This window comes from Balearica regulorum, chromosome 9, assembly GCF_011004875.1.
Source record: "Balearica regulorum gibbericeps isolate bBalReg1 chromosome 9, bBalReg1.pri, whole genome shotgun sequence".
NCBI classification, from domain to species: Eukaryota; Metazoa; Chordata; class Aves; order Gruiformes; family Gruidae; genus Balearica; species Balearica regulorum.
The window spans coordinates 27,692,813-27,910,086 of NC_046192.1; the positions used below are offsets into that span (position 1 = coordinate 27,692,813).

At 49.2% G+C, this 217,274-nt stretch overlaps 6 protein-coding genes and 1 long non-coding RNA gene across 15 annotated transcripts; 3 read left to right on the plus strand and 4 right to left on the minus strand.

Annotated features, from left to right (window-relative positions):
- Positions 1 to 6,694: 6,694 nt before the first annotated feature.
- On the minus strand, positions 6,695 to 31,479 carry LOC142602963 (uncharacterized). Of its 2 annotated transcripts, XR_012836827.1 has the most exons (6): positions 31,003 to 31,479; positions 18,771 to 18,829; positions 18,496 to 18,654; positions 18,286 to 18,347; positions 7,398 to 7,573; positions 6,695 to 7,189 (listed from the first exon to the last, which is right to left on the minus strand). It is a non-coding gene; the product is annotated as an uncharacterized LOC142602963 (long non-coding RNA). The 2 variants fall into 2 exon arrangements; XR_012836826.1 differs by lacking the exons at positions 18,286 to 18,347; positions 18,496 to 18,654; positions 18,771 to 18,829; positions 31,003 to 31,479 and adding an exon at positions 7,905 to 8,063 and having other exon boundaries at positions 6,697 to 7,189.
- A 2,799-nt stretch (positions 31,480 to 34,278) lies between these two features.
- Positions 34,279 to 76,293, minus strand: TIPARP (TCDD inducible poly(ADP-ribose) polymerase). Of its 4 annotated transcripts, XM_075761725.1 has the most exons (9): positions 76,108 to 76,293; positions 75,117 to 75,251; positions 60,344 to 60,430; positions 59,231 to 59,306; positions 56,091 to 57,085; positions 41,912 to 42,080; positions 40,230 to 40,411; positions 36,052 to 36,327; positions 34,279 to 35,014 (listed from the first exon to the last, which is right to left on the minus strand). In XM_075761725.1, exons 5-9 carry the CDS (start codon positions 57,020 to 57,022, stop codon positions 34,567 to 34,569), a joined length of 2,007 nt encoding a protein of 668 aa, XP_075617840.1. In that variant the 5' UTR covers positions 57,023 to 57,085; positions 59,231 to 59,306; positions 60,344 to 60,430; positions 75,117 to 75,251; positions 76,108 to 76,293; the 3' UTR covers positions 34,279 to 34,566. The 4 variants fall into 4 exon arrangements, with proteins under 4 accessions (XP_075617840.1, XP_075617839.1, XP_075617841.1 ...); XM_075761724.1 differs by lacking the exons at positions 75,117 to 75,251; positions 76,108 to 76,293 and having other exon boundaries at positions 60,357 to 60,845; XM_075761726.1 differs by lacking the exons at positions 60,344 to 60,430; positions 75,117 to 75,251; positions 76,108 to 76,293 and adding an exon at positions 59,618 to 59,699.
- A 61-nt stretch (positions 76,294 to 76,354) lies between these two features.
- On the plus strand, positions 76,355 to 79,847 carry SSR3 (signal sequence receptor subunit 3). The gene is made up of 5 exons (XM_075761728.1): positions 76,355 to 76,549; positions 77,214 to 77,340; positions 77,748 to 77,846; positions 78,483 to 78,614; positions 79,283 to 79,847. The coding sequence occupies exons 1-5, from the start codon at positions 76,411 to 76,413 to the stop codon at positions 79,347 to 79,349; spliced, it is 564 nt and encodes a 187-aa protein (XP_075617843.1). The 5' UTR covers positions 76,355 to 76,410; the 3' UTR covers positions 79,350 to 79,847.
- Positions 79,848 to 82,293: 2,446 nt separating this feature from the next.
- Positions 82,294 to 153,087, minus strand: KCNAB1 (potassium voltage-gated channel subfamily A regulatory beta subunit 1). Of its 3 annotated transcripts, none has more exons than XM_075761703.1 (14): positions 152,799 to 153,087; positions 108,317 to 108,360; positions 102,144 to 102,181; positions 100,602 to 100,681; positions 99,689 to 99,733; positions 98,491 to 98,535; positions 97,881 to 97,924; positions 94,417 to 94,503; positions 89,403 to 89,488; positions 88,269 to 88,389; positions 87,659 to 87,753; positions 85,668 to 85,788; positions 84,449 to 84,537; positions 82,294 to 83,790 (listed from the first exon to the last, which is right to left on the minus strand). In XM_075761703.1, the coding sequence occupies exons 1-14, from the start codon at positions 153,068 to 153,070 to the stop codon at positions 83,701 to 83,703; spliced, it is 1,257 nt and encodes a 418-aa protein (XP_075617818.1). In that variant the 5' UTR covers positions 153,071 to 153,087; the 3' UTR covers positions 82,294 to 83,700. The 3 variants fall into 3 exon arrangements, with proteins under 3 accessions (XP_075617818.1, XP_075617819.1, XP_075617820.1); XM_075761704.1 differs by lacking the exon at positions 152,799 to 153,087 and adding an exon at positions 149,408 to 149,798; XM_075761705.1 differs by lacking the exon at positions 152,799 to 153,087 and adding an exon at positions 131,791 to 132,841.
- Positions 153,088 to 164,068: 10,981 nt separating this feature from the next.
- On the minus strand, positions 164,069 to 194,641 carry GMPS (guanine monophosphate synthase). Its single transcript, XM_075761722.1, has 16 exons — positions 194,461 to 194,641; positions 188,583 to 188,764; positions 184,870 to 184,984; positions 183,486 to 183,583; positions 182,369 to 182,472; positions 180,534 to 180,727; positions 180,065 to 180,230; positions 178,411 to 178,562; positions 177,614 to 177,787; positions 175,915 to 176,020; positions 174,774 to 174,889; positions 173,727 to 173,852; positions 172,491 to 172,606; positions 170,680 to 170,810; positions 168,890 to 169,062; positions 164,069 to 167,329 (listed from the first exon to the last, which is right to left on the minus strand). Exons 1-16 carry the CDS (start codon positions 194,485 to 194,487, stop codon positions 167,228 to 167,230), a joined length of 2,082 nt encoding a protein of 693 aa, XP_075617837.1. The 5' UTR covers positions 194,488 to 194,641; the 3' UTR covers positions 164,069 to 167,227.
- Positions 194,642 to 195,902: 1,261 nt separating this feature from the next.
- On the plus strand, positions 195,903 to 208,141 carry SLC33A1 (solute carrier family 33 member 1). 3 transcript variants are annotated; one of them, XM_075761706.1, is made up of 7 exons: positions 195,915 to 196,802; positions 201,409 to 201,599; positions 202,554 to 202,738; positions 203,678 to 203,795; positions 204,643 to 204,858; positions 206,505 to 206,702; positions 208,010 to 208,141. In XM_075761706.1, exons 1-6 carry the CDS (start codon positions 196,049 to 196,051, stop codon positions 206,670 to 206,672), a joined length of 1,632 nt encoding a protein of 543 aa, XP_075617821.1. In that variant the 5' UTR covers positions 195,915 to 196,048; the 3' UTR covers positions 206,673 to 206,702; positions 208,010 to 208,141. The 3 variants fall into 3 exon arrangements, 2 of the variants coding, with proteins under 2 accessions (XP_010307440.2, XP_075617821.1); XM_010309138.2 differs by lacking the exon at positions 208,010 to 208,141 and having other exon boundaries at positions 195,903 to 196,802; positions 206,505 to 207,899; XR_012836824.1 differs by lacking the exon at positions 208,010 to 208,141 and having other exon boundaries at positions 195,904 to 196,802; positions 203,678 to 204,284; positions 206,505 to 207,899.
- A 2,693-nt stretch (positions 208,142 to 210,834) lies between these two features.
- C9H3orf33 (chromosome 9 C3orf33 homolog) lies at positions 210,835 to 215,506 on the plus strand. The gene is made up of 5 exons (XM_075761707.1): positions 210,835 to 210,984; positions 211,083 to 211,142; positions 212,823 to 212,976; positions 213,717 to 213,877; positions 214,324 to 215,506. Exons 1-5 carry the CDS (start codon positions 210,904 to 210,906, stop codon positions 214,588 to 214,590), a joined length of 723 nt encoding a protein of 240 aa, XP_075617822.1. The 5' UTR covers positions 210,835 to 210,903; the 3' UTR covers positions 214,591 to 215,506.
- Positions 215,507 to 217,274: the final 1,768 nt, after the last annotated feature.

Sequence of the window (217,274 nt, forward strand, 5' to 3'; positions counted from 1 at the left end):
AACCCGCTGCGCTTCACAGCAAAGCAATAAACGCAGATAAATCGGGAAAAGATGTGGGAATCTGGAGCTTTCAGCATAACCCCGTTTCAGTGGGATTTGTTTCATGTTCTTCCCTTCTCTCCTTTTCACGGCTGGTTATTTGATGTGCGGCCCCTTCAACGCGGGCCGAATAAACGAGTTGCTGTTGAGGCTCGGCTGTATCGCATCCCATCAGCCATGCCGCAGCGGCCATCTGCTTCATCCCCACGGTGCCCTGCCAGGGAGCCCACAGCCTGGATCCCTCTGCACCTGAACCTGGCGCAGGCGCGTGATGCTCCGGATGGGGGGCCGTGAGCTCAGCAGGGCTGCTCGCCTCCCAGAGCTGATTTCCAGCTTGCCCAAAGCATTCCCTGTATGCCCAAAGCAATTCCTATACATCCAAAGCAATCCCTATATGCCCAAAGCAACTCCTATATGCCCAAAGCGTTCCCTATGTGCCCAAAGCAATCCCTATATGCCCAAAGCATTCCCTACATGCCCAAAGCAATTCCTATACGCTCAAAGCATTCCCTATATGCCCAAAGCAATTCCTATACATCCAAAGCAACTCCTATATGCCCAAAGCAATCCCTATGCGCCCAAAGCATTCTCTACATGCTCAAAGCATTCCCGATATGCCCAAAGCAATTCCTATACACTCAAAGCATTCCCTATACACCCAAAGCAGTCCCTATATGCCCAAAGCAATCCCTATGCACCCAAAGCATTCTCTACGTGCTCAAAGCATTCCCTATATGCCCAAAGCAATTCCTATACACCCAAAGCAATCCCTGTATGCCCAAAGCAACTCCTATATATGCCCAAAGTGTTCCCTATGTGCCCAAAGCAATTCCTATATGCCCAAAGCATTCCCTACAAGCCTTATACAAAAAAAAAAAAAAAAGCTACACCTCTCCTCCCCCAAATAAAATAAGTTAGGGACAGCCACTAAAAACTGGAAAGAGGTCATCATGAAAAACAAGGCGACCTTCCACTGGCCTTGTTAACCTGATTTAATGTATGCATCTGGGGTAGCTCGCTGTGATAGAGGGATGCAAAGCGGGGGGGGGGGGGGGGGGGCGAGGGAGGGCACCGGGCGCCCGAACGGGCGCCCGGTGCCCTCCCTCCCCCCCCCCCCCCCGGCTTTGCAGCGCGGTCCCACGGGTGGCTGCCCCCCCCCCCACCCCAGCCCTCGCGTGTGTTGCCGGCGTGACCCGCTCCACGTTGCGTGCCGACCTCCGTGCTGCGCTGCATCGTTAATCCCCGGTTTGGCAGCAACCGGAGCCGCATGCCCCAGCTTCTCCCTCTCCTCCCCCCCCCCCCCCCCGGCCCCTCCACCTCCTTTAACCTCTTCGTGATCCAACGCGAGGTCGGGGATAACGGGGGGGGGTGGGGGGTGGGGGGTGCAGATAGGGTGTCTCGCGTGGGAAGGGGGGGTGTGTGTGTGTGGGAATGTCACCCGAGTCGTCGCCCTGCAGCGCAAACATTAACTCGCCCATCGCATGCGCTCAAAGGTCAGAATGAAGAGCTGGGGGGGGGTTAAAAATAAATGAAATATAAAGTACAAGGGGGGGCAGCGCGTTGCACCCACCCCCACGCGATGCCTGTGGGCTGGCGGCGGGGCTCACCCTGGTGGGGGGGGGGCGAGGGGGGATTGCGTGTGAAGGGCGGCTCGCCCCCCGCGGAGGTATTTAATTAAGAGCGGCATTAACAACGAGACGGGGACGGCAACGCCTTTGATCGGGGCGGGGGGGGGGGGGGGGCGCCTGGCCGCGCCTTGCCGGCATATGTTCCCCCTGCGTGATGGCGGCGGTGGCGGCGCGGGGGGGGGGAACGGCGGGCCGGGCGCCCCGCGGCTCTCACGCGATGGCCGCCTAACGTGCCGGGGAAGGGTGTCGTGCGGAGCGGCGATGAGATCAGCGCGGATCACCGCGGCGCTGCGGGGGGGGGGGAAGGAAAGGCGGCCGTCACGCAGCAGCAGGGAGATGCAGGGAGGGCGGCGGAGCGGTGACTGCGTCCTCCCCGACCGCGCCCCCTGAGGGAGTCTGTGCGGGGGGGGGGGGGGGAGTCTGTGCTGGGGGTATTGGGGTGCTGAGGGGAGCCGGGGCTGAGGGGCTGCGGGGAGTCTGCCCTGGGGTGCTGAGGGGAACCTGTGCTGGGGGTGGTGGTGAGAGGATCCAGTCCTGGGGGGACTGAGGAGGTCCTGTCCTGGAGGGACGGGGTTTTTGGGTATGTAGAAAACGTGGGGGTCTCTAAGGTCCCTTCCAGCCCAAAGCATTGTGTGATTCTGTGACTGAGGAGAGCCGGTCCTGGAGGTGAGGGGAACCCGGCAGGCGCCACGCAGGCAGGGTCCCTGAGGGGAAGCACAGCACGGGAGAGGCTGCTCCCACCACACTCCTCTCTACAGCGGCCCCCCACCCAAATCCCCACTCTGTCATGGCCTCTGCGCCCTGGTCTGCACTTCAGAGGTGGCTCAGGACTCCGGCGGGCTGAGGGCTCCATCTGCTCTGGCTCCCGCAGGGCAGGGAGGCCGTGCCGGACTCCGGCCGCGTCTCGCCCACGTGGCGTGGCGGCAGGCCGGTGTGCGTGCCAGCCTGAATGACCGGGACCGCTCGGGATCAGGTTCCAGGCGGCACAAGCAACTCCAAGGACAAACGAACAGGCAAGAAACGAGTGCGTGACACGCAGCAGTCATAAGCCAGCTATTTCCATTGTTTTCCAGCAGGCTTTGTACCTTCCCAAACACACGTGGAAAGCCTCCCGCTGCTTAGAAATCCCAACCCGGAGGAGCAAAGTCCATGCCAGTGGGCAGCTAGGGAAAAGGCTGATAAACACGAGCACCCTCTTCGCACAAAGCCAGACCGGCTGGGGTGGGGGGGGTGAGGGTGAGCTGGTGTGCGTGCCTGCAAACATTTCCTGGGTAAAAGTCATGCTTTTGTCCCAGCCCTCTTGTTTTCGGCCATCCTTGCATTTGTTCAATACAAAGACCAGTGCAGGGAAGAGTTTTGCAGCGTTGTCTGAAAAGAACTCCTCTGGGAAGCTGCTGGCAGTTCCACTTGTTTTGCTAGGGCAGAGCTGAGGCGCTTATCGCTCCGACCTGCCGTGCGGTAGGTGCGTGGGGCTCTGCAGAGGAGCAGGAGCAGTCCCAGTGCTGGGGCCCACAGCGGAGGCTGACACGAGGAGGAGAGATGGCAGGAGACGTGCAGAGGGAAGGGTCAAGGGAAGGACAGGGCTTGCACGGAGTATGGCAACGAGGTTATTTCTGGTGCTGCATGCACATCGCGTTAGTTCCTGTTTTCAAGCTATATTGCTTGCTAGATCTGTTTGGTTTGCTCTGCCCTCCCCTCCCAAGCCTTTGCAAATGTCACAAGGACGAGCCCGTGGTGGGAGAGCAGTCTCGGCGGAAGGATGTTTGGAGGAGGGATCTGAACGCGAGGGCTACCTGGGAGTCAAGGGCAGGTGGGTCGTTCTGTGCAAAGGGGCAGCAGTAGGATAGAAACTCTCCAAAGCAGCATGAAAATGATAAAATCGGGAACAGTGTCACGGGGCAGGGTACTGGTGGTTGTGCAGAAAGATAGAGGTGAGGCGATAGTACCGGGCTCTGAAGGCAGCACGAAACAGGAGCGTGCTAACGACAGTGGGGCGTGCGAGGCAGGAATCGATCGTAAGGGAGGAGATCCCAGTACTCCTGCTGTGACATTGCCAAATCAAAGTCAAGCTTTTGGCCGCGAGAGCACAGAGTGAATCAGAGAAGGAATCTGTATGATTAAGCAGCAGCTGAGTGCCAGAAGTGAAGAGCTGTCAAGGCTAATATCAGGAGTGTATGTGTAGAGGACAGTGGGTTTATTTGCCACGATAGGAAGGATTTGAAAGGGAATATAAGAAGCTCGTCCTGAGTCTGAGTTGGCAGCAAGAGGACTTGGGAAGGGTGCCAGGAAAAGCGCCACAGGCACGAGGCTGAAGCGAGAAAGGAATACAGAGCGCAGGGGCAGCTCCAGCAGTCGAGCGGTTAGGAACAGGCACGAAGGGCAAGAGGGCACAGACGGCCAGCTAGCAGGACGTGAGCCGGGGAGGAAATGACCAAGCAAAAGCCCGAACCCCTGGGAGATCAGTGCAAAAGGGTTCAAGGTTTCGTTCTTTATCTTTAAAGCATTCAAGGGCCTGGGCCCAGCATATCTAAGAGATCACCTAATGCTCTGGGACGATGACGATGGTGATGGTGGATCCTCGGGCAAAACAGAACTTTTACCATGAGGGTGAGGTTCATCTGTGCAGGACTCAGCAGTTTCCCAGGGGCCTGCTAGGAAACTCCCACGGGAACTCAGAAACCCCATAAATCTTTCCCCTTCCTCCCATCCACTGCTTTTTCCTAATTTAAACACACAATCTGTCGGGAGGAAAATGTTTATACTGTTTGCTTAAAAAAAAAAAATAAACAACGAAACAGCCACAAAACCTGAAAATCCTGCCAAAATAGAAACTGCACACAAAGCCCTCCCCACTGAAAGAGGGTGAGAATGGATGAAACAAGACAGATGTTACTTAGAGTTTTAGTGAGCTACTGGAAGAAATACCAGGCAATGATGAAGGAACTATGGAGTCACTGTGAAACAGGAAAAGATAAAGAGAAAACAAATGAAGTAAGCCTGGATGTTCAGAGGGCAGAGAATACGAAGGAGGATGGTGAGGTGACTTGAATGTAGGAGGCAAGATGAGTACGTCTACATCATTCTGAGATCCAGCATGCAAAACTAATGCACCCATCTCCCAGCCTACGGCGAAGGGAACGGGATTGTCCATGTGAGTAAGGAATACTGGGGAGAGTCTGGGTTTGCAAGCCCTGCGATGGTGTTATGATAGCTACTGTTGAAACAGTTCTGGAGCTTTTCTCGGGCTCTGTTCCATCTCCTGATGCTATGGGCACCCTTTTAAAATACTAAGTAACAGCATATAATATTTTGCAGTAGATTAGGCTACTCCTGCCTCCACGTTATTACCTCATGATATGCAATTGCAGTGTAATGTCCTGGCACATCCTGATAGGAAAATGCAAATGTTGCATTTCCATGGCATGGCCTGACAATTTAAATTTATCTCCCGCAAAGAGATAACACCATGTGTATGTTGATTGCATGCTGTTGCTACAACCTCGTTGTTAAAATACAGTCATATCCTTATACCATGGTGTGTGGAACTCGGATGAAAATAAGACAGAATCAGGTTTTTCTTGCTCTGTTTTAGAAACCTGTTTTACACTTACGGAAGTGCAAAAATGGTTATTTCTGGGATCTAAAGCTGGGGGTAGATGGCGGCCAAACGAGTTTCGCTCTATTCTGCTCCCTGACCTCCGTGCACCGTTACGACCAGCTGCTCTGCCATCAGCAAATGCACGAAGCAAACGTGAGCTCAGCAGTCGTGGCCTGTGGCCACCGAAGGTGACCCGCATCGCAGTGCCGCTCTGATGCTGGCCAAGCTGGCGTCTCGTGAGAGCTCGTGTAGTTAAATCAACTGTGGCAGGCATCGCCGTCATCGTGCGAGCTGGTTTATGAGAGGCCTGGAATAGAAATCAGCAGAAGTTACAAGGTGGTTGCTTCAGGTCTTCTGTAGCACAGAGGAAGAGCATGATGACCTGCTCAGCACCACAATTCATTGCATTAATTTAGCTCTGTCTCTGTCAGCAAGTTGCGATTTACATAATCTCTTTGCTGCTGGTAATTACCCTAAACGGTTTAAGAAGGGAAATTTTAGATAAAACACTTGATAAGCTCTAGGTTTCTTTGTCATTTCTCCTGGAAAAAGCTATTGAGACGTTTGGGAGCACAAGCAGTGACTACAGTGTGTTATCAGAGGTGCATGCACAGAGGTGTTCATAATGCCAGTGGGGCTTGGGCTGCGGCGGCAGGAGCAGCAGCAGCAGCAGCAGCGTGCCCTTTGCGAGGCTCCAGGAGAGGCTCAGCGTGTGGAGCAACCTTAGTTCTGCTGATTCCTGTAAGGTTCACGACAGGTTAACGTCCAGCTGTTCACCAGAGCTTGGTGCCTATGGTGTACGTTGTAGCTGCCGAGCAGCTCGTCCCTAGGGAGAAGCGGGAGGTCGGCACTCCAGAGGCAGAGACATGGCGTGGCGTGCGGAGCAAAGCGCTGCTGAGGGCTGAGTCCAGCTCGTCTTACTCACCCGACAGCAGGAGGCCTAGTCAGGAGAGATGGCCAACTTGACCCGTGAGAAGAAGGAGATGATGGTGAAATCGGACGCCATTTCCCTGTCACTATGGAGTCACTAAGGGAACAGGCATATTTTCTTCCTGTTTACATTACATTTCACCAGCAGCTTTGCACCCATCTCTGGTGAAGTACAGCCACAATTTTCAAGCCACATTGACACGCCATGGCGATAAAACTTGCCCGAGCTTCTTTATGGTCTGAAATCCAGAGGCTCCCCGGCAGGCGCGGGGCTGGCTGCGCTGAGCCTGGGCTCGCCGCGGGATGCTGCGGGGCGGGAGGCTGCGTCGCGCTGGGCTGAGAGGAGATGTCACCATGGCCGCCTCTTTGCTGCGAGCCCACTGAGGCTGCAGCCGCTGAGGGACAAGTGAGGGCAGACTGGAAGGTTGCCCAGATATGAAATTGCTGCCCAGGGAATCCGGAATGGCAAGGCACAACCTACATTTCATGGGTACGTGCGCGAGGCTGAACCTCACTGGGAAGTCAGGCTGGAGCTGGGGTTCAACCAGAGTGACTAAGAGGGTGCCGCCACGCTTTCGGGGTCCGTCGTAAAGTGCAGTAGCTCATGGCTTAAACCCAAAGGTGTTCACACTTCAGTCAGCGCTATGCACGCCCACATCACACCACACGGGACATTCGCAGTATGTCATTCACAATTTATTCACAATACTGTGAATAAAATAAAGATTAATTTATTCCCAGCGGTTGTGGCGAGTGCTTTAGTGATCGTCCATTGGATTGCAGAAACCATTTCATTGCAAAAGAGTTTTCATTTCACATTGTGATGGTGAAAAGCGGCGGGAGTCCCCCGCTGCAGCAGTAAGAGCAGCAGGCTCCGAGCACGGGGCTGTCGCCGAGCATTAGTCACATCCTCAGCCACAGGAAAGCTGCCGAGAAGAACGAATCGCACATCCTACGGTTTACAGGCTCCTTTCGCAGTCAGTGTTTTTCTTCCCTACAGAATACAAAAGTACACAAAACCGTAAGCTTCCTGACCTTTACCTGATGGCCTTTCTTTCCAAACGTGAGAGAAAAGGCCGTGGTGTCGTTCCGCACGGTGTGCAGAAAGCCTTCTCCCGCCAAGCCAGCCAGCTGTTGGCGAATGGGTGAAGGCCACTTCCCCAGCCGGGCTGGAGGTGCCCGGCAGCTCACCCGGACAGAACGTGACACAGACGTGTCCCGCTGTCCTTGCCCTCTTCCTTCCCACCGTTCCTCTGCGGGAGGGCACCATGCCGAACAGCAGAACCCCCCATTGCTAGGCTCCAGGTCGGACACGGCTCAAAGACTCTGTCATTTTGGGAGTTGGGCAGTGTTTTGCTTGCTGAGCTGGGATTAGCGCCTGCAGAATAAAAGCGCTCCCATACTGCTGCTTGCTCTTTGTGCAATATCCCTTTGAGTACACTTGACAGTATCTTAGTTGATACTGTAGTAGATACTCAGCGTAGTATCTTTAAGTACAACGACACAGTCACACAAACGGAGGATCAGCACTTCCTACTGGGGATACAAGTCACATTCCCCACCCCAAGATTAAAGGCACATTAAATATTTATATAGCTGTCACGCCTAGAGGCCCCATCAGGATTAAGGTCCACAGTACTTGGTGCTCTAAAATCTCACGATAAGAGCCAGACCCTGCCCAAAAGAATGCAGCCCCAGCTCAGGCTTACCCACTGCCCCGGGGTGGTTGGTGGTATTTCGCCTGAGCTGTCCTGCCGGGCCTGTTTCATAAACCTCCTGCTTGCAGAAAGACCAGTTGAGTTATCAGTGGTACTGAAGGGCGGAGGCTTTGTTTTAATGCTGCGTTCCTGTTTGGTTTACAGACCCTCCGCCAAAAATGCCTGACTTCTGCAAGATGCACCATTCCTGATGTGGGCAAGATGGGAAAAAACCAACCCGTGCAGCACAGGGGATGCTTTCTGCATCGAGAAGTACCTCTTCTCATGGAACAACCTTTTCCCCATCACAAGAAGAGGATTTCTGGTAGGTGGAAGCCCAGTCCTTGACCGCAGGAGGTGCACATTCAATTTCTATTCCTCAGACGTCCCGGGCAAGTGACTCTGCTTCTTTCTTGTGCAACTCCTTAGCTATCAAATAGTGCTGCTTCGCCCAGGCGTGTTGCAGGCATTGACACAGCCGAGGAGGCAAGCCAGCCTCAGGCGGGTGGGATGGGCGTGCTGCTCACCGCTGCGCACGATGGTAACCACTGGTTTCACAATTAGAAGAGGCCTTGGCAGCGCCAGGGCAGGAAGCAGAACCAGTGGCTGGAAGTGACTAAGCCCAGGGCTGGGGATCGGGTCAGAGCAGCAGTTTCTGGTCAGGGCAGCCCGGCATTGCCTGCAGAGGACATCCTGGAAGGAGGTGACCTTGCAGGGAAGGGCAGGGGTGGCATCTGGACCTCTCGCTGGCTGGGACGGCACCGGCATCCACAGGACTTGCATCCGGATACAAGCCTGCCTGTGGAAATACAGCCTTGTGAGTAAATAAGGTCTAGTACCCAGCACTCCAAGAATGTGTGTAACGTGCCCCTAACCATCATCTTCATCCACGTCTGGAAGATACCGAATGTCTTCCTCTAGCAGCTCCAAGCACTTGCCCCCCATGGTGCCTGCTGTGCCTGAACTGGTCAGCTTTAGCCCAGCAAGGCAAGCGAGACGGAGCTCACCGTCACCGGCAGCGTGACTTCTGGCTCACAGCACGCTGGGGCAGATCCTCAGGCGAGGCACGGGGCACAGCTCGAAGGTCCGGAGCCAGATGCAGCGCATCGCTGCGGGCCAAGCTGCAGCGGAGTAAACCAAGTACAATACCTGCTGCTACCGCAGCATTTCTGCCTTTCTGCTGCCGCTTCCCACGACCTGCGTATTGGCATGCACGGCCCTGCAGGTTACCAGGCTGCAGCACAGCGCAGCGAGGAGCGTGCGGGCAGTTGTGCCAGCGTGTTCACTGGGTCTCCGTTAGCCTCCAGGGCTCTGCTTGCGTGATGAGTTCAGGTCCCTAATAATCCGTTCACAGGCTGCTGCCTCACACTCTGCGTGCGTTGCCAGTGGCACACAGATCGCCGGGCTTGATTTGCCAGTGTGTTTTAACCAGTGACCCCAGAGATCCCCGCTCCCCCGGAGCAGCGCTTGCTGGGTGACCGGTGAGCTCTTCCCACCGCGCACAGAGCAGGGGGCTGCTCTGAACAGCTCTGCCAGACTTTGTGTCCCTGAGAAGGGCGTTCGTCCCGCTGAGATAAACTGCAGCCCTTTCGACCCCTGTTCCAGGAGCTGGCTGTCACAGCCCTTGCTGGACCGCATCTGCACAGCTGTATTTCTGTGAGGCACCCGGAGGGGACGGTGCCAGAGAGCTGGTACGAGGCACCGGGAACCTTTCCCCAGCTGAAAGCGAGCTGTACAGAGCGATGCCACGCTGCTGCTCTGCGTTCCCCGCACGGTGTGTGTTCCTGTAACCATGAATGTCAGAGAGCCTGGAGCTGCCATTTGGTTGTGTTTAAGGATGGTGATGACTAACATTTAGGTATCGCCTTTCAGAACTCTTAAAAATAGAAGTTAAAAACTTGCTTCACGTAATCCTTACCACGTAATACCTTCCTGACTGGGAAGAAGAGACCGGCCACAGTAGCAACAGGACATGAGTGTTTTGGAAATTAACTCTGATCCGGAGAGAAGCATAATTACAAGTTATTTATACAGAGCTTTTTTTCCTTCACAGGCTGCACAAAAAAGTGGATCAACAGAATGATTCCCATTTCACAGCAAAACAGCGGCGGGTTGCTCAGACAGCAGCAGAGCTGGAAGAGGATCCGGATCTCTGGGTCCTTCAGTTGATTTCAGCCTGCTCGATTCCTTGTAATAAATGTACGATCAGTAAAAGATAGTTCTGCCATGGTATTAAAAGCAATTAGACATACAGGATTAATCATTTATGTTTTCAAACATTTAAAGCTCCCTACAGAATGACTGCCTTCTGCCAGTTCTTCTTTATAGGGATGAGAAAATAGTCCCTTCCCCGATTTCTTGCAAACCAGCGTTTCCCAGCTGTGTGTATCATCAGTGAATCAAATAAAGACAAATCTGGTCTCTCATTTCCAGTTAAGGCTGTCATGTTGTATGGCACTCCGTAATATGTCAAGAAACCAACGCAGCTGATCTGGTGTGTCACTGCTGCAAAAGGAAATTAAAACAAAGACAGATTTATGAAAGAAGGCCCGATTTTGGCACCAGGCAAGGATTTCCTGGCTGACTGCTAATACCAAAGTGCAGATCATCTATTTTATGTTAGCAAAGGGAAATCCCTGCAATTCATGCCACAGCATTAAAACACAGGATTCTAAAAATAGCATGAATGAGCTGGACTGGAAACAACAATAAAAAAATGACAAAGAAAACCTTGTCTTTTTGTTTGTGCTTTTTTGAAAGTAAGAATGCTAAATTCAACCCCAAGCGCTAATTTCAAAATGACAGGGCCTGAGAGGCGAGAGGAGAATATCAAAATATCCAGGTGCTTGTGTGGGACGGCTGCAGGAGCCTCTTCTCCCTGCTTGGCACGGTTTGTGCTGCAGTCCCGTCCCTGGCGAGCGGCGAGGGAGACGGGGTAAACGAGGCCACTCTCCCCTGCCTTGGGACGTGAGGACGGGCAGGGAGAGGACTGAGGGGCCGTGACAGTCTGAGGATAAAGACGACACCCCAGGTCCCTTCTTTGCTCGGTTTTCTCGTGGATCTTCCTGTCCTCCTACTCCGAGTTTCCCCTGGAGGTCTACCTCTCCCCTTCCTCTACACCCACGTGTATTCGGAGGCTTCCCTGTCTCCCACCTCCCCGCACTCAGCCCTTACACTTTGAACCAGCCGACACCCTGATTAGAGCTTTTTCTGAGCTACATCAGCGATGCAAATACAAGGAAGCCCCAACCAGGGCACGGCGCAATTTAAGGTAACTGCGTTTCAGAAGCAAATCAGTGAAGTCGGCGCAGTTTCCCCAGAGCCGGTGGTTAGTCTGTGCCCTGTTTGGAGGAGCACAATGAATTAGGTCTGGTCTGGCGGTGAGCCTGGTTCAGCGAGACCTGTCTGGTGCAGAGCAGAGGTGCAGGTGGAGATAAGCGGATGCTCAGGGTGAGCGGTCGGGAGAAAAATCACGGCAATTCAGAAATGTATAATCCAAGCTGCGTGGCTTTCAGAATTCAGCTTTTTGTTGATGTGCCTCATTGGAGGACATGTAAATCCGCACACAGAAACATCATAAAGGACAAATCACCACTTTAAGAATGAAAAAATATTCCACGGAGGAGCAGAAAAGAACAGGAAGGCATCACGTAGCAGAAGATAGCACGTGGTGTGCTGGAGAACAGCAACAGGAGGCAGAGTGCGTGGTGGGATTCTAGCTGGATGAAACGACCGCTACTGCACGGGGACATTTTTCTATTTAAATCTTACATTTGTTTAAGATTTTCAAAACGCGCTTCTTTAAAAAGGAGGGTGATTTCTCCATGTGCTTTATAAAGGCATCTTCATTCCTTTTCCACTGTCTTCATTTTTCCCATGATCCCGATAATTAATCCACATTGATACGCGTTGAATTCACGTGCTTCACTGTTTGACCAGCAAATACGTAGTGTTTGTCCCGATCCAACCCAGGCCCCTCAGTCCAGGGTGTGTGTGGTCAGACAGGGATGAGAAACAGCCTCACTGCTGAACCTGCCTTCCTCTTGCAATTACATTCCCTCAGACCCACGGGGAGAAGAAGAAACGGGGAAGAACCTTTCCTTGCTGAGGGCCTTTCAAATACCATTGGGAACCCACACACGAAGACACATCTAATGTTATCCCACCACAACGTGGGAAAAACCAGCCATTCTAGGCCAGAGAAATGATGTCAGAGGCTGCAGATTTCTCATAGTTGTCTTAAATACACAGTGTCCTTAAAAATACCAGCTCGGTTTTGCTCCCGGATGGAGGATGACTGGGACTCCCAGCGTTGTCCCAGGAGATGAGCAATCCTTGCAGCATCCTTCTCCCAAGGAGATCCTCTGGGCGTCCTCCTATGCATGCCTCCTTTGCAAACGCCTCTTCTCTGGCAGGTTGAAAAAGCAAAGTTTATGAGAATTTCTAGTGTTTTTCTCTTGGAAACAGAGTTTCTCAGGGAATTATACTGTCTGAGTGGAAGAGGTCAGGACCATGCAGTGGGATATTTATACAGCTGGCTGATCAGATTGCCTTTGTATAGTTTTTCCAGAGGTCTAGTTATACACGGACCCACCAATTCATTCTCAAAACTGACTCGTTAAAATTCATTAAGTAAGCGCTTTGGTATGGCGATATCCAGGATTGCTTTTCCATATTTTTTAGCATTCTTGCTAATCCATAAAATTTAGCAACTCAGAATGAAAGCCACAGTAAGAAAGAGCTAATGAGGTCCTGTAAGGGTCTGTTCTCCACTGGGCGTGTATATACAACTTCCATTAACGTTAATTGGCCTTACGGAGGCACGGCAAAAGGAAAATGTACCCTGAAAGACAGAAAAATCTACTTATTTGTCCAGACAGGTAATGAGCCCCTGTTCCACAGCTGGGGTTGGTGACAGTCTTATTTAGTACAATAGCTATAGTTATTTTTGCTTTACCTCCCCTCAAAAGCCACGAGATAGGTTGCAGACGAAAAGATTGCCAAATAAGTTCAGTCACGTTATGTATGCTATAACAGCGCACGATTTCATACAAAAAGAAAACTAAAACCCAAAGCCACTACTAGCACCCTGTATCAGGGGAGCGCTCAGCGTCCGCTTAACTTTCAGCATGCATTGGAACTGTAGATAAGATTTAAGTACATTTCTGACTCGGACCTCCACGACTGATGAAATCAGAAAAAAAATAATCTCAGCTAATGATGCAAGATGCCGGAGGGTGTTGGGAGTCTCGCAGTCTTGGCACCCATTGCTATGCGTGCGGGCCAAGATGGCCAGGTCCAGTCAGGGTTGCTCCAGGGCAGGAGAGGAGGCAGAGCGATGACAAGAGCTATCGGAAGGGCTCATCGCGGATGCGGCACTCCCCCGCCGCTGCCCCCATAGCCTTGTGCCGCCAGCGTAGCTAATCTGTGCAATCTGCTGCCGTTACCCAGCTAATCCTGCCCCGTGCTGACGTCCGCCGAGCGCTCTTCCCTCCGTGCCGGCTGCCCTCAGCTGGACTCTGAGCTTCTTAGGGCAAAGATCATCTTACTGGTTTGCACGCTGCCTTCCACCGCGGGCTCGCCGTCCCCTGGCTGTTACCGTAACACAACTCTCATCACTTGTCATTCCTTCCCGAGACGAGCTGTGTAGTCTGTCCTGCCTTCCTCCTCCGGAAGAACTGCTGCCATGCTGCAGTCGTAGCCCCTTCACGCAAACGTGGCAGCAATGACGCTGTGTGCGTGGCCGTAGGACTGAGCAGCAGCCGAGTCCTTACTGCTGGGGGAACCTGGAGCCTTCGCACGTCCCCGCAGCCCCCCTTTCCCTTTCTCAAAAGGGCCAGCTCCCAGGAAGTTACTGGTTTTCACCTCTTTCTTCAGCACTGGAGGAGATCCAGACCCGGCCCGAGCAGCATCAGTGCTGCTAGGAGGTGAGTGGAGCTGAACCAACCCGTAGGCTGAAATTTGTTCCCGTAACTATTCAAATAAAGTATTTCCATAACCAGAACCAACGGCTGCAAATAGTTTGTGAAGTGACAAAGTGAATGAGTTTCACGAGAAGGAAAGCGAGAACATGGACTGAAAAGTTTTGTTTCGGGTCAGATTAAGAAGCCAACTTTCGTTAGCTGACGTCTGCCTGCGTGGGAAGGAGCAGAGAGAGACAACGTCCTTCTGCCCCGCACCGTCAGAGGGGCATGAGAAATGCCTGGGAAGGGGCCAACACTTCTTTGACCTGCAAGGGCCAAGGCAGCGCAGCGTTGCATTAGAAACCTCGTGCGTGAGAGGCGTCGCTTAATAGAATAGGATTCAGGTGCTACCTATTGAAACGGTAAATTGCGTGGCTGTAACCCATCGGGAGGGTGGACGCAGCACGTGCCGTGAGCATCCCGGGTCAGCGGAGCACGGACGCGTCCTCGGACGCCATGCACGAGGCACCAGGTCTGCGCTCGCTGCACCCGACGCTGCAGCTGCCTGCTAAAGCGGTTCACGCTCAAGCAAACCCGTACTCATGACACATGCGGAACTTGAGCATTAAAAGCCACTTACGTGAAATCCACAACAAAATTTCATTCTTACGTAAGGCACGTTTAAATTTAATCAGTTTTGGGGTGGTGGGGTTTGTTGTTGTTGCCGTTATTGAAACTACACAGCAAGGAGAGGCAATTCCTTACGACTAATGAATTACAGTCCTCTGTCCTCTAATCCCACCAACTCCTACCGAAGGATGTCAGCGCTGGACATGGCGCTGAATTACCATGCGTCAGACTCGTAAAGGAAATCGTTAAAACTCACTATCGTTAAAAAGGTCAAGTAGATCAGAGGAGTCCTGAGGAGCTGAGCGAGGCTTTCCAAGCACGGGCAGAGGAGCTGCTGGCTGCGCGGCGGGCCCGGGAGCTGTCGTGCAGCAAGCCTCCCTCGCACACATCTTGCTGACCCAGTCGATTGCATCACTCGGTCTCCTGAGACAGAATCTGCGTTTTTCCACATGGGCCCATATGGTACATGAAATTGATAAATGAATTTGTATTTCTGGAGGAGAGGAGCTCCCCAGCAAAGTGATGGTTCTGGGAATTTTGGAGGGGGACAGCGGCCGGGGCTGGGGAAGAAGGTCTGTGGCAAGCAGAGGGGAAGACCGAAGGCTTTCCTTCTCCCCACTGCCAGGAGGGTGCCAGGCCCACGTATCCACATCTGTGTTCCTGGGCGTTTTCCAGCTGCTTTTTGGAGAATGCTAGACAGGAAATTGATGCCACAGGGCAAATATTCATTCTTCCCGACTTCCCTCCCAAAGCAAGCACAGATTTGCACTGGCTAGACTCACTTCCTGCAGAGTGCCGTGGCTTCCCCGGCCAGAGCAGCGTGTTCAGAGCATGGCAGAAATGACTAAAACGTGTGCAAGTGTGGAAAACCAACCAAACAAAAGCCTGCCAGATGTTCGCAACACAAACCTAAGGAACACAGAGCTCACGGGAGAAGTTGATGCTCGCGTTGCGCTTCCAAGCCAGGCGGGAGAAGCTGCCGAGCTTGTAGCCGAAGTGGGAGCGTGGTGTTTTGATGCTGCATCCCTTGCAGTCAGGCAGATGTACTACTGCGTTTTCCATATTTGCATCCTGGAGTTGCCCATTGCAGGGAGAGTTTGGAGGTGATGAGAATTTCCGTCGTTAGAGGCATCAAGGTGTGTTCCGGATGCAGCCGTGCTCCCCTGCGCCTCGCCACGCTCCCTGCCCCTCGGCTGAGACGCCAGAGCAAGCTGAGCTTTGCGGTCCTGGGCTCTGCAGGGGAGCTCGGCTTTGCCAGCCCTCGCTGGTACCTTACTGCTGTTCTCCCCAGGGTTTGCATTCAGCGCTGGTTGTAATCCTGCCCGGGTCTGTCGCCCAGCGTACGCTCCGGACAGCAGGCGGCATTCCTAGTGAAGAGCACTTAATGGATAAGAGCAACCTATTGCGGTATTTGTAAATGCAGCCGTGCTTACTTCAGCTGTTATCACACTTTTGAAGTGTTACCAGTGAAAAGTCGTTTATGGAGAGCACTTGCAGCTTTTGATACAGCCCCTTGTGAGCAGCTCGCAGCAAAGCACGCGGGCTGCAGCGGAGAGATGAAGTCTGGCTGCCAAAGAAATGAAGAAGTGCTGCGTGTGTGACGGAGAGAGGGGAAGAGAAAGAGACCCAGCCCTGCGCCACCCTGGAAAGAGCAGCCAGCCTAGCGACAGCATTTCCTCGCGCTTCTCTTAACGCTCAGCCTAGAAGATGAAGTGAAGAGCTCGGCAGCAAAGTCTGTTCTGCACCCCCGGCGATTCGGCCAGAGCTCAGCAGAGCTGTAGCAGCGTAGCTCATTGAGCAATAGGCCAGTGGGGAAGACACAGGCAAGACCCAGCGTATCAGAAGGAACAATCTGAACAGCTCGCACGCCGAGTTCTGGTGTTGTAACAACCTCCGTGAGCAGAAATAGAGAGGTCTGGGGAGGGCAGATGAACTCTGCGCAGCATCAGGCAAGCCTGAAGCGAGAGCCACGGCTCTGGCTCCTGCAGCCCCTCGCTGCCGCCAGCCGTGAAGTTCATTTGCATTCTGGCCCCAACAGCGAGGATGCTCGGGGACACGTTCCTCCTCCAGGTAGCTCCATTCGATGCACACATGAGCTGGGGCTGCTGGATATTAAGACAGAATTAGCAGCAGGTCCATAGCAGCACGGGGATTACAGCAAACCCTTGCCTGGGTGCAGCCAGCAACAGTTTTAGTCTTCCTTCAGGCTGGATTTTTAGCACTAGCTCAAGAGAAAGGTTCGAGCATCTGTTCCTTACAACCAGGGGAGGCAAACAAGAGGACGGGAACCTGAAGGAGCCTTTTTGGTGCTTCTGGTTTTGGCTAAGTCTATTGCTACTTCATTCTCCCTTGGCGTGAGCATCTGTCCAAACAGAAACGTCTGCCCAAACAGAAGCACCTCCCCACAGCTGCTCTCAGCAGGCGGCTGCTCCCCGCACGATGTGCAGCTGCCTGGAGACCCTGGGCTGGGGCACCCACCACCACCCGTATCCTGCACCCCGTCACCAGCAGCCCTGGCAGAGGGGCACCTGGCCCCACACCTTCCAAAAGGGGTCTGCAGCTGGATCCAGCCTCTTCTCTGAGGGCAAGCCAAACCAAAAGATGCTCAAAGAAAGGCAGTGAGAGCAGTAGGGGCTTGGGAGGGTGTACGTGCAAGGGAAAAAGCCGGCAATCCTCTCCTTTACACGCACATCGAGCTGCGCAGGGCTCACCTACCGCAGCCCTAGCAGCTGGGACGCGGCAGCGCTGGGCGGGCTCAGCTTTTGTTCACGTACAGCCACTGCCATGGCTGAGAGGCGTTTCCACCGCCTGGGTTTCAGGCCCAGATTCATCCCCTCTCAGAAACAAAAGATAAAGCACCGGTGACCTCCGTTTCAGAGCTCCGCAGCCCCGGCCGAGCGCTGGCAGCACGGCAGCGCCTGCAGACCCCTCTGCTGAGCACGGGGAGGGAGTCGGGGCCGCGGCCCCCCGGGTGGGAGCTGCTGCCATCCCGCACCTGCCCGGGCAGGAGGTACCAGGGGAACAGCTAGTTCCCCACGGCTTAGGAAAGAACATCAACCACGTGTCTTTGGGTGACTTTTCCCTTCAATCAGCTCTTTGGGCGCTGAAATAGGACCTGACAGCGCTGGTAATTAACACCTGCCCCGTGCAACCCTCGGTGTCCCAGCACGTACCTCTTGCACGCTCAAGAAATTGTATCAAGCTGCATAACTACCACTTGGCAAGAACGAGAAATCTCCAATACTTCTAAAGAAGATTTCACAACTCAAGCAGTAAATTAAACCTGCCTCCCCCCTGCCCCAGGAGCTCGTTCACAAGGAAGCCCTGTACGAGAGCGGGGCGATGGGAAGAATTCACCGTCTCCCTCTGGAGCATCGCCAGCGCGGAGGTCAGACGTGGCGGCGAGCGACCGAGGAAGGTTAAGTGGAGTTCAGTCCACGGCTCGCTGCGTATTCGGCTGCCTCAGCGTTTTTAAGGGCTTGCGCTGAAGATGGAGGTGATGAAAACCGAGCAGCCGCGGTGGGTAGGTACAGCTGGTCACCATTACTGAGGCACGTTGCCAAAGTGCTGCTCTTCTGACCATGGCCAGCGTTGAACGGCTTGTCATGGCCAACTGATGCTAGGAACCGGCCAGCGAGCCGGGCTAGGACACATGGTGTGCTTTTAATGCAAAACAATAGTCGTCATTTAACCGGTATGCTGCTAGCAATAATTATTCATGTTTATGTATTATAATGGCCTCCAGCATGTGGTAAAAAAAATGTAGAATCCTATAAACACTTCTGCGGTTTTATCGACCATTTCTAAAATCTGCTTCACATGCTTAATGCTCTGGGTATGGAAAACGAGAGAGAAAGCACCTGAAAGGTCTCCTCCATCAGCAGGAGTCTTCTGACTTCAGCAGATCACAGCCAGAGATTATCTGGAAACGGCGTCAGTTGGTGTGTCAGCCTCATCGTTGCATCCGAGTGAAAATTAAAGCCATTTGGGCTGACTATGTAAATATCGAGTTCATGGGAAATAAACAGGAATTTGATTCCATAGTGGTATTTACTGCAAAATTTCCTTACCCAGTCCTTCGCGCAACCTGGCACGACAGGCGTTCTGTGATGGTATTTTCAATAAAAACCTGTCCTGGTGGGCGACAATATGAACTCTTGCATAAAACTTAGTTGTTTAGGATTTTTCTGAAGGAGATCCTGGTTCTTACACATCTGTACATGGTTTGTCTTGGCAATGCAAAACAAAAGAAATCCTGTAAGTCTATAGCATTGAAATATCATTGCATTGAAATATCAGGCTTTACTTTTTCCATGAAGGGAAGAAGATAAAACGCCTTACAAACCTAGTCATGATCCACAACATTATCGCAGCTGTTTCAATTCTTGCCCTGCGTCCCAGCTCCTAAAACAAAACGACAGAAGGTAGTCCAGCCTATCCCCATACAAAATACGAACTGAAGATCCCAAATTTGGTGAATGCTACAGGTTTTGAGGCTAAATCTGGATGTCTAGGGGTACGCGTGTCCTCTCCGTGCTCCCTGGGAGATGCCCTGTCTTAGTGCTGATAAAATTGCCGCTGCTGCTTCTTTATGGCCGTGAGAGGATCGGTCATAACCGAAGCGGCAGGTTACAAGCGCCAAGGAATGATATTGTGCAACAGCCTGGCCAAGAGCTCTTCCCCGGTGTTTATTACAAAGCCTTCTTTCCTGCTATTCGCACGGATGAGCTCTGTGAAGGCATACAATTATTCATGCTCATTTTACAGTGACTTTAGCTGTATAAAGTTATTGTTGGCGGGTGTGAATCCATCTTGCTGTCAGTAGTGTCAGTACGTCAGATTACCTGTTTTCTGACGTGACACTGTACTATGCTCTCCTGTTTAGGTACCACAAGCCCAAATACCCTTCCTCCAGGCTGCTTTCCTGGGAAATTTTACTACACAGACAAGTTCATACAAATGGGCAGCAGCTCCAGACTGGCTCTTTATGGAGGTATTGGCACTGCTCCCTCTCTGAAGCACCAGGGTTTGGGGTTTTTTTTTACCATTTGGATGGAAGGCAAACAAATATCATCCATCAGGGAGTAAATTTGTGGTGCTCCTTGGACATCTATGCAGCCGGACAAGACGACTGCTCTTTCTAAAAGGGAAGAGGCAAGACTTTCACTGATGGGCAACGAGCAGAGCTGCAAGTTCAGTGAAAGCTCGACTGGACTTTGACATTGGCAATACAAGAGCTCCAGACCACTAGTTCCTACCCCAGAGCCTTTTTCGGGGTCACATACTAACGTTTTCCAAACAGGAATCGCCTATAGAAGGGACAGGGAAGGAGAGTCCCCTTTGCACGGGTCCATGAAGAAGTTGCCCCAACGACCAAAGGGAAAATAAGGAGTAGCTCACGAAACGTTAGCCTAGAATGGTGTGACAACAGCCATCTCTGACGGGGGACTGTTTCCACATATTTCTCTGCCAGATCTGAACACTTGGGGTTGAATTCTGCTAAGTACTGAGCATCCGCAGCCCCAGAGAGGGCAGGACAGTTCCCTGATGAGGACACTAGTTTAGAAATGGAGTTTGATCTCTAGTACTGGCCAAAAAATACATATGATCACATAAGAAGCTATTTATGCTCTCTGGACCTCTGTTTTCCATCTTCCTTACCAGACCTGCTGCACCTTGGACACAGTGAGGTTTGAGGGGTTTGTGATAGTCTGGTGGTTGGAGACGTGCCGTATTTACCACGGGCAGAAATAACTTAGCGGACGTACAAAACGGACGCGTGATGTACAAACGGAAGGCGTGACGTACAAAATGAACACCTGATGGACACAAGTCAGGCCAGGAGGAGAGCCCAGAGGCTGGAAGCAGAGAGCTGTCAAGGAGCTCTGCTAAAAATCATCTTGCAAACGAGAGCGCAGCTCCCCCGTGTTGTGCTGTGCCTGCTGGGAGGACCATTAAGGATGAGGATTTGCTACTTAAAGGTTAGTGGCACCACAGGGTTGCATTGCTTTTAGATGAACGAGGTCACAGGTACGCGGAAGCCTCCTTGCAGGCACGTCTGACCGGCCCCGGCAGAGCCGCAGCGAGCGGGACTGGGAGACCCCCCGGCCCCGTGCAATGCCCACGTGGGCAGAGCTGGGAGGGATGCAGCGTCTTTGCAAAAGCCGGGCATTGGGAAAGGCCTTTCAACACGAGGAATGATCTTTGGAGCAGAAAGAGAAGAGCTAGCGATAAGGACGTTTGCAGGACACGTCCTGGCTGCCCGGGACAGCCCTGGGGAGCCCACGTCCCACCCCACGAGCTGGGCTCGTGTCAAGGCAGCTTTGCTCTCAGCTCCTTTTCCAGCCCCGTCTCTTCCCTCTCTCGGGCCGTTTCTGGCCGGAACAAGGAGGACCAGCAATGCCACATCGAGAGCGGCCCCTTGCCGGGCAGCGCAGCCGAAGCAGCACAGTCCCAGGAACTCGGGCGGAGAAAAACCAGCACGTCTGCAGCAGCACGCCCGTCACGCAGGGAACAGCCAGCACCCTGCAGAGCAAAGATAAAGAGCTCCCAGCCCAGCTTCCGTGCGGCTATCTCAGCAGAGAGCTCACCCCTGCCGCCACGGTGCACGCCGGCTCTGCCGTGCTCCGGCCAAGGGCAGAGCGTGGCAGCAGGGGATGAGCTCCCTGTTCACGTTTCTTACTTCTCCAGCCATGAGAATCGGCGCTTAAGATTGTTTCTGCGCTTTGGAGTGGCTGCCAAGCCTAATGACAGCCCTGTTAACGACTCAGGGGTCGCCTCCAGGGATCCTGTAAACCTGCCGGCGTGTTTCTCAAGATTTTGTGTGGCTGCTCAGCTGGAGCGTTTGGGAGGCTGTAAACTCTCGTGGCTTTAAATACTGCGTACCAACTCCCCAACCCCTCCAACTAATCCAAAATCATCTATCCATCACACGCGTCACGGCACTCCAGTTTCATTGCAGCTACTCGCATGAACACAGCAAGTGAAATCTGGCCCCGTCGCAGTCACCCCCCCAGTTCCAAATCTCCCCTTTTTCCTGCAAGCGTTCCTTTGAAGGAGGAGAGTTGTGCGTAGGAGGGCACCGCAGATCCCCCGGGCCGCTCGCTCCGACTCTTTTGAATAAGCTGATCCACAGGCCAGTTACTGCAAAAGGTTTGTCTGTGGCTGAATCGGTGGCCTGTAGGAGGGGGAGGCACGGCCACAGGTTCTGGGTATTCAGCCGTCTGAAAAATCCAGAATCAATTTGTTTCAATCAAATAAGACAGTCAGCCTTTTCTTTCCCATAGTTGAGATACTGCAAAAGCTGGGAAACTGTGAAGATGGAGGAGAGAGGTGCGAACGTGCACAGAGCCATACAGCCCAGCGTATCCGACATGAAGCCGAGAGGAGAAATCCCTGCAGAGAGGATTTGACAGGGCTCTGCAGGAAATCGATGGAGCCTGCCTGCCAGCACGCTGCTTCCCGTGGCTTTCCATGAGGAAACACGGGGCAAAACTGCATCATTCACAAAAAAAGAGAGCAGCAGGGGAGAAGCGAGGTGCACGGTGTCAAAGCCCACTGTACTTTGGCCACCTGTGCCCGCACGGAGAGAAGATGCTCAAAGGCCGGTGAGAAAAAGCCAGCACTGCCCTGCTTTCTGTCGGCAGCGAAGGCACGCAGCCCTCGCGGCCGCTGACGAGCTGTAAAAGAGCACAGAGGTCTTTCACCGAACGCGATCCGCCTCGAGAATACGTTCTTCTGTGTTCTACCTTCCTCCCAGCATCTGCTAGCAGGGACAGAACACAGCACCAGCCGCACCCCCGCCACGACCCAGCACAGCCCTTCGGACGAGGCGGCGGGTGCCGACCCTGGGGCAGCTTCGGACGCGCAAACCAAGAGCGGAACAAGACGTCTGTACGTGGTGCTAAGGCAGGTTTTGCTGCTCTAGTGCCCGCGTGCAAAGAAACGCATTAGAATATTTACCAAAAATTGCGGTGTGGAAGCTGTAATTTAAGGGGACTGGCAGCAGAGCTACTTCATTTACATGAATTTCAGTTTGAGAGCTGTTTTGACAGCTCTTTGGTAACACCCCGTTTGTGCTTTGCTCCGAGCGCGCTGCTCAACAGGAGCTATTTATAGAGGAATAAACAGGGCGCCGGGTGCAACCTGCAGGAGAGCGATTATGGCGCAGAGCGCTTCGCCAGGGCTGGCTGGGGCTCTCGTCCCGTCGCAGGGGATTAAACCGGTGCCGATCCACCGCAGAGCCCGTTTGGGGTGGGGTTGGAACCCAGACCCGGGGAAGGACCCCCTGGGGTGTTTGTGCCCCGGGTGGGAGGCACGGGCTGTGCATCCCGTCCTCACACCCCAAACCCGGGCTGTGCATCCCCTCCTCACACCCCAAACCGACTGCAAGAGCCAGGAGGTGCCTTCGCTCCCCGCGAGCAGCTGCCAAAGCAGGGCCCTTGCTCCCGAGCGACGGCCAACTCCTGCAGAGCCGCCCGCGGAAGGCGGCCAGCCGCGGGGCCCGCTCCGGTGCCGTCTGCGCGCGTTGCATCGCTGGACCCTGGCTGAGGTCGGGACGGGGGGAGGGTGATGGAGCAGGGGGTGCGCGGGGCTGGCAGCACCCTCAGCGTGTCCCCTCCGGCCCTTTCCTGGACGTCAGGTTCAACTGGAGAGCGATGGATGGGACGCAGGGGCTGCCCAGGGACGCAGGGGTGAGCGGGGCGGGGGTTCAGGGGAGACACGCCATCCTTCCACCGCTGCGCTCTGCCCGCCCTGGCCAACAGCACGGGGACGAGCAAGAAAAAGGCAAACCCCCAAGGGCTTTAGCAGAGCCTGTACGGGCCAAAGAAGTGGCTTTCACGTCCTTTCCAAGCTTAAAAAAAACGCCAAACCAGAAGCACACGCAACCCCCCCCCAAGCCAAGCAGCCCCAGTTTATTTAAATGGGGATGTCACTCCTTTTCAGCTGCTGATCTCCAATAAAGCTGTTTTAATAACCTGGCGATATTTAATTAATAAAGACACTTATTAAATTTAAATTCAGCGTACATTTTAAGCACGGCTCTGGATGCGCACGTGCCCTCCTGAAGTGCCCGTGCACCCGAGCCCACCCCGTCCCCCGGCAGAGCGCCGGCACGGCGGGTGCCAGGGAGCCTGCTGCTCGCTGGAGAAGCCGTTCCTGTGCGAGCAAGTTGATAACGGCAGCTCTTGCAAAAACAAAACAAAACAAATACCACCCACCCCCCAAAACAGCAAATACCAACTTTGTTTTGTACCAGCGTTGCTGAAGGATCTCTGCAGTAACCCCGCTGCCAGCCCCGCGGGCCCCGCTCGGGGCACCGGCCGTCACCGAAGGCAGAGCCCGGTTTGGGACAAGGCAGGAGGAGCCACGGCGGGGGGGGACCCCCCCGAGTACCGGGGTCTTTCGGCTGCAGTGGGCAAGCATCGCCAAGTCTGTAAGAAGCTGCTGCAGAGGGACGGGCCCAGGCTGCCGGGGACTGCCCTGGGAGGGAAGTCTAACACCGGGTTCACCTGGCAGCAAAGGCAAGCTCAGCTTGGGCGCTCAGGAGGCTTCTGCGTGTCCCAGCTCTGAAGGATTTCAGAAATATCCTGGACCGGCTTTAATCAGGGTGAATTCAGAAGTGAACCCTGCCTCAGGACAGCCAGAGAGGTCTTTTCATGGCACGTGACGCACGGTCTTCTCCTGAGCAGGGAAGAGCTGTGACCCAGACAGCACGCTGCCAAGTGCTCATGGCGAAGGCTTGGTACGAGCCTGGAGCCATCTTCCAGGTAAGGCAGGAGAGAGAATAATCTTAATTTAATGAGACTGCTCAAGGCTGCTCTAGGTGTCAGCCGAGCGGTGCTCCCCAGCCATCAAACCACCATCCCAGCCTGGTTTGGGTGGGCAGGGACCTCCCAGCCCATCCAGTGCCACCCCTGCCATGGGCAGGGACACCCTCCACTAGCCCAGGTTGCCCAAAGCCCCATCCAACCTGGCCTTGAACACTGCCAGGGAGCCAGGGGCAGCCACAGCTTCTCCGGGCACCCTGTGCCAGGGCCTCAGCACCCTCACAGGGAAGGATTGCTGCCTCCCATCCCATCTCCATCTCCCCTCCTGCAGCTTCAGGCCATTCCCCTTGGCCTGTCACTCCCTGCCCTTGGCACCAGCCCCTCTCCAGCTTTCCTGGAGCCCCTGCAGGGACTGGAAGGGGCTCTAAGGTCTCCCCGCAGCCTTCTCTTCTCCAGGCTGAACAAGCCCAACTCTCTCAGCCTGTCTCCATAGCAGAGGTGCTCCAGCCCTCGGATCACGCCTCTCAGCACTACTGCAAGCAAACGTTCATGGTTAAGCAGCACCCAGCCCGTACCCTTCCTTTACTCATTTTACCTGTATTGTTCTGCTAAGCAAAAGACACTTGTAGTAGCACCAACAAAATCCTCTGGATTTGTGCAATGCCAGTAACTGGAACCCAGTCAGCTTTCTATTGCTATGCAAGGAGGAATGAACATCAGCTCATCCTTAGCAATGCACTTATTTTTGTTCCCTAGCAAGGATGCTGTTGATTACAATGAAGTATTTTTGCAGAACAGAAATACTCTGACGAATTACCCTATATTTTTCTAAAAAAGTAATTTCCAGTTTCACTCTATGGAAAAATATTAGCAGGAACCACTCTGGGCAGTGGTTCACTATTTCCATTTCCTCTCGCAGGAGTCCCAGCCTTCCAAAAAAAAAAAGAAACCAAAACAAAAAACCCAGGAACGGAGATATCTGCACATCCCACACCCAGATCTGCCCCTCTCTGGGTTGTGGGTCCCTGTCCCAGCCTGGCCGGGCTGCAGCAGAGACCTCGGATCCTCAGTGGAGCTGGTGCTCCCGGGACACGAGAGCTCCTTCCCGCCCCTCGCCCCGCTCCCACCAACCCCAAGCACAGGTCTGCAGCTCCTGCCAGCGCGGCACGACCCGCGATCGATGCACAACCCGGATACGTGCTCCCAGCTCCGCCCGGGCACCGCGGAGAGCTGAACAATTCCTTCATCCCGCTGCTTTTGCAAACCTGGCGCGTGTTTTCGTGTGGTTTTAGACGCTTCTCAGCGCATCACGTTCGACACAGGAAGGAGGGCTGGTGGTTTGCACCAAGTGGGTGTTATAAAAGCAGCAGAGGAAGTGCAGAGGAAGTTAGTGACTGCTTTTGGAAAAGTTACAGCCTCGATTTTTATACTTCTGTGTTACTTTATGGGATCAGCTAGGAGTGAGAGATAAATGAAGACAATAAAGCAAAATGCACCCAAATGAGACTTCTCCTGCCTCCCCTTTGCTCGCGGGGGCACTGGGAAGCCCGCTGGGAGTGCAGCAGCCCGGCGCCGGCGGAAGGCACCCCACGGCACCCCATGGGGAGCCTCGCTGCTGGCAGGAAGGGGAAAAGGAGCCACCCCTCCAAAACCAGCCCCAAGGCAAGCGTGGCCCACGAGAGCCTTTGTTTAGGATGGACGTTAATGAAAGGGGAGCCCTGAGGGCCCTGGACAGCTGCGGCACAGAGCAAGTGCCACCCCAGCCTGGTTTTGTTTCTGCTACAAACCCGCTGATATTTTATTCATTAGGAATCAACCGCACCCAGCCCGCAGGCAAGGGCTTCGTTCGACGCTCAGCCAGTCAGGCTTGGTGCTCAGATCACGTACTCATCACTAGTGAGTTGTTTTGTAGGCTTATTTTCCCAGTAACAGGAAATATAGAACTTTTTTTAAACGATCACTTACATTTCTGTTTCACAGAAAAACAACGGGAGCGATCAGCTCTGACCGCACAAAGCAACTGGCCGCGACTCGGGTGCTGGACTCCCGGCTTTACCGAGCTGCGTTCGGTAAATACAGCTGGGCAGATCTCAGCGGTCAGCCAGCTCGTGCTGGCGGTCGCTCCCTCATCACCACATTGACGTGGCTCACCTCCCAAGGACAGGGACGTAGCTGGCGAGCCTGACGCGGGAAAAGCACCTAACAGCCCCGGTAACCACTCGGCGTTGGGAGCAAAGAGCGGAAGGTGGGTACGTACAAAATTTCCACCCGGAGTGCATGGCAGCAATAAACCCATAAAGCGTTAATGTGTCACCCAGCGCTCTCCTACGGGGTTAGTCACCGTTTCAAGAAGCTTCTGGCATGGGAGCGCTCAGCAGTTGGCCGGTGGATGGGGCCAGGACGAGGACCAGGACCATCCTTCCACTGAATGCTGCGGCGTGTGGAAGGGCCCGTCCACAGGCACTGGCTTTCACAGAGGGCTTTAGCCAGGTAGAGTGCCTATAATTTAACTTAATTAGCTTCTAAATCCAAGCTCAACCCCAAGAGTTTTCAGAAGCCCCCCCCAAAACACTAAGGAAAACCCACAAATGCCAATTCCTGCCCGGCCTTTCCGAGCACGCAGCCGTCTGTTCGTTAGAAGACCATGAAGGCCAGCGGTCACATCAGAAACTGTCCACGTGAACGGTTTGAGCAGCTGCTGCCACGTTCAGGGGCCGAGGGCATATCTGCATCCTCCAACACGACACCAAAAGTTAAGTGGAAACTTAAAATAAATAAATTAATTACCCACCCTTTTGAGAGGCCTGCCCTCCTGCCCATCACTCCCTGGTCACCAGAAGGGCCGTGGGGCAGCAGGTCCTGCCAGCGGCCAGACCCCCAGGAGGGGACACCGAGCAGGTTCTGACTGCGAAACGCCCAGCAGAACGATTAAACACGTGCTAGAGGATGTGAGAAGAACAAAACAACCGTCTGACCCCCGGCAGGAGCACAAGGGGCAACCCGGCCCCCACGAGACCCCCGCACGCCGTGTCCCCGCTAGCCACCCCCCCCCACCCTGGCACTGGCTGGCCGGCCGGCGGCGAAGCCAAAGCGCAGGAGAGTTGTGCGGCAGCAGGTGGTTTCGCAGAGGCCCCCACTGCTCATCCCGCACCGTAACCACGCCTGGGGGCTGGAGTTCTGCAGGCTTTCTGACTGCTGGGGGTGTCCTGCCATCGGCACCTCCATTTCCATTTCCTCAGGTCCCCTCTCGCTTTTTACTTGTGGTTTTTTCCCTGCTGGACATTTCCTTGAATGCTTCGTGTCATCCCTTGCCCGTTTCTGTTCCTGCTCCTTTCGCCCCCCTTCTTCTTCCTCCTCCTCCTCCCAAAAAACCGATTCTCACTTTTCTCAGACTCACTTCCCCCTTCCCCTTCCCACTCGTTTGTCGTCTCCTCAGTGCTCCCCACGAGCGCTGGCTCTGTCATGGGCTCTGTCGGCTGCGGCCTCTCCCTTTCATCCACCGAGATGGCATCACCTGGCTGAGTCCACGCGCAAGGAATCAGAGACAGCGTCTTCCTCGCCGCTATCCAGAAGGTCCTGGGCATGTTTTCCATTCGGACCTGTCCTCTCTCTCTCTCAACCCACTCCCCTCATCCAGGGTCAGGGTGGAGTTACCAAAGAGGTCCCCTATTTAATGCCATGCCGGCGGGAGCACGAGGGCATGTCCGCGCCGCTGAGCCTGCTTTGGTGCCCCATGTCTGCTTGGGCAGAGGAGAGCTGCTTTCCCATCCACCTGCCCGGGCAGCGGTGGGGGAACCCAGCAGAGAGTCCCTTGAGAAGCCACCATGGCATGGAGATACAGCCCTGGCATGCTGCACCACGGAAGTGAAAACGGTTAGGAATTCCCCCACTGTTGACCGGGATGGGCAAAAAAAGAGAAGTTCACTCTCAAAGCTGATCCATGACTTGGTCTTAGAGCCAACAGGTCCATCCCCTGTCCGTGTGGGCAGCAGTAGGTCCATCTCCACTAACCCAAACCTGTATCCTACCACAAACCCATGACGGAGCGCTGCAGGTCCAGGCACCTGTGATATCTGGCCCTACGATTGATTCCTCTTCACAACGCTGCTGGGAGAGAGATTGCAGATTCCTTCGTGGTGAGGTTTGGGAAACACTCCTGTGCTGGTATGAGGATTGCACGAAGCCTGACAGACAAAACAAACCCGAGCATGTATCAATGCCTGAGAATGTGCTCCACGTGGGGAAAAAGCAGAAGGTGATTTGTAATGGTCGAATTACGCTTGAAACAACTCGTACCCAGCTAGCTGGAGAAAAGGGAACCCGAAGGAAATGGAGGAAAGAAAAATCCTTAGGTCAACCTGACATTTATTGTCCAGCCTATGGGAAAATATTCTCATAAAAACAGAGTTTGTAACCATAAGAAAAGAAAACATTGATGGAGAGGATGCGTTTGGTTGCCGTGATGTTAGTGTGGCGATGACACCGTGTGCTGCCAGCGATGGACAAACCCCAGCGGCAGCCGGAGACGTTCCCTACTTCCGTAACCCAATTCTCGCTACTGTGTGAGGACCTCCGATTTCCACGTGAAAAGGAAATAAATCTCAAACCCCAAGCTGTGTGCGCTCCCAGGGGGTTTGAGACCAGGAGACAGACAGACTCACGGTGCGTTCTGCTTTGTCGCAGCCTCGTGACTCAAAGCCTGGTTTTCAGTAGCCCATTGCGTAAGGTCTCAGCCCTCGGAGCCAGCAGCGCTGAATTCCCCTCCAGCAGAAGGGAACCCACAACCACCCTGCTATGACCCTGACAGCAAAACGTTCTCCTGGCCTTGTCTCGCTCTGCCTTTCCCAGCAAAGTTTTCCAGGGCTGAAGAAGGAAAGGCCTTAGCAAGCTGCCAGAGAGCAGCTCTGTGCCGTAACGCGTTGGGTTTACACCACCCTGAGATTGGGTTGAGCTCCAGTATGCCTCTGGTTAATGAATACGTTCTTCTCATGGCCATCGCCCCTCCTTCTCCGGGAGGATAGCAGACATAACACTGCATGTGCCCAGGAAGGCAGTCCTGGAGGAGTGCTCCACACACTCTTCCACACTACCACTTCCCTGCAACAGGTTGGGAAATCATATAAAGTGATTGCAATGTATGGACACCAGAAGCCGAAGCATGTGATCATGGGGCAGTGTAGTCCTGGGCAAAAAGAGATTTTTTTACCCCATAAGGAGGACATTGTGGGTGGTGGAGCAGGTTGCCCAGGAAGCTGGGCAGCCTCCACGCTTGCAGGCTTTCAAGAGCAGGCTTGATGAAGCCCTGAACTACCTGGTCTGACCTCAGATCTGACCCTGCTTTGAGCAGGAAGTTGGACTAGACACCCCCTGAGGTTGCTTCCCACTTGAAGGGCTGAGGAACCTTCCCACTACAATCACCCACTGCTGCCATGTTTCTTCAAACCACTTCCCCAAACGCCTCCCACAGAGCTGCCCCAACACCTGCTGTGCCCAGAGGTACAAGGTCTGCACAGTGGTCCCCAAGTGCCTGTAAGGGGGGGGGACAGGGAGCATCTCCCGCGCTAAGATTAAGCTGCAGGAAGGGAGATGGAGATGGGATGGGAGGCAGAAATCCTTCCCTGTGAGGGTGCTGAGGCCCTGGCACAGGGTGCCCAGAGAAGCTGTGGCTGCCCCTGGCTCCCTGGCAGTGTTCAAGGCCAGGTTGGATGGGGCTTTGGGCAACCTGGGCTAGTGGAGGGTGTCCCTGCCCATGGCAGGGGTGGCACTGGATGGGCTGGGAGGTCCCTGCCCACCCAAACCAGGCTGGGGTTCCGTGATTATTCTTCTCTGGAGAAGTATAGAAGCACGACGGCCCCAAACATCACTTGTAGGAGATACAGAGGCCAAAGCAGATGCAAGACTGAGGTCCCTGCCGGGGAGTTTTACAGCCCAACCAGGCCAAGGCCTCAGTTGGGAGAGCGGTTGCTATCAGCGAGCAGCGTGCCTGCACACGTAGGAAGAGCGGACGGGAATCACAACGGCCGTCCTCATGCAGCCTCTCAGGCAGCTGGCCCTTCAACGTCTCCTCGAGGAGCAGCCTCCTAACCTCTGCCCAGCTTCCAAGTCAGCAGGCGCTCGAGCTGCTCCTTCCTCTGGTCACCGAGATGCCTTTATCACGCTGTCCAGAACAGTTTGTTTCATGACAAAGCCCTCCGTCATTGCTCGCCATGCCCAGAGGTGTGACCTCATCTTTCACTGTCACCTAAGTCAGTGCTTGAACTGGTGCGGCCAGCAGCTGGGGGTGCTGACCTGGCAGGGTCCCCACGAGCACGCGGAGCCCACCCGGGATGCAGACCCCCCAGGGTCCGCACCACATCATTTCCCACGGCTCTGGAAACACCCGGCACAGCCCAGAAGGTCCCTCTCAGCACACGCGATCGTCGCTGCCATCCCCACGCTGCCACAGGTTACACCAATCGGCTTTTCATAATGACATGGCTTTGCCCAAACCACGTGTCATCACCTACAATTTCCATAATGACACAGTGAGATCTTTATCACAAACACTCATTTTCACCTAGTTTCATCCTCAAATTCTTGACAAGTGACACCACCAAAACCTGGGCAAGAAAACCCTCTTATTTGTCGGTACCGCGGCAAACCCCCGGGCACGGCACGGCGCAGCCCTGCGCAGGGTGCTGTGCATCCGCAGACGGGGACCGATCCTGCCCCAGAAGCCTCGCGTGGGGACGCAGGCAGAAGCCGAGTTCGGTAACAGACAGTAAGGGGGAGGGGGTGGGCCGTCTGGCGACAGGCATTTCACTCGACCAGATGCGAGGGTTTCCCTCCAGTTCTAGTTACGTATAGCTGTATGTATGTAACCAGCCACCCAGGGAGAACCGCAGCAGCCCGCGAGGCGAGCGGGAGCACTCCCGCCAGCGAGGCTGGGATCGGGCCCGTCCTCTCCCCGTGTTCCTCGGCAGGGTTTGGTCGCAGCCAGTTTCTCAGAGTGCTCTGCCGAGAAGCCCCTTGAGCGACTGCTGCTGCAGAAGGAGCTGGGACCACGCTCGTAGGAGGCAATTAACAGCCAACGCGGTGATTAGGGGCACGGCTGTTCCTGCCGGGCTCTGCCCCGACACCCGCGCGGCCCCGTGGCTCCTGCCCCGCAGGGAGGCTGGAAGCCGACAGCGATCCTCCGCTAGCCCCAGGATGCCTACGGACGGACACCGGGGGGTCACTGATGTTCACCTTGCCACGCATCGGCGGCACGCGGTGACGCAGCACGCCTCTGCCCGTCCTCCACTGCTGTGGACCAGCTGCGCCGAATTTCAACCAGCCCATCCCTGTGACCGGCTGGGCTCCCAGCCGCAGCAGCAACAGGAGCTACGGGGCCAGTTTATACACTTGGAACAGGTTGGCATGGAAACAACATAAATATTTTCAATACGTTGTCAGCAGCGTGTCACCAGAGCTGGCTGTCACCGATCCCCGCAGCCACTTCAACTGGCTCGTGAAGAAAGTCTAGGAAGGTGAAGGTCTGGAAAACCCACCGGGAGCACCGGCGGGCAGCGAGCGTGGGAGCACCCCTCCGGCTGGAGCAGGTGGCCAGCGGCAAGCCGAGAGCGTGAAGGAGAAGGGCTCAGAAGACCAAAAATACAACCGATCTCCCCAATGGTGGCTTGCGAACGGAGGGGAGCCCCTGATCCCCAGGCTGAGCCCTTGTAGCCCCCATGCACCCTCCCCAACAGACGCATCTCCCCACAGTCCCACCTCCCACACTGATCCTGTTCATCCGAGCCCCAAACGGGCCAGACGCCTCTGACGGGGGAACTACCGAACACGAAAACCACAAGAACATCAGCCCTTATTCACAGTCTTTCTCTCTTAAATCTCAGTTCTGAGGTAAGTTCAGATCCCGACGTAAAGACACTTGTAAAACACACACGCGTAGATACGGCTGTAACATCACATCAGCTTGTGCTGCCCGAGCAGCTCCCGGCCCCGTTGCCCCCCACGGTGCTGCCCCCCACTCCCGGGGAGGGCAGGGACAGGGACGGGCACCCCGGGCTGCCCGTGGCCCCGCCGTGCTCCCCAGCGAGGCGTCTGCCGGGCGCAGGAGCGGTCAGAGACGGCTTCGCCTTCCTCCCCCAGTTGCACCACGGCCGGGCCAGACACGCACCAGAGCACACCACCCCCCGCAGCACCCCAGCCGCTGCGTTAGCCACTGCGGGGAAGCCCGACTACCATCGGGAGGAAGGGAAGGCAAGCCAGAAGATTTAGCAGCTTTTAAAAGGAGACGACCTCGGCTTTACTTTGCCATCAGCCACAGCCCCTTCCTCCTCCAACCACCTTACCTTTCTGAAGCCATTCCCCGGGGAGGGACGCTCCAGCTGGAGCAGCTCCCCAGCGTTGCACATCCCGGCCGGCCAGCAGCTCCGTCCCACCAAGCCAGCGCAGGTCTCCTCCCCCAAGCCGAACCCCCTCAACTGGGAGCTCTCACCACCAGACTGGGAGTTAACTGGAACCAGCTGCTTGCACCTTCCCCTCCGCCTGCCTGCCAGCTGGTTCAGTCTGCACCAGGTAACCAGGAGTCACCTGGTGCGAGAGAGACACGAGTGCTGGGGGGTAAATCCTGCTCTCCCACCGCAAAACACATTTTTATGAGGCCCCAGAGGGAAAGCGGACACTGAGCAGGTTCTCAGAAAGGCAGCTCCAGGCTCAGCTGAAGGTTTGCTGCAGAGCCGAGCCTGAGGCTCCCTGCCCGCCCGGAGACCCACCAGGCCGGGCTACCGTGGCCACCGGCCTCCCTGAGCACCAGCCCCGCGTGCCCAGCCACACCTCTGCTCGTGAAGCAGCGTTAACCTCTGTAATGAGATCCCTAACACTTTGTAACGATCCTAATGAGGACAGGGCATCCCAGACTGCTTGAGGGGAACAATTATAAAGCATCGAAGTTAATTATGGTGAGCTACAAACTGCGTCACTGGCCGTATAACCAAACTGTGGTAACGCGGGCAGCCTGCGACAGCTCCGGGAAGGAGCAGGGCTGAGCAGGCCTGGGCCCAGCTCCTCGGGGAAAAACAAAATACACCAAGGTTTGGAACGGAGGTGGTTATTGTTTGCTGAACTCCTCTTGTATTTTAAGTCGGTTCTGAAATGATTCTGATCCCACTTTAGAGACTGTTTTTTTCATAAAGCATTGCTCTAGGGTTTTTACTCTAGCTATGATTTCAGCTGTTCCACTGAAGTACGAGTTTCTGCTCCGTCATTCCGCACGACGCGCTGCCCCCTTCCCCCCTTCGAGGTGCAGACGCGCCAACCTGCCCCGTTACAGCGGGCGTTGCTCGCAGAGCGCTGCGGGAGCGGGCACCGACCCGCCCGCCCGCCCCACCACCTTCCCCGGCTGCCCGGGTCGGCTGCAAGCATCGCTCACTTCTGATTCTTTTTCCGTCTCGCTGCCAAAGGCACTGAAGAGCAGCGAGCCAAGCACAGCTGCCTGGAAACCACAAAAAATACCCTGATTAAATCAGGATTATGTGTTGACAACTATTTTAATGTATCGATCATTTAAAAATTCATTTCATGTCAGCCTCATTAAGCAACCTTAACACGAATGCTCTTTTCCAAGAAATCCGTTCCCCAGAGCTACCCCTGCACCTGGGGGTGCCCGACAGGGACGGGGACCGGCAGCGCGTGCCCGGCTGCGGGCAGGTTCGATGGCACAGACCCGGCTCTCGCCCTTCCCACCCCGCCACGGCGTCCCGTGCGCTGCTCTAAGCCCTCACAGACTGCGAGCCACGCTAACCTCTTCCTCATTTTACTTTACTGAGTTTAGAAAATGATCTTTATTTGTGTGGTCCTGTTAAATAATCCCAAGTATGAACAGGATGTTAGTTTTGTAATCTCTCCCAATCTTTCTGAAATATAGTAATAAAAAATAGTGGTTGGGAGGATCTCTGATTAAATACACTCAAGAGGAAAATTATCTGGTTCTGATAATCTGGAAATGGCCATACTTAAGATTTCAAGATCAGGTCGTAAGAAATTTTCTAGCTGCTCTAATACACACAGACTGCATCTGAAATTATACACACACATACGCGCTTTTAAACATGAATATTTACTAACATAAATAAACAGTGTTTTATAACAAAAGGCACAGATTTTCAACTATAAACAATGGAAAAATATTTACAATTTGCACATACATAATCAAACAGCAAGTGCACAATTGGTCACTTCAGATCTTCCTTTCTATCTTTTGAGATTTACTTCCTTCCAAGCAAGTAATGTAATCAGTTCTACAATGTCCTTTTTTTTTTTTCCACAAAAACTGCTACAAATGCCAGATAAGAGAGTTTATTAAAATTAATAATTTAGCAGCACAAGTTTTCAAATGGCGACAGTGTTGCTAACTTCTTCATATTGGATAATAAAATAAGGGTAGCTCTGATCATCATTAAAAATGACAAAAATCTGTGGCTCAAAGTAATTGTCCACGCAGGAGTCGTAGAGGTCGCTGGTAATGCTGCCGGGGTTCACCGGCGGAGGTCTCCTCATGGTGTGGTTACCCACCGTGTACCTCCCTGTCAGCACCTTCGCCAGGAACATGTAATGAACTCCTTTGGGTGACCTTTTGGAAAAGTTATGGGAATAGCTTGCCTTCCTGGCAAAGTAACTGCCCTGTCCAAACATGGTGGCATGCTTCCCACAGACGCGCGGGTCGAAGTTGTGCTTGCAGATTCCGTCCACCACGTCCTGGGAGGTGCCGTGGAACAAATGCCTTTCGTTCATTATCCTGTCAAGCCCAGTCATTTTTTTTGACATATATTCCTTTTTCCTGGAATAGAAAATGGAAAGTGAAGATGAATATTCATTGCAGAGCTGCAAGGGAAAAGCACTTTTCACTACAGCTCTTAAAGTACCAGTACTATCCTCTGGAATAATAGATCTATAAAAGGAGACATGAAAACATTTCTCTATGGATAGCAGAGTGGGTCTTCCACTGTCCAGCAGAGCTCGTGTGTGAAGTAAGTATTTTGGAAGGGACTTGAGCTGACACTGCTGGAGGCAGAGCTCTCTCACCTGCGCAGCAGCGAAGGCAAAGCAGCTTGAGCAGTGCCTGCTTCTCTTTGCCTGCATTTCACCTTGGACGCAGAAGGAAATCTTCCTCAGAGCCGAAACAAAATTAATGCAAAAGTGAAATCCCACTCTAGCTTCCGAAGAGGCCACAGAGAGGAATTACTGAGAGACAGGGTGGGTGAAGGTGCTCTAGACCAGCATGAACACTGTAAGAAAGTCACTCTCTGCTCCCACAGCCCATCCCTCGACTTCTCCTGAGATTCTGCATTTCCTGAGACAGGAGAGAGAATCCACAGATCTCATTTCATGGCAGTACAAAGTGGTCATGGACGGTAACTTTCACACACAGCATCTTCGGTTTGAATGGGCCTGACTGACATAGGATTTCGGCTTTGCGAGACCACTGTAAGACCCTGGGCCGCCACGTTCTGGGGAACCGGGGCACCGATGGCTATCTTCAATACAGAATTGTTTGATGAAAGCAATTCCCCCTAGTTTGTCTTGAAAGGGAACGGAAAGATTTTTCAACTAGATATCCTGGGTTTATTTTTAAGTTTCTGTGAAGATGCATTTTACAGAAGTTATCAGCAGACAGTTTGTTAAACCTCTTACACAGGAAATTTCAGGGTAAGATACTTTTCAGATAAAGTTGTTCAACTGAAGATGCTCCTTTTCTTCAGAAAATCTGGAGTTTATGTATTCTACTTAATGATCAATTTCTATTTTGCAGCCCAAAGTACATATTCTAAGGCATTTTTCCACTACTGTAGAAGAATAGTATTAGCATTATCTTACCTTTTGTATTTCTCCCAAAGAAACTGATTTTGCACTCTCAGAATTTTCAAAATTTTATATTTGGTCTCTGGCACAGTCTTGTGAAACAGGTTATAAATGGTTCTATAGCTTTTATCTTCTTTCAAAACAGGCACTTGGATGAAGTCCTGAGATGGATCCATACTAATCCAGGTTTCGGGATAGAAGTTTGGAGAGGTAACAGCAGTTGGAGATAAGACCTGCGAGGAAGCTGGTTCAGCTGATGGAGAGGGTACCGGAGGGTTGCCACCTAAGGTCCTAGTTAGGGAAGGAGAAAAAGATTGTGCTTAAACATTCACAAACAGAAGAGCTTCTAATCACATTTATTTCCTCACCAGCGTATCTTAAGCAACTGCCGCTCTTCAGTTCTGTAACAATTTACGTCTCTTTCATGCTTGTTTAAAATAAACATGCCAGCTATTTCTGCTATTTTAATAACTCCTCCATCCACACAAACTAACGACAAAACGTTGCTGCTCAGGGATGCAGTTCCACGGAGGGAACTCTTACTGCTCGGTGGTGTTTAAAAGACTACGATCGGCATTTCTCACACTCTGGGGTGGGGTTATGCCCTTGCAGGCAGGCAAAGCGCCACCAGACAATTGCTTTGTATGTTAGCTATAAAGGAGTAGTGATTTTAACACAGCAAACGGACACACAGAATAAAAAAAAGTTAATAACGTGGCAACATTTGACTTAATTTCCTTAGAATACAACAGTAGGAGTAGAGACAGATACTTTCTTGTACAGTATGAATAACAAATAACCCCAACTAGTAACATTTTATAGGCAAAACTTGCAGCTGTTTCACTGCATCCTGTAGAAGAGGAGATGCTCCGTTTTCGCTACTACCCAGTACCGTGCGGAGGAAGGCTCTCTCATTTTCATGCGCAGAGCCCAGCTGTAGATTTGCATTTGCAGTTGCTTATTTCCATGGGCCAGCCCAGCCCCTCCTCTTGGGAATGCCGCCAGGTCAGGGGGTGGGAAGGGGTGAAGGAGGGGAGCTCCTGCCTCTCACGCCCGTGGCAGAAAAGCAGCACGGATGCCAGAAAAAGGACACCAGTAAAATCCAGTTACGGACACTGACTGTGGTGTGGCAAGATTTTGTTCTTAATAAATACCTGCACCTCTGTGGAATTTTTCACACTCGAAGCTGCTAAATTTAGATAAAGAGTGTGGCATTTGTGGCTTAGGTTCACCTGATTATGATCTGAGCAAGCAAGCCTTACTCAGCTGAATAATCCTTACTTACCGGAGTTCTCCCACTTACGTCAATGAAAATACTTTGAACATGTAAAGCTTGCAAGTTCAGGCTCTGTTTTTCACACTTTAAGTACACAGCTCCTCAGCTCGTTCCCTTTCAGTTGCAAGAACACGTAGAACTATCTAAAAATTTCCCCAGATGAGTATTTTACCAAAGTATTTTTACAGGAAAAGCTGCTGCTGGCTCCAGGACCAACCCACAGTGAACGCAAACGGGTAAGGCACGCTCAGAGGTAGGCAGCAGCTTTTGTCAGGAAAGACTACGAAGTCAGAGGTACCCACTGGCCGGTGGAAAGACACAAGGTGAATCTTGTCTCTAAACCCCACAGACGACCGTAAATTACATTCTGTTAAATTAAAGTTTAATGAACATTAAAGTTCATGATGTTTCTCAGGTCACTCGTGTCCTGCTCAGACATCACTGCCAAAGCAGCAGCAGAAACCCTGTTCTGACTAGGAGGAAATGGGGAAAGCGAATCCTTTGGGCAAGCTGGGGTTTGCCAACATCCAAGGCCAAATCCTGCCTCCCTGCATATACGCAACTGGATTTCGCACACAGGAGAGGCAGGGAAACTCGATTCCCTACGCCGTCTTTGTGAAAAGAAAGTTTCCTGGAGAACAAACAAACTCTCGAAGCTTTGCTAAAGGCAAAGCCATTTTCTCCAGAGTGGCTCTTCAGGAATCAATCTTCCTTTGTTCGGGCAGGATGCTGCCTGAAAAGCCACGCAGCCGTGACTTCTGCACCCAGCCAATCTCTCCTCAAGGTACACCAAAACACAATCACAGAGCAACTTCTGATTGTCCTTGCTCGTTAGCTTGCTCTGCTCTGCAGAGCCAACATAATTATCTCGATAAATAAGAATTCTACTGCTATTCACATCTTACCTACAGAAATGTCAATTAAGTTTGCCTTTCAGAATATTTAATGCTAGTGATATATGAGCCTGAAAGAACCGTGCGTGATTTTTTCTGTGACCCAGAAATAATTTAATGTGATTTTCTGATTGCAGGTTGAGCTTTTCAGGTCTCAGAAAAAAAGTTGGGGGAAAAAAGGGTCTATTTTTAAATTGATACATTTGATTTGGATCAGAGAGACAGTAAACTGTAACAGCACTCACACTTTTCAGAGCAGACATACGCTTTAAAAAAAGTGTTCACGTGGCTTTCACCTGCTGTTCAAAGCTAAAAAGAGACCTCACTTTATTTGCATGGCTTTGACTCAACTCAAAATTCTTCTTGTTTATTAATAGTTTAACAGAAACCCAGAAGATGGATTTTTCTAAGAATTATTATTAAAATAGCAGTCTAAAATATTGCAGTGTGCATTTATTTTTTTTTCATCCTAAAGTCAATGAGTAAAAAATATTATGCAGAACCTCATTCACTCACACTTGGACTGGAAAACCAAGCACAAATTAACAATATGTTATGGATTAATAAGACATCAAACACAATAAAAAATACTGCAATCCTTTGGTGTACTTTGTTCATTTCTTCTGACTAGTGTAAATTATTTGTAACCATTTATTATAGAAGGGAAGCCATTAAAAAGTCAACAGTTATCAACCAGTATCACCCACTTCCCACAGTTTCTATTCAAGGACTCTTTCCCAATTTTATAACAGATTTACGCAGGTGGGAGGGGAGGGAAATAAAAAAATCTCAGGTAGCACTGTGTGATAAGTGGAGCCAAATACCGACATCTTAAGGATAACTCCCATAAATATTTAAAATATTCTTTTGTTCTCTACTAAGAATTGCTAGATTTTTAAGTAAGCATTACAAGGTCTTTAGATAAAGAACATAAGAACGACGTTTACTGCAGAACAACAGAAATTTCAGAGCTCAGTTTATAGATTTGGTAAATGGCACGAATAGTTATGGTCAAGACCTCACGAGTGTAGAACCCTCAAGGGTCCACTAACATTTGTTCATAATTTTTAGCATATCTCAAAATTATAGACTTACGCTGCAGTAAACTAGTCACTGGTAGCAAAACGTCAGGAGAATACCTGAAATCCTTGTTTTTCATTAAGATGAGAATCAGAATTGCTACAACCAGAAAGTCCACACTTGATCTTTTTACCTGCATCCTCCCAGCATCTCTTTAATAATTTGTGGTTTCCTTCCTCTAAAACCCTATCTAAAAATGTTTCTACCAACCACGTGTGTTGAGGCTCTGACCAAATTCACGTTCACCTGGCAATTAGATGCGGTAATGACTCTGCAAGCTAACGAGCATTCTAGCCCTACTTAAAGCTCCTTTGATTGACCCAGCATGCCAAGCTGCCAGTCAGACTAATGACTTCCACCCCTTTGCTAACAGGACAATATGTTCCTAACTACTGAACTCCGACAAAAATGTTTCCAGCTGTGCTGGTGAGATCACAGAAATGGCATTTTTATGAGTTGTAATCAAAAATGACTACAGTGCAACACTTTCCTCACTCTGCCTTTGATGAGCAAGCGTATTCACCCCCAGTTGAGATGACAATAAAAACAAGGCATGCTTTAATTGCGATGATAAAAAGTTTTTGAACAGTCATTTTTATGGGACCTAGAACCAAGGGCCTGGCAATCACCACAGCCGGTGAGACACTGAAAGACGGACAATACTTTGGCAAACTTGAAGTACATCTGCGCTTTCGATGTTCCGAGATCCACAAGGTACATTATAACCTTTAAATAACAAACAGAATATAGCAGTAAGGAGTTCCTCAGATAATATTTATCTTGAAAAATGGCGAGAGCTACCAATATGACAGAGACTTATTATTTCTTCTGATTTTTCTACCCAGTGATGCCTAATTCCTTGCCACATCTTAAGGGATACAAGTCTCACCGACAGAACAACGTGATGAGCAAATGCAAGGTTTCCGTTTTGCTGGGATACATACTGTAAAAATGGCATCAGCACGATGCATGAGCGAAGAAGGGGTCTCCTCTTGATTTCTCTTCTGAAACACGCGTTTTGCTGGAATCCATCTTTGATGTTTAAGATATACTGATTATGCCAGGTAACAAACCGAACCTCCTTCAGCCCCCGGCAGCTGGCTTCTTCTATCAATCTTACAACAGGCTGTTTCAAGAAAATTAAACCAAAAACATACACATGAAAAATTACATGCTTAAAGACCAGTATTTTTGCCTCTCTCTACTCCCTTCCCCTGTGCTGAGGCACAAGTACACTTAGACCAGTGAAAAACGTTCCGTTACCTGTTTGTAAGATCTGCCACTGAGGCAGGTTTCACAACTTTCCTACGTAATTGGTGCTGGTGCTATCGTATTTTCACAAGTCAAACGTTATTCCCAATATCTAACCAAAAACTCCCTTGACACAAATCACTTTTTGCCTTTGCTCGCTGAGAATGTGCAAAGCAGAAGTCTGCTGTAGAACAATCTTTTATCTATTAATATATTCTCACCTTTTTTTTTTCTTTTCTACAGTAGGGAAACCTAATTCTTTTAACTTCTCCTCGCAGGTCAAACATCCTAAACTTCTTGTTATTTGTGGTGCTTTCTTCCAAACTCTCCCCAGTTCTTGCATTTTTTTTTTTTTTTTTAATTTGCAAAGCTCCAAACTGTACACAGACTGCATACAGTGCTCTGCCTTCGGCTTCCTACCACACTCACAACGGCAGCGTGACGCATGAAAAAGGTGAACGTGATCTAGTTTACACTGGTGGAGGTATTTCTGGTACTGTCAAAATTGTACGACACTGATGAAGCGTTATTCAAAATATTATGTACAGCTCCAGTCAACCAAAGACAAGCTCTTAACTACCACAGGTATTGCAAAGGCTTACCGGAAAGTTTACTTGAATTAAGTGAATAGAAGTATCCTGGTTTGGTTTTGGTTTTGTCTAGCACAATACTGTCTGACAGTGGATGTGACTTCTGTGCCTATAATTGGGGTTAAAGAGTTAAAGGCCCATTTAAAACCTGATATGGAAAACCGTGGCTGTTAAAGACTAAAGGGCAGCAGTGACACTAGAACGAGTGTGCATAAACCATCGCCAAATAGATTGAAACTAGCCATTTAGGACATGATCCCTAAGGAGCAGGGGCTGGCAGCTGTGGGACCATCCATCTGCAGCAGGGACAGTGCAGCCTACAAGACAGCGAAGGGCTGGATCTCATGGCCCGCACTGCGCTATCTTTGGGGACAGGTAAATCAACTAGAAACTGGAAAGCTAAATGCCAGGGTGTTAAGGCTGCAGAAAGCTGTCCCCTCTGTCCTAGAACCAGATTTCTAAGGATTAGAAAGGACTTTCTTGGCACTGACATGGGCCAGTTTGCTCTCAGGTTTGACAATTTGCTCAGCCTCTGTGCCTCTGATGTTTCCAGGGATAATTCATGGTGCAATCCAGCAGAGCAGAGTTCTCCTTTTACTGCTTTTTCACTTCAACACTGAACTTCTTGATTATCTGCCTCAGTAACAACAATGCTAACTAACTTTCCTGAATGTTTGAAGACAAAACAAACTAAAAGTGTGTATATGTATATAGTTTATAGTATATACTGTACACAGTGGTTTGGGTTACAACCCAAAAGCAGGATTCTGGCACGTGTTAAATACCTCAGAGTATTCTCTCCAACCAAAGTGGTCCCTGCAGAAGTATTTCCAGACCGTGTAGTAGTTGGAGCTGGAGCTGGGGCAGGAAGGTGTGGACAGCCGCCTCATTTGGTCAAACTCAACAGTTTCATACACTTTCATAACATTCAAATCCACCCAAAACTCGTGTCCCCTGGAAAGAACAAGAAAAAACAAAGAATTCTCACCTTTGGTAATCCATTAAGAAGATCATTCAGAGCTAACAAAACAGGCAGAACTACAGTCAGCACGGTCCTCTTCAGACACACCCTTGGTCTGGCTGTGCGCATCTCACACAACCCCCGTGACCATGAGCTTGAAGTGGGCACAACAGAGAGAGAAGTGCATGGAGCAGGACACCGAAGAGCTGTGAGGGCAAAGTAACTCTTTAAGAGTTTCCGTGGGCAACAGTGGAAAAACCATGGTCTTCAGCACAGAAAGACAAAACCCCAAACCAGCAGTCTTCCTAGTCCAGTGGTATTTATTCCGTATGCCTGACTAGTACAAAAATCAATATGCATATCCTTGACATTTTGAGCATAAATACTAAGTAAATACAGCACACAACCATATTTGATGAAGCAGCCACATACTATTCAAAAGGTTATTCTTGTGAAAGTTAGTGCTTCAGGGAAGAAAAGAAAATGTAAATGGCTCCAGATGAGAAGCATCTGCTGCCAATCCACCAGAGAGTTCGAGTATCTTTCATCACGTGCAGCAGAAGAGAACTAGCATAATATGAAAAGGAAACGTGATTTCACAATTTTGGAGCCTACACTGAGGAATACTGGCGGTTTTAGAGTAGCTATATTGTTGCTACAAAAGCGACGCTAATACAGAACTTCACGTAGAGTTACTGGCACTTGCCAAAGTCGCTAACGACAACAGAGGGCTGCAGATTACGAACCAGAGTATACCCTTTAGCTAAAGGGGAAAATAAAAGTGCATCTCCTCTACACGTTGCAAAGTCGTGTTTAAGAGTGACTGTGGAATGCCTCCGCAAAGAGTTTCTAACACTGTTTCATTAGTCCATATTAAGAGAGAGACATCAAATTAAAGAACATTCTCAAGGGAAGCATGGAGTTCTAAAGCCCTGCTGATCAACAGACAATCACTGGTTTATTAGCAATCAAGAACTTAAGAAATTCATAGAGATTGAAAGAAATGACAGTAGTGTTCATTCCCTACAAAAGTATTTTTTTTGAACTGGGATTAAGATATTTCCAAAATAATGCTGTTTACATAATTTGTTTTCCAATTTTATAATCTCTTTACAAGTTGTCAGCTGTTACTCATTAACAGTTACTACTCTTTGGCAACTGGAAATGCAGCTTTTGAGACTATATAAAATATTTTCTTTGCATTCTTAACAGTAAACACAAATCAAGCTGATACTTGAAATCTATAGTTTATTTTTAAAACTGTGTTTTATTTTAGTTTTATTATACCACTTTCACAGAAAACTACTGAAGAGTTCCCACTTTGAAAAATGATGATCAGCTGGAATGATCCTTCATTTCTCCGACAGGAGGTACAGGCACGTAGCTGGTCATCGTCGTTATCATCATCAATTAATTGCATTTGGGCCCATGAAGTGCTAAGCACGTTTTGAAGTATTAAGCGCTTTCCAACGCAGACAAAAACACAACGTGTCCGTTCCCACGGGCTCACAATCAGGGGATCTGGTCCCTGCTGTTTGGGTGAAGTTAGATTGCTCTCTTTGTTTTCCATAAGCTTTCATACAGGCTTAAAGAAAAGAGATAGAACAGTCCCAAAAGTCAAATCAAATGTCTTAAAAATGCAACTCCATGAGCTACTTTAAAATTTCCTTGGACACAAAAATCATCCTTTTTGCAACTCCCCCAGCAGCCCAAGCCCCAACCAGCGCTTCATCCGACTCCCTTCAGGGATGGACATCTGTCCCTGCCACAGCAGAGCTGCCTGCAGCAGGAACGGCCCCGGCCAGCTTGCTTCCCTTTACGTCGAGAATGTCCTGCCTAAAAGGCACATCCTGCCAGTTCCCTGCACATGGTTTTCTAAAAACTGTCATAGAACCACGCTAATTAAGATGAAAATTTTGTCAAGATGACACTTTATCACACAAAATCCATAGAAGGTTTAACAGTGTGTTCCCTACTTGCGTCAATGGCACACAAAATCATTACGGTTAGAATATGAGTACAGGAGGAAGACAGCTATTCTGCGTAGGAGGCGTACTTTAATAACCCATGTCTTCCCACCCAAGCTGCAGCCCACTGCAAGAAGTTGGATCCACTAATTAAAGCTGACCCGCATCAGCGGCCAGTGCACGGGCACCCCCGCGACTCAAGAAAATGCATCTAACAACAGCACGACAAGATAAACGTCAGATACAAGTGATCTAGTCAGAAGGAAAACTGGCACTAACTGAAATAAATGACTAGTATGAAGGGACTGAAATTAAATGTAGGGCTTAAAAAAATACACATACTTTCTGGAATGAAAAAACTAGTAACATCACTCCACCTTCCTGGTATGCAGTCATTTTGTTCCATAACAAACAGCTACAATCTACTTTATTTGAAAACAATGTGTGAAATCATGAGGAAACCATCTCTCTGAAATACCAAGCTGTGTCATTATTTATAGTATTTGCAGGCAACACCATAAGCACCATTTTTTGAGTGAATTTCTTCATGAATACATTTTTAATGCTGCTTTAGGGACATTTGCTTTTTCTTAGCAAAATGTAGTCTTACAATTCTGAATTTCAGTGCCCAATAAAGCTGCCACTTTTGAGAAAAGCGTGTTTAGCAATTGATATTGTTTACATTGTCCTTTTGGAGCAAAGAGTTGGACTAGCTGTTTTGGGGTTATGCTGCACCTACAAAGCCAAGTCCTGAATCGAGACCCCCTGATTCTGTGCTGCATACTGTATGAAACACCCAAAAAGCTATTTCTCAATACAAAACCTCACAATTCGAACATTCATTCTCACTTCAATCTCTTTTCAAGTCAAATAGAGTATCAGGGTTCTCCCTACATCAAAGATCTGTGACCTCCGAGAAAGCGCAAAGAAATGGAAAACCTTTTCTTTAGGAGTAAATTACTTTAAAGGTAGTAAATCCCAGAGGATTATTTAATTTTATTCTAATTTTGTATGCTGCATGTGTTATAGTGAAAACTGATAATGAAAAAATGTTTGCAGTAGCTCTATGCTAATGCAGTGCAAAGGGAAGAGAATCTGAAAATCAACATACACTCTAAACACACTAAGGATTATCCACTAGCGTGCTGAACTCTTTTATCTTAAAAAGTTTAAGGTCTGTAAAATTCTGAAGACTGGAAAACAAATTCCACAGGCACTTGAAACACGGCTAGCTTCTGATGCATGACTTGGGTATTTCTAACATGGGCTTAACTGTGTTCAAATAGTCTCCAACAGGCGCACACAGCTCTGCAGCAAAGCAAGGAGAATCAAAGTCATGCAACGGGAGGGACCCTCCGGAAGGAAAAACATTTTGAGATGCACACAGCACGAGACTGCTTTTCCTCCTGCCTGTACTGCAGAGCAAGCGGATCTTGGGGATGAACTCCTAAAACTCCGGGTTGACAGTGCACATGCAAAAAAGGGTATTTGTGTGCCGACATGTTCTGCCAATGGCTGGGGAACTGTAGGATTTTTAATCCCAGACTGGTTTGGGTGGGCAGGGACACCCTCCACTAGCCCAGGTTGCCCAAAGCCCCATCCAACCTGGCCTTGAACACTGCCAGGGAGCCAGGGGCAGCCACAGCTTCTCTGGGCACCCTGTGCCAGGGCCTCAGCACCCTCACTGGGAAGGATTTCTTACTAATACCTAATCTCAGTCTCCCCTCCTGCAACTTCAGGCCATTCCCCCTTATATCCTATCACTACACTCCCTGACAAAGAGTCCCTCTCCAGCTTTCCTGGAGAAAACAGCTTTTTATACTGCTTTCTTCTAGTAGTGCTATAACAACATGCAATTCCAGTAAAACAAATTGCGTTTTTTTTCCTACAACAAACAAAATCTGTGTACAGCTAAGTGTGCATCTACATATCTCATACGACTCTGAGATTTATAAGGCTGACAGCTAATGACAGCTTATGGTGAAAAGAGCTTCTCTGAAAGCTAAACATTTTCCTGCAAAACCTGTATAGAACGTGCCAAATTATTTCTCAGTACTGAGAAATGTAATGATTGTCTATTGTTTGGAATTTTTTACATTTTTGTAGCTCACTGTTTCTGCTTCTTCTGTATCAGATTCCCTCCCCTGTAAGCCAACTGAGGAGGACAGGATGGCCTTTGCTCATTGACTTACATCGACAATTTGCTGCAACGAGAACCCAGCCATCAAGCTGATTACCACCCCTTCGAACATTCCTCTCGAAAGCCTACGTACGATACAACACATGAAGCGTTCTTGTTTTCTCATTCCTAAATGGAACTGCTCAGTCTGTCTGACTGCAAAGGTCAGAGCATTTCTGAGCGACCCACCTTTCGGTGCATGGCTGCGACGCAGCGAGCTGAGCTCAGCAATCCAGGCTCCCGCACACCTCCCGCCGGCTTTCAGCTTGTTTAATACAAATCCTTCACTCTTCGATTAAAGATGGGGACACTGGCTCCAGGCAGTTGCTGCCTGGGTTTACTTAAAGTTTCTCTCAGGGTAAGAGCCACAGCTCAGAACCCAAAAAAGTGCTAATTATTTCTTGAAGAAAAAATGTCAAGATATTTCTTGGTATGGTATCCTCTATCCAGTTCCCTTAGCTGTGAAGAGGGAAAGGTTCAGCAATTTCAGGATATAACATAGCAGAATTTTCCTGAAACTCAAGCTTCTGTTAAATTAGGGATGCTTTAAAAATGGTATTCTATCTTGTTGGTAAAGTGTTTAAAGTGCTACTTCCTATTAATTTTAACAGAAACTGACCAAAATATCTAAACACCAGAAAATCTACACAACAGTGTTTTATTTTTCCCTGAATACTTTAAATTTTTTTAAATCCCACATACATTTTCTACCTAACAATAAATTATTTGGAATAACACTGCATTATTTTATACAGCTGAAAATTTTAGACAATGTATTTATTTAAGTGCCTGTATCTGAAAAAAAGACTGTGCCCAAGAGCCTACCTGATCTTTTTCCTAATTATAACATTGGGAATAAGGAAAGATACTCTTTCACAAAAAACCTTGATTCACATAAAATATATCTCTCTCCAATGCTCATTTACATTCTTTAGCAGTGTATTTCTCTATTTACAAGTATAAACTTTTTCAAATTATAAAATTTACTGGCTTTTAAGCTCTGAAATCCTAAAATATATTTAGCAAAGTTGTTTAATAATAGCTCTTCAGTTAAAGCACTTCCTCTGTATATTAAAAAGCCTATTACCAGCTTACGTAATGCAAAGCCATGAAAAAAAATGAATTGCGATTACAGCAAGTGATTGCATGATTACATTCCTGGCTTTGGCTTTAAGACACCAGTGATGAAAGCAAATGCGACAACTGTACCTCTCAACTGCCGGAGGCCTGAATATAGGCAAAAGACCCCAAATTTAGGGTTCAAGAACAGTAAGAATGTGAGATGCTCAAGGTTCCGTCTGGTATGTTCTTTAGCATAATACCACTTTATCTTCACACAGTATAATGATTTACTACTTCTGAGATACAGCGTACACTATCTGAAGTCAAGGGTGTCCTCCATAACATATAGATTATGGATAACATATAGATTAGGAGAGGGAAAAACCAACAATAAACCAGCAAGGCACACATTGCCTTGTTTTGTGCCCCGAAGGGAGCATGAGACAACACGTAACTCATCATGGGCACGTGATTGCACTAACTGCACCTCTGGGAGATGCTCACATGCAACAGCGACAAAACACTCAGGTACTACGATGGTGACAGGGGCAGAACACACTCACACACAAAACCAGCAATTAAAATCCTGTCCTGTCTGCAGAGGTGAAGCGGGTCCCTCCCAACACTTCCTCTGCACCGACTCCAAAAGATGAGCTCTGTGAATGGGGTCCATCGCTCTTTATACTTTTGTTGGGCAGTTTGTGTTAAGGAAAAGGAGAATTTTGTAGCTAATGTGATTAAAAAAAAATAATCTAGTGTTGTTCCTCATGGACTTCGAAGTCTCTGTCTGGAAATACCCATCTGGAGAAGGGCAGGAAGGAGATGATGAAGGCTACAGTATGCCAGACGTTTGGGAAAGCAGAAAATGTATTCAAATACCTTGGTAGGGCAAAGTGCTACTCCCACTGCTCCTAAGGAACAGCCTTCAGTACATCTTGAAACCAGTAATAAAAACAATGCTTTTTCTACAGAAAAATTTATTAAACCTCTCTGCAAACACCAAAACACTCTGCCTCATCTTGCTTCTGAGATAGAAAATTACTGTCCCCATTTTTCCCTGGGCAAGACAGATGCAGAGAGAGACTAAAATAACTTCTCCAAAGGCCCACAGAGAATCTGCGACAGAGGTGGGAACAGAGATTTCTTAAGAACTTCTCTTCACCAACTAACCAAATAAAGGTCTCTATTTATAAAATAAAGCAGTTCAATGGAATTATTGGCACTGAAAGAATAAGCATATAGAACTCTCTTAAGAACACAGCACACAACCAAATATAAAATAACCAAACGCAGCACGCAACCGAAAATAAAATTCCACAAGTGCTCTCAATAGCAGAACCTGGTTCCTTGAATAAGTTACATTTTCTCTGTACCCTAACTGTAAGAAATAACATAAAGACATAATCTCTTCAGGACACTGAACTGAGTAGTACCTCTACTAGCAAGTTACAACATTGAAGTCTTTTGTGAGATGAATGTAGCCTGCCAAAATAAGGATATTTGGGCTCACTCTTCCTTGCATTCTTCTGAAGAACTTCAGTCCGCTGCGTGAATCTTCCGTGCTCTTTCCATTCCGTAAGACAAGTGTTTGCTAGATGTTATGTACAAATAGATGACTAGGAGAAATATTTTTTGTAAGTGCTATGAAAATGCATGTGGTTTCAAACCCTTCTCCTCAGTTCAGTTATATGTCATGAGCCTTACCGCAAACAGGGTTCAGAAAATAAAGAAACCTAGCGATCAACAAAGGTCTGTACAGGAAATGAAACTCGGTTCCCATCAGAACAGCTGTGATACAAAGCAAGACTGAGAGTTAAACACCACTTAGATGATGAAACTGTTGATTTTCACTCTATGACTAAACCAGTTCCTCTCTGCAATAGCAACAACCTGAAAGCCACTCAGGGGAACAAATGAGCTTAAAAGATCCAAACAGGTATGAAAACCTTCTGTACTTAAGGTTGAAGGATTAGTCAAATCGAACTAGCAACTGGTGGAGATTTAAGTCAGGCGTTTACACTTTCTGCTGACCCAAATCGGCAATATTTCATCTTAGACGTAGCAAACAGTTGTTTGGAGTGGCAGGCTGTATGTGGTCCAGCTTTGGTGAGGGACCATGGGTGGAAACTAAACTTCACTTAAAGTACAGCCCCTTAATGAGATCTTTCTTTTTAAGCAGAGGTACTGGAAATAGGAACATCAGATCTCAGACGACAGCAGCCAAAATTTGCTCCCATTGAAACTAGTACCGATTCCGTAGACAGTAACCGTAAGCCAGGGCCCAGGTAACACTCATGAAGGCACATTCTTCAAACAGCTCTTCACGACACGGCAATAAAAATGCAGACAAATCCTAGTTAGCTCCTGTAAGGAGTGTGAAAGGAAAACAGGAACCTTCCCTCACAGAAGCAATACTTTGCATCAGGGCAAGAACAAAAACAAGCTGGTAAACACGAACCCGCAGTCTTGATCTTATCAGTATCTCATCATTCTTAAACTGAAGAGAGGGGCAGAAGGTGACAGGGCAGGAAATTAGTTTCATATTTTACTTAATTTGTTCCCTCCTCATGTCACGCTGCTGCTCTCTGCTATGACTGTAAGCCGTGCGGGAGGTGTACAGTGAGAAAGACTAAGAAAAGAGAGAGGTGCTACAGAAAGATTTACCTCTCCACTTAAAAGGCTCCATCATCAGAGAAAAAAACAAATTATCAATATAGAAGTAGCTTTACTGCTTTTTCTATACATATTTTTTAAAAAGTTAGAAAGGCAAGTTTTCCTGCCTTTACAATTGGTGACTTGGGGTGCTTGAAAAAGCAATCTTCTCTAATTTTCACAGCGAGAGGCTCTAGCCTGACTTGCATCTTTGTGAACCTGAAACAACTACTGGGATACTGGTCCAGATATAAAATAGAGTTGAGATGAAAGTCTGACCCCAGACTTCTGGCAGAAAAAAAAAAATAATTATAAAATCTATCAAGCTGTTTCACACACAAAGATACCATCTCTGGATCAGGAAGTCATTGAGGCATGACTGCTGGAAGATAAGAGCCTGTACCGAGAAGTATGTTTGTTCTGTTCTGCTCTTCCCAGGAAACCCACTGTTGGCCACTTTTGAACAGGAGGTGCTGGGTTAAAGTGGTCCTTTGTGTGAAGGACTGTTAAGTTCTACAAATCTGCAGCAATGAGGATGTCACATTCAGATCTTCCAAGGATTATTGCATGTACCATATTTCATAATTCAAATCCAAGTTACATCTTCTATTTGCAGTTAGAGGATAAACATGGATGTCCTTGTCTGAGGTAGATTGCTGGTTTCAAAGGTCTCCTACCCACACCGGATGAGGATATGTTTTGCAGAGAGTTTTGTTTGTTAGCTTTAATTTTTGTATCGGTAGATGTTTTAGAGACAGCACAAGCGCAGCTCTGAGTGGCAACAGAGCTGATATAGGACAGGGCTGTCTCTCACCAGGGACAGATGCTTTCACAGAGCCGCAATATGAACACTTTCCACAGCACTTAGATGGATGCCATTTTCAAAGACCCATTTTTCAAGTGTTCTGCACAGACAGGCCTTTTTTTTTTTTTTTGAGAATTCTATCCAATCTCAGGACTTAAAATACCTCTGAGATTTATGATAAATAATGAAACTGCATCAATTTTATCAGTGCTTTACGTGAGATGATCATATACAAGTCTAACATTGACTAGTGACCACCAATTCTGGATGTTTCAGTTTCTGAATGTTCCATCCTATGTTTCATGTCACACCCTCCACATCCAGCTTCCCAAAAAGGGACTCCTTTGTACATTTGACTAGAAGTACTGAATTTTGCAATTATTACTTAGCTCAAATCCCTACTGATTTCAACAAATACATGTACCAGCTAGGAAGGAACTTCACGATCGCTGCTCTTGCTAAGCAAATAATTGTAACAGACTCTTTCTGTTCCTCATCCTTACCACAACAGGCAGGCAGACAATGCTACAACATCGTGCCTGCTGGATTACCTGTAAGCAACTCTTCTGAGCAATCTGTTTCACCAATTATAAATCTTTGTTTCAGAAAGGACTGTTTTATTACCGTAAGTACACAGGGAACAGACTGACCTCAACCTGAAGCCAGGTGACAGCTGTTTCCAAAACTGTAATCTGTTTATTGACATGAAACAAGAAAAGGGATATGTGATTGCCAATTCCTACAGCAGCTCAGTGTAACACTTGTAACTTCCCTAGATTTGTATAGCTACAAGCCAGTTAGGTTTATTTTGTATGTAAATGATACTATGAAGTAGAGCAAGTAGGAATTCATTGAAGCGTACTATTATACGGCACAAGGCAAGCACTTCTAAAATCACTTCACACGCTTTTTATTTGGAGTCTCTGTCTTGCATTCCTTCTAGCAAGGAATCAAAAGAAGTTCAAAACCATTTAGCTGTGTAAGTTCCAGAAACACCACACACAAAATCATCAGGCACAGTGAATTTCAGCTGTTTTCTCATCTCTGACGTTATCAACAACACAGGAGTTATCTCACACGCTGGGGCAGCTGTGCAGATCAGAAAGATAACTTCCTAAATTTAACTATTCAATTGGTCAGACGACACGCAGAAGTCCCTGAACGACTGAATTGCTTCCACTGTGCTCTAGATGATTTTAAAATGACATAAGCATATTTTAACAGCATCAGAGACACAAGTTACCCCATGAACACAACAACAACTAGTTTCCTTCACATTTATTTTTGTCCTTGCCTTTCCCTCCCAGGTGCCTCCATATGCCCATTGACAACCCCATTGGGGAACACCCAGCACTTCCTTTGACTTCATCCAAGAACCATGCATGTATACTGAGTAATTAGTCGCCTGCTCCCAGGCACAGTCTGTACCACTGGAGATCCACCTGCTTTTCCCTGACTGGAGCCATTTCCTTTTGGCCTTTCTCTTCTAGCTAGAAGGAGCAATTTCCTAAAACTTACAGAAAATACAGGGGAAAAAAAAAAGAAATCAAAGCAACTATGAGAAGGTGTTGTTTCATGTTGAGTTGAGAGATGCCAGGGTACCCGTAGTTGAACAGACGCTGCAGTTCCCATGACACACTGGCATGTCTCTTTGCCAAGAGAAGGGGGGAATTTTCAGCCAAAGTGGGGGAACTGACGGGTCAGGAACTGCAGAGTTGTTTTAAACAAATCCTGGTGTAATCAGTAATGATGCTGCTTATTTTGAAAAGCAACATATGCATGATTGGACGGGGGTGTGTGGGGAAAACCTGCTCAGTTCTGCAGCCAAGTATTTCCCCTTGCTAAAGAGCACCTTAAAATATCCCAGCATGCGTACTCTCATGCTGGAAAGCAGTACTTGGCTTTGTTCTCTCCAGTACTTAGCTGCAAGCTGGAACTTCTCTAGGGCCTCTCCTCACATGTATAAAGAAAACTGAGTGCTTCTAAGTATTTAAACCTGCTTAAGGTCATATTCCCCCATTTGTTTAGAGACCTTGGTATTTGGCTCTAAATATTTGATTGACTTGAGAAAGCAAAAATATAAACAATTTCTGATAGTTTTATATTCAGATTGAGGCCAACCTGCAATGAGTACCTGAGGCAGCTGTATTACAAAGAAGTAACTAAACAAGGTTTACCACTTCTCCTACTTTAAGATCACATTCCCTTAGGTGAAAGACAACTGAATGCATGTTTTATATCACTCATGTCAATGTTACTGAGATGAAGAGAGATTTATATAAATAGCTACTTGAAAAATATTGTATTTGAATTTAGAGCTTAGTCTCTAATTGAGTCAATAGCCCAACACTTTGTTGAACAGCCCAACTTTCTTGGAGCAGCGCATAACGCCAATATTATGCATGCAGACAGAAATGATTACTTACTATGCCCTATCAACTGTGTTTAAAACAAAGAAGAATAAACAACTACCACCCACTGGTTGTCATGCTGGCTTCTGCATGGCCTTTCTTGGACATGCAAACTGCTGAACAGACATTTCGCTGTTGTATGCAATCTGTATAGATAGGCCTGTAAAGCTAGTCTGACCACAAGAGATTAATAGCTTTAGCCAAATAATGCGGTAACCATGCGAACGATGAGCTGTTCTAGCATGTTTGCAAGCCTCTCGGCAAGGTTCAACAGGCTGCTATCTGCATCTTGTTGCCAGGAGACACAACATCGCCCAGGAACATAAGGGAAGCCAGGTTGCAGTGACCACCAGTGAACTCCAAGAGTCACACTGAGTCCAAGCAGTCCACATCAAAAGGTTTAGCAGGTTCTTCTGATACAAGATGATGTTGCATAAGAAGAAACTGGGGACAATACATAGTAAAACATTTACTACACACTTCAAAACCTAATTCAAAACCATGTTAAGTCTAAGTTTTAATGCGTACCAGATTCAGTGTTTGAAACCAGAAGCTCTAGTCTTAAAAAATGTTTCACCCTTAGGTTCTCACTGATACTTATCCACAAACATGAAGCTTTTCCAAGGGATGAAACACATACGAGAGTTACAGAACTTGCCAATTTGTCGTTCCATGGTAAGTGGATATTATAAAGTTACAACAGTCATCCAACCTTGCACTGAGGCATGACTTCGTAGCGCTGACTGACAAAAAGATCTTCACGGTGTCTTTTAAGAGAAGGAAGAAGAGTACTGACTATAGAAGTAGCAACTTGAAACAGAATTTAGTTAGAATATACTGGTGTTTAAAATAATTTTAGTCTCAGTAGACTACTTTTACCTGAAGAAAACATTAGGCAGACACTCACTGGGTAGCCAGTTCAAATCAGCGAGATGAAGTCTAGTTTGTATTGAAAGAATCTGCCTCCACTTCGACAGCAGTTTCAGGCTGACTGCAGAACCACCGGCAGAGCTCTGACCCAGCACACCTGGGTTTTCCGAGAGCACGTTGCTGCTCTGACTTCATGCACGGGAACAGAACGTCATGTGTCTGCCAACACACCCCAGAAGTTTCTTCCCAACTGGTTCAGACAGACAGAAACTCTGTGTACCGAGAGACCAAAATACTCACCAGACTGGAAACCTGCAAAGTAAGGGTAAAGGCGGACAATGCTGTTCAGCCAACTCTACAGGCTGGAGATGACTAAGCAGTTATGGAGTGTTGTTTCTTTTAAAATTAATCATTCTTAACTCCATCATTTAGAACATGTAGATCAGGTGTGTAGCGATGGAGTCTGTGATACAGGCCTCAAAAAGAAAACTTTTTGCTCCTTTGCACAGAGCTCCAATTTAATTTGCATAGACTTGTCTTATTTCTACATTTGCTGTTTTATTTTCAGAAATCATTTTAAATACTTGGGAAAATGGATACTTCTCTGTTGTAAAATATAGTACATTTTATCTGCTATGCAGTTACAAGATTTATATTTTTTTTAAACAAACTGGCCTATTTTTTCAAAACAATTCTATAAAATATGATTATTCCCTATTACATATAATTCTTATTTCCTACTTCACTTTCATTTTTAGTGTGGGGTATCTATATTCTGGTATTGTCTTCAGTGAAAAGGATGAATCTGTTGGCTGAGCCTGAGTTTTAGTGCCTAATCCAACATCCAGTTAGGTGAAAGGAAAGACTCACACTGACTTCAAGCATTAGATTGGGTCTCTGGTGCCTGATGAGAGATCTCAGCATAGTAAATGAAAACTAAAACATTATGGAAGAAGGGATATGCTTTTTTCAGGAAGTGGAAGGAAGAAGAGGCAGTGAGAACAAATCCACGAAGAACCAGGTGGCAAAGGCAGCGTGAAGTTTTTACTACACTATAGAAGTGTCGCTTTGAACTGACTAGGACTGGAATGAGTTGCACCAGGTTTACAGATTATGGCAGGGCAGATAAGATATGAGAAATTTGCACTGTATGCCTCCTCCGAAACAAAAGAGCAGTCTACACCCTGCACTCATAAGAACACAGACTATATAGATCTGATGAACTTGTAAACAGCAGCACTCCCCACTACTATTCAAAATGGAACCTGCCTTATAAAAGTTGAAGAAGTTTTGTTTTAAATCTCAGGGTGCCGGACCAAGCCTAAATTGATAACATAACCGGGGGAACTTCAAAGCCGATTTCTAATTTCAGAAAATGAGTAGCTAAACACTACTATGTGTAGAGGAAACAATAACTTCTAGTAAATGGTTTAACATTTTTAGATGACAACTTAAATAGATGATCAGCATTTCTGAACGTATGGTTCAGGTTGGTCATAGTGAATTAGCCTGAAACATCACCCTGTATTATCACCAAATGAAATTTCCAGTCAGGAGACTTAACAGAGCACCTATCTGATTTTTGTTCCGTACAGTGTAATCATGAAAACTGTGTGTGGAGTGCATAGGGTCAACCTAGATTCACAGTGACAGAAAGCAACGGCTGTATCATTCCTGTTTCAATCATGGTAAGGCCTCATTCATGCTGTCACTTTTTTTTAATACAGAGAAAAGACTAATTAGGAATGTCAAGAACAAGTAAAACGTTACTCAATGGTCTCTGTCAACTCTCAATTTCTACAGAACCGAAGTTTTCTTATTTCACACACTTCAAAGTCCTTCAGCTTCAAAGAATACTTTCCAGACAATAAATAGTAGTTTTAATAGGTGTGCGAGAATTTTCTGTTGTGGCAAACTTGTTAGGTAACATCATCACAGGGTTTGCAAAACACTTGTATACAAAACATCAGGAAAAAAGAATGCATATTCTGTTATATTTCTGCACTGCTGCTCAGTTAAGCACCCTTGCTAGTGAGGGAGTAAATGCAGTTACCTACCGATATTTCACTTTGATCCTATCATTGTCAGGGTTGCAGTAGAGTCTCTCCAGATGCTCCTGGGAATCATTGGTCACACTTTGCCAGCTCTGAGTTGCTGTCCTTCTCACTTGCCAATGATAAGGCAAGACTGTGTGATGTTTGCGACAATCCCTGCCATAAACACAAGTGCCCTGGAGAAAATCCACACAGATTTCTCTTCCGTCTTCCTGATGGGTGTGATATTGCAGCTGGTTCAAGAGCTCAAATACCAGATCAAGAGAAGCTTCTTCACTTTTATCCTGGAATATCCCGGCACTGAATTTATTGTTTATGTTCAAATTGTATTGCATTGGACAGCTATTCTCTTGGAATAAGCCAGATGTGTAGTTTTCCAGAATCTTGTCTGGGAACAAAGGACAAGCTGCACCATCGCTAGAAGCTGGGTGCAAAGGATGATCCTGGAATGAATCATTACTGTTAGCAGCAGCAGTTCCAGGAGTAGTTTCTGGTGAGAAGCCTTGCTCTCCTGACTGGACATCCTGCTCAGGATGTCCAGAAGGAGCTACTGGCAGTTGACCCTGCACATCTGGAGCTGCTGGCATCAACGCAGTCACATTACTTTCTGGTTGGGAGCAAGAAGTACTGAGTTCCAGGGTCTTTTTCACAGCAGGTTCACACAAATCACTATGACCACCACCTTGGCCTCGGGGCACGAAGACCCTATCCAAGGTCCCAGCTCCCAGCAAACTGGTAAAGATTGGCCGCAAAGCCCGGAGAGTTTCTGTGTCCAGTCTCTTCTGCACTTGCTGTTTCTTCTTGAAGCAAGGCTTCACTGGTGGTATCTTTTCAGACAGTCTTATCTGAGGAGGAAAGTCCTCTGAAGGAGGGCACTTCATTCCTGGGCAGTGAGCCTGCTGCACAACACACGCTGGCTTTGGTTCGGTGTCCATCAGACACAGACTCTGCTCTCTCCAAATCACTTTCAAATGTCCCAGAGCCTCACAAGAATCAATCTAGGGCAGAAAGGAAAACAAGACAGTTAATCTCTCTAATTGCTCATGGTTGACACGAACAAGATCACCCCTGGAGAGGATTTCGAGCCAGCAACACCAAACTCCTCCCCTCTCTGTGACTGTGGGTAGCCCCTAGGCACGTAAAGCATGAAACCAGCTAAACTCAAGCTAATTAATCCCAAACACACACTCATCGTCTTCTCGCACATGAAATCTCAGAGACACTCAGGCACGCACACACAGTCCCGGGGGGGGGGGGCAGGAAAGGGGGATGGTCTGATGCCCTCCTCCTTTTGATGATGTTTATTATTAATCAGCACTTCAGTTCATTATATTCCACAAAAGCGAACACCGCATTGTTCATTTTTATGCCTCCCTCACACACAGACCTGAGAACAGAAGTATTAGCAGACGTACAGCCCTGAACGTTCCCACCACGCTTTAAACATTCATGCACAACTTCTTCTTCTACCAGATAAGCGGGCAGATGTACACATTCCCATTCCATTCAGACATATCTTCCCTCCCATGATCTCACGCAGCCACCCAGCAGCATCGTCAGAGATCCGCTGGCTTCGCTTAAACAAACATTGAACTTCATGCTGACTTCAACAGGGGCCAGGACTTAATGCATGGGTTTTTTTAGACACAGGAATTCAAGTGCTTACACCCTGTTCCTCCTGCTACGCATCTGACACTGACAGTCTCATACATGCCCAGACACTCCCCCTTCACACACAGGCGTTCGCACAAGCCCACACACTCTCACACTGACTCAGATGCACAGGCTGCACTCCCTCACCCTGCGGTGACACACCAAGCTCATTTGTCTCTTGCTAGGCTAGTCAACAAGAGTTAAAACCCGGCAGCGAAGAAAACAAAGGGGTGCTAGTTACTCGGGAACAGGGGAAAAAAACCCAACAACAATTATTTGTAAGATGAAAAATAATTTTTCTCTAAAAGTACAAAAAAATAATGTCTTGTACGTCACCAGAAAGCCAGCTCTACACCTTTTAATCAGGAATCTTGTAATATTTGATTACATTTAATTAAACCCTCTTCAGTCTCCTCGCACGTAGCCTCAAAGCTTAGAGTGGAGCACATACAGGATTATTTCCTGGATAAATGCATTCCAAGCAAAGTAACTTCTCATTACAAAGCAAAATCCCAGAAAACAGATAAAATTTGGCAGTAATTTCTTACTACTGACGATTTGCTCTAGAAAATTTCTGACTCTTCCTTATTTTGGAACATTCATTTACAAGGCTCTTGCATTAGCCTGGGAAACAGCGCGTCAGGAAAAAGAAAATAAGTTGTACCTCTCCAGTTTCCCATTTTTAGATTAAATATAAAGCAACCAGTATATCTGTTTGCCAATTAAAACAAACTCCAAAATTATCGGTGTCTCTGTTATTCTTCCACAGACATACCAGGCAATTCTCTTTCTAAACCACCAAGGGTACCTTAAAACTTCAAGTAACTTCAAAGATTTAAGAATCCTCAACTCCAAAAGGGATGCTTCACTTCATTGTACCCAGGTTTAGGAGCCCCTGCGATATGCAAGAGGATCTCCCAAGGTTCGAAGGGTCCTGCTGTGCCGAGGAGCTAAGTCAGTGACTTCTGGTCATTTTGAGCAGTATCTTTAATGCTATTTCAATATCGTTATTGCTCGCTTGATTATCATTTAACTTTTGCTGCTATTTTTAAAGTACCATATGGAGTCAAGTCTCCTGACAACTCTCAACATAGAAAGCAGTGGAAATTAAGATGATCAGAATTTGTTGGCACTTCTGTTTCAGCATTTTAACATCCCAAATCAGTCGCTGTTTTTTTGAAAGACCACTAACAATCACCAAGAGCAATGCTATATTTGCACAATTTCAACACAGGAAGATCTCTCGGGAGGGGATTTCAGTCCCTAAGTACTAACCATCTCACGCGAACCACACCTCCTTCTCCTTTGCTGAAGAAAGGAAGTCTAGTGGTCTTACAATAAATTAGCAAAATAAAATAAAAGCAACAGCCCGAAGACAAAACCTAACACAACAACAAGAGGAAGCAAACCCAGACGGACAGACTGCCTCGCAACTTTCCGCAGGGTTGAAGACGCGTCCGAGCAGGCAGGTTCCCCCCGCTGAAACCTACCGGCTTTTGCTCCCCTCCAGCGAGATTCCTGCGATTTGACCCAATTTAAGGCCACCTTCAAAACCAGATTAGCCTTCTGGTGGGGGGGAAGAAAAAAAAAAATACATTCAGTGACTGCTGCAGCCAGGCACTCGCACGCCAGTATTTCCACCTTAAAAATGCCCAAACGTCTGCGTCCCAAGTCGCACGTCCCGAGCTGTTTCTCCAGTTGCCTCCGGGGTTACCAAGAGACAGCGGGGAGGGGAGGCAAGAGGGGAGGCAGGCCGGGAGCGGCCGGACCGAGCCCCGGCGCTGCGGGGAGCGGCAGCCGGGCTCACCGCCGCCCTGCCCGCCCAGCAGTAGGTGGCACGCCGCCCTGCCCGCCCCGGAGCTCCCTCTACTCCTCACATGTTCTCCTCGCTGTTTTAAATATCGCTTCCCGAGAGCGCCCGGCAGGCAGCTGCGCGGCCCGGGGAGGAGCTCCAAGGCCGTGGCGCAGCTGCTCCCCTCCGCCCGCCCCCTCCGCACCGCCCCGCCCCGCCGGCCTCCCCCCCGCCGGCAGCCTGCCCCGGCCCCGGCCGCTCCGAAACGAAAAGGCGAAGCCGACCGGGCTGAAGCGTGAGCCGCTCCCACACGCGTGACGGCCATTCGTGTCCCTTCCCGTGTCTACAGGCCCCGTACTGAGCCCGCACCTCACTGCCGACACCAGAGAAAACCGAAAGCGCGGTGACTAGAGCATTCCCAACAGTCAGGGGACAAGAAATGGCTTTGCGTTTGATTTCGTTTCACCTCTCAACCTTGCGAGCCCCGGCGCCTCACCCACCCGGGGCCGTAAGGAGGATTTCCTCAGGCAAAAAATAACTAGTAATAGGCCGCTGACAACACAGAGGCGTGCGTGCGTGTGAGCTTGCACGCCAGGAGGGAGCCGCTTCCGAGAACACGCAAGTTTGTCAGCCCTTGCAGCTTAAAAGTCACGCAGCACGTTGGAATAAACAGTCCTCGCTACGGCCAAAGATAGCACTCGCAACTTCCAAACGTTACTGAATTTCACAGCGTATGTTACTCAAAGAACACTAATTAATGACTAAGAAGCAAACCAGAAGCCCATCCTGGAACAGTCTCACCATGACTCACTTTCTGTACCTACACGGCGTGAGCTCAGCTCCTTCTCGCACGGGGCTGCCAGGGTTCGGGCCTGTACTCATTACTGCCTGACACACTCTGAAAAAGAAAGCATCAAGTTCAGCAAATAGAATGAATTACAGTAAGTTCCTGTGTATGTACATGGCGTATTTTATAGGTGGAATTCGTTAAGAGCACGGTTAACTTTCTTTTCTCCAAAAGCCATCAGCATGCTGTCATCTTTTGGCTGCACACTGTGCGTGTGAGAGAGCACGGTGGATTAGTTCAGTTGCTGGTGTGACGGCCGGGGATGCTTCCCTGGTGAATCACACCCTTGTACTCCTGTAAGAAATTTCAACAGGACACGTCCATCAATTCACACGGACTCCAAGCGCATCTGCATCACTAACTTGGCCAGATAAAACTACTTACAAAGAGGTAAATAACTTCCAAAGCTAAAATTTATGTTGATGGGACACCTATTTATGTTACTGTTTTCTTTTTAAACAAAGCCAGTCTTTCATTCCTTACGTTCAGTGATTTTATGAAATTATATACACAGAAAATACAGGCATCTGGAAAGAGACTGTCATTTTAAGATGGCACAAGCTGTACCATGCATCTTGAAAATGCTGCGCAGCTGCGTTTATAATGCAGGGGGAACATGCCATTTCTACAAACAAATTACAAAAATTGAGCTTCATGCAGTTGGAGCTGACTTCTTATCGAATGACATACTCCAGGCTGAGTAAAGAAGGCATCTGTATCTACAGGAGCTGAAAACAAATAATCATCTGTAAATTAACTGAAGTCTTGAGCGTCTGAAAGCTCAGACAGGCACAGCCTCGCACTCCGTCTGGACTCGACAAAACAAGAGCTGTACCAAGCACGGTGACTGGCTATGTGTCATATCCTCATTTACTGAGAAAGAACTGTAGACACACTTGCATTTATCTTCTATTACCAGAACTGAAATTATCTGTTTGGAATAGCTTATTTCATGCATGAGATATAAATAAGTAGCACATATGGCTGAACTACACACCAAGGTACGCACAACTCCCACTGCAGCGGGAATGTGAGGATGTCACCGAGGAAAGGAGGAGGCCTGGAATAACCATCTTGCTCAAAACAAATGTATAATTAAAGGAAATACATCATGGCACACCAGCAGATCATACACCCATTTCTAAGGCTGCCCCACACAAATATATAAAGAAACTATGATCACCATGCAAGTATGATCTCATTTTTAAATACACGTTTAAATCTTAAGCAAGAGAAAGAAAGCTTTAATTATTTCTTTTGGATGGTAAACTGCATCAGAGTGAATGCAGTAATTTGCAATTCTGACTTGCAAATGGAATAATCAGCTTACACACTTCACATGCTGATGAAAGAAGGGAAATGTCTTAGACTTAAATGTCCATGCTAAAAAAAAGTGTTCTCAGGCTCCAACACATTTTCTCTCAGAAACAAAACCTCCTTTTCTACCTCAATTCTTGCACAATGAACATTCTTAACTTCTTAAAACACATCCCAGCACACGCAGGTTAACTGTCCTTTTCTGATGTTTTATATGAAGTGACGTCAACAAATGCTGGTGGGAACTGGAAGACACTGCAGACCAAGGGGGCACACAAAGGGTGTGCTGCATCTTCCCCGTTCCTCTGAAGCCATTACATCCCAAGTCCATCCTGCACAGACTCTTGCTCTCTGCATTTTCAGCAGAAGGGAGAGGAACAGTCACTGCCACAAGCTCTTATTTTAGCTTGGTGTATTTTTGCCAGATAATCCAGCAGAAAAGAGAGCTGTCAGACTCCACATTCTCTGCCTCCCACAACTTCTTAAAGATGTTTAAGAGTGGTATATAACCAATGGTAAGAAGGTTCCAAGATAACCCAATTAATATAGAGACCCAGAAATCAAAGTCTAACCTTTTCCGTAGTTGTATTTCCCATGTTCTCGGGATGCCTTTACCTTGCAAACTGCCTCTTCACCACCTTTGTCAGGCTGCTCTAATGCACCACTCCCTTTAAGGTACACATTGCGGAAGAAACAATGAAAAACTGTCAACTTCCTTTTCAAGCAGAAAGTAAAGGTTCCTGACGTTAAAACAGCAGGCCATGGTGATGCTACATGTGCCCACTTGCAGTAACACGTGGGGAAAAAGCTATGGTTCTCACGGAAAGGTAAACCTGAGCTATGTTAACTGATCTTCTGCCATCAAAGCAGAGGGAAAAACTGTTGGCAGTGGCTAGCAGTGGTGTGGGGGAGCCCTCTCATTAAAGATTAAGAATCCCTGCAGGTGCAGTTTTGGGGATGTTGTGGGTTGACATTTTGGGGAGCAAAAACAATGCCGTATTTAGACCAACATGTTTTAAAACCTTTTCCCTCCAGATTCTTTGTAAACAGGAAGAGAAGTTCATGAAGGTAAAAATACTTCCCTGCCTTCAGGATGTCTTTCTAAACCACATTATCTAGTTCAGTCAACTGTCTCAAAACTTTTATGTTTACATTTTCATCTTCTCAATTATGGAGCAGGTGAACAGTGAAACTAGTGCAAAGAAAAGGCAGGACGTTACGTGGTATTATGTGGCACACACCTTAATATCTAAGGCAGCCTTTCCAGAAAAAGTGATTCAAGGTCATTGTGCAAAACCATCAGTACTGCAAGACTACTTCTCATTGATAGTACCAGAATTCATTTACCTGATAGCATGATAATCACAAAACCACTGCTATCATTCCAAGATCTTGCTACTCAACACAGAAGTTGCATGACTGAAAGTCATGCTTACAGGAAGTGATGCAAGTTGGAAGGTAACTTATAATACTGTGCTTAGGTGGTCGTCACTAATTTCCAGGCATCAAAAAATTCCTCTTGTGAGGAATCTCAGTGCTACTGTCCCCAGTGTATTTTAGAGAGTGTAAGCAATGCACCTCACTTTACACAGGAAATCAAGAGGATGAAGTTGACTTCAGTGGTATCAGTTTCCTTCAAGAACTTCTCTATCATTTCTCCAATTTAGTCAATCACTACGCATTTTACTTTTTTTTTTTTTTTTAAATCACTTTACAGCACTGGATTGTCCACCAGCTACAAATAAACAAATCAGTACATACTATTACTACATAAAATACTTACATCTACAGGTCCAGGCTTTTTTTTTCTCTTAATATTATGTAATTAATATTTTCTTCATCTTGTCTGCTATAACAATTAAGCAAAAATACAAAATGATATATATCCAAGGTTAAGCAACAAGTCAGTGGTAACTAGGACACAGGTGCCTTGACTCTCTCTTCAAAGGGAACATACAAATATACATGCCTCTCTCTTTGCTATGTAGCAGCAGATATGAACACTGAAAATAACAAAAAGGAAAGAAAGTTGAACCATTATCATTATTTGCAGTAGGAAACAGACTACAAAGTCATACCACCTTCAGTTAAAATACTAAACTTCTGACTTTGATTTCACAGTGAAAAAACAATCAATCTATTAATGTTTTACAGTACTGAACAAAAGATGTATATTAAGGAAATCAATATGAAACCCAGGAATTCATCTATGTAGCTAATTTTTACTGTAACCCTTTAACATTAACCAAATATATGGTTCTTTTCCATACCAATGCTTGATGATAAATGCTAATCACCTTCAAACAAAGTTCCATCCCTACCCTTGTTCTGGCATGGCCACACGCCAGCAAGTCAGATTATGTAAGTCCTAAGGGAAAAGAAATGTCAATGGTGCAGACATTTTTTTAAAAGTTAACAGATGGGAAAAGAGAATCTCTGGTCAGTGCACTCTGTTATCAAGATGTGCTAACTCTTCCATACCTACTGGACTTTTGCAACAGTCCATTTTTCATCATATGATATGTCAACAGACTCAGCCTATTATAGGTATTTTTCTTCTCTCTTACAAGTTGCATAAATAAAATATTTATAATTTTTATTCTCCATGCATATTTTTACCCTCCCTCTTAATAGAGAGACAGGTAATTGCTTTTTTTTTTTTTTAGAAGTTAAAAAAGCACTTGCTGTGTTTATATGAAGGTGAAATAATGCGAGCCAGTTTTCACTAATGAAGAGGGGAGGGCAGCAGAGGTTTCCTCAACACCTGTATTCCGGTAGCCTTTTCGGGGAGTGACACCTAGTGGGCTACACCTCGCTTTGGTCCATCCTGAAGATTAGGAGGACAGAAATTTCAAGGTCCAAACATGCCGGATGAAATTTTCTATTGAATTAAAGTCTTCCTCCAATGGAAATGCTCAACATTGACCGCATTTAGGCCAGGCTGGTAGATGTAACCTCCAGGGAGCAGCGAACGCTTCATGCCATAGCCTAGAAAAGAAGCTGGGCCCCTACTTTGCTGGGCGACGTGTGCTGTCTGTGTTTTAAAAAGTGGCTGACTTCTAGACTCTGCCAGAATGAAGAACAGCTTCTGAAAATGTCATTAGATTCAGAGCAAGATGATCAGTAAGTAAACAACTATAGTAATTACTATTCCTTCTTGTGCTCTATTGCTATCAGATACAGCCAGAATCTTAGATAACTGAGCAGTATTGCGTATCTGACTGGTAAATGCATTTGGCTCTTTGGACAGCAATGAGCTAAAACCACAGTGTTTTTAAGAAAAATTTAAACACAGATTATCCTTCTGGTACTATCCACAAGCAAGTAAAAATCCAAACCTCATCTGCTTAAGCATGATAATCTAGAACTGGTGTAAATGCAAAAAGGTGGCTAGTTTAGTCTTTAAAATAAAAATCCTCTTGTTAGTTAAATGACATACTCACTGTGTGGTGGTGAGTTTTTAGTAAAACCTTGTATTCTTCTCTTTTACACTACTCAAAAGAAAAGTATCAAAACCAGAGTAGTTCCAATTCATCAATATTAGTAAATTAAACCTTTTGAATCCAGACCCAATTTTTACATTTGGAGCTAGCAGTAACAAAAAAATAGTAATTTACTTGGTCTCAAATTCACTTTAATATCTTGTACTAGTAATTAAAAGTTTTAAAAGCATACCATTCTGCTTCTCTTATTTAATAAAACCTGAAAGTTTGGTGAAAACAGCATTTCACAGGAAAAAACCCCACATATATTACACATATGAATATCACCACACTTCTAGTTATATTGCTGACTATCAGATAATCTTATCTCTGTAAGTGATTTATGAATCATGTATTTGGACAGGGAATGCATGATCCAGAAGCAGGCCCTTTTCCTGGAAAATTTGTTAAGAGTTAATCATTTCTCCAGAGATATCTTACTGTCCTAGGACTGCAGTCTTAGAGGAATGAACCTAGAACTTTGGCCTACACATGCAGCAGAACACTTCAATGCTTTTAGCATATCAGTACAGTAACATTATGCAACTTACGCTGAAGCGTTACTAACAGTTCCTGTCTGTCCATCCATTATGAAATGAAATAATTTTATCACAAAATAGAAACAGAAAAAAATTGTATCATGCTCAAGTCAGCACTCTCTCAAGAAGTCATCTTTCTAGATGTTTTCTTCTGCAGCTGTACTATCCAGTGTTGTACCAGTTTGAGAGAGAAATTAATGATGCTTATAAATAAATAAATAAATATCCCAAGATCTTATTCTTAAAATGCATGTTGTGAGCACTTGCAGGGCATCAGGCATAAATCAGGAACAGGTAACATGTTTCAGTACACTAAAAAACCCCAGAAGTCTAAATACCATTTTGTGACTGGAGTCTGAAGACAGCCTTTCATCGGTGTGAACAGGACTCCTGGAAACAGTGCCTCTTCTTCAAAATTAAATTTCCTGACTTGCTTCCCTGCAAAGTACCATGTATCCATTCGTGTATGTCACAGACCGGAGAGAGGCTCTGTGACATTACACCAATTCAAGCATCCATCCAATTTTGAGGTTGATTTAGATACATGAGACATGAGTTAATACACAAAATGACAGAAAATATGCCCACAAAGGAGACATGTTTGGTTTACGTGGGATTTTTGTTGAACTGGTGCACCCTCTTGTGGAAGTCTCTTAGATGAGTGTAAACCATGTGGATTTAGTTAAGGCCAAGGCAACACCTACCATGCATCCCTAACACGAGCAATACAAACTGATTCATATAATACCATGTAACTTCTGAGGTTTTTTGAAGGTTAATTCTAAAATGCTGATGATTGTGGAACGCATGGATCCTGCCACAAGTAAGTAGTAATGTGTGGATGGCAGTGCTTTGTTCCTTCTTTAGGATGAATCCTATTTAAACTGAACAGAATGGGAATGTTCCTTTATAATGCAGTGTTGGCCAACTAAAATTTAAACAGCTGTAAAATTAACAGCTAGTTCTATCTAACAGACAGGTAGTTTACTATCTATGTGCAATGTCCATTCCTCAACCAAAAATCCCAACAAATTATAAAGGGAAACCCGGAAGGTTATGGTACCGTAGTATTTTAGATCTGACGGAACAGCAAAGAGCTGCTCACTATAGCAAAACTTCATTAGGGCTTTAGCTACCCAGTAAAACGCTAATTCTACAAAGACCTGCAATACCCTTGGAAAGTTGAAGGTGTGAATGAAGATCCCTGTAGACATCCCTTGAAAAGGTCAATCCTTCAATAAAAAAAGGAGAGGTATTATAAATCTGACTGAGCTTTCTCCCAAGCTCTGCGTGATTCAAACAGCAAGGAGGAAAACAGCAGCATTCACATCTTAAATTAAAAATAAAATAAGTGAACGGAGGAAATTAACACTAAATTCAACAAAATATTTTTCTTCTCAGATGCACAAGATGAAGAACAAAAATCTGAAGCTCAGGAAATACTGTTAATGTTCAAATCCTCAAACTTAACCATGCCTCCTGAAAATGGCACTAATAATGGAAAATATTCACAAACATATCACATGCACCTGATGGGCTAGGCATAGTTCCAGATCAGCTGTAGCAAGCAACACAGTAAAATTCTAACCCTGAATAATGGTACAAAACCATCTGGAAGAAAATGGGGCGAGTCCTTCATTTTGCCTAATACATATGTAAGCAACCAACTCGAAGAAACACACCCATTGCTTTAGAAATCCTCCGTGTCTTCCTTCAGCACTGCATGGCATACAGTTTGTCTCCAGGTTGACTCCCAAAGGCTCCCTGCTGTGATGGATACCGTCTGCAGAACACATAAATAAGTAAAGCCACAGCATTAGATAATATCATGCAGAAAACAGCAAAATGATTGCTATATTCAGCAGATGTTCTTTGTCTGAAATAGCCTTAAGTGACCAAGCAGGAGAGATGCTCTGCTCTACATTTTAGAATTTGAAAGATTATTTCTTTACAGAAGAATTATTGTGTGGGAATACACTCTAAATGCTTTATTTCCAGAATTCAGCAAACTATGTGTTGCCAAATTCACCATTCCAGATACTGCCTTGCTATATTAATGTTATAAAAGAAAAAAATCTTCATGAATATTTCCTAAGATTTTTAAAATTAGGAAAAAAACATAACTTGGAAGAATTTCCTCTAACATATAGGTCCAGGTTGAGTCTAGCCATGATGGCAAGCTAGAACACACAAAGCTAATTCTGTTTTCTGTGGATGGATTAATCTCCGATCTAAACCAATATGGCATGAAATAAATGAACCTGAATTAATTTCATCCAGAGCTACCTCAAATCTGCACCATGCTCAAGATCACCACAGGTGTGTAGCTCTACTGCTTCTGTGCAGCTGTGCCGCAGAAGTTTGGAACTGCTTTCCCTTAACACAGGCTTTACATTAAGCTCAGTAGATACAACCTGGAGAAGAACTAGACCACTGCGACACCAGAGTGGCTGTCCATAGTTAGCCTGGCTCATGTCCTGCTTGTGAGGTCTAGGTCCACAGCAAATTCCCTGGATCCAGCACTGCTGCTGCAGAGTACACCTGCGCATACCTGGACCTTGCTTCCTTGCAACAGGTATCCTGTGAGAGCTTTCTGTCCCAGCTAGGAAGCAATGCCCTTCTCAGTGCTAGCACTGCTACACCCAGCCTGAGTCTTACAGAATCCTCACTATTAGTATTAATTGGATTTCTTCTTATCTCCAGGCTTTTTATTAACTATACCTGAGCTCAACCATTACCTACAGTTCCAAAGCTGGCTGGATAGGATTCCTATCTACTTCATTTTGTACAGACCGTTACAGTGAAATGGGTATTACCATGATGAGTTCAAATGTTTGTGATGTGCAAGGTTAGTCTGTGTTACATATGATTACAAATAACCATTCAAAAGATAAAGCAGTCAGAAATACCCCCTTTTATTCACTCATCCAAACATTCTTCACATGATACTTCACTTTCTAGTTCATCCTTCTTACTTCAGCATTTTAGGAACCATCAGCACACACAGGGCCAACTCTTCTGACTATGCATTATAGGCTAAAATTTTCCTATGGCTAAGAACCAGAAGACTTTTGCCAAACTCAGGGCTGCAGGAATGGGAAACCCCAGAGATAATTCACAGGTGGAAAGCGACCCCAAGTACCGTGAGATCCTCCTACCTTGCTAAAGGATGGAGCAGTAGCGGGTGGGTGGGTGCCAGAATGACACATTTGAGATTCAGAAATCCCATCTGGCTGACTTCCTCCCACTAACAGGGATTCAGACTGCTGAACTGGACTGGCATAATCCCACTGCAGATCACCTGATATATCCCTGGTGTGGGGACCACATGGGGACTGCTTATAATCTGCTTGCTGTTAGAGAGCTGCCTATCCCACATTTCAATGACCGTTTCTGATTGCCTGGCATCCTTTGTGCCTGAATATATAATGACAGGCAGCAACTAAATAGATGGGCCCAACAGGCAGCAACAAACCTGGGCCCTAGACCAGTGCTTCACTGCCCCAAGTCACACCCTCAGCTCCTTTTGCCATCCCACTGCCTACCAATGTCTTCCACACACAAAACACAATTTGGTAGGTCTGCTTACATTAAAGGCTCGTTCATTCAACTTCCTCAGTCTCCTTGTGCTGAAGCATCAATGAGGCAGCTCCCGGGCTTACTTTCACCCTGTATTTCTCCACCACATCACAAAAGGCCAGTGCAACCTGTAAGAAAGCTTACAGCACCTCCAAGTTAGGTGGCACACCCAAAGCTGCGTGTCTAGAAGAGTCCTCCTGGGCAGGCGAAAGTTACAGTTCCCCTGTGGCTTCCACACAACAAACGGCTTGACGGCCACCCTTGGATCACATCTGGCTGCAGTGTCAGTCTGCACAAACCTCCACAGGACCCAAAACAGAGGATTTTGTGCTTGACCAGAATAAAAAGTGAAAGAGATGCAAAAGGATGAAATAAAGCACCGAAATTTTGCATTTCCTGCTTTCGGAAGCTTTTATTTGGATTATCTGTGGGATGCACCTGCAGATCTCAAAACCACATGGGAACCAGACCTTGATGTTTGAGAAACAGATGCCCCAAATACTGAATATTAGGTTCATACCTACCCCTGTAGAGTTTAGTTATTTTCCAAATATTGCATTTGATGTTGCTTTTAAAAAGCGTGGTCAGTTCCATGCTCTATCTGGGATAAATGCTGAGCAAGCCAGCCCCCTGAGAATCTATTTACAGGCATTATTTCATTCATTTAGTCTATACACGGAAGAACCTAACAACCAAAGCTTAAAAAATGCTAAAGGAGGAAACTGGAGCAGATGAGACCATTTCAAGGCACCAAAAATGGGTCACATATGCTACACTGAGCTCCTTTCAGATACAGCAAGTGTCACAGGAATCCAGCAAGCCTCAGCTTTTAGAAATTAAAGGTGAGTGTAGCAATCCATTATTTCAATGCAGTGCTCTCAGAAGGTAAAACAGAACAGCTCATGAAGCAACAGAGCCGGATAATGTACTTTGTTCACATCAATTGTTATTGCAACTATCTTCCCTTTTCCTAACACAGGGACATTCTCTTCCCCTTAGAGTCACAGACTCTTCCCTAATTCATGTCCAGATAAGAAAGCTATCCTCTCAAAACTGGCTGGAAACAACACTGGTTCAAGACAGTGCCATTCCTCACCAAGCCCCAGACTGCCCCTCCAGCTGTGCCAGCTGTGCTCTTTTGAGAACTACATTCTAAACCACACTGAGGAACTGATTTGGCTGAAAAATACAGCCAGATCATGTCTCCCATTTTAAACCTCAGACACCACAGAAGCCTTCAAAAAAAGCACAGCACACAGAGAAGAATTGGAAAGCTGCTCATCCACCTAGTTCACACAAAAATAGCAGAAGCCACTCAGTTTATGAGCGTCATGCATGTTTATTCAAAGGAGGTTTTTCTTTTGTATTGCAACAATCCCCAATCAGCTGACCCAAAACTCAGAACACTAATCCCTTGCTGCATGACAAATTTCAATACATCCAAGTAAACACAGGGATTTCAGAATATTAGAAGAGTGCAATTTTGAACAAAGAGGGGTTTCTCAATCTTAACTGTAGTGAAGCTTTTGCTCTGCTGTAATTTAGTTGTTGGACATAGTTTAGTCCACTGACTCTGGAACAAATGCCATTGAGAAAGTTAGTTTGAATTTAGATTTAGATGTGAATCTGAAAACCTAGCATTTTTCAAGACTATGGAATTTATTTCCCAACTAAGTGTTGAGGGGAGAGGAGTAAGAGGAAACATGGAAAGAAATCTGCCTAGATTTCTTCTAGCCAGACAATTTTACCCAAGAACTGCAATAGACAGCTGCAAGATTAAGTCTTAGTCACAAACTTTTTAGGCTGTATCTACGCTGCTTGGAAATGTTCTCCATTTCAGTGAATTACTGAGCTAAGACAACAGAGTAGACAGAGGTGTTCCAGAAATGTGAAGTGACATGGTTCAGCTAGAACAATTAAACAAATGCAAAAGGAAGCGGTCACCCCCGGAGGACTTGGAAGTGAAACAGTTACTGAAAGCAAATAATAGATATTGCTTCTGTGCTTAACAAAACCTCTTTTAGAGAAGCAAACAAAACCAGAATGGTTGGTAAGTAGACAGCAAAATGAATGGCTCCAAGGTCAGACATGTTTATGCATTAGCTTTGGATGTAGGTCCACAATGTAGTTGCATATGGAAAATACAAAGATATTTTCATACGAGTGGGATCATTCCTCTGGCTGTGCTATGATTTAAACTAAAACCTATATAGTCCTAGCATATAGAAAATGAACTGAAAAAGATGCAAGAGACTACACAGATGCTTCAGCTCCACAGTAGAACATCAAATCCCGAGTAAACACTGACTCAAGGCCGAAGGCACAATATCCTTTTTAGACTAACTTAAAAAGAGGAAAACACACCCCCCCAAGTATAACAGAATATACACCATTGGTACTATTGAAAAAAACATGTGCAAGCATCTGGAGACAACATCAAAGGAACGAGACTCTCCTTTACTGAAGGACAGCTGGACTCACTGCTGTCTTACATTCTATAACTGGCTGAAATAAACAACTTTAAAATATCAGGTATCTCTTAAACGTATCTCTGAAGATTTACTCTGACAAACTAATGTTATAAAAGCAAACAACGGAGAGGGTGTATCAAAGTCCATGTTGAGAACATTTGTTTTGCTATAGAGAGATTAAGGGTGTGCACTGTAATTCCACACAGCACACAATGTTCTAAGTTACTTTTATGAACACGAATTGTACACCACCACAGAGATCAGCTACAGTCACCACTGGGGTGACATGTATTTTAATCACAAATATTATTTTCTGTGGGATTCAGAAAGGATTCTTGCCAGTCAGTGTTTCTTTTTGATACAGCTGTTACTGTTGGAATGCGATAACGATCACTATCCTAAAAAAGACACTTTCTGTCTGAGAGTGTTTAAGAAGTCTTCTGTTAAACAAGATGCCAGCTACCACGGTAACTAACGACAGAGCAATTCACTTAGCCGTAAGAAATACTGGGATGTCCTAATATTAACACTGGATAACAGCAAAAATGGTCCTATCTGGTCTGTTCACGCATAATATATTAATCTCAGGGGAGTTTTTTCCATAGGTTTTGCAAGCTAAAAAACAGTTATCAATATCAGAAGGACCATATAAACCATCAAGCTCTCAGACCTTGCAATCTTTTCAGCAAAGCTGTGCCAAGAAAGAACCGCAGCTCAAAGTGATATAGAATTTTCGATACAGTTGAGAAGTCTTCCTCACAGAAACGATCTCTGTGTGTTCCCAAGGGTTTAGGTAGGCATAGCTGGGCAAGTCTAATCAGAGTCTGACAGAAAGGTCACTTTACACAGCAAATGTAGTTTGAAAGAGCTGCTATGCAAGATTCTGTAATATATTAATTCGCTGGAATGCATAAATAAAAAGAGGGAGAGAGAGAAATAAACAGATGTTCAGAAAGTTACTGATCAATGGCCAATAACAATCAAGATGTTGAAGACTGTTGGCTATGTAAGTACAGCTACATAATCGCTGGCATCTGCCTTCGGAATGCCCAACTCCTCCCACCACAGGCAGTCCCGACATCTGTTACATCCAGGTATTCCTGCACTGACCTGCTGGATGGAGACACACAGGAGAAAAGGAACTGTGATCTGGTCAGAACGACTCCGCATCACTGTACTGCTGTTTGCTACCAGAGCTACAAAGACTCTTCAGTCCTCAGGCACCTGCTCCTGGCACTGTTATGGTGACGGAAACAGCCACCACAACAGCTTTATGGTTCTGTTCTCGACCCATCTGAGGTTGCTCCCCGTCTCTGCTGTCTTACAGGAATTTCCCCTTCTGCACATCAGGAATTCTTTTAGGATTTCAACACCTAAAGGAAGAGATGACACGAATTAACCAACTGAAAAAACCCTAGTAATAAGTTTTGGAATCATTAGAGGTGTTTTTTGTTTGTAAGATAGTCCTATTAATGAAAACCATTCTTAGACCCTGGGACACTAAGATTCATATTAGCACAGAAGATGACAAATAAAACTTTGCTAAAGAGCAAAAATTTACTGTTATCACCTACTTTGGGGATTCTGCTTCTCAATCCGACAGAACTGTGTTTTGGAGTCTATACTTCACACAGATAAATGGCAACAATAAAACAGACAAAACAAATCCTGCTGGGAAACACCACTGTCCTCATTTAAAATTTTAAGTTTGGTCCAGCTTAGAGATTTAGAGAAAAAGTGAGAGCAGTAAAGATAATCCTTGTATTTCTAGAATGTTTATGACAGTGTCTGTGTTTTAGAAAGAAATTTGGTAAGAAACATAGTGCATAATTACAAAATAACAGCATTAATATTTCTATTATCAGGAGCACTTTTGCGTTTGGGTCACAGAGCCGTTGTTCCTCTGATTTTGATGCCTTATGTTCCCAATGGCTTCTGAATGAGGATTCAGACAAGATGTGGCCAGCATAATGCAGATTTAGGCACTTAAACAAAAACTTGAATTGTTTTGACAGAAATTGGGGGGCCCATTTACTTTTGGGGAAGCAGCTATGACATACTTAAAGTGAGCATGAAACTTCAGCGACAGTCGTATGCAGTGTTCTGCTTAAAGCTACAGTTTGCCAGTGCCAGGATTTTTAAAAAAGCAAAGTGCTCGTTTATTTTTTCAAGAAAATCTTTCATCATTTCACTGCCTAAAACAATCTCATACTTCGTCTTAATGGAGAGACAGATGGTCACCAGGCAGATTTTGTTCCAAATCCTTCCCATGTAAACCCGAACCAAGAACAACAAGTTAGACTTAATTTCATTCCACCACAACACAAGTTTACCCAGATGAGTGGAAGGAAGAAATCTGTGCAAGAACAGAGTCAATGATTACATCTGAATCTTGAAACAGTCTTAAACTTAATCTTTCCCATGATTTCCAACTATTTTATACAACTCTAACAATGTTCTTTAATAAGAAAATTCTTATGACTGGTAACATGGATCAAACAGTGATGTTACCTACTCCACATTTAGTTTTAACGTGTTTTACAAAGAAACCCAGATTGATCCCCGCTCTCCTTGGGAGCACCATCCTCAGTACAGATTTTAGAATGCCATCTAATGGGTGAACAGCATTTCCCGCCAGTGAAAGCCAGAAACAGCTGAAGCCATTTCAGAACAGGTTAATAACACCCAGAAATGCAGGGCGTAAGGAACAGAGACATCAGAAGGAACAGGTATCCACATTTCATGTAACAGATACTCATCAAAAAGAAATAAATCAGTGAAGGTCAACGTTTGCAAGTCCAGTGAAACACACACATGCATTTTTCAGTGCTTAAAGACCCTGAAGTAACAATCCACTAAAACATTGCTGACTACTTCAATAATTTTCACAGAGAAAATAATTTTTTATTTAAAATTCAGAATTCCTGGTTAAATAAAAGAAATCATAACTTTTCCATTTTAAGACAGCCACAGAAATATTTAGAAATGAAGAATACACAGCTCAATAATATTATAATCCAATTAGATGTGGGAGCCATCACCACCTGCTCAACGGCACTAAAAGCATCTACAAAGTTAGCACATAGGCAGAGGAAAGCCACATATGCCGGTTAACTGGAGCTACAGAGAGACACACACCACCTGCCGATTAGGAATCCCGCAGGCCCCTCATTTCCCAGCAATGGAACACCCACAACTGGTCCCGACCTGCGGCACTACCCCTGACCAGGGGCAGGTACGAGACGAGGACAGGGGGTGGGCACGGGGGAAGGCCGGGTCCCCGGCTGCGGCAGGCAGGGAGCTGCAGCCCCGCTTCCCGCGCACAGACATGGCTGCCATTGGTACTCACGGGCCTTTCTGCTGGTACTCAGGGCTCCCGCGCTCCATCCGATGTGTCGGCTAACCCAGCCTGGGAATCCTGGCTGCAGGCGTATTTCTGAGCCAAGGAAGGTCTCGCTAGTGGAAGCGTAGCTCCCATAGTTGCCTGTGGATGATACAACATTAGCGATATCATTCTGTTAGCACGCTACGTTCAATACACTTTGAATCATGAAAATCCACTCTCAGTTTGGTCTTGAAAATTTATTACAAGGTCAGACAGCAGAGTCCTACTGCAGTTAAATGTTTCATGCATCTCTATCCTAATAAATTATGATTTTTGATCATATGAATTTAACTTCATTTCCAGCTAGCATTTCCTCATTGTGTGCACCTCGTAACTTTTCTTGCAAAGAATATTAGTAACTGGGGGAAATACACGAGAAGGATGACTTTAATTAAATTTTTAAATGACACACACTTTGTTAAATAAAGTTTCCTTAAAACGGCTACAAATGTTAAGGAAAAAGTGCTGTCCCAAGAGACAAGGAGCACTACAGTCACCCCAGGCCACCAGAACGTCCCTAAAGCTGTAACTGCATCGGCAAGCCCTCGCGGCTGTCAATGCCCCAAACTCCCGTGGGCCCCCCACGCTGTTACCACGAACTGCAGAGGGACCCTTAAAAAACGCTGCGCAGGCCCCCCACGCAGGGCTTCCCCAACTGGTGCGTGTCAGGGAGGTTAAGGAACACTTCTACAAGTTAAAACAACACGGAAATGCTTTTTAAAAGCATAACTAGGCCTGATTGTTCCACAGAAGAACAACAGCAGCAGGTGCCAACGATCACACCCCTTCTGTGGGAGCTGGAGGTCGGGGGTTTCCAGGGGAGAAGGACCGAAGGGGAAACACGCCGATTCCCCGCGGCGCTTCGCTCCTTCCCCCGCTCAAACCGCTACAGCTTCGGCCGCCGCCGGCAGCCCCAGCAGGGAGCGCGTCCTCCGGCGTCCCCACGGCTACTCACTTGCCTCAACCACCGGGGCCCGCGCTCCCGCAGCCGGCCTCCCGGGGCGGGAAGGGGGCGGGCTGCGCGGAGCCGCGTCGGGGCGGGCGAGGGACCGAAGGGACCGGTGAGGTGAGGGGGGGTGAGCGGGCGTGAGAGGAATAACGGTCCTAACGGCCGCAACGGCCTCGCACCCGAGAGGGGCGGCGCCCTCCCGCCGCAGTCCCCCGGAAGGGCTGTGAGCACGGCCCGCCCCCGCCCCGCTGGCGGCCTGACCCGGAAGGGGCCGTGGGGCGGTGAGTGTGCCAGGGCCCGCGTCCCGTCATGGCTCCCAAGGGCGGCCCCGGCGGGCGGCAGCAGTCGGAGGAGGACTTGCTCCTGCAGGACTTCAGCCGCAACCTCTCCGCCAAGTCCTCTGCGCTCTTCTTCGGCAACGCCTTTATCGTCTCCGCCATCCCCATCTGTGAGCGACGGGGAGGCCCCGGGGGCGGTGGGTGGGCGGCGGCAGGCCCTGGGGGAGGGGGACGTGGCAGGCCCTGAGGGGGGCGGCGGCAGGCCCTGAGGGGGGGGGACGCGGCAGGCCCTGATGGAGAGCAGGGACTCCCCACAGCCCGCCTGGGGCTCCTGGCCCGCCGCCGAGTGCGGATCCCCGGGCTGTTGGGGCTCGCCTTGCCCCGGGCCTGGCCGGCTTTGAGCCGACCCCAGGCGGAGCCGTCTTGGCTGTCTCCGTGGCCCGTTAGAGCCAGGTTCGAAGCCGGTCCCGCTTGGAACAGCGGGCAGGGTGGTGGTTCTGTGGTGCGTAAAGATGGACGAGGCGGTGATGGAACACTGACGTGTCAGCATCGGCGCTGCCTGGAGCTGGCAGGCTGGCTGCACTGGGCTGCTTCTCAGCCGGGTTTGACATGCTCTCATAAGGCCCCTTTCAGCCAAAAGCACAGCGGATTTCTCTGTTCAAAAGTATTTTTCAACACGGTTCAAAGATCCCCCAAGTGATTTTGCAGGTACTGGCTCTGGTCTGGCAGAGCCAGCGCCGAATTGCAGAGCTAGTAAGCTGCGTAGGGCTCCCATGGGGACATTTTTCTTGGAGAGAGAAACCACTCAAAAAGTCTGTTTTTCTTTCTTTCAAGGGCTTTATTGGAGGATATGGCATATGGATCTCGTTCAGTCCGCAGTCCTGTATAGCGTAATGACCCTCATCAGTACCTACCTGGTAGCTTTTGCGTACAAGAACGTCAAGTTTGTTCTCAAACACAAGTAAGTTTGGTGGCTCTTTGAAGTAGAACTTATTATTAAATAATTTAACAAAACCAGCATTTACAGCATTTTTTTATGAATAAGAATGTCTTAAATTTTACTCCAAAAACTATTTTACACGGAATTGTCACCTAATTGGTTTCTGTCATCTCTCTTGTGATTATGGAATAGACTAGCCTTGTCAGGTAAGCGTACAATGAAATAGCAAACCTACCTTCATTCTCGGTGCTTATTGCCACAAAATATATTTGACTGATGCTTTTACTAATTTGATTATTACTTGTCCCTTCAACTTGGCAAAACTGTTCGGTGTCTTGGTGAGGTATTATTCTTTGCTATAAATACAACTTCCTATAACCCTGGGGTTTTTTATTCTCATGTTTCAACTTCAATGGTGTTTCTTACAGAGTAGCACAGAAAAGAGAAGATGCTGTTTCCAAAGAAGTTACTCGCAAGCTGTCCGAGGCAGACAATAGGAAGATGTCTCGTAAGGAGAAGGATGAAAGGTAATCCTCTTTGTTCTCTTCATTTTCTGCTGCCTGGTATCTTGAAGGCTCTGGGTAGGATATGAGAGCCTGTTGGTTGGCCATTGTTTTTTTATGTATTCTGGTAAGTAGAAGCTGTACTGTCAGCTCCTTGTTCATCTGTAAAGCCTTTTTGAGGTGAGTTATCAATGAAGGGTCTCAAACATTGCAGCCTTTATCAATAAGGTCCTATAAGGCAACCTCTTATCCCTTGAGCTGTGAAGCAAAAGAACTTATTGTACAGGCCTTCTAATAACTTTCTGAGGAGTAAGCATCACAGCTATCTTCAGGAATAAGAAAAAGCTCCTTTTCTTAAGGACAGGCTAGTGCGATGTATTCTGCAGAGTGGCATGCAAGTTCCTTCAGAGTCGCGTTTCCGTACATTGCTGGACTGCACTGCTAATCACTGGAAAAAAGCGGTATCTTCCCTTCTAATTGCTGGGCACACTGGTAGCATCTAACAGATACAAATTTACAAAAAATGTTATTTATGAAGGGTGAGGTTTGATGTGCCTGGTAGGAAAACAAACAAGTCACTGAAGGGTACGAGTACATATGTATGCAGGGTTCATAATGGTGGTGTGCCAGGATATGAATAATGTCTCTACTTGTTCCTAGAATTCTGTGGAAGAAAAATGAAGTGGCAGACTACGAAGCAACAACTTTTTCCATCTTCTACAACAATACTCTCTTTCTGGTCTTGGTCATCATTGCTTCGTTTTTTGTGCTGAAGAACTTCAACCCCACTGTGTATCCTTTATTACCATGCCTGAAACAACCAGAGTCCTATCCTACGTGTTGTAGTTAGTAGCTCTATTTGTCATGTGGGCAGTGAGATTACTGTGTTGATATGTGCAGTTCATTGTAGTACCTCATCTTAGAAACAATGGAACATAAAAATAGAGAATACCACAAAAAAAGTCCCAGTCACATAAAAGTTTAACGTCTGAAGTGAGAGGTTTTAAGGGTGTCACTTGGACAACATACAGAAATTCTTAGGGCTTTGCCATTTCAATTGTCATTGTGGCAATTGTCAGCTCATATTCTTACAGAAACACCGCATTGGTGTTAGTTGCCAGGTGCTCTTATGCTACAGGATTGTTCAGTTTCAGTAACATCACAAGTAAAATTTTTTGTTGCTTGAGTAAATAAGTACTGCAGATCAGGGCCACGTATGTTAATTAAAGATCTGCAGTATTTATCAGTATCGGTGTCTTAATTTTGAAGTTAAGTACATTTCAGCATCCTGCCGGCAGCCTTGATTGTAAGCTGCACTTCAGCTTACCATGTTGCAATTCTAGAGCTCCTACGGGGAAAGACCATTTCAATCCCTTGTTTTTCATAAAATTTCTACTAAATGTTCTGTACAAAAGAAGCGGTACCTTTACAAGTATATGTCCTTAACCTTTTCCATACAGAAACTATATTCTCTCTATAAGTGCCTCATCCGGACTGATTGCTCTGCTATCTACAGGGTCCAAGTAGACAAAAAACCCAGCAACCCACACCAGTTTATTTCTGTGAGAGGGTTCAGCTGCCATACAAAAGTGTAAAGCTGGTGTAGGAACACATTTTTTTTTTTTTTTATAGTGTGACTGCTTGAGGGTATGGGGGGAGGGTTTGAATCCAAAACGAGTGAATTCCCATGTAAAGATACCATAAGTAAATGTATTATTCTATAACTGAATTCATCAGGTTTTTTTACTTAGTGATGCAAAAAATGGTGTGTGAGCAGTTGCCAAACATAACCCTTGTGCAGCACTGCGTGGGTGTGATGGTACTGCAGACTGTTAGACAAGTACACTGCGTGGACCGCTACACAGCGGCACAAACGGTTGTACTTACAACCTGTAACAGAATCCCCATGGAAGTTTGGTGACTGGTATGAGAGTCCAAACTCACTAATGATAAAAAGTGACAATCCACCATTTATTGTTGTAACTTGAAAAGTTTTAATAAAGAGGAAGCTTTTTTGTCATTTAATTCTTTGTATTTCCATTCTTAATTTTTTTTTTTTTTAAATGGCTATTTTCACAGGCAAGCAGCGTGTGTAGGTTTGTCAACTCTTTCTGCTTCTGGAAGGGAGGGGTCTTCTGCAAGTTAACATATATACTGTTTTCATTGGAAATACTCCTCATTTTTAAGTTACTTGGAGTCAGGACAAAACCTAAACCTCCAAGAAAAATGCTTTTGAAGTGGTTTGAATGTACTTTTTTTAAATTATTCATTCAGCTCTAAAGTTGTAAATAAATAAAAAAACCCTGCCAGTTTTCCTGGCACAGCTTAACAAAAATGCTTTAGCTGGCTGTTTATAATGGGTTTATCAGAGAATCCTTTCCCTTTTTTTTTCATGCTCTCAGTAAAGCAGCTGTTATGTTAAATGCTAAACTCTACTACTATTAATGGAGTTCTGTTGTGACAGTTACAGACACTGCTGTTACAGACTTGGAGTCTGAAATGGGGAAGAAAGAGAAAGCTTATAATCAGATTTAACATAACAATTACGTTGCTAATCTTTACTTCAATACAATTTGTATTTATGTAAAAGTGAAGATTCTGAAGTGCAAGAGACAGCATATCTGGCTTGCCTTGGAGTATGCTGAGCTTGGAATGTCTCTGTTTCCGACAGATGCAGCCAGGACAGTCTCACAAACGATGACCTAATTACCCCATGCCTGCTGACTGTTCTAATACTTCTCAGCATCTTTTGGGATCGGGGGTTGGATGAGGTCTTCAATCTCAGCTTGCTACTGTGTAATTTACTTTTACTTTGCTTCCCAGTAAAGATAGTACTAATCGTGCTACATCATGAAAATTCCAGTGGTTTTGGTGCACTTTAGAGCTCCCACTGAAATTACTTTTCTGGTTGGTCATTTAATATTCTTCACATTAATGTGATTGTGTTCCCTCAAAATAGGTGGATCTTTCTTTATTGCTTCTGCCTGTTTATTGGCTACCGAAAAGGGACTGTCCGTATTGCCAGTGCCTGCCTTGCATAATTTTACTTTCCTCGAGCTATCACTTCTTATCAAGGAAATAATTTGTATGTATTTTTGTCTAAGTATTTAGCATTTTAGCAAAATTCTAGCAAACTTTTATAAATGGTCAGAATCAAACATGAGGCTGAGTCGAGCACTCTGTAAGCAACGGGGATTGAATGTTGCTGTTTTGCTGGTCACTGGTGATTTGCGCAGCTCCCACCAAAAGTATGCAGTACTCTACTTACGTGATTTTTTTTACCTGTCGGCAGCAGTAGGGGTAAGACTGCCCTGTCAGCATTTTAGAGGGTGGCGGCTGTATTTCCCACAAAGTCTGCTGTCTAGAGGAGAGATTTGAAGCAGCGCTTTCTGCTGCTATTACTGTCAGTTTGCTCAGTCTTTTATTAACAGTTCTGTATCTTACCTTAGTTGCTTGGCTTGGAGCTTAGTATGTGTCAGAAGTTTTCTGGAGAGAGCACTTTGCAGCACTGACAACCTGAAATGAGCGGGTGGGTGGGCGGGCTGGTTTTCTACAGAAAGCCGAATCTTCTTCTGTGGCCTCCTTCACAGTGCTGGGGGGGTGTTGTTGCTGTTTGGATTTTTGTTTGGTTTTGAATTTTGTTGGTTGGGGGTTTTTTGGGTTTTTTTTTTTTCCCCCCCTTGCAATCCCCACTACAAGTGACCCGCCAAAGGTTAGCCTAAAGCTAGACTACTGCTTGGCATCCCATTGCCCTCAGTATTAGGCAAGCCGACTTTTAAGCTTTTACTCTTAAGTATGGGATAATGCCATCTTGTTTTCAACTGGAAAAAAAGAAGTTGGGAATGAATATATTTTTAATACGTTGTTGGATTCCCATGTATCTGAGAAGAGGAAGAGTTGAACATTAAATTGTACCTCCAGAGGTAAGAAAAGGAGCTAGTCTGCTACCAGGAAAATAATTATACTGTTAAAATAATAAAGCTGTTAACTGTGTAATAGCTGAAGCCTTTGTGCTGCCCTGAAGCAGATTTTAAAGTACTTACTTAAACAGTTAATTTTCACAGCTAATGCTGCAAAGCTGGGGGACGTGGCCCAGAGCAGTGGGGTAATACCAGGGCAGTGGTCTCCGCCTGGGTCAGCCGTGAGTGAGAGCATCATTTTGGAGAGCCCAGTGACTGAACTGCAGCAGGATTGCAGTGAAGTGTCAGGAGGACATTCACATCGTGTTTTTTCAGGCCAAAATGTTGTATACGACCGCGTTCTGCTGTAGGAGACCAACTCTGAGATGCGCAGCCAGACCAGCCCTTCGCTCTCCGGCCGTACCCGCTCCTCCGGCCTGAGGTCATTGTCCTTGGAGACCGAGGTACAAGAGCAGTGGTTCCCCGTGGAACCATACATACCTGTTTCCAACGTAAACCGTTGCAGGATCAAAACCAGTCTTGCTGTTAGTAACAGGTCTCTACATATAAAATTAGATGCACAAAATGCTTTTATTGTGTCCAAGCAGAAGTCAAAGTCAGATTGCATTTCTGGCTATACAGCAGCTAAGTTCATTTACACATACCACAGCTCATGGATTAAATACAGGAGAAGACAACTCGGGTATCATCGGTATCTGTTCACGTGGCCCACCGAATGCTGCACACGCTCTGCAGATAACCTGGGGTTAAGGGACTAGAATACAAGGGTCCTACAAATACTGTACACAGCTGTACCCCTAGGAAGGGTGTGCCCAAAGTAAGCGATTCAATACAAGTGAGGAGTATGTACTGACATCATAGGTGCAAACTCATGGTAAAACATGATGTGTTTCTTGAGATGGGCAAATTAATATCTAAGTGCTTACGATCAACTCCTGTAGAGGGATGAAATGCTCACGAAAAACCGCACCTGTTTAAAATGTGTCTTAAAAATACTATGCATTTACTTATGCCCAATTCCAGAACAAGTTAAAGCAAATGTGACCTTCCCCCAAAGTACGTACCTTATTTTTTCTGGTATTTTTCAGCAGCTATATAATATATATATATATAAGTATCTATATCCTTAAAAGCTCATGAATATTGAAATTTGCAGTAGCTATGTCTACAAGCAGGCAGAAGTAGAGGCAGGTTTCTATAGATGCAAACCCCAATATTTTATCATGGCTTTCTTGGTTTCAGGTTTATGTAGAATCAGAATTTTGCAAACAGCCATTGTTTTTATTAACCTGACATGCGTGTTTGGGTTTCCTAACTGTGCTCTTCTGGCTTGTGTTCAGAAATACTTCCCAGGAGCACTCCACAGCTGAAATAGTTGTCAAGTTACAAGTTGAGCTATCTAATTTCTAACTAAGTCTCTGTCTTACATTCTTTATTCAACTACAAACGAAATCTAAAGCATATATTCAGCATAAAAAAAAAGGAAACGGAAAATTTGAGCTTGCCCCTTCTATCTGTTAACCTGAAGAAACTTTATAGTTGAGATTTCCCAGATGTGGTTTTATTAAAACCTTAAGCTGTAGCTGGCTTTTCTTCATTGAAAAAATAGATCTGTACATCCTTCTTTAATTACCAAGTACCTGAAGGTTATAAATTATTTTTTGCTTTACAAGTGTTTTTCACAGCACAAGCAGGAGGTGCTAAGAGTAAAGTAAAAATTAATGAATTCAGTCGAAAGTAAGAAAATAAGATTATTCCTGGTTAGAAGAGAGATCAACTGTGCTTTTAAATTTCACTGCAGATTAGTAGCAACAGCACACATCTCGAAGGATCCCGTGACAGTAGACACCGAGCAGCAAGCTGCTGAATGATTCTCATGACCGGATATTAATTCGGGGCTGTACTTCTGTACAGAGCACTTTGTTAAACCATGCAGTCCAGGGAATTCATGCATTGCATTATGATCTGTAGTCCTTCTTGCTGTAGGGCTTATTTCCCAGAATATTATCTATTTCATTTACAATATGAGATGTCATCTTTGGAAGGACCTAGGGGTAGAAGAAAACTGATGTTTAATCAAGCTTCCATTAAAGGTTTTGCCAAGTTTAAATCTAGATTTTATCAAATAAGGTTTCCTCTGGCTTTTTGTGCGACAGATGCTTAAACAGTCATCTAATACCTTTCGCCCCCAAAGGAAAAACTACTGTAGTAGTTTTATCCGGTGAGAGCATCACAGGAGCGCTCCTAAACTTCATACACACGATATTGCTCAGCCACAGTGGAGAGCGAGCTGGTGGCAAGAACATCAGAGGAAGCCGCTCTTGTGAAAAGCGACAGAGAATAATTAAGGTGGGTGCAAGTGGCACGTGCCCTGCGGGAGCCTTAGCGCAGAATATATCACAGCGTGTCCTGGAATCAGGTCACCTGCTTTTTCAGGTACCCTAAACCTGCCGATGCCACCCTCTTGTTGCTGGATCCAGCTCTAACTACCACCAAACGGTTGTAAGTTATGGTGACGCACTATAGCTTTGCTTAATTAACATGCATAACTAGAACTGGAAGATGCTTGAAACAAAATACAAAGTGTTAACACTATATTAAGAGAAGGTGAGTGCTAGCCTCGAGATATGCTGGTGTTACCCCCAAAGGAAGCCGGGCAGCAGCTAACCCCACACCTCTTGAGGTGCCACCACCACCTGCACTTGCCTGTATGGCTCCAAGGTTCTCTATCAGCTGCTCTGGGTTGGAAGATCCTAGAAGAACAGAGCTCACCCCCTCGTTTCTCAGACACCATGCTGGGAATAAAGTCACAAGATGGTCAGGAACATAGGCTTCGTGACACGGCATTACTCCAGATCCTAGTGTTTGTCAGAGCTTTTATAGTAGAAAAGTAACAGCAACATTCTTTGTCTCAACCTTCACTTTACTCCTCTGACACTACCAGGACGAAGATGCGCAGGTCAGATAACAAACCATACAGCAGATGTCCCAGCAGTTTTCTTAATTGTGGGGTTTGGTTTTTCCCCTATCACAAATCACAGGGATTCACCTCTTGGCTTTTGAACTGGGGATCATTTTTCTAACAGAGGCGTGTGGTATTTTTTAGCGTTGGCTCTCAGCCGCGCAAAGATAATTCTTTGAAAAAACAAGCCCTGAACCCTCTGTTTTTAAGAAGTAGCATTCTCTGGTGTCCCTCAGCCCAGCGTGCTGAACAGCTGATGGCTTCCACCCGGGAAAGGACCCGTCAGAGAAACGGGTAGGTCAGGCTTGGACCCGCGTGGATGCCCCAGGGTACACCAGCCCTCTTCTCAGTCGAAGCCTGATGATGATGCTGGAAACAATCTTATTTTAAGTAATTTTTAAATTAGTGGTAAAAAAAAAAAGTTATTTTGTGTGAGGCTGACGGAGCAGGGGTTAGGTCAGCAGCAATACGTGGCATTTTAATATCCTACAGTGAGTTTTGTTTTGGTCTTTTACTGCGTTCCTTGAAATGCGTTAGCCTTCTCCCAGTGAGGCAGTGCATTGCTCATCTCCACTCTTACCGTGTTTCTGGCATTTTGTTCCATAACTCCTGATAGTAAATAATCATTGAAATATTTTAAATAAATATTAGATCTACAACTACTGCAAAGACAAAGCCATCCTTTGTCCTATTTGAAAGCCAACGCGTCTTTTTCTGTGTTACCATTTACCTAACCGTCTCTGATGGTGAAACGATGGGAGCACTGACAGAGTACCTGCAGCTTTCGGGGTTTGTACAAGGTTTCTCCTGCGCTCGTCTCTTAACAACCCACAAGGCACAAACTTTCTGTCCGCACCTCAGAGCGTCGCCCTTCGCGCTACGAGGATGCGCGCTAGGCGATGCATTTGTGACAACAGCAACAGGCGAAGGCGCAGTGACATCCGTCCCCGTCCCGTCACCTACCGACGGCCAGCTGAGGCAGCGTGCAGCCCAGGCGCTCGGCGATGGGCGACAGGTCTTTCAGCTTCACCTGCTGCTTTCTGCCTTCCTCGCTTATGATTTTCTCTTTCAGCCACTGGTAGCACTGGAGATGAATTACATTGCAATCGACCGTTAGCTTTAATCTTCCACAATGGAAAGCTTAAGGCAATTATTAACAGCTCTTAAAAAGCCATATCCAACCCAGGAGGTAATTGAGGCCGAATAGCAGGATGCTTTGCTGCCCAAAGCAATTACGGCAGGATCAGGATGTCTCCTGTGAGAGCCTACGTCAGTGTCTCTCTGGCTTTATGCAACTGATGGACTCGGTCTGGAACCTTCTCAGCTTTATTTTTGGACCACTGAATCCCATCACAGAGTGGAAAAAAGTGAAATATTCATAGAACTGCAGACTGGTTTGGGTGGGCAGGGACCTCCCAGCCCACCCAGTGCCACCCCTGCCATGGGCAGGGACACCCTCCACTAGCCCAGGTTGCCCAAAGCCCCATCCAACCTGGCCTTGAACACTGCCAGGGAGCCAGGGGCAGCCACAGCTTCTCTGGGCACCCTGTGCCAGGGCCTCAGCACCCTCACAGGGAAGGATTTCTGCCTCCCATCCCATCTCCATCTCCCCTCCTGCAGCTTCAGGCCATTCTCCCTTGTGAACACTGCCTGCTGCTCACGCTGCTGGACACGCAGCCCAGGACACGGTTGGCTTTCTGGGCTGCCAGCGCACATTGCTGGGTCGTGTGGAGCTTCTCATCCCCCAACACCCCAAGTCCTTCTCCTCAGGGCTGCTTTCAATCCATTCCCCGCCCAGCCTGCAGTTGTGCTTGAGATTGCCCTGACCCATGTGCAGGACCTTGCACTTGGTCATGTTGAACTTCATATTACTAGTCAACTTGAAAAGATTTTGACACCCCACTGCCCCCCCCCCAAAAAATTGAGAACACCTGATCTTGTTCAAGCTTTACTATGACTGTTCAAGATTAGAAAATTCATTAAACCTGAGATTTCTGTTCTCCCAGCTGCAGACTTGAAACTTGATTCTGCTTCACTCAATTTAACTTGGATCCTTTCTGCAATGCTACCTTCTTAGCTAGCTTTTACCAAGTGTTAAGAATATATTTTATTTTGGAAAGGAATCCCAAATGCAATGAAATGCCACATTTGAAAACGCTGCCCTTTGTAAGCACGTCAGTGTAGACTGCATCTTCCCTTAAAAAGCACCAAGCTGAGCAAAAACCAGCACGGGGACGTACATCAGTATGCTGGCACGCATCAGGCGGCGTTGGCTTTTGCCCATCAGCTGATACAGAGCCTCAAGTAGTGTTTTGGTTGGGTTTTTTCCCAAACCCATGACATTTTAATGCTCTGCCATTTTTCAAGCCATTAAATAACATGCCTGCCACAGGCACGATATGGAAGGAGATCTCATAACCCCCAATAAGAATAAAATCAGGAAAATCATGGGAGAAGCCGAGCGCTGTGGTGACACTGCAATGCTAAACCTGTTGGAGACGCTGCTGCCTTGCCCGGCAAAGGGCAGGACCACCCAGGACCCACGGCCAGAGTCTGTTTTACCCACTGCGGGTGGTTAAGAGGTTCTGAAGTCACAGCTGTATCAATTAACAGCATCGGGACCATCGGCACAACAGAAACCCTGGGCTTGCGCCTTCTCCTTGACGATGTCCGGTCAAGGTAAGGGTGGTGGCAGCATCCTCCTGCAGCTCCCCATCCAGTTGCGTGCTGCCCCACAACCAGCTCGCAGCCATCGTCTGGCTGCGGGGGGGAACCTGCAGCATCTTTATAACCCAGATTCTCCTGCACTTTGGAGTGTGGTTGCCAGAGAAACCGAGCTGATCTATCAATACAGGCCAGCCTTCTCATGAGGGATCTGTTTTCCCTTTGTTATTTCCCTGCCCTCACAAAACCAGCACATCTACTTTGCTCGAATATGCAACAACAACAAATACCTTTAATGCAGCCCTTGAGCTTTCAGGGACCCCGTTGCCGTATTTCCCTGAGATGATCCCACAGGCTAGCGGAGACCACGTCATTGCCCCGACCCCTGCAGAAAAAACATAGGAGATTTTAGGGGACCGGGAGAAATCAGAAAAATAGGACTTTTGGTTCAAAAAATAAAAGCAAAACAATTGCTGCTTGTTTCTATTGCTGCTGGCAGTGATTTTTAGTCGGTGTCTCCCAGGAAGAAGCCGCTGATGCCCTCGGGGGCATCAGCGGCTTCTTCCTGGGAGACGCCGACTGGGTTATTCATCCAAAACCTTATTGCAAGAGCCTCCAGCCCCATCCTGGCTCCCGCTGCAGCAAAGTACCTGAAACTCCTACTTCTCAGCCCGGGTATCTCCTACATCCACGCTGCCTTGAGTCTCAAAGAGTAAGAAGCAGCCGTGGCAATTAACACCGGCACAGTAAGCCGGTTTTTCTTTGAGGTCATTAGATAGATACTTGTCTGTCCCGTTCCGATCCAGGGGAGGAGAGCGCTGATCCCATCTGGAGCCACGGGTCAGCCTGCTCTGTATTTCTTTTTGCAAATGAAATAGCCGAAAGGTACAGCAGACTCACCAATTTTGTGATATAATTCTGGCAGCTGAACCTCCACTTTCTCTCTTTGGAAAAGATGGTATTCAGCTTGTTCACACACGGGTGGTATCATGTTAAACTGCCTGGCTACGGAGTAGGCTTCCTGGAGAAAGGAAATCAGTAGATAAAGTACTTCATTGAATAAAAGGTAACCTACCGGCCAACGCTCCTCGAGTGTACAGGAGCCAAGGAACTCAAGCGTCACTGTCCCTCAGCAAGGTGCCCACCTTCTGCCTCCTCCAGCCCAAAGCTGCTTTGGCACCAGCACAGTGACCAGCCAGACTTCCCAGCTGGGATGGATGGTGCTGAGCTTGTTTATCGTGTTTTGACCCCACTGCAAAAAGCAGGGAGCAGCAGGACCATCCTGGCGTCTCTTAGAATCCCAGAAGGGTTTGGGTTGGAAGGGACATTTCAAGGTCATCTAGTCCAACCCCCCTGCAATGAGCAGGGACATCTCCAACCAGATCAGGTTGCTCAGAGCCCCATCCAACCTGGCCTTGAATGTTTCCAGGGATGGGGCATCTACCAGCTCTCTGGGCAACAACGAATGCTTCTGACAAAGCATTAGGGACGACCAGGACACGGGTTCCCCACGTCTAGCCTCCTTCAGGTAAAGGCAGTTAGGAGGCCTCTGCGGCCGAGCAGGATATTTCCCATCTGCACCTCTGGACGCGACACGGACAGAGCAGTGCTGCCCGCGGGGGCTTCTCCCCCGTGCGGGGACTGTTCCCACCACAGCAGCAGCTCTGATGGCCCCGTGGGTCACGGAGCTGCTGCCAGGAGCCACGTCTTAAACGTGCCATGGGCATGGACATCAAACCGGCTCTTTACCAAAAGCCTTGAATCTAGCCAAATAAACCCAGAATGAAACAACCCCCAATTACACGAGCCGAGACACCCAAACCCACTAGATCATCTTCTCCTAATTAACATTGGGCTTACTCTGGAACAGGTTTTAAAGCTATTGTAGGTGAAAAGATGCTGGATGGAGTAAACCGCAAACATCCCCGCCCGGACCCAGGCGTGCGGTTCAGCCCCCAGCGTGGCTTTCAGCAGACTTTGCAGCCTGGAAGCAGAATGACCAAGTGTCAACGCTTCCCTAACGTTCGACTTTACCATGATCTCCATGGCGCTCCAGCGCGACGTTCCCCAGTACATCGCCATGCCTTGATTTATTACATGTGTCATCGCTCGGACAATTTCTAAAGGACGGGGGGGGGGGGGGGGGGGGGGGAGAGAAAAAAAAAGTATGAGAACTGCACAGAGGCCAATTTTTCAGCACCAAATCCTCCCAAAGACACTGATAAACACCAAGTACGCCGACAAGCCTGAGCAGCTTTGCATCAAACGCTCCTTCTGCTGCGTTCTCTTGCTCCAGCATGGATGAAAAAAGCATCGGCAGTGCGAACATAAAGACTCCTAACCTGCAGTTGTTCAAATACTGCTTTTAGCAACTGGCTATTGCCTACCACCGCCTTATGATAATATTTCTTCTAAAATTTAACACAAGAGGGCAGCACAGTCGAAAAATAAGCTAAATATAAATTACATTTATTTTTAAATTTGTTTACTAAAAGCAGACATTCGGTCCTGCTTCTTTTTACTAGCAACGTTAGGGTGCTAGCGATAGAGTTACAAACCCGGACGACTGCACCCTGCTCGGCCGAGCGCCCTGCCGCCGGCGGGAGGAGCGGGCAGCGCCTCTGCCAAACCCGGCGCAGCTCCTGAGCGCAGCGGTGCCAGCGCCCTCGCCTCCCTTGGGGAAGAGGGAAGCCTGGAAGGCCACGCGTGCCGGGACGGGATCTTTCCTTTCCATCCCTCAGACCTCTCCTGAGCAGCGCTGCCTACTTGCGGGGGAACGACCCATCGTAAAGTTTGGTTTGCAAGAACAGGAGAAAGAATTGTCTGTCCCTCATGAGGTTGCAGAGCCTGGCACGATGCCTCTCTAACGGTATAAAGAAAATAGCTCCTGCTTACTGTTTGCAACTCGTTTTTAAGCCTGATTTCTCCCTGGGAGCAGCCTGCTGGGTACCGGCGTTGCGGGGGCCCGTCGCGTCGCTGCTGCAGAGGAGCCGGGGGCAGAGCGGGGTCCCCGGGACTGAGCGGGGTCCCCAGGGTGGGAGGGTCTGGGCACCGCCGGGGTCTGCAGCAGCCGTGAGAGCAGAAATAACCGCACCAGCCGCAGGAATACATTCCCTTTTCTCGCTGAGCTTCGGCACTCCCTGCCCTGCGGAGCCGAGCAGCAGCGGCCAGGGCGCGGGCACTACCCTGCCCGCTAACAGCTCGTCACCGAAACGGGCAAAACTGGGCTAAACGCACTCCGAGAAGCGAGAGAGAACAGTGCTCAGCGACCGCTCCCAGCGCCGCGCGAGGCACCTCGCTGTGCTGCTGGATCGCCCTGCGCTCTTCCCGTGGGAAAGCGGCGAGCACCAACACTCTACGTCTACGCCTCAAATTTCTGACCCGGCAAACTAGGGCGAAAGGACTCTGGTCGGCCGCAGGGCTGCGCGGAGAAGCCCTGTGTGTTCACTGCATCCCTTGGCGTGTCGGCTGTCACTCGGACACTGACTCCGGGCATCGCTGTCTTAAGATCGAGCTGAGCTGCCTTTTATGTCATGAGGATCCTTGTCCTATTTATGGAAAGGAAAAAAAAAGGGAGCTTGGCAGAGGGGAGATTACACTGCCAATCTTGCCGTTATTGTGAGATTTCTTCTGCAGGCAGCAACAAGCAGCTCAAGATGATGAAGGCTCCATTTATAACCTCGCAGGGCTGTACAAGAGCCTCTTGCGCCAGGCTCCTGCCTTCCCCCCGAAAACGGAGATTTCCTCGCAGTGGAAACGTCACCTTGAGGAGCCTTTTCCCCGATGAAGAGTTCAAATGCCAAATATTGGTTTGGGTTTTTTGTTTGGTTTTTTTTCTTTGTTTTGGCCAAAGCCATACTTTTCTCTATTTCTAACCATTTTATTCTCAGGCAGGTACTAGTCCAACAAAATGCCCCGTTACGAAGCAGCCACCCTGCTACCCGCAGGCGTGCTGGGTGCGACGGGGTGCTGCACGGCCATCCCTCCCTCCCCGGCAGCGCCGGCTTCTCACTCGCTTTGGTTTTCTATTCTTGCCACACTACCGCTGAGGAATTTTGATAAGCATTTCATCATGCGCCTCTTATGCATTTTGGTCCGTGGTTGTTTTCATTTCTCCCACCTCTACTCCTTTCAAGAAACACTGAAGTCAACTCAGAAAATATATATATATATATATATTTATATATCTTCTTGTTTACCAGAGACTGCTCCCATGGGCATGGCGATGGGGTGGTTTGTGAAGAGCACATGCCGCGGCTGCCAGCTGGATGGCACAAATGGCATCACTTAAGAAGGGCAGATTTTTTTTAAAATAGAAATGAATGTTTCAAAACCCGGAAAACAGCCTCCAGCAGCATAAAAATAATAATTTTGAAACAGCTTAAAGTTCCCCGATCGGAACCGTGTCACCTTCCCCACCTGCTCACCAGGGCTGGGGGCTGGCGGTGCAGCGGTGGCCGGTCCCCCGGCACAGTGACAGCAGGGGTCTCGCCAGGGGACCCTGGGGACCCTCCTTCCCCGCAGCCGGAGCTCTTCTGCTGGAAAAGCCGCTCGGGATGAAAAAAAAGCATCTGCTAGCGCGGCTGGGGGATCAGCCCTCCAGCCCACCTCATGAGACGTGAGACTCGCAGAAATCCGGGAGAGCAGCAGAGATGCTTCCCAGCCTCCGGCTCCCGAGGTCCCCGCTCGGAGGGGACCGTGTGACGGCAGAGCGGCCCGGGGGCAGGACGGCCCCACGGATGGCCTCATCCTGCCTGCTCCGGCAGAGCTGAGACCGGGCAGGGGCAAGGAGGGACACGGCTGTCCTGGCCAGGGACCTGCCGGACCTGACGCCGGGGTTACACAAAGAGCTTTGTGCGGGGTACTCGTCTCCAGGTGTTCCCTGAAGCGAATATTGCATGGCTTGTACGATGAAAAGCTGTTTTAATTTGCTCTGAGACCTTTGAGAAAGGTAAATATGTTTGCAGATTTTTAGATTAAGCAAGCTTTGCCTGCCGCTTTGGGGACCAGGGTCACCTACAATAAAGCAATCGGCATTAAACTCGTCTCGTCTCATTAGCTCTCCGTTACACACGCCTCCTCGGGCGGCCTGAGCCGGGCCAGGACCAGCCTGGGGGAGCGGGAAGCAATGCTGCTCTGGCTGGGGTGGACCAGCTGAGCATTTCTAGCTTGCTGATGCATCCCCTGCTGATGCCCACAGACACGTCACAGCAGACGGAGGACCCCGAGTGCCAACAGAGAAGCCTCACCTGCCTGCACGCACCAAGTGAGAAAACCAAACGAACAGCCAGAGTTTGTCCTTTGAGTTATTCGGTTGTACCTTACCGCACACAACCGCTTTATTTGCCGGAGCGGGACCCTCGCGCGTCGGCACGAGTCGCACAAGCAGGGAACGTTTTAAGGTTACCTGCAAACCGCTCTCCATCGGAAGCGGCTACTTGCTCCTGGGAAAAGCACAGGCACGTAAGGGGACGGAGCGGGGATCGTACGGCTTGTGGAGGTAGCTCAGCACTTATTGTGCGCGCCAGAGAGCGCAGAACCGACAGATGGTTCAACAGATGCTCTGGGATAGAAGTGGCTTAGTGGGTGAACCATAAAAAAAGCATGAAGTGCATAGGAAGAATCAACACCACACCATTCATAATAAAAATGTCCCTTTTTTCACCCTGCTCAAAATCTCACCAAGCACCACAGTTTATATCTTACTGCCAAGCCCCAGCGCTGCTGGCAGTATCTGTAGCATCTTAAAAGCCATAAACGCCTGAGATCAGCTGCGCCGTGCAGCCACGGGAAATATATTCTGCAGCGCCTCGTTAGATGACAACTGACTGAGCAGAGAGGTCATTTCTCCCCCCGAGACACAACATGTCGCGTTCCTTGACCTCATCAGCTACTACACGATCCGCGCTGGTCCTGAGATCCCAGGCCAGTTCCCGGAGCGCTGGTCGGCCGGGGCAGCAGCGCTGCCACCCAGCCCTGCAGTCGTTCAGAAAATAGATGTCGTGACCGCTGGAAGTCACGAGCCACGAGCTTCCAAGGGGCCGGGCCGGCTCCAGGTTGGTTTGATTTCCATGTGCTCACCCATCACAGCTTCCGCAGCCCGCAAAGCTTTCTTCTTGCTATTCTTTATTTATTAACTGTGAAGCTAATCTCCTGCTGCAGTGTGAATGGTTGTGTTAACTCCGATGGGAAAAGGGAAGGAATGGGAACCGGTGCCCATTAAATAGGGCACTGACCCCGAAACATATTGAAGAGGGTTCCTGGGTAACTGGGCTACAGGGCCAGGTACCGAACAGGAACAGCTTCATCGGCAACAAAATAGAACTAAAGCGCACAGATATTCCTGGGTCTTGCATGTCCCTAAATCCGTTGCCCCCTCGTTGCGTCTAACCGGGACCATCCCTGCCAGGACCGAAGGGCGGGCGGCTGCGGCGCCGAGGCTGAGCCCAGCCCTGGGCAGAGCATCGCTGCTCTCCACGCTCGGGGGGACCCCGCTGTGCCCGGGGGGCTGCGTCCTCGCACGGCCCCTCAGCCGAGCCCACCGGAGATGCTACATCTCAGCTTGCGCGGCTCATGCGCTTGGGGCAACGCGCCCTAAGTTTGCCAATTCTTTCTTGTTTCTGGCCGCGCAGTGGATCGCACCCGCGGGTTCAGCGCCGCGAGGCACGTGCTCTCTGCGCAGCCCAGGGGACGTGCACAAGGCCGGGGGGAGCGGCTGCCTGCACCGGGGGGGGTTTGTTTGACAGAGACCTGCCTCAAATGCAGACACAAATTCACTTTATCTGAAAGAATCAGGAAATAAAAAACCCCAAACAACATTAAAACCACTACTGGGACATAAAGGAAACTTCAATTTCCTTCCAAAAGATACAAATTCATTTCATTGGAGTGTAAATATATAGGGTTCCAGGATATCACGAATGAGGTATTTCATATTTAAGCTGCCCCACTTGAATATTTAATAAAAAACTTGTTTTTCATTTCCTACCATCATAGATCTAAGCCTGGCTCAGCCACGTTAAAACCTTTAAGTCAAGCTTCCACTAACCTTCCATGGGGGTATTATTGTCTGGCCGGTTGGCGAAGACGACGTCCACGTACTCCAGCTGCAGCCTCTGGAGAGAAGCCTTTAGCCCTGGAACAGCAAAGCAGAGACTAAACCTGCAGGGTCAGAGCAAGGCAGGCGCGCGGCGGCGCAGAGCTGACCGGTACGAAACCGCACGGGGAAAACCAGAGCTCGTTGTATTTCTATACATATATACTGCACACACAACCCGACAGGATGGTGCCCCACATCTGTGCAGCCATATTATGACGACACCAGTTTGGCCGCACACAGAGTTCCCTCCCTTCAACAAGATTTTATTTTATTTTTTTAATCAGGCTGAGATTTGGAGCGGAACAGACACCAGTTACCAGCGTGTCCATGGCCAGCCACGGCAGCTGCCAGGGTCCGACTCCGGCGCTCCGCTCCTGTTTGGAGTTAGTTTAACCCACACCATAGCGCAGATCCTTTCCGTGCGAGCCCAGGGCACGTCGCCTGGGTCCTGTCCCGCCTAACCAAGCCCTGCCCCAGGGGGACCTGCCAGGAACACCCCCCGGGACGGGCGGCACTCGCTTAGGGACGCTGCGACAAGCCGATAAAGCACCCCGGAGGGCTTCACCCGCTCTGCGGGGTGAGCGCGCTGTGCCCATCGATGCATCGCGCAGGGCTGCGGAGCAAGGCCAAGCACCGTAGTGCAGCTCCGGTTCGGGACTGCCCGGGCTTCAACAGCTGCTCCATGAGGATCCGACGGGAAATGGCATCAAAAGCCTACATACATACATATATATATATATGTACGTGAGAGAGAGAAGAGGGTTTCTAACACTTATTTTCTATGAGTCTTCCCAGGAACAAAATGTTTTTATGAATGTTCACAAAGAATGAGCCAAAATAGAGCAATCTGAAAATGTTCTCTGAATTTTGAGATGAAAAAACAGCCAGTTTTGCCAAATGTATTTATAGAAAATAGCTAACATTGACCTTAACGTTATTTGCTACATTTTCTGTGAAGTCATTTCAAGTGCTGCCAGTATTTTTCTATCATTTAATGAAGTAGCTCCACAAGAAATGGCAAACGGATGGGTTCAGCGTGCCCGTGCCATGGCTGCAACCTCCCCGACCGAGCACCTCCGGGTCCGGTGCCACCAGCAGCCCAGACACCACCCTCATGGCAGGGGCGCGGGGGGCCGTATTCAAATGAAAGTTCAATAAAATGTTACTAAAAAACCCACAAAAACCCAAAAAACCTTTGTCCAGCATTACTTTAACATGAAAGCCATATCCTAACGTAGCCGAATTCTGGAAATACTAAATAAGGAAAAACTTTCCAGGACAATCCCAGACGTACAAACTGGTTACTACGAGGCAAAACCGAGCGTGCTCGGGCGATGCTCCGTGTCGCTGGGAAACAGCCCCTTTGAGGTGGAAGATGCCGGAACCCGCGCCCCGGGGAGGAGGCTGCTCTGCTCGCCCCGTTCATCCCACCTCGCCCGCGTTGGACAGTATTCGCCGGGGTGTGACACGGGTGACAGCGACATCCCGGGTGAGGGGTAGATAACGTGAGTGTCGTCGTAATATTTTCCCTATAATGTCACATTATAACGTACACAGAACAAATCCTGGTTGGTGAAAGCCGTGACAAATGGGCCGTTGCAGATTCTGGTGATAAAACATGCAAATGGCCAAACGTAAGCTAAAGCCGCCGTTTCTGGCGGGCAAACCCGATTTTTTGTAGACGGATGCTATCTGCTGATAAGCGGAGATCAAAGCGTGCCTCCGCCTGTTCTGCGGTGTGAACCGTGAACAGGCTGCTCCCCCCGCGCCATCCAACTACCGACACCGCGGCACACTAGTAATATAGACGAGCCTGAATTTTTCTTTTCTAATTTGCCATGGCAGCAAACATTAGCTTAACCAACCACCACTGTAAACAATTAGGCTTTATCTCATCAATCAAAGAGGAGGCTAATTACCCCAGCAATAGGCAGCGCAATAAAGAGAATCACTTCTCGGTGCTGCGGCCGTTGCGGCGTGTCGCTTTACGGAGGGTGCTGCTCCCCTGGGACTTCAGCCCCGGGTCACCCCGGCTGGCGTCAGCATCGCCTGGCAAGGAGGAGCAGCCCCCCCGGGGAGCGGCACAGCTCCCCCGAGGACCCGGGCACAGAGCATCTCGTTTCCCAGGAACCCAAAGAACACGCTCCGCACATCCCTCCGTGGCGGCAGCCAGCAGCGGCTCAAACGGAGGCAGGCGGCGCGGATGCCCCTCGGAGCTCTGACCCGGCCTGATGCTCCCATCCACGGCTTTACGCGGCTTTTCTCCAAACCCACGCTATTTTGACCTGGGATTTACGTGGAAGACAGAGCCAGGCCCCCGTGCTGCTGGCCGCACAGGGTATTCGGCCCCGGGGTCTGCTCCAGCCCCAGCAGGGACGTCTCGATGCGACGAGGTTGTGCCTGATCCTTCATACGACAGAAACGTGTCTTTTTATGGGTGCTGCACGTAAAGTCCTGTTCCAGCTATTGCCACGCCTGCGGTCACTGCGCCTGGGCGCCTGACGCGACACCCAACAGCCCTCCAGAAAGGGCCGGGCTGGCTGAAACACGCTCGTCCGTATAGAAAAACGTGCGTGCTCTCACTGCCTCTGCCACAGCAACGTGTCCGAGAGGACAGGAAAAGCAATGCGAAGGCAGGTGAGGAGCGTGCCTTACACCCACCGGAGACCCGGGTGAACAAATCCCGACGGATGAGCGAGGCGGCACACGGCATCGCTCAGCGGGACGCGGGACCGGGTGCAAGGGCTGGGCAAGGGACCGTGCAGGAAAACCGAGCACCTGAGGAGAAGCAGCACGGAGAGCAAACCACAGCCCTCCCCAGCCGGCGGCTCGGCAGACGGGCCCCGGCACCTCTCCAGAGGCTATTTCTGTCGACTGACATCATGCCCCGTGTCATCACCGCTCCCTGCTCCGCCAAGGACCGCCCCGGCCCCTCGGGGAACGAGCCGAGGGGGGTCAGCAGAGCAGCCACCGAGCCTTCCTGCGCCCCGTCGCCTCGCGACAGTCGGGATGGGGGCCGATCGTGAGGGCAGCGGTGCAAGGCAGCGGGCGATGAAACCCCGGCGTGGCAAACCCCGGTTGCCGCAGATCAGTGATAAATCCGCAAGCGCTGCACACGCAGCGGCCAAGGACAACGCGCTTGCTTATTACAGCAAAACCCTCAAAGGTGGTTTTTTTTGTTTTGCTGCGCAGAGATGCGGTAGAGAAGGCTCTTTGTGTGCAACGCGTTTGCTTGCACTTGTTGAAAAAAAAAAAAACCAGAATAATCCTTCGGGGCATTTCGGGCCCTTCCCAGCGACGCCTGGGGACCCCCCCCCGCACAGCCCTGGCTCCTGGGGGAGCACCGGCCCCGGGGTCCGGCTGGCTGCACCCCACCATGCCCGCGCCAGACCCCCGCCCCGTGCAACACGTACCTTCAATGATGTGCTTTCTCGAAAGCCCTCTCTCCGTTTCAGCTCTGCAAAGCAAAACCAGGTATGGAGCTGTTAGAGATCCGAGGTGCTAATGACCGGGGAGCGCTAATTTTGTACTCTGCCTTAAAAACTTCCCCAAAACGGAGCTACGACTCACACCACAGAGAGAGCCCGAACCTCACGGGGGGTCCAAAGACAACGGCATCTGGGAGGAACACCACCACTGCTCGTTCCACACGGCCCCGCTACGGATAGTGCCCGACTGTAACGCTACTGCCCGACGCGTCTAAGGGGGGGTAAGGGTGCTGGCAGGGCAGCGGGGGGTGCTGGGAGGGGGCTGTGCACCCCTGAGGCTTCGCGGACATCGGCTGCAGTCTGGGAGCAAGGCGGCACTCATCCTGCTGGGGTGCTGGAGCGCACCCGGCACGGCACGCCGGCCTCTGCTGGGGCTGCTGCTCGGCCAGGCTCCGACGCCTTAGAAGACTTGGCAAAATGAGGGGAAAGAAAGTGGGAGCACCCAACCCCCCCCGAGGTGCCACCGTCTCCACCTGGCTGTAAAAGGGAAGAGCACGCCGCAGCGCACGCCCCTACGAGTAACTGCGACACTTACTTTCCACCCCAGTACAGCTTTGTTGTTATGACCAGACTGGATCTCCTGCAAACAGACCAGAAAAAATAGCATTGTTAAAGCGTTTCTAGTCTAAGTGAGGAAGCAGGATGGTGCCCATCGACAAGCGGCAGTGCTCCGGCTTCCCGCAGCGGCGGCCGTGCCTGGCGTCACAGCCCTGGGCTCCGAGCGGGTGTTTGCACCTCCCCGTAATCCTTTTACGACGCAGCACTCCTCCTCCCGCGCCCGGGTCTGGGGAGTCACCAGAGGCTGGTGTCTGGAAACCGAAGCCAATTCAAATGACAAAAAAAAAAGGTACTTACTCCATTTTTAGTTATGGAGTAAGTGATCTCCGGAGCCCTTAACCTAGAGCTGCAGCACCGTTCCCTCCTGGCACCCGAGTCCAGTGCTTCGCATTACCATGCGGTATTCCCAGAGTTATTAAAACTCCAAGAGTGATACATTCACTGAATTAATCTATAAATTCCCATGTGATATTAAATCAAAGATTCATCATTCACAGACTGCCCCGCTGCATAACCGTACGTGTAAAACACGTAACTTCTCCAGCTTTGGCTAGACTTAGCTTTTTTTTTCTTCCACTGTATCCAGAATATTTCTTACTGAATAATCATCCCCCTAACGCAGGGGATACTGATTTTGGAGACAGCACCCCTAGCACCCATTTTTCAGTTGAAGGCTGAATATGACACACACGGGAGGTCTTTAAAGATTATGTAAATGCTCTCAAAACTACACAACATATGCTAATGTGCATCATTTAAATTAGGTATCATCTCCTACCAGGCTACTCAGGATGAAGGCCCATCACAGCTTTGCATTCCTAATGCCCAGCCTTACGTACGCAGATAAGGATGCCGACACACAAATCATCCTTCCCGACACACCGTGCACGGAAAAGACGACGGATGCGCTCGGAAGTCGGCTGCGCTGCGCTCGGAGACAGCGGTCTCGTGCAAGAGTCGGGGCAGCGCCGCGGGCTGACGATCGCAGCCTCGTGGAGCCGGTGGGCAGTCCCAAAGGACGAGGAGAGGGGTTTTATCTGGCACCGGGAAGGGCCAGCTGCCGCGGGAGCCCTGGCCGGCTGCTCCGTGCACGGCCCTCGTGCATCACCTAACACGCAGCGTTTTTAAAACCCAGAAGGATTCTCAGGTGCCCGGGGTGCCGCGCTGTACAGTACCTCCAGCCCTTCTTCTTCAGGATGTTCCCCAGGATGACCTCAGCCCTGCGCGAGAGAGCGAGCCCCGGTGAGGGGAGACAGGAGGATGCTCAGCACCAGGAAACCACCCACCCCAGCTCCCCGCGCGGTGCCACCCAGACACCAGCCTGCGGCACGGCTCTCGGCTGCGCAGCTCTCCCCTCCCCGTGTGACAGTGACCCAGCACCGGCTGGGACAGGGACGGGTCCCCCCCATGGGTGCAGAGCATCTCCTCCACCCATTTCCGCAGGGACGGGCCCACACCCCCTTGCCCTACGCCTGGAAGGCAGAGCCGCTTCGTCCCTGCACCAGGGATGCGATGTCCCAGGCCACCTTTTCCACTAAATACAAAGCCGTATAAATCAGCCAAAGTCAAATACAGTATGGACAGATATTTTTTTCCCCCAATCCCGGGGTGACACTAAGAGCATTAGCTCTGCTGCAGCCAGAGCCGTTCCCCGCGCCGGGAGCCGTCACTGGCACGGGCTGTGCATCCCATTAAGATGAGCACTGACTTTTCATTTGTTCAGGACATTTTTCTCCCTGTCCCAAGAGCCAGTGGCACGAGCGGTACATTTCGGCCTTCAGCTGGGTACAGGAGACTTCAGGTTAATTTTTTTGTCGGGTTTTTTTTTTTGTTTGGTTGGGTTTTTTGGGTCTGTTGGGGTGGTCTTTTTGTGGGGTTTTTTTGGTTTGTGGGTTGTTTTTTTTGGGGGGGAGGGGGGGTTGGTTGGTTTTTTTTTTAAAGAATGCTCCAAATATAGAGATGTGTCTGTCCCCTCCTCAGGGAGAAGGCATCACCAAGCCCCATCCATCAGGAGCGACCGTGACACAGGGACGAGCGAAGCCGGACAGAGGGACCCCAGGGACGCGGAGCGGGACACCGGGCACTCACTTGCCGGCCGCGTACACCTCGGCCGTGTCGAACAGGTTGACGCCGCTCTCGTAGGCGATGGTCATCAGCTGCTCGGCCACCTCGGGGAAGCAGAGACAGAGAGGTGAGGGGTGGCAGACCGCATCCCGCACGCGGAGAAGCTCCTGAGGATGCAGCAAAGGGGTTTCAGCGGGGCTGGGAGGGGTGTTAGTGTCCCCTGCTCGGGGGGTGAGACCCCTCGGCAGGGCACCCAGGGGTTCCTGTGCTGGCCCAAGAAGCGCCAAAACATGGATTTACATCAACTTCCCTTTGACTCATCCTGGGAGGAATTAATCTCTTCTCATAGGAGCGCCCTGGGCTTTCAAATGGGGAAGCAGCCAAGAATTTAATGGGGTTGTAGAAGATACTCTGCAAATCTGGGGAGTTTAATACAGAAAGGAGATTTCCATGGTAAGAGTTTAATTTTTTTTTTTGGCTACCTGACAGGCTGTCCTGCAGCTCTCCAGCGGACTTTATGCGGTATTTAAATGGTTGAAGGTCATTTCGTGTGATCCCTGTTAAAGCCCTGGGAATCCCGCTGCTCCCTGGGGGGATCCTGCACCCAGAGGGGGCTGGCAGCTCCGGGGGGGGGCGGCCAGAGCACCCACGCATGGCCAACATCCTTAGGGTGGGCATCCCTCAAGGACGGGGCTGCGTTTCAGTCCTGTTTCCATGCACAAACACTTTGCATTGACTTATTCTAAGCCAGGAGGGCAGGAGGGCCAGGCAGCAAATTTATAATTGAAACAAGTCGTCTCGCTTCAGCCTGCAACGCCGAGAAACAGGAATGACCTCAGCGATCCGCCATCAGCGGAAGAAATACCACCAAAGATCAAGTGAATTAAAAAGCAAAAAAAAAAAAAACACCACCCCTTTGAGTTCAGGCTCCTGGGCTGTTTTCCTTCTGCCAAAGTTATTTTGGCGTTTCTGCCATGTACTAGTGGGGGGGCAGCCGGGGGGTTGCTCTCCTTTTCATGGCCAGCATCTGCAGCGTACCTGAGACGGAGGGAAACCCACGTGCTACCCAGCACGCGGGAGGATTATTAACCGAGATTAAGAGCCATCTGGTATGGGCAAGAGTGCGTAGGAAACCCAAGCTCATTTTCATTTGTTTCATCTTATTATGTAAAAAATAAATCATCAGGCAGCTCCTTGGAAGCCGAGCCCCTGCCTGTATTTATGGCTGTTGCTGATTACATACGTGATGCAAAAATAGTTTTCAATTTCTGCTCCAGGAACGGCGCCGTGGTCTATATGGAGGAAATATTGCTCCAAACGGCATGAAAGAGAGGACCCCGATAAGGGATGGATGGGGGGTTTATTGCAGCTGATCTCTGGAAACATCAGATGCATTAAGGTTTTCTGTAGCAGAAGCGCAAGCTTCGCATTGCTCTGCACAGTAACCCTCTGCCCTTCCCTCGCGCAGAAACGGGCTCCTCTGATTTCGGTAGCCATGGTTTCATTCAAAAAGATCTCGGATTGTTTTTTACTTCGTGCATCATACTTACACCGAGCGTCACTTACCTCGTCTGAGATCTGACCTCCAAAAGTGACCCATGTCCCTAGAAAGAACAAAATAATCCGTTACTACGAGAGGATTTTGCCAACACTAATTTGCTCTACCAAAATTCAGGCTCCTTGGGATTAAACAGGTTTAAAACGGGGTTTAAGCAGCTCGGAGGCTGCTGTGGCCCCAGGCGCGCAGGACGGGGCGGGCGCCGGAGCCCCCCCTCTGTGGGGGGGGGACACAGCGGGGCTGGGGCAGGCGGACCCGGGCCCAGCACATGAACCCTCTCAGAGCCTGCGCTGCCAAAATACACAGTTTTATTGAAATCTGAAGCTCTTTGCGAAACTGAGTTCGTTTTCCAAAGCTTCAATTTGACAAATTGGAAAAAATTTATGATGCTGCTGAAAGGTGTCATTTGGGGAATGAAACTCTTCCTAAATTTGTGCTTCAGCATTTAGCGTCGTACAAGTCAAAATTAGAGAGGGGAAAAAAACCTCAAAAACAACCCAGCAAAACCCAAACTCAAGCCACAACTAGAAGTATTTCTATTGACGTGAGGTATTTAAAACCCAAGGTGACTTTTCCCCAGGAACTTTTCCGGAAAGCCCGTGTCCAACTCCAGCGCAGCTGATGAGCAGCACTCTCGCTAGCTGGCTCACGGAGCAGCTGCAGTTTAGACTCAGCAGCAGACTCGGGTTTAGTATTAGGAAAAAAAACTTGGGGCATTATTTCTTTATGACCACTGCTTCGAAAAAAAATAAAAAATTCCTATGGTGGAAACAGTGTGTGGATTGAAGTGGATATTCCTCAGCTATAGGGATATTATTTCCTATATACACATTAAATATATTGGGAATACATAATTCCTAAGCTCCCGGAAGCAAGAGAAGGCAGCGAGCTGGGGAAGCGCCAGGTCCATACGGGACACGGGTCAGACATCGCTCCTGCCCTACTTCCCCGACCTTACAACGCGCCCCACGGAGAGCAACGCCGAGACACGAGAGGCCGCGACACGACCCGCACCTTTCGCCAGCTCGTCACGACGTCGCTGCGATCTGCAGCGCAACTCTTCCCCGCGCTTGGAGACCTACACGCCAGCTACGTATAAAATTACATGTTACTCATTTAATGGATGGGTCAAAGCTTGCGTGGCTCACACAAAACCCTCCAGAATTTAAAATTCTGCCTCATGTTGTCCCTCCGTAAGGAGGGCAGACGGGTTGAGGCGTGGGGCTGGAAAATTCGATGGGATTTGGGTAAGACGGAGGAAAGATCGCCGTGCCAGGGAGGTGACGGGCTCTGATGCTGCTAAGGGGGAAAAAAATCCAACGCTCCCTGCCTGCTTGCACTTGCAAGAGCCTGGTGCAATAGATACGTAAGCGCTCCCACATCTTCATAAAAAATGTATCAGTTGGCTCATTGCTCACCGCGAGCGCGGAAGATGAACCTTGAGCAGGAGGCAGAAAGCAAAGAGCGTGCCTGCTGCGAACGCTCGGGCTGCTTTGATCAGTCCCTGCTCGCAAACACAGCAAGAGTCACCTCCCATAGCAGAATCTTGCTCTCTCCCCCTCAAAAAAGGGTCAATCTGAATTTTTTTTGTTTTTGTACTCAAAAAACCCTGATGTATAAAGAAAGTTATTTTTAAAGATGCGTGGTGTTTGCTGTGTATTTACACTGAAAACACTTGATTACCTGCAGAAGAGCCGGAGCACTGGAAAAGCAAAAGTTTCACATTCAGAAATGCCTAAACACAGCTAATGCTACGGAAATTAAAAAAAAAAAAAAAAAGGAAAAAGGAAAAAGGAAAAGGAAAAAAGAGCAAAGAGCACACACATTCCTAACTAAAATTTGCATTTCCTTCTGCTCCAAGGGCAACAATCCAGCGACAGCAGCACCGGGAGCCCAACGCCCCCGCAGCGGGCAGCCCCCCAGCCCTCGCAATGAACTTTTTTCCTACGTGTTAGGCTGGGCTTGGGGAGGCCAGGGCCGAGCGCCTGGGTTGGGCTTAGCCAGCCTCTGCACCCCTGTGCTGCCTTCTCCATTCTTCAGATCCTCCCCCCGCACCAAATTTAAGGAAAATGGGACTTTTCCCCCCCTCCTGCTCCGCCTTGCTGGTTATAGACCTCAGGGAAGGTACTTTCTCTTATCGTTGGAGTAAAATGCTCTGGTCCTGCACAGTAAAGATAAAAACAAAAATAGGTTTCAGTTTATCATTAAGCTGCTTTATGCAGATGAAAAAAATCCAAACGAAGCCCGATTTCCATGCTGAAGCTTCCAAAGCATTATTTTTATAGGAATTTATTAAAATGCATTTCTACAGGAAAAAAAAGCCTTGAGACTGTTTATGCCAACGTGGGTTTTTTTGCTGAAGTACGCATACAGTCCCAGCGCAGGTGAGAAGAAAAGGAATTGTTTATACACCCTGCGGCTTGCACATCCTCTCTCTCGACTTTACACGACTACAAACGCACCACACGACCCGTGCCCCACCGAGCAGCAAAGCGGAACGGAGGGGCAAACCGCTCCCTGCCTGGGCACACCGGGAGCAGCGGCTCGTGTAGAATAACGAGCGCTTCAGCTCTTGTTAAAGATAAGTAGTAAAGAGATGGCATAGGGGTGTACCTGCCCTGGATCGGCCTGTCCCCCGCTCCGTGCTCCCAGACCCCAGTGGGGGGGACCCGATGGGCCCAGGACCCCCGAGCATCCTTGGGATCGCACGGGTGGGGAAGCTTTGGGGAATGGGGGGTTTTTTCTTGGTAATTGCAAAAAGCAAGCAGGGAGGTAAGGTTTTGCCTGGCAAAGTGATCTCTAGGTTGTCAGATGCAGTCAGGAAAATGAGATGCTCAACTCCGATTAAAAAAAAACCAAACAAACAGGAAAAAAACCCCAAAACACTCCAGAAAGCACAAGGTGCACTTGGCATTTCAAACGACTGAGGATAATTCCACAACCTCAGCCAAAGGGAGAGTTTTGGAAGAAAAATATACTAGAGAAAGAATTATTATTTTTTTAATTATTACTTTTCCCCTTACCAAGCCATCATCTTTCTCCTGTCTATCCCAATTCGCTGTTTATAAACTCATCCCCCCCCCCCAACTCAGCCTGGCAGTGGCGGACAGAGCTCCCACTCCTGCCCCTTGCCCATCCCGTTGCTCCCTCGCCTTGGAAAGCAGTTTCCCAGCTGGATATCCTCACCTTCGATGGAGGAATTTCTGTATTAACACTGGATTTGGCTCCATTTCCCTCACATCCCAGAGCCTAGCAAGGTGTGATTATTAGCGGGTTATTTGCTGATGCAAAATTCACCACTCGATAATGTCATTGCCAGCAGATGTGTCACCTCTGCGGGAGAAAAGGGGAAAGAAAGAAAAAAAAGGAAAAAAAAAGTTCCTGGCTGGAAGCCAGCGCTTTGCCTCCTGCCAGTACAATTTTATCCCTGGCTTGCTCCCGGCAAGGGTGATGCCACGTGGAGATCTGGCACGTGGGTCTGGTCTGGCACTCCAGCCACCGGCAAACGCTCAGCCCTGCGCGTACCGGGGCGCACACCGGACCCTCCGGCACGGTCCCGGGCCAGCAGCCCTTTGGGGTTGGGCTTCTCTTCCACGCCGGGTTTGCAAAAGCTTTTCCCCAGAACAAAGGGGCCGAGAGGCAACGGCAGAAAACGTCTATTTTTGTAGCCGATTGCGAGCGCGGGGTATCCCGCTGGCGGCTGCGGGAACCGCTCGTTTTGGAAGGATTCTTCCGTGCTTTTGTACGTAGAATTGGATTTTGGGGTTTGGGCTGGCTGCTCTCACCCTGCGGCTGGTTTCCTTGGAGTCAGGGCTAATCACCTGGTTGGAGGCTGTCTCAACATTTGCTAAAAATCAACAGGCAGCCTCTACAGGCAGAATTGGCTCTGAATTAACTACAAGAAAAACGTGACCTTATTTTTCCCCTGCATCGCAATCGCGTTTCAGAGCCAGCGCCACAGAAAAGGCTTCACGCCAGCCCGCGCGTCCGCCCAGGGTTAGATGACGAAGGGCTCACCGAGGAGGGGCGAGAGCCCAGGCAGGAGCAGGGCTCAGCACCGCGATGCTCAGCCCGGCGCGAGAGGGGGGGAGGTTCAGCAACCTGGGAGCGATGCTCAGCCCTTCCCAAACGTCTTCGCTTGTGAAACACGCTGCTGACACCTCTGACCTCATGCGCTCACTCGACACTTCGCACGCCGCAAGCGGCGCCCAGCCAATGAATTAATTAGAGGGTGAGCTGGGAGAAGCAGGACGCAATTAAAGGGTACGCATTCCCTCAGCACTGCCTACCTTTGGTTTCTGTCCCGCTTCACATTTTTCTCCACTTTTACTTTTTTCATACTACAGGATGAAGCACACTCCCACCTTGCTAAGATTTCGGAAGGCTTTTAGGGAAGATTGCTGAGTCTTCAGAAACTTTAGTAAACCTTAAATTAGATTTTCATGCCGCAGAAAGTTTAGGAAAAAAAAGACCTTTATCCTTCATGGAGCTGCAAAAGAGAAGCTATTTAGAACGGTCATAGGAGCCAGCACTCCCAGCAGACACCTGATGGATCTGTGGCGGGAGGGGAGGACGAGCTGCCCCGCAGAAGCAATATCCGTGCGCTCAGGAGATGACGACAACTGCATTTCAGGCTTTCCTGCTCTCCTCTCCCCAGGTCCTGCTCACACCCCAAGGGCTGGGGGGGTCACTGCTCCTGGAGCGGGCCGAGATGCCCGGCTCCGAGATCTCCCCAGCCCTGCCCTTGCCCGGAGCGGCGCGGCAGCCGCGTGCTCCATCCTCAGCCCCCACTAGTCCCGTGCAGCTGCGCTCACAAAGGCTCAATATATTTAGACGCTGCTGCAGTTCCACATGCTTGAAATCAAAGAAAAGCTCTGCAAAATGTTTCTTCCTGCTGCTACTTCCTTCCCGTCACTTTTCTCTACCACTACAACATTAGCTCGTGGTGAACTCTAAGGATAAATAAAATCTCTGCAGCAGATAAGACGACGACTCCTTTCAAAGCCTGGATCTATTTTAAACAGAAGAGCTCTTCTTGGCAGAATAGGCCCCATTGACACGGCTTGTGATACGGGGTGAATTTCACATTTTGCTCTATTTTAAAATCAAACCTCAAAGGAGGTCGGAAAAAAAATGAGCTAACCCCTCGGGCACCCACCCCACGCGCGCAGCCGGCACCAGCTGGGGCCGGAGCAGGGAGCGGAGCCCACAGGCACAGCGGGCACCCAGTGCAGGCAGGGTCTGGGTCCTTGCCTGCTCCTGCCTTCACCCATCGCCCCGAGGCAGCAGCACGGGACCCAGCACACCCAACCGCTTTCCTAAAGGCACGCCGACACTTCTGACCCCGGGGAGCAAGGACCACCCTCGAACGCAGGGCTGGGCAGCCGTCCCGGGGGGTCTCTGCGCATCCCCGGGGGGGGTCTCACTCCTGATGCCCCAGCCTTGCGCCATGGGAATGTGCTTGCAGTGAGAAAAACAGCCTCCTCCTTTCTACAGGGGTTGGGGGGGGTTAATATATATATACACACACACTTTTCAGAATTCTTCATGTGAGCGGTTCAACTGCCATCAAAGAAATTACTCGCATGAGTAAAGCCATCAGGAGCCAGCCAGACCATCGCACACACTCTTACTCAAGGGTGCAGGAACCGCAGCATCGCTCCAGGACCTGCAGGGCCAGCACATAGGTGCCGCAGTGCTTATAGATGCCCTTCCTGATAAAATATTGATAAGAGATTCTTTAGTTTTCAAGTCAGTATGGAACAGAAATAACAAGGTAGACACACCGGATAAAATAAAATAAAAATCTGCCCGCAGCCCATGCAGATTGCCATCCCCCGAGACTGGAGCTCTGACACTTAAAGCTCTCAGGGGCACTCAGAGACATCTCCGAAGGGGTCTCCGCGGGCTGTCCCTCGCGGGGATCGGGGTGTGTTAGAAGGATTTTGTGCCATAAACCTCCGTACAGTTCCACTCGGGTGCTGCGGGTGGAAAGCGTCGCCTCGCGCCGCGGGCGAGCGCCTCAGCTGATGCCCAGAGCTGCCATTAACACACGCGAGGGCTTCTCCCGCGAGCGATCTGCAGGCTGGCCCCGCGAGCGTGCTGCTTCCACCGCGCTACCAGAGCGGCCACCGTCACGCCGGGGCGGCCTGCGGCTCCGGCCAACACGGAGGTTACTCACCCAGCCCAAGGCACGAGACTCTCAGTCCAGATTTTCCAAGGTTTCTAGAAGGAAAAAAGAAAATAATTAGAAAATATCATTAAGTCCTGAAGGGACACGCAACTTCAGTAACCCCACGGGAAGTCGGCAGCTGGAGGTCAGTCCCTGCTTTTGCCCAAATCATCCGTTTTCCTCCGGCGGGGCAGCCCCCCAGGCGGGACACAGGCTGCCCGGTTCGGGGAAGGGTGGCTGCACGGCACCCAGCCTTCGCCGCGCCACGGGAAAAGCTCCGAGGGTCGTGGGGAGGGGTGGGACGCGGGCAGGGACGTAACTGGGAATAAACCCAAATCACTCAGACGTAACTCACGGGGGCTTGGGGTCCCGTGAAGAATTTCCTTGGCCTATCAACGTCGGTTAGTATTCATCGTAGTAACACCGCAACGTTATACGTAAGCATTTGCCTTATCCAGCTTCATGTATTTTTATTCACCCTCAGGCTTCTCAGATGGATCCATCACAGAAGACCCCACTCTGGTTACTGCTGGGGCTCCCCAGTTCGTGATTCCCCCCGCAATTTCCCCGCCTGAGGGGAGGCAGCAGCTTTTCAACATCAGTGAGATAAAGTTATTACCCTCCTCCCCAGCTCCCTGAGCCAGCCCGGAGACAAGATAATTACTCCCGAGACCATGAGATGTGCCATGCGTTGAACCCTACCCTAACTTCAACCTACCGCTGCAGTACAAAATCCCCTTTTAATTACACCCTCCTGCTTTCACCTCTACGTTACAGCCGCTTCTGTGCAATTTTTTTGCCAGATCAAGGTATAATTTGGGGACCATCTATCTACCTTCCACTGCAGAGTGCTGTGAACAGTCACTGCACTTTTTTCTATTCCTAATGAATTATTCAAAGCCAAATAGTAATAATTAAAAAAGAAAAAAAGGCCTTGCTCACCCACTCTGAAAGGGGTCAGACAAAACAGAGGCCGTGCCCTGCTATTTCAGCTCTTTCTCTTTTTACACGCTTGATTTTGTGGCCATTTCAGGTATTTGCTCATATGGCACAATTTCCCGCATGGGAGAGCGGCCAGAGGCATCCCTGGGGAAGGCAGGGGAGCCAGCCCGACTGCGGCAGGCAGCCCTTGGGGCAGGGCTGCCCACCCTCCCACCGACCCCTAATGCCGCTGCTGCGCCCAAAATTTAGCGCTGCTGACGGGTATTTAAAATTTTGGGAGAGACAGGAATTTGTCCTCGAGCAGCTATTTGAAATGCTGCAGCTGCATTTCCAGCACCACGAGCGCGCGGGCTCACAGCACGCTGGGGTCAGGCGCTGACCTGATTTTTTTTTTTTTCTCCTTTTCGATTTTTTTCTTCTTTTTTATTATTTTTCGAGTGAAAGCACAGCTGGACCCCTCCGTGACAAAACCCATCCGCGCACAGAATAGCGCAAACGATGCCAATCTTCCCCTGCTCACCAGCACAAAGCATAACCCTCAGAGTTAAAAGGCAAACGCCCGGCACCGCCTGCACGCTCCAGACAGAGCTGCAACGCTTCCGGCAGGAAAGAGGAGCCTGGGCTCACGGGATGGGGATCTCCGCGTTACTTCGGGAGACAGCCCACCCGCTGCATAATGCTCTTTGGAGAAGTCCAGCGCTACCGTGCGTTGCCAAACAGTTTACATCTATTTTGTGGGAGAGTTTTTGTGGAATCCTATTTCTCACCGAGCTCTTTGCTGCCTTCCGAGGTCTGGCTGGGGCTCTGCACAGGCACAGGGCTGCGAGGGCAGGGAGCTGCACCCCGCCCTCTACGTAGATATAAATATATACACACACATGTACCCTTTATATGCGTATGCATGTATATATGCATACCTATGTCCACGTAGAGCGTGGTGCTCGCGTGCATTTACAGGGTAGAGCACCCCCCCAGCAGCGGGGTCTGTCTCAGGGTCTCAGCCCAGGTAGGGGCTGGCGGTCCTGTGTTCCGTCCCCCAGCGCCGCAAAGCCACACTGGGGGTACAGCCTGGGCGCCTGGGGGTACAGCACGCACACGTGGGAGCCGGGCTCTGCTCCGGAGAGCCACGACCAGCTCCTTGCAGAGTCTGGTCCGCTAACAAATCTGGACAGAAATATTGTGTTTGAATTTCCAAAGCCGTCTTTGCCATTTACTTAGCGCACATGTGACCCGGGTACTTGGAAAATTTTATGTCCATAGTCAAAAGCCGACGCTGAAAATGCCAAGTCTTTGCAGTGCAAGATCCCTCATGCAAAACGAGCTCCGAAGCTGCTCGGGAGAAGGTTTCCTGAGCCCGTGGTCCAGCCCGGGGAACATCGCCAGGCTGCAGCCCCCAGCGACTCCCGTGGTTTCCAGCCCTCCTCTGCCTGCGAGCACTCCACTCAACTGCACGCTCTACTTAACGGGCGAGCAGCCTGAAAGCAAAGCGGCCAAACCAACACACGGAGCCACAAAACCCGCTAAAAACTCAGCCCGCTCGGGGTGGCTCGCCTCCCAGTGCGGACCTGGTGCTGCGGGAAAGCGACAGCCGCTGCTTTCATTACCGGTCCTACAGCAGAGCAGTGATTTGTCTGAAAAAGCAGCAGTTCTTGAGACCTGGTTCTCCTCTACCCCCCTAAAAACTCCCCAAACCTCACCAAAGAACACCAAGCAAAAATATACATATGTATATATTTACATCTGGTTTGCAGCTTCCATTACACACACGTGTATATATACCCACAGACACACGTGCCCTGAAGCTGCAAAATAACCAAGTAAAATCAATGGCTGTTTTTGAAGGAAGTGGACAGTAAAAGCCCTTTGTGCTCCCGTCGCACTATTTCCCAAGCCTGACACAACGAACCAGCTCCGTGCCCAGAGCTGAACCGGCGGCAGCCCACACACCCCACCCAGGACGGGAGCGGTGGCTGGGGCAGCGACCGGGACGGCAAGACGAGCAAACCCCGACTCTGATGGAGCCCAGTCGGCATCGGCAGCTCCGGCTGTGCACGGGCTGAGCGCCGTCCCTGGGCACAGGGAGCGCCCGTGCTGCCCAACAGAGCTCTGCCGAACGGCCGCGGTTCCCTCCCACTGCGCAGGGTGCGGGGGGTCCGGCGTGGGGTGGGACCAGTCCGGAAAGTGCGGGGGGGGTTCTGCCATCGCCCTCCCGAGGGGTTGTGGACAGCTTGGGTTTCTCTGGGCCAGTGGTGGGAGGTCTCGGCAGTATTTTCAAAGCCAGAAATGATCTTTTTACACGAAGGAATCGCATGGGTCGGCACCCGGCTGTTGCCAAGCTGACATTGCATGTTTTCCCTGCAGTGGTGGAGCACCCGGCCCCTGCTGCACGGCGGCCACCGCCCCGCGACCCACGGCCTGGGCCGGATCCGGCGATGCTCTCTGCACGCACCACGGGACGCGGTGGCTGGGCAAAGCCACGTCCCACCGGCAGCGCTTGGCTCCAGGAGGAGGGGGGAAGATGATGTTCTCGTGCAGCTTTTCCTTAGTAGTTATCGGTCAGTGCATCGGCGTTATCGCCCTGGTCGACTGTCTCTGTTGGGCGCTTGCTAATGCCGGGGGGCGAGATGGGTCCCCCCACGGACAGCCACGAGCGGGGGTACCTGCCACGCCGCTATTTGCTGCTGTTCGAGTCCTGAGCGTGCCGTGCCATCCCATCTGAGCCCCGAGCAGGCAGCCAGCCCAGCCCGCCTCCCAGGTACCTGGCACTGCCGCCGCTCCTGGGGGCTCGCGCTGCCACGATTTAATCACTCTTTCAGGAGGAAAAAAAGCTCCTTTCAAATTGGAAGTCAGTGCTGCTGAGGGATGAAGGAGGATTGCAGGAGCAGCCAGTCTCTCAGGATCGCTTTGCCTAACCTAGAAGCAGTTGATTAAAAATCAGCTCTCATACTTTTTTTTTTTCATTAGCACAGCTATCTGCCTTCTCCTCTCGCTGATATTCAGCTTCCCTTGCACTTTGCAGAACTGGAGCAATTGCGCCGCTCCCCACAAATCACTGCCCAACCCCGCCGGGCACAGGGAAGCACCAAGAGTTTTATCTGCTGCCGTACCCGGCTGCCTGGGCATCCTGCCGCTGCGCCGCTTGGCATGGCCTGATCCAGGACCCCGTCCCGATCCAGGACCCCGTCCCGATCCAGGACCCCGTCCCTCTGGCTGCAGCCTGCCATGGCACCTTCCAAACCGCTTCTGGATGCCGATCCGAAACCAGCTTCGCTTTCTTTATCCCAAACTTGCACCACGAGCAAGACCAGAAGGTATTCGACACCTCGCCCCTGAATTCTTTTAGAACCAAAGCCCGAAGCCGAACTGCCCCAGCCCAGGCTACGGCGGAGCCCGAGGCAGGCAAGCCTGGCCGCTGGAGGAACCTCCCAGGGGATGGGATGGGGCAGGGAGAGCGGGCACCAAGCCCCCGAGAGCCCAGCCTCGCACGCTGGTTAACATCGCTCGTCTTTCCCAGCATAAACCAGGGGTGACATTTTCCCTGCCTGCGCAGCCGGGAGTTTGAGCTAACACACCCGTCCCCGCAGCACCGGCAGCTTTGCCAGATTGCACTGGGTTAACGAGCACGGGACATGAACGCCTGATTCATTGAAAACACAGCTTGCAACTCAGGGATGTTGTTAAAAATACACCGAGGTACCAAAACAGTGTGCAGGGAGGGACGACGTTTCCCTCGACTAGGCTGTTCCAAGCAGAGGGCACATCCATCCCCCGGGGAAGCACGGGTCCTCGGCCGGGTTTGGCAGGCGGCGATGGGGGAGATGCCCTGGGATCTGCCCCCGTGGCAGCATCCGCATACCGGCAGCGGCTGCTGAACGCCAGCCAACTCCACGCAAACAACCGGGCAGCGTGTGCTAACAGCCCTGGTGGGGAAAAGGCTGGCAGGAGGCGTTAGCCCAGCGCTGCCCCAGGGCTGGAGCCCACGGCCGGCGGGGAACAGCACCTCCCCGCTGGCAGGAGGCGACTCACGGGCAGCACAGCCACAGGGCTGGTTACCAGTCCCTCTGCCGCCTCACCCTTCTTGGCGAAGGCCTGCCAGGGTCTCTTTCTCTTGCTAGGAGAAAGGGTTGCACATACACTGGGCCTCCTCCATCACCATCAGCCTCCTCCATCACCATCAGCCTCCTCCATCACCATCAGCCTCCTCCATCACCATCAGCCTCCTCCATCACCATCCTCAGCAGCCTCCAGCTCAGAGCCGGTCCCCAGTGCCGCAGGGCTTTTGCCCGGGATGAGCTCGGGTTTTTTGCCCGGTGATCCGGCAGGCAGCTCCCAGCTGAGCAGGCATCAGGTCCACAGGTGAAGGCGTTATTGCAGCTGCACAGAGACCTGGAAAATTTGTGCTCAACTGCTCGCACCCCTTCCCAGCCCGCAGCAAAGAGCGGAGCCTCTGCCTGGGCAGCGATTATCGGGTCCCTGTGACCCAAGGGCACGGAGCACTCTCAGATTCGCCTCGGTGAGTAATTCCCATCTCCCTCGTTTCCAGCAGCCGCACCACTCCTCATCTGCGGCTCCAGCCCCGCATCCAGCCTGGCTCCTCGCGTCCCATCACGGCTGCTCATTTGTAAACAGAGAGAAGAAACCCCACAACCAAACCCCACCACACCCCTCAGTTTTTAGGCATGAGAGAAACTCTCCTCAGAAAAGATACTTTGGTTCTGGACCCAATGCTGAATAAATTAATCATTTTGCCAGAAAGAAGCGGTTAAACGAGACGGTGCTTACGGGCTGACACCAGTGACACAGGGCTGCGCGGACGGGCCGCCACGAGCACAGCCTGCACCCAGCCCTGCGCACGGGGCTGCAGAACCCTGCGGCTCCCCAAAGCCGGGGGAGACAAAAAAATAAAGCATTTTGCTTGTTAGCCATTTTGCTGTGAGCAAAGTTACGAGCAAACCCAAGGAAAACACTAGAGAGATGAATTAATTTTGAACGATGGGTGAGAAGAGGTCGTTACCTGTCTGAGGGGCCAGGGTCTGACATGCACGAGAAAGGCCAAGGAGCAACTTTTGGCTTCCAAGAGCTCTTTGGCTCAGCATCAGGAAGCCAAAAGGTGGCACAAAGGGAAGAGAGGGGACTACTGTGTCCGGCAGAACTAGCGAAGGGTGATGAGAACAACGAGAGGCATCTGGGATAAAGCCTGACAGTAAAATGCAGGGGAAAAATTACAGTTTTTCAAGAGTCTCAGGAGCAAAGGAGGGTGATATCCATTCCCAGGGAATCTTTCTTCTGAACATGGCCATGTAGGAGATTAGATTGTGTCTGAAACATTAATTTTCGTTAAAAAGACAAGAACCTAAGGTTTAAGACGGAGATAAATGTTTGGCAATGAGAAGTGAGAATAATTGGACTGTGCAGCAATTCTAAACCCATTTAGCTCCTTCTCAGGAAGGACATTTGATGGGAGTAACATCCTCGAGCATTGCTGGCTACCTGCAAGTCTGAAATCATTCTTCCGATGACTAAGAAGGACGACTTACAAATGGGTTGGAAAGTTATCCCCTCATTGCCAGTTTGGCTTATTCCATCGACCCCACAACCTTGCTGACCGCCCCACGCGGCGGCAGCGCCCCAGAGCACGCGTGGCTATCCCTTCACCAACACGAGTCTCACAAAATCCAAGCCGGCAGAGGTTCGGGTGCAGCCCCGGGTGCCGCCAGGACAGCCCTCCCGGGCTGCTTGCAGCCATCCCTGCTCACCGGAGCCGCCGGCTCCTCCCTTCGGACACGCTCCGCTGTTTCTCCCTGTTCGGAAGTTCCTGCGGCATTGAACTAAAGCTTTTTATTTCCCCAATTCCACTCCGTTACACCACTAGGAAAGCTTTTTCACTGCAGCAGCTATTTGCAAGCCTCTTCCAGAGGATCTCTGCTTAAGCCAGGCTTTTTAAGTAACACTAAACCATTTCTTGCTGAAAAAACAGTCTTTCCCTGCGACGCTGCTGCCCCAATTAACTCGTGGGGTGCGTGGGGGGTGGCCAATTCTAATCCCACGGTCCTTAAGGGCTCGCCTCACCCAAGCCGAGAAAAACCTTTCCAGGTGAGAAGCACACAGCCCTTGCCTTGAGCCAGCGGTGCCGCCTAGCCCCCGCCTAAACCCCAGTTAACAGCGGTGAGGATCGCTAAAGACCTAAAAAACTCCCAGGTCCCCATTTTGCCTCTCACGCTCAGCCAATGCCTCCTTAACGGCTTTTATGGTAACTTTTAGTTTAATTATTTTCTCGGAAGAGTACATGCTGACAGCGCAGGCAGCTGAACAAGACCAAAAGGAATATGTAATTTTTATGTCTGTATCTCGCAGGCAGCAAGACCCGAGCAAGCCTGCGAGAGCCCGAGCAGCCACGCAGCCCTGCCCGCACCTTCCTGCCTGCTTCCCTGTGCCGGGTGGCAAGGCTTGGCTCCGGCCAAAGGCATCCAGGGAGAGGATTTGGGGAAAAAAACCACCACGGTGACATTTTTCTAACTAGCCACTGACCAGGCAAACCATCACAACGCAGCCCTGTGCCCCTCGCGACAGCCCCAGACCTCACGCCCCTCCAGGAAGGGGGGAAGGTCCCCGGTTTATGGCCCAGCACCCAGGCGGCTGCAGGACAGGGCTTTAATTAAGCATCTCCTCAGCTCCTGCACTGGAAGCCCCACATCCGCCTGGGTGCTGGGTACCTCCCACAGGCGCTGGGGTGAAGGGGCCTCCCAAAACCACGCAGAGACACCCCCCACGTCCTCCCACCCCGCTGGCAGGGTCCCCGTCCCCAGCAGCAAAGCATCGCCACAGGCAGGTCTGCCGCCGGCACCGTGCGGGCAGCGGCATGGCACACCGGCACCCGGTCGGATCTGGGGGACTTTCAGAGCTGACAGTCTCTTTAATTAAAGGAAAAGGGGGAGAAGGCGGGGGAGAAAACGTGTCTACAAAGCAGCTCGTGCCATATGGCAGGGACGGTATTTGTCTCCTGTGGCACAGGGCAGAAAGCAATTGTAATTATTCGCTTTTAATTAATTCTAATGCAGGGGAATCAGTAAGGGAGCCCATCGATGGCAGCAAACACTTCAGCACTGGAGGCAGCCGTAGCACTGGGCTGCAGGAACCATGAGCAGCCACGGAGCTCAGTCCCCGCACCCAGACAGCGCTCAGCACCCCTCTGTCACCACTGGCAGGTGCTTTCCCCACCCCTCCAGAGCCACATCCAGCAAGGGGGGCCCAAAACCACACAGACCCAGGTACCCCAACAGGAGCAAGCACCTACCCCAGCACCCAGCCCTGCTGCAGAACAAGCCCATTTCCCCTTCTACTGCAACAAGCAGCAGGGAAGAGCAACTCCCTCCTTTAAGACAACCTTCACCATTAACCTTCCAGCCCCACCACAGCACACACAGTATCACCTGGGTACCAGACGCTTCCCATCAGCATGTGGCTGGAAGAGCTTGAGACCCATGACAGGCCCCCCACAAGGGAGCACAGCCAGCACCCAGCACCCTCCCGGCAGGGATTTATGGTCTGAGCCACCTGTGCTGCTTAATCAACTCATTAACCCACAAGTCATTCCTCCTGTTGTGAAGGGACAAAGCAATCATAAGAAAATACATCCTGGTTACCCAGGTGGGAGATTTGCTTCGCTGCTGCCCTTCGCTGTTTGGAGGGAGGAGAGGTCGGGTCGGGTCGTTTCCACTAGCGCACCCCCAAATCAGCCTGTCTGTGGCAGGGCTGCCACACCGTCAGGGGTCTGAACCGGCACCGGCCTCTGCTTCTCTAACCCCACCGGGTCCCCGCTGAGGGGACATGGCTCCTCTTCAATCCCAAACCTTCTGCCTCCACAGACGGGGTAAGCTTTGCGGGGTGTCTGACACCAGGCTGAGCTTACGGGCTGCATCGAGCTTTAGCGAAACTACAGCTGGTCCCAGCCAGGACCCCAGCAGGGCTCAGCGCTGGGTGCTGACAGCTCCCCCCATCTTGCATCCAGCCAGCCTGGAAATATCTCCAGAGCAGCCTCGGGTTTGGTGGAGGCTGAAAACAAAGAGTTTACGATTTTAAAGCAGTAAGTGAGGGTTGGGCTGCTTGGAAGACAAAGCTGGTGGGCAGCTTTGCTTCAGTCTGAGGTGTGCTAAGCAAACCCTGCTTTAAGCTTATCCACGTCCAGAATTCCCATCTGTACAATGGGATCAGGATAACCATCCTACCTGCCTGCCTACCCACCCTTCTATCTATCTGTCCATCTATCTATCTATCTGCCCGTTTATCCAGCCATCTATCTATCCACCCATCTGCCTGTCTATCCATCCAGCTACCTGTCCATCAGGAATGAGAGAGTGAGAGGTTTTTTTCTAAGGAAAAACATAAGTTTTAAATAAAATCTCTGCAATAACACATACAATGACTAAAACATTTTCGACTCCACACCCACAGAAGAATCATCAGGCTTAGAAGAGCTCAACAGAAATCCGATAATACTGGTTTTTGCTTGTTCCAACCCCAGTTTCATTGCTCTGTGTCAGTGTTTTTGCCCACAGAAGCCAACCTCTAGCAGAAATACAAACCCGAGGAGACGGATCCTGCGCGGGTTGGTCCTACCGAAGGAGCCCCGGTGGCAGGTGACCCCCCCAGGACCCCATTTCACAAGCCCCCGGGGGGTGCCAGGGAGGGGTGGTGGGTGGGGGTCCCGGGTACGTGGCATCGCTCGCCCCCCGTGCGGGGCACCGCCGGCTCCTGCCGCCCACGCCACGGTGCCCACGGCCACGCCGACGGCCTCGGCGCGAGGGAGGCGTGCAGAGGAGGCAAACCCCAGCCCCCCCCCCCCGGGCACTTCTAAGTGTTCCAGCGTGCAAAAAAACCCACGCAGAGAGCAATAGATGGGGGAAGGAGGCGGGAGGAGAGAGGGGCTTTGAGCGGAGCAGAGGGAATTGGGACGGGCACAAAGCCAGCCCCTGGGAGAGGCATCAGCATCTTCAGGTGCAGAGACCTGCACGCGGGCGTCCTCATGGACGTCCTCCACCTCCGCCACCAGACAGGAGGGGTTGGGGCACGCTGAGCACGCCGCAGCCCTCCTCGCACGCCTGCACGCACCCTCACGGGTGTGGGGTGATACGGCCCCCCCATCCCTCCGATTACACAAAACTAGGGAAACCATGAGCAGGTTTTTCTGCATATAAACGGCAGACAGTTTGGCTTATTGCTACAAAAAATGTAAAAAAAAAAAAAAGTCACTGTTCCCAAAGCCAGCGGTGGGAAAACAACGTTGCTTAGAAACATCCCCATTAGTGCTCCAGAACTGTTCCTTTCTGCACAGAAAATGAATAAAATATGTAATTTGTTCCCTGAAAAAAAGAGGCTGTTTCAAATAACAACAAAAACCTGACGAAAGTAGAGACCCTTTCCAATTGCCCTCTCCCGCTGCAGCACATCCGCCGTCCTTCTCCTGTGACCTGCGGAGCGGGGAACACCACGAGATAATCCCGGGCTTCGGAGCCGCGCTTGGCCTCAGCTCGCTTCGTACCGCACAACCTCCTCACCGGTTCGGCCGTTTCCCGCGTTAATGAACCCTCGTTATCACACCCCGCTTCTCCGCACCTTCCAACGCCGGAGCGAGCTGCCCCGCACCCCCCGAGCGAAGGGAGCCGCTGGCGACTGCAGCCCCCGTCCCCTGCATCACGATGGGCAAGGAGGGGCAGCCGCCGGCGGTACCCAGCGAGGGGGGTGGGACCCCCGGTGGGACCCCCCACCCCTGCCCCCTGGGCAAGGGGCTGTCCCGCACACCGGGAGAACATCTGCGGGGTCCCAGGACACGGGGTGCCCCGTGCAAACCAGCGCGAGGTGGCGGGGAGGGGAAGGGGCCGTCCCCCTCCCACCCCTCTCCATCACTGAGCCTTTCCCCAGCCTTCCCGGTACAAAACCGTCAGGAGTTTGGGGTGACACCTCTCCCGGGCCCTCCCGGGGCTGCGATGACAGAGAGACCTGCACCTCCCGCACCGCCCGCATCTGCGGGGCTTTTGCTCCTCTGAACTTCTCCCGAGACACCCGCGCGGGCATCTCCTCAGCCCGGCGATGCCAAACCGGGTCCGTATTTCGGGGCGCTCTGGGAAGAGGCACCCCCTCCTGGCCTCCCCTCACGAGTTTCGCAGGTGACCTGTCAGCGTCTGCCGGGGCTCCGGAGCTCCCTGCCTCCCCACAAACTGCTTCACCCGAGGGCGCTCGGCTCCTCCCAACATCTCAGAGCCACGCAAGTGCTGTTTGTCACGATTCATCGGGCTCCAACAGCCCCCAGCGCGGCTCGGTCTTGCTGGGAACCGAGGGTGAGGCAATATGGAGGTGTTAATGCCCTTCTTTAATTAACTTGGGTGCTTTCCTGCTTTTAAGGCTGGATTTCATTCTGCCTCATCGGCTCAGAAAACCTGCAGATTTTAGACAATGAGGAGCTGCCCCTCTAGCGAGCCGCGGTGGCAGGAGGTTGTCTCTAAGTGGTGTGGGTGGGAAGAGAGAAAAATAATGGTTTCTGTCTCCCATTTTGCGAACAAAACACTTCACAACACGCACAGCGGTTTCCACTAAATTGCCACCCGTATTAGCAGTAATTGCAGTGATGCAGGATCGCAGCTTTCCACTGTTTTTATGTATTTTAAACCCATTTAGTTGTGCAGAGCTAAGGAAGTGAAGAAGGTCTGCGTGCCACTGGGGGACACCCGCACCCCCTCAGCACGCGGGTCACTGTACCCCGCTTCCTTCGGGGCGATGCTACACAAATCGGTGCGGTGCCTCACCAGCCGCGGTCGCTGCTTTCTGTCGATGCTTTCAACCGCCTTCCACGTCAGCATCCCATTCTACGCAGAAAGTGGTTTATTGCCGGGTGGGGTTTAAAACCTTAGTCCCTGGAAAGCAGGAAGGGTGGGGTTTAACCGCAGTCCTGCTCGGGATCCGTCCTTACGCTGATACAAACCACCTTCCTCTTTGTCCCTCGGAAATACTCCTCGTTTCTGAACGGAAATTGTCGCAGCCTAACAGGAGTAGCAAGCCCCCCCCCAGCCGCCCCACGGAGCACGTCGGAGCAGCACGGAGGCTCCTGGCAGAACTCGTGCATCCCGTCGGCGGCCAAGGGGGACCGGGTTGGATTTGGGGGGGTCCTCTGGGAAAACAACCACCTTTTGCAGCGCCAGGCAGGCTGGGGCCAGCTGAGCCCCGCAGCCGGGGCAGGCCAGACGTGGGTGTTTTCGCCCAGCTCCCGGCAGGATGGACCCGCAGCGCCTGCGCCCGGCCGTGCCCGTGGGACCTTGGGCCGCTCAGACCAAGGCACTGCACCCGAGCAGAGGCTGCGTCTGTGGGGAGAGGTCAGAGACGGCTTCACACCGTAAAGCTGCGTCAAAGACGGAGATGCTCCTGGTTCTGCTGAAGTACTGACATTTATGCAAAGCGTCAAATCTCCGGGAATTTTTAACTCTAATTTCAAATGACAAGAAGCATGGATGAAGAGGCAAAGCTGTAGAAGAAGCTGGACCAGCGTAGATGGCCCAACAGATACGTGAGCAAGCTGAAACCACAGATTTATTGCCTTGGTTGAGCACGTGCATTCTTCAATTTGCTCTAACATTCAATCTTACACTCGCAGCGTCTGACCGTGCTTATGTTCGCTGCTTTGCAAACTGCTTTGTAATCTCTTCTACCTAAGATGTTACAGAAATAAAATAGAATTTGGTTTTAATCATGTGCCTCCGCAGTAGCGTGGTGAAGGTGCGCCCGGAGCAACGCTGCGTTTCTAAGCTATTTCAGCGTGGAACTGGATGGATGACACAGTCCCAGATGCTCTTCTGAACATCTTCCTTCCCGTCGGGGTTTCTGCAGCACTGCGGCAGGCGGTGGCTGCCCTGTGGCCACCACTGCTGCAAAATGGGCTTTGGGGGACTCGGTCACTGTCCCCACCGCTGCAGCAGTGAGGTTAATGACACAAAATGGGGGAAAAAAACCCCAAACCCCGTTACTAGTGGAATAGCTGCAGAGGCAAAACAGGACAGTATTGATCAGGTGAAAAGCCATCGCAGCAAAGCCAGGACGTGGGTCGCGGGCAACGGGAACCCCGGCTCAGCGGCACGAGGGGCAGCCAGCCCAGGGGCGGACGGTGCGAGGGGACAAGCAGGTGCCTAAATGGCATCTGGCCCCCCGTTTCTCGGCTCTCTTCACACTTTCCAACTCATCTCCCGTACTCGTAGGGCCACCGGGTGCGTAGGTGGTCGCTTCAGCTGAAATTCCCCAGAATTTTTTTTGGCTGCATCCTCCAAAAAGTTGCAGATGACGCATTAAAATGTAGATAAGGCAAAATAGATGGGCCGTAGCCAAGCGCAGGGGCTGCCGCGCATGGCTCTGGCAGACGTGCCGGCGTGCTCAGCCTCCCCGCACGGGATCCGTGCCATGAATGAGGCTCCCGCATGCGACTCTCCTGCCCACTCCCTCCCTCCCGCCCAAGCTCCCGGCCAGCCCGGACAAGCGGCAATCTGCTGGGTGCCGGCACCGGAGCGGAGCCGTCGCCGTCCGGGGCTGCATTCGGTCCCCGGGGACACGCGTTGCCCCGGGCGGCCTCGTGCCCGCAGCCGCGACAGAAATGGTTGCGGAGAGTTTGCTGCGACAGCGGCGGCTGCGCATCTCTATTCCCAGAGCTGCCGCGGTGAGGAGCGCGGGGTGGGGATGCTGGAGCGGGGGCAGCGCTGGCACTGGCATTCCCATGGGAATAGCTCTGCCGGGGGGGTGGGGGGAGAAGGGCCCCGATTCCAGCAACCGCATCCTGGAACGGTGCACAGCCCACGGCTCTCCTGCCCCCACCGCGTTTCGTCAGCTGTGGGACCCAAGGATGAAAGAGAGGAAAAGAAAAAGTACTTGTCATTCTACAGTGATGCTTTTAAAGTGCAGAATTTCAAATGTCTGAGGGAGTTACATTAGCCTTGTTAAAAAAAAATAATAATCTTGCCGTTCTTAAAGGATTTGAATGAATCAAGTTATATCCAGAAATAAGAGAGGATCAGGGAGATCTCCATCACACCTGTGATGGGTTAATCCACAGCTTCCCCATCACCCTTCAGGGGTACCTGACCCCGTGGTGCTGCAGATCTCTGACCCGGCCAAGAGCCGGCTGCCCCGGCACACGTGCCCAACCCTGCCACAATGCCCAGGCCGATTCCGCTTTATTCGTGTAGGGAATTGGGAAGCAAATCATACCTATGCGTAGGGTGCCGCCTATGCTATCATGAGTCAACACATCCCATCGTAGGGTCGTAAATAATAGATGCCATTCTCTCTCATTTCAGTACTACTTCAGACTGAAAGAGGCAAACTAATAAATTGAAAACCCCATCGCTGATTTTTCCTTTCCCATCCATCGACCCGCCTTGGTACGTATTAGTCACTAAGCTGAAGTGATTGAATAAGCTGCAACTGGAAAACACGGTTTTTTCTCCCCAGGCAGGAGATGCTAATTCTGACCAGATCACAAGACTGACGGGCGGGAAGGAATCTGAGCGGCCCTGGACAAACGGCGGGCGCTGAGCACGGCCGTCAGCAGTTCTGCCGCGTCGGGAGCATCTGCAGCGGGGTCGGCCCGGGAAGGGAGCCCTTCGCTCTGGAGGGGCAATCGATTCCTGCATAAATATTTAGGTACAAGCTGTTTGCATGAGCTATTCTAAAAACAAGCAGGCTGAGGCAGGGAGACGACTGTGAAAAATATCTGGATTTTTGTTTTAATTGCCGTGAGGGACTTTCACTCCTTCAGACAGAGAAAGGACAGGTTTTAAGTACTTCTGGAATCGGTCGTGGCAGTTTCGGAGCTGCGGCAGCTGGCCAGGCAGTGCTGGGGTTTTCTGGCAAACCTAACGCCAACAGGACAATACGGGTAGGCCATAAAAGTTGTATAACTTCATGTCCAAAGTATTTCTAAAGCAGCTTGTTAACATGCGGGGCGTGCTTCTTATGATGACTTACACACCCCCTCCAGAAGCAGCGTGCAAGCGGGCTGCACACGCAGGCAATCCTAGCAGCCTCGGCCCAGCTCTCGCCCCTCTCGTGCCCTTTCTGTGCAAGGAGGCCATCTCATTTAGGGATTCGGAGGTTCTCCGGATGCATTGCATCCAGGTGAATTTCTGTTTGTTCTCCCAGCAGAGCTGTGCCAGACAAGAGCTCCCAAAACTCTTTCGCGTGGTGCCTGCAGAGCCCTGACCAAGCGCCCGGCCACCCCGGGCAAGGGCATCTCGGGCACCAGGCGCTGCTCCCCGCTCCCACCTGCCTGCCAGGAGGTTTTATAGTGCTACAAAAATAGTTTGAGGAACATTTCTAATACATTTGGATACCATGAGGAGCAAGTCTCGGTTTGCAGAGGGGACGATGCTGCATCTCCCATGGGGGATGCCGCCGTGGCCGCGACGCGCTGGGGAGCAGTGGGAGGGCATCGCTGGGGGACAGCAGTGCTGTGTGTCCCACCAGCCACCCTGAGTGACCCAGGAGGTGACAGACGGGGCACAGCCCACCCCCAAAAAAGGCTGCGATCTCTCCTACGCGCCCAGGGCTACCACGGTCTCACAGGGACTGCTCTGTTCCTTCCTCCAGAGGGGTCCACAGTGAGCACAACGGCAGGGGACACGGACAGAGAGCCGCTTCTGATCAACTTCTACAGCGGGCTTGCTCAGGAGCAAACACCGTGGAACCCCCGCAGAGGTTCCCACCAACCGCTGCTCTCACTCCCGCAGAGTGATGGGAAGAATTGCCTGGACCACCCCAAAGAACAGGGGTGGGATAAGGGACACGGTAGCCAAATCCCTCTTTGCACTGGCAAGATCCATCCACTGACTCTACATCAGGTATCTGCCCACCACCACGCACCACCAGACCTTGGTTTGACGGAAATTTTCCAACTGCTGAGACACGTGGAAGATTTCCTGTAGAAGCAGCTCCACGGAGCCGTCCTTCTCCTGCCACGGTGTCAGCCGCGCTGAACCCCAGGCAAAGGGGAGACGTCCGCTGACTTGTAGGAGGGAGAACATCACCCCAGCTTTAACCCCTGGCCTCGCACCAAGTCTCATACAGAGCGTTTTCTTTTCCTTACTGAGAATTAATTTCTCAACAACATGTTCTACAGATGGCATTTTATAACGTTAGTCTAAAATAAAAATAAGCGTGCTCAAAATTCAAATTGGATTTTGCCAAAGCAGCCATGCTAAAATAATACATTTTAAATATCTTAAACTGTGCATTTCACAAGTAATTAAATTAGCAGTGTTTCTGCATTAGATCTTTTCTTCCATCCATTTAAGCATTAGATTAACGTTGTCATGCAGATTTTAAATGGAAAGTACCACGCTGCGGGGAACGGTTCGGGACAAGCAGAGCGGAGCAGGGTGAGTTTGAGCAGCCGGTCGGTCAGGAACCTGCTTCAGCCACCGCCGCGAGCCGGGGAGCTGCCTCCTGCCACGGGGACGGTCACGGCCACCGCTGCCCTGCGAGAGAGGACCCCGGGTCCGGGTGGCACAGGGAGCAGGAGTGCTGTGACAGCCACCCACCGGTGACGGGGACAGCTGCCCGGGCTGCTCCTGCATCCTCGCACCACCACCCCGTGCCCAGCATCGCCCCACGGCCGCTGCCGAGCTCCAAGAGGCTGCACGGCTCATCGCCAGACTACGACTGCATCATTTAAAAGCTTCCTTAAACTATCATCATTTTTCTTCTGCTTAACAAAACCCGACATGAAAAGCATGCTCTTTAAAACACCATTTGTCCTTGAATTCAATCTTGTTCTCCTTAGCTCATTGCTCTCTCTCGGCATTAAAACGGGGGGGGGGGGGGGGCGGGCATTTACAGCAGACCAAGCCCTGGCTTGTGCTGTGTCCCCCAGTGCCCCCAGTGCCCCCAGTGCCCCCAGCACCACAGGACAGCGTTCCTGTCCCCAGCGGGACACAGACACCAGGACAGGCGATCCGACATCCCCGGACCTTGCTCCATGGGGAGCGGAGGACACCGTGCCGGGGGATGAGAAACAGCTTGCACGCCACCCTCGCCGGGGAAGTGGGGACTATCACGACACAGCTGGGCAGAGGTGACGTCAAATGGTGACACCCGTCCTCTGTGTAACAGTCCCTGCTCTGCGCTAACATCACGAGCCAGCGCTGCCCCGACTGAGTGTGTATTTCTCCCTGAGCTAAACCGCACGTGAGGATATGGGCAATTCACCCCGTGAACAGATGTTTCCAAAGTGCCTGAGAAGTCAGAAATGGTTTAATGAAGAATATTACAACACTTTGAAATAACACTAAAATCCATTTTTCAATCACCTAACGTTGATGTTAGAGGTTCCTGGCCTGGCTGGGTCTCCAGGGGACAGAGGGGAGAAGGAAGGAGAAACCCTGAGCAGAAGAAATCCCTTTGCTGCATCCAGGGAAGCGGAGAGCGGTGCTGAGCCTGCAGGCACGGCAGCCCCGGGCATCGCTCCTCCGACAGCAGCGCCGTGCGCGGAGAGCTGGGAAGCAGCCGTGCTCGGCCAGGCAGGCACCGCCCGGGCAGGCGGCTTTACAGAAAAAAGATGACTTTGCTCTATCTGAAACCTGGAAGAGGAGATACATCCTCAGCGAGACATCTGCAAAGTCTTCATTTACTGAAGACGTGAAAGCCAGGGAGCGACTACACCTTTGACCAGCTCCGTGCACTACCGTATCTGGGGAGTTTACGCGGTGTATTCAAATCCGAAGCTCGCTTTGCCTACGCTGGCTTTAACATTGCAGTGTTAAACGTGGCTTTTACGCCAACGTAATGAGATGAGAAAAATCCAGACCGCACCGAGCCCACGGCCTTACTTAGACGCTCCAAACTCCTGGAGAGCCATTAGGAATTTGAGAGCAGCACAGATTTTGTTTACTCAACCGGTTCCTTTTTCTCTTTCTTTGAGTTATTCCTCCCTTCTTCGTAGCCATTATAAGCTACAGTCCTGGGGGCAAATGCATTGTGAATTCAGTGTAAATCCGTTCTGTTCACTGGTCTTAATTTACAGCAATCACGTGAAGATCAGACGATAACCCACAAAAATCAACCTGATGTGGAGAGCTACTGAAATAATATGTAATTTTATATCAAAACAATTGCGCCATTTGCACGTGAGTGCTTAAAACTACTTGTAATCGCAGCAAAAACTTAAATAAACCATGAATTCCTAAATACATGAGGTAGTTACTATGGTTAATGCTCGTGGTACGATTCAAGGAAAAAGACGACTGAAGTCCCGAAACACTGCTAGGAAATACCTGCTCTGACTTCCACCCCTCGAAAAGCACAAGGGCTTTATCTTCCATTTCCAAACCACTTTTGCGGCCCAAACCGAGCGGTGTGTTTTTCCAAACCTGGCAGGTTGGAAGGTTGCTTGTGGCTCCTCTAAGCCCACGCTGACACCGGCTGTACGGCCAGGCGTGTTGCGCGGCATCTGCGTACAAAGCGTGCATTGCCATGCAACTCTGCGTACATAATACCACGCTTCTACACAGGAAATTTGCACTTTAATAAAGGCATTGCAATTGTTTTGCCCACGGGTCACCCCGGGTATGTTCAAAGGAGTATTTTTATCGTGCCTTTTAATGTCTGTAATTGCTGTGCAGAGCCAATGGAGCGCTGCTCTGACCCTGGCTAAGTCAAACCCGCGACCGCCTTTCCGGGAAGGGGAAGGGAGACATCCCACTGGAGCCACCGGAGAAACGCGCCCGCCGCTGCCTTGCAATGCATTAGCAACTCTTTATTAATGCGCTTCAACAACAACCCACAATTTCGGGCACTCAGGGAAGAAAAATGCCTTCAAACTGCAGAGGAATTTTTAGCCGGCAGGACGTAATGACCTCCGCTGGAAAGCGGCCAGGGCGCTGCCTCCGTGCCGCCGGCGATGCTGGAAGCTCCCCCAGCCCGCAGCCCGGCAAGCAGCAGCGCCCAGGCGGCGAGCCAGAAAAAATGCCAAGTAAGAAAAGGATCGCCCAGGCCACCCTGCACTGGGCGTGAGCGCGAGGGCAGGCACCCAGGGTTTGGAGAGCCTTGCTCCAGGAGAAGGGAGCGGACAGGCTCCCGTGCGTCCTGCCAGCCCGCTCTCCTCCAGACCCTCCGCGCGCATTCGGTTCCCGCCGGTGCTTTGCCCTCCAGAGCTGCGGCCGGTGCCGAGCAGGTAGCTGAGCACCGCGGCACCGGCACTGGGGAGAGCTCGGCACCTCCTGGGTGGCCAGGAAAGGCCTTTGGTTGCTAAAGCTGCTCCAGACCTTGCAAAATGCAATGGACAATGCTTGCCCGACCAGCGTTCGACCACCGTCACCCCCGCGGCGCCGGCAGCAGCAGGGCAGGTCCCCGGGCAGACCCGACCAAGCCGGGACGAGGTTCCCAGGCTGGGTTTCCCGCGCAGGCTGCGATCACCTCTGCCTCCTCACGGCTCTGCTGGCCATTACTAACGCCCGTCCTCAGCGACCCCCGCGGCGCGGGCAGGACCCCCAGCGCTGCGGTGGCACGGGCACGGTGGCCGTGAGCAGCTCGTGAGACGGGGCTGGGCAGCCCACCGCGGGCGGGAGGGATGGGGATGGGTTTCCCCTCCGGGGGATTGTGCCGGGTCTCTCCGCGCCTCGCCCCAGGCTCTGCGCTGGCTGCAGGGTGAGCACGGGCTGTTGACTCCCCCAGCTTGCCTTTGCAGTTAAAAACGTTTTGTCTAGGCTCGCACCGGAGTTAATGGTCAAAGCTGCCACCGTCAATTATTTATGAACACAAATAGATAGTTGAGCTCCGTAAATTGGGTCCCTCGTGCCCACACGCAGGCAGAGCTCGCATAAAGGGCTATTTTTGAACTGCTGACGGCCCCAAATCAGCAGCACACCGGATGGAGCCGGTGCTGAGCCCCCAGCCCCGTGCTGCTGAGCTCCCTGCCGTGTCGCGGGCAGGGACCGGGCTCGTGGGAGCCGGGATGCTCTGGGACAAGGCTTCGCCCTGCTGCGTGCGTGGCGGCAAGGCTGCCGGTGCGGGCACGGGAAGGCTGGTACAAGTTGCAGGTTGAGAAGTAGTTCTCTGTGGTAGCCATGGCACATCCCAAACAGCCTGGCACACCGGGATCAGGGCTGGATTCCCTTTACTGGCAGCTTGAATTGGGCTGACAATAAATTTAAAAAAAATATGGCAAACTAGGAGGGAGATGAACCTGGGCTGTGACCTTCTGGTGGTCCAAAGCAGGTGAAGACCCATCCTGCCAGCCCTCCTCCCATGCTGCGCATCGGAAGGATGCAGAAATACATCCTCTGTTTTCAGCAGCGGTGCGGCGGATTGCAATTCTCCAAGCCAAGCACTGCAACTACACCGTTTTCAAGGAAAGACTTGATCCCAAATATTCTCCCCAAGCATCTGGACAAGCTCACCAGTGGGACTGAACTGGAGCATTAAAAAAGATGAAAGGGAAGAGCCCCTCTCCCCGTTCGCCTTTTGCACGCAGGAGGCAGCTGAGGCCGTCCCCGACGGTGACAGCAGAGGTGATGTCTGGGGAGGTCCCGTCCAGCTGATGCCACAATCCGACGGGGAGGCAGCGAGATGAGATTTAGAGCATGCAAAGCAGAGGTTTGCTCAGGCGAACGCTGCAGGAACGCACCTGAGTCCTAATATTTGCAGACGTTCCCCGATGAACGTATTTATTCCCGTAAACTTTGCCTTTTGTATTCCAGTTCGGTCTCTGAGCTGGAACGGGTTCAGAAACATGTCGTTTGATGAAAAGCCCCCGAGCTGGCTCCTCTCCCGCCCCCACCCCTGTCGCAAGCGTAGTCGCTGTCTCTCCCTTTTACATAATCCCACTGGCATCAGGAGCGCCTGGCAGCCGGGGGAGGCAGAGCCGGGGTCGGGAAGCATCCTGGGAGCGGTGCGGGAGCCGCGGGGCAGCCCTGCCAGGGGGGCGGCAGCGTCGCTCGGGGGCTACGGGGGGAAGCGGCTATCGGTATTTTTAGCGTAAAGCAAGGGGCAGCTTAGCTGGCATGTCATTTTAAGCAACACACACTGTATAGCTTAGCATCAGGGGCGTAATTCAAGCAGAAAATGAATTGGGAATGACTTCAGCTTCAAACGTAAGGGAGCTGAGGACTATACAGGATTGTTGTCGCAGCCATTGGGAAAAGCCTTTGGCTTCTCCAGGTGCTAGATTTCCCTCAGACTGAGGAACCAGGCCCAGGGATGAACACGAAATATCAGCTCCATCACCGTTGGTAGACGTCTTCCCTAACTAAAGGTTATCTGAATTCAGCAGCTTTGCAGCTGAGCCTGGAGGTTTAGTCAGCTCTTCCTCCAAATTCCCCTTCGCTGCTTCTCTTGGGGGAGAAATCAGCTCTAGATATGGAGAGATCTGGGAGCAGAAACAGGGATTAGTCATAAAGGTAAAACATCAGCCTTGTCACCGACGAGATGCTATTCCTGGTGCAACTCCCCGGGTCTCGGGCGGCCAAAGCCGGGGGGGCCGGCAGGGCTGTGCTCAACACCAGCGGGGGAGCTCGGCCCTCCGACCCGGAACCTCATCGAGAACCCGGCCCGGGAGGGTTTACAAAGCCCAACTTTGGAGGAGGCTGCCGGAGCGTTCGTGTCATGTGGGCAGCAAAGAATTGCAATTACCCGGCGTGTCGGCGCACTGATAGCACCGGGAGCCTGTGGGAAATCAGCAGAGATAACTGCTGACAATTAGTACACGGTGTCCGTAAGCCTAACGAGCAGAAGGCACGGCTTGGTAACAGAGCGCGTCTCTGAATGACACGATCAAAGACACGTCTCCCACAGATGTGCTTACAGGGGAAACTGAGGCAGGGAGGTGCAACGGCTCGTGCAGGGCTGCAGGCGGGGAGAGGTGTCACAGGGAGCTCCCGGCTGGCACCGCTCCGCCGGCCCCCCCTGCGCTGGGAGGCTGCGGGCATCCGACTAAAGGACAAGTTCTATGGATTTTGAGAGTTGCCTCTCTTCGGGCAGGACCCGCTGCCATCCCCCAAATGCTGCCCTCCCCGCAGCCGGGGCCAGCCGCAGCACCCAGGAGCCGGGGCTGCCACCACCCCCCCCCAGAACCCCCGGAGCCCCCAGCCTGCCCCGCCACGCCACCCCCCAGCACCCTGGCTGGCTGGGAGCTGGCTCATCATTCATCAGCATCTCTGCTCTCACCGCGGGCTCGCTATGGGACCACCGCCCGGATCGCTTCTGCCGCCAACCCCGCGCTGGGGAGCAAGTGGCGGGATCGCCCAACGCTCCTGCGAAAAGTTGGTCATGGCCGAACGACGGGAACAAGCAGTGGGAGAGGCCGGGCTTCCCCTCGGGCAAAGCCTCCGTGTTGTTTATCAGCCCTTCAAAGAACTCACAGCAAATTACATCCGAGCATCCAATCCACTCCGCGTCCATATGCCCTGTCTGCGCGGTTCGCGGAGAGTTAAGATGGGCTTTGTCAGAACTCCAGACCTGCCTGAGCCAAGCCCTGTGCTGAGCCGCGCGCACGCCTGAATTGCACGTCGCGGTGCCGAAGCCACCTTGGCTTTGCATCACTCCCGATGACCGTAAAACCAGCGTAACGGCAAAACCGCATCCTCGCCCCAGAGCGGGCGCAGCTGGCTACGCAGGAGCCTCGGCCGTTATTTGGTGGGTCGGGAACAAGCACGACTAAAGTGCCCCGCACCCCTTGCCGCCCTCCCCGTGCCCTTCCCGTGGAGACCCCCCTCACGCCGGCTGCTGCGCTGCGCTGCACAGGACCGCTCCGGGGGGCGGGCAAGGCGGGCAGAGCATCCCCAGGCTGTTCCCCTCTCCCGCTCCCAATAACGTCACCCGTTAGCGGCTGAAAGAGGCGTCCTGAACAGGCGAAAGCCAACCGCCAAAGTCACAGAAACCCTTCTCGTTTTCAGCTGGAGGCATGACGGAGAAGCTTATCAGCTTCCCGCACCGAGCACTTCAGCCTGAAGTCGCAGCCGTTCATCGTTTTTCCTGCCTAGGAATACAAATCTGTAAGATGCATGAGGCGTTTCATAAGGCTATTTCTGCGTTTCACCTAAAATTGGCTTTGATCTCATCTTCACTCAGTGAGCCAGGTGAAAAGTCAGCAAGCAATCACCACGATGAAATGGTACCCAAGACAGAGGCTGCTTTTTGCTCCATACAACATGCTGCAAATAAACTTTTACTGGCCAGCCTCAAAAATGCCTTGCTAATTGATTCCTCTGCTAATTAGTACCAATAGAAGTTATATCAAGCACTTAGCAGAAACCATCTTAACGCCACTGTTTTAAATTCGCAATGTTTCCTACAATTCAACCAGGCAAGTGGCTTTTGTATAAAATCACAAATACCTATGCCTGCAGAAACATCAATACCCAAGCGCTGTTCAGTTATGCCCAAGTTCAAAAACCTATTAATAACCTCAATAGAGCGCTCCTCTGCAAAACCAGATGCACCCAGGCAGGCAATTCTTTAGAGGCAAAGTAAAGAGCTATTACACTGCAACGTAACAAAGAACGAGCTCACGACCATACCTATATTTCATGCCCGTTTGCTTTGCGGTGGATTCTTTTAATGAAATGTGGTGCTGAGGGGTAAATGTCCCCAAACTGCGAGCAATAATAGCCACTGTCCGAAATTTTGCCCGGGCTGCATTCACTACGTTTGGAGTAGTGGTGTTCTGCTTGCTGATGAGTCTGTCTTCACCATTTCGACTCTTCAAGTTGTGCTCTGTGCAGGCGATGGACACTTGCATCGCGCCCTCGGTACACCGTTAGTCACCGTCCAGGTCGCAGCCAGAGCCGCCGGCCGCCCCGACGCGGGCTGCAGGCTGCCCAGCAGCGCCGGGCTCGGTCCCGAACGCCGCCCAGGAAACCCGCCGACCTTGAACTCGCAGGACTGGCCGAGGCAGCGGGGGTCTCCAGGGGAGCCGGGCTGCGTCCCCGCGATGCCGGGAGGAGAGATGCCCCGAACTTGACAAAGCAATCGCAAGAGCGGGTTGCAGCTCGCTCTCAGCTCTCCCCTCGCAATATCTGCTGCTGCTTAGACAAAAGCATCCATCCAGTCAGGTGCTTTCAGAAACATAAAGCTGTTCCTTCATGATGAACCGTCAGCAGCAGCCGCCGCTCTGTCTTGATGCAGGCTTGCTCCTGGTTGCCGGTTTTAAATCGATGCAGGCATGCTGCAAGCGCTGGCTCCGGCGCCCGCTGGACCACGAACTGCTGAACAGGCAGCCTCGCCGGCTGAAAGACCTTCGGCTCGCCAGCCAGCCTCTAAGGACCAGCAACATCCATCGGCTCTCCTTCGCCCGGGCGCAGCAGTCCGCTACATCCCACCCGTCGCAGCCCGGCCGGGCTCTGCAGCGGTTCCCGGGGTGGCCCCGTCAGGAGCCTGCGGGGAGCATGGGGACGGGCCTCCTTTGTGCTCAGGGGGAAGGCAGGCGCGCCAGGCAGATGCCTCCCGTAAAAATAGCTGCCGGCATCGCTAGGCGAGGAGAGGACCTCTTGTAGCGGGGAACAATTCGATGTTAAAATGGGTTAATTGTGAGAAGGGGGAAAAAAAAAAAAAAGAAAGAAAGAAAAAAAGGGGGAGGGGGAGAAAAACGGCTCTGCTACAGCGTGCCGGGGAGTTAACACGTTAATCCCGTGTTTCTGGCACCCGGAGCTGCCGCCTGCAGACCCGTGCTCGCAGCAGCGCCGGGGTTAATCCCTTCTCCCCCAGCATCGCCAGCCGAATCAGCCGCAGCGCAAAGACTTTGAAGCAAACCATCGCCGTCCCTTGCTGCAGTCGGGGCTGCAGTCGAAGCAGGGAGCCCAGCTCCGAGCCGGCAGCTCGCCCGTGCCCACCGCCGTGTGCCGCCTCTCCCGGGGCGCTGGCTTTGGGTGCTGAGGGAAGGGGCGGCCGGGGACCCCGGGGCTGCTGAGCTGCTCCCCGGAGCGGTGGGGGGGCGGTTTGGAGTCACCCCCAGACCCCTGCCCGTCGCTGCCACCCAGCCCCGGGCGAGGACGGGTGGTGAGCAGCGGTTTGGGTGCAGAGCCCCCCGGGTGCAGACCCACTGGAGAGGGTGCCCGCAGGGCGTGCACGGGTGGCAGCACGGAGCGGGAGGGTGGGCGAGGGCTGGAGCTGCGGCCACCCGCCGTCCCCTCCCCAGCCCCACACAGGCCGGCAGGCAACGGTCCGCGGGGGCTCCCCGCGCCCCACTCCTAACGCTGCCCTCAGGCTGCCGGGAGGGCTGGAGCCCCCCAGGACCCCGTCCCGTCGGGGCGCGAGGATCCCCCAGTCGGAGACCCCCCAGCCCCTCCGCTGACCTGCCGGGCTCTCCCACGGAGCAGGAGCGGTGGCAAGGAGAAGCTGGAGGTGCTGGCGTGGCAACAAGGACCCGCTTTGAACTCAGGATGACAAACCTTTGGCTTCCTCCCCCGCGGCAGGGGCACACCATGGTTTTCCCCCCCTTCAGCCATCCTGCTGAGGAGGAGGAGCGCGAGAGCGGCTGGGTGGGCAGCCACGGCCGAGGCCACCCGCCGCCCAAGGTGACAGGGTGGATAGCTTCCAAAGATCTCTTGGCAGCTCGTTTATCTAATGGCTCGTTACCGTTTACACAGCACAGTTCTCTGAGGATGGCAAGCATTACATCAGAGGGAAGAAAGTCACTGTACGACGTTTTCCAGAAGATGATGACCAGGGAGTCGTACAGCAGACTCACAAACTCCCCGCCCTGCATTGCAGATCACAAATAAATGCTGTTAAATGCCCAGCAAAGTGTGTCGTCTGGGGGCACAAGCCATGGGGCCGCTGGCACCGGGGTGCCCCGTGGCAAGACCTCATCCAGGATGTGCTCCACGTCTCCATGGGATGGGGATGTGGCGGGAGTGGTGGTGGTGGCACCCACGGGGCTCTGCCCTGGCAGCCCAACCCAGGCTAAGCACCCGCTCGGCTTTCGGAGCCTGGCTTGGCCTTTCAGAGACCTAAGCAAGACTGACAAACCCAGGATTATTTCTCTCTCCGATGGACGTACACCAGGCTCTTGCTGAGCGTGGATAGTTCAAGAAATAAGACGTATTTTTGCATCTTGCTCCATACACGTCTGGAGAGTTCCCGTTGCAGTCAGTGGCTGGCTCTGCCGGCACTGCCGAGCGGTGGGACTTGGTCCTGGGGACGTGCCCGGGCACCATCACCACGTCCCGGTCACCGGCCCCACTGCCACCGCTGCCCGTATCCTCGGGTGCCAGGGAGGGGACGGAAAGGGACGGTCACGTTCCGCACCGGCCCATCCCGCAGAGCATATTAACTCAAGCCGCTTAGCTTTGGAGGGGTTGCAGACTCTGCCAAAGAAATATGTATTTAAGTACAGGATTTATTTCATTTCCCTGAACAAGATAATCACTTCTAGACTAAAACGTTAGAGTAACATAATTTTGTATCCTGAAAATCCCGAGGTTATAAAACAAGAGGGACGTGACAGCCTCGGCAGAGGACGTGCTGGGGTGCGGTGGCAGCCCAGGCTCAGCCACCAGCCTCCGGCCAGGCTCTCCGTGCTGCCCCAGCGCCACCAAACCGCTACAGATGCGGCCATCTGCCAAGACGTACGTATGCATTTCCCCCTGAGGGGGATGACAATCGCTCGTTAAACAACTTGCTCAAAATGCTTCATCAAGCAAATCTGTGTTAATGCGGATGTTCATGACCACGCTGGCTTTGCCTCTCCTGTGCTCCCCGCCGTCCCCCGACCCAGGGGCCGGTCCATCCATCCCAGGGTTCAAAATCAAGGCAAGAGCCAAGCACAGACAAGCAGGATGCTCCAGGTGAGTGCAGAAGCCGGGAGATGTTTTGCTCCTACACAATTACACGTTTCAGTGCCCTGGACAGTGTGTTTCTTTGCCCAGGACCTCGCAGGGGTGGGATGACAAGCATCGCTGTGGTGAGCAGAATGGAAACCTCCAAAAAAAAAAAGAAAAAAATAGTTTATTCAGAGCGGGTCTGGTCCCTGCGGAGGCACCGAGGGGCCGTGGAGCCGGGCGCAGCAGAAGCGGGTGATGGACCAGGGGCACGGGCAGCCGCGCGGCTCTTGCTGTAACGAGCGGGGAGAAAGATGCTTGTGCAGCCCAAAGCATAAAAATGAAATGAGGACCTTTGGCCCGGGTTGGATGGAACATTTTGAGCTGTGCAGAGCCTGGCACGGCTCAAGCTGAATGCACTGCTTGCTGCTTTTTGGTTTTTTAATTTCACCTTATAGTGAAGCAACTTTGAAACATTATGCCAAATCTGGCTTGAGACTTTGCTTCTCGACGGCTGCAGTCATAGGCTATTTACGCTAATTACTCTGCCGTGCCATCCTACCAAAGCAGAGCATTTCACTGGACAAATATCAATTAGCATCTTATTAATTTCATTAAATTTAGGCTGATTGCCAGCTATTTTCGGTAATACCAATATGCCGTGTATAAATTTTGTCAGGTTCTGTCAATCTTTGAAGATGGCAGGTCTGAGCTTCACGCCCTTCTCGTGCTCAGACCTCGGCAGCAGGCTGTGCTTGTGATAGCCGCCGCCGTTAATTAAACAATACGCACCGCCCAGGCAACGAGGCCAAGCCGGCTGGTGAGCACGGGGCAAAGGCAGAGCAGATCGCCTCGGCCTCCCTCCCTGTGCCGTCCTTCCTTTACCAAGTAAAACCCTTCAGCGCTTTCTAGTTTTTCTTTTATAAAAGAAAATGCCTTTTTTTCACCACCGGGCTACAACGTTCATGTTTCTGCCTAAGAACATAAAGCACAAACTTTCATCGGTCTATATAAGATGTCATCTTTTACACAGATAACCTGAGTATTTCTCAGTCTTAACCTTAATTTCTCACAAAATCGTCTTTCACATCTTGAGCGCTGCTAAAATGAACCTGAAGAGCCGATAAAACAAATCCACCCCAGCTGCGTCCCCCGGGACGAGGCGCCGCGGCTCCGTGCCCGAGCGGGGGGGTGCCCAGAAGGCTGCACCACCCCGACGGCTGCAGGGACCTCGCACCTGCCCAGCTCCCGTTTAATCCAAATAACCCCTTTTTTCCTCGGTAAAGGAGGCGGGATCGGCGCATCCGCGAGCCGGGCGGCGACCCTGGGACCTCCTCAGTGAATCACACCGTACCTAGGGTACGTTTTCCCCGCATTTCAGTCCGAGGGGGAAGACGCGCCGTGGCGTTCAGCGGCAGGTTGCGATACGGAGCAGAGCCGGACGCCAACCACGCGCAGCCGGTTACGTAAACGCCCGGCCCCGCACGCTGCCCAGCGATCCAGGGCACCGGTACTGACGCCATCTCAGCTCTTTCACTGAAATTCTTCAACACCCAGAGAAGAGTTCATACAGCAGCGAACGCAGCACCCATCAGCGCCAACGTCAGACGAACCCCTCGGTGATGTGTCTTTGCTAGAAGGCTTCCTTTTTAGCGATGCATAAAATTATTTTCAGCTATTTTTTTGTTTAAGTTGCATCTGGAAGGATATCACGTAGCGGGGGGCACGGATAACAGGGCTTTCCAGTGCACTTGGGGGCTGCGCTGAGCACACCGGTGCTCACACCGGGTTACGGTTGTGCAGCCACCAGCCTCTCCCAGGGCTCGTGGGGGGACTGTGCCGAGCCCCGTGGGTGGGCCGGTGTCCCCGATGGGTGTTGGGGACCTCTGCGAGCTGGGGACAGCGGGTGACACCGAGCAAGGTGCTCGGCACGTGAATCTCTTGGAGGGGGACACAGCTCAAACCGCTTTTGTTGCCAATACCACCGCAACACTATGCACGAGCAGAAGGTGACGGTTACCCTTGCTCACTATGGTAGTGCAAATGATTTTTTTTTTTTTTTCCCCACATGCAGTATTAAATGCAAAGTCTAAACCAGTTTCCCGCGGCCGCAGAAGCAGCCTCTCCTCGCCAGCGGCCACCCGGGCCAGGCTGCCAGCAGCTCTCTGCGCTGCCTGACGGGACAAGAGCCGGGTGTCTGCAGAGGACACCCCACCAGCACCCTGCACACCGGCAGACCCAGCACCGCCCCAGCTCTCGGGTGCAGAACGCAGCACAGCCCTCAAGTCCCAGCCCTCCGCACCCGTGGCCAGAGCAGCACCGGGGACCGGTGAGATGCGGTAGGATGGAAAAAGTCACCGCTTCCAGGCTAGAGGCACATTAAAAATATGACTTCAGTGTTCACGATAGAGTTTTAACCGCGTTGGACATTTTGACAGGTGCTCAGTGGGACTTTGCATGCAGTGTAATTGGATCAGCCAGACTGCAGAAAGCTGCATGGAAGCACTAAAAATGCAGCCGGCAGCGCTGTGACAGCGGGATCCCGCTCCAGAAATGGGGCCCGGGGAGCGCAGAGTTCTGCCCTTGAAGCTTTTCCACCTGAAAAATGTCCTCCTTTATTTTATCTAACAGATCAGAGCTCGCTACAGCCGCCGCAGTCTGTCCACTGCTGCCTTTCCAAAATCCAGCGCAGACGTTGTAGGCAGCAGCCTCCAAGACTGGCCTTCACGAGAATTACCCTAATACGCTGTCACAAATCCTTGATTTTCAGACTTCCAGATGATAATTCTTCTGCGGCACAGCAGGACGCACTCAGGGAAACTCTGTGTTATGTGCCAATAAAAGTTTCACCGGGCCATAAAAGCTCCAATTAGAAATACGGTGCCCATCTCTCAGCTGTTTCACTCCATCTCAATTGCTGTTTGGAAACAGGTTTTCTGCTGGGCTAATTACTTACGCTTGCAGCAGCTCCGTTACACCTCCGTAAATCGGGCTGATATGGACACTGGTGAGATAACGAGCACGGCCACCCAGGAGAGCGCGGAGAAGAGCCCGGGGGGGAGCCGGCATCAGGCTGCATCTCCCAAAAGGGCTTCCCTGGTATTAATTTCAATTAACAGCCAAGGCCCTGCTGCAGCGGGATGCTCACCCCGTCACCTGAGGAGCGGTCCCATCTGAAGCGGCGGCAACGAACCCCGCAGCAATTTGTAGCTCTTTCAGGGCATATCTAAACCCACAAGGAACGTTTATTTTTCATAACAGCGCTGGCAACTTGGCAAGGAAACGCGCTGCAGAACAAAAGCACTGCGCTTATCTAGCAAACAGTCGTATTTTCACCAGTTTCACATGAAAAACTTAATTTGCATTTGTAATTGCACTTGAGGAAGGCCGATCAAAATTCCCATTAAACGTTTTTTTAGTTAAAATGCGTCATTCTGGCAGGTTTCCAGCTCGGGCTGCCTCCGATAGCACACGAGATCTGTTATCAGCTCCAGCCCGTGCTCCACGGCCGGGCTCCAAGGGCTCCATCCTCCCAGAAGGGACCGAAACCGGGAGCGTAACGGCACGGAGCAAGGCGGGCACACGGAGCCAGGCTGCCGGCCCTGCTCACGCACGCCACGAGGTACGGCCGGGGTACCCCTACGGCAGCACCGCCCCGGCCCGGGGGGGCACGCTGTGCAAAACTGTGGGTGCTGCCCTGCCCGTCCCCGGGGATAGACCCCCGGGACTCTCTGCGCTGCCCGGGGGGAGCGGAGCCCCCAGAGCAGACACCCCCAGCTACGGCCGTGCCACGGCTGCGCCAGGGTGCCCTGCAGAAATGGGGGGTTTAAAGAAACACCACCAAAGGAGAAAAATTACCTTTTCCAAACAACTTCCTAAACCCACCCAGTTTCAGAGCCCACTCCCCCTGCTATTTTTTTTTTTTTTTTTTTTTTTCAATCCATACATCATCTAGAGATCCACTCATGAGGAATTCATGAACAAACTCCCATCTAATTTTCAACCCCCACGGGTGCCCAAGGCACCCACTCACCAGCCCGGCACTGGGCACCGGGAGCACCCACCGAGAGCCGACAGCCCCCCCCGGCACCGAGGGAGCCGCCTGCTACCGAAGAGCTTTGCAATAGTTAGCCAGCTCTACGCAATACTAAATAAATCGTTGCTTAATATAATATGAAAGAATCGATACTGAAACTGAGAGCCAGAGCTTTCCGTGCCTTACAGAGAGGATGCGCCCAATTCAATTAATCGGTCCCCCATCCCTGCGGGTAGAAGAATCCACCAGCATGCCTGTGCCCTGCCAGCGGCACCACCCCCACGCCAAAGCAGGTAATTTAATTTTTCCATGTTAGCTATTTCATTTCTCAGATGACTGAAAGCCAGCGGCTTACCAGACGGCTTCGAGAAATGACCGTTATGTTAATGTATTGTAATACATCGAACGCGATTGAACATGATTAAAACACTTAGAGCTGCGCGAAGCTCCCTTGCACAGTACAAGAGGGGGTTTGGGGGGTTTTCCCCCTGCCCCAGGCAAGGCTGGAGCCCCTGGAGCAATCCACCCCGGGCGCAGAGGAGAGGAGCATCCCCGGCGGCAGCGGCGCGGTCCCGGGGAGCCCAGCGACGTCCCTGGGCGTTTGGGTTGCTGTGCCAGGCTGAGGGACACCAGGCAGCTCGCGGCTGTGGGTTGCTCAACGCTTCTTTCACCTCTGTTGTAATTCAGGGGGCTCGAGGGCGGCGGCGTCAGGCCCCCCCATCCTCTGCCTGCGCAGCACGGCGGGGCGCAGCCAGCTCCCACGGCACCGAAGGAACGATGTCGGACGGCGGCCCTAACGGCTGTGGGAGGTGTGAAACAGCAACGACACGTGTTCAACTGCGACTGGTTTTCCTAGCGGGTAGATAACTATATAAAATAGCTAAAGGAAGGCGAAGAGGTAGAGAAATGCCCTGAGGTTGGCAGCTTATGGCAAACATTGGGTTTCCATTTTGCCATACTCATATTCTAGACCACGCATACAGAAAACGCAGAATTTTCCCAGGGCCTGTGCAAAACTCGATTGATAAATGCATTCCAAATAAAACTCAGCCCGAGCTATGCTTCTCCAACTTGTCTGTGCTTATTGAATAGTAGATTTTAGGCGATTATGTATACCTGTATATATTTATCTCTCTTATCCATACACGTCAAACATCACGCAAGCGTTACTTGTAACCGCTTAAAACTCCAAATTAACTTATATGCAGAAATATGTCTCGGTCTTGGATGCTGAATAACACACAACTCCATTCTGCCCTTTTCCGGGATGCGCTATACCAGATGGATGACTAATTATCATGCAATAACTTCTGATTCTTTGAGATGAGCTGGCAGAGGGTCAGAATAAAGACAAGCTGCAGGAGACGGCGTCATTTGCAAAACTTTCTTCCAGCGGATACCCCCGTGGGCAAATGGCCCACCCCCCCGGGAACCCTCGGCTTTCTCTTGAGCTGCATCCTTCTCTGGCCGGCGCGGGGACCTGCACCCTTTTGTGAGCAAACTAAATGAAAGCTGAGCGTCTCCAGCAGTGATTATCTTATATAAAGCAATACTGAATAATAAGCACTATTAAAATATCACCTTCCAAAATAGTATTTTTTTTAAAAAAAGAATTTTAATTCTCCTCCTGAGATTCTCTCTTTCAGCTGCAACAACATTTCTGATTATTAAAGTGAGTGGCACAGGGTAAGAATCCCACCAGCTACACCCGGCAAAACTGGCACCAGACCTCCCTCCCTGCATCCGAGAGAAACCCCCTCACATTGACCAGCGCTCCCAAAATAATGAGAGGCATCTGTCGGAATTACTCATTGAGGAGAATTATCACATCACCCAGAACAATGTCATTTGCTGAAATGCAGCAGATTACTCAGAAATGATCTTCAGCCCAATTAATTTTATCGTTGCCTTTTCACACTGCCAGGCGCCTCTTCGGGGAGCGGGACACAGCAAAGGCCGTTGCGTCGGCACTTCCTCCGCCACTTAGCTACTAGCCTACAGCGCTAGTTAAAAACCGTCATTGCAGGACTTCCGGAAGCTGCTTTTTGCCTGAACAGGATGACTTCTCCCGTCCGGAGGTCTTGCCGCAGCAGGCGTTGGGACCGTTTGGTGTTTGTCCAGGGGCGCAGGCAGAGCGCTCTGCTGCCGGGCAAAAGCCAGGGACTGGGGAAACTCTTTGGCGCCCTAATTTTCCCTCCACTCCCTTTGAACTAAGGGGAAAAATATTGCTCTTTTCACCTCCAGAGCCCTCTGCAAAGATTTTTTAACTACTTTTTTTTTTTTTTTTTAGCCCAAGGCAGGAGCACGACGTACCTCAGAGCAGCACAATGTCATTTTAGTAAATTAAACGCAAGGTGCTCTCAAGTCTGCAGGTGATCACCAACTGCCAAGCACTTCCAAGCCAAGGATTCGCTGTCCTTCCCAGGGCCAGTGCTGGCCAGGCAAGTAGTCCCTGATCTCCCAGCACATCCCAAAGGGTATCGAACAACCACTTTCATACTGGAATGGCGCCCATTTAATTAACAAAAGCATTTGCAAGAGGGTCGTTACTTATTGCCAAATACATAACCGCTCATTAGGTCCTCAGGGGAAAAGAAGAATGACTCTTGCAATCTACGGGGTGTCTTTTTGTGCGGTGAAAAACACCCATTTCCTCACCCGGCTGGGACGGGCACCCCAGGGCTGGGGCGGGGGAGCCGCTCACCCAGCCTGCGGCTGCACAGCTCGGTGGGACCAGCCCCCCCCGGCCCCCCTCCATCCCCATCCGGACACGCTAAGGACCCCCGCGTACTTCACAAACACCCCAGGGAAAAACAGCCACCGCGCTACTGCAATTACCGAAATGCTGCGTTGGCCTCTGAAGTCTTTCCCGCGTGGGGATGAAGCCAAGCAGCTACGACGATACCCGCTGAAAGCACCACCACCGAGACGCAGCAGCAGCTTCTCAGGCAGCGGCAGGCAGGTCAGCCACGGCCAGAGCTGCCTTCCACGTCGGCCTCCCTGGGCGGCAGCACGCGGGGGAGCCCGGCTGGCTCAGACCCACCCGCGCACCCACGGGAGCCTCTGCCCGACGGGGAGACGCAGAAATAGAAAGGCGGTCACCTCGGCGTGGGGAAAAAACACAGAATAATTAAAATACATTTCAGCTGATCATGTTGGCTTGCTTAAATGGTAAAAAAAGCAAGTTCTGGTTCAAAGACCGGTGCAAAGAATCGCCCCGCTGAGCCCCATCGTGATGCCGGTACTCCCGGAGCACACGTAGCCCATTCTCTCTTGCACCAGCGGGACAGACTGCCCAGAGGAGGGAGAGCCGTAGATCGAAGGAGCATCCTGAAATACTGTAGTTACACCTAGTATTTCACAGCAGACAGCGCTGGAAAGTGTGTCTAGACGTACTGAGAGCAGAATCCCCCGGAGACCCCCCGTCCCAGCAGCACGGCGGGGCACGTGCTCCAGCTCTGTCCCCGTTAGATTTGTTACTCCCAGGTTACTAACTGCAGTCGGTGCGGGAAGCGGCCACGGGCTGGGGCTGAGCCCCACAGCGGCTCCCTGGGAGCTGGCACCCCTCCTGCAGGGCTGGCCTCAAACGTACCCCAAATCCCCATCCGCTTCCCCGACCTGGCGACTGTTCCCCCGCGCTGGAGTAATCCTGAGGAAGAGGAGAGAGCTGCAGCCTGAGGACGAGGACTCCCTGTGCCCGACAGCTTGCTCTCAAAATTAAGCTTGATTGGAATCACATTGTGGCTTCGCCTCCTCTCAGAACCTTCCTCTTTGATTCTGCCAAATTCTTCCCAATATCCCCAGGTCTCAGAAGGACACTTTTTACCCGGAACGTTTTGCCTTTGGAATCTGCTGGACTGGACAACGCATCACGTTTCCATTCAAGTTTCCTCTTTACGTTACCCCAGGCTTGCATGGCCTGCGAATTCTGCATGCAATGAAAACTCACTGTTAGTAATCATTAGTGTACAAACTAGGATTAATAACCAAGAGAGAAAAATCAAGGGAAGTCTCTAAGCACAGGCTGGGCCATAGAGCTGCGCTGCCAGGGCTGGAAAGGGGCTTTTTCTGCTCATACGGGGGGACCTGCCGTGGGAGGGATGGGGATGGGGCAGGAGGCGGAACCGCAGGGAGGGAGGAAGATGCTGGAAGAGCAGCTGCCATCGCATTTGGTTGTTTTCGTCAATTAAGCAAAGCAAACGAGCTGTGATTGCAGCAGTATTGGCTCTCTATTGAAGACCAAAAGCCTTTTTTTTTTTTTTTTTTTCCACCTGAACCGCGGCCATCTGCGATGAGAAGCGCAGAGTCAGCACTGCCGGAGCACACGCCGGGGTCAGCGATACAGAGACCCACGCTCAGCCTGGCATCGACGCTAACCTCTTCACAGCCGTGCCAGAGCCTGGGTTCACCGTCATTTCCTAAAGGACGGAGCCCTGAAACAAGCCAGCAACCCGACAGCTGCTAGAGGAGGTTTACTGGGATTTTCCTAAACCCAGCCCCGCAGCGATCCACCGTTCCGCAGTCTGTGTCAGTGCGACGCACGGCGAGATCCCAATCTCAGCAGGTCCCAAAGTCAGCCCAAAGACTCCCAGATAAAACCTGTTTTAACCAAAACCACATGGACTGAGTTTCATCCCAGAGCAGGCACGCACTTCAAACCTGTCTATAAATATACCCATAAATAGCCCAAACTTTCGAGTCAGCGCCCTGGAGAGATGCCGGCTACGCTCTGCACCGCCGATGCCGCGGCAGGGAGCGGAGAGCAGGCTCGGCAGGCAGCACCCTGCCCACGGAGCCCGTGATTTATTCAGCAGCTGGCAGCGCAGGCTTTCAAGCTGGAGTTTGACAGGAGCAGAAGGTGCGTGAAAAGCAGTAGCGAGCGTGCAAATCCCTGCTCGGCACCGGCAGGAACTGCCGCTCTGCACGCAGCTAAGGGTTAGCTGGGATTTATTGCCGGGGTGGCGAACCAGGAGAATGAAATTTGCTTTGGCTTCCACCTACGGCACGGGGAGCTTCCTACCGAAAGGTGTGAGTAACCCTGGAAGTGCCGGCGGGGTGGACCTCAGCTTTTACCCGGCTTTGTCCCTGCTCTTCTATACTGCAAAAGGAAACACGCGTGCATGTGTGTGTGCGTACACGTGTGTGTGCAGGCACGCGCACATGTGTTGATGGCTGGCGATGGCGGCATCCAGAAAGCAGCGGGATGAGGGAGCCAGCGCGGTGGGAGCAGCTAAAGAGCTCCTCCTGCTGAAACCCGGGCGGCGAGATGGGGCTCAGCCTGCACCCACCGCTCTGCCGAAGGAGTACGATGGGATTTCTTACTGCAAGGAGGAAATCACCACGCTACAAACACCGTACGCGCATGAGGACAGCCTGTTCCCACTCTAACCCGCTCCCCCGCTTTCATTGCGTCCTCCCCCGTTAGTGCCTGGTATGGGCAGGAACCCTGCAAAAATAACACCAACACCAAGGAGCAAGTGGAAACTGAAATCATTCGGGAAAAGGATGGACGTGGGAATATCTGCCCTCACCACTGCACTAGATAGCAGGTGCTATAGCTTGACTAGACTGAAAAAAACCCCACCAAACTTAGGAAAATTTATGCTGGCTGTTGAAAAAAGGGCAGAGCTGGAGGCAGCTCTGTAGATCAGTCTGCGCAGGAAACAGGGGAAACGGTAACGCTGTAAGCTGTATCCCAATAAATGTAATGCAACTGCGCTCTGAACTGAGCAGATTAGGACAGGATTACAGTGCGGGATTATAGGGCCACATCCAGCGCGCTCGTATATTTTGCCATCTAAAGATTAGATATTTTGAAACTTCAATGTATGAAACGAGCCTGACGAAGGGAGCCTGGAAAAGCAGCTATGGCAAAGCCGTCATTCCCAAATTCCCCTCTCTGCAGAAGCCCTGGGGGGTACAAACACAGCCCCAGAAGAGGGAACGAGTCTCCCATTGCACAGCATGAGCCCAGCCGTACCGGCGCAGAGCGAAGCAGCCCTGGGGAGCAGCCACGCGGTTCCCCGTGTTTTAAACCAGAAATTTCATCTGCGTTCCCCCCCCCGGCTCCTGCCTTACGGGACACAGGGAGTTACTTGCTAGGGGCTGCTCCTGATTTTAAACACATCTGCTGTAATCCCTGTCAATCATCTTTTTCCTAAGCTAAAAGCCTGTTTAATCACCCGGTGCAGGGAAATCCCGTCACTCAGAGCCCTCTGCTTTCCATAGCCCAGCGTACCGCATCCGTCTGGAATGGGATGGCCAGCACCGACAGCAGGATTTCCAGCGTCAGCTCCCAGAAATGTATAAAAACAAACACTATTTTACTGCTATGCATGTTATATTTTTCTAAAATGGTGTTTGCCTTTTTCTCTACATAACTGGGGGACGGGGGGGAACTTCTCAGCAATAGCTCTTCCGGAGGAGTGTTTTATCTTTTTGCCCATGCTGGTCGTTGCCTTCGGTGGTCACCCCAAAATCCTGGTACTCCCCAAAAGCCTTTTGCTGTTTCGGGATATGATGGTGTTACCCAAGTGCCGTAATCGTCTTGCTGAGGTTACTAGACGGGAGAGCCTCTCTGGTGAATTTAGCGCGTTCGATCCCTAGCAATACTCAGGAAGTAAGTGACGATGCAGTTGAAAAACGACATTCCCTCCGGCGCTGCAGACTGCGCGTTCCACTCCCTTACCGCTTCTCCGGGCACAGACTTGTACCAACGCACGGCGCACACCAAATCAGACGTACAAATCACAGCCCTTTTGCCATCAGTCTGTCCCTCGAGCTCTCTGGTATTGCCCTTGGCTGTATTTAGCCCCAGCTAAGTACTTCCATTTTTCAGAATTAAGAGATATTGGCTGTCCGGTCACGGCACTATTTTTATCACCAGCATGAGCCTCCTCCTCCTCCTCGCGTATCAAACGAGACCGCAAGCGACTCGGGTAGAAGAAAAAGACCCGCGCGAGGGTGAGTTTTACGGTCAGTTTGTCTCCGACGATTTGCAGGTGCCCTCTCCTCCCCGCGGTCACCGTGCCCGGCTCCTCGCTGCCCCGGCTGCGACGGTGACATTTCCCCTTGCAATCAGAAAAGAAAAAGGCAACACCCTGCAAAGGGCTGCCGGCCGGCCGCTCTTCGTACAACAGCTTCAGCATCACAATCCTAAATTTCTAGTTTTTAATTAGCTTAACCAGGAAAAGCAACGTAAGCCGGGCAGAGCATCCCGGCACTTTCTCAGGGTGTGGGAACTCCTGAGGGTTTCGTGCAGGACAGCCCGGGGGGGGGTCACTCCGAACAGAGCGAGTTTCCCGGGGCCTTGCGTGCTGCGGGAAGAATTCACCCTCCCTGAACAAAACCTCAACTAAATATAAAATAGATAAAATGCGAATAGGAACCTGTGTCCCCAGCTCCGAAGGCTGCTGCGTGGGTTAAGCCAGCAGCGCCTCGGGAGTCCACGACCTCCATAAATATTTTCCACGTATAACATTTGCCAACAGCGTGTTTTGAAAAAGTTGCCCGGGTGCTTTTGCAGACATATACATATAACATTTCACCGCCGGGCTCTCAAACTGCAGCTGCCCAAGCGCAGAGATGCTATTTGAACCATACATGAGCAGAACGTTGAGAAGTTTTACAGTCACAGCTTCCCAGGCGTGCGGACAGCCCCAGCCCACGCAGTTCGGACTTTAAGAGCCCAAACCCCAGCAAAGCGTGCACGGAAGGAAGCCGTGCGATGAACACCCCGTTGGATAACCAGGCACCAAATTGGGCCTGGAAATGGTGTTTCATCTGAGAGAAATACTGTTGTCGTCAGAAACAAACTAAGCTTGCGCACGGTTGCACTTTTGGTTATTCAGTAATAGGCTGAACTAAGCTGCATTTGCTAAAGCAATGAAAGGAAAAAGTGCTAATCAGCCTATAAATAAACCAGCTTATGAGTATTTAGTAAATGTTTCTTGTTAATAATTAATTACTTTCCACACATAATTAAATAGCTCCTAATAAAAAAGGGGGTTTTATTGTGCTGTCTTTCGACTAGACGTATGGATATCTGAAGAAATGTCTGGAAGGCAAAACAAGCCATGCTGGAAAAGAAAACGTTCAAGCTCACAGTAAGACTTGAAGAGGCCCTGCACTTCCAAAGCTGGGGGAGCACAAAACCTACAGAGAGCAGCCAGCGACGAGCGCTGGACAACCCCTCTCGCCCCGCGGCAGAGCCCTCGGCACAGCCCCCTCTCCTGCAGACGTCTGCTTTCTCCTGGACGTGAGCTACGTGAAGCGCAACGTGTTATAGCTGTGTCTGTCAACTATGAAAAACGCGTGTACTTAACATTAAGCATACGCTTGAATCCATCAGCTTCAACAGAAATTAAGCGTATGCTTCATTTTACCTTGAATTAAGGCGCTGATGAACGAAGACAGCTCCGTTTTATACGCCGAGAAACAGAGAGGTGTATGAAGGTGTTTGCACGGAGCCCGTGCTGGAGCTGAGCGTGCAGCCACAGCCCTTGGCACGGGGTAAAGCCTCCAGGCCAACACCAACTACCCCTGGAGCAAAGACAGTCCCAGAATATCCCATTAATTATGTTTTTCCGTGACTTAAATCCTCAGTCTCCAGTGGTTCTGGGGGTTGGGTATCCATCCCTACACAAGTTTTCCCCCCACCCTCCTTGCAGGTTTTCTCCTCCGGGCTGGGCACGTTTTCTGTGCAGCAGCACGCAGAGACGCCCGTTGCCGTCCAGTTTTGCCCAATGCATTTTTGACTCGGTAGCAGCCAGGTTCAGTACCTGGGAGGTGTGCAGGATGATCTCCTGTGGAGGAAACTTCATACACCGGCTGGTAACTGCTTTATGGGATCACTGTGGGACGGGACTACGACATTACTTGTGCTTCTTGGTGAGGACACAGTAAGTGTTAAACTATGTCTGGAGTTGACCAACAGAAAGTGCAGGATTAGCAGAGAAATAAGATAAATGGGAATTTTTGTGTGTGTACTAACACCAACCGCTTCAAACACAACTGCCACATGGGATCAGCATCATCAGAAAGGAAGCAAAAGAATTTCTCATTAGAAGGGAGGCACGCTTCCAGATCCAGCCCCCCAGTTAATCATCGTACCTCGCTCGGGGACAGCGTCGCTCCTGCTAACCCCGAGTGACGCCAGGGATTACTTCTCTCATAGCTCCACTCGGAGCACGGCAGCCCTGGGATTGCCGTTCCACTGCCTTTGGACATTTCCCCTTTTCATCACTCGAACACCGTGGGCTCAGTTCTCTACTTATTCACATCGGCTTTCAAGGCTGCGTAACCCCAGTTTGCTCCGAGGATTCCCAGTCGGCGCGGGCCGAGCAGAAGTACAAAGCCCTTTGCCGTTCCTTCTCACACTGGCTCCAGAGCAACTCTTTCGCACACCCCGTCCTCCCCGGATAGTGTCTCCAAACAACAACAAATTTCCCCGGCCGGCAGCTACAGCTGTGACACAACTGTGCTCTTTCCATAAAAATACTGAACGTGTTGTCTTGTTTCAATTGTAAGCTCAGACCTGCCATGAGCAAAAGTCAATCTCTAGGGAAAGCAAACGTGTTGAAGAAAATTTTCTGTTATTAGAAGCACAGAGAATGTACCTACTTTCCATACTGACTTTCCATGTCATCCTTTTAAATGAATCGCTTTTGAAACAAAACAAAATGACAACCAATAGCCAAAGCACACGGATGTCATCTTCCCCCGTCGTCCCCCTCTTTGCCCAGGCTGTCCCAGGTCCCTGCACGGACGCAGCACTCTCCCTTGGATGCTCTAACACTCGAGCCACGTATTTCGGAGCCTGAGCCCAGCCACGCCACGGTTCTCGGGCTTTCAGTCCCATTGCTCCAGTTTTACGGCAGAGCGGGGACAGACACTACGTGGAAGTACCAGCCGCAGTCAGAACACCTCTGTTCTCCATGTTTTCTGTTTTGCTGTTCAGCCGTTATCCTTTTAATGCATATAAATGAGTTCTCACTGAAACATCAGAAAGAGTAAACACTTCTAGCCAAGTTTGAAAGAGGCGGTTCAGTAGATGGACACAAACAACTAATGTTAGACGAGACAAATCAAAGTTTTAAGAGACTTGGTCACGCGCATCTACCATTGCTCAAAGTCATGCTAATTCTTACAGCGCTCAGAAAACTTAGAGAGGAAAAGCTACTAAACCAGAGAACGTCTTCAGATTTTGTAAGCCTGCCTGAAGGTGCGCACAGCCCGACCACAGCGTCAGATGGTCGCTCGGTCAAGTTTCCCGTTGTTCTAAGCTGTTTGCCACCAAACGGCCAGCCACCACGTCCCCCAGCAAGGACCATGCAGAAGTACCTGTACTTCATTCCCGTCTCGGCTCGCACGGTCTCTTGCAGCGACAGCCCGTGCAGGTGCAGGAACTTCTCCAGCTGCTTCAGCTCTGCGGCCCGGCTCAGCTTCCCCGGCCAGCCGGCGGCGGGAGGACAGGCTCTGGGGACCGCACTTTGCTTTTTGCCTTTCAGGAGCGCTTCGCTCGGCTTCTGCAGGCTTGGCTTGTGGGGTGGGATATCCGCGCAGGCGGGCTTGTACAAATGCATGGTCCACACGCGGAGCTGCAAAGAGACACCCGCAATGCCCAGCAGACGCTGGAGTGTGGGGTCCTGGGGGGCTTCCACCCTACGGTCTGCCGAGAGGAGAGCCCAGTGCCATCACCCTCCCGCCAGTTCGAGATGGGATGAGCTGGGTTGTGCTGCCCAAGACGACCACGGGACTATGGAGCGGTATTTTCTCCCAGCCATTCTTTATATTGCAATTGGCTCGTTTTAATTGGCACCCAGGGTGGATTCTGGCCAGGATCAGCAATCTTCTTCATCTGCTGAAACCTATAATGGTCAAGTTGTCCAAGGGATAAGGACTGCCAGTGGGAATAGAGCACCAACCCTGTTTCCCAGGTCTTATATTTAGATAATGAGAAATATTTGTTTGGGATTGAATCCAAGGCCGATAAATGTAAACCAAATGTTCTCACAGGGTTGATTTCAGGCCTCGGGCTTGGCAGATGAATGCTGCAAGCATCTCCCATGCAAGGCATTAAACCATTTTGTTTTCTCATAGTCCATTGTGAACTCTCACAGCTCAGGCTACATGGTCTGCAAACTTCCCCAGTATCTGCAGCCTCCTGGGGCTTTGGCAGTTAATAAGTAAACAAAAGCTATGGAGCAGTCAAACACCAAGAAGAAAAAAATAACCTAAAACCAACCAGACAAGGGAGATACTTGAGAAAGCAACGAGCTACGGGCATCAGAGCTGGGGCAGGGGACACGCACCAGCTTTCGGGAGGCTGCGTGTCCCCGCAGGAGCCCGTGCGTGGATGGAGAGGGGCTGCGGAACGGGAGCTGACAAAGCCCCTGAGATGCCACCAGCCACTACAAAACCTCCAGCTCCTCAGAACGGCCCCCTCTCGGCATGGGGCAGCAGGCACACGTTTGAGCTCTTTGCCTAATAATGTGTACCACACCAGCGTGCAGGTATCGCACCACTGCTAAACAGCAAACGAGATGCCTCTGGTTCTCGGGGTCTTCATCCCCGAGGGGTGATGGGAGAAGCAACACTGGTTTTGTGGATCTAGATAACATCCAGTAACCTTTTCTGGCCAGCACCAGCCCACAGAGAACAAATCATGGCAATGCCGGATACACACCATGGAGGCAGATTTCTGAGGCTCCTCTATTTTAAAATCTCGACCCATTTTCTGACTGTCATTTCAATCCCAAATACATTGGAAAAATAAGTTAAATAATCAAGTGATGGATGTATCATGAACTCAGCTAATCCTTAAATCTTTCAAAGCAGATAAACAAAGACTGATCCCAAACCCAGAACATATTTTAAAAGATTATAATTCAATGTCACAGAGGGGAGTTTGGCATGGACATTTGGATTACCCGGTTATTTTTTCTCTGCAACTGTCGTGTCAGGGCCCTGAGGGCACTAATGGACCCCAATGTGCCCATCTCCCAGGCTGGGGCGGTGGGAGGGGTCCTGCCCCGCCGCCCCCGGCCCCGTGGTACCCCGACACGCTGCTGCCCGAAGGTGGGGGGTCCTGTTCTCACGGCGCTGACCGAGTCGAACCATCAATGGTGGGATGCAGGCGACGCTTTCAAGCTCTGCTCTTTGCAACACAGGTACACTCGACGGCGGGAAACGTGCCGTGACTGCAGCCGTGCCTGCCCGTAGGAGCCGCGTGTTTCCCTCCCTGCAGTGTAGCACCACCGAAGGCTGTAGCCATCACCTCTCCTGCAGCTGCCTTGCAGCAACACGGACCAGTCTGCGGCTTTATGTGAGCACAGCTTGTCCGGCTGGGACTCAACTTCTCCCTTTATTCACTAAAATAAATCCCCCTTTTGTGTTACCTCCCGTCAGATCCAGCTCCCTCCTCATCTGTAATCCAAGGTGAACCAATGGCAAAGAAATATTTCCACAAGCTCTTCCGAATTTTTTTAGACGTAAGAGTTTCACTGGCTTGGAGTTTTAGGGGCTTGTCTAGATCAGCACCGTTAGAAACCTAGTTTTCCCAAAAGTTATTCCCCGGTGCCTTGCTTGCACAGCGCCGGGTAACACCACAGGTGCCCGAGAAGTCGCTCAGGCTTAGTCTGCACGCCCACTTGTCCGTCCCTCACGGGGCTCGTTAGACGTTGCTGCACTTAGTCACTGCTTGCTCCATCTCGCACAGTTTTATCCTGTTTTCCTCTCAGTTATCCCGTTTCTAGTTTTTTACTCCAATGACATTTTTATTAATTTCTAATCCCAGCATGCCTGCAAGATCGCCGTTTGTGCCAGGCACTTCAGGCATCCCCCTTCTCTCCGGGATTAGGGAAGATTGCACCCGAGTTCCCAGCTGAAAGCCCCGCCGGTACTGATGCCGCGGAGCACCGCGGGGCCATCCGCTGGGAAGCCCCTTTGGCAGCAGCCCCGTCCCTCGAGGTGAGCGAAACCCCCGTCCTCCCTCTGCCAGTCCCCGAAACTGCCCTGAGCCGCCGCGGCCGCGATGCTGCTGTCGGGGCCGGTGGGACTGAGACAGCAACGCCAGGCAGCTCGCATTTGGGTTCCTGTTTCATTAAGGGTTTTACTCAGCCCAGGGGATTAGAGAGTCGCACGTCTAATTTCCACTAATATCAAGATCCCCTTATATTTTTTTTAAAGCAGCGAGATCAGAATCTGGAGGCTGCGACGTTTAAGATTGATGGAATGAGAAATGCAGCAGCTGCAGGTTTCCCCTTCCGAGCGGCTCGTTCCCAGGCTGAGCCCCCGCCGCTGCCGGGGAGGGAGGGGGGAGACCCCCGGCAAAGGCTGCCGCTTTCTGCCGCTTTCTGCCGCTTTCTGCCGCTTTCTGCCGCTTTCTGCCGCTTTCTGCTGCTTTCTCCTGCCCTGCACAACAGCAGCAACTTTTCAACTAAACTCAAACGAAACTACAGTCACTTGGACAAAACAGCTCGTGAGAAATAAGGCTGAACAAGCACGTGCCGTTTGTGCCAAAGAAGTTATGGAAACTAAGAAGCAAGTTTGCAGAATTTTCAGCTCTGTAATGCGCATCCACCACAATGCAGGGAAAAACCCCAAATAATCAGAGAAGTCAGACCTATAAAGCCAAATAGATGATGATGATTATTATTATTATTACTATTATTATTATTATTGTTACTGGAGCACGAGTTGCTACTGCCTGTAGAGCAAGCGTGGCACGTACCTGTGGGGCATGCCGGTGGTGTAGGCGATGGTGTACTCATGGGAGAGCTCGCAGACCCGCAGGTACCAGTTCATCTCCAGCTCCCGCAGCAGAGCCAGGCGCCGGGCACGCTGCTGCGGCTGGCTGGCTCGCGCCCGGCCCTCCTTCCCGCTTTCCGAGGAGTTCTTCAGGGCTCTGTCCCTGCTCCCCAGGGACAGCACCGACTGCTTCCTCAGCTTCAGGGCTTCCTCGGCATTTTTATTCCCCACGGTCCCCGTGCGTGCTGCCAGCATTTTGCGTCCTGCCTCGGCGCGAAGGCAGCACCCCCGGCGCTAAGTCGCTGCCCTCAAATCATTTAAACTGATTTTCAGCACGCGTTTTCCTCCCTCTATAACCTTACGCCGGCCACAGAGCTGTAATTAGATATGTGTCTGCGGAGCTTAACCAGAAAGAAGAGCTGCAACCTTCTCATGGAAACATCTGTAGCAGCTTCCCGCTTGCCAGCGGGCTTCGTTTGGCAACAGATAAGGACAGGACTTAAAAATCAACGTACAACCATGTGCAAAGCAGCGCACCTAAACCGGACTTGTACAAAGCAAGTAGCGCGTAGTAGCAGAGGATAACGGTGCAGCTCACTAAAGCTGTCAACGTCGGAGGGCTCCAGCCGGCGTAGGTGAAGTCACGCGTGTGCTCGCCTCCACGGCAAACCCGCAGCCACGTGGGCTCGCCCGGGCAAATTGCAGCGTGGTTCCTGCCGGATGCGGCCTCGGAGCATCGGTGTCTTCACCGACCTGGCTGTGTTAGAGCTGAGCCGGCCGCTCCATCCCTCCTCCTCCTCCTCCTCCCACGGGCAGTGCTCCAGCTCCGCGCATCGCCCCATCCAGCAGGAACTTCCATTCTCCAAAGGACCTGTACAAATTCCAGGATTTGATCACCCTTAAGATAAGAACAAAGTTATGATTTTTCCTGATTCATTTGCTTGCTGAGCAAACGGTGCTTTGGGAAAATATATGAAAGGAACAGATACTAGAATTGAATTAATTTCCCCTCTCTGGTTTGAAATGCAAAAGCTGATACAGAGATTACAGCACTAATCGCAGCAGCCACTTTAGGAGCACAAACGTACCCTGGTTTTGAAAGGGAGGCAGGCAAAGAGGAAAAAAAGCCCTCTAAAGATAAGCGGGATTTTAAAGCCGTTGCACTGAAGAGTAATCGCCCAGCCGAGCCCCGCGCGGGGGATGCGTGTGTCTCGCAGCAAAAGGTGACCGGCAGCCGCAGAGGGATGGCGGGGCTGGCCGAGGAGCTGGGGGTCTCTAGCCCCATCTCCCGCTCCCGGTGGGTCTCTCACCAGCCCTAGACGAGTTTTCCCACCGGAGCCTTGCAGACCCCAAGGCTGGAGACTCGCCAGCCCTCTGGGCCTGAAAAAGCTTTTCCCCAGGTCCCTCCCGAAGCTCCCAGGCTCCAAAAGCAGCCTTACCCCCTGCCGTACCCCCCACTGCCCAGGAGCGGTGGGATCCATCACCTTCCTCTGCCTCCTCCAGGCACTTCCCCACTGCTGCTGGGTCCCCTCTCGGCAACCCGGGACCAGCCCGGCTCTCACCACCCCTCCTGGACCTGGGTCCCTCCAGCCCCTGGCCACCTCCGGCCCCTGGCCCCCCGGGCAGCCTCCGCCGGGCCCCCCCCAGAGCCAGGCACGGTCCCGGGTCAGGTCCGCTGGCCGCGCTCGCCCCGAGGAGCCTGGCGCGGGGATCATCCTGCTCCCAGCACCGGCACTCTGCTGGCTCACCATGTTTCGGGATGTGCCCACAATAAAATAAAAAAAAAATTAAAGTGCCCTTTTTAGGTGCTTTTTAAGAAAGCAGTTCCGTTCCCTTCCAGAAGGAGTCCTATAAAATTTACCTTCCACAGAAACTGGGGTTATCTGACCTGTTTAACAGAGAGGGCACTAAAATACTCTCTGGAAGTTTTGCAAAGCTCTAGAAGAATGACTCAAAATTTGAGCTGGTAACAAATTCTAGTTCTGTGCCTGTTCTAAAACGTTACCTCATTTGTCGTTAAGCTTTCTAGCACTTCCTGAAAAGGAAAAGGTTTCCAGCAGCTCCAGGAGCCTTTAAATCAACCCCGAGCAGCTGAACTAAGACATACTTATTTTACAGACACATAAGTTTCAAGGCTTATAAGATTCTTCAAGTTCTTTCTCTTGGAAGTTGGCTAAGAAAAGCAAAATAAAGTTCTTAAACAGTTGCATAAAAGGCACATTGTGCTTCCTCAGCCTTCAACGTTTATCGTTTCCTTAACCACAGAAACAGCCTCTTGTTCCCAAAGCTCTCAGGAGATATCGGTCACCTTAAACCTAAACTAAACTAAAAGCAGACGCTGACAATTTGTTCCTCTCTCAATGGAGCATTGTTGGTGGTACAGCAGGCTATTGTGAGGGGAGATGTTCCCGCGATGTCTCGTTTAGGTAGGTGACGCTATCAGATATGGTTTCTTGGATCATTATATATTCCGGCAGGTAAGGAGACCCTGGCTCACCTTATAAAAAATGCAGAAAGATTGCTTTCCTGAAAGCAAAGCCAGCCAGCTGGCTTTAAATATTGATACTGCATTTCTGCGGCCGTATCGAACCGCTCGGCTCCCTCGGCAGGGAGGATGCCGTGACCCCACGCCACGCCGGAGCAGCACGGGCGTCCAGCCCGGCTCCCCGCAGGGACGAGCCCTCTGCTCCACGAGCATCACCCAGCCCTCCGCAGCACCCGAAACCCTCTCCCACCTGGCTACCAACAGACCGCCGTCCCGCCGGTCAGTACTGTTAGACCAAGACCAGCCGGCCCCGCGTTAGCTCCCAGCGGAGGGGCAGTGGTGACTCCCCAAGCAGGCCCCCTCCCTCCCTGCAGCGACCCGCCGGGTCCCCGGCTGCCCCAGCCCACGCGGGTGGGTTAATCTCTCCGCTGCCGGGCGTAATGCCCTGCACTTATCTGTATTAAACGCACAATCCCGAGCCGCCTGGAACGAAGGGAGGTTACAGCAACAGCAAGAGGTGCAGAGGGACAGAAGAACCGTTAAAAAACCCAGACGGTGCTGTTCGTGACACCAGTTCTCAAGCAGAACGTTCCCGTTACACCCAGCCTCGCCACCTCCATTGCCACTCGGATTCAGTGCTCTGTTTTAATTCCCTAAGGTACCTAGCGTGACTTTGAGGCATTTGATAAATTGGGAATATTTGGGCCTTTTATGATTCTTAAACTCTACTTCATTGCATTCCACTGTCTCCACTACCACCATATACATTTGTTTTATGATAATTCCTAGATTTATCAACTGATTTTTAGGCCTTCCCACTCAAGAGACTGTACTTCTGTCCAGATTCTCTGTAGCTTGCAGGGTTGGGCTGTGTCTTAATGATACAATAAATTCCAATTTAGTACTCTTAGTACTAAAAAATTGCTAAAAAATTGTCAGAACGTGGGTTTAACCCATTTTTCCTCTGGCTCAGACACTCAAACCTCGTATTCTTCGGATGTAAATAAGAGAAACATTTCCAAAAACCTCCAGTAGAGGTTTTCTGCTCAGAAAAGCATTAGGTTCCCACGACAAATTAGTAAACTTCACACAGTTTGTGTTTTTAAAGTTTTTTTTTAAAAATCTCTTAAGCACTTTTCTATCAGGATGTGTGTTTCAGTTAATCTGTGTGCTGGTCAGCAGCTGCCTCACGACATCACACAAGGAAATCCTGTCCTTCACGATAAATTTATTTTGCCTCATTCCAAGCTAAAGGAACACGGGACGCAAAATTCTGATCCAGCAATTCTACTAAAACTCATTTAAAATTCATCCTCTTTTAAAATGGTCTTAAAATCCACCCTAGCTTTTCAGATTGCACACTAGCCTCTTAATAAGTGTTCCCCAAATCTTTTCAGCTGTAGATACACAGATCTAAAATCTCTTTGTGTACACAGATATAGCTCATCTCAAGCAGGATAAATCAGCAGCAGTTAAAAACCTGGACGGTCCTATTTAGAGGTTTTTAAGCAGAAAAACGCGAGCCTTCCGCAGGTACAGATTGAGTTGGAAAATATCCGTAACTGATATCTAAGTAAACATATAGATTTCATCCCATAGGAGCACAGTAATTTTTAAATGCGTGATCCAATTAGCAAGAGTCTAAACGATAGCCTTTAGGCTATGAGCACTCCTGCTCCATACCCTCTTCTACTTAAGGTAATTGAAACCCCATCAGGGAAAGATTCATTAAGGTACTTAATTGGTTTTAAGTGGTTCACCCTGCTCTGACAGCATTTAGATGTAGTGACTTATGCACAGCAGGATGAGGGGAGAGCCTCCGCTCCCTCCTGCGCTGCTCGGCCGACCAGCAGCCACGGGCTTCACGCCCTGGACCGCTGCCTGCTTTCTGCCCGGCTCCGGGCGCAGAAGCCCGTAGGCAGCACCTGCTGCCTGCTCCGGGCAGGAGGCAGCGCGGGCAGGAGATGCACGGGCGTCCTCAGCAAACCTGCTTCCCCGCAGGACCCGCAGAGGAAGCCCAAGGGACACCCCCGAGCTCCTCTCCTGACCGGCCCTCGCGATCCTTAACGGGTGGAAGCGCACCGCGGCGAATACTGGCATCTGGGAACGCATGGGGAGGGGTCCCGAAGGGGCCGTTTCAGCGTGCTTCCACATACAGGCAAGCTCTCTGAAAAACTCAGTACGGCAGGTCAGGCATTCCCCGCCGTCTTCATTTCCTTGGAATAAGCTGGAAAGGGAGCCGGCACCCCGCAGCCCTCCCGGGATGGAGGAGCAGCCCGCCCTGCCCTCGTTCCCCCACCCACAGCAAGCAGGCACCACCGGGGAGACAAAGAACAGGTTCACAATGACGTTTAAAACCCACTGCGTATCTGCATCAGGTTGCATTTAATTTTAAAAACTATTCCTTGGCTCCCCCTCGGCACTCTCGTTCCCCAGCCGTGCCAGCTCTGCAGGTTATGCTCCTCTGCAGGTCAACCCCCCAAAAACCCCCCAAACCCTCGACAAGCAGCACAGGGGTCCGAGACCCTCCTGGCTGCCGGGGAACAGAGCCCAACAGCGATGTCAAATGCATTTATGAGCCAGGAGCGTTGCTTTCCCCGCGGCACACGCTCCCCCTCCAGCCTCTTGCCCGCGGTGGGCCTTGGACGGGCACCGCGCCTGGGCACGGTGATAGGAACAGCGTTTTGGGGGGAAAGGGGTGAAAATCGCTGTGCATCAGGCATAACCAAGAGTCAGATAGATTTATATACTTCAGGTTTTAAGGAGAAATCTCAACGTCCAATGGATGAGGAATTGGTGTCCCTGTATCCCCACGTGTCTGCCCTTCCTGGCAGGGAGCACACGCACGTTTCATCTCCCAGCTGGCGGGAGAGCCCCAGGGTCTGACGCCTTCTCCCATCCCGGGAGCAGGGCGCAGGCTGTTGCAGGTGTTTCTCCCGGGGAAGAAGCATCTGGTTCCTCTGCGTTTCCCAGACCCGATGGCAAAGGGGAACCGGAGGGGAACGGCCTCCCCGTGGGTTTATCACGCTGGATGGAAACCCGGTGCCAGGCACTCCCGCGCGGTCTGAGCCAGCTCACGCAATGACCGACGTGACTGTGGGTCACCGCCTGCCCCTGGATTGTCCGCCGACGCGCTGGGAGATCAGCTCCAGCCCCCGCAGACGAGCAGATCGCAGCGCAGCCGTCACACCCCAAACCTGCCGCGTCGCCGATTTTTGATCGGTTTGCTGACCAGCGCAGGCGGGAGAGCGGGACTGCCCGCTCCGTGCCCGCTTTCACCGGGGGCCGCTGCCAGGGAGGGCGGTCACAGGCGCTTGCAATTTGCTCCATTGCTGTTCCGTCCGGATTTATTACATCTGATTGAACGAGGGCTGCAGTTGAAGTGGCAGAGGGTAAAAAGCACTCTGTTTCTCCGTGGAATGGAGGTGGAGCAGTGGGGTGTTGCAGCATACTCCATGAATCCCAAGGGCAGTCCCCGGGGAAGCTCCCAGCTGCCTCCTCGAAGGGCGTAAGGGAGCCGGGCGGCTCGGAGAGCACAGGATCGCGTTCAGCTCTCAGTGAGTCACTCTGCTGAAATTAAACTGAAATAGGTTCTCTTCAGCCTTTTATCTTCTCAAATAATTTTTAGCTATAATCAGAAGCCAAACACCAGTCCTATCACACCCAAGCAAAAAGAAAAATTCTTGGCTATGTTAATTAACTTTTTTTTCTCCTTGCTGAGTCTTCAGTGAGGTCACTGACGAGTGACTTCTCTGGGTTTGCTCTGGATTGCACTGAGAGCAACTAGCCATCAAGCAATCCATGATTAGAAAGGGGAAGATTTTCCAAGGTCAAGGGGAATTCAGATGTTCAGACCCTTCTGGAGGCGAGCACAGGGCAGGCAGCTGAGGGAGGTGGAACCCGGCTCTGGTCCCAGGCACGTGCACCTCCCTTTGGAGCCTGGCGATCCCCCGATCGTTCAGCATCTGCTTTCAAACAGTATGAAAAGGTGCAGAACCACCCCCGTCATTCTTTACTTTTCAGCATAAATTTCAGACAAAAAGGCTGATCCCGCTTCAGTCGACAAGGTTTTGAGCGGTTAACTCCCTGCTGAGCAGCTTTAACGCTCCAGGGATGTATTTAAAATTCCTTCCTGGACAGGTTTGTGTGCTTGGAGGATTGCGTTTGGTTTCCAGAGGTGGAGAGCCCCAGCCGGGGGCCGGCAGCGAGCCCCAGCTCTGACTGTACGCTGAATCCGTGGGATGGACCAGACGTGGGACACTGAGCTGCCACCTCCCCCCGAAAAGCCGTGCCCAGGAGCCCCGTCCCCACGCCTGCTCCTCCTGGTCCATCCGGCACATCCATCGGAGAACCTGCGCGATGCTGTTGCGTTACCATGGCAATCAGCAGTACAGAAGCAACTAAAAATAAACACCGGCTCCGCAAAGCACAAAAGATCGTCCTGAATCCAGACCTGACTCAGCCACCTTCAAACCCGGGTGTGTGCGGCACCGGGTCCCCGCTCGGCAGCCACCCCCCGCTTTGCACAGCGGGGACGTTCCCCCGGTCCCCTGCAAAATTCAGCACGGAGCAGCGTTTGCTTCGGTCCCGGTCCACCGCTGAGCTCTGCCACCGAAACCGTCTGGAGCCCCACAGAAGCAGGTGGACGTCTCTCCAAAGTCCTCACGGGGCTGCGGTCACCAAGAAAACCTCAGGGTTGTTTTTTTTTTCCCTCTAAGAACCCTAAAACCCCACTGATTCCCAATGTCCAGAGCAGCATCCCACCTCCATGCCAAGAAGCCCGCAGAGCTGGGCAAGCCCCAGGCACCTCAGACACGAGAAGATAAGCTGGGCACTCATAAGCGACTTGTCGCGTGTCACCTTGCCGAACAGTAACAAAATTAACCCACGGAGCAAACTGCGCTAGCAGCACCGAATCCCTTACACCTTAAAGCTCCACAAGAACGTAAATCCCGGGCAGAAAACCCGACGGGTGAGCGCTGCGTGAACAGGAGCCCAGCACCACCTCGGGTAGAGCCGCGGGACCGGGAGGCCACGGCGAGAAACGTGCCGAGCTTCCCTTTCCCTGCGCCATCGCGGGTTTCCGCCGGGGAAGTAACAGCGCAGGGACTCCAGTGTCCGTGGCCGGGTGACGGCCCCCGCGAGCCCACGGTCGGATGGCGGCCCGCGTCAGAGCGCGCTGAATTATGTGCGGCAGCTTTGAATTATTTCTTCTTCATTAAAGAAAGCGGGTGTGCAAATACGTTGGCAAACGCCCTTTTCTGCAGAGGGGGCTCGGTGCGGGACACCCCCACGGGGGGTGAGCCCCGAGCCTCAGCTTTGTCACCCGCTACCAGACACTGAAAGGAATGGAAACTATTTCTCTTTTAATTACCATTTTTCTTAATTAACACGATTCAAACTCAAGGTGCCCACAAAGCTTACACTTAGCCCAGAACATTTTTCCATGGTTTTTTTCCATGCTAAAAAACATTTTAAAAAGGAAGAACTCCTGAAAGCAGCTTTGTATTGGCTTTTCTATCCCAAACCACTCCGGGGAACGATCGAGAAAAATATCCCAGCTCTAAGGGGGCTCTTGAACACACATTCAAACCCCTCACCCCCACAAACAGTGAACCCACGGGAGTGACGGGGCAGAACACGCCGCTTGCCGAGCCCCGCGCAGCTGCAGCTGGCGGCATGGGAAGCACGTAAAGCGTGCCCTGCCTCGCACAGCTCATCCAGCCGCCGGAAGGGGAAATATCTGCGTCGCTCCCCCTTTCGTGCTGAACACCTACCGCCCTTCCTCGGAAGCCAGTGGCGGCTGGTGAGGACCTCCCGTTCCAGCCCCGGCTCTCCTTCTCTAGAGACGGGGTCGGGGCCCGAGGAATATTCCCCCCCAGCTGCTTCGGGTCTGGGCTCCCCCACGCAGCCTCCCCGGCTCTGCAAGGAGAGGGCGGCATGCCACCGCACCCCACAGAGCACGGGGGGTCGGGGCCGGGGAGGGGGCTCTGCCGGGCTCTATCTCCTCGCTAATGAAAGCGTTCAACGAGCCTGGAAGTATTTCCTGGCAGAACTGACGTCTGGTTCCTCCGTGATGCTTAGGGGAACAAACTCAGCGTTTCCGCGTGCAGTTACGCACCCCGCGTCGGGGTGGGTTTGCTGGGGGGTTTCACCCGCCTGACCTTTACGAGCTTCGGCCGTCGTCTCTGCTGTCTGCGGAACCATAAAGGAACCAACAGCGCAGAAGCCGGCCAACTCATTCAAACGCTAACGCTACTCCATTTTATGATGAAGTCATCAAGTTACAGCACCGGTTCCATTTTCTGCAGTTCACGTTCAGGCGATTAAACAGAAATAATCCACTCTCCTCGAGGAGACGCAGCTCACCGCCCTCCCACACCGGCGCTCGTCCTGGGGACGGCGAGAGCGCTCGTCTGCGACGAGGTGCAAGAAATTCAACAGGAAATCAAATTTCAGCAGGAAGTCTCAAGGCACTCTTGATCCGATCCTTAGGCAGAGGCATGGAAACGGTCAAGCTGTGGCACTGTGCTTCACAATCCCACTTTACTCCTTTCCGCGGGGCTTTCTTACATTGGCGTGTCAGCTAAGTGTGTTAACAGCCCGAATCTCGTTGAAGTCGGTGGCAAACAGCTATTACATCATTGCGCAACAGGCTCTTTGCGATCTGCTGCTCATTCGGCACGGAAACTAGCCAGAAACGAGAGCAGCCCCACGGCAAGCGCTGGGGACCCGCAGCCGCTCGTCCGAGCAGAGGAAGCCCCGGCCCCTGCCCGGGCAATGCCCGACAGCCACGCAGCGACCAGCACCACGCAGCGACCAGCACCGCGCAGCGACCAGCACCGCGCAGCGACCAGCACCGCGCAGCGACCAGCACCACGCAGCGACCAGCACCACGCAGCGACCGAGCAAACCTCAAAGTTCTAAACCTCGCTTTGGGGCTGCGGTGACTGTAAAATGCAGAAGAAATGCCTGAAGATAGAAGCCTTTTGTTCTATTAGAAAGATCATTACTGGACTAAGGTGAAGCAAGAGAGAGAGGAGGAGGAGGATTCCTTTAAATAAAGCCAGCGCGGGGCAAGAACAGCAGCCCCAAAAACAGGGACCTTGCTGTTTAAGTAACTCAACTGATACGATGCCACTAATTTCAGTATTTTTAACTGAGGAAATGAAACCGGGGAAACTCCGACATGACCCAGAGGGTACCCGCAGCGCGCAGGAATGCAGAACAGCCTCTGCTAAAGTAGTAAACAAACTTCTTCCAAATCTACAACAAAAAAATCCAGTGATCCAAATTCCTCTTCATTTTGTGACCTTTCTGAAAAAGCTTTTGTGGAAATTAGTTTTGCGAAAAAATTTCTGGGTTCATTTCTGCAACCGTTCTTTCCCTGGCTGCTTTCACGCTGCGAGAGGTTGCACCCACCGGTTTGTTCCCATAACACCCACCCCGAGCACCTCCACCCTCCCCACGTGGACGCGGGGCTGCGCCGGAGCCGGGGGGACGCGCTGGTGGCACCACCGGCCTGGCAGGAGAGACCCGAGGAGCGTCCCCGCTCCCTGCCCCCGGCTCCCCAGCCAGCCCGTCTGCGCAGCCATCACCTTGCTGAAAGCCACCCCTGCCGCACACCCGGCTCCCAAAGCGCGTCGGGGCGACGCTCGGCAGCGGCTCGTCTGCCCTCCTTACCGCGGATCCTTCCCGCCGCTCCTCTGCGAAATCCCTTCGTGCTCTCCTGAAAGGCTGGAGACGGCACAGAGGGGTTTGCCCCGGAGCCTCCATCGCTACTGAGCTACAGAAGAAAAACACGCAAAGGGAGACGTTTGGTTTGGAGACTCCTTGCAGGAAGACAGTCCCTCCAAAACAGCGCAGCGCTGCGGGGTACGTGGGGCGACTGCTGCGTCCGGCCGCCGAGGCACAACAGGAGATGGAGCAGAGCTGCCGGCAGCCGCCCATCCCCAGTACTGCGCAGGACCAACTCGCTGTTGCGGCCTGTGCGGGATAAGGGTTTATTCACACCACGGAGCAGACCGGCAGCAGTGGCTCAATCAAACCCCACTCCCACGGTGTCCCCGAGCCCCAGGACGGGCGCTGCCCACGGAGCCAGAACCACCGCGGCACTCCATGCCAAATCCTTTATACCGAAATCACGGCTGTCACGTTTACGTACTGTGATTACAGAGTGTAGCTTGTGCGCGGCGAGAAGGGACCCGTAAGCAAGATAAATGACCGGCACCCGCTCACGCTCTCTCCTGCGGATGACAGCAACTCCTGAAGGTTTGGTTCTTAACTATAATCTCAGCTGCCTTTTTCTTTTTTAGAGGGGAAATTCGCATACGGTCTTGAAACTGTGACCTGCTGTTAAAAGCAACGAAAGAGCAGCAGGGGTGTGCCACAAAACCAGCCGCACCCCCAATGCAAGGAGACACTGCAGACCCCCAGCAGCCTGGCCGAGTCCCTGCGGGCGTCACCACAGCAGCTTAATCAATAACTAACAGGGCTGCTAGAAGAGCCCTAGGAAAGGCTCTACACACATTTTTAGGAAGAAGCCATCGCGGAGCGCAGTACAAAAGCACGCGCGAGGCAAGCGACACGCAGCTGCTCTGCAGCGGGGCGTCCCGTGCTGGGACACGGCAGGGACATCTCCCTACCCCCGGCTGGTCTGCAGCCAGAAAGCACGACTGCCACAAAACAGCTCTTTCCACCCAACATGGACAGTCCATCTATGATGTAGTTCCTACATGTGAAGCCCTAAAAAATAAGTCACACCAATGTTCAAACATAATATTTTTATTTGTGGATAAAAATTAAGGCTCACAGTACTTTATCATTTCACAAGCAGAAAAATGTTAAAAATTGAGAATGATGGGGAATGCCCCCAATACAAATTCCTCTAACTGCTGACATGTTTTACTGAAGACTCGAGGTGAACAATTGTACAGGGCAGCTACAGTTATTAGTTTGTAAACTAGGTGCTAAATATATTTTTTCTTTTTTAAGAAATGTGAACAGAGTATTATGTTTCTCTCCACTTCTGGCTGTCCGATACACATGGATTCCATAAAAACACCCAAGAACCGCTGGGATGATAACACCAACCTTCCTAAGAACAACCCACCACGTCTACAATACATGGCACAGGTGTCAAACCAGGGAAGAGAGCTCGAGATCACAAAATTCGGTAAGACGTTTTGATTATAGTGCAATAGGTTATGCCTAAAATTCTCACTATGCAACTTTCCGGCTTAAAAAAACCCCAAGAAAAACCAAAGTATGTTCCTAAGAGCACAGGACTTGCTGTCAAGCTCCATTTCATTAGACACGAAAGCAACCCAGGTGACTAAACGGTGGTAAAAGAGCACGTCGAACTTGAGTGCCCACAGAGCGTACAGGTCTACATCGTGCCCACAGTTATGATGCAACTCCACAAAGGGCTTCCAGGGGTGCAACGTGCAGTGAATGCAGGATTTCCGTCCGGGCGTGCTGCGGGTGTGCGGTCCAGAGGCACAACAGTGACTGTAACCCCCAGCCCCGCCGGCAGCGCCGTCGCCACCCAAGTTTTCCTGCGAGTTACGTCATAACTACGGGACTATACACTGCAGATTTATTTACACGGAGAGCAACTAAGCGTCCCAGTCAACACGGAGAAAGGTTTGGGTTTCAGAGGTGCTCTATATTCTTTGCGGTAGTTTTTAGTAATTGCTTCTGTTTTGCCTATTTGCTGTCAAGGCAACACAAACCGGCGGCAGCAGCAGCAAGCTGACTTAAAATAAGCAACAACCATTATAGCATTAAAAGGCTGAAGGATTTCTGCATCACACAAAAAAGATTAATTGCTTCTCAACACACCCTCGACATCCCAGGTACCAACAAGTAATGAAAACAACTATCCTCAGCTTTTTCTGACAAAAAAATTAAGATGTACTCTAAGGCCATGATCTCCTTAGGGAGCTTTCTTCAGAGACAAGCTACAAAGAAAATCTGAACCCATCCTGTAACAGATCCTGCCACAGCACACACCGATTTACAGTGGTTTTGACCAACAGCTCACACAGATCACAATCCAGTAATAAAAGCACATTTGTATTGCTAATCACTCACATCACAAAAAGCTCCTCCAGAGGGCTCAAAGAGGTTACGATAGGTAGATGTGGGTAAGAATTACTACCCCGAAGGAGGCAACTGAGATCTCAAGTAAGACCAATTTGCCCAAGCTGCCGGCGCAGGGTCGGGAGGAGGCGGCAGCGGTCCTGACTCCGAAGGACACCGGCCGCTGCTCTGCTGCCCATCACGTCCCCAGCAGGTTTCAGAGCTGTAACACGCTGCCTCCTCCTCCCGCAACTGAAAAACCACCACTCGACAACACAGGCAAAAGAATAAATTTACACAAGTTAGCCATTTCCTACAAGCAGAAATTAAATTTCCATAATGTGTAGGCAGTAAGTGTAAGAACAACAGGAAAACGTGCGCAATCAAAAGAATATAGAACAAACACTTTCAACCATTATTCCAGTTCACAAATCTAGGCAAGTGGAAATATAAGTAGCTACAGCCATGAAATACTCCATGTTACTGAACAGTTTAAAACAAGTATTCTACCCCACAATACTATGGCAATCTTGCAGCTGAATGAAATGCAACTGCTTAAATAAAAAAAAAGGCTAAGAGGGATGAGCCTGGGTACACCGTCACGGTTCCACCGGTGGAGGGACCCGGCAGGCACCCAGCACGCTGCTCGACTCCGAATTCAACTGTTACTTTCACAGACAGCAATCGCAGGACGTGCTCAAAGGTCTGAGGTGGATGGAAACAGCTTTGCCTCGACACATCAGAAAAGCACAGGTGTCCAAAGTAACCATCGCTCATTATTGCTCAACTACATCGACAGCAGAATACGACTGACGGAAGGGATCTATACGGGCAGGCTAAGTCACCTCCGATACCATGACTCCACACTTATGACTATAACGATCTTCAAGATCAAGCTAAGTACAATACATACAAAAAAAATTCCTGTAAAAGCAAACACATAGAAAATAAACGGTCATCAAGTATAAGGAAAGCACATCGGCAGCAGGCTGCGAAGGGACTGCTGCGCAAGCGTCGCGGGACAGAAACAGGATTCGCAGATCCAGTAGCTCTGGTGTGACAGCTTTCCAAACTGCACTCCCACTGCCACGCTCCCACCAGCGTCCCCAGAAGCACACAGAGACGTCACTGGCTGGAATCTGACACACGCATACGTGCAGTAAGGGTATACTGCAGATCAGCCGGTGTACACACGTCCGGTACCAACACGCACGCCTACCGAGCGATGCAAGAGGGAGCGAGTACTGAAAGACAGACAGAGGTAATTTCATAATATTTTAGCATTGCTCTTTTGGAGCTCAGCGTTACTGCCGTGGGCTAACACGTCAAACAATATAGAACAGGCTAAACAGTATACAACAGATACACGGGAATTCCACAACTCAACGGTACCCACTACTCCATTTGGCAAAATATTTATTTATAATAAATCCGTTCAAAAGCAGTTGGTCACAATTCATTTTACATTTTTAGGCTGTAACAATGCTTGTGGTAAAAGTAAATAAACTGTCTCTTTTTACACAGTGTACAAAAACAAAGAGACATTGAAATGACAGTCAACAATAAAACACATGAAAAGAGGAAGAATCGGTAAGACAAAGGCAAAAGCAATAGGAATCTGCGCACCGGCAACGCTGCCATGATTATTTACCCGTACAAATCCTCAGCCTCACTTAGTTATTATTCCCAGCACAGCTCTTAACTGCAGGTTTATGCTCCAGGAGAGGAATCTGATGCGATGTAGCAGCTCCAGTCACTCTTTCACAGTACTGCATGTCAACACTGGGAATGGTTTCTGATATGATTTAGACTGCACACAGTACTTTAATAGAAAAAAAAGTTAATTACTCCCACTCCGTAGTTCCTGGTGGCTTTGATGTCAAGTCATACATCACCCGAGAAATGCCAGGAATCTTCTTAATCTCCGCCACCATTTTTAACACAACCTAGCATGGAGAAAAAAAAAAAAAAAAAAAAAGAAAATCAGAACCATGTAAAACAGACCTGATGAAAACTATCCGAGAAAAGCTTAAAAAAGGAAAACTTGGTTCACACTAATTCTGTTACACACAAGAGCCTATAGCTATTAGCATGTTACCACCAATTAAGAAATAAAATCAACTTAAAACCTCTAGCTTCACAGCAGTTACACTTGGAACTCGCTGACTTTGGGCACCGATAATAAACCAGGGTGTGGATCACACTACACCTCCCTCGAGGCAGCAGCTCTTCAGCTCCAAAACTATTTCTTGGAAGTTGGGCAGGGACACGCGCTGTTTTGTGTTACTATCGATCACTTCCAGACTTTTCTCAGACCATCATCTCCAGCTGAACCACCACACACAGCAGCAGCCTGAGTGAAACCTCTTTCAAAACAAAAAGGGAGCTGGAAAGGTGAAAAAAGCAGAAAGAGGCATCCAAAGGAAGGAGTTCCCACTGAGAGTTACTCTCCCCAGTTCACAATCAATTCGCATGAGTGAGCAAAAAGGATTCTGGATGAGAATTTGCTGATCCTTAGAAGTTCAGCTTCCTTACAAATCCCACAGTTCACAACAATACCACTTGCGTGACATGCTGTTTAACAGCGCGTTGGCTCTCCATAAGAGGACACAGAAAATTTTTAATCAAATATGATTATTTTCCCCATAAATACAGGGATTTTCCACAACCTCTACTATTTTGTTACCACCTTAGTACCTGGCCTTAAAGTGACCATTTTACATGTTGATGAATATGGAAGTTTTTGTTTGGTTGTGGGTTTTGTCATGTTTGGTTGTTTTAGGTTTTAACACGAATTTCAAGGTCGAATGAATCCTCATTTCATATAAGGGAATAGTTTATGTGGTAACTTAATAATTCAATGATTTCAATAATTTCTTTTTAAATGGATAGGCTGCCTTAAAGTAGAAGGCTTCAGTTACATGCAATTACTACACAATGCCTACATGCTTTTAAAGTATGTTTAAAAAAAAAGTCAATTCTGTTCTTCAGCTACACTGCATTCCCAGAGAGGCAAAGTACTTGAAACTGGACGTGGACAAAGTTTCCCAGAAAAATATGCCTGAACTTGACTCCTAAGTTCTTTTAGTGACCTAAATCGAGAACAGCGCACTGAGATGTTAAACAGTGCATTCCAGTAAAATCAGAAGTAGCAATCAATGGCAATTCTGTAAGACATTTCCAATTACTAATGCAAATATTAATTTCAAAATCCCAGGTATGTACGGTTGGGGTATTCTTTCTTTCTTAATTGATGGTATTTTGGCTCAACTCTGCTGGAAAGCCTTTAGGTTATACCCACATGCCAGCTTCTCATCTTGTTACAGTTTTTTCCCAAACCACCACCATACTCTTCCTAATGAATACTATGAGACACACAAAAAGTTGCAAAAAAAAAAAAAAAAATCAAAGTCCAGGCAAGCAATCAAGAGAGAAGGAAGAAAGTCAAAATGAGTCATCTACAATACTAGCTCACATTGAAAAGAAACTTGAAAACCCATAATTACCTCTTCTGGAACCTCATTACCAGGAGTTGCTGCAATACCGGTCATAAAATCACTTGTAATAAAAGTTCGAATAACCACAGATCTTTGACAGGAAGGTTGTTTCTGTAGGGGGTCCCGATCAAAATGCAACGGTGTCAGTATTATTGGCATCTGGCTAATTTTTCCAGCATAACCTTCAGAAAAATAGCAGTACACAGTGCATTAATTTGGTTTAAAAACACAGGCCTGAGAAGTTTTACAGAATTTCCCATATGCACTTCAAACTATATACTAGGAGCTACATCTACATCTTCTGGGATCTTTCAGCTACTGCTACCATACCCCAGATCACCACCTCAGCGGTGCACACACTGAAACGACTCCAATTGCCACTTGAAATGATCGTCAGCGTTTGCAGGTATGCAGAACAAAACCAGGTAATCTCAGTCATCCCTGTAATTCGCTGTGAATACAAGTTAAGATCTCCTTTCCTTCCCATATACCATAACCATGGGGTTTAATCTGTCCCCATACCAAGCACAATAAAGAGCCGTTCCCAAGTATCTCCACGTCTTTGACATATTTAAGAGAAAGCTCTTAACTACCCGTGTTGCTGGTGGTTGATAGGTAACTTCAGACAATCATCCTTTTTTTTTTTCCCCCCTCTTAAAAACTCTCCTTCTGAAAGCCAATATACAGACCTCCTAATTTCAGTGTTTCAATGACGTAAAAGTTTGAGATTCAGGTGTGCGGCAGCCTGCAGAGCCAGTCTAACACCGATGCAGCTCTCGCCCTCCGCTAGCACCGGCCCGAGCTGTTGGTACAGGGAGTCTTTTTCACTAAACGGTAACTCACGTGTTATTTTTGGGAGCGACTCATTCACACAAAGCCAAGTGTCACGAAAAGTTCGCGAGACACATCTACAGTTTTACAAACACAATTGGCAGTGTTATCCTCAACCTTTTGAGGCTATTTTTGTACAAATCATGGTAAAACAGTCTTGCAAACAGAATATGGATCTTCAAAAAGAGATATCCTTTTTAACTTGATTCAGCCAAAATACAGGCAAGTCTGACAAACTGCTTCCCACACATATCACATCTTCAAATGTAATTAAGTAAAAAAACCCAACAACTGACCCTCAGAACTCCTATATTCCCAGACTCTGCCTGTGTACCACATCACAGGGTACTGAATGCTCCCTGGATGTTAAGGGTTTGAAATATCACCATCTGCTAGACTGAAGTGGTTGGGTTTACAAAATACAGCTTTTACTTTAAGTTAATATGAAACCACCATAGGTAGTGAGCATCATTGCCATGAGAAACTTGGTATTCAGGCTCCTTTCTTCCCACCCCCCCCCCCCCCCCCCCCCCCCCGCCATGATTTAGAAACTATGTCAAGTTTCTTTACACAGTTTATTTAATTCGGGTAAATACCAATGACTGAGATCATCAGCAAAGAGAAGTAATTTGCTGACTTTCAGCCAGCTAACAGTATTTTTTGCAGAAGTTTGCACTGCAGCGAAGCACCACACCTCTGAGCTTCACAACATGCCAGAGGCAAGCCTCGGTCCCCCCAAATCCCCGAACGTTAATTCTGCTAGCAGAAAGGCTAGCAGTTCCTGTCCTTTAGCTATCAGCTTCTCAGCTTTCAGAAAAAGGCTCTTGCCTGTCATCCCATTAGTTCATCACTTTTCTGGAGATATTCGAGTTTGTAGATTTTGACAGCACCGCTCTAATTATACCCAGTCAGGTCTGCAGGGATCTTGAAACAAGAGTCTAATCCACGGGATAAGGCGAGGTACCCACCAGACTCCCTGAGAATATTGTGAGCCTCAAAATCAGCTTGACGTAAAGTGCTGAGGACTCCTGTTGTCAGGAACGTGGGGGTGACATCTGTAGGAGGCTCTTTGACCGGTGGACCGAACACGTACACAACTCTGGAAAACAAACAGGATGGTAGAAAAAACACATTTTGCGTACGTGGAGTAAAACAGCTTGCTTAAAAACTGCACCTTTAGTATTGCAGCGAGAAAATAAAACTAAGGAAAAAAGCCTAATGTTTGATTTTGCTCCTTAGCTACTAACTAGAGCTTAATATAGCTTCATGCATATATTCTATAAACATGACATGCATACTAGCTTTGGAAGTCAAATGTACTCATTTATTTTGGTTTACTAGAGACTAGCAATAGCCCAGTATTACTTATTCAAGAGAATAATCCTTTGAAAAATAACAGAAATACTCACCCAGTGGTATCACAAAGGGTGTTTTTTTCAATTTTAGTTTGATGACAGTGAAAGTTAACATTTTACGAAAGCTACTTAGTAAGTGCTTACAATTTCTATCTTCTTTCCTAATAGGAAACCACCAAAAAATACCATTAAATAGTAAACCTTATTGTTAATGAATAGCTGTGTTTTCAGCGCAGGGCACTAACAGTGCAGTTTTGTAAATCCACACATCCGCAATAAAATATCTTCTGAATTCAAACCAGTCACATCAGCTTTATCTTTTTATCGGATTTCTTGTGTTTTCTGTGTTGCAGAACAAAACGCAAAGTATGATACTGACTGATGGGCCTCATACAAGGATTTACCACGACATATTCACACAAGTTATGTGAGTTTGTAGAGACAAACCAAGAATACTTGTCTAAAACCCAAAGCAGAAAAATATGCAAGCTTTACATTCCATATTTTTGTTTGCAATATAAAGTCTGCAAGCACAGCTGGGCAGAAGACCAACTATTTCAGTGCACTCCTCGGACTGCCAGCTCCAGCGTCCCTATAAACATCAATGAAAGATTCTGAAAACATACCCCGGTACAGCAGAGCTCCCAGAGATGTGGTATATTCAAGAGGGTAGTATTAAACCCAAAAGAGCTTAAAGACGACAGCAGTGCTGTAAATCCAGCACGTACTTTGAAATTGCACATGCAATCCTGATTTTATACCTTCTTTTGTTCCGTCTGCATTGAAAGAGGTATCTTGCAATTCAAGATCTTGCCTTTAAGAATAACACCTCTTTCAGCAGGCGTCACTTATGTGACAAAAGGAAGTTGTGCTATAGGCAATTATATGCAGTTTTGTCAGAAAGCCTACAGCCAGGCAAGGAGGATATGCGTTCTCCAGAACTGATTTAATACCTAAGCAATTTCAACTGCTAGGAAATTATGGAATCAAGCAGCTAGAAAATGCATATTCACAAGAGAGCTCCATTAAGGTGAAACTGCCCAGCTTTGGAACTTTCCTGTGTCATTAGAACCGACAGTCCCACGTAAATTCCCTTTTTGACATAAAGCAAAACACAACTGCATGACATCACAACTCATTTACAGCCTTGGAAGCTTTCAAAAAGATTTTGCATAAGTTACAGTGGATGTTATCTAATCAAGGGCTTAAAAAAAGGAGATAGGCTATCAATTTCTTTTTCAAGCTAGTATGTCCAGAAATAAACCTATGCTTTGATTTATTGTGTATTTGTAACATCTGTCCGACACACCTGCCCAATATACAAAAAAAACTCTATCATAGATTAAACAGGAGAATGCTTCTGCATGCTCAACTTCCGTACATTAAACAGATCATTAGAAATAAAGGTAATTCAAAGTACTTACCTGTTTATGTTGTGGCACATGCGTGGTATAAGCCTGGCAAGAAACATAAGAGACTCCCAGTGTGGAGCATCTTTACTAGAGATCCCACAAACGTAGCTATATGAACGACAGTCACCCTAGAAATTTAAAAAAAAAAAAAAAAATTTGAACATGAAGCTTGCCGCCAAAATAGTTCACAAGACTTTCCCATTCATCCAGTGGGTTACAGGACCATACTTTGTGTCAGCATTTAGCAGGCACTAAGTTGGTGAAATCGGTACACCGAGAAATACCAAGTGAATGAGAAAATACAGAAGACAGACCTCTCGTGAGCTAACAAGAGCATTTAAAAGGAAAATTTTCAGAATGGAAAGATTCACATAAGGTGGCCTGAGCACAGGGATTGACTGGGTATTGTTATTTTGATGGCACCATCTGAAGAAAGCCTGTGATGGAGTGTAGAAATCTGCTGATGATATTGCTATTTAAAATAGTAAGAAAAGCTGACTGCAGGGAGTTACTGAAGAGACACAGTCGATTAAGCAGCTGATAAAAGATGTAATTCAACACTGATAAAGCGAAGAAAGGTACTTTTCAGCTATGACTACTCAGAAAGAAATCTTCCAAGTTACTGCATACAATTCCACGAGAATGCCAGCTCAGCATTTGCTGACAGAAACACCAACCAAACACAAAGGACAGCCCACAAAAATTCTGGTGGCATTAGCAAAGGAGTGAAAGGAAAGAAAGCACTATGCCACGCACAGATTGGAGTGTTGCCGTGTCCCGAATAGCCTGCACTGCTCTGGTTCCTCCCCTCTCAAGGATAAGTACCATTTGAAAAGTACAGGAAAGGGCAACAAGCATGTTCAAGTGTAGGAAGCAGGGGTTTTTTTTACCAACTCAGACTAAGAGTCCTCAGCCTTAAAGGAGGCAACAGGATTACAACAGCAGTCTACAAGATTATGAAGTCACGAAAAAACTGCGTCTAAGTGACCAGCATTATTCAACCTTAGCGATACCCTCCAGTACCACACCCGGCATTTACTCGAGCGCCTATTCAGATATCTTGACACCTTTGTGCCACACCAGCACTGACGAATGACAATAACATAGGTATCACAGTCACTTGGAGTTTATGTTCTTGAGTCGAGCCCTTTATTTTCAATCTTAAAGCAGCAATTATTATGCTTCGCTGCAGCCTGCCACACTGCTAGGAAGCAGCTTTCGGAACACCCCTGGAATGAATCCCTTTACCTGCACTCCCACAGTTTTGATTGGTAACAAGAAGGCATTCAGTGAATGTAGGCTTGTAATCTGCATCAGCTTCTCCTGGTCTTCTTCAGTTGTACACGCTTTGACCCTTTGCAGCAAAGTATGTGGCTGTGCAACGACACAGAAAAATAATGTTTAATTAAAGCCCCCAAGCATGCAAACAGAACTTATACATAATTTTATCTGCATTCAAAGCAGCTGATTGCTTAAATTTAATCCATGTTTACCCCTTGGAACTATTTAAAAAATACCTTCCATTGAACAAGCAGTTTTATTTCATTGGACTGTATGTAGTTCAAGCTGAAGCTCTCCAAGACCATAGGCGCAGCTCTTCTCCTGTGGTCATTCTCTCTTTCACAGAGCTATACTTTTCATTTTTGTTGCTTATTTCAGATACAAACCAAAGCAATATCCCGGTACACTACATTGCAATTCAGTAAGTTTTCAAGGAAATACTCCCCTTCAGTGTTTTGGAAGTCATTCTGCACTTAGGACTTAGAGCAGGCCTCTGCTAACAACTTTCCAGCCCCCTGCAGTTTAGTTCAAGTGAGCTTACAGTAATCGCGAACAGTTAAGAGACTGAGAACTTAAACACCAGCGATTAAAAACTTGAGGTTTCTGCTCAGGACACCTGGCAGGCACTAGTTCCTCCCTCCTGCACTTTCATTTAGACACTCAGTGATCATTAGGGCATGCACATCTAGAAAGTTACAATTATTTCAGGGAGGGAAAAATCTCCAGAAATCCTCATCCACAGGAAGTTTAACTACAACAAAATTTATTCACCGTTTGAAAGGTACATAAGCTTCCATTTTCCAGAAATTGTTTAACACTTCCACCAGTCATGGCGCAAAAAAACCCTCTACTGTAATATACTGAACGGCTTCAAGTGAGTTGTGCTGGAATGCATCACTCCTTAAAGAGCACAAGTAAATAGTTTTAAGCTTTCAGCAGCTTAAACCGCATTGCAAGCCACTACAGAATGATCACACTACTTTTATGCATATTGGAATTTAGCAAGTTTGTTACCTTCTTAACACTTGCAGAAAAATCTGCAACTATTTTCAAAATGTTGTTTGTTTCAGGAAAGTCTTTGCACACATAAGGCTCTTCAGCACATATCACTCTGATTGCTAGACCAGGACCTGCAAGGCAAAGTTGAAAAAACATTATACTAAACAACAGGAAACTCATTTTCATCTAAAAATGTGACAGCATCTGGGAACAGCAGGTCAATCACCGAATACGGTATGTTTTGCCATTGTACCTATACTTCAGTGGCCTTAACACCCTGCAAGAAAAAAAAACCAGAAAATACACAAGCCGTTTGCTCCGGAACAATATTTCTGTTTGGTACATTTAAGCATTATTTACCTACACCTTAAATTGGCTGGTTGTTTAGAGTAGCAGTTAGTGGTGATGAAGTGTGGTAGATGCAAGCCAAAGCAAACAGGAACCTCCTCCTTCCCTTTGCTAGGCAACTGGGATGAAAGACTTGGTTATACATTGAGTCTCCACTGTTTTTAAAGACCCCTGGCAGCTCTTTGACCTTTCAGCTACTTAACACAAAGGCACACGTAATTTGCTGGAGAGCTGAAGACAGCTTCTTGCATTTCGTGCAGTGCTGGTGCGTTAGCGCAGCAGCCTACGCGCTCTGCCAGTGCCTACTACACACCCTGCAGGACAATTTTAAAACACATGGACAGATAAACATCCCCCTCCTGAACGGGCATGGACTTTGCTATATTATATACTTTGATGTTTTCCAGCGGAGAACCGTTGTTACTCTCCATGCAACCATTTTCAAAGCAGCAAATGCCCCTCAAAGGCAAGCAGATACAGGCTGTTATTTCAAGTATGATACATTTGACAGCTCAGGCAGCATTCAGCTGATAATTCTCGCTTTGACTTACACAACTAAAAAGAAATAAATGCAGCTAAAAGCAAACTCAATTATAAAACTTTTCCTTTAATCACTACACATAATAAAGCTGCTCTCAAATGCTCTTTTCCTGAAAGATCCTGCTTAAATAAAAACTTAAATCCATCAATTTTTTCTATGTTTAGAGGCAAGTTTTATACTCCAACATACTGCAGGTTGAGTATCTTCTGAACAATACTGATGTGACCCGTAGCCCTTCACTACATAGCACAGGCCAACTCTCATTACCTGGGAAGGGATGCCTCGAAACCAGCTCTTCAGGAAGACCAAGTTCTCTTCCTAGCACTCGCACTTCATCTTTGTGAAAGTCTTTCAGTGGTTCTATTACTTTCCCCTTTAAAAAAAAAAAAAAAAAAAGGCAATTTGCACTCCAGTTTAGATATGCAAACAAAAAGCCCCAAATATTTAGGTTATGGCAGTCAAACTGGCCTGTCTTGCACAGCATCGGCTGCCAACACTTGCATAAACACCGGAAAGAAAAGTACAAATGAATGTGGGCTTTGTAAAACAGTTGCAGGACAAAGGATAAGACAAGGAGGTTTTAGTTTGTGCCAGAAGTATCAATGTAGATATAGTTGTAAGGTCAAGTTCTCTCAGTTTTCACAAATTCAGACCTCTCTTGTCTTCACTACATGTTCAAAGCCTTGAAAATACTTTGTGCAGTGATGAATATTAGAAGTGTGGAGCATGAACAGTTCTCTCCTGTGGTTGAACACTTAATAACAACTGAGCACCTTCCAACAGGGGTATTATGTGATGTCTCATGTGTTGGCTCGTTCTTATTTTATAACACAGAGGACTTACCATTCTAATGTCTGAAAAGACAAAATAGGGCAGTCTCCTACCTTTGCTTCAGATGCAAATACATAGGAGCTGCGTGCGGGAAAGGTATTCAAAAAGCTTTTCTGGACTTTGGCCTGAACAGACCGATTGGGAGTACAATCAATGGGACAGGACTCAGGCTACTTATCCACGCACAGTTCAACCTCCTGTGCTGGCATCATCTTCAAGCTCCTGGTGGTCAGCCACAGATGTCCATGCTGGGCCATTTCAGAAAGATTTGTGGGTTCTTAAACTGACAAGTGGCAAGCAGACTGCATGCCACCAGCATACGGCTGGCAGAGAGCCGATCAGTTTACTAGAAACATGATGCAGAGGCCGCATAAGAACAGAAAGAACTCATCCCTGTAGGTACCTGAAGGAACTATCCCTAGATTTCAGCTCATTTAAATGTATTATTCTCATTCTCTCTCAAGAGAGAGGAGAATACTAGGCTTGCAATGCTGAATGTTACAAGAGGTTCAAGAGGAGAGTTTTGGCCCTCTCTCTCAACAAGAGTTGGTTATCTTTTCACTAAAGCACTGTCATCACTCTTGCCCGAATCCATGATGTGCCAGATCTGGACTATCGGTACCTAAAGGTTACTCATTGACGAGTGCTGAGAACAAGATACAACAGAAGGAATAAGTGACCCATTACATCATGCATTCCAGCTCAATCAGAATAAAGTTGTCCAAGAAGTCTTCAACTACTCTCCTGCTAAAGGCATTTGGTACTGCTCTGCTTCCTTAACTAGAACGCAGGTTTGTTTCGAGGGTTAAAAGGTAAAAGAGTGAGGAAACAGCTTTCAGCTTGCAGTTGAGAACACCATTGCTCGCATTGAATGAATCCATGTTCAATCTGCTGACATCTTCCTCAGTGCTGGACAATACTCAACCAATTTTTACTATTTTGACAATGTAGCAACTAGAAAGAAGTGTAATAAATTTCAAGATATTACAATAGAATCTAAAGGGCCTCATCGGAATAGGGTCCCATCAACATGGGACAGTTATAGCAGCAAAACACACAAGTTGTTCATTTTTGACACTCAGCTTCACATCTGTGAGACCGAGAAAGATACAGCAGTATCCTCATTTTCATTTACCTCTTCTCTTAACTTTCGAATCAGCTCTGTGTCATTATGATGAGTTTTGATGACTTCAGCTTTGCCACTTGCAACAAGGGAAGCGCTTTCAATGAGATCAGGTCTGAGGGTACCCTGAGCAAGAAAAACCTCTTCAGGTTTCAGATTCATTTCTCCAATAACTTCATTGGCAATCTTTAAGTTGGAGAGAAAACAAGAGAAGCATTACAATCTACTTTTCAATTATCAAAGGTCTAAGGGAAGATAATGGACGTCCAACAAATGCTAATGAGCTGCAGAACCACAAACAAAGAGGAAGACTAATGATGACAGTAGCCCACTGCTGAAATAGTCCTATAACCCCCCATTTTGTTGGACAGCAAATGGAAAGAGTATCTTCAGACTACAGGAACATCATTGCCCATTAAGCGTTATATTGTCCCTGCATCACCAACACTGGTAGCTGACGGAAAAGGGCTCACCTTCAGAAGCACGCCCCAACTCCCATTATCCGTCAGTTTGGTGACAAAACATTACACGGAAGTTCACGCAACAGCAGTCAACGGCCAACCAGTACAGTACATCTAAACATGATGGTGGATCTAGTACAATGCTTGTGAACCATGTTGTGACCACTGACTGCCAAAACCGTTAGGATCACGGTAACGTACCAATGACTCCTTTAGGTCATCCACAACTCCTAAGAACACTGATACCACTGAGTGCACAGTCCTTCACAATGAAACAGTCTGACACAGAAGATGTATCTAGAAATCCTACTGTTAAAAAACCAACCAACAAGTAATTATAAACATTACCTTAACAAAGGTGTCACCAATAATTTTTCTTTTTTCTTCAGGACTTGTAGTCATATTTAAGGTCTTGCTAATTCTTTTACGTGGAGTTCTGTCTTCATCTGAGATGGGCAGAGTTGTTGTACCATTATAGAATGAATGAGCTGCATTCACCACTGCAGGAAATTACAGGAATTTGTTGGCAAAGTCAGTAAAGATTTTTATGCAAGTTTACAAAAAAATGTTTGCTTTAGAAGAAAATAAAAATCATTCCAGTCCTTTAACTGCATTAAATAGGGCTATTCAATACCTCAAGAATTAATTGTAACAAAAGCATTTTATTTCCCTCATTAACCTACTCCAGAGGGCAATTTTTTTCATATTATGAAACTAGGCAACAGTGTGAAAGTTCAGTTCTTGCTTCCCCTCTCAGATTACAATTTACTTGCTTTATTTAAATAGTTTACAGGATGGTATTTCCCCAAGGCCTTTCTGCAACCAAAATTAATGATGCACTATTTACTCATGGTACATTATGCCTCTAATTTAGAGAGGCTCTGCATGCAGAGATCAGCTAGGAGGCTCTTTAGTATCTCTTACCAGGACTGAACTCCATGACCTACAGAAGGAGAATTTACAGCAAAGGGATTCCCTCAATTTGTTACTCTGGCAGCCTGCCAGCAGCCAGGTTTATTGCTCTACAGAGTGTAAGAGTAAGACATAGATTTTCCACTAAAAAAAAAAAGTATTAAAAAACCCCAAGATGTGTGTAGGACAAAGCTTAGACTTTGCTGCAGCCCAATCTGCACGACACTAACGTGCAAGCGCCCTGCACCGCTTCGCGCTGTCAGGCTAGTGGAACGCGTTGCTCACCTAGTGCCACGGTTCCTGACCAAAACACAAGACAACCACTTGGCAACAGTACATACACACAGCCCCAGGAACAGGCAGCTATTACTCATGAAGTAAATCAGCTGGGCAGTATAAAGCAGCTCTTACTGTTTGCACGGCTCAGACATAATTTGTCTTCTCTGACCTCTTCACAGTTCAGGTACCAAAAAACTCTAAGCTTTCTCAGCCATGACAAGGTACTTTCCGCTCTCTCATAGTGTATTACAGCTCAACAAGCTACTCCAAAACCAACTAAAATGCACCTATTTAGAAGCCAGGACAGTGGGGGGGGGGGGGGGGGGGGAAAGCCTTGAAAAAGTAATTTTGGCTATAATAGCATTTGATCGCCCAAATGAGCTCACAGTTTAAAAAGAAAGAGATCCAGGAAAGGAAATAAAGCCCCAGTGGAGGACTTAACCACACTACTGAAAAAACCTGCCGTCCGTGAGCTTTGCAGCAGCTGAAAAGGATTGCTCACCCATCAGCAGAAAAGTGACTGAGCACCAGCGACCGAGGCACAGATCCACTGCTCTGCTGTGCCCCAAGAGCAGACAGCGTATCTCAGCAACTGAAGAGCTGGGTCAGTTCATCGTGTGCTCCGATCGAATAAGGAAGGCTTAATGGTTTAGGTTTGGAATTTTGTGAATAGGTCTGGGTTGGTCCAAATTAGCAATCGTGCTTTGGTACGGAGAGTCTGAGAACTGCAAAGGTCAATTCAAATGAATGAAACAAAACACTGAATGTACATTTTAGGAGACTGGCCACATATTTAACAAAATTCTGGTACCTTTAACTTGAATCCCAAGTTTTTTGAGTGCCTCCTCCACAGACTGACTCTCTCTTTTGCGCATAAATCCGTTATCTATGTGTACAGCTATGACCTGATCTCGGTTTAAAGCTCGGTTCAGGAGAGCAGTACACACTGTTGAGTCCACACCGCCACTGAGCAAAACCTAAGGATAAAGAAGAAAACAAAACAAAAACACCCACGAAAATTTGGTCAGCTGTCTACAGGTAAAGTGTTAACAAATAATTCAGATACAACTACAAGGAACAGAACAGACTATTGACTTAAATGATTTGGAAGCAAACAAGAAGTCAAACAATGCATCGACCCAGTTGTGCAAACTTTCTAAAAATCTGTTTAATGTATTCCCCAAATCACAACAATTCTGCATTTTTCAAATTAACCTGAGTAACCGTGTCAGTGTTTCAGTTATGCAAATAACCTTTCAGCTTCAGTTCAATCTACTTACCAGGACTTTTGATGAGCCCACTTTCTCTTTGATATCTTGAATGCACTGAAGTTCTCTGTTTTCCACCGTAAAGGTACCACTGCATCCCGCAATATCATAAAGAAAATTCTTCAGGATCATTTTTCCATTCACTGTGAGGCTAACTTCAGGGTGGAACTGTGCTCCATACAGTTTTTTAGATTCATTTGCTATGCCTTTGTTGGTGCAAAGAAATGGGCATGACAAAAAAAAAATTGGAAGTGAAACGTACACCCGAGAAAAACAAGCATACACTGAGTGATTTACTCCGCCACATTTTGGCACAAATCACCAATCGAAACTAAAGATTCTGGTTAAGATTAGGAACAAGGGTACTGTTACATATCTAGGACACACAGTCCCTCAGAAACCAAGGAAAACACTCAGACATGCCAGGAAAACCATTGTGAAAACAGGACATCAATTACATTAATTTTTTTCCTCACCACATGATAGCTCATACAACCCTGCAACCAAGCCACACCGACAGAGCTGCATCAACGTTCCCAGGGTGGTGCTGGTCAAGCTGTGCGAGCGTCCCTCCAGGAGCACGTTTGTGAGCACCACCTTTCTAACAGTCTCTGGAGGCTCACTGCGAGCGGATCAACATTGCACCTCGCACCAACTAAGTGCTGGTCAAACTGGGATTAAAAACATAGTAAGGAAATTGCCTAATTCCACTGAGCTGCGTTAGACTCCCCGGTACACCGTATCACCGTATTGCTCTGGCTGCTGGAAGCCTGGCGACCACCCAACCAGCATTTCTTTGCTTGCTGAGGCACAAGGAGCCACAGGCTTTTTTGTAAGAGCCCACAGGAAACGGCACAGGAAAGGTACGACTGTTTCTAATGCCTCCACAAAGCGGGGTTAAAGATATCGACCTCTGGTGGAGCTTGCACACTGGATGCAGCAAACTTTACAATTTAGAGAGTGATCTGAGTAGGCATGAGTTCCAGATCGCTTTGAAGGCAAGCCAGAATATAACAAACACTCTGTTTTATCTTAACAGTAGTTGGGAAAGAATCTTTCAGTAAGAAAGCATCTTTAAATCTTTTAAAAGGTCAGTTTTTTCTCAAATTAGTTATCTATCTGATCCTAAGCTTTTTTTTTAAGTGAAAGATTTCAAATAAACCAGGTGAATACTTTGAGACCTTACTAAGTGGCTCAGCAAACCTAAGACCTCTCCAGGTCTCCCATCTCCTAGGAGAGAGACTCGAAGAGGCTGTTTGGCATCCAATAATTTCAGTAGCTTTCAAAAACCAAAAAGGTCCCACATCTTTCTGCGACAAACCGTGTGTAATGTTTGAAACACTGCTTTCAGTGCCAACATTATTTTTGCTTGGTTGAATATTCATGCAATAATATTAAATACAATAAGTTAATCAAGCTTTGATAACGAAGCAGCGTTTGACCTGTACCATTACAGTGCAAAAGCCAAACACCGCTGACACTGCACACTGCAGTGTATGCCCTCCTCTCCCCTGCCTTAAGTGTACACAGTATTTTATTTCAAGAGAAACAACACATGCATACTTTAAAGTAACATAAACTCTATTTTTAAAGTTAAATTTTCCTTAAACCACCAATTTAAAATCAGGGCCATTCATTTGCATATCTGTCTATCTATTATCAGGACAGCACAACACACAAGCAAACACATACCAGAAATTGTTAGAAACAATTCACTTATTTGGCAATTAAATAACAGAAGTAGTCTGTTCCCATTTGGTTCTAACCACTGTCTGCCATAGTCTTTCCTTTAATGAATCTATCAAAAAGACAATTTTGTATACACCTTACATAAATATAAAAAATACCTGCTATAATGTTCCCAGACTGTGCAACCACTTTGAATCCATCAGCTACTTTATCCACGCTGTCTCCGTGAGTGAGGAGCACAAGCTCTTCCTTCTGAAGGCCCCTAAACAAAGATTAAAAACTAGAATCAATTCAAAAAAAGAACAAGACCAAACTCCCTGCATTTCCAAGAGAAGCCTTTAGGGACCCCAATAAAAGCAGATCTCAACTGACCAGGCCCATCTGAAATATTTGCAGGATTTCCTTCCCAGAAACAGTCATCGCCAACCCCGAGATGCCTCCAGTGGAAGCTGTGTAAGTTTTCACACAACGCATCCTTTGTGCAAGAGGTAATTTATTTTTATTCAGAAGGATTTGTGGGTTGGTTGGGTTTTTTTAATAAACGCACCAATATTGACGTATCCCCTTTGACATATAAAGCCATCTAGAGTCATTCAGAACACTTTTTATTTCAATGAAGTGAAGTTTTCTTGCTCAAAACTAAGTGTTTTCAGGACAATTTGGGCACCTCAGACTTTAGGCAGGGTATAAAGTTCTGCAGTAGCCCTACAGGGGAAAGTTAATAAAATTGGGACGTCAGGTACAAGTAAACCGTTAGAACTATTACAAGGAACTTGAGAGGCACTGACAAACTACCAAGAAGTCTAAGTCTAGTTTTATAAAACATCACAAAGCAATTTTAAAGGAAAGCAGAAAACGAATGGTTTCAGATTTTCTATTACTTTTCAAAAATTGGACGGTTGGCAACCAGCACAAGAGAAATGCACTGCACAGCAGATGGAGACAAGAGCTTAGCACAAAGATTCTCATGGTGTGGTACGCTGTACGGTGTCTCAGTGAAGATGTGCTACTTTGAAACAAGGAGTTTACACAATATTCCAAGCAAATATATCAGCATTTCTAGAGTCATTCAAGAAGTTATGCCTAAGTATATGTTTAAATTAGTAACTTGTTTACTCATGAACCCAGCTGTAGAAGTTTTATTGGAAATTATCAGATAAGCATGGGTGCCATTTCACTGCTTTCTTTAAAATAAGCTTCCTATCATCCAGACACCAATTTCCAGAGTGGTATTTCCAATATTGTTTTGATAATTTACAATGTCTATGCATTCACCTGAACAGGGAACACGTGTTATCCAGAGTAATGCTGAACACTCCATCTTCTCTAACACTCTTCTTGTGCACTGTACCTCCAAATACCTTATTCATCATCTGTCAAAACAAAAACACCGCATGAAAAAGCGCCACACGATCTCGTACCACTTTATACCTCAGTCTGCCTATGACTGACAACAGTTAAAAGTTAAGCTGCTGAACAGAAACCGGAATTATCTATCCTTTAGTTAAGGGCTCTCACGGAGGCTTAAACTTCTCAAAATCTGGCTCCTCAGCTTTGGAGAATCAGTCAAAAACTTGAGTCTATTACCCTAGTGTTAAATTTATGACTCTTAATAATCTCTGCTGTATCAGAGCAGTACAATTCTCAACCCATATCTTTCTAAAACCCGACCTTTCTTTTGGAGTTGGGTATCGGCATTTTAGATTTCAGAAGTCTCAAAACAAAGATATTTTTTTTCCTTGCAAATACAACTGGCAACTTAAAGTATTTTTACAGTTTCACCTTTCAGCTACTTTAATTTTCCACAGATTAAAGGCTTCATTTTAGACCTAGTTTGATATTTTACTTACTGTGCTTGACTGATGTCCATCTTTTATAACAAAGTAGTAGTGTGTTAATACGCATACTTGATTCATTTCCATGAAGTCAGCCTTAAGGAACTCCCCTGCTCGAGGCTAATGTGGTTTTCAATTTGCTTGGCATTTTAAGGCATGTTTTAATATATCACGTTTCCCTTTAGAACAGGGAGTGCCAACATTGTTTCTGTAATTGCCAGCCATTCTCAAAGAGTTTTTTCCAGTCATTATTCAGCATTTCTGAAGGCCTAGTAAATCACCAACGCTGGAAAAAACCAAGATGCACAAGCAGAAGTCATGCATCTAATCCATCCCTCGTCTCCTTGGATGTTTGTTTCCTCACTCAGCTTGGATCTACTAGATCACTGCAGGATCACCGGCCAGCCCTGGGGCAAAGAGGTGTTTGGGGGGGGGGTGTGTGTGTGTGTTTGTGTGTTTGTGTGTTTAGCACTCTTAAGAACGATGCTAGAAACATGCTCAAAAACCAAAGGGAGAAACTATTTCACTTGTTTCCATGAGGGGCACATTTTCCAATACCAACTAGGCAGAATTAGTTAATGACTGAAGGGACAAAAAAGGCAGCGTGGAGCTCAATTCACAGCACTTAAAAACCCCGTTTATGCTACCGATATGGCAGAGCCAAGAGAAGAACACACAGTATGCTCAGGTTACCAGTTAGGACTTTAAAAGCATCTGTTGCACATGTGGCACACTGGTTATATTTGAAAGCAGATTCTTTAGCAGCTCATCTTCAGGTCATGTCAGAAACGAGGCCTAGAAGACAAACGTCTATCTCACAGCACCTGCATGCCGTAGCAGATTCCAAGGACTGGTTTTCCTATGGTAAATATGGCTGGGTCGAACCAGGGTGCATCTTCTGCGTACACAGAGTTTGGTCCTCCAGATATGATGATAGCTCTGCAGACAAAAGAAAGAAAACATTAACTCAAATATATTGTTTACTTTACAATTTATTTGCTTTGAACATTGACATTGTCTCACAACATTCTTAGAATTCTGTACGTTCTAATATAAAGTTTAACACAGATATCCTAACATATAGCTTGACTTTGCTATGCTACAGCTGTCGAAGCCAGCAGCTTACCAGAGAGGTATTTCATCCGTTTAAACAATAGTCGAATATTAACCAGACCGCATTTTAAACTCCTCGTGGACAAGTGTCAACTACGAGAGAAGCAAGCTGGCTGGGATCAAATGCTGAGTACTAGCATTAAGATATATATACACACACTTCACGATGTTCGTGCCATCTGGAGGGGAGCTGCATTCAAAAAACAGACTCCCAAATTTCTAGAGCTGCTAAAGAAAATGTCCCTTAGTCCACCCGATTACAAACTGAGACGGCAGTAGCAACAGGTTGTGAGTTAGAAGTCAAATACATGCAAGCAGGTATGAAGTTAATAATACTTTGTGCTGTAACAGAAAATTAAATCTTTCCAAAGGGGAAGAGAGCTTTTGCAAACCATGGCGATTTGCAAGACTGTGAACTGCAGAAGCACCAGCCAGTGGGGCAATGCTTTTTGGCCTCGACCCAGGATCGAACACGGGTGGGTGTACCAGACCTTGGACTCACGTACTGCTTATTTCACAGAGAACATCAAATTCATGATTCAGAGCGAGAAATGCAAAACAGGAGGAGAGAGAAGTTGCATACACAGGATTAAATGTACCTAATAAAGCTTTCTTCTAGCATTATTTAGAGCATTTGTCACACAAGTACTGACAAAATAGTTTTTTTTATTTTTAAGCATCAGAAGAGGGCAACACACTTACAACATCCGTACTACTAGCAGAAATAATCACGTAGTAAGGAGCCCACGTACCGAACACCACCTCTAAGCGCAGTCAGCAGGGTACTTGCGCCCGTGGGCGCACGGCTAGATCTCCCCTGCAGCCCACCTCCAGCCCCCCCAGCCTGGGCTCCTCATCTCCACGCAGGGGAAGAGGCAGAGGGTTGGGGGGCGGGGGACACCCCTCGGAGCCAAAGTACAGCGGCATGCGAGTTGGAAGAGGCAGCATTTATTTCTTTGTATGTCAGCATCTACACATGAGCTTTGCAATAAGCATACGGCTGGTATTGCTCCGCGTAAAACTACGCCTATCTTCACAACCAGTGCCTGCTGTACACGTACAGGCGCTTCCGCTCAAAGTCGGAGACACAATGGATTTCCTAAACTCAGATGCTGCTAGAGACAGACTGAAAACTCTTAATGTCTGGTGACATTACTGCTTCTAATAATTCCACGTACAGAAGCATTTGCTTAAGTGCCATACGTACAGAATATTTAATATTAAAGGAAATATAGCCACAACTACAAATTGAACATTCTTATGAGAAGTCAAAAATCGTTACACACTGTCCTATTCAAAAAAGTAGAGTCTTAAAAGCCTACTTTTTTCCATACCAATTAAAATCCCACAAAATATAGAAAGGTTATCTAATGTGTCCAAGTATTAAAGAAAAAAAATATGATTTGAGGGTGAGAGCAGAACCTGCATCTTCTTAAGAACCTGCCCACAAGAAAGTACACTAGCATTGGATGCAGATTTTGGAATTTTTACTGCAACACCTTGTAATTTCTTACATACCTTCTTGTGCTGGTATGAATATACCCTTTTCTGGTTTAGCTTACACCACTTCCAAAACAACGTGACCTAGCTTTAGAACGGCTATTTGCAGTGGATTAAAGGCACATCAGGAACCATGTCAAAATACCCGGAGTAAAATGCATGCATTGATACCCCGACCTCAGGGCTCGCGCCGGAGCTCCAACAGTGCCAGCATTCAGACCAACGCCAGCGGAGCCCCCGACTGCGGCACCTCCTCGGCCCAGCACCAGGATCTTGGGGAAAGTGCTGACCTTCACGTCACGTTTAGATGAAACTTGTCACTAGAGATTTGTTCTGTAGCTGTGAACATTGAGGAGCTGGCTTTTTAAATACAACACGTAAATACAATTTAGCAAAATGTTCAGTCTTGCTGCCTCTCTTAAACCTTAGCAGAGACCAGAGCGCAGCTCCTCAGCTGATTCAACATCTGTCTTTGACACCATGAGCTGCAACATGGAACCTGACCATTCCCATGACATGTGGAATATATATCAAAATCTTGCATTTTTACAACGGTCACTGAATAAAGGCACCCAGTGGCTGGCAGCAGTAGCTGTTGAGCTTTCTTGCATGCAAATGATTGACTGAGACCGTGGACACAAAGCTTATTGACCAATCTGGGTAACCGATAACCTGAAACCACTCTCTTAACCTTGAGAAGTGACCTTTTGAATGAAGAGCTTTTGCTGTATTTTAGAGTGCAATTATTTGGAATGACAAGTCTAACAGGTCTAATCACGAGACTCTGAAGAACCTTCAACTGTGAAAAGAAAGGGGGAAAAGGTCTCCCGCCCCAATGCAAACCTGCGTCAATACAGCACACGTCTGACAAAACATCATTAGTACTATGACCCACACCTCAAATGCGACACACAGGAGATGCAGGATTTCTTTTTAAACTAGTAATTAGGTACGTCCATCTTTTAAAGACTTGATTGTTGGAGAATTATAAACAAGATCTGACATGAGAAGGTATTTTTCAGAACTTTGCTGAACGAGAAATTCTTCACACAACAGATACCTGATAGATCCAGCAGTTCCTGGGTTTTCTGTTCTCTGTGTTTTCAGAAGAGATCAAGAAGTTCCTATTTGCCTTACTAAAATATACTCTTTACTGGTTCACTAATTATCATTGATTAGAGAAATGCAATTTGGCAACAAAGTCTTTGGTTTTATCTGTTGTTGGACGTGACCGAAAAGCACCCGTGCAGTGTATTTCTGGATTTGTACCCAACTGACAATGATGATTTGTACACTTCAGGGTATTTATTTCCCCAATGAGAGAGGCATACCCTGGTAAGCCTAATAAAACAAGAAAAAGAAATGTACAAGTACTAAATAATTGTGAGACCTTTTCTTGCTGCAAACAATGAGTGGTAGTTCCAGTTAGGTTTCTTCAGTTGCTTCCCAGGAACAGTTTGGCATGATTTACTACAATATCTTCAGTACCCAAGTTAGTTATTTACTTTTTTTTTTTTAAATTAAACTAAGAAAATAATTTTTAGAAACTCACAAAACTTGTTTTATTGATTAATAGCTACCCCTAGTTTAACAGGTAAAACAGCAAGATCATCTAAATTTTTGCAGATACATATTTAAAATGCAAACTCTTAAATTATACTTACAAATGGAAATAATTAAAATGACATTAAGGCGTTAAGACGCAAATGTACAAAATTTGTATTGCTGCACAGGTTTCCCCGGCAAAACTCGGGTGTTTCTGTAGCTAAGCTAAAGATGCAATCATTAACAGCGTTACAATGGAAGTTATTGCACATAAAAACCCAGGCAATTACCACCGCTGCCAACATCCAGAGATACTGTGAGACAGAGAGGAGAGAACAACCGGAACGCACAGGCAGAGCCATCGCAGGAAACGACCTACCGAAAGCCTTGTTCTCTGATTGCAAAGGCCGGCGTTTCCAACGGGAAGATCTCGGACTGGACGAACAGCTCGCGCACCCGACGATCTATGACCTTCCCGTACTGTGCTCCGGCATCGAGTATGACGACGGCTCCCTCGTAGTGGTGCTGCCCATCCTTGAGATCTCCTCCGGCGTTCTCCGGCTGCAAACATCGCTCACGTCAGCGCTTTACGGTGACACATTGCAGACTGCAGACTTTAAGCCAGATCTCTTAAATGACTAACACCTGCAAAGCTTGCCTATACGTTAATTTATGATTGAAGTGATAAAGACTAGCAGAGAAACTTCTAAATGAAAAAATCCTCATGTTTGTAAGGACCAGTAGATGCGCTGGCAAGATAAAGGGGCTACGCATTAACACAGCGCATCCCTCCCAAGCAGCCACACAAACAAGACATCCCCATCCCCAAAACCAAACACGGCACAAATTAGGGGGAACAAAATGCTAATAAGCTAATGAAGGCAGAGCATTCCATAAATAAGAAGTCATACGCCCTGTTCACCACTACAGCCACTCCAGCTTTTTCCATTTTACAGTTCCATACAAAACCCAGGAATTCTAGGATAATTAAGGGCATGTGCCTTTTTCTTAAGCAAAACAGGACAGTACAAAGCCAGAATAAAAATGTTCTTCCCCATCACACTGCCTCATACACTGAGCTTTCACTTGACACTACCTCCTGGAGAGAATAAAAAGAAGAAATTGAGAACAAATGTCTCTGCTAAAATGATTTTTCAAAAAAAAGCCCCACAAAAACCCGCAACTTTTGGCTGCAGCATTCAAGCAGATTGCACATGGGAACAAAGCAATGGTTCTCTTTGACCACATCACATTTGAATTGGCTGGCCAACTTCAGCTACATCTGAAAGTGGGCTAGAACACACAAGGACAAGTTTTGTTTTTTTTTTTTTAAAGAAATTGTGAAAAGATGCAGCTATTCCATGGAAGTGTCCTTAGTGGAGGATCTTCATGGAAGAATGTGAACACTACCACCCTGTAAGACACCAAGAAAATCATGCAGCAAACATCCTGCTGCTTAAAGAAATTGCTGACTTTGGGGGTGTTTTTCCCTTAACTTTAAGCTTACGCTGTTTCCTTGCCAATGTGGTTTGATGAAGGGAAAACTGGGAAGGGTTTTACTTCATCAAACACTCCCTTAAAACACATCTTGAAGCTTACGACCATTTCAAGTTTTAATTACGGCATGTTGGAGTTGTTCTGCATGTTAGTACCAAGCAAAACATCCCTGAGGTTCCCACCACTGCTGCTCAGGCTCCGAAGGAAGCCGGGGCAGCCCGCAGCATGCCACGGTATTTCTGTGTGGGTCAGATAATCACCCCCACATCAACCACAGGTCATTCTGGAGGAGAGCATCATCCTGCTGGGACATGTTCTCCCCAACAAACACACAGCAAAGGCTGCCTTTTGGCTTTCTTCCTCAGCTACCAAGAGACACCTCAGCTAACGGTCTTCAAATTAAGTCACAGAAGGCAAGCACCCTGGAAACTTCCAAAGCTTACCCTAGCTGGAAAAGGTTTTACCTAAATTAAAGGACATAAGCAGGAAAAAAAAAAAAAAAAAGAATAGTGCTAAATCCCTCAAAAGCCTAAATCCAGGTTAGAGTCAGTCAGAACTTCTTTCCTTCAGCTGAGCGTGCCTGACAGAGAGCTCTTACCGACTGTTTAGTCTTGGGTTACACAACAAAAAGGGCACGTGTTGGAGGAGAGGAGACTTCAGCAGCCAACGCCCCTTTGAACCCCCTGGTGAGATGGAGAGGGGCCACCCAAACCGTCTTTCCTTCCGGTGGAAGGGAGGGAATCACTTCTGGAGTGATTCTGGGCATTTTCACCTAGCAATTTCTCAATGAGCAGTTCTTGCGAGAAAGTTCTTTCCTGATCCCATCTTGTGGCTAACACTGTTCCTTCCAGTGCTGCTTTCTATTAAAAGCCTTAAAATGTTCCAGAGCACACACTGTAGCTCATGCCACGAAGGGACAGAGCTCTGCAACCCTCTCGGCTTAGTGCCTGAGATTGTCTGCTTCCACCTGCAAGAGACCGGGGTGGGAGGTGAGCAGTCCCCGGAGCCCCGGGCACGGATGGGTCATCCCCACCAGCAGCGGTACCCACACAGCACACCCGAGCGTTTCCCAACCTGCAGACCACCCCTAAGAACCTGCAGGATGAGTAAGAAGAAAGTAGTACAACTCTGTTAAGACAGCTTTTACATTTTACAATTAAAAAAAAAAACCTAAATTCAAGTTATTGTTGGCATCAGCTCAGCTGGACCGATGGCCGAGCGTTCACATCTGTAGCTACTAAATAAATCTCATTTCCAGCACCCACCCTGAAGGCATGGAGCTGCTCTGAGCCATCAGGTGTAGTTAGCTGGGCCCAAACAACAGCTGTGAGGGAGACACGTGTGAAAACAAAAAGAGCTCAAAGTTACATGGAGAGTAGTTTGAGAAACGTTGCATAAGGCAGCATAAATAGGTCTGTATCTCAAAGGAACCTGCACCTTCCTTCGTCCTCCTCAGCAAAAGCAGGACAGCGATACATACCCCTTCGTCACAAGGGCGATGGAACAACCTCTGCGCTGCATCGCCCAGATGCGAGTGCTCAGCTCCTGAGCTGGCAAACCCCTTCACTGAGCCGTCCCTGCTGCTTCACTCTTGCGAAGTACAGCACCATTTTGCACGATGGTCGGAGGAACGCTTTCACAGATAACTGCATCATCATCAGAATTACTTCTCAATCATTATGTGGCCCTGGAAGATGGCTGTTCAAGGCTTAAGTAATAGATCATTGCTTGAGTTTCGCTGGGAGTCCATTAATACCCTCCCAAAATCTCAAAAGCCAGCATCTAATCATAGCTTAGCAGGTCTTTCCTCAGATGATGCTAAGGGCATTTGGACTAAAATCCAGTAAAAGCACCACATCCATCCAGCAACACAGATCTCCCCACTGGGAACACGTGATATGAGCAAGGCAACATGCACCTCGCCAGAAAAAAAGGAAAGAAAAAAAAATTATTTAATCGGTGGCCTAATAACTCACTGCTCCCTTACACCGGGCCTTAAGAGTAACCTACAGGCGGAAATAATTTTCTTCCAGTACTAGACAGGGCACTGCCTGCTGTCCTTTTCTCCAGTAGGCATCCTTGCAACACATCCCCAGCACACGTCCAAGCCCCATCCCGGGAGTTAACGCAGGAGACCACCACCACACAGGCTGCCTCACAGCACTTCTGAGCTAGCGTAGAACTGTAAGGAGGTGCAGCTTCAAAGACAGCCCAAAAGAAATGTTACCATAAATCACTTGGAAGGAGAAAGGTGGTAAGTCAGTACAGGATCTGGCTTTATTTATTTAAAGGCACGGTTCCAAGGCTAGGGATTTTGAATCCACATTTAATCAGTGAAACTTCATTTAATAAAATAAATTTTAAAAAAACAGATGCTGTTAACACACAGCCAACCTGGCAGTTTAGCTCGTGAGTTTGTATACCATACGTGTGCCAGGAGGAAGATGAAAAGGATACCAGACAGCCCAGCTCCTACAGGGACAGGGTTTATGCAGCCAGCATCTCCTCCCAGTAGGGATTCTCCAGTTTCTAATAAAAGTTCTTTTTCCCCTCAGAAGGGGGAAAACTCTATAACCAGAGTTCCTTGTCTTCTCCTGGTCTATTTTCACAAAAGTCTGGAGAACTTGCTATTTTTGAGAAGTTCTGTCGAAGCTGATTTGACAGCTGCCCTCGGCGGTTCAAGTGTTGGGGCAGAGCAGAGGCACCAGCCTGATGTCCTGAGAGCGGGACTAAGAAAACAGGGTGGGACTGGAGTACGCAAGAGAGAAACGGGGGGAAAAAGGCTATATTCAGCTAATCTAAATTGCAAGAGTCACCCTGAAAACCACATCATATGTGAAGAACTCCTACTGTTCTCTATGACTGATGAACCAAATAAAGCGATTACACTCTCGAAACGCCGTATCTCCAGCCGGCCGTTTGCCCCTTTTCACAGACCCAAGACCCAAACCGTACCACCACCTCCAACTGCCCTGCCGCAACAACGGCGTCCATCGTTTCAGCTCTACCACCTAGTAACACTGGGAGAGAAAAAAAAAAGCTTCCATTGCTGTTGGGGTTTTTTTGTGTCTGAAACAATAATTATCAGTTCTGTAACGAGCTGTGGTAGGAGACCTGCCATCAGGCTTGCATTACCAGCTAAGGACACTGCATATCTTACTCCTGGGTGTACCTGCCTAGTGCTTCAAACTAAGTTTACAGGTTTATAACAGCCCACTTCTGCAGAATCAGGGAATTTTTCAGCATTTCACACACCCACATGCTTGCAGAATTTCCATTAATGCAATTTATACAACACATTAACATAGAGAACCGTCATACTCTGGAGTACACGAAGCACCTGGCTGAGCCTGGTCTGCAGCAGCGGCACCTCTGTCCGAGCCCTCAGCCTGAGCTTTCACCCACACTAACAACTTAGGACAAGCCTAAACCAGGAGCCTTGATCCGACACTTTCAAGCCAGCACAGGTTTTACAAGAGTTTAATTGTTTCCCTGTGGTATTAAAATTAAGCAGGTATAAGAACACTTACTCTTCCCCCCCCCCGAGTATAACAGACAAGTAACTCCTTCAAGCTCAGGCAATCCCCAAGACAGACAGAAAAGCCCCCAGCCCGTTCTCTCAGACAGATGTAATTTACATAAGCTGCATGCTGATTCCCAGCCCCTGCTGGGGCCTGGCCCCCTGCGGAAACCGTTCTCGTTAGCTCTCGTTACCCGCTTCCTGCAAGAGCTCGGTTCACAGAAGATGAGCCCCGTATCTGGGCACGGCCACCCAGCGAAGAGGAGCCCTCAGGAGCAGCCCCGGCCACGAAAGGGGGTTGTGTCCACAGGCAGGGAAAAACTTGGCAGAAAACTTAAGCAGGGACTAACTCAACACCTAAAAACACCCCTCAGAGTCACGTTTTCTTGCAAACTAGATAGAAATTCTACAACAAGGCTTTTATCCTACTACGAAAGCGGGTTGAGTCAACTTGCGAGGTTTTGGTTCAGAAGTTGCATTATCAAGAAGAGATCTTCAGCTTCATAAAGGCCTACCAGTCATTTTGTCACCCCAGCCTGCAACAGCTACGCCGATGCACATCTTTTTTCGTCGCTGTCGCTGCAAACCGGGCACAGGGGCGACGCTGAGGGCACCGGGATGTCAGTGAGGCAAAGCAACCGCTGTCTCAAGCTGGATGAAGGAGTTACGACCCTTCTCACGGGGATGTGACGCCCGACCAGCGTGGCTCGCTGCCGGCCATGCCCCGGGCCCCCTTCGGTTTCACCCCGGAGGCGGCGCAGGCCGTGCAAGGCACCGAACGACCCGGCCCAGGCGGGCTCGGCCACGCTAAGAGTCAATATTTAAAGAAAAAAAAAAAAAATCCTATGGAACCCCAGATTGTGAAATTAATTAGTTTTCCCAGAGTAACCGCGGTTGTGACAGAGCGGGCAGAGCGGCGCGGGGCGGGGGGAGCAGCAGAGGCGGGCAGCTGCCCGCGCAGGCAGCAGGCGGGCAGGCAGGCAGGCACCCCCCACGCCCACGGCCCCACTCCCCGGGTCGCCGCCGCGGACCCCGGCCTGCTCAGCGCCGCAGGCCCGCCCGCAGCCCCCGGGAGGCGGCCGCAGGGGAAGGCCAGGCCCCGCCGCGCCATGTGCCCGCCGGCCCAGGCGGAACCAGGCCGGGCCCGGCAGCGGCGGCACAAAGCGCCCGTCAGGCCCGGGCAGGCGGGCAGGCAGCGCTCCGGCCCGGGCCGCGGCGAGGGGAGCGCGGCGGCACTGACCTTGGCGTCTCCGTTGCAGAGGGCCATGGGGGCTGCCGGGGCGCGGCAGCGCCTCTGAGCGGCGGGAAGCGGCGGGCGGACGGCCCCGAGGCGGGGAGGGGGAAGAAAGGGCCGCGAGGAGCCGCCGCCGCGCCGAGATGAGCTAATGCCGCCCGGCTGCGCTCCGCCGCGGGGAGGAGGAGCCGGCCCGGCCCGGCCCGGCCCCGCTCCGGCGGAAGGGGCGGAGCGCGGGGCCGGGCCCGACCGGGCGCCTTGGGGTCAGAAACCTGGGTTTAGGGACTCTGCGCACTTGTGCGTGCACCGGCTGGGCGAACGGCCGGGCGGGGGCAGCGCGGCCCGGCCTCCCCCGGGCCCCACGCACAGCTCCAAAGCGGTGTGCTGTCCCTGCCAGCGGACAGCCGGCGGGCTGCTGGGGCTCCTTTCCCCCTGTTCTGAGGGCACAAATGAAGGCAGCAGCCGAAACTTCACAGTTTTTTCTGTGCGTCAACGCTGTACGGTATAAAGCGCGTTTTCTCTTTCTGCTCAGGTGGAATTTCCTTAAAAGACACTGAGGAAGGTAACTACACCAACGAGACTCCCCCTGTAACATTCCCAAAATATTTTTGACACCCTTCTCTGAACTTTAGTCTTCTCAAACAGAGGGAAATGAGGAAAGGTGTGAGCACAAGAACTCAAGTTACAAACGAAATTACAAACTAGTATCTGGTTCCACTGTCAGATCCTGAGCAATTGTGTCCTAAGGACAATGCGTGTGGGCAATCTTTGTTCTGAGTGTTTTAATTGTATTACGGCTGTGATGGGTCTTTCGAGAATTAAAAAAAAAAAAGGAAGAATACTTCAAGCATTAAAGTGAGATGCACAAAATGTGTTTCTGATGGTCTGATTATCGTATAACCATAAAATACGGGTAAAATAGGGCGGAAAAAAGTAACATTCGCTTACCTTGGGTCTTACTGATTTTTATTTCTAGTACAGAGGAGCAAAGAGCGGAACTACCCGTTACTACTGACCCGCTATTTCCCGTCCGTTCCCCGCAGCCGTGTGCCAGCCGGGGGGGGGGGGGGGGATCGCGCCCGCCGCAGGGCCTGGGCCGGGGCCGTGCGCTGCTCGGGGCCCCGGTATCAAAACCGCCACCACCGACGGCTGTTCCACCCCGCGGGGCCGGCTCAGGGCAGCCCGGCTGCTCCCCCCGCCCCCTCCACCCCGGCAGGTGGCCGCTTCGGCGTCTATGCGCTGTCCCACCGCTAGCGTGCCGCCTGCTCACCGGCGAGCCCCAAAGCCGCGGCCCCCGGCGGGCTGCCAGGCCCGGGCCCCGCTCGCCGCCGCGCTGACCCGCCCGGGGCCGGGCCGGGCCCGGTCAGTCAGAGCCGAACGGGGCGGGGCGGCCGCCTGACGTAGCTCTGCGGCGCACCAATGAGGCGCAGCCACGTCTGCCGCGAGCGCCCGCGCGCCCGGAAGGGGCGGGGCGGAGCGGAGGTGGTTGGCGGCGGCCGGGCCGGTGCGCGGTGTCTCCTCAGCGGTGGGCGGCGGCGTCCGCTCCCGCCTCGGGCCGCAGCACGGCTCTCGGGCCGCCGCCGCCGGCGGAGACATGTCGCCCGCCATCGCGGCCAAGGAGGGCGGCCGGCAGCGCCGGGCCGGGAGCCACCACCACTGCCTGGACGTGAGAAGCGAGGCGCCGCCCGCCCTGGCGCTCTGCGGGGACGGGCTGCCGGGCGGTGAGGCCGAGGCGCTGCTGCTGCCGGAGCCGGGTTCGCGGGGGACGCGGGGGTGCCGGGCGGAGCTGGGCAGCATCCTGCTGCTGTTGGTGCTGTACGTGCTGCAGGGCATCCCGCTGGGGCTGGCGGGCAGCGTCCCCCTCATCCTGCAGAGCAAGAGCGCCAGCTACACCGACCAGGCTTTCTTCAGCTTCGTCTTCTGGCCCTTCAGCCTCAAGCTGCTCTGGGCCCCCTTGGTGGACGCCGTCTACCTGCGGGGCTTCGGCCGCCGCAAGTCCTGGCTGGTGCCCACGCAGTACATCCTGGGGCTTTTCATGATCTACATGTCCACCCAGGTGGACGTGCTGCTGGGCGACAGGGAGGGCCGGGGCCCCGACGTGGTGGCCCTCACCGTGACTTTCTTCCTCTTCGAGTTCCTGGCGGCGACGCAGGACATTGCCGTGGACGGCTGGGCCCTTACCATGTTGTCCAGGGAGAACGTGGGCTACGCCTCCACCTGCAACTCTGTGGGCCAGACGGCCGGTTACTTCCTGGGCAACGTTCTCTTCCTGGCCCTCGAGTCGGCCTCCTTCTGCAACAAGTACCTGCGGTTCCAGCCCCAGCCCCGGGGGATTGTTACCCTCTCAGGTACTGCGTGGGTACCGCTGGCCTCTGTGGCCACTGCTGGGATGGGGATGCTTCTTCCCTGAGCCTGGACCAAAGCTTTGTCCAGAGCGAGCAGTGGTTTGGCACTGTGAACCGAGCGGGTTTCGTTTGTCCCCTGCCCAGGAGAAGGCACAGCCTGCTGGGAGGCTGGTGGAGTCCACTGCTACGAGCACTGAACTTCCACTTTTCTCTGGGCTTAAGAGCATGGGAAACCTGCCTTGTCACTGTCTTGGCTGACCCAAGCACTTTGGAGAGAATTTTTTTTTTCACTAATGACCATGGTATAGACTATTGTTTAAAAAAAAATCCAAACAAACCAAAAGCTTTGCCTCTTTTGAAGGAGGCCTTTTAAGTACATCTCCTTCTGGGAGGAAGGAAAGGGGAAATTAAAAAAAACAAAATTGACTCTTCCAAGATGGTATTGTTCACAGAATTAGAAATGATAAGTGTTCAGAGTTGACCACGTAGCCAATTCCTGAAGGAAGGCCTTGTGTTAGTAAATTAAGGAGAATTTTGTTTTCTCTTTAATGAATTAAATGGAGCCTGGTAATGCAACTGTAACTAGCTGTTAGTGTAGCAATGCCTTCTGTTTGGTTTTTTTGGGGGGTTGTTTTGGTTTGTTTTTTTCAGAAAGGTTATTTGTGGTGATTGATCATAGGCATGTTACCTAGAAGATGCTTCAAATGCACAAGTTTTGGTTGCAAGGTTGAGTTTAGCCAGCTCAGCTTATGGGAGGACAGGAAAACCCGGCACCGCTTCTGGTTGCGGTCTCAAAGTGACCATGGCTAGCAATGAAGAGTAAATTCTCATGGTTTGAGTTTCTTTTCCCTCTCTTACATCAATTGCTCTGCCTGTATCATGTAAGAGAAAAGGTATGCCAAAACCTAGTTGAACTGTTATTTAAAGGCTAGTTCTTGCATTCTGTCCTGTACCTACCTTATTGGTAAATCCGGATATTGGTTTCCAATACTGCTGCACTTATTTTGCCGATGCAGCTGTCACAATTGCTAACTAGTCTTCCTCTTTCCTTCCTGTCCATAGCCCTATGGCTGATCTATGTGTCAACAAGCATAGAGTAGTCCTCAAAGTAACCCTGCCGGTTGGTTGCTTTCCTTTGTTTTCCTTTACTGTGTAGTTTGTCAGCGCTGGTGTGTCTCTTCCCTCTTGCTGCAGTAGCAGCCTGACGCCTTTACTGCTGATGCAACTTGCAAATCACTATTGTAGTTAAGAGAGCTTGGTTTGTCTATACTTACCTCCGCTCTCCAGGTTTTTTGTTGGTTTGGGTTTTTTTTTTCTCAGTACTGTTTGTATAAATGCATTTGTCACTATTACAAGAGTGCTGTCTTTGAAAAAAAAAAATATCCCAAAACAACAAAAAACACCAACACGACCTGCTTAACTTGTCCCGAAGTATTAACCTGGGTGGAGTAAGGAAAGCAAATAACTCTGACACTGTAGTTTCAGGATATGTTTTTCTGGGTGGTAAAACTGGCTGCAAGAAATTTCTGCTCCCTTGTTCAGGTGACTGTATGCTACAATTTGCTGTGTCCGCGTTTCTCCTGAAGCAGCTGTAGAGCAGCGGTGCTGTAAACCAGCTCACTGAAAGGAGGAGAGTGGCGCTCTGGTCACTGTAACGGGGTTCGGGATGAGCTGGTTCAGGCAGTTAAAGCAGCAGCAAACTTCACAGTTTGAAAAAGGTGAATAGTTTTCTGCCAGTTCGGATCTCTGAACGCTTTTGTCATGGGCTGAGTGCCAACGCTAGGGAAAGAACAAGTCAACACTTCATGATCCCAAGTCAGCTTCAAGTTGTTGAGAAGTGACAGCTTTAGTCATTCTCATTAACTTCGGGAGATAATACAAACAACTGCAAAACCATTCATCAAAACAAAAGCTGTGTTATGTTGTTTCAGACTAAAGTTGTAGAGAAGAAAATGAGAAATACATTTCATTGGACTTACTGTTTGAGCTAGCATGTATATGAGTTTAGCACTTAGTTGTTCAATTGACTTTTTTTTTTTAAAAAGAAGGGAGGGGGGAAGCTTACTGGCTGGGTTTGTTGATTCCTGTCCGGTTTGCCATGCAGTCACATGAAAGCCTGGTCCAGCATGAAGGAAGAGAGGTAAAGCGCGAGTGTAGGAAGGCGGTGCCCCTTCATGGCAGCCCAAACTTCCCTGGGCTGGTGACTGTGGAGCACCCTTTTTCCTGGGAGATGTGTAGTGTAGAACTACTTACAGCTGTTGTGATGAAACACCCGCATCCCCATGCACACCTCTTTGATGGTTATTTGCCAGCCTGCTCCATCCTTGATTAGTTCAGAAGTTTGCTTGGCCGCAGAACAACGGTTTGTTTTGTTAGTGACAGTGTAGAGGCAGAGACAAAGCAGGGATGGGGGCAGGCAGCAGTGGTGGCACCAAAAACTTTGTGCTTGAAATTCCTTGTGTAAACTATAATTTTAAAGTTCCTTTGCTTGTAGTCTGTTAGTGGACTTTACTGTATGTGAAAGGAAGTCTACCTTATTTTTGTGTAAACCGTCTACAACCACAAAAACTATTTTTTTAATCTGGACTATTATATATGGCTTTTTTTTTTTCTTTCGGGGGTTTTGTTTTGTTGCTAATCCAGCCATTGCGTTGCTATACCGTGGCTGGCAGGGCTGACCTGATCGAGGGTACTCATGTGACGATGCATAAAGCTACTTCTATTCCCATCCTCGCACTGTCGATCTCTCACTGCGATGACAATGCTGGTGCTATTATTAGAGTACCACTGCTGCGTGTCTTTTGTAGACAGTAGCTGTGATTAGCATGGCTCTCTGAAAACTCATCTTTTACTTAAAAGTATGTGTTAAGGATACCTTTTTTATGGGAGGAGACAGCAATCTGACAGCATTGGTTATGAGATCTTCTCTCCTTTGCTTTAGAAAAGGGAAAAGTCACTGATGTGGAAGCAGCAGAAAATGGTTTGAAATGCCTTTTTTCCTTTTACACTGGCAATGTAGGATATACCTGAAGTAGTTTTTCAGTGTTTTCTTCCATGCTTGTTGTGCTTGTTCTCTTCCTGTGCATAAGAAGCAGCTAATAATTGACTAAACCTTTACACTGTCTTTGCCCTTTCACCAGCCCTCACTGCTTACTTTCAAGTCACTGTGAGGCTTCTGGAGTTGCTTGTGATCAGGAAGATAAAAGGCTACTTCTATCTTACGCTCTGCATGTTACTGAGTTCTTTCTTGCCTCTTTCATAAAGGTAGAGGATAGGATTATCTTAGGTTATTCCATTCACTAACTCAAAAAGTACTTGCCATAAAATATTGGTGTGTTTTACTGTTGCTGCCTTCAAATCCACAGCACAGCAAATATTGTATCTGCTTAAAATAGAGCACTGAAAAGTTAGCAAGTACAATAGCCACTTAAACCAGACGTATTTGAGTGACTCTTTACCTGGCAACTGTGTAAGAACTTTCTTTACACTCATAAGTATAAATCTTGGTTTCCTTCTGATGGTAGATAGGTATTGTACAGGGACTATAGAATTGAGGCACGGAGTAGTTACATGACAACACAGTACATCAACTGGACAGTTGTGAATGACTTCTTCCTCTGAAGTTTTTTCCCCATCTTGTAACTCTGTCCTGGCTTTGGCTGGGGTAGAGTTATTTTTCTTCCTAGCAGCTGGTACGGTGCTGTGTTTGGATTTAGGGTGAGAATAATGTTGATAACACAGAGATGGCTTAGTCGTTGCCAAGCAGTCAAGGAGTCTTTGGCTTCTCGCTCTGCCCTGCCAAGGAGAAGGCTGGGGGTGCCCAAGAAGGTGGGCGGGGACACAGCCAGGACAGCTGACCCCAGCTGCCCAAAGGGATATTCCATACCATATGGCATCATGCTCCGTATAGAACTGGGGGTTGGCCGGGAGGTGGGGCAGCTTGGGAACTAGCTGAGCATCAGCTTCAGGTGGTGAGCAGTTGTGCTGTGCATCACTTGTTTTGTATATTCTTTTATCATCATTATTATCATTGTCTTCCTTTTCTGTCCTATTAAACTATCTTTATTTCAACCCACAAGTTTTACCTTTTTCTCTTCAATTCTCTCCCCTGTCCCACTGCAGGTAGGAGGGTGAGGGAACGGCTGTGTGGTTGTTTCAGCTGCTGCCGGGTTAAACCACAACAAACCATTAAATGTGGTTTTTCCTCCTTGATCAGCTTTTGGTGATTGTATGTGTAATCCTTCAACATTTTCATTTTTATTTCTGTTTCTCCTCCAACGTGCTCGTTGTGGTAATAATGCACAGGGCACCAGGGAAGTGACCTGATTTGCTGCTGCTTTTTTGTCTGGGATCTCAAGCAAACATGTGGTGACAGAGTGAGGGGCAGGGCAGAGCTGGGTCAGTTACTTGTGTAGCTATGTGCTTGTGGTTTGCTTTTGTTGCCCGTTTTAGTAGGGTCAATGAGTAATGGTTTTATTCAATTTTTGATTATGAAGTTTATATTGTTGCAAAATAACTGCATTTTAGATACTCACTGAATTGTTAATGAAGTGTTGATGGTGGCTGCTAGAAAGATTGTTTTAATTTTCTTTTTTTTTCCCCCCTCCAGATTTCCTGTTTTTCTGGGGAGCTGTCTTTTTAATTACCACTACACTGGTTGCCCTTTTGAAAAAGGAAAACGAGGAACTAACACCAACAAAAGAAGAAACAAAAGGCATCACTGATACATACAGGCTGCTATTCTCAATAATCAAGATGCCTGCAGTTCTTACTTTCTGTCTCTTGATTCTCACAGCAAAAGTAAGTAAATACATATATCAGTTGTTAGATGTTGATGATATGAGTGTCTGAAAGGTTGCTGAGTCTCTGTGATGTAACTTATTTCTTCATTTTGCTAGAGGTTCTGAATTTTCACATGAAACTTGAAACATATCGTGCTAAGCAGGGTTGTACAACAGAAAACATTTGTTTGAGCTTTTGTGTTTACACAAGCATTAAAGAGCAGTCTGACTGCAATCTAGTATTAAAGCAATTTGTTTTTAAACATTTTTAAACAGTTAGGTTAGTTGTGTAGTCTGCAGTTAAAAGCACAGAAGATGTTTCTTTTAACGTAAATACTACTCCCAGAATCTGCAACTCTGTACAAACTAGCTTTTCACGGCTTCTTGTTGGCCATCGTGGATGCCAACAGCAATTAAGACACAGGCATGAATATCATTGCTGTATTTAATGTTCTTGAGATAGTTTTGGCACTGATGACAAGAAGGGTATGTGAGTGTAGAACACGTTTCAGAAGGAATTTGGAATCAAATCACAGAATGGTTTGGGTTGGAAGGGACCTTAAAGATCATCTAGTTCTAACCCTCCTGCTGCGGGCAGGGACACCCTCCACTAGACCACGTTGTCCAAAGCCCCATCCAACCTGGTCTTAAACACTTCCAGGGATGGGGCCTCGGCAACCAGTGCCGGTACCTCACCACTCTTAACAGTAAAGAATTTCCTTCTAACATCTAATCTAAATCGACCCTCCTTCAGCTTAAACTCCTTACCCCTTGTGCTGTCACTGCACTCCCTGATAAACAGTCCCTCTCCAGCTTCCCTGTAGGCCCCTTCAGGTACTGGTAAGTCGCAATGAAACACAGAAGTGAACTGTACTCTATCACATTTCTCAATTTACTTAATACTGAGTAAACTGAATTTCTAGCCAAACTATCACTGCTTTCCTCAGTTTATTTTATCTACCTTATATTGCAGGTTGGATTTTCAGCAGCAGATGCTGTAACAGGACTCAAACTGGTGGAAGAGGGAGTCCCAAAGGAGCACTTAGCTCTGCTAGCGGTTCCAATGGTTCCTTTACAGATAATACTGCCTCTGATTATCAGCAAATACACAGCAGGCCCCCAGCCACTGAACACGTTTTACAAAGCCATGCCTTTTAGGTAAAACCAAACAAATCTTGTTTGACAGAAACATAGCAACTTGCATATTCAGATCAAGTATAGGATTTCTTGTGTAACTCTTACACTTCCAGATACAAGGAAGTATGTCAGAATTCTGATAATAAGTTGAACTCTCTGTGTCTTGTGTCTTGATTCACGTAGTAACTCATGTAAGAAAGCAGAACATGAGGTGTTTTCAAGATGTATTTGCAACAGCATTACAGCAGCACCCTCCTGCTCTTATCCAGTGCCACCAGTTCCTTATTCATGAACTGTTCTGACTAGATCAGGGACTGTACCTGTAAAATTACGTGTGCTTAGAATCTGAGAGTGGCAGAAGGCATTACGAGTCATTTGGTGCATCTGCTGGATGTGTGCTTGGCTGAGGTAACAGAAGAAGAGAGGCTGATACAGACAAGGAAACATTTAGGTTTTATGTTAAGTGTTTTATATAGGAGTTTGCTTAGGGAATTCTAAAACCAACGAATCCAGCAAATTGCCTACTGCTGTTACTCAGTAAATCATGCAACATGTCTGTAACAGGGAGCCATTACTTTAAGGTGTTCTTATGAAACTATGTATGTTTTCGCCAAAAGAGAAGAGTAGGTCTTGTTCCAGCTGAGTCAGGTTAGATACCTTGTGCATTGCTTTCTGCAAAAAGAAATTTCTGTCTGAAAGGGCGGGGGAGAAAGCTGGTATAGGAGATCTGGTAGTGAATTATATAGAAGACAGAGTTGTTTAGGTATAAAATGTTTACAATTTCAGTGCTTGTCAAATATTTAACATCTAATTATGTTTGAGATAGAAATAGTTTTAACTATTTAGCTATAAACTATTTTAATGTATTCTGTGTGTATAAATGTTCGATAGTCACTTTGTATCAAGGAAACACATGGGGAGAATTACTTGAATTACAAATTGTCTTTCTTACTCCTCCAGATTACTGCTTGGTCTGGAATTTGCTTTTTTGGTATGGTGGACTCCTAAAGTAAAAGATGAAGGAGGATTTCCTGTCTACTACTATGTTGTAGTATTGTTAAGTTATGCTTTACATCAGGTAACATGGACTGTATGTGGTAAGGGGAGGGACAGGAGACTATTTCGTATCAATCAACAAGAGGAGTATAAATGCTGTTACCTGCTTTTGTCCTGCCTTACACTGGAATTCCTTAGGGCTGACCTGTTGTGCTGTGTGGCTATATTTAGCTTTGATACTCTTCCTGATATCATTTCTCCTTCTTCCATGCGCTCCATTGGAATCTTCTGTGAAGTGACTTTTAGTTGATCAGATCTGCTTTTGTTTCGCAGATTTCCCCCCTCAAACCAGAAGCTCAAAAGCATGGTGGAGTTGGAGAAATTCCAGCACTCTGAGTTTCATAGGGGATGATTGATGACTGTGCTTATTGTGCAGATCCGAAAATTACGTGATCCTGGTCCTAGAAAAAGTACTTTATTGATTTTTTTGGGGGAACATCTAATGGATCTGATCTAAAGGCCTGGAAAACAAACGGCTGATACAAACTGGGCTTTGGATCAGAACCAAAATGTATGCAGTGCCTTGAGAGTTGATTTTAAATGTGAAAGTGTTATTTTTATATGCTATTTTAGCTGCCCTTATCATACTTCAGTTTGATAACCCGAGTGATTCCAATGCATGTGAGGCTGGGTCCGTTTCAGCATGACTTGAGACAAGTGGCAGGACTGCTGCTTCTTGGCATTAGTAGAGGGACAGAGTGCAGAAGCATTTCTCTTGTGCAATTTTAACCTGTTGGGATTATTTTTCAGTCAGTGTGGCTAACTTCAAGTAATCTCTTAGAATAGTTTTTCTGTTATGGTTTTTAGTTGTCATTGTCTGTAACTAGGGAGCCCTTACTGTCCTGTGGGTTTTCTTACCTCTTCCATAGATCACGCTGTATAGCATGTATGTTGCAATAATGGCTTTCAACGCCAAAGTCAGCGATCCGCTGATCGGAGGAACCTACATGACGCTCCTAAATACTGTGTCAAATCTGGGAGGGAACTGGCCTTCCACCGTTGCACTCTGGCTTGTGGACCCACTCACGGTGAAGGAGTGTGCAGGGGCCCAGGAACAGACCTGTGGAACTACAGTTGCTGCAGAAGTAAGTTTTGGAGGCTGTGAAGGCCCCTGTTCAGTTATTTCTTGATGAAATGCCTTCTCCTGGTAGATTTTTCACCTTTGAAAAACTTCATAGTGCATAGCATATGCTTAAAAATTCCCATTAATTGAGCTAATTTTCCCATCTGATAAAATTAGGTCCGTTTTTATCTGTACACTCCCAATAACAAACATCTTTACCAAAGATTTGCAGTTGCAGAGTCGTCCGTTTTTTTCTGGGCTGGGATGAGAAGCTGGCGGTAGAAGCACTAGATTGGTGCCACATTCCCTGCGGTGTAGGGAGGCTGTAGGTACATTTTTGAGAGTAAACCTTGCTAAGTTCAGAGTTGTGTAGTTGGGGGACAGCCAGCCTGCCAAGAACAGAGCGCCTAAGCCCTTTAAGTTCTGTGGTAGGTTTTTGTTCCTTTTGTCTTTCTGGAGGCTTCCTATCTGGATACCTCGATTCCTCCTCCCGTGGTGTTACTTTGTTCTCTGTCTTTGATCTTCACTTTCCACGTGAAATTGAGCGGCGTGACTGGCTGCCTTCCCAGTTCTGGGGAGCCCTGTGGAAGAGAACAAAGACCGTGCTGTGCTGCTGTACGCAGATCAAACAACAGGATGCAGAACTGCCTGAAAGCAAGGTTTCAAATTCACCTCCTGACGACCACATGAGACATTTTAACGCGTCTTTTTGGAAGGGTAGAAATGTTTGGGGGTGTTTTGTTGGGTTTTTTGCTTTTTCCTTACTCACGACTGAGATTTATTTCACTCTCAAATGCCAGGACTCTTTGGAATGTAGAGGTTCTCTAAAAAGCAAGGTGTTCTAGGCATCAAACAAAACGTGTTTGAACTGGAGTTGTAGTTTTTACTAGTTGCAGAGGGGAACCTGCTTCTGCAGCATGTGCTTTTTCTGTGGTTCCCTGGGCCTCAATTGAACTTGGGCCCTTCCTCCTTCACCTCACTCCTCTCACCTTTTGTCACACCCTCGCAGTTGGTAATGTTCCACCACTCCCTTCTTATTCCTAATCTGATCTTGACATGTCTCAGAGTAGCGAAAATGCTGGCAGAACCTCAGCTCAGAGGATTGATTTATCTTGGGATTATAGCAGTATTGAAACTGGACAACAGCAGAAATGATGATGTGCCAGACACCCTTTAAATGCTGGAGGTTTTGTCTTCCAGTTCTGCACTTAAAAACATCCTGGGCATGTTTTTTCCAGAAGTGCACAGCAGTTAGTACTGTCCACTTGGTGTGGTGAGATGCAAGGGTAGAGTTTCTAAAGAAGTAGTTTGGATGGCTAGGAAAAAAACCCCAAAACTTTCTTTGTGGGGGTTAAGAACAGTGGTTGCACCTCCAGGGCAGCGTGAGACAGCTGGACAGTTTCTGTTTTCTCGAGTTAGCCCCTTGGGCCAATATTCCCCATTTCCCAAATGTTTTGTAACATTTGTTTTACTTTTCCTACTGATGGTAAGTTCGAAAGCCTCTCTTACTAACTCCATAAGAAACAAGGAAGAGTGAACAAATATATTTATTTATAACCAAGAGCAAGTAAAAAACCAGCAGATATCTAATGCCATCTTTCTAAAAGTCTGTCTATCTGTATCTCCCAGAGAATACTTACTGCGTCAATCGCTGCTTCTCTGTTTCAGCTCTGCACGAAAGCTGGTGGTTCCTGTGTTACTACCTTGGACGGTTACTATGTGGAATCTGTCATCTGTGTCATTCTGGGATTTGGCTGGTGGTTCCTGCTTGGGCCAAAATTTAAAAAGCTGCAGGACGAAGGACAGTCTTCGTGGAAGTGCAAGAGGACCAATTGATGCAGTTTAAATATTGGATGGACTAGCAAGGTCGTTTTAGTTTTATTACAAAGACATATCCCATAATTAATAAACACAAATATAGGTATTTTTAAATGCCACATCACTGAAAAAAATGGGTGGCTGAGACAATGGTATGTTTGTATGTGATACCACTTGCCCTCCCAATATGACAATGTAAGTTCAGAAAGTAATTGTTAAGAAATGGCACCTACATACTACATACAGACCCCAAGCTCTAGCTTCAGAGTCATGGCTGCTGGTGTAACCAACGTCTGAGCTTCCATACAGCAACTATGGAACAGCTAATGGTGCCATGTCTAACAGCAGCATTGTCACCAAGTTCCAACTCTTTATGTCCAAACAGAAGTGATCTGAGACGGGGAGCTGCCCCGGGGACGGATATCAAAGGCATTTTGACTTGTAGGTTGAGCGTGTTGTACTGTGGAATTCCTTGTGGGAAGGCAAATGTAAAATGGCTGTGGGCTTTGTTTGCTTCTCACTTTCTGAACTGTAACCACGCCTCAAAGGATGAAATGTTTCAGAGATTCTTTTAAATGTATTTTCTGGCTTTTATAAGCTTTAAAGATTTATAAGAAAATATTTTTATAAACAAATTACATTTGTTTAATTTATTTCCGCTGTTTCAAAGCATTTTGATTTACATTTAAGGTACTTTCTTGTAAGGTAGGACTCGAGTAACGCACAATAGTCTAAGCCTTGAGTCCCGAAGATGTAAACTGGGTAGTGCAGCAGCTAGCACGCGGAAGGCAGGCTTCAAAAGGAGGGGCCATGCAGGCCTTCGGGAAGCAGCTGTTATTTTGAGGGAATGAACTGATAGTGTTGGTTCCTCTGTCACCGAAATTTGAACATTCAATTTCAAAATTGGTTGAAAAACTGTGACTGTTCCTGGCAAGGGGTAAGAAAAGATGATCAGTGCCTTTGAAAGCGATTTGGTGATGACAAACTTGCCAAATTCCCAGTGAGTTGGTGTACGACTTGCTGTCGTGTAAATCAAACGAGCTAAATCCTGTGGTAGAGCTGCTACAGAAATTTATTACTGATGCTGTGTAGTGGAAACGTTCCCGTGGCATTTATCAGAAATGACTTCCCTCCTGAGTGCCTTAGTGATGTACAGCAAGCATACTGTACGCCTCGAGAGAGGGCACCTGGACGTTATTGGATGTATATAGTACATCATTATTAAAAATACCTTTGAAAGGTACATGATTTTCTTTTCTGTGTTTCTTGCCTTGTCCATATTGAAGTATTGCATCCTGAGCTTGGTGTTCCAAGCTCCGGAGGGGGGCCTGGATCTCTTGTTCTGTACGTTTCAGGAAAAAAGTAAACGGGTACCAACTGTTGAGTGACTGGAGGGGACATGCGGGTGTGTACAGTGCCTACATGACACAGGGAGAACGGCGGTGTCCAGAAGAGGACGGTGTGACCAAGCGCTTCCTCTCTCTTCCCCGCTCCTCTCCGAGCGACAGCCCTGATGGCCGGCGGTGCGGAGCCAGACCCTGGGCTGTAGCTCTCCCCCGGCCCAGCAACAGCACGTTCTCACAATCTGCTTCGAGTACAGCAAAATCAGCCAAGCTGAATAAAATCACATTGCTTTTACTCCCCAAACTGAAAGTCTTTCGATTTCACCTCTGTGTAGCACAAAAAGAATACAAGAATATATCGGAGGTTTGTGGTTGAAGGTGAATGTGTCTTTTAGTCCTAGCCAGATCATCTCCGCCGGGTTAACTATGGATGAGGCACTTCAGTTCTGTGTCGTTACTGGAACAATGTGCCACTGACTTTTGGTGCAGCGTGTCCATACCGAGAGGGTTTGGGTTTTTTTTTTAAACTTTCTGAATTTGAGGAAAAACTTCTCAAGTGCAGAATATGGGAAATTACATTCATGAGTGTGTTAGAGTTGGCTTTTACTTTGCGATTTTGTTTCACTATTTCTGAAGGTGCCAGTGACACTTATTAATAAAGCTGGGCTGAGGATTGCTTATTGATGATACGTGATCTTGACAACATCAAAATTAAACTCCAAATCAGCAGTAATATATATATGAAATGTGACCTAAATTAAGTAACTGTCTCCTCTTTCAAACTGGAGAAGCAACTGATGGATTAGGTTTTTTAATCTGTTGCTTTTGTGTAACACAAGTCAGAAATATTACTGCCAGACCAGCTGAAAAGAACCAGTAAATTTTTGGTCTTGCTGCTTTTTTTTTTTTTTCTCCTAACCCTATTTTAAGGTGACATAACTTTATTTTTTTAAAGATTTGAATTATTGTAGACTTAAACATCTTTAACATTTAAAAAAAACCCCAAACCCAAAAACTTTTTAAAAATAAGAAAGAAGCAACCCAACCTCTTCCTTATTGAAGTAGGAGTGGGGGCAGATGAAGGGTACCAGGTACCGCTCTAGGCCCCGTGGTTACGCAGGGGCTGCGTGGTCCCGGGGGGAGTCAGATGTGTGTTCTGTCTGGCAAGAGGGAAATGGCAGAAATTGGATTTTTGTAGGTAAAGGGTTTGACCTGGTTTAAATTCCTGAGCAGGATCATCATGAAGTGAGATAGGTCCCAGGGGAGAGGGTGAAGGGTCAGTGCAGCAGGACACGGGGAGGAGAGGTGGAGAGCCGCTCTCTGCTGGGTGCCCATTAGGCACCGCTGTGCCGTCACCATGCAGGGAGGTTGTTGTCATCATTTCCCTAAACCCTGAACTGGCCGATACCGGTGCTCCAAAATTCGGTTCTGTAATCCCAGTGCCCAGAGAGGCGCATAAGGCAAAGGCTAAGGTGTGAGGAGCTGTGTAAAATGGGATTGCACACCCGCTGCTGCCGCGGCCCTGCCAGGAAACAGCCGAGGATCGAACGCCAGTCCCGTGAGCTTTGGTGCTGTCAGTGCGTTATCCATCACAGCAACCGACGGGTCTCAGGTTAAAGTACCAAGTCCACGTTTCATCTTTCTTACGAGCACTGAAGAATCTGCCAGTGCCGATTGTCAACAGTTCATCGTTTTCTGTAAAGCTCTTTTATTTCTCTGTCTTTGGGGTGTTCTCAGTGTAGTCTCACATGATGATAAACCCTGTTTTTAACTGGCTGATAAGAGAGGGTCTTCAGACTATTTTTGATTTGATAAAATAGGGAAGAGAGGAGAGTTCTGTCACTAAGGACTGTGGAGTCCGCTGTGGGAAAGCAGAGCATTTCCCGTGGCAGGGAATGGAGCAACTGGGCGTTTGTAGGCAGCAATATTGTCTGATTACGTTCCCCCCGCCCCATGAGACCGTGCTATTTATTTAGCATTTTACCCAACGTACAACTTGTAGCAAAGCCAGCAGTCTGCTGCCAAATTGTTGTTTGGCTACAAGTTATGGTTTTGCTGAAAACAAGGTTTTGCGCTATTTCTACATTTATTATTTAATCTTAAAATGTTCACATTTAGTAAATAAAGTAAAGCTAACTACTGCTTTCTTTGAAAAAAATTACAGGGGTAATATTTACTTGTGCTACTTACCTCATAGCCAGTAATTTAAGAATTGGTTCAGTTTGAACCTTGGATAAAAAGGCTTTGATTCATGTATGGGTTTTGCCGCCTTGGATTATAAATTCCCAACTCAATCTGTGCTTTTCCTGAAATCCTGTGTTGTGACCGTTATCGGTGTCATCTCATGTAAAAACTTAGAATTGGGCTTTAATGGAAACGGAAGAGTTGTGTAAACACAAATCCAGGTTTATATCATTGTCAGATTGTTTTCTTAAAACGCACGTGTTTCTTTAAAGACCGCGCAGGTGCATTGCACAGATGGGCCTTCGATTCAGCGGAGGGGAACGGTTGGCTGGAGCCATCTGTAATGAATCACGAATAGTTGGTAGTTTTGGATTAAGGTAAGGAAAAGAATAAACAGCGGTGATGAATACAGGAACGTTCCAAGGTTGTTTTTTCTCTTAAGGTAGCGCCCCAAGGTGCAACCAGGGAGCAGCTCCCGTAGGAAGGATCAGAGGAGGTGCGGAGCCGGTCGGGGCTGACCCCGGCGGGGTTTCACGCAAACCGGACCGCCGGCGGCCCCCGCGCCCTCTCCCCGCCTCCTGTGCCCGGCCGGGGCTGAGCGCTCGTCACCGCCCGCTGCGGGGCCGGCCCTGAAATCCGCGGCCCGTCCCCGCCCCGCCTGCCCGTCCCCTCCCCGGCTCTCCAGGCCGGCGGGCGGCGCTGCGGGCCCGGCGCGGGCGGCCATGGCGGAGCGGCGGAGCGGGGCGGCCGAGGGCCTGGCCCGCCTCTCCGAGTGGGCAGACGCCCACCTCAGCCTGCTGCGGGTAACGGGGCGGGCGGGGCGCGGGTGAGGGGCCGGGGGCTGCGCGGTGCGGCCCGGCCCGACCGAGCCCCGCTGAGCCCCGCTCTCCTCTGCCCGCAGAACCTGAGCGCCGGCCTGGCGGTGGCCGGGGTGCTGGTGCTGGCCCGGAGCGTCCGCATGGTGAGAGCGGGGGGGCGGGCAGGGCCCGGGGTCCCTGCCGGGAGCGGGGAGGCGAAGGGGCGGCGAGGGCCCGCGGCGCGGCGGTTCCACGCGTGTCCCCTCTCCAGGGGCATCTCCGCGGCCGGAACCGAGACGCCTTCCTGCCCGCTCTTCGGTTTTCTCACCGAGGAGCCTGTTCTGCCCCTCAGCTGCAGCTTCCCGCAGAACCTTGTGCTCGTCTCCTCTGGTGAGCAGGCCAAGTTCGTACCTCTGCTCCAAATAAAGCTGAACAGAGGTGCTTTCCTCACATCTTTTTCTCCGTGCCTCCATGAACAGAACTGCTTTTTGGAGTATTTTTAAGTGTCACCCTAGATCTTCCTTTGGTTCTTGAAATGATCGGTTCACGGCACGCGCTAATGCTTCACCGCCAGCTCCAGGCAAAGCCGCCTCTTGACAGAGAGGGAGTGACCCGCTCTTCCAGCAGTTTAAAAAAATAATAGTTACTCTTATCTTCCCTCTGCATGATTCCAAATGCAGTTTGCTATGGGAGAACATTTGTATAAAGTTTTTTACCAGAAAGCCTACATTTGAACTACAAATGTTGCCAGAATTCCTTTTTTTCTTTTTCTTTTTTTCCCTGGTTTTTTATTACTGTTTTAAACCAAGGCTTGGTGCATGTGTTGACCAGGCTGCTGGAGCTTCCAGTGCAAATGAGATCAGACTTCAACAACTCCAGTTTGTAAAAAAACCTTCAGGCTTTCTGCCTGCAAGGTCCTGAATTTCTGTATTCCGCGCGGGAGACCACAGCTGGGAAGGTTTACTGAACGAACACCGTACGGTGGAGAGATCTGCCAGTTCAGTCGTGGTGTCTGGGCGTTTATTTCCCCAAGGGCTGGTGTGCCGCAGCAGCGGTACGTAGGCAGATCGGTACTTGCCACAGCTGTAGCGAAGTAGGTCGGTGTTGTACAAACAGCTTCTTGCAGTGAGACCTGACGAGGTTGGTGTCTTAAATTCTGAGCGTGAGGCCAACCCGGTGCCTGTCCCTCTCCCTGCACCCCCAAACCAGTGGCTGCTTCACTCCGGCGCCGCTGCCAGCCAAGCCTGCCACCGCTGAACTGAGTTTTCCTGTGCGATTGTGTAACTGTCCCTTTGAATCCCCCCATCGACCGACCGCTACGCTATCAAACTTAATCTTCTTGTGACCTTTTCAAAGGTGTACCCCTGCTTTGGCCCTCTCCTCTTTTACTGCCTCAGCAAAGTCCAGGTTGTGTCTGTCCTCCCTGCTCTGCCTTTGTCTTCACGTGTCTGTTCTTTGCTAGCATCTCTAAACGCGTCTCTGCTTCCTTTCGCCCTGGTTCTAGCACTGTCCAGGCCACTTTGAAAACATGCTTTTCATCGTGAATCGAGTGAACCTCAGTTTGCACTGCTCAAAAACCACCAATTTCTGTTCTTCCTCTAAACCCCACCTTCGTGCCCACCCCTCGTATTGCAAGTCCTGTAACACAGGGAACATCATAACTGGCTGGAAAGCAGCTGATTCATATGAAATATAGATATAGATATACGCACACTCACCCATGCTGTCTAATAATAGGTCTGTAATTTGCCAAACTATTTTAAGAAGAAGTTGGATTTAATGGGATTGTAACTGCTCTACATTTTTATTTTTAAACTTTGCCTTGCTTTTCTTTCCATCAATAGACAACAAAGTTTACAAGTGCTTTGGACATACCTGCGGAGTTTGTAGCGAAGAATGTGAAATTGCGGGGAAAATTGCATCACGTAACTGAGAAAGGCCTGGCAGTGGAGCACATTCCCATTAGCATTCCTTTCGTTACGTCGATACAGAGGAAGTGTACGTAACAGAACGTGAAGAACGAGGGTGGGGCTGAGATGATGTTCTTAACGCAGCTACGCAGAGCGCGAGTGTGAGAGGAAGGGTTAAGGTGCAGTTCCCGCTCTGCCTTTCGGTCTTTCAGGTGGGAAACTGGGGAATAAGACAGACTGCGAGGAGGGCTGTGAAAAGAGCGTACCAATACAGTATTTCTGTTAATTAGTGTCGTTATCGTGATATTTTTCTGGCAGCAACAGGTAGCACCTAGGCCGCTCATTGGCTTGCACAACTCACAAAGACTCTTGGGATTACGATTTTATTTACGAATGAAGATCTGGCAGGGACATATATACATATATACGAACCGATCTTAGGGGCAGCAGTTGTGCATTAAGTCCGAGTCACCCCCTTGCCTTGCCAACACCCCAGGCGCTAATGCTTCTTATTTCCTATTGTTTCTGCCCCTTCGGATGAAATAATGGTCACTGACAATGAAAGCAGTTCTTTCTATTTGCACGCAAAATAAAACAAACTAGCTTAAACCATTTATGCAATCCTGAATTAAATTTTTTTTACTGGAGGAGAGATGAGACCAAATTCTTATTAGCAAGTAAGTAGTGCTTTGGGGAACTAAACTGGATTTATTTTATTTTTTAAGTCCATGGGAATGCACTCGTTACGACAGCTGAGGGTCTGTGCAGAGCAGGACATCTCCTTTGACCGCTGCGTTCCGTAACAAAGTTCTGTCTTTCTGTCCTCAGGGCAATCAGGTGGCCTGCTGCTGGTGAGGCTTGCTGGCGTGGAGCTGGCTCCGAGCGGCGTGGCCTGGTTGCGGCGAGAGTTGAAACCCAAACAAGTGATATGGTTCCAGCTTCTCGGAAGGGAGGACTTGGCACTTGAGTGCCTTGTTTTACTAAATAAGGTAAATGTAGTGACAAAAATTGACCTTTCTCTGCAGACTTGAGTTTGACTGCGGTTATGCAATTCAGTTATCTCGGTACGTTTAAGGGATGTTACTATTTATAATTTATCTATCTTGATATGAGTTTTAAATGTTGTATTTGCAAGTCTGATTTCAAGACCGGTATTTTTGCAGACTGATTCTGATATGAGTGTATTTCTCTGTCGGATAGTGCTAGGCTGTATCATGTAGTTCTGATTAGCCTAAGGTTTAGTCCATCAGATGTGCCCTCACAAATGTCTTCCAGGGGTATTAGGTTTTAAGAGTCACCTGCATTCCCCTAAACTCTTAAGTCTTTCTGCCAGAGCGTGGATTCAGCCACAAGTAAAGCTTGTATCTCAGAGGGAGGTCTCACAAAAAAATAAATCTTTTAAAGATTAATATCCTGTTTATTGTGCCTTTTATAGGGTCGATTTCTCAGCATGTGCTTGAATGAAGAGATCCTGAGAGAGGGGCTTGGCAGAGCAGCACGTATTGAAGGACTGCATCACGATTCCCGCCTGTACTGGAAACTTCATCGAAGACTCCTTCGGGCAGAGTTAAAGGCCTTGAAGAAAAACAAAGGAATATGGAAAGAGGAAAGCTACTCTGAGAGAATTAGAGATCGTATAAGCAACAACAAATTTGTACAGACATTGAAACAATTTGCAAGCTGGTTAAGAAGCTCCTTTTAAAGGTAAACTGAGAGACTTGCTGGAGGAATGCCAGTGACCTATGTTGTGCTTTATGTAAAGTAGAAGTGTACGATAAAACCCACTGGCATCGTTTTGAGGTGCCGGTCTTGAGCAGAAACCCCCCGGAACTTTCCCAGCGCTGTATTATAATCCACGTGGGATTGAACTTTAGCAGTAGTGTGGGAGCCACAAATGAAAATGTTCTGAAGCTGAGCTTTTCCACAGTGATGTCTGAAATGAATTGTGCCCTTTTCCACCTGCTAATTACCTACGTGGCTGTGTTAACTAACCAGTGAAAGCAGTCGACAGTCCGGTTTTTAAGAGGTGCAGAGTGTTAGTTCACAATGTACGGCCGTAAATGCTTCTCTGTTACCTGTCATTACGATGCAATCCCCCTGGTTAGAAAACTCCATTTCAGACCTTTACAAAGCTTGTGGTATGTGTTTACACACGAGCATTTTGTTTGAATTCTGTTCTTATGCTACTTTTATGTATAATTTGTGTTTTAAAAATCTTTCATCTTGAATAATGGCTTGCATTGTTACCGATATAAAAGGTAATTTGTTATGGCTAATCTTAAAAAGCTGATAAGGTCATAACAACTGAAGTTCCTTGGAAAATAAAAAATCACTTGGTATATTAAAGAATATAAATTAATATGTCAGTAATCCAAATTTTTGAAGACAACATTCATTTGAAGAGGAAAAACTTACACTGTTGTTTCTGATGGTTCTATAAATATCTAAAATTAGATGAAAATAAAACTTCAACATGAAATTTGAAAAGGTAGACCATACTGTGTGAAGAACTTAGAATTCTTGTTCCTGATTTATTTTTGAAATGTGTTAAGTATGGGAGTGCATTATTATTTATTTTGTAAATATTCTCAGAATAAAGATTGAATTTCTTATGTTCATCCTTACAGTACTTGACCTTTGTTTAACCTCCCAATGTCCCAATATTTATTTAAAGTGAAGTGTTCTACAGATTTTCTTTCTTTCTGTGTGATTAATTTCCAATGAAATACTAGGGAGAAGAGCGTGGTACAAAAAAATCTTAATAGCTGAGCATTACTTGTCTGACAGTTAGTGCTACATCATCATTTTCTCTGCTGATTTCAGGGCAAACTTGTGAATCCTGAGATCCTGAAAAACAGCTTTTCCTAGGGTAAGAATAGATGTCAGTGCTTCTTTATTACTTTTGTTCCTGGGTCCTCTCAGGGATGCAGCTGTTTTTTTGCAAAGCACAGTGAGCAGCTACCTGTGAAGTACCTGCAGCGCAGATCTCAGCGTTGGAAACCAGTGTGGGGGAGAGGGGAAGCAGCTCTGCAGGCAGAGGCAGACCTCGACAGGAGCTGGACACCACGTATCTCTGCCTGTTCAAAAAAGAAAAAAAGGGAGACATCTGGTTTTATGCATTACACAATGAAGGGCTAGGCTAAGCGATGCTGTGATACTTGGCTGTAAAAGTCATACAGATGGTCAGGGATTCGACCTCCAAAGCAAAACTCCTAGTTGACTTTTAACCCTAAACTACAACTTCAGTCTCACCAATAATCCGCTATCCATGAGCGATTATAGCCGTTCCTGTCCTACATCACATAGGTAGAAAGAGCTTTTCCAAACTGGGCGTAATTGTACAGTTATGATGGGTTTTTTTCCAGTAATGATTAAGTATAATTCTACCTGGACTTTGAACTTCAGTTTTGTAAATGAGTCATTCATCACAAAAATTCACTGTAAAGCTGAGAGCAAAACCTCAGGAAACTGCATGCTACATTTCTAGCAAGCAGAGGTGAGGCGGGGGAACCCTTTTTACCCTTGGTGAAGTTCAGAAAAGCCCTAGAGATTTTTCTAAATTACAGCAAATTGTTGTATCCTTCCCATTAGATTGTGACTTGTGAAGGGCTTTTAAAAGGTGGCAATACAGCTGCTTTATCACTTACTAGCCTCCTCTTAGTTTGAACTAAATATTTGAAGTTTTCTTCCCTGTATTTGTGGCCATGAGTTAGTCTAACAAATAATTTCAGAAGGAACTATGGAGAGGGATATCTAAAAATCTTTGAATTCAGGCCCCTGATCTCTTTTCACACTTGTTGCACATGACAAGAAGTTTTGGCAACGTGCTCTCACTTTAGCTCTTGGTCAGAATACAAACCCAGGGAAGCAGCTTCATGTAGGGGATCCATGCTGTAACAGATAACACTAGTCTCACAGAGAGTAACCGAGAGATGCAGGATTTGAGATTGCAGCAACAACTGATTTCATGAGAGTCAACTCCTATAATTGCTTGTTAACGCTGTTTTCTTTATCATCCAGGGCTTATCTGTTTTAAAAAAAACCCAACAACACACCATCCTCCCTCAAGAAAAGCACAACTCAGTTCAAAGCTGTGCTTTCCATCTGTGCAAGGCTTGAGAGGTTGCAGATCTTGTCTCCGTGGGAGGCCTGTCTATTGAAGAACCGGTAACAGGAGTAGAAACAAATAGCTCTGCAGAACTGAGTTGAGGAACTGACTGGGAGGTCAGGGGGGAAAAAAAGCACTTTTCTCCATTACATAAAAACACCCCATGCTGCCTCTGAGGAGCACTGTCCCCTTCCTTCAGCCACAGCAGCAATGCATGCGAGAGTACTTCCAAGCAGAGGCCGCAGTTCTTGTCTGATTAGGAATAAGGGCAAGAATTA

Excerpts from the sequence above, each read along its gene's own strand:
- TIPARP (XM_075761725.1), bottom strand. The coding sequence starts at position 57,022 with ATGGACACCGAACCAAAGCCAGCGTGTGTTGTGCAGCAGGCTCACTGC. Across the intron at positions 40,412-41,911 it reads GTTGGAGAGAATACTCTGAG|CCTGTTGTAAGATTGATAGA; the intron begins GTATTTAACACG and ends TTCTTGAAACAG. Across the intron at positions 35,015-36,051 it reads CTTTGGGAGAAATACAAAAG|GAAAAAGGAATATATGTCAA; the intron begins GTAAGATAATGC and ends TTTCTATTCCAG.
- SSR3 (XM_075761728.1), top strand. The coding sequence starts at position 76,411 with ATGGCTCCCAAGGGCGGCCCCGGCGGGCGGCAGCAGTCGGAGGAGGAC. Across the intron at positions 77,341-77,747 it reads AAGTTTGTTCTCAAACACAA|AGTAGCACAGAAAAGAGAAG; the intron begins GTAAGTTTGGTG and ends TGTTTCTTACAG. Across the intron at positions 77,847-78,482 it reads CGTAAGGAGAAGGATGAAAG|AATTCTGTGGAAGAAAAATG; the intron begins GTAATCCTCTTT and ends ACTTGTTCCTAG.
- KCNAB1 (XM_075761703.1), bottom strand. The coding sequence starts at position 153,070 with ATGCTGGCAGCACGCACGGGGACCGTGGGGAATAAAAATGCCGAGGAA. Across the intron at positions 98,536-99,688 it reads CTGAAGAAGAAGGGCTGGAG|GAGATCCAGTCTGGTCATAA; the intron begins GTACTGTACAGC and ends GTCTGTTTGCAG. Across the intron at positions 88,390-89,402 it reads GGAGCGCCATGGAGATCATG|GAAGCCTACTCCGTAGCCAG; the intron begins GTAAAGTCGAAC and ends TCCTTTCTCCAG.
- GMPS (XM_075761722.1), bottom strand. The coding sequence starts at position 194,487 with ATGGCCCTCTGCAACGGAGACGCCAAG. Across the intron at positions 183,584-184,869 it reads GAATCTGCTACGGCATGCAG|ATGATGAATAAGGTATTTGG; the intron begins GTGCTGTGAGAT and ends TTGTTTTGACAG. Across the intron at positions 180,231-180,533 it reads TGGGCTCATCAAAAGTCCTG|GTTTTGCTCAGTGGCGGTGT; the intron begins GTAAGTAGATTG and ends CTTTATCCTTAG.
- SLC33A1 (XM_010309138.2), top strand. The coding sequence starts at position 196,049 with ATGTCGCCCGCCATCGCGGCCAAGGAGGGCGGCCGGCAGCGCCGGGCC. Across the intron at positions 203,796-204,642 it reads TAAGTTATGCTTTACATCAG|ATCACGCTGTATAGCATGTA; the intron begins GTAACATGGACT and ends CCTCTTCCATAG. Across the intron at positions 204,859-206,504 it reads GAACTACAGTTGCTGCAGAA|CTCTGCACGAAAGCTGGTGG; the intron begins GTAAGTTTTGGA and ends TCTCTGTTTCAG.
- C9H3orf33 (XM_075761707.1), top strand. The coding sequence starts at position 210,904 with ATGGCGGAGCGGCGGAGCGGGGCGGCCGAGGGCCTGGCCCGCCTCTCC. Across the intron at positions 212,977-213,716 it reads TACGTCGATACAGAGGAAGT|GGCAATCAGGTGGCCTGCTG; the intron begins GTACGTAACAGA and ends TTCTGTCCTCAG. Across the intron at positions 213,878-214,323 it reads GCCTTGTTTTACTAAATAAG|GGTCGATTTCTCAGCATGTG; the intron begins GTAAATGTAGTG and ends TGCCTTTTATAG.